The 243,793-nt window shown below is 45.4% G+C and overlaps 1 protein-coding gene across 1 annotated transcript; it reads right to left on the reverse strand.

Moving 5' to 3' along the window:
- Positions 1-23,742: 23,742 nt before the first annotated feature.
- On the reverse strand, positions 23,743-243,157 carry BIVM (basic, immunoglobulin-like variable motif containing). Its single transcript, XM_086933329.1, has 9 exons — positions 243,026-243,157; positions 194,980-195,550; positions 182,710-182,839; positions 153,903-153,998; positions 124,203-124,307; positions 89,887-89,981; positions 80,234-80,366; positions 70,998-71,081; positions 23,743-24,513 (listed from the first exon to the last, which is right to left on the reverse strand). Exons 2-9 carry the CDS (start codon positions 195,449-195,451, stop codon positions 24,333-24,335), a joined length of 1,296 nt encoding a protein of 431 aa, XP_086789455.1. The 5' UTR covers positions 195,452-195,550; positions 243,026-243,157; the 3' UTR covers positions 23,743-24,332.
- Between the last annotated feature and the right edge of the window lie 636 nt (positions 243,158-243,793).

Raw genomic sequence — 243,793 nt, forward strand, 5'->3', positions numbered from 1 at the left:
ATAGGTGAGGAGTTGATTGCAGTATCTGCATCTGACGAGCCCATGGTTGAATGCAGGTTGGATGTTGGCTACCTGCCCCTGAGATTGGTCTCTTCCAGAAGAAGTTGCTCCTCCTGTTGATGTAGAGGCCCCATCTCTGGGAACCTCCTGTGCCAGAGCCCTGACACTTTCCCGGGCAAAATTCTGGGGGTGCCTCCTCTCCACATGTCGGATCATCGTAAAGTTCCCAAAAGAGTATTTTTTTTGGGGGTTACCCCGTGACAGGACCTGTTTGCAGATCCTGCACTCTACTTTTGGTGCATTCACCTTCTTCTGGCCTTCTGGAAACTTAAAAAATTTCCAAATGAAATGTTCCTTCACCTTTGGGGTAGGAGGCTCTTCATCAATGAAGTCATCTTCACTGCTGGATGGTCTGGCAGCCATGATGAATCCAGGAATATGGAGCAGCAAAAAAGGCAGGTCTTTCAGTCACAAAAGTGAAAGAAGAAGTGAAGGAAATGGGTGGGGATTTCATTCATTGTAAAAAAAAACTGTTAGCAACCAATGAAAAGTGTTATTTGAGGGTCACATGACCCGACGCGTTTACGCTGCGCGCTCCGGAGCACTTCCGGGTGCGTTTACGCAGCGCGATCGTAGGCGCTTCCGGGGCGCAAACGTGGCGCGATCGTAGGCGCTTTTCCGTGCGTTTATGCGCCGCGCACGTATGCGCTTCCGAGGGCACTTACGTTGCGCGCCGAAGTGACGTCATCAATCTTTTATAGAAATGCATAATCATTTTCCATATTAAAAAAAACTAATTTTATTTGTATGGTACGAAATGTTTTGCATTATTATTAACTTTTCATTCATATTTTTTTTTCACGAACGACAGTTGCGCTCTGGGTGCGCTTTCAGATGAGCTCTCGGAGAAGCTTACAGGAGAGCTTAGCTGAAAGCTTCCCGGAGCGCGCACCCAGAGCGCAAAAGAAAAAAATTATAAGAAAAAATGAATACTTAAAAAAAAACAGCAAATTGTAAAAAAAAAAAAGGTTAGAAACTCGATATACAAAGGAATTAGCATTTAAAAAACCTATGAAATTCACTGAAAAAACCATAGGTTTCACACCAGTTATAGTTAGGAATTAGCATTTAAAAAACCTATGAAATTCACTGAAAAAACCATAGGTTTCACACCAGTTATAGTTAGGAATTAGCATTTAAAAAACCTATTAAATTCACTGAAAAAACCATAGGTTTCACACCAGTTATAGTTAGCTGGAAATTTTACTGATATAAAACCATTGAAATTCCCACGTTATAGTTAGTCGGACTCACTATAACTTGCGCGTGCAATGCACTGCTGATGACATCACATATTACATCACTCATGACATGGTCAGTGACATCACTCATGACATCACTGATGACACCATCCTTGTGACACAGTGACAGACCTCCTTTCAGTGTAATGTAACCCATGAAACACATATTCAAAAATAGAAACTAATATTTTCAAAAAAGTGGATATACCCATACCAGTTACAACAACCAATTCAGTAATATCACCATCTAATACACATCCACTCATGTGTATGTATATGGGTTATTAGATATTTTTATTAGTATCAGTATGAGTGTCTATATGGTTTGGTGGGGGTATTACTTAGCACATAGATGCATGAGTGACTGACTCTTTGTTTGTATGTGTTTTGAAGACAACATATGTACAGGACTGTATGGGTGGATGAGTGTCTATATGTGTTTGTTAGTGAGTGAATGACTGTCTCACTAGTGTCTTTATCAGTAACTACATATGTTTTAATCTAGTATATATGAATATTGATGTATATAAGTGAGTATATGTGAGAGTAAGAGATTGTAAGAGTTCCTGTTTAAATAAGTATGTGTTTCTATAAGTGATTGTTTAAGAGAATAAATATGTGTAATTTTAAATAGAAGTAAGGTGGAAGTGTGTGTATAACTCTATATTCAAATAAATGGATGTCCAATAGTTTATTTGCACGTGTGAATATGTGTGTGAGTAACTTTTGGATGAATGTCGGTGTGTAACAGGATGTATAGGTGTATCACTTCATATGATGAGTGAGTATATGTATGAGTGACTATATAGAACTATTGGTGAATGAGTGGATGTGTATATAGATAGTGGAATTACTGAATTGCTTGTTGTAACTGATATAGGTATCTCCATTTTTTAAAAAATTTCAGTTTCTATTTTTGAATATGTGTCTCAAGGGTTACATTATAGTGAAAGGAGGTCTGTCACTATGTCACAAGGATGGTGTCATGAGTGATGTCACTGACCATGTCATGAGTGATGTAATATGTGATGTCATCAGCAGTGCATTGCACGCGCAAGTTATAGTGAGTCCGACTAACTATAACGTGGGAATTTCAATGGTTTTATATCAGTAAAATTTCCAGCTAACTATAACTGGTGTGAAACCTATGGTTTTTTCAGTGAATTTAATAGGTTTTTTAAATGCTAATTCCTAACTATAACTGGTGTGAAACCTATGGTTTTTTCAGTGAATATATATATATATATATATATTCACTGAAAAAACCATAGGTTTCACACCAGTTATAGTTAGGAATTAGCATTTAAAAAACCTATTAAATTCACTGACAAAACCAGTTATAGTTAGCTGGAAATTTTACTGATATAAAACCAATGAAATTCCACGTTATAGTTAGTTGGACTCACTATAACTTGCGCGTGCAATGCACTGCTGATGACGTCACATATTACATCACTCATGACATGGTCAGTGACATCACTCATGACATCACTGATGACACCATCCAGTGAATATGTGTCTTTCTGAAAAATAAATATTAGTGAGTAATGTTTAAATATTTAAATATATATATTATTGTTTCACTTTGTTTATAAGTGGCTACATGTGTTGGTAAGTAGCTACATGCGTATGTATATGGGTTATTAGATGTTTCTCTTAGTATCAGTATGAGTGTCTATATGGTTTGGTGGGGGTATTACTTAGCACATAGATGCATGAGTGACTGACTCGCTGTTTGTATGTGTTTTGAAGACAGCATATGTGCAGGACTGTATGGATGGATGAGTGTGTATATGTGTTTGTTAGTGAGTGAATGACTGTCTCACTAGTGTCTTTATCAGTAACTACATATGTTTTAATCTAGTATATGTGAATATTGATGTATATAAGTGAGTATATGTGAGAGTAAGAGATTGTAAGAGTTCCTGTTTAAATAAGTATGTGTTTCTATAAGTGATTGTTTAAGAGAATAAATATGTGTAATTTTCAATACAAGTAAGGTTGTAGTGTGTGTATAACTCTATATTCAAATAAATGGATGTTCAATAGTTTATTTGCACGTGTGAGTATGTGTGTGAGTAACTTTTGGATGACTGTCGGTGTGTAACAGGATGTATAGGTGTATCACTTCATATGATAAGTGAGTATATGTATGAGTGACTATATAGAACTGTTGGTGAATGACTGGATGTGCATATAGATGGTGGAATTACTGAATTGCTTGTTGTAACTGATATGGGTATCTCCATTTTTTTTTAAATTTCAGTTTCTATTTTTGAATATGTGTTTCAAGGGTTACATTACACTGAAAGGAGGTCTGTCACTATGTCACAAGGATGGTGTCATCAGTGATGTCATGAGTGATGTCACTGACCATGTCATGAGTGATGTAATATGTGACGTCATCAGCAGTGCATTGCACGCGCAAGTTATAGTGAGTCCAACTAACTATAACGTGGAATTTCATTGGTTTTATATCAGTAAAATTTCCAGCTAACTATAACTGGTTTTGTCAGTGAATTTAATAGGTTTTTTAAATGCTAATTCCTAACTATAACTGGTGTGAAACCTATGGTTTTTTCAGTGAATTTCAAAGGTTTTTTAAATGCTAATTCCTAACTATAACTGGTGTGAAACCTGTGGTTTTTTCAGTGAATTTCAAAGGTTTTTTTAATGCTAATTCCTAACTATATAAGACCTGAAAGCCCACCAGGAATCTCCAGTATGCGCCAGGGGACTGCATTGCAGAGAGGTGTAATGAAGCCACAACCCTTTTTACACCTCTCTGCAACGCAGCCCCCGTGCATGTTTGAAGAGGGGAAACTAATTCCCCTTGCATACTGGGGGCCCCTGGGGGCCTATTAGCCCACCTGGAACCTCCAGTATGCGCCTGGGGCTGCATTGCAGAGGTGTAATGAGACTATGCCCCTTGTTACACCTCTCTGCAACGCAGCCCACTGCCGCGTTTGCAGAGGGGGAACTAATTCCCCTTGCATACTGGGGGTCCCTGGGGTCAACTAGTCCACCAGGAGCCTCCAGTATGCACGAGGGAGCTGCATTGCAGAGAAGTGTAATGAGGCCACACCCTTGTTACACCTCTCTGCAATGCAGGCCACTGGCGCCTTTGCAGAGGGGGGACTAATTCCCCTTGCATACTGGGGGTCCCTGGATCATATCTGCCCAAACACCGATATTCCGAACGATTGTAAATGACTTTTCTTGAGAAACATTTGGATTTGGATTATCATGTCCTATACTTTGGAATTTTTGAAAGACTGACTTTGAGGATGCTATAAATTACTCAAGTCTGCCCGAATTGTGTGGGTAAAATTGATACCTAGTCACTTTTAATAAGAATATACTTATGTCTCGTCTAACATTTGGAAGAAATATCTAGTTATATGACAACGGGATACCGACATAACTTGAAGGAAATAAGAACGCCCTGAAGAAGTTCTGTTGTACAGAACGAAACGTTTCGGCTGGCTGTGGTACATAAACTTAAGGAAAATAAAAGCATTTGAATATACACCAAGATTCAGCGCTTCAATAAGTACTCTAAGTGATATGATTTGATTGGACTCATTGTGAAAGTGGTGCTGTGCCAAACTTTGGAATATTCTCCACTACTCTCTACTACTTACTCTCTCCCACTCTCTACTACTCACTCTCTACTGCTCTCTACTACTCACTCTACTACTTACTCTCTACTACTCTCTACTACTCAGTCTCTACTACTCACTCTCTACTACTCTCTACTACCACTCTACTATTCACTCTACTACTCTCTACTACTCACTCTGCTACTCTCTCTACTGCTCTCTACTACTCTCTACTACTCACTCTCTACTCTCTATTACTCACTCTCTACTCTCTACCTCTCTACCTCTCTACCTCTACACCTCTACCTCTCTACCTCTCTCTACACGCACACATATAGACATATATGCATATATATATGTGCATATGCATTTATATATATGTATGTGTATATATAAAAAAAACAACTAAACATTTTTTTTTCTAATCAGCTACTTTTAAAACTGTCATTCTTTTTCCCCATGGTACACTCCCCGGTACGCTTACCGGTGCGCGTACCGGGCGCTCACCCCGCGAAAATCAAAAATTTTTTTTTTTTTTTTTTTGCCCCGTGGGGCCCTTTTATGGCCCCCACATCAAACCTAGGGGGTCAAGGGGGGTCTACTCTGCCCCCTTATGGTCATTTCCCCCTTTGTTTTGGCCACCTCTTGTGTCTCGATCCTACCGAGACACAAGATGGCGGCCGCTCCGGACTGTTTAGAATGTTTACAGACACCCCAGAGCCAATCAGCTTTCTCCGCGCAAGTCGCGTGACGCGCCCGGTGCGCGTACCGGTGCGCTTACCGGAGCGCTGCTATAGATATATATATTTTTTTGAACCTTAATTACTCAAAATCCACTGGAGCACATATCTTGAGACATAGCAAAGGCACATCGGGCTACCAGTCCCTACAATTTTGCCAAGTTTGGTGGAAATCCATTCAGCCGTTCGGGCTAAAAGTGAAATCGACCGCCCTATGGAAATTAACATGGGGAAAACGCGTTTTGGGACCCCCCTTTTATCTCGGCCCCCGCTTGACGAATCCCCCCCAAACTTTCAGGGAAGGACCGGACCGCCATGAGACCATTTTCCTGAAAATTTCAGGCAGATTCGTCAACCGGCGCCAAAGTTATTCAAAATAGAATGTTGAGATTTAACATTGAAAATTATCCTAACTATAACTACCTACTGGCGACCGCCAGTAGGTAATATATATATATATATATATATATATATATATATATATATATATATATATATATATATATATATATATATATATATATATATATATATATATTTATAATATATTATACAAGTATAAACCCATAACCCAGCATGTTACATTTTTATGCACACATTCCAGTAGATTAAAATACCATACCATATACATGCACATACCATGGATCTGGAACAACATCCCTGTATCCATCAGGACCACCCCAACGTGGCTACAATTTAGGAAAGCAAAAACAAACAGGTGATGGAAGGAATGCTTGAAATAATCTCAGCCACTGGCAATATCTAGGAGCTACATCCCAATCCGTCGTTTTAGGAAAGAGCTCACCTCCATAAAAACGCTACATCACAATGCATTAACCATCCCCATACTTCAGTTATCACTTGTTGACTTTCTGCTTATCTTTGAACCTGTAGAGCACTTCACTGCCTTTTGGCTAGGTTTGAACTATAGGATACCAAATACACAGTCGGGCTAAAAAGGGTCACCACACTGGACACTTGGCACACTACTTCAAAGCATTGTAAGGACTATAACAGCACATTTCACCACATCCATATGACACTAACTCACAAGACTATCATATCATATTTACACATTGACTGCATAGAACTGTAATCCTTGGGCCACTACTCCACTGCATTATACCACTAGGGTCACTAGCTCATATGGACAATTATTAATCACATTAACCCTGCACAGAAGAGGACATACCTTGCCATGCTTTATCCTGTAATACTCCATGTTGCACTGCACTCCATGGATATTACACCACATACTTGGGACACTAACATACTACAATGCCCCTAGAGATGCTTGAACACCACACTACACTCAATGGTAGAGACACTATTTAACCATGTTGCACACAAATCAACAACACCACGCTGCATGATAGGACTGTAACCCACCACATTACATCCTAGGAACACGGAATAGCATCCCAGAGACAGGAACTCACATCGAATCTTAGGGAAACAAACAATCCAAACTGCAAAGCATCTTAAGGACACTAATTGGCAATTCTCAAAAGGTTCTTCAGGGCATCAAGCAAGGCACTGAACTGCATCCTAGTGACACTTGACACTAACCTAAACATAGAACCATTGAAGCTTCCACTACAATGCAACAAAATGAGAAACATGAACCTACTGCAGTACAATACTGGAAGGAAACACTTCTTTTTGCATGAACACCCCCAAAGGCTTTGACTGATGCTGCTGGTTTGTCGACTCTGAGAATGCACGGAGGCCTGCTAACCAGACCTTAGTGTTAGTGTTCACACCCCTTACAAATTCTATGTTTAATTGGCTACCTCCAATTGGCATAAGCTAACTTCGCTGTAAGTCCCTAGTATATGGTAACAGGGCTACTCAGGGCATGTTAGTTAGAGGGTCTATCCAGAGCTGCAGGACTGATTGTGCCAACCTAAGTGCGACAAGATACAAATTCACTCCAAGCCTGCCATTGTAGCCTGGAAGGGCATTTTTAAACTGCCAGTACAACTTTGCGATTTAAACCAACGGCAAAGCCCCCCCATTTCCCTTAACAACATATACAAGTTTACCCTAAGGAAGGCCTACCGAGCCCTAAGGCAGGGAATAATATATTATAAATTGGGACATGTACTTTAATATGTCTTAAAGGTAAAACATCCAAATTGTCATTGTGCAGAGTTATAGGCTGACATCTCAGCCTTGTTAATTTCTGAATGGGACTACTAAAATGAGTACTTCAAGGTATCAAATTAATCGTGGCATTAAACGTGACTGATGTCCAAGCCGAATTAAATGGCACTTTTAAGGACCGGCAACTTTTAGAAAGTTGCCACTCTGTTGCCCAGTTTATCTGGTGGCCTGTCAGTGCTGCTGGCCACCAGACAGCCTTCTGCCCTCCTGGAGAGTCATGTGAACGACTCCCAGGCTCAGGAACAATAGAGACCTGCCACAGTGGGAGGTTTTACCTCTCCCTTGCAGGAAACACCAAAGGATGTCGGCCCAAAAGGTGAGTTTCAAAGGGTAAGCCCCCTTTGGTGGGCAAATGGCGAGCACACTCAAGGATGGCTGCCCCTTTGTTGAGGTAGATGGGATGGTGGATAGAACAGAGATGAGAAACCAGTGGCCAAACTGGTTTTACTATAGGCATGCAGTCCAGAGGTAGCCACAATTCTATTGTGGTTTGCCAGGCTCCTCATGACCAAATTAGGGCTCAGCCATTTTGAGAGTGGGCCTAATAGTGCACTCCGGGATTGCTAAATGCACATCACAGGGCGGGGGGGAGATCCTGGTAGCCCATTGGCTAGCGACTGCAACATCCACCCAGGGCATTTTCTGGGTATAAATATAGCATCCCTAGCACCCTGAACCTCAAATCACACCTGGACTACAGGGAGGAATGAATATGACTGCTCTCATGACCCCTGGCCTAGTCAAGAGAGGCTGCACCAACCACTGGACTGCACCTGCTGCTCCTTGGGCTAATGAAGAGAGGACTGTGCCTCTGGTGCCTGGCTTCAGCCACAGACTGAAGTGGTGACTCCAAGGGTCAGTCAGCTTACCAGATGTTCCAGCACCAGGTCCATAAAAGCTGGAGCTGCCCGGTCTGGCTAGTTAGTAGCCATCTTCAAGGAATCGCCACTGACCGCCGGCGTGCAGCAAAGAAGACCTCTACCCGGACTCTAAGGTTGCACCTGTGTCCGCCGGACCCATCTGCCACATGGAACTGGACTGGATCCACTCCTTCCTCACTGGCAGGACACAGCAAGTTAGATTACCCCTGTTCTCTCAGAACCTACAGAGATCAGATGCAGAGTGGCCCAGGGTTCCTCCCTGAGCCCCATCCTCTTCAACGTCTACATGGCACCCCTCGGAGCCATTGTCAGAAGTCACAGACTCAACATTGTCTCCTACGCTGATGACACCTAGCTGATCCTCTCCCTCATCAACGAACCCACAATCGCCAGAACTAACTTTCACAGTGGAATGAAGGCTGTCGCCCCCTGGATGATAAACAGATGCCTAAAGCTCAATTCGGACAAGACCGAAGTACTATCTTGGGACCTCCTTCTTCAGCCCGAGATGACTTCTGGTGGCCAGCCGCTCTGGGACCCCCTCCCACTCCTATGGACCACACACGCAACCTTGGCATCATACTGGACTCATCGCTCACAATGTACCGCCAAATCAACACAGTTTCCTCAGCCTGCTACAACACACTCCGACTACTTAGAAAGACATTCAGATGGATCCCCACAGCATCTAGAAAGACGGTCACCCACGCACTCATTGCCAGCAGACTCGACTACGGCAACGCATTCTATGCCGGTGTCACCCAGAAACAGCTCAAGAAACTACGGATGGTTCAAAACGCCACTGCCAGTTGGTCCTCGACATCTCCCGCCGTAGCCACATCATGCAACACCCCTGACAACGCCACTGGCTCCCGGTCAACAAAAGAATCACCATCAAGTTCCTCACACATGCCTGCAAAGCTCTCCACAACGTAGGACCAGCATACCTGAACCACTGACTCGCATTCAGTTCCACCCAACGCACCCTAGCCTCCGCCCCAGGATTCAATAACCAGAACCGGATGAAGTTCATTCTCCTACCTTACCGCCAAGACCAGGAACACCCTGCCCCTCAAAATCATTCAAACTGCGCCGTGACCCAATTTAAAAAGGCATTAACACACAAAAGGAGGTCCTAGGGGAGTATTTTAATGACCCAACTGCTGAACCCCCTAACTATCAGTAACACCAACAGAAATTAGCAGTGAGTCAAAGGCTAGAACAGTCATGTATCCAACTGAAAATGGGAAAAGCTAACACTTTGAGCGAGTTCCCATCAGTCCACCATCGAGACCGCCCTTCATCATCTGGGATCTCTTACTCTGGATAACAAATGGTAACCCATAAACTACCGACTGTAGATGTTACATAGCCAGGTAGAAAGGGTCCAAAAAACATCAACTCCGATGTGACCAGGGTGTGTCACAATGTGGGAACTGAATAGCAGTGCTAGAATGAAAATAGTGCAAGTGATGAAAGAAAAGAGAAAGCTCTAAAATTAGGTAGTGAGAGGAGAAACAACTTTAATAGATATCCTTCCACTCCTAAACTAATAAAAAACAGTGCAAGGTGTAGTATAAAATATTGACTACTCCCTGAGATGATAGGTCGACATGTTTCTGCAGTCACCGGAGCCAATAGGTCTCCTGCTGCTTCTTCAGGACCTTGACAGTGCTACTGCTATATAAAAAGTGAAGATATCACCTGATTAGTGCGTCTCCCCAACTGTAAGTCCCAATATTCAGCCAGGAAATAATATGGATACATGAAAGAAAAAGCAAACATAAGGCACAATCAATAAAGATAATAGTAATGACGTGCTCGCATCACAGTGTTGTTCTTTAAAGGTAACAACAAGTGTGGACAATTATCTTTTGTCAGAACTTATTTTTAATTATTACTCACCCATTTGCTGGGGAGGAACAGCCCACCTCACCTGGCACCAGCTCAGGTAGTGGGTACACCGCTCTAAAATCAATAATGAAAGGTATAGTTAAAAGCTAGGTGAAACCACCTCATTCTACAGGCAGACAGCCGACCATCACACGCCACAGCTAACGGCCGGATCTCTCAAAGTAATTGTTCACAACCACTTGAATGTCTAAACAAGTGATAGTTACCGATCTTGTAACTCATAGGCTAGCAGTAGTTAGCAGCACACAGGTAACGTCACATAGAGCCATGCTGTAGGTGCACGTAATCAGCGACCCCTATTTTTAACTTGTATATCTTAAAAAACGGCCCACTACGTACCAACAGCGTCCCCACTCTTGTATCAGCCCTTACCTCTCCGTCGATGCACCGGGCGTCCCTCTGAAGCTCTTTCGTAGGGAGGTTCCGACCCGGTGCACCGACGCCATTAAGAGGAGAATCTTCTTCCGTGTTGACGCGCATCTCCGTGCGTGCGTATGACGTCACAGCGCTCAACGCTCGCCGTCAATGCTATGCGTCGGCGCAAATGCGCCTAGGGCCACAGCTATGCTGGGAAATGTAGTTTGAAGACTTAAAATGACTCGATGTCTGGATATATTATAATCACCGTTTAAAATATAGTGGGTCTCTAAATCACACTGGGGCCCTGTTCTGAAAGTATTGCAAACCCCTCTCGATTCCCTATTAATTAACAGACAACCTTACCTATAGTAACCTAAGTCCTGTGTATGTGCATTGCCGAGTGGACTCTGAATTATACATGATTACTATTATTCAGTGTTGTCAGTGCGAGGACAGTAATGTTATACATACATTGTATGTGGCATATAATCTGGGGGCCAAAATGCAGAGATTTAAATTAGACCATAGTGGGACACTGTTGTTGTGTTTTGGTATAGGGGCATGTGTAGTGGTAATGGCTCTTATGTAAAAAAGAAGGATTAGGGTCCCAGACTAGGTATTCATAGCGACATCCAAGGGATGTCCTCGTTTAGCCCGGACTTGTCAGTTTTCAGTCTAAATACCCATTTCTGCTCACATTTGAACAGAAATTTGGAGACATCAGTGACTGTTGACGGGATCCATGGTTGATCCAGCACCGTCCAGAATAAATCAGAGGGTTGATGTCCTGCCTCCAAGAAATGATTCGTCAGCTTCGTGGCTTGTCTACAGCAACGAACAGAACTCTTATGTTCGGAAATCCTAAATTTAATCCTGCGTGTAGTCATCCCTACGTATCGCATACCGCAGGGGCATGTGATCAAATAAATAAGATTCGAACTGTTGCAGTTCGTAAATCTTCTTAGATGCGCCACAACACTGAATAATAGTAATCATGTATAATTCAGAGTCCACTCGGCAATGCACATACACAGGACTTAGGTTACTATAGGTAAGGTTGTCTGTTAATTAATAGGGAATCGAGAGGGGTTTGCAATACTTTCAGAACAGGGCCCCAGTGTGATTTAGAGACCCACTATATTTTAAACAGTGATTATAATATATCCAGACATCGAGTCATTTTAAGTCTTCAAACTACATTTCCCAGCATAGCTGTGGCCCTAGGCGCATTTGCGCCGACGCATAGCATTGACGGCGAGCGTTGAGCGCTGTGACGTCATACGCACGCACGGAGATGCGCGTCAACACGGAAGAAGATTCTCCTCTTAATGGCGTCGGTGCACCGGGTCGGAACCTCCCTACGAAAGAGCTTCAGAGGGACGCCCGGTGCATCGACGGAGAGGTAAGGGCTGATACAAGAGTGGGGACGCTGTTGGTACGTAGTGGGCCGTTTTTTAAGATATACAAGTTAAAAATAGGGGTCGCTGATTACGTGCACCTACAGCATGGCTCTATGTGACGTTACCTGTGTGCTGCTAACTACTGCTAGCCTATGAGTTACAAGATCGGTAACTATCACTTGTTTAGACATTCAAGTGGTTGTGAACAATTACTTTGAGAGATCCGGCCGTTAGCTGTGGCGTGTGATGGTCGGCTGTCTGCCTGTAGAATGAGGTGGTTTCACCTAACTTTTAACTATACCTTTCATTATTGATTTTAGAGCGGTGTACCCACTACCTGAGCTGGTGCCAGGAGAGGTGGGCTGTTCCTCCCCAGCAAATGGGTGAGTAATAATTAAAAATAAGTTCTGACAAAAGATAATTGTCCACACTTGTTGTTACCTTTAAAGAACAACACTGTGATGCGAGCACGTCATTACTATTATCTTTATTGATTGTGCCTTATGTTTGCTTTTTCTTTCATGTATCCATATTATTTCCCGGCTGAATATTGGGACTTACAGTTGGGGAGACGCACTAATCAGGTGATATCTTCACTTTTTATATAGCAGTAGCACTGTCAAGGTCCTGAAGAAGCAGCAGGAGACCTATTGGCTCCGGTGACTGCAGAAACATGTCGACCTATCATCTCAGGGAGTAGTCAATATTTTATACTACACCTTGCACTGTTTTTTATTAGTTTAGGAGTGGAAGGATATCTATTAAAGTTGTTTCTCCTCTCACTACCTAATTTTAGAGCTTTCTCTTTTCTTTCATCACTTGCACTATTTTCATTCTAGCACTGCTATTCAGTTCCCACATTGTGACACACCCTGGTCACATCGGAGTTGATGTTTTTTGGACCCTTTCTACCTGGCTATGTAACATCTACAGTCGGTAGTTTATGGGTTACCATTTGTTATCCAGAGTAAGAGATCCCAGATGATGAAGGGCGGTCTCGATGGTGGACTGATGGGAACTCGCTCAAAGTGTTAGCTTTTCCCAATTTAAAAAGGACCTCGAAACCTGGCTCTTCGAATGATCCTCCTCCACACCCAGAGGGACCATCAGCCCCTCAAACTCCTCCAGCGATTTGTGACCCTCATGGGTGACAAGTCACGTTTTACAAACCCCTGATTGATTGATTGGATTCAGTGTTAGTGTCAGGTTTTTGCTGATATCCTGTACCTTTTCCAGAAAATAGCCCAACATACAAAAGCCAGAAATAGAAAATGTACAATTTATTTATGGTATTCACATTGCGCAACCGAGATGCATTACATAAAATATTTTGATACATACAACATACATAAAATTAGCTTCCAATAAATATATCTACTATCACTTATGACAATCATCGAAACTTGGTATAATAAAGATGCATTGTACTAATAATGATACTTTATTGTGCAGCACAGAACCAACAGGACAGTGTAAATCAACGTCTTCCAGTAAATGACACTCAATCAAGAGTTCCAGAATATAGAGGCACAGTGAAACACTCCACGCACTTAAATAAACACCAAACTTAATGCAATGAAAATATACAATATTACCAGTATGAACATTTAGCATGTGGACAAGCATATTGCAACTTAAATGCAACTACAGTACATAACACCCCCCATTAGGAAATTGTAAGAGCTACTTAGCCACAAACCTACCTGAAGAACATTGGAGGAGGAAAACAAATGAAACATATAATTATATCAATTTAAAACCACAGAACTATTAATATCACCAGCACTCCTTTAATTTACTTTGCCTTAATATCTGTTGAGTTGATCTAGGGCCATTGTCTCTACTGTGCTAGCATGGGTTGTTACTCTTGAAGCACTTTACTGTTACTTTGCACCAATTTTGCACAATCACAAACATTGTTTTAGAAGCAAATTTTACTGACTTGTACATTTCTCCTTTTTAAGTGAGACATAGTTATAGCCAATCATTATTTTAATTATTTGAACATGGTTTTATTTAATGAGATTAAAATATTTTTGTGTGGTGTGTTGTAATTGTGTTTCATATATATTGCAATTATTTTTATTAAACAGGCAACATCATCTATTTATTAATACTTTAATACTGATAAGTAACCCCTAAAGGTTTATATGACAAGGGGGCGCTGGTGGCGCCAGACCAAATGGCCGAACTTTAGTGGAGCTCTAGCCCGGCCGAGCCTTTTTCCAACCTGCAGCACCATCCTGATCAGAGTTGGCATCCTGTAACCAGCACGACTACCACCGCCTCGCTGTGTGGAGCGCAGCCGTACCAAGCTCGCCTGCCGGACCCAAACGTGAGGGGGATAATTGGCCCCGATTCCCACCTGCGGCTCCCGGAGCGGACACGCTGAATCCCCCTGCCGGACACACCTGCTGGGAAAGACCGGGGATCCGCGGCCCAGAGGGACCTCTCCGCTCAGACATACGGCGGGCGGCGCCCTGCTGCCCCGTGCCCTGTAATTGCCGGTGAACGTACCAAGCGGACAGCGGAGGACACATTACGGTGAGAGGCCCCCCATCACCGCATTGCAACGGATTCAGGGTGAGATCCGTACTTTGCTCCTGTGCGACCTTGCGCGACCCAGCGGCACTGCCCGCGGGGTCCTTTCTCTCTAGGAAACACTGGGGATCTGCGGCCTGGGACGTCAGTTGGGCCCATCCACGGTCTGATTGCCTCCCTGAGCTCCCGCAACCCGCCCTACACCACGCGCTGTTGCTGCATAAGAGAAGGGGGGCTGTTGCCCGCTTGATGCACATAACTCCATGCTCCGGGCTTGAGTAGTAATACCGACGATGCTACACTAAACATCCCCAGGGTTCCTTTCGGCTGCCGCGCCGCCAGCTACAACTCACCGCCTTCAGCCCCTAGGGGAGACGCATAACACCAGTACTCAGCCACCGCTCCACAACACGTCTCGCACCTGTGCACGATAGCACCTACATTGCCCCACGAGTGAACAGGAGCTCGGATCGGAGCAGTCATTTGCAAAGGAGTCTGCTGGATCGCATGGTGGCGCTGTTGGATGGGGGACCCACCTGGCATGTCCTGCTGAGCGCAGGATCAGATCGCCACGCTACACCCTCACTGCGATTTCATTGCGTCGCCATCTTGCCTCCACACGCGTGGTCACTGAGATCCTGGGCACCCATGAGACGTCCACACCTTGCACTCTCTCACGGCGTCTGCTGAGGCCCCAGATGTAGCGCACATCTGAACTCAGGTACTCAGGGTGACAATTATTTGCTGCCCCCTTGTTTACCCCCACGTTACCAGGCTCACTACTACCCCGCATTGTCTATCTGCTGCGTGAACCTCTAAGAACTTTCTCAGCTCGATCCCTAAGCCTCCACATTCACTCTGTGCCATAGACTTGTCAGACCAACGAGCCTAGAATCAGCGGTTTCAGTGTCTCTTCTCCCTCCGGGGGCCCCTCACCCCATGATCCACAACGTCCTGGATCTCTCACACACCAACGCCCGCGACGCAACATGGGCCGCAATGATGTCAAACAGTCTAAGATCCCTTTTGAACCTCGAAAGACCCCCAAATCAACACCGGAGGTTAAAGGAGAATCCACGGCAGGCGCCCCCCCGGAGGAGGACTGGAAATCGCTACTTCTCTGTATGAGACAAAGCCTCCCGTCAATAGACTCCAAGGTAGACACAATCAACATGAGAATGGACACGGTGGTTGCAAAACTGGATCAACACGACACCCGCATCAAGGAAGCCGAGAGCAGAATTTCCAACTTGGAAGACGGGGCCACCTCTTTACAATTTACACATCGCCCAAATGGACAAGCTGCTCAAGATCATTGCAGATAAAAAAGAGGAGTTGGAAGCTAGGTCTGAAGAAATAACGCTCGCATCCTGGGCCTGGCGGAGTCCACCAACATGGGCAGAAAGGAGGACTTTGTGGAAAACCTAGTGGCAGAGTTATTTGGAAGAGACTCTTTTTCCACCCACCTCACGGTGGAACGTGCTCACAGATCTCTCGCGGCCCGTCCGCCCCTGGGCGCAACACCAAGGCCAATTATCGCTCGCTTCCTCAACTACAGAGACCGTGACACAGTACTAAGCCTGGCGCGAGAAAAGGGTCAAGTTGGCTATGGAAACACTACATTGTCGTTCTTCCCGGACTTCACACTATCGGTGCAAGAAGCAATAAGTAAATTTGCAGAGGTTAAAAAGAAACTACAGGCTCAAGAAATTTCCTATGCGATGCTCTACCCCGCAAAGTTAAAAATTACCCATCAAGGAAAACAACACTTTTTCAACACCCCACAGCAAGCGGAAGACTATCTTAAACAATATAGGAAGGAGCCTTACAGGGATGATGCGGCACGGAGTCGCTCCAGATCACGGTCTCCCATGTCTCAGCAGGAATGATCTACTGGCTTCAAACCCGCTGTCCGGGTTACCTCAGACGCCGCTCACATGATGATGGACTACTCCACCCCCTGGTGAAGTATATACTGAAGAACGCTGACTTACTGATATTTAATGTTTATGTGGCTCGGCCACTCACCTCTGTCCCACGAGCGGCTACCTCGCAGTAGCTTGGCGGCCTGTGGGTGCAAGCAGAGAGGTGGAAGGGCAGGTCGGGCACCCCTAGCGGTTTATTACCCCCTACGGGTGAACCCCTTGATACCCCTCCCCTCGCGGGACGGGGCTTTTCTTTATATGCAATAGGTTTTAAGTTGTTGGGGGGGACTATGTACCCAGCAAGTTGGGGTCGCTGGAGTGGGAGGGGGGACAATGCGCCTTAATTGACTCACTGCTAGATATCAAGGATGAAATTAAACATTTGCATTGCATTGTGATCATTCCACATCAATAAGGGAGGGATAGGTGATGCACAGGTGATTCAACAGATTAAATTAGTCTCGTGGAGCGTTCAAGGGCTGAACAATCCAAGAAAGAAACGACAAATCCTAGGTTACTAAGACCGCCATGGGGTGACAATCGCCATGCTCCAGGAAACGCATTTGATGCCAGACAGTCCCCCCCAGTTTGCGTCTCGCTGGGCTTCATGCCGTGTATTTTCCTCACACTCTACCTACTCTAGAGGGGTGACTATTCTAATCAAGCGGGGGTGGGCTTCACGCCTCTAGGATCAGACACCGACGCGGAAGGCAGATTCTGTATGGTCTGGGGGAGACTCCTATCACACACAGTCCTATTCGCATGCTATTACGGCCCCAACATCGACAACCCTAACGCGCTGCTCCTATTATGGGGCAAAATACAGGAGTTGAACGTCACACATGTTATACTAGGAGGCGACTTCAACACAGCACTCCGCCCCCACATGGATAGATCGCATACCCTCGCGGCACACTACACCACTACACAGAAAACGCTCTTAAGCATAGTAGAAGACCACCGCCTAACAGATGCTTGGAGACACGACCACCCCACTCTTAGGCAAGGCACTCATTACTCAGCGGTTCACTCTACGTGGGCCCGCATAGACTATGTCTTCTTATCAACAGGCCTCACACACTGGCTAACGAGGGCTGTACATTTGGCACGCACGTTCTCTGACCATTCCCCGGTTCTCTTGGACCTCCATATCCCTGTGGACAGCTCTCCCTTTTTAAGCTGGCGCCTCAACCCCGCTCACCTTACCGACACGGCCTTTAAGGCCGAATTAGAACAAGACAATACAATATTTCTTTGAACGCAACGAAACGTCAGTACCTAGCCTCACAACAAATCTCGTCCTAAGGATATCTGGGGCCCCTTCACTGCTCATCTCCTCGGGCTACAGGAAGAGACGGAGGCGAGAATGGGCGAAGCAGGGAACACACCCATAGCAGGCACACAACAGTCACACTAACTCTGACTTAGACCCCAATGGCACATTGTCACAATAGTATCCACTCCCATGGTACCCGGATATATTGCCCATACCAGCTTACACCAAAATATGGGCGGATAGAAGACAGGGCATACCCGCACTGATACCGGCCGCAGTACTCTTACACCCATGAGACACAAACTAGTGTGTTGTCCACCAGAAATCTAAGGATGGAAGGATCTAAAAAACTCCAACCCAAGTTTATAGGTCCCTTCCCCATTGAGAAAGTCATATCCCCTGTCACTCTGAAGTTGCAACTACCCCCTTGCATGAAAATACATCCTGTTTTCCACAGCTCCTTGTTAAAGAAATACATCCCGTCTATTGTCCCTGAAATCCCTCCTCCACCAATTCAAATTGACGGTGATGCTGAATATGAAGTAAGAAAAATCCTAGATTCTCGGAAAACAAGAGGCAAACTTCAGTACCTCATAGATTGGGTAGGATATCCCCCAGAAGATAGATCATGGGAACCTGCAGAAAACATACATGCCACCATATTGATTCGACAATTCCACAGACTTCATCCTGCTAAGCCTGGCCCTCTGAATAGGCCGGAAGGAGGGGTACTGTTAGGAATTAGCCCCTTGACATGCAAGATAGTTGGGCTGTGGTCTTATTCCCCGGTCCCTAAGACCAAACAGCTGGGCAATTTTTAGACGCTCCCTTAGCTGCAAAAAAGGGGCATGGCAGAACGTAGCCGTCGCTTGGCTTACAGTTCCGGTACCACGCCCCCCTTTCCACTTCCTGGTTCCTAGCGCGAGGTCTCCTTGGCGTTCTGTGGATTCTTCGTGGCTCCTTGGACCCTTTCCCGCGTTGGAGCATTCCTGCCCTGACCCTACAACTGCTGGCTGATCTCATACCTTGTGAGCGTGTCTTTGCCGAGCTTCGGCATTTCTTGATTTCTTACGCGAGAATCTTATCGCGTCTACCCTTACTTTGTTCACGCATTTTGCGAGCGTTATTTCGCTCGGTTCCTTTCCTTTCTTGCTCTGTGTGCTTGGTGTATACCGGGTGAACCCTTGGTTATTTGATACCTCCTTTTGAGCGAGAGCGCTCCGCCCTTGTCTACTTTTAGGGCCGGGTGTCTCTCCTCGTGTGTGAGTGTTGCTCCGCTGTTCCTGCCCACAAACAGCCGGCAGTGCTCCTCACATCCCTGCATTTTTTTGTTTATGTTTTTGTCTGGTGTGAATGTCCCTCGAGAGTTCTACTCCTCATATCCCTATACTGAGTATCCTGATTTCCTTTATTGAACTCCGATACAATCTGCCTGATCTACATTTGGGGTAAGCAAGCTTGATTATAACGCATGTCAATGGTTGCTGTGTACAGGTTAGTGAAGTAGGATATAGTGTGTGTATTGCTTCTTTTGTCTTCTAGCCTGGACATCCGCCTAAGACTCCTGCTGTATCCTGCATACCCCCTCGTATGAGGAGAGTGGTGGACACTCCTAGGGTAAATTCCCTCATACTTTTAGGGGACAGTAGACAGGAGTGTGTATTTATTCGCATTCTTGCTTCTGTGCCTTGGAGGTGTGGGGATTCTTCTTCGCTCCCGTGGAACATTGGTTACTAACCTGACACAAAATTACCAACTCTCGCCGTAGCTACACCTGGCACATTGATAATTTCTTGATCAGAATGTATTGGTACTAAGTTCCTTGATATTATGTACAGCGATTAGGAGGGGAGGGGGGATAAGTTAATTGCACATGTTCATGTTCATGTTTTTGTATCTCATTCCGGATCCTACGGACGACTAACCTGGTACGGGAAGGTGCCACCAGCCTTAACTACTATCTGTTAATCTTATTTGAGGTCCTTTATTGCACTAATGTACCGTACACTTTTATGTTTATGCACAATGGAAAAATTTTTGCTGAATAACTTAAAATAAGAAATACGTACATCTATAGATGTAACGCCGCCGGACCTCAGGGGTGTCGGCTGATGGGCTGTGTAACTTCTGAAGGGATTAGCTGACCCAAAACTGCCTGCTGCCGGCCCCAGGGTTGTAGGCACTTTAGCTGTGGCTCGAATTTGGTACTAATAAAGGTTTTTGAAACTTAAAAAAAAAAAAGGGTTTATATGACAAGGTGCATAGTATCTAAAAACTAGGACATGTGTACATGTCCTGACAGTGAAAAACTCCTGAAGTCGTTTTTCATTGTAGCAAGGCTACACTTGGATATCTTCTTACTCTTATTAAGTGATAAACTCAGTTGGGAGCAGATAGATATTTCTTCCATTCATTTAAATTGTAATTTTACATCCTGTTTAATGGTAAAGTTGGATTTTAAGTTACAATTCTTAAAGTTGACATTATTCTGTCTAAACCAAATGCGCATGTCCACTAGTGTCCAGGGTCACATGACTGATAATGGCTCTCCTGTGGTGTGCTATGTGTTCCTTCCAGACAAGGGGACAAAAAGGGCCTGAGTGTAGAGGGAGTGGGTCATCCAACCAGGAGGCTGTGGGAGGAGTTGTGCCCTGCCCTGATTAAACTTTAAATGGCCCTACTAGCACACACAATGGGATGCAACACCAAGCTTGCCCTTGTCTTTGTTCCCCTAGCTAGGTTGGAGCCAAACCCAGAGAAGAGTGGAGAACTGGCTAGAACTGTTTGTGAATAGGACAGGAATTGCCCACAACAAAAAGCCTGGTACTATGCATTAATGTGACACCCTCAGAACCTCTCATCGGAACACTCCTGGACCTGTGGAAGATTCAAAAGACGGACTGCCCTGCTGTCTGAAGAAGGAAGGCTGGATCAGCCTACCGTGAATCATGGATCGTTTGCCAGAAGTTACTTCAAGGGTCAGTTGACTGCCCTCCTATTTGAGCTACACATATACAACACACTTCCAGAGACCTTATCTGCAACTGCTCAGATGACCAGCACACACTGGACATGCCTGAGCACTGCTGCTGGCCTCTGCTAGAGACCTGTTCCCCAAGATGTGCCCCCAGGTCTTGGACCCAAGGCTGGCTTTAAAGTGAATTCCTCTTGCTTATAAACTGAGCTCCAGCTGAAAATACAGATGTTTGGTGTTGTTTGCGACCGTGAGCAGGCTCCTCGCTTCTGCTGCCATTTATGCGTTTCCCACCAATGCAAAGTCCCGATGGTGACCTGCTCTTTGCACCAAAGAGTGGCTGCAGCATATACCTCCAACTCGAATTTCCAGCTGCAACCTGCTCTTTGCGCCGACAACGATCTCCTCGTGGTCCCTGCCAATGTGATGCTCCAACTGAGGCTCCTTGGGAGGACTTGGAATCTGAGAAGGTAAAAAACTTCCCCAGAATAAACATGGTTCATGTATCTGACCCATGCTCTGTCGTACCTGGCCTCTCCAGAGTAACCAGTGGAGCTTTGAAATTTTGGGCACTATTTTTTACCTGAAATTCGTAAATCCAATTCTACATTATGGATATTTGTTGTTTTGGTGTCATTTTATGTATTAAAAATTACTCTGCTTTTTTAAGTTGTTTTGGGATTTTACTTATGTTGTGTTTTTACTTTATTACTGTTTGAAAGATGAAAAATACTTTACACATTGCCTCTATGTTGAGCCTAACTACGTTTGTGTTAAACTACCAGAGGGGAAAGCACAAGTTTATTGATTGACTTTTGTGGTTCACCCTGACCAGCTTTGAGTTCTTTGTTGGAGTGTGTCTCTCCCCTCTATCAACTAATAACCCAATTTCCTACAGTCACTGCTGCAGTCTATATGCGAGTGTACCATAGCTCAAGCAGGAGATCTGAATACTTGTGGCAGAATTAAGGTCTCTGCTTTCTGTACATGGTGCAGCTGATGTGTATCTGTAGTCATCAGTTTATTGCCAGTTAAAAGAAACTCACGTTTTTAGGTCGAGCTGACCTAGCATTCAATGCGAAAGCATTGAATGCTGTCAGCAAGACAACTAATGTTACCCGTATTTGGGAATGTGGACACGAGAGGGTGCACGAGCGTAGAGCGCAGATTTTACCTCGTGGGCGCGCACGGCGCCGTGCCCCTCTCGTGCCTCATTCCCATGCGCAAACACACTCCACACTCACGCATGCGCACATACACAGCCACACACACACACTGCATACACACACGCAGACCCACGCGCACACACACAGACACATTCGAACACACACAGACACACGAGCGTACACCCCCCTCCCCTCCCACTCACCGGGCTCTTTCGGCGTGTTCCGTGTCTCCTCTGCAGCGCTGGTCGGGCACTCACCGAGCTGTTGCTGGGGATCGGGCTCCTCTCTGCGGCAGTCTCGTCTCGTCGCGGCACCAGGGGGCAGGACTTCACTTCCGGGGCTCCCTCCAGCACCTGGGAGCCCCGCAACACTCTGGCTGTTTTGCTGTTGGCAGCCCCGGGACTCTCCTCAACTCATGGGAGCCCCGGGCTGCGGAGAGGCCGGCTTCACTTCTTCCTCGGCGGCGGCGGGCGGGACTTCCTGCCGGATTGCAGGCCCCGCCCCCATCTCGGCCAAAAGTGCCTGACTTCCGGTTTTCACGGAGCAGGGCTGCGGCGGTGATTTCTTTCGGGGGCAAGAGCGGTAGGCACCCTTGAATTAAAATATAATTATATATGCGAGGTGGGCACTCGCAAAGGACCTAAAAACGGGTCCCGTAAATAATTAGATAAAGTGCACTCGGGGCAAATGCCGGGTGGGCACCGGCCTGGTAACAAAGCGCTCTCAAGCGTACAAGCATTTGCAATGCAATAGGTCTCGCATTTATGCGAGTTTTAGCCATTTGCATTGTAAATGACAATGCCTTTTATTTATGTTTTAAAAACAAAAATAAAAGGCGTTGTTATTTGCAATGTCAATAGCTCAAACTTGCGCAAATGCGAGACCTATTGCATTGCAAATGCTTGTTGTCTATAGTGATCTCAAAGATTTTGATATTGGTGTGACTGTGGATAAAATTAAGAGGGTGGACATTTTTCAATACGTAGATGATTGATTTTGTGCTCGGACTAGCTCTTTTGTGGCTCAATTTGATTAGGGCATCATTTTATAGTTCGGAAACATGCTCTAGGTCGTCTGTTAAATGAGCATTATATTTCCTTAGCTGCTTTTGTAAGGGCTTATATTTAATGCTCTAGGTCGTCTGTTAAATGAGCATTATATTTCCTTAGCTGCTTTTGTAAGGGCTTATATGTAATTTACTGATTTGTGTTGATCGCCACATTTCTTTACAGTCTCCTCATTCGTCGCCTGCTGATTTTTACTTCACTGAAGTATGATGGATTGAATGGTTTGTCCAATCTTTTTCTGATAAAGAGAGGGGATAGATCATTGAGGAGGTCTATAGTTGTCTCCATCCCATAGCCTGTGAGGCGCTAGGGGTGTCGAATATTTAGCTTTAAGAGTGATTGTTCTCTGGCATACTGAGAGGTGGTGTAGTGGGATTTTTTTCATGGGTCTTTTCAAGTTCTTATTAGTTTGCCATTGAAATCTTTTTTGGCTTGTTAGAGGGGGTGACGGGATGAAACAGAATGGCATGATGGTCAGTCAAATCTACACTCATCTGGTCCTCTAATGTGTTGTACTTCGTGTTTGCTATAACGTTGAGAATAGTACCCATTTATGAGCCAGATAGGTTGAATAAGGTGAAGGAACTCGCAAATTCGTTTTAGTCTTTTGTTAGCTGGTTCTTTTCAATGTTCATGGGGATGTTAGAATTACAATCAGGAAACCAAAGTACCCAGAGTATTTACAACAATCAACCTATTTTATGCTATATTCAAATACCACTTTGCCTGACTTAAACGAAATAACTAAACTGTAGCAAGAAAAACATTACATACAAATCAAACATTGCGAATGTACTCGGACCCTTTTACGATTTGAAGTTTTGCATTTCACACTTCAAACATATGGTACTGTGCTGATAAAATAAAACATGAAAAATTAGTGATTCTACAATTTTCACACATTGACAATTCCATGCTTGTTTTCCACTATGACTTCACTTAGTAAGGCCTGGAAAAAACACGGTGTGAGATTTATTTTACATATACGTACCAAGCGTGTAGTGCATAACTAGGTTACCTTATACAATGAACATCCCCACGAAAATGCAAGCAAAAATTGCCTGCTGTAAGTTTGGTGTTGACTGAAAAACAACAATGCTTACCTTTTTCGTTTTACGATATTGCAGGCCCCTTTCTGTGTGTCTAATGTCAAAGAATTCTGGATTTTGCGTATTTAGGTCAGTAACAATGTCTGCCCACCTACAGAAAACAAAGGGGAGTTTTCAAAACTAGTAGTATACAGGCTACTGTCACAAAATGGCAGTTGGTAAGAATTTCTCGGAGTAACAGAAAGTTATAGTTCACCAATTAATTCCATTACGTTATATTTGATGCAACATTTTATAAGTACTTAATACTTCCATACATTCCAACGGATTATACTTAATTTCCACATTTTGAGGGAAATACTACCACTGAAGGTCATCACATTTTGTGACCACTGACTCCGCTACACATCATCACAGTTTGGTCCTTCCTGTGCCCTTCCAGTGGCAACCCTACCCACATCTCTGTAGGGTCAACAGGGAGTGGTAACATTTAGCTAGGATGCATCCGGGTCTACATGGCGAGCTATGACTACCGTTTAAAATGACTTAGTCAGGCTCATTGACTACTATAGTCAGACTACCTGACTACTATTCCATTAATATTGTCTGCTTTTAGCGGTGTTTTTCATAATTTCTTCACTTCTTGAGCTTCCCATTTGATGACTCATTTTCTTTGCCATGATTAAGGGGAAAGTGGTGTAGGGGGAAGGTCAAGCCTTGTCTCAGGTTTCAGATCCGACTAGGATCTTACTCCAAGTCCAACTGCTTTTCAACTCCTTTCTTTCCTATCCCTCAGGTGAATTTGACACAATAGGAATGAGTAGTCATGTTCTAGTAGTCTCCTTCACAAAACTCTGAATCGAAGTAGCTGCATTGCCACATTTCATCACTCAACATGTCAGGCCCCTTAAACGTACAGAAAACAACGTTTTCTAAAGATTGAAAGCAACGTTTTGTAAACTTACAAAACATTTTTCTAAACTTTCAAGATGGGCAGTCTCCACTACTGACCATGACAAGGCCAGCAAATTAAAAAAAAGTATCTGGCATTGGAGGTGGCAATGCCTATAGCGTTGGGGTGCACAGTACTGGCAACGTGGGACCAACTAGTTTTGACAATATCTAAATTCTGGTTCTATTTGCTCCAGTTAACTTATCTTGCCAGGGCTTTAAGCAAAAAGGCACTTTTTCTTATAAATTTGTTTCCTAGAATATAATGTCGTAGTTCGGAAGTCTTTGTGTAATATAATTTGTTTACTGTGTCATTCCCTGCAAGAGGCTTGGGTAATGTGAACTTGAGCAAAAGTTACTTAAACTGCAGGTTAGCAGTAAAATGTCAACATTGGCCAACGGAAGGACTATTACTAGATTCACGAATTAACCCCAAGCATGGAAACATAAGGATCATAGTAGAAGAACCCTTCCTAGAGGGCTGAAAATCAGGAGATTTGTGTGAGACAACTCAAGGAGGCAGAGTTTAGTTAAAAATCAGAATATGGATTTGGGGAGAATGAGTGGAGGAAGATCAAGGCCAAACAAATGAAGGGGTAAGGCAGGTTGAATTCTAAACAGCTTCCAAAGAAGTGCCACTCCTTCGCAGTGGTAAATGGTGAGAAGAGGCCTCAGGGCAGTCCTGCGTTGCCACACTCGAGATTGGCCAGATTTGCAGGGCGGGATTGCCTGAGTTGGCGGGAGCGGCTCCAGCTGCCTCTTCTTCCCTTGCCCAGACGCCTAGTGTGGCGAGTGGTCTGCCTAGTGTTGTGGCCATGCTAGGGGGCTGCTTCTGCTGGTCTTTTTTTGGGGAGAGGAGAGACCTGGGTGCGGGCCTAAGGGAAACATCCTTTACGACGCAACTTTTACCACGCAGTACCTTTGCAACGCAGGTTTTTCAACGCAAGTCATTACAACAACTTGCACTGGGGGGCGCTCTAGGATAGGTAATAGTTTAATTTACTATCCAAAACCTTCCCTACTATCCACGGGGACTGGAGTTGGAATAGTAAATTAAACTATTCACTATCCAGCACCCGCAACGCAAGTCGTTGTAACGACTTGCGTTGATAAACCTGCATTGTAAAGGCATGCGTGGTAAAAGCATGCGTTGTAACAACGTACATCCGGGCCTAATGCTGAATTTGCCTGCACTGTGGTACTGCGTGCCCTGGCATGCCCAGCACAGCATGTCTCCCATGTACTGCACCCATGGCTGGAAGATGGTGGCAAGTTAAGCACAATGGGCAGACTTTGATACCTGGATCACACCCAGGTCTGCTTGTGCCCCCTGGGCGCTCTTGACTAGGGAGAGACAGGAGCCATTATCTCTAAAGAGGCCCCTGCAGTTGGGGGCACCCCCGCAACTGAAGACTCTGCACTGAACCCTCGCCGCACGACATGAGTATAAGTGACAACAAACAGGCTAAGCTCTCATTTGATGCCCACCGCCACGCACGGCAGAACAGGACGATGTGGCTCTGGGACAGAGTGGGGTCTCAGGAATGTGACGAAGCAGTAGAACTTCAGGACATTCGCTCTATGCTTTTAGACCTTAAGCAAAGCATAACCACCATAGATTGTAAATTGTAAATTGATACTTGTATAGCGCACTACTCACCCGCAAGGGTCTCAAGGCGCTGGTACGAATACCGCTGTGGAACCCATCCTGGCTTTCCCTGTGAGGCGTCCACTCCTGGGCACCCCCAAGGTGGAGGCCAGGCATCCTTAGCGTTGTGGGGGCTGTTGTGGAGATTAAGCAAGCTATTGCCCAGAGTTGCAGAGTGGGACTCCATGATTGGAATAGGCACCAAGGCGAGAATTATCAGGTCAGAGAATTTTGAGCCCAAGAGGAATTGAACCCTGGTCCCGGGCTAGACCTCTGCATCAGGGTCTGCCGCTCTAATCATTGAGCCACACTTCTCCACCAAGATTGACCTCCTAGTAGATTGGTTTGATCGCTTGAAAGAAAAGGCAGACACCCATGAGGAACGTACAGGTCCGTTGAAGCACTGCACCTCTGACGTTGAGGACGTTGCCTCAACAGCTGGAGAGCAGTTACTCAGAATAGAGAAAGTCCCTGAGGTCACAAGGAACAAGAGTGATGATTCCCGTTCTGGTTTGTCAGTTTCTTTGGATATGTGACGGAGGGGAGCTAAGGTTCAGCTTGATTGGTGAGCCAAAGTGAGAGGATGCGGGAGAGTTATTAGGTTATTTAATGTTTTACATTTACACCGCCATATTTTAGGCATGCCACACAGACCCACACCATCGCTGCCACATCTGCTGAGCAGAAGGTTGCTATCCTGCATGATTACTGCCCCTCTGATCATTGATGGCTCCAATTAGATGTCTGATCTGGAATATCAGCGGGCTTAATGGTCAACATAATGCCAGATAGGTGCTAGCTTATCTGAATAGACATCGTATAGACATTGGGATGGATCGTAGATCTCACACTTCTACCTCTTCTAGTTATGCATCTGGGTGCTAATCCGTAAGGGGCTCCCGTAGAGCACGCAATGCGTACTTTGTGACACACAGGACATGTTCGCTATTCTGACTGGCGTAGTACATCAAATATCATAAGGAGGGGGAGAAGGAATCTGTAATCCTTTAGGTTTCCTTAGGTTCAATATCATATAATCAAAGGGGGAAGGATCACTTGTCCTGCATAACTAGGGTATGCCGGTTCGTTCTTGCTAGTCCCAATAAAAACCCTCTTGCACGTGATTACGGTGGTTAAGTAAGCGGTATATCTTGATTCTCCGCTTTCCCTTTCACGTGTGTGCATAATCATAGGGTTCTATTGTTATGCACCCTCCAACTGGAGGTGTTACCCTAAGTTAAGAGCAGTAGTGACCAGTGATGTGGTTGTGAAAAGTGAGGTGGGTAGGTTAAAAATCCCTTCTGCGAGGATTCATGAATTTTATTACTCTGGATTCGGAGATATTAAAATCAATATGAGTAAATGAGAGTGATTATGACTCTCTCACAAAGTGATATGTGAAGTAGGTCGACATGTTTCAGCCCTCTTTAGCCGGTAGGTCAATTGGGCTTTCTTCAGGACCAAGGTGTAGATAGTGCAGGGACCAAGGGCGTCCCTAAAACTTGTACGCAATCTAGGTACTTCCTTAAGTGCCATTCCTTGTTTAGGAGATTTTTGATTAGACTCCTTGAGGTCGCTCAGTACCTGTAGATATAAATAGACAAACTAGACAATAAGGTAGGGGAGGTGGGTTTAAATAGAACTAGTTGACTGGAGTATTATGCTAGGAACATATAGAACGCAAGTTATAGCTTAACAATTCAAAACAATACTTCAATAGACCGTCTCTAGTTCATGTTCAGGGTCAACTCTCTCTCTACAATGGTTATCAAACTCTTTTCTGTTGGTCTTAAGGGTGAGCGACGTCTTATTAAATTCGTCTCCCTTTGTTAATGCACACATTTAAATAGGTATTCCTTTTGGAGTCAATATTTGGGATAATCACTCTTGCAAAAGTAGACTTATGGTTCTATGTAAGTTTAACCATAGGGGTAATAACATTATGATGACAACCGCTTTATGACTACTACTGTTTTGCCTTATTTATTCACTTGTTCGTTCTGTTTAGAATTACCAGGCCGCCGGTGTTAAGAATAGGTGTTTTTCGTAGCGTTTCTCTCTCAAGTGCATTTTGGGTTATTAACTGTGTGTTGTAGTACATGGCAACCCACTGATCATGATTTCAATCTATGACCCGAAAGCAGATGTAGTAAAGTAGGTTCTGCTTCTATGGTTTCCCACACTTTTTGCCTGGTGCGAAGTTGTATTTTACTATTCTGACTGGGATCCTGCTAATCAGGACCCCAGTCTATCTGCTTTCTCCCTAAATTGTTGTGTTCAGTAATGAGGTACATCCCAGATTGGATACTTGGGTACCCTTATAAGTCCCTAGTATATGGTACAAAGGTACCAAGGGCATGTCCCTTGTGTGAGAAGTTGGCCTGGTAAATGATGCCCACTAATTAAAGGGGGCAAGTTGCACCAGTCCAAATGACCCTTATGATGTATGAGGTCAAACATAACCTTTAGAAAGCTATCCTAGCTGTGCAGAGCAGCCTTCAGGCTTAATCTTTATGGAATGTAAAGCAGCTTGTTTTACCAGAATATCACCTCCTGAATTAATTAAATAAAGGAGAACCATACAGTAGTTATATAAAATATGTATTTATTAATATAACCCTCTCCACTATCCTCTACATGAGGATCAAACACAAAGTACACAATACAAGATCAATAGAACAGTTGTAAGTAGCACAATACACAGTGGGCGCAAAGGGGTTACCAAACCATAAACTAAAATGATGCTATAACTGTCATGACTGGGACCAAGACAAGGTCTGGAGCACGTAGAATTGCTGGGACCCCAAGGAACCATCCAAGATGAGTAGATAGGGACCTCACGGAGGCCGGGTGCAGTGTGCTAACACGACCACGGGCTCCGTACAATTCTATGGGGAAGTCGCGGTTGCAATTTTAAAGTTTAAGGGCCTTTCTAGGAGGACTTCGAGCAAACCATTTTAAACTTAAGAGGTTGGAGAGCCACCCCACCCGTGGATACCATAGTACCTGAGCTACCTAGCCAAGAGGAGCCGGGTGCAAAGGTCTGAAGTGGTATCGGATACAGATGTCATTCTCGAAGGAGGGCTGTGAAGAAGTACTGCTGCCGTGAAGATGAAAAGGATCCAGTGGAATCGAAGCCTGGATTCTGTAAGAAAGGGACCTGAAAGCAGAGGGTACGGAGTCTGTGTCACTTCAGAGTGACCAGGGGCTCGGTAGACGAATGCCCACCGATGTCGGGTGCTTCAGGTGTGAAGAAGGGATTCGTGACTCTGCAGCCGCGAAGACCAACAGACATCAAAGATGACCAGGAGCCAGATGCGAGCTGTCCCACGAAGGATGTCGAGTGCTGACGGGTCGGTGTCTGGCTGGAGCACCTACAAGCATTGGCAAAAGCAACCTACGCAGCAAGGTCAAGCAGCTTATAGTGTGGACCAGCAAGGTCCAGGTGACGCACCAAGCAATGGGGAGTCAGGGCATGTCTGGAGCAACCAGGAAAGCCCAACAGAAATCAAGATGACCCTCACGAGGACCCACGGGCCGAATGACCAGAAATCGCGAGGGGACCTCGAACAAGATTGCAAAGTACCAGTCCACGGAGCTCTTGGTACGAGGAGGCCGGAGTTCTTTGGTGCAAATACTGCTCAGGGTCAGGACTACATGGAGGCAATACACAAGCTCAGGAATCGCCAACAAGCATATGCAACTGTAAATGGATGTGGTGCACAGGGGTTCGGGTTATGCAGTCCCCAGAAGGGATACTGACCTCAAACTAGCTGAGAGGGCAGATCAACCTTAGGGACCTTCGTAACCCACCTCCCGTGTTGCTAAAATCTTCAGAGTCCGCAGGAGCTCAGGAGCAGCAGACCGGTCAGTTGTGTTGAGGGGCCTGCAAATGCAGGGGAGTGACTTCTTCACCCCTAGGGAGATTCTTCACTTGTCCTTAGCGCACCACAGTCCTGCACAGAGCCTGTATGGAGCAAGGGCACAGACAAAGCTTTGGAGGGAGAGGGGGACGAAGTCGGGCCCAGTCAAAGACCAGCAAAGTCCAGAGTGTCTAGACGATCGAAGGTCAGTGGTTTCTTCTTGTAGAATATTGTCCATGTAAAATCTAAAGTCTAAGCCCTTTTGTATCCACTGGAGAGGGTTGGACAGATTCTGGGGACCCTCGTTGGGGAGGAGCAGGACAGAGGGAAGGTTACTCCCATGCCCTCTCTCCAGTTTCACACCAGAGCAGGAGCCAAAGGCTCCCAGAACTGGTTTGAACTGGACTATGCACAAAGACACCAAATGTGCCCCAGGTGCAGACTTTCAGGCACTCTCAGAGTGCACCCACCCAGAGCCAATACTGTAAATCCTGTCTGGGTGGTGGTCACACTTCCCTGTGACAGGATGCCTATTGTGCTGCCTTCCTCTGCTCGAGCTTGACTCAGCAGCAGGAGGGCAGAAATGTGTCTCTGGTCGGCAACATCCATTTTGTGCTGTCCGGGTCGAGAAGGCTGGCACCAGGTAGACCAGTGACCTCACGAAGCTCGCTTCAGAAGGGTGGAATCATACCTCCCACACCCATTACTGGTGTGGGAGGTATGATTCCAAGGTGTTTTATTCCAAACACAATAGGTTTCTATGCAGCCGTTTTTGAGATAGCATTTGTTACAGACAACCCGGGAGAATGGTCTGTGAAGGCTGAGGGGCTCTGCTCATGCAGGGGCACCCTCTCACATAAAACTCAGCACTCTGCCTTCAGGATTGATAAGGCCTGCTATAGGGGTGACTTATAGGTTTTAAGTGTAGTGACCTATAGATATAGTAAACTTATATCTAAAGTAAGTGGTGCAAGCACCAGTTTGCACAGGCTTCAGTAGCAGACTGTTGTATTTCACATGTATATAATGTGTGTATCTCTTTAAGTAGGTTCTGCCTTTAGTTGCTTTACAAACCTTGTACTGCAATCTGTTGCTAAGGGTTAAGGGTTCTAGATTCCATACTGTATTACTACTGGACCTGTCCTGCTGAGCAGATGCTGTACTGTGTTCCTCTGCTACAATAAATCTACTTTCACCATTTTACTGGACTGGATTACTACAAAATTGGCGACGATTTCATTGGTTTGCTACATTTGGGAACACAGGAGCAACCAAAGGATTATAACCTGCGCTGCATGATTTTCATCATTTTCATGGACTTTGATGTAAAGTATATTTTTCTTTTCTCATTATTCTACTTCCACTACGTTTGGAATACTGGCTTGGCTTTCACCTCATTTTACCATCTCTACAAACTATTTTTGCGATTTTTATTGATTTCATCTTCTCACCTGATTTCTTTCTCACTCGAAAAAAACCTTGGAAAAAGCTCACGTTTTACAGAGACAATTGAAATCCCACACGGGTACCTCGCTGTGTCTTTCCGACATTGTGTGACCTTTTTTATGAGTTTGGTAACCAATATTAGCCTTCACATCCACTGTTTGCTTACTTTTGAACTGCTGCCTTGCTCTCTCGGCAACTGCTTCTCCTCGCGCTCTTCAACTGCCTGCACGCCATTGTTTTGCCTCACGCGCGACACTCTTCCAGGTACTAATCTCGATGGTAGTACGTGTGCGCTTGACGTCATCGCGCACACGTCGACGCCATTTTGTTTACCGGTTGCTTAGCAACGAAGCTCCGGACGATTTTCATCGCATTTTAACGCGCAAGGAGCAAAACTCTTCGTTTTTCAACATAAAAGGATCAACTCTTCATCTAATATTTTCTAAGCCAACTTTCCAACAGGTTTGACTGTTATTTCTATGTTATTTATTCTCGATTTTACAAAAATTTTATTTTATAATTCATGTACATTTGCTATATTTAATTTCTATATTCATAAACTTGAACAGTAATATCAAACATGCAGTTTGATCCTCCCCCAAAGTTTCTACAAAACAAAGGAGAGCCTCCCATCCCTTGGATTCGTTGGAAAGAAGAATTTTTGACATTCTTAAAAGCTATAGATGGGGAGAGATTTTCACAAGAGAGAAAAAAAAACATTTTGTTGCATTCTTTAGGTTCTGAAGGTCAGGTGGTATTCAGAACACTTCCTCTACATGATGGAGGAGGAGATAGAAATGTGTTTGATGATGCAATGACTCGTCTTGAAGCTAGATTTAAACCTACCTTTAGTGTGGCTTTGAATCGCTATAAGTTTTATACTAGGGCTCAAGAAGAGTCTGAAACCTTTGATGATTTTTTAACAGCCTTACGTTATTTATCTACTAACTGTAACTTTGGTCCTATCTCTGACGAGATGATCAGAGATCAAATCATAGTTCATACCAAAAGCAAGAAAATCCAAGAAAAACTATGGATTATGGGAGATCCGGATTTAAAAGATGTTATTGTTACAGCTAAAGCTATTGAACAATCAGACAAATGGATAAAGTGTTTGGATAAGAAGGACAAAGACGGTTCCTCCGAAGTATGTGCTGTTAAATCTGATGTCTCTTCTGCATCAGCTTCCAACAACGTACAACGTACCAATAATTCTTTTCAACGTTCTTACAAAAAGAATGACAAATTTTTCCATTGTTTTAGATGTGGTAGTACTAGTCATGCTGCTTCTTTTCCTAAATGTCCTGCTATCGGGAAAGAATGCAACAAGTGTGGTAGACAAGGACATTTCAGCAGTGTATGCAAGACTACTATGGGAAACAATACTGTTTCTGGAAATATTAATAGAAATAGAGTTTCTTTTGTCACTGACTCTGTGCAAGAAGTTGATGTTCCTGGCAAAGATAATGGAAATGATTGTGAAAGAGGCATAGTTGTTTCCATTGTTGATGCCAATGAACAAGAGTTGATTCACCTTAAACAACCTGAGTGCATAGTACATGTTTTAGGTGTGGATCTTAAGTTAATGGCCGATTCAGGGTCACCTTGGACGATTATTACTAAACAATATTTCACTGAAATGTTTGAAGGTATTGTCAATTTTACAGACCTTAAAGTTTCTGATATAATTGCCAAAACTTTTGATGAGTCTGTCATCCCAATGGAAGGATATTTGGGAGTAGACATGCTTTTTAGAGGTCGAATGAGGTTTGTTAAGTTATACATTGCTACAAAGGGAGTGAATGTGCTTGGATGGAGGGATCAATGGAGTTTCGGTATTACTCTCAATCCCAGGAAATTAGATCCTATTGTCATGATTGATGATTGCGTAAAAGAAACTCATTCTGTTAAAACTATAACTGGTACTGAGGCATGGATAAATGAGATCATTAACTTATTTCCTAAGGTTTTTTCAAAGGAATTAGGAAAACTGCATAACTTTCAACACTTGATCAGACTCAAAAAGGGAACCATTCCTGTTACACAAAGGTTAAGAAATGTTCCTATAAATGTCAGAGATGATCTTAAAATACTTTTGAAAAACTTAATTGATGATGACATGATTGAAGAAGTTGAGTCTTCTGAATGGGTTTCGCCTATCGTTTTAGCCCGAAAATCTGATCAAAGTCTCAGGCTATGTGTAGATTTGAGAGCTCTCAATTCTAATATCATAGTGGACTGCCATCCCCTACCTAATATAAATGAGGTTGTATGTATGTTAGAGGGAGCGAAAGTTTTTTCCACATTTGATTTACGATCAGCATATCACCAAATTGTGTTAGCAGATGAATCCAAGCAGATGACAGCTTTTCTCACTCCTGAGGGTTTATTTCAGTATAAGAGAATGCCCTTTGGGTTGGCCTCTGCGGCATCAGTTTTCCAACGTACAATGCATCATATTTTTAAGGACCTCTACAAGTTTGTGAGGTGTTTTCAAGATGACATTTTGGTGTTTTCTCCCGATAATGCATCTCACAAGGAACATGTCATGGAGGTCTGTAAAAGGCTGGGAATGCATGGTCTCACTCTAAAGGACAACAAGTGCAAAATGTTCTGTGAATCTGTGGAATATCTTGGACACACTCTTACTGGTAATGGTGTTGTCCCCAAGAAATGTTTAGTTGAAGCTATAGTTAAAGCACCATGTCCTGACAATAAGGAAAAATTGCTCTCTTTTAATGGCTTGTGCGAATACTATAGCAAGTTTATTAAAGGGTTTGCAACTAAAATGGAACCCTTGAGGGAATTGACAAGACAGAAGGTAGAGTTTTACTGGGGTGAGAAACAGGAGTCTGCTTTTCAAATTATTAAGCATGAGATTGCCAATGCTCCTACCTTGAAACCGTTCTGCGTCAATAAGCTGTGTGTGGTTACTGTGGATGCCAGTGAGTATGGGCTAGGAGGGGTTCTGTCACAAAAGTGTGGGAACGATGAGTGGTGTGTAGCGTTTGCTTCCCGGACTTTGAGTGAAACAGAAAGGAAGTATTCTGTCATTGAGAAAGAGCTTTTGGGATGTGTCTGGGGAATAGAACATTACCGGAATTTTTTATGGGGTAGTCGTTTTCTATTGAAAACGGACCATAAACCGCTAGTCTCCATACTTTCCCCTGGTGGTGGTCGGAACGCCACAGCACGGATTGCTAGATTGATGTCTCGTTTGCAAGAGTATCATTTTGATGTAGAGTATTTTCCTGGAAGGAGCAATGTTACAACCGACTGTCTTTCAAGGCTTCCCTGTGACTCAAATGTACTGCAGATGATAAGGAAGAAGAGGATGTTGATTTTGTTGCTTCTTTAAAGGATTTTCTAGGAGATGAATTTTCTTCCATTTCAGAATCTTTTTGGGATAATGCTGTTACACGTGACAAGAATTGGAGTACTCTTAAAGATTATATCTTGAAAGGTTGGCCTAGTGGCAATATGGTACCTCCAGAGTTGAAGTCTTTTCATCAGGTTCTTAGTGAATTGGAAGTTGATAATGATCTGGTTTTTAAAAGCGGAAAATGTGTACCTCCTGAGGATATGCAAGAGGAAATTATCAGGCTTGCCCATGAGTGTCATTTGGGAATGTCATCCATGAAGAGATTAGTGAGAACTAGTTTTTGGTGGCCAGGAATGGATAAAATGATTGACAGAGTGGTTTGTGAATGTTCTATATGTGTCAACAGTGACAAAATGTTGAAGACCTACCCTGCTCCACTCATACCTATTTCCTGGCCAGAGAATCCTTGGAGGAAGCTAGCACTTGATATTTCTGGTCCTTTCAATTGTCTACCTCAAGACGCCCGTTTTGCGTTGGTGTTGATAGACTACCATTCAAAATGGCCTGAGGTTAGATTTGTGTCTTCTGCTTCTTCGCAGGTCATTGTTGAATTTCTTAGAGAAGTATTTGCAAGAGAAGGTAGTCCAGAGGTTCTGATTACCGATAATGGAGTACAATTGATTTCTACTGAAGTAGAGGATTATCTTAGGTCTTGTGGGATTAAACACATCACTACACCTCTTTACGAACCACAAGGTAATGGACAGGTAGAAAGGTTTAATCGCGTCTTGAAAGATTCAGTTGAATGGGCAAGAAAGACTCCCAATGTGTGGAAAAAAGTTATCAGAGAAAGGTTATGGTTGTACAGAATAACTCCTCACTCAGTTACTGAGCTTAGTCCCTTCCGTTTATTGAGAGGGAGGGAACCGGTGTCAAAATTGTGTCCGTGGTGGATGAAAGAGAAGTTTAGTTCTTCTGCTATTTCTTCTCCTGTTGACATGCGAAGCACTTCTCTGAGAGTCAAACATCATCAGGAGAAAATGAAGGAATACCATGATTCTAAGTACAATGTGAGAGTTCCTGATTTTGTAGTGGGAGATTTTGTCAGGATACGTAAACCTGGGTTTTTGATTAAGGGGGTTTCTAAATTTGGGCCTGTTCGTAAAGTTGTAAAAGTTAACACCAACAGCATTGTAACTAATGATGGCAAAGTCTGGAATGTTAGACGAGTTGTTAAATGTTCTAATTTTCACACTCCTGGTTTTGACAATGTTAAGCCACCTATAAAGAATGATTCTGTTTCTTCTAGGGTTAAAACTAATAAGAGAAGTGTCAATGTACCACTTAGATTTAGAGATTGATTTAGTACTGTGTGTCTTTCACATTTAGATTGCTTATATAAAAGTGTTTGCTTTTTGCATTTTACATTTAGTTTCTTCTTGTTTTCTTTGTCTTCTTCCTGTTTTATCATTTTTCTTTCTTCTCTCTTTCTTTATGCTTCTTTCTTTCTTTCCTTCTTTTCTTTTCTTTTTAGGGATAAGATGTGTTGTATTTCACATGTATATAATGTGTGTATCTCTTTAAGTAGGTTCTGCCTTTAGTTGCTTTACAAACCTTGTACTGCAATCTGTTGCTAAGGGTTAAGGGTTCTAGATTCCATACTGTATTACTACTGGACCTGCCCTGCTGAGCAGATGCTGTACTGTGTTCCTCTGCTACAATAAATCTACTTTCACCATTTTACTGGACTGGATTACTACAAAAACCTATAGTTCCATTCTGCATGGCCTCTCGTGGGTGGCATAATACATGCTTCAGCCCATGAGAGACCTCTGGGGTAACTATGCCCTGGGTACATGGGTACCATATACTAGGGACTTATAAGGGTACCCCAGTATCCAATCTGGAGTGTACCAAAGTGCTTGCATGTCAATTTAAAGGCGAAAGCAGATAGACTGGGATCCTGATTAGCAGGATCCCTGTCAAACAGTGCAACATCAAGCAAAAAGTGGGGGTAACCATAAGAAGTAGATCCTACTTTATTACACCTCGTACCAGTCTTCCAGACCCAGACAGCACAAAATGATTGCTGTCGACCAGAGATACAATTCTGCCCTCCTGCTTCAGAGCCAAGCTCAAGTAGGGAAGGCAGAACAATAGGCATCCTGTCACAGAGAGGTGTGACCACCTCCCAGACATGATTTGGTGTATTGGGAAAGGGTGGGCGCGCTAGCCAGCGCCACTCAGTCTTAATGAGGGGCACATTTGGTGTCCCCAACCATACTCCAGTTCAAACAGTCTCCCTCTGGAGCAAAACTGGACAAAGGACATGGGAGTAACATCCCCCCTGTCCAGACCCTCCCCTGGGAGGGTCCACTGAATCATCCCAACCCTTCCCTAGGGTACTTAAGGGCTTACCTTGGTGTAGGTCCCTAGATTTGTCGTGGGCTGAGAATCAGATCAGACACCCCTTCTTCCTCTACCGTCTGGGCACTTTGGACTTCGCTAGACTTCGTTTGGGCTCTACTTAGTCCCCCTTTCAGTTTGCTGCATCGTCTGTGCCTGTACAGCATACAGGAACCTTCCAAGGCCTATGGGCATCAAAGACACCTGAAGGAATCTCCCTTGGAGTGAAGGAGTCACTACCCTGCATTCGCAGGCACCGCAACTAAGTCGACGGGTCTTCTGATCCTGAGCTCCTCCAGACTCCAAAAGGTTCTGTAACACAAGTGGTGGTTTTTCACAGCTCCCGAGGCCTGCCCTCTCACCAAGTTTGAGGCCAGTATCCCTCGTGGGAGTTGCAATAACTGAACCTCTGTGCACCGAGTCAACCTGCAGTTGCAAAGGCGTGTTGGCTTCCTTCCAAGTAGATCCTCGGGCTCCAAGTAGCCCCAACCTCTAGCATCTCCAGTGACCAGAATCTTCAGCCACACTGCATTGTGTGCATCGTGGCCTGCTTCTTTTGGTGATCCTCTCGCCACTCCAGTGCCTCTGGTCCACTTGAGGGTCACACTTGCTTCTTTATGACTCCCCTGAGTGTTCGGACCTGCCCTGACTCCCCTGCTTTTGGTGAGTCTCCTCAACCTTGCTGGTCCCAATGTTGTTCCTTCTTTGATCCCTGCGTTGGTTGCATTTCCCAAGGCTTGTTGGTGCTCCAGCCGGACACCAACCCCTCAGTACTCTGCATCCTTCGTAGGACAGCTTGTGTACTGCTCCTGGTCCTCCTCAGCATTGCCTGGTCCTCACAGCTGCAAAGTCAAGTTCATCGTCATCCATCGTGCAACACCCAACATCGGAGGGCATTCGTCTTCCATGTCACCTGGTCACTACGGAGTGACATAGACTCTGTCCCCTCTGCTTGTAGGTACCTCTTAGCCTAGAATCCACCTTCGGATTGCACCCAACACTTTTTTCTTCAGCTGCACTTTCCTGAAGTCCTCCATTGGGTTCGACTGCGAGTTCCAACACCACTTCATCGTATGCACCCGGCTTCCCTGGTGTAGGCGACGTGGGTACTAGGGTATCCACGGGTGGGGGGGGGGGGCTCTCCAACCTTCTGTCTTCTACAGGGTTTATTCAGGATCCGCTGGGAAGGGTCCTTAATCTATAATAATCCAACTGCGACTTACACGTAGAGTTGTACGGAGCAGGGGGTCGTGTTCCCACACTGCACACACTCTCCATGGGTTTCCTATCTACTCACCTTGGGTGGTTCCTTCGGTCCCCAGCACTTTTATGTCCTCTCGACGTTGTCTTGACCTGAGCAGTTGTCCTTATACCACTTTCTTAGCATATGGTTTGGTTCCCTCCGGGGTCCACTGTGTATTTTGTGCTAGTTACTGAGTTTCTTTGCAAAAGTATTTTGTGCATTGTGCATTTCTGTGGGTACGAGATATTTCTATGTGTTTTAGTATTATATAATAAATACATATTTTTATAAGTACTTTGTGTGGTTCTTTTTCACTTAAATCTATACTATAAGATTGCATTCTGGTAAAACAAGCTGCTTTTGGGGGAGATGGCGACGGAGTGAAACGTCTTTTTGAGTCCCTCCGGTGCCGAGCCCAGCTTAGCCTTGTTCAGCACAACTAGCGGCATAATCCACGTTCCCACGTGGACGGCTTCGGCTCCCTGGAGTGTGGGGATCAGCTCCGGTGTCACGAGCGAGTCATTTGGAGTGCTGGAAGTGGTCCCAGGAGCGGCGACGCTACGCGGCCCTGTCATCCTCTGCCTTGCGTGGTGGAGGGGCTGGACTTCAGGGTCCCGTACGCGGCTGTACGGCGCGGACCCTGCGGAGGAGCGGAGGCGGATCCGGCTTTCGCGGCCCCTGCTCTGTTGACTGCCGGGACTGCTGTTGAGGAGCCAGAGAGGCGGGACCTCGCTTGAAGACGGGAGCGGCGGCCGCTGCGTGTCCTCCAGCGTTGAGGGCCGGTTGGGTCCTGCGGAGCGAAGGCGCATTGCCCCCCCTCCCCCTGCTCTTCCCCGACTACTCCAGTGGGGCGGCTATCCCGGGTGACGTCCCCCCGCGGCGGTGACCTCCGTGGCGGAGTGGTGGGACCCCGCAACGGATCTAGGCCCAGCGGCATCTGCAACTTGGGCCGTGGCGCCATGAGAGCTACAGGCCTGTGATTCCCCGGCCTTGCGTCGCGGAAGGGCCCGGCCTTCCAGCACTGCGGAGGAGAGGGGCAGAGGCAGCTGCGGAGTAGTGCCTGGGGGAGCCTATGAACTTTGAGCCTCGGTTTGCCTACTGCCGGGGGGGGCTGTACTACGTTGGCTGTGCGGGGAGGCTACACAGTGCGGGGCCTGCTGAGGCTGGAGAGTGGGCACTACCAGCCCGGTCCTAAGAGCGAAGCACACTGTACGGCCGCACGGTCTCTTCCCCCCACCCTGCTTTGACCAGCCTAGACGGATGTAGCTGCCTGGCACCCAGGAGGGTCTCACAGGGGGTCCGCTGCGCCTTCTTACAGTGGCTGCTGCTGAAGGATTGTGGAGTCGCGCTGCCACGCCGGTGGGCCCACCAAGAGAGGACTAACAAGTAAGATCTGGTGGCTCTGCACCGTGGGGAGCACCTGCATTTGGCGTCGACAGGCGGTGGCGGATCATTGGGGTGCCAGTCGTGCCGCCGGGTGAACGACCGGCCTGAGGTTGGGGGAACATCGCATCCAGATTAGGAGGTGCCACGATGTCCAACGCATCGCGCAAAGGGAAACCTGGGAAAGATGGCGCAGCAAAATCTTCTCAGCAACCGGCGTCCCCTGGACCCAGCGCATCGCCCAAGAAATCGGACGATGAGGCACCAGCGACCAAAGCCTTTATGGCGGAGCTCTTTGCTTCCATTAAGGAAGATATCTCGGAACTTCGCGCCCAGCTTGCGTCGGACCTCCGCGAAGTGCGAAGAGATGTGGACGGTATTGGAGAGAGGGTGGCTACCCTGGAAGATCACGACTTAAGTATGGCGAACGACGTCCACCAGCTACAGCAAGACATCATCCGGCTCACGGAGCAAAACCTGGACCTCCAGGCCCACACGGAGGACCTGGAAAACCGTTCCCGCCGGAATAACATCCGCATCGGCGCTGTACCATGGGAGGGTGAAGCGGGAGATCTGCAGGGATATGTCCAGGCCCTTTTCCTGCAGGTGTTGGGTGACGATGATGTTCAGGAAATCAGAATGGACAGGGTACATAGGGTTGGTCTTCCTAGGAGAGGGGGGCCGCCCCGGACATTTTAGTCTGTGTTCATGATTTTCAGCTTAAAGAACGCATCTTACGGAAGGCACGGACCATCTCATCACTGCAATTCAGGGAGCACCATCCGCAGCTCTATCAGGACCTGGCAGCTTCGACCCTTCAGAAAAGGCGGGAGTTTCGTCCAGTGACCACCTTCCTCCGGGAACGCGGCATTTCCTATTCGTGGGGTCATCCCTTCCGAATCATCTTCAGGTGGGAGAACAGGCTGGCGCAGATCCGCTCTCTCCAAGTGGCGAAGGATCTTCTGGGTCTGGACGACGTGGCCCCCTCGCAGGGAGCTGGCGGCTCGCCGCCGCGGAGGCGTAGACGTTCCTTGTCATGGCAGAGAGTGGGCCCGGATATAGACAGTCGGCGACCTGACCGTTCAGCTAGCTTGCTGGAGAGGGGAGATGCTGTGGCTTCGGTGGCCTCGGCTACTTTGGCGTCTTCCCAGCAAAGCTCAGGAGCTGCTTGATCTTTCAGCCGCCAGCTGGTAGGTGCCGGAGGGGCACATGAATTCAGGTACCGTGGGTTTGATTGTACTTTTGGAGAAGACACCCCGGTCCGTGGTCTCTGGGGGTCCTGACACTGGTCTCCCGGCCCCGTCCCAGGAGGATTTCCACAGACTGCCATCCACTGGGACTGCTAAGTACACATGTTTGGTTTTGGGTTTGGTTTTGGTTTTGGTCTTGGGGAGGTGGGAGGGACATTGGGGGCCTTTGCGGGGGGGGGGGGTGGTTGGAGAACGGGTGGGGGTTGGACGGGGAGGTGGTGGCGTCCTGAGTGAATGTGTAGTATGCATCCCTCTCTCTACATCTGAATCGATTGTGCTCTTACTTATCGGGCCTTTGGGAGGAACTGCTTACTGGGTGGGTGCTGTTGCCGGGCTTGGGCACCCGGAGTCCGGGAGGAGTGGAGTGATCAGTGGGGGCTTGGTGCTGGATGGGGCTAGGGGGCCTGCCTGGCTGCCTTGGGTGGGTGGGGGGGGGGGGGGGTGACAGGTAGTCGAGTTGTGCATGCACATGCAGGGTGGGGTTCTGATTGTCTCCCATGCCGCTTAGTATTGGGACATGGAATGTAAAGGGCCTCAACTCCCCTCAGAAGCGCCAGAAAATTTGGAAATGTGTCCGACCACCACTTAGATATTGTGGGGCTCCAAGAGACCCACCTGGCGCGCAAGGATGAACTTCGATTGCGTCATAGACATTTCCCGCTCATCTATAGATCCTCCGCAACTACCAAACATAGAGGGGTGGCACTCCTGTTCCGAGCGTCCCTGCACTTCCAACTTTTGGGGCTCAGCTGTGACAAGGAGGGGCGTTGGCTGATGGTCAAGGGGGTACTTTATGGCACGACATGTACGTTTGTGGTGGTGTATGCTCCCAATTCTGGGCAGAATGCTTTTCTTCGGGATCTGTTGGACAGGGCGGGGGACTTTGTTGAGGGGCATGTGGTTCTTATGGGGGACTTCAACATGATTTGGGACAAGGACTTAGACAGCTCCCGAGCTCAGAGCGGGTACTGGGGTTTTTTCTACAGAAACTCAGAGTATGGTTGGTGAGCTTGGATTGATTGACAGCTGGCGATTCTTGCACTCACAAACGCGAGATTACACCTTCTTTTCCCATGTTCATCATACCTATTCCCGGCTAGATCATATCTTTGTGAGCCAAGCCCTCAGGGGAGATGTCCGGGATTCCAGTGTCTCTCCTCTCTCGGTGTCAGATCATAGCTTGCTGGTACTAGGGCTCCACTGGCCGACCAGAGGGGACGGGGTGAGGAAATGGTATTTTCCTCCGGCGCTTGTCCCGGATGACACCTCCTGCAAGGAATTGCGTAAAGCGATAGGGGAGTTTCTGGCCCTCAACCCGGCCTCGGACACCTCCCTCTTTAATACTTGGGATGCTTGCAAGGCCTCCCTGCGGGGCACCTGTCTCAGCCTCAACGCCAACCTCAATAGGTTGAGGAGGAAGGAAAGAGAGGACTTGGAGGCGGAATTGGCTGTTTTAGAGCAAGCCCACAAAACCAACCCATCTAGACTGACTCTTAGACCACTGACTGCCGTGCGGGGCAAGCTGAAGGCCCACTATAACAACCGTGCAGTTTACCCTCCTGCGGCTTCGGCGTGTTTCCTACTCACAGGGGAATAAAATAGGCAGGCACTTGGCTCGTCAGCTCCGGGACAAGAGGGAGAGGGATTATATTGGCGTCATTCTGGACTACTCTGGTTCATTACATCATAGAGATGTAGATAAGGCAAATATCTTTGGCCGCTTTTATGGGGCACTCTATAAGGGTGACTCCCTTGATCGAGCGGCTCAGGACTGCTTTCTGGCTGACCTTCCCATCCCACGGGTGTCGAAGGAGTGGAATGAACTTCTCGCTGCCCCCATCTCCAGATCAGAGGTGTTAGACGCTATTAGAGATCTGAGACTCCACAAGGCGCCGGGTCCAGACGGCTACACGGCGTTGTTTTACAAATCGTTTGCGGCGGAGCTCTGTGACTTCCTGGTGTCCCTCTTCAACGAAATGGCGGCCACGGGGCGAACCACGGGCTCTATGACTGAAGCTGTGATCACCGCGATTCCAAAGCCGGGTAAGGACCTATCTCATTGCTCATCATACCGCCCGATAGCACTTCTCAACGTTGATGCTAAACTATATTCCACTATCATTGCCCGCAGACTCCAGGACCTGATGCCGGCCATCATCCACCCGGATCAATCCGGGTTTATTAAGGGCCGTCAGACGCATGACAATTTGAGAAGGGTTATACACCTCATAGAAAAGGCCACTCGGTTCCGTATCCCAGCGGTACTGGTGGGGTTAGATGCAGAAAAGGCCTTTGACCGGGTAGACTGGGGGTTCATGTTCCGCACCCTGGAGGCCTTTGGCTTCTCGCACCACTTTATCACCATGATCCGTGCGAACTACAGCAATCCCAACTCCAGGGTGGTGGTTAATGGATGTCGCTCCGCTAGCTTCGCTCACTCCCGGGGAACGAGACAGGGCTGCCCCCTTTCACCTCTTCTCTTTGCCTTAAGCATTGAACCTCTGGCCCTTGCGGTCCGTGAGCGAGAGCAGATAAAGGGACTCCCCTTTTCGGGGGAACAGCATAAAATCTCCCTTTTCGCGGATGACGTGTTGCTTTCGGTGGGGGACCCGGCTCAATCTCTACCACACATTCATACTCTACTGTCTGGCTACGAAGCAGTGGCCGGATTTAAGGTTAACTTTGACAAATCGTATATCTTAAATTTGACGCTCCCGCCCGCCGAGTTGGAACGACTGCGCCCGCTCACACCTTTGGCATGGGCGCCAGCCTCCCTGTTATACCTGGGTGTCCGCCTGACTCCTACCGTTGGATCTTTATTCACAGCGAACTTCCCGCCCATGCTGACGGCTGTGCGCAGAGAACTGGATCGATGGAAGCCGAAGTACATCTCTTGGCTGGGTAGGATCCATGCCATCAAGATGGTCCTCCTCCCTAGGTTTTTGTACCTCCTCCAGGCTCTTCCCATCCCTATGGAGATGGACTTCTTCCGGCGCCTTAAGACTATTGCTGAAATTCATCTGGCAGGGAGGCTGGGCGCGCCTTTCCTTTGCGACTCTGCAGCGCCCGCGAGAGGAGGGAGGAGTGGGTCTCCCTGATATGCACTTGTACTATAAAGCCGCGCAGCTGCGGGTGTTGGTGGAATGGTCGCAGCAAGAGTCTGAGAGGCATTGGCTGCATATGGATGGGAGTGTGGCCGGGAGATCGATCTGGGACCTGGCCTGGAAACCTAAAGTGGACAGGCCTAGAAACGCCTACATCAGCACGCCCACTGGCACTGTTTTGAAGGTGTGGGACACAGTAGCGGGAGATGAGCGCTGGACATCGTTCCCCTCCCCCTTCACTCCTTTGCATTTTAATCCGGCCTTTCCTCCGGCAATGCAGGAGGGACCATTCCGACGTTGGAGAGAGGGAGGTTGTAGAGCCCTTACACACCTGTTCCATGGCACGGAACCTCTCTCGACGGCCCCGGCTATGTCATTATGGCACGCAAAGCTATGGAGATTGATGAGCATGGAGAGAATGGCGGACATCTTCCTGGGCAACTTTAAGAATGTTATGTTTCGATGGGGACCATTGGTCCGATTCTTATCGCGAGGTTTGCCATCTGCGGTATGCCCATCAGCCCCACGGGCCCTTCACCTCTTCCAGATCTAATTAGGCTGCGTGAATGTGAGAGTGAGAGCTAGAGCGTGTGTTGGTGCCACCACCTGGGGGGGGGGGGGGCAGCGGGGGGCGGGGTGGGGGTAAGTTGGGGGGGTGTTTGTACTTGTTGCGGCACTGCATAGCTAACGGAAGATATTGCCAGCTTGCCCGAGGGCTCTTGAGTGCCCCAGATTTTGCTAGATTGACTTTTCCCTTTGAAGGAGGCAGCCGAGGCATTAAGAAGCGACTGACTATGAGTCCCTTGACTCTCGCTGGCACTCCTTGCCTTCAGGACTGCCCAGAAGGATGTGGGGTAACGATGTAAAGGCTTATGTCTGAGATCTTCCCGAATCTGCGTATGTAATGCTGCGGTACTGCCGCCTGTTTTTCTTCTGTCTTTTCTCTCTCATTGTCTCCTCCTTTTCTGTTTACTCTGCAATAAATAAAAATTTTACAAAAAAAAACAAGCTGCTTTACACTCCTTTTGAACTAAGACTGCAACTCTCCACAGCTTCCACTTAGAGTTCTTTCTATGGTTGTCTAAGACCACTTGAATCACCATAAAGGTTGTCTGGACTGGCGCAAGGTGTCCAGTTACATAAGAGCACATCACATACCAGGCCAGCTTCTCACAGCAGATGTTCCCCTTTTCTTTGCAGAAGTATAGTGAGCGACTAGTGGGAACCATGGATCCGAGGACGGTGCGGGGTGGGAAATCACAGCATAGTGTAGATATGCGGGGGGACAGGTCGAATGACTACAGCCGCCCACGCCAGCCAGGGGCAGCGGCAGTGCAACACAGACTCAGTGCTGACAATGACCTTGTGGATATTTGGCACTCACTGCATACATCTAGCACTAAGAGCACCTGCATAACATTCACCAGTAACACTTGGGCAAGGCTAGACTACAGGCTTGTAACCGGAGATGTAGCATTGTGGACTATCAAAGTTGCCCACCTTCCTAGGACGTTATCAGGCCACGCTCCCGTTCTTCTGGAGATAATTCCCCCTCCCTCACACGCGTTCACTTGGAGGATTCCCCCCAAATGCACTCAGGGATCAATTTTTAGTGCCAACACCAAGACAGCAATCCTTGAGTACTTTAAGCATAATGCACACTATGTTGACTCCCCATCTACGCTCTGGGAAGCATTTAAAGTAGTGATACGAGAGACATACATAGCCAAGTAGGCTGGCATAATTTGGATGTTGAGGAGGGATCTAGAGCATATTGAGGCTGATATTTGCCCCTTAGAGCTCAATTTTTTTTCAACTAATAGCATGACAGTGCTGACATCACCTAGGAGTAGCTTTCAGAATATGACGAGGCAGCAGCCCACAAGACGCATTACCTTGGGAAGGAAGCAGTTGCATGGCGATACAGAGAAGGGGATAGATCGGGAAGGACTCTAGTGGGACAGCAGCATAAACCCTGGGCAAGTGACCATATAATTGAACTTGCGGATAATGAATAGATTGCATAAACAAGCGGCAAAGACATAAAATGTCTAATCACCATATTTTATACTAGGTTGTTCTTCTCCAAGCTGATGCTGGATCCCTCACTCCTGACTGCCGACATGGACACTATCCAGCTCCTTTGGCTGGAGGATGGGTATCACAGTTTCCTCAATGAACCCTTTACGGTTTGAGGATATCTTATAGGTTATCAATGGGCTGCATTGAAAGAAGGCGTCTGGCTTGAATGGCCTTAAGGCAGCCTTTCTACATATAGGCAGCCCTCTTGAGACTGCCTATATGTATTCCAAGAACCTGGAATCTTTTCAAGCTGTTTGCTCCCACCCTCCCTGCAAGAGGCACTCATTGTCACCATTCTGAAGCCGGCTAAAGCTCCCTAACACTGTGATTCATATCGTGCACTTTCCGTGATAAACGTGGACAATAAAATATTGGATAAACTGATTGCCTCCCAACTACTCCCCTACAGCTTACTATTGTCGCCTGGAGCAGTTGGACTTTGTGCCTGGATGCTCCACAGCTCAACCTGCGCCCCTTTTTTGCCCTCCTGCATTAATTTGACCCTCATCTCCATGCCGGAGCAGTGCTTCTTGATGCCACTAAGGCGTTTAGCTCACTTCAGTGGCCTTACCTCTTTCACCTCCTGACCAATATTGGGGCTGATGACACTTCCATGTGACTTATTAAATTGCTCTATGTCAAACCCAAGGCTCGTCCTTGCGTCAAGGGTGTGATCACTCCCTCCTTCGAGAACTCAAGAGAGACACAGCAGGGTTGGCCCAAGTTGCTCATCCTCTTTGCCATTGCGATACAGCCCCTAGATGCCTGCTTGAGACAACACCACGCTTGCCAGGGTCTTGTGTTTACTCCTTAGAAAATTCTGGGCTCAATGTATACAGATGTTGTCGCACTTCATGTTAGAGACCCCGAGAGTAACACAGATCCCCTTATTCACAAACTGGTCCAGTTTAGTGGACATGCCGGCATTCCATAACCTGGACTGAGTCCATTATACTCCTGCTGACAGATGCAACATAACCCTTTGACTTGGAGTACCCTCTTACTAGGGCGGCGGAACCAGTTAGGTGCCTGGGAGTCTGGCTCAGTCGGAACTTGGATGAACTGTGGTGGGTAAACTATGGAAGGCTGATGACTTGACTGGAAAACAGAGTGACAGCATGGAGGAGACTATTGTTGTTGCTAAAGGAACAGACAGCATTGACCAGGATGTCAGTCCTACCCAAGCTCCTTTACATGTTAATCAACCTTCAAATGCCCCTGACAGTGCATTTTAGCAGAAAACTCAAATCACAGCTGATCGTGTTGGCATAGGTGGGAGACCAGCCTCTGGTAGTGTGGGAGGTGTTTACACTTCTTTGAACAGGGCAGGCTTTGTGCCCTAGACATGGATCTCTACTTTTACTGTGCCCAATCACAATTTGTCTATTATTGTTTACACCCTACATAGTTTCAGCCACACACGGCCCGTCCTACGCACCCTAAGTCTCAGATTGATACCTTGGCTTGAACCGTGTGGGTGTGGGACGGGCTTCGCTGCAGGGCATGACTGAACTACAAGTAAGTGCCAGCCGAGCCCTTAGGTTTGCATCCCCTGGCTTCTGCCACTACTGATGCTGGCATTCACAGCAGACTATGATGGCTGCAGCTCTTGTAATTTGGGGATTTGTACCCGGAGGAGAAGTTTATTCTCCCGCAGTGCGTTTTGGGAGAGCCCGACGCTTACCTATTGGATGTGATAATCTACTATCAAAGGCAGGCGGCGCTGTGAGCTATACATGACACCTTACCGGATACCCCCAATGTTCTTTGCATTGGAAATTAATTATACTCACCATTCCATCCCAGCGCAAGATCATTACCCGCATTTATGTCACGATGCATGAGACCGGCCTGATCTGTATCTCAGCTGCCCAGGACAACTGGTAGCCTGACTTGGTTGTCTCTAACACTGGAGCCACTGTTGTGTTCATTAACCACATGGCTGCTAGGCGTTTTCCCGTCCTGCGCTGAAGAACCAAAATTACCATTATTGGTGACGAGCTGGCCTTGTCATCCGCGCACGGCAGGTAAGCGCCATGACGAGCCCAGCTCGTCATTAGCTTCGAAGGGGTTAAAAGACCTTTTGCCAAATTACAGACTCAGAAATATTTGAATAGAGTCCATTGCATGCCGGTGCAGCTGCATAGGATGGACTTGATCAAATAGGCATGCTTCCTGAACTGTGATGCATCTGAGGCCAATTTCCCGCATCTGCATGGGACTGCCCCAGGGTGGTGCAATTTTGCTCTGGGGTGTTTGACACTATAGCACTGGTTATAACCCATTCATCTGAGAGGATGCTGCTGGTGGCCTTGCTCAGCTATGTGAAAGACGTTCATCCGGGGGTGCGTAAACTCAGGGTTATCCTCTTATTTCTAGTCAAACGCAGTGTGGCCATCCACTGGGGTAGACAAGTGCCTTGGGTGGCTTGCTGGCTGTGGGATGCTGCATAGTACTAAGAGCAATTGGACACCTATTTGGATCTGATGTCCGTGCGCTCCAACCTGAAGGAAATTTGGGCTCCATGGGTGACTTTTACGTTCGCGCAACTGGTTGCAACTGTGTGACAGGTAAGATGCCTCTTCTTGTATTGCTCTTAGCCCCTAATGGACTGAGCCTGCCCGGGGCTCAGGCTAGATGTACTCGCTCCACCCCGGACTGCTGCTTGGAAAGTGTGATTCGGGTGTGAGCCTATTAAGCGGACACTGGGAGTGATTGGAATCTTGGGGGATGCCTATTGTATGGCTATGCGAGGATGCCTCTAACTGTATTGCATTGATGTGCCTTTCTGTGTGTAACGGGTTAATGGCTTACTGTGTGGCAGTATGATCTCTATACTTGCTCTGTGGGTTGTATTCTGTATCTGTTCTGCTTGTTACTACAATAAAATGATAAAAAATAAAAAGTTCCCTGATTTGTTCAGGAGGGGTGTGGTGGGCAGGTTTAGATGCGAGGGCAGATTTTTGTCCCAAGAGTACAGATTTTGTTCTTAAAAAGGTCATATGGCAGCTTGTTCCATTGGCCCATCCACTCGGAGGAGGATTTTTACTGTTTTGTGGAAGGCTGAGAAAAACACAGTTTTAAACATTTAGTTAGGTCAATAAAGTACATTAGAGCTCATTTAACAACTAATGTATGAAAAGCTCTTTCAGCTATAGAGTCTATGTGGGGGAAAACGACTGGGAGCTTGATTGTTCGGTTAAGGAGGAGAGGAAATATGACCTGTGGATCAACTTAGTGTTAGTTCCAAGAACAACCCTGTAGCTGTGCACCTGAATGATGGGCTCTTGTAAACTAAGAGCTTGCCGCTCACTGATATGCCTTAAACATGTTATAGCTCCTTTCCAAGAGAGGAACAGTCAAGGGCAAGAATATAATTGTTTAAAGGGAGGTCCCAATTGTAGTGAAAGAACATCGTTGAGGTTCCAGAGAGGAGCAGGTGGCACACCTCTTTTAAGTCCTTCCCTGAAAGCTTGAATAACAGTAATTTGAAATAGTATGGAATGCTCCCCATTCTGGAGGTAAGTAGCAACAGCAGCTATACGTGTAGCCTAACCCTGACTTCTGGACATAAAGTAGGTAGTAGACAATATCCTGTACCATGTGTTTCAAGGGCTTCATGTGCTTTGGAATAAAATAATGGACAAACCTTATCCACTTTGCAGCCCATCAAGCCCGCTTCGCAGCCCTGCGAGTTTCTTTGACCCTTTCTGAACTCTAAGACCTCAAGTTCCAAATACCCAGGTTGAGCTACCTGGAATCATAGTGTCTGATCTTACCTTGATTCTGCGTGAGAAGGTCAGGTCTTTTGGGGAGCTTCTTCTGTGGAGTGATGGACATCTTATGAAGTGTTGGGAACCAGGGTGGTTTTGCCCAGGTGGAAGCCATCAGAATTATATTTAGGGATCTTTGCAGAGCTTCATCACCATTTATGGGAGGAGTTGAAGAGGAAGAAAAGTGTAGGCAAATATCCCTGAACTGTTCACCCATACAGCGTACCATTGCACTGTGGGTGCGGGAGCCTGGAGGCAAAGATTTGGCATTTTGTGTTTTTGTGAGTGCCAAACAGGTCTTACTGTGGAACACCCCAGTGATGTAAGCACGGGAGCAGGATTTGTAGGGACTTGTTGATGCATCCTGGCGAGAAGGTCTGCAACGTCGTAGTCCACCCCTGGAATGTACTCCTCTGGGAGGTGTATCTCATGCTTTATCGCCCAGTACCACATTTGCTTTGCTTATGCTGCCAGTTACAGAGAGTGGGTGTTTCTGTAAGTAGTACATGATGGTCATGTTGTCTGTTTTCACAAGGACTACCTTGTACAGGATGTCCTGAAGGAAGGTTTTGAGTGCTAGACAAATTACTAGAAGCTCCAGGCAATTGATGTGGAAACCTCGTTCGTCAGGGGACCACATGCCCTGATTTTCAAGTTGTGTAGATGCGTGCCCCACTCAGCTGGCCTAGTAAAATCTACAGATCCACTCGCTATGGTGAGTCAATTTTTAAAAGTATGAGACAGTTTGCGGTTATTGGCCTGCTCTGGTGCGAGTGCTTGGGCAGGCAAAAAACTGGTGTTCTGTTCATTCGGAAAGTGAATGAGCAATAAAGAAGCCTTTAAATGTTGTTTTTATTTTTTGACATTTTCTGTGTGATCAAAGACAGAGGGTCAAATGACAGGGTATTTCTTCTTACAAATTGCTGCTTATTTTATTATGGAGATTGATGTTTAGTTTTATTTCTCTGACTGAAGTTAGAGGATTTTTTAGAGTGAACTGACAATCGTGTTGGGGTATAGGGAATGTGAAAGAAAACTGTCACCCTATGTTTTCTTCACTGATGCAAAATATAAATAGCTTGTAAATGAACTGTACAAATATTTCAAATTATATTAGCCACTAAGAAAGTACACGTTTTTGTAATTCTGAAGTGTGATGGTTTTCAAGTTTCAAGTTTATTTGTTTGATTAATTAAAATCTTACAAAAATGCTTAAAATATCACCAAGTATAAAATAATTTAAAACACTATGTACACGATTTATCTCATATTGCATAGCTTTTGGGTACATTGGCTTTATGGTTCAAGAATTAATCTTCAAGTTTTTTACCAACAACACATAAAAATGTTACAAATGCAGAGTTCATAAATATATCTTTAGAGTTTGGGCATGCCATCAATGCTTGTCTGAAGTGTGAAGGAAATAAAATCTTTAGAAGGATCAAAACAAATCAGAACACATCATGGTTATGTGCAAATTATACACATTTGCTTAAACCAGATTTCTACACATTATCATTTGTACACCACATTGGTTTTTCAGTAAAACTGCAAGTCAGTGGGAAACTTTGTGGCCATGTCAAACGAAAAATTGTGGTTTATAAATGACATTGTGCTACAACATCAAGCTTTAGGAATGTATTTGTGATAATGTGCTCCAAAATGCATCATAGTCTACACAGCACACCCATATCACTCTCCTGCTGCATGGCCGTGTCTCATTTGCTATATGTGTTCTTTGTGTGACAGTTGGATTTTTCATAATGCCTATGACTTCAGTGAAATGACATGATGGAAGGACCCCCACTCTGAAAATTGGTCTAGCACCACTAGTTCTGATTGGCGGATTGAGGCACAGGCTCAGACTGCAGAGCCCTAGTTGCAATCAGGCAATTAGATGGCAGCACACACTTGTTTTTGGTCAATTATATTGTGTTTCTCATTGGCTGAGTACAAGGCGGGTTATGCAGTTTGACATGCGTGTGGTGCCTCAGTGGTCTTTCCAAGATTGAGAAGCAGCGTCGGAGTGCACTTGGAACGTGGTCTGTCTTGGCAATTGCTTCTCCCTTGCTTTTTAAGCTGCAGCAAAAAATCGTAACACATCTGCTGTCCCTGAAGCTGGGCGACCCATGACCCTCTTACTCCAATCTCTCAGACTGACACAGCGTAATACACATGCAGGGGCCCTCTGTGTAACACTCCTCGTTTTACCAAGGTAAATTCAAAAAAGTGTAATCATTTAAAATGTGGGAGCATTTCATCTACATTAGATTATATTACTTAATTGAGCGGTATTAAAAATGATAGATAATTAACATGCACTTAGAAACATGCCGGCCTCCCTCCACCCTGATAACAATGCAAGAACTGGCCGGCTACTGCCAGGATTTACTGACCAGACTGAAAGGACCCAATGTGCCCGACCTTTCATACTAGCTTAGAGTTGAAAGCTCCTTTCACTGGTAACACCGTCACATGGTTTAAAATAGCGTTTGCATTTTACACATGGGCATTTAATAGTAATGAAAGCAGGGTTGCAGTTTGCTGCCAGTATCCACACCCTACGTTTTAATGCATAGGTTCTGGCTTGTTTTCCTTGTCTGGAACCCAGCTTTAATGAGTGGTATGCTGTCCTTTGGTCAGCACGTGGCCTTCAGTTGCCTCAGAGGGACATAGGGGAGAGGACCACCAGAAAGCTATTGAGCCGAAGTAGTTCATCTATTTGGGAACTTGAGGAACGTTGAAAAATATGCTATTTAAGTTGTATAGTTAGAAAATATTGCCAAGTGAAACTGCAGAGATTCCTTGTACCTCTGTTTTATTGGTGACGTCACAGGCAGTTGGAGGATGAACCAGCCCCTGGGGTAGATGATTTCAGAGTACCCAGGCAGCCCCTTCAGTGGCTGAGGGTTACAGACACTAGTGGGGTGTCCATGGCTGGGGATGGAGTTTGGGGTCGGAGTGAAGAAAGTGTATTTCTTAAACACGCGGAACCGTTTCATCTTCATAAATCAGATTACATCACTATATTGAGAGTATTTACTAAAAGTGATGCTTTTTGAACATTATCGGAGAAACATTACTGCCCTTGCCTTGATAACAACGCTTTAATGAACAAAGAGCCAAGTCAGAGGTCATGTGTACCCAATATACTTGGGGTAGATTCTTATTGTACACAAAGCAAACGTTTCATCTATTAAATAAAACAAGAGGTTTGTTTACACAGCACTCATACTGAACTCACGTATTTGAAGGTGCTCTCATACGTGATAATGAAGAAAAAGGAGGCTCGTGAATAAAATATTTGCCTAGCATCTCACAGTTTGAGACCAGGTCAGAGGTGCTGGAACAGTCATCAGAGTGGGGGTGCTGCCCTTTGTGTTACATCACTGATGTCAGAGGAATGTGAAAATCCCAAAGGTTTGCCAAATAAGAACAGCAATCAGCAACACCAATTCAGCAGGAGAGTTGTAAATGTGTGGTATGTAGCCAGTGGCTTATTTTGGAGTACACTGTTGCAAATATGTAATTAATGCACAAGTTACTACTTGTGTAACGATATATCTGTAAGAGGCATTAGTTAGTGATAGATTCCTTACCTTAGAATATCCCCAGGCTTCAGACTGGATTCGGAAAGTTTTGCTTAGCAGTACCCTTGCGTTTTAGTAGGTGGCTTCCTGCGGCTCCGTGTCCGTCACTGGCATCGTCAGCGCCGAGATGACGTCGCGGAGAGTACTTAGGCATCACCCATGAGCGCTGACGTCAGTTCTGCACACAACTTTCTGCGCCAGGAATGCAGAGCCATGCAAAAAACTGACCATTGGTGCATAAAACTAGGGCCCTGAAAGGAATAACCTTAACCCTAGTAATCAGTCCACAGAACGGGGAGGATGGGTGGCGCGGTAAGGAATCTATCACTAACTAATGTCTCTTACAGATATATTGTTAAACAAGTAGTAACTTGTGCATCTGAAAGAGACACGTTAGTGATATACTCCTTACCTTAGAATAGATACCACAGCAACACCAACCCCAGAGGTGGGTCTGCGAACAGGATTACACCAGAAAGTCACGGAGCACAGACGGCTAAAGAAGTCGTCTCTCCGGACCTGACTGTCAAGGCAGTAGTGCTTTGTAGACATGTGCAGCGAGGCCCACGTAGCTGCCTGACAAATGTCCTGCAAGGGAACGCCGTGTTCCAAGGCAGAAGTGTCTGCCATTGCCCTGGTGGAATGGGCACGCAGCCCCACGGGAGGTTCCTTCTTGGCCAAGGAGTAACATGCTTTGATGCACAGAACGACCCACCAGAAAATGGTCCATTTGTTCACAGCCCGACCTTTGTTGGCGCCCAAGTAGCCAACAAAGAGCTGATCATCCACCCGGAACTGTTGTGTACGCTGCAGATAGAAAGCAAGCGCATGTTTTGGGTCCAGACGGTGGAGCCGCTCCTCCTCCCTGGACGGATGCAGAAGCAGAAATAAAGTGCGCAAATGATGGTCTGCCCAATGTGGAAGGGCGTGACAACCTTTGGCAAGAAAGAAGGACGGGTCCTTAAAACCACCTTGTCCAGATGAACAGAAAGGAAAGGAGGTTTAGAAGAAAGAGTGTGGAGCTTACTCACTCTTCTGGCAGAGGTGATAGCTACCAGGAAAGCCGTCTTGAAGGTGAGAAGACATAAGGGACAGTTATGAAGGGGCTCAAAGGGAGAGCACATTAAGTAAGTCAAGACAAGATTCAAGTCTCTCTGAAGCATTATGAAAGGCACGGGAGGAAACGTGTGCTTTGAGGAAACGGTTGACAACCGGGGACTTAAAAAGAGAAGGCTGATCAGGAAGCCTTAGAAAGGCGAAGATGGCAGAAAGATAACATTTGATAGTGCCCAGAGCAGAGCCCTGCTGGGCCAAGGACAGAAGAAACAGAAGAACCTCAGAAAGAGGGGCAGGAAGGGGATCCACAGCCTTTGCTCTGCGCCATGCCACAAATTTGTTCCATGGGCAGGCGTATACAGTTTTAGTGGAGGGACGCGTGGCTGCCAGAATGACATTACAGACCTCGGGAGGAAGGTCGAAAGCCGTCAACTGTTGCCTCTCAATCTCCACGCATGGAGGTGGAGGCTGGACAGGTTCAGGTGGAGGACCGTCCCCTGCCGCTGCGACAGAAGATCCTCCAGAAGAGGCAGTCGGATCGGGGATCGATGCTCATACTGAGTAGCTCGGGATACCATACTCTTTGAGCCCAGTCCGAAGCCACATGAACAACTTGGGCCCGGTCGCGCCTAATCTTCTTCAACACTCTGGGCAGAAGTGGTATAGGCGGAAAGGCGTACAACAGACCGCAGCTCCACTCGTGACGAAAAGCGTCTCCAAGCGAGTGCCGCCTTGGAAATTCCAAAGCACAGAACTGATTACATTGCATGTTCTCTTCGGTGGCGAATAGATCTAACTAAGGCTCCTCCCACTGCTGAAAGAGACCTTGTACCACGTCCGAGTTCAGATGCCATTCATGATCAATCAAGCACCGGCGGCTGATTTTGTCCGCCCTGGCGTTCAGAGAACCTGCCAAGTGTTGAACCACCAAGGTAATGCCTTGAGGTTCCAGCCATGTCCAGAGGCGCAGAGCCTCCTGACATAGGGTCCACAATCCCACCCGCCCTGTTTGTTGCAATACCACATGGCGGTGGTGTTCTCCGTAAACAAATGCACTACACTTCCCCGGACAGAGCGAAGGAATGCCTTCAGTGCAAGTCGGATCGCCCGAAGCTCCAAAAGGCTGATATGGAGCCGGGACTCCGCCAGAGACCAGAGACCTCTGATCTCTGCCTCTCCCAAGTGGCCTCCCCATCCCAGGAGGGACGCATCCGTCACTACTGTGTGCTCTGGTTGGGGAAGGTAGAGGAATCTGCCATTGACCCAATCGCGATTCGTGACCAACCACTGCAAGTGTCGTGCAGTGCCCTCCGAGATCTGGACATGATCGGACAGGTTGTCCTGATGCTGCGCCCACTGGAACTTCAGGTCCCACTGCAGAGCCCGCATATGCCACCTGGCATGTTGCACTAACAGGATGCAGGAGGCCATCAGGGCAGCCAAGACCTGAGCCAAAGTCAGCATCTTGAACTTCTCCTTCCGGAGGAAGCGATTGACGCCCCGGAGGTCGAAGATAGGAAGCAGACCCCCTTTGTCCTTCTTGGGGACCAGAAAGTAGTGGGAATAACAACCACTCACTACTTCTGGCCCAGGAACACACTCAATGGCCCCCTTGGCCAGGATGGCCATGGCTTCCTGTTGGAGAAGAACCAAATGATCCCCCGACATGTGGTGGCACCGAGGTGGCATGGCAGCTGAAAGGGAAGGGAGTAACCATGGCAGATTATCTGCAGCACCCACTTGTCTGATGTAATCTCGTGCCAGCGGGGGAGGCGGTGGTGGATCCTGCCACCCACCGGCGTGGCGTGCTCCCCAAAGCTCAGATTAGGAAGGTTTGGAGGTGGAAGCAGCGGGGGTGGAGGCGGACGGACCATACACTGGTTCCCCGAGCCGCACCTGCGAAAACCGCGACCATGCTGAGGCTGGTTCTGCACAGGCCGTAGTCCGTGAGTCCTTAAAGTGCTCCATTGCATTATCAGCCTTGTCGCCAAACAGGCGGGTGCCAATGAAAAGGCATGTTCATGAGTGAGATCTGGACATCGGGCGAGAACCCAGTCGAACGCAACCAGGTGTGGCGCTGCAACGCCACAGTTGTAGAAATCACCCTGCCCAATGAGTCGGCGGTGTCCAACCCACACCGAATGGCGAACTTAGCCGCATCCTTACCCTCAGCAATCTCCTGAGAAAGGGCAGCCGGCACCACCTTAGGACATTGAGGCAACACTTGAGCAACTGCATCCCACACCATGTGGGAGTAGCGGCCCAACAAGCAGGCGGTGTTCACTGACCGCAGCCCCAGGCTGGCCGAGGAGAAGAACCGCTTCCCAAACTGGTCCAGTCTTTCAGAGTCCTTATCTGGGAGGGCCGTGGGAAAAGCCCTTTGTGCCGTCGAGGCCTGAATGACCAGGCTCTCAGGAGTAGGGTGAGTGATCAAGAAAGCAGGGTCGCCGGGCGCTGGTCGGTGGCGCGGGCGACGTTTTTATCCACCGGGCCCCAGTGGCTGGCCTCGACCAAGTGCCTAAGAGGACCTCTGTAAGGGCGTCATTAAAGGGAAGCAACGGCTCCGAGAAAGTAGACGCCGTCTGGAGCACCTCTGTGAGAAGGTTGGTCTTGAGGGCCACTGTGGGGAGGTCAAGGTTGGGGGCCTCAGAAGCCTGACAGAGCACCATCGTATAGAAGGCACCCTCCTCCATCGTAGGCGGGGGAGAGGCGAACCCCGGGTCAGAGGAGACATCAAGGTCGCCTGCTTCCTCCAAGTCGTCCACCCAATCTTGCTCGGAGTCACATCCCCCCAACAGGTATGTCCACTTGATACCTTTCCACATGAAAACTGAAGAATGTCATCCCTGTGCTCCATCAGCGCTACCACCACTTTGTGTTAATTGTCATGCACTTCCAATTTAAATTGTTACTTTTTGGCACTCCCACAGCCCCAAAAGGCTTCACAAAATGTCTAGCAGGTGCTAGCCACCCACCTCAGAAAGGGAGACACCCACGCATTCCACTAGCTAGGTGATTGACTGATCTAGATACCAGTAGAATGTAATTCCAGCAACTACTGCTTCTTTTTCAGCCAAATAATCAACTCAGTCAGATCAGTGGTGTGCTCCATGGGCATGATGTCCTCTTGCATAGCCATAGTTCCCCATTCCAGATACCATATGCGCCTCCTACATGAGTGCCTCTCAGCATAGTTGTCACAGGCAGAGGGTCACTGGGAACATCTAGTGCTGATAAGGGCCAGTTTCCCTTAAAGACCATTTTCAAAGTGACCATTACCGTGGACTCATTGCTCTTAGGTTGGGTCGTCCATTACTAAAGACTCATCCCTTGAACCCTTTGAATGCTGGCAGAATTTCCCAGCGATGCTGCAAAACTTTACGTGTGCGCAGATCAGACGGCTCCCGGCTGTCCGACGCACACGCCCACCGTGACGTCGGACGGCTTGGGGCCGTCCGACGCATCCAAAGGGTTAAAGACTTTGCGCCTACAGGCCAAGTGACTTCAACAATATACTCAACCTAACTGAAAGGCTCTTGACCCATACACTGGGCCACAGGCGCTGAAAGTAGGGATGCTGAGGGTGTTGCAGCACCACTACAATAATTATTCTCGAGTTCCAAAGGGGAATGAGTAATAAAGATGTCTTTACATTTTGTTTTTCTCTTGTCACATTTGCTGTGCTTTCATTGACCAAGGTCAAATGTAAGGCTATTTCTTTTGACAAATTGCTGCAAATTCTTTTAATATGGGGACTTTTATTTCTCTCACTGGAAAGGTTGTAGTATGCCAGATTTTTTCTAACACAGCAAATTTTACAAACTTTACAAATATTTCAAAATATATATATAATTTTGAAGTGTGAGGGCAACATAAGAGGACCAAAACAAATCAAGGGACATAAATTTGTGATGTGAAAATGATAAATATTTGCTGTAATTTTATTTCCACAAAATATTGTTTATGCACTTTATAGTGGTGTCCGTAACACTGCACATCACTGCCAAATATGGGGACATTTCAACAGAAAACATGCTGTTTGTAAATGACAGTGTGCTACCGCACCATCTATCTGAAAGAGACACGTTAGTGATAGATTATTTACCTTAGAATATCCCCAGGCGTCAGACTGAATCTGGAAAGTTTTGCTTAGCAGTACCCTTGAGCGTCAGAAGGTGGCGTCCTGGGGCTCCGCATCCGTCACTGGCATCGTCACGGAGAGTAATTAGGCACCACCCATGCTCGCTGACGTCAGCTCTTTCTTTTTCCGCGCCAGTAAGCGCAGATCCGGATTGAGCACGTACCTTAGTCACTTTTTGACTGCTATTTTGAAACTTTTGTCTCCCCACTTTCCTTCTGGTGCACGTAGGGTGCCCAGCTTTAAGTCGTGAGGGGCCTGTCGCCTAAATATGTCAGTGGCAGACCCCCACGATGTTTGCCTCTACTGCCTGGAGACCGAAATTCCGGGTTGCCGGGACTGTCGTGCCATGGCCCCCAAGGCCTTGCGGAAGCGGCGCCGGAAATTGCTGGAGGTCCAGCTTTCGTCTCATCACCGTCCCGGGTCTAGGGGCCTTTCCCCGGACCGCTCGCGGGACCGGAGCCGTTGCTCCTCGGACTCCAAGACTTCGCCTTCAGATTCCGGTAAGCGGCGCCATAAAAAGAAGTCGAAGAAGCGTGTTTGCTCTCCAACGTCCCCCGGTCGCTCCTCGGAGGCAGACAAGTGGGGCAGGGGCTTCGCCATGCTGCTCCTCTGGAGCCTGGGAGTCCCGCAGCCTACCCGCTATACCCGGGTCCGTCGGCGACTCCCGAACAGGTGCAAGAGTTCCTTGCTGCCATGAACCGCCTTTTTAGGCCTCCGGCTCCCGCTGGTGCGCCTTTGGTCCCTGCGGTCCCATGTCCAGATCCTGTTGGCCCAGCGGCTCCGCCACCGCCTCCAGCCCCGGCGCCACAGGATACTACACTGTTGGCTCCGGTGCCACGAGGTGCAGCGTTGGCGGCTCCGGCCCCGGCGCCGCCCTCGGCTCCACCCTCGACACTGCACTGGGTGCCGTTTATCCCACCCTTTCCCCGGTTCCCCGACCATTTTGTTCCAACCTGGGATCCGCATTAGGAGGCAGTGCCGGTCCGACCCCAGCCAGCTCCATTCTCTGCGCCTTTTCCGTAACTGTTTGTCCCTTCTCCGGCGCCGGCTCTGCCGCCGAGGCCGCCCCTTCTATTCCACATGAAAACTGAAGAATGTCATCCCTGTGCTCCATCAGCGCTACCACCACTTTGTGTTAATTGTCATACACTTCCAATTTAAATTGTTACTTTTTGTGGACATACCTGTTGGGGGGATGAAGATCAAGAACTGGCCTGAGAGAGACGTCCTTATGTGGAATGATGAAATATAGGAAGTGAACCACATAGACCTAATATTGATGGAGTACCGGCTCTACTGTCCCATGGGTAACCTCTACTTGAGAAGGTGAAGGTACTCTGAGCTCATGATATGTGGAAGTGGTAGGAAGATTGGTGAGGTAATAAGAAGTGTATGCCCAAGGACTGTGAGAACCTACTGGTTGGTCTGAAGTGATTACCTCCTGGTGTGGAAGGAAATGTTGCAACTTCCACCTGGCAAGTGTTGTGTAATTGGGTGGGGATGGAGGTTAAGTCAATAGTTAAAGGTAGTGGCTCCTTCACATCTACCCCTATTGGAATGGTTACTCCTATATGCCTTGCACCCGTAGCCCTTACGGCCCTTGTGGTTGTATGATTGCAGCTGTTTTTGGTTTGACTTTTTGCTCAAGAGAGGTGATTTTGTTTGTTTTGGAGTAAGGTCAAGACTGATGTGCCACTGGATCCAAGCTATATCCAACCGAGTAGCCCAATCAGGCCAACATAGGTTTGGGTTGCTTGTGTTCCAGGTCAGGGAGAACGGTGCTTCGAACTTCGGGGTAGACTGTTCTTACTGGTGCGGCGGAGCTAAGAGTGATGGCAATGTATGATGTAGTGGTTTACTCCCCTGGCAGCCACATCAGCAGCATCAAGGGCACAGCCTATAGTTGCATTAGAAATGTTTTTTCCCTTGTTTACTATTTCCTCCCTCTTTTCTTGAATTGGTCATGGAGATGTTGGATGAGCTCATCCATCTCCTCCCACTGAGCCCGGTCATACCATACCATAGAAAATTCCCCAAAGGATTGAAAATATGTCTGTACTGATCGCTATCTTTTTGCCAAGCAAGTCAACGTGCTAAGTCTGCTTGTCAGATGGTGGGGCATTTCTTGCGGCTTCAGCAGAGGCCCATTTACTGCATTTTGCACCACCAAAGATGCAGGTGAAATATAACCCCCCCCCCGAGGGACATATGATGAAGAACAGCTAATTTTTTTTTCTATTCTGGGTGTGAATACCCAAATTTGACAGGCTCTGCAAGCCTATGGGGGCTGGCTTAAGCATTGTTTTAAGCATAAGGAGCAACTGCATAGGCTTTTTCGTTTTAGGGAGTGTTTTCGCCAGGAGGTCCTCTTCTTTGGGCATGATGTGCAGATCTAATTTGTAATAGGCAGGTGCTCGTTGGATTACCCCATGATACATGTTACATCATCAGATGGGGAAGCCCTTACTGAAATGACGTCAGGTTTTGGCACCAAACGTTATCCAGGTGTCAACATATCCATTGGCTTTTAAGGTTGTTGAGAGTTTTGGGTGCCGAAAGCCTTCTGTAGACTCAAAGGTCGATGGTATTCTACGCCCTTTGGTGGATCCCACCTCTGCTCCGATGCAGTCCTAAGGTGCCAACCGGAACCCAAAGGCTGGAGGCGCCCTGACGGGGTCCATTTTTTATGTGCAGGTCAGAAGCCCTACTGCCTTAAGAGCGGTGCTCCTTCTCAGACTGTGTCCGGTTAGGAGGTTTACAATGGGTTTCGCCCTCAAACATACTTGCGCATCTGGGTGCAGTCTTCGTGCGGGGACCCATATTGGATAAAGAGGATAGAGTGCCTTCTTCTTCCTCTTCATTAGGTGGTTGAGGTACTGGAGTCAATTAATTGAGGGTTGGTGTGGCGGAACATCTGAAGACTAACCCCCGGATTCATCATGGTCATGTTTTGCGAGTCCTTATTAGCGAATTTGAAGGATTCGCTATTAAAGACTCGCAAAACGGGATGCATGTAGAAATCGCAATATTTTATGCGATTTCTACTGCTTCCTTATTTGCGATTCGCTAATTGCAAATAAGGAATGGCTTTCCCATTCATTCCTATGGGCCTAAAGGCCCATCGGAATGAATGGGGAGTCATTCCTTATTTGCGATTAGCAATTAGCGAATCGCAAATAAGGAAGCAGTAGAAATCGCATAAAATATTAGGAATGAATGGGGAGTCATTCCTTGTTTGCGATTAGCAATTAGCGAATCGCAAATAAGGAAGCAATTTCAAGGGTGCCAGGGTGTCCAAAGGACACCCTGTTGCACCCCTGAAATGGTAATGTACACTGGTGTTGAGCACACACATGTCCAAAGGACATGTGTGTGTGTGTAACATACAACTTAGAAAAATGCACTACAGTGCATTTTTCTAAGTTTTCGCTATTTACCACGTAGTTAGACTTCGCGGTAAATAGCGGTCCCAGATTGCGAATTCACAATTTTTTAATGGTTCATGAATTGCATTTAAGGAATCTCAAATTGAGAATCCTTAAATGCAATTAATCGCAATTTAGCGATTTCTAGAATTGCGATTTTTGCATTTGGGATGATGAATCCCAAATGCAAAAATAGTGCTCGCAAAGGGCCAGATTCTCAGAATCTGGCCCTTTGCGAGACAATTTCGGCTTGATGAATCTACCTGTTAACTTCGTCTTCCTCCTCGGCTGCGAAAGGTCTGTTTCACAGAATATGTCTGGGACTTCTCTAGTTGGCTGTCTTTGTATCCTGATGTGGAGCTGTCTCTCTGATAAGGAAGGAAGGTTTTTTTTTTCACAAGAAGGGGAAACATAAGGGACACTTGGAGCAGTTATGGTCTGGAATGCAAATGCTACTTACCAGTATGCATCTGTTCTTGGCATGTAGGGCTGCTGACATTCATATCTGTGCATAGATCGCCGCCTAGTGTTGGGTCCGGATGATTGCACATTGTTGTCCTGGAATAGTCTTCGAAGTATCACGAGATAGGTGGCTCCTCCCCTGGACTACAGTGCGCATGGGCATCGACTCCATCCCCAGATTGTTTTTAGCCATTGTGGCCAAGATGGAGTGAAACTCAGTGAATGATGACCATGCCATGAAATTATATGTGAACACTGCAGCTGCTACAGGCGCCGGGGAGGAGGGCGGGCGATATGAATGTCAGCAGCCCTACATGCCAAGAACAGATGCATACTGGTAAGTAGAATTTGCAGTTCGAGGCATGTGGGCTGCTGAATTCATATCTGTGCATAGAATACATAGCAGTCCCTCCATTAGCGGCGGCCGCCCGTGCCAGCTGCAGCAGTTTGGAAAAGTGTTTTGAGAACAGCCTGCCCTACAGCTGCCTGCTGTTTGGAGTGCACGTCTACACAGTAATGCTTGGTAAATGTGTGTGTGGTAGACCATGTGGCTGCTCTACATATGTCCTCTAAGGGAATGTTTCCAAGGAAAGCCATAGAGGCCCCCAACTTTCTGGTGGAGTGGGCTCTTGGTGGAATGCTAAGAGTGCGTTTTGCCTTTGCATAGCAGATTTGAATACATTTCACGATCCACCTAGCAATACCAGCCTTGGAAATAGGGTTACCTTTGTGATGTGGTGCAAAGGCAACAAAAAGCTGTTTAGTTTTTCTAAAATCTTTGGTCCTATCAATGTAATACATGAGGGCCCGTTTAACGTCAAGGGTGTGGAGCATCCGCTCCGCCAGTGACTCTGGATTTTGAAAGAAAACCGGCAACTCAATGGTTTGGTTGATGTGGAACTGAGACACAACCTTGGGTAGAAATTTAGGGTTAGTGCGGAGCACTACCCTATTAGCATGAACTTGGAAGAAAGGCTCTTGGATTGTGAGGGCTTGCAGTTCACTAACCCTCCGTAGCGATGTAATTGCTACAAGGAAAGCCACTTTTCATGTCAAGAATTGCACCTCGCAGGAATGTAGTGGCTCAAAGGGAGGAATCATCAGTCTGGTAAGAACCACATTGAGGTTCCATTCAGGAGCTGGTGGAGTCCGTGGTGGAATGACTCTTTTGAGGCCTTCCAGAAATGCTTTGATGGCAGGCACCTTGAAAAGTGAAAGGTGCCGTCTATTTTGGAGGTATGCGGCCATCGCAGACAGGTGAATGCGAATGGAAGTATATGCCAGATTACACTTATATAGATGGAACAGGTAACAGATGATGTTCTGAATAGAAGCATCTAGTGGATCAATGTTGTGGTTTGTGCAATAGATGACAAACCGCTTCCATTTCGCCGCATAACAGGCTCTAGTAGTGGGCTTCCTAGCCTCCCGAATGATGTCCATGCAATTGGGAGGAAGGTTGAGGTAGCCAAACTCTAGTACTTCAGGAGCCAGATCGCCAGGTTGAGCTGTTGCGGGTCTGGGTGCTGAATGTCGCCATGGCTCTGCGTCAGAAGGCTGGGTGTGAGACGCAACCTTTGATGCGGCACCACGGACAGTTCCAGAAACGTGGTGTACCATGGTTGGCGAGCCCAAGTTGGAGCAACCAGGATGAGAGTCATTGAGTGCTGCCTGAGTTTGCGTGCCACCAGCGGAATCAGAGGTGCTGGGGGAAAAGCGTACGCAAATCTGCCTGACCAGTTCATCCATATCGCATTGCCCTGCGACTGTGGGTGTGGGAACCTGGCGGCGAAGCTTTGGCATTTTGCGTTCTCCCTTGTGGCGAACAGGTCTATCTCTGGATGACCCCACCTTTGGAAGTACGGTTGGAGTACTGATGGATGTATCTCCCATTTGGTGGCTGTGCCTGCTGAGCAGGTCCGCCATCTGATTGTCCTTGCCTGGGAGATGCTCTGCCATGAGGAAAATGTTCCTCTGAATGGCCCACTTCCACATGCCCCGAGCCAGATGAGACAGCTGCGGAGAGTGAGTGCCCCCCTGTTTTTGAATGTAGTACATGGCCGTCATGTTGTCCGTCCGGATCAACACGACCTTGTTGCACAGATGTACTTTGAATGCCTTTAAGGCCATGAAGATCGCCATCAGTTCTAGTACATTGATGTGCATCTTCACCTGTTGCTGCGTCCATAGTCCCTGCACAGTGTATTGGAGTACATGCGCTCCCCATCCCTGGAGAGAAGCGTCCGTTGTCAGGATAATCTGTGGCACAGGCTCCTCAAACGGTCGGCCCTTGCAAAGGTTTCGTGGATTCCACCAATGCAGAGAGTTGTACGCCCGACCGCTCACCAACACTAGGTCTTTCAACTGGTTGTGAGCCTGAGTCCACCGACGTGCCAAGCACTCCTGAAGCGGACGCATATGTAGTCTTGCGTGAGGGACAATGGAGATGCAGGAGGCCATCATGCCTATCAACTGCATGAACACCCTCGCTGGAAGCGAGTGTTGAGGTCTGAATCTTTGGATCAGCGACTGAATGCTGTCGACTCTCACTGAATTTGGCTGTGCTGTGGCCGCCAGAGTATTTATAGTCGCACCCAGATACTGCCGTATGTGGGCGGGCTGGAGATGGGACTTTGGATAATTCAGTGAGAAACCCAGATCGTGCAGAAGGTGAATGGTGTGGGACACGTGGTTGGCACACTGCTGGGCCGACTTTGCCTGAATGAGCCAGTCGTCCAGATAGGGGTAGACGTGGATGTTTTGACGTCTCAGATGTGCCGCCACCGTCGCCAGGCACTTTGTGAAAACCCTGGGCGCTGTGGTGACCCCAAAAGGCAAAACCTTGAACTGGTAGTGCTGGTTTTGAATGGTGAACCTGAGGTATTTTCTGTGTGAAGGATTCAGTGGAATGTGGAAGTACGCATCCTTGAGGTCCAGAGTTGCTAAGAAGTCCCCTTGCCGAAGCAGTGGGAGAACCTGCTGCAGCGTGAGCATATGGAAATGCTCTGACAGAATGTAAAAGTTGAGAGGTCTGAGGTCTAGGATGGGCCTGAGGGATCCGTCCTTTTTTGGAATCAGAAAGTACAGGGAGTAAACTCCTGTACCTCTTTCCTGCAGGGGCACGAGCTCTATTTCTCCTTTTTGCAGCATGACGTTGACTTCCTGCTGCAACAAGTGCAAGTGCTCGCCGGACATAGGACGGCTTTTTGGGGGTATGTTGGGTGGAGTGGATGTGAGCTCCAGACAATAACCGTATTGGATAAGAGATGTGACCCACCTGTCCGTGGTGATGGATTTCCACACGGGCAGGAACTGCTGGAGTCTCCCCCCGACCGGTGTTGCGTGGTCGGGGGGCAGTGACAAGGCGTCACTGTTTGTTGGCGGTGGAGGACCTGGAGCTGTTATTTCCCCGTCCTCTGCCTTTGACGTTGTTGCCACGGTATCCACCCCGACCCTTGTTGGTATAGGAAGGTTGGGTGTTGCTTTTGTAGAATTGCGTCGACTGTGACAGGTGACCCCTTGGGGTGCCTCTATTATTGGAGCGTCGAAAAGAACCACCCCGAAACTGCTGGGACTGCAAGGCTCCCATAGACTTCGCAGTGTCGGTGTCCTTCTTCATCTTCTCGAGGGTGGTATCAACCTCTGGGCCAAACAGGTGGTCTGGGTTGACTGTTTGGTTCAAGATGGTAGTTTGAATGTCTGGTTTGAAACCGTATATCCTGAGCCATGCATGCCTACGAAGTAGAACGCTAGTGTTAATTGCTCTTGAGGCGGTGTCAGCCACATCCAGAGCGCACTTAATTGAAGCATTGGTGATAAGCTTCCCCTCCTGTATCAACATTTCTGCTGCTTCCTTATATTGATCGGGTAAGTGCTGTAAAAGGGTCTCTAGAGTGTCATAGTGTGCCCTGTCATAACGCGCCAGTAGCGCCTGTGTGTTAGATATGCGCCATATGTTGGCTGCCTGCGCAGCCACCCTTTTCCCTGAAGCCTCAAATACTTTTGATTCCTTGTCTGGGGGAGGAGCATCACCCGTAGTTTGTGAGTTGGCCCTTTTGCGTGCATTGGAGACAACCAGGGAATCCAGAGGCAACTGTCCTTTGATGTAAGTAGGATCAGTGGGCGCTGCTTTGTATTTTTTTTCGATACGTGGGTTGATGACTCTTGCTCGGGTGGGCTCCTTGAAGACTTCTGGCGCATGTTTCAACACCCCTTTCAGCATTGGCAAAGTCTTTACGGTTTTCTCAGCGACTGAAAAGGTGTCAAAGAGAAAGTCGACGTCTACTGGGTCAGCATGGAGATCAACATCATGATTGGCTGCCGCCCGTTCAATTAGAGCATTGAAAGCTGCAGAGTCTTCTGTTGGGGAAGTCTTGGCTGAAAATAGCTGAGGCTCCTGTCCTGAATGCGTGTCCCCAGGATCGCCACCAGCAGACCATGGCTCAGTTACATCTTCTGGGTCTGAGTAGACTGGATAGGAATACTCATCCTCGTTGTCGCCATCACCCTCCTCCACATTAGAGTGAGTGGGTGAAAGTTCATGTGCTAGTGGTGATACAGGCTCCATAGAGGCAGAGGCACCAGCAGAGTTCATCTTTTTCTTAAGTGGAATTTGGAAATGCTCCATTTGTGGTTCAGGGGTGATCTTTCTTTTAAGGAGAGAGAGCTTGCCTGTGTCGGCGTCGATGAACACTTCTCGACGCTCCTCTTCTGCCAGCGGTTGGTGCCGTGGGCTTGGAACCACCAACGATGCCTTCGGCGTCGAAGATATCTTCACGGGCACTCCGGCCCCAGGTTTTGCTGTGAAAGCCTTGGGCGCCGCCTTTGGCGGAAACGTGAACAGAATCGGCGTTGGCGTCTTTGCCGGTTTATGAAGAGGCTTGGGCGGCACAGGGTTCTTCGGCTCGACTGCTACGGCCCCCTCCCTAATACGTTGAAGGGACTCAGTGACCTTCTTAGTGAATGAGGCGGAGGGACGCACCGGCTCGAGAGAGTCTTCTGAAGCTGGTTTTGGGATGGCGACCAATGACGCAGTCTTCGGAGCCGACGCAGTTGCCCCCTTGGCCTTTTCGAGTGGAAGCGGGGCAGCGAGAGACTTGGGGTCGTCCTGCCGCTTCTTAGTGTTGAGAGTGGCCCTCTTATGGTCGTCGGCCTTCTTGGTATCGATGCGACTTTTAAGTGCGTCGACCATCTTCGGCGCCGATGCAGCCGCGTCGGCCTGTTTAACCTTCGGCTTCGATACCGTAGTCTTCGGGTCGGCCATTTTGGCGTGGCCCTTGAGCTCGACGGCCATCTTGGATTTCTTCGGCGCCGAGGCCTCCGAAGTCTTCAACCCGACCAGCGCGACTAGCGCTTTCGGTTTCGATACGTCTGGCGTCGAGACCGATGGTTTCACTTTCGGTTTCTGTACCGGGAGTGGTGCCGTATCAATGTCCGTGGCCGGGCCGGAAGGCGGAGCCGTGGGACGGGAATCAAGGCTTTGGGTAAGGCCCGAAGGCGATCCCTCGGCCTGGGCCTTAGAATGGTGGCTGGCCCCGGAGTCAGTTTGAGGAAGCTCCTCGTCCGAGCTATCCTCTACGGTGGCAAGGGCCCCGTCGTCGTCCCCTACCTCCTCGACGACTTCATCTAAATCCTCGTCTTCCGCGTCGTAGTCCTCCTCGACCTCCGACGCCGGGTTAGATTCCGTGATATCCTGGATAGAGTCGTCGCCGACATCCTCCGTGTCGAAGATGTCTGTCGGAGGGGGTGCCGATCGCTGGGCCTGCAGTCGCGCAGCCCGGCGGAGCTTGAGTGTTTTCTTCGACCGGAATTTGGAGCAGGCCATACACTTGGCCTCGTCGTGGTCCGGCGACATGCATTTATTGCACACCGGGTGCACGTCGATATGTGGGTATTTCGAGGCACACACCGGGCACCGTTTAAATGGACTTCGTTCCATGATGAAAGTAGGTTGGAGCGTCGTGTAGGCCCGTCCGCGCCGAAAGCACGCGAAAGGTCAGTGTTGGTTCGGAGCCGATGAAACAAACGAACCCGAACGATAGACAATACCGACGCGAGTCCTAAAGACCTTTTGGTCTCGAGCAAAGTAAGTTAAACAACTATCGATTCCGACAGAGGGAACCGAAACACATCCGAACCCAATGGCGGAAAAAAACAATCTGGGGATGGAGTCGATGCCCATGCGCACTGTAGTCCAGGGGAGGAGCCACCTATCTCGTGATACTTCGAAGACTCTTCCAGGACAACAATGTGCAATCATCCGGACCCAACACTAGGCGGCGATCTATGCACAGATATGAATTCAGCAGCCCACATGCCTCGAACATAGAAAAAGATTGCAGAGGCGGTCGGCCAAAGGGTACTTAACAAAGGCGTTTCCTAAAGGCTGTCTCTTCCATCACCTTTTAAGCATTGACATTCTCCAATGTTGAAGACTGAAGATCAAAAGCCCAAGGCCTTCAGAGGTGGTGGGTGACTAGAGAATTAAGGGCCCAGTGTTGAGTAAAAGTGGAACGTGTTGCATCCAGGAGTTGAGTCCAGGAGACCCATTTATACACATCCAAATTCAATAGCAGAGAAAAGCAATAAAACAATGGAGTTGGTGCCATGGGCATTGCCTACAAAGGGAGGAGTCACTTAACATCCCGTAACTTGAAAGACTTCATCAAACAAAAACAACTGCTACTGTCCAACCCAAACAATAGATGGCAGGAGTATGCATAGTATGCTACAAACCTATTGGTATCCCTACTTTCCCTCCCCTTGATTTATCTTGATCACTGTATACCTTTTTATTAAATCTTAATTTGTGCACATCAGTAAGTCTCGAAATGCCTTAATGTTTCAAACTGTTCATGTAAACACTTGTATAACGTGATTTGCCACCAACTGGGTCCTTTAAGGCCTGTATAAAAAATAAACAAATTCTACTTTGACTCCTAATTAAACAGGCAATCCTTCATAATATTTTCATGTTTCCTTTCTACAGCAGTGGAAGTCAATAGCCAACAAGGAGTAGTCAGGTGCCTATGTGTATCTATTGCACTACAGGAGTTTAAGATAGCAGAACAGCAATCTATCTAAATGTTCACAAACAGTATAAAACAGAACTTATCTGCATGACTGCATGAATTCATTTCTACTATATGGTTTGCAATCTATTTTTCCAAAGTTGCCTTAGGGTGACATTGTATTATAACAAATCGCATTCTCCTATAATATTTAACAAAGAGGGCACTGAAAATAACTTCTGAGCTCCTTCACTTTTTGTCTAATTTCTATACATGATTCTGAAGCTCCTAGTGCATGATAATGCCCTTACAGCTTACAGACACCTGGTCCAGAAGAGGTAGTGCTGTAGGGCTATCTATGAACACAACAACTTTAGTCAAAAGAAAAAATGTCGAGGTACTGTAAAGAAAACTTTAGATGATTATTTTCAGTGGTTGGGCTGATTAGACTAAAATGATAATAAAACAATTTGAACTCACTTTTTGCAGTGGATTGTAGGGTGCTTTCTACTTGGTTCTCCTATCAGGATCCAATGTTCCACTTCATTTTGCATGAGAGGACCTCTGTTGATCAAAATATGAAACTTGTTTTTTTTGTTTATCGTTATATTTATATTTACTTTACTTAACAAGCTGCAATAAGTAAGTTAACTTTGGAGTTATTTTAGAAATATGTCAATCTGTACATGTTAAGTTCAGTTGCTGAAAAAGCGGGCTTTCATCTACCTTAAGTTTCTTCTCTTTGGTAAGTTTCTTTCCAATAAAAAAAAATACATTCTAAATAACACATCTGTATTATGCAACCAATGTACATAATAGGAACATCAGATCATTTCCTCACAGAACAATAGTGAATCAATTTCAAATGTTAAAAAATGAATCCACTTTCGAAAACAGCTCTTTATGTTTGTAGGCTTCTTAAGATGGACATAAAAACTTTCAAGAGATCTGCATAAAGATATGCCTCTAGGTATCTTGACAAAAATAATCAGAGCATCTACTTCCTAGTCTAGGCATACCTTCCACATCTATGTTAAGACAAAATACAACTTTCTTCTCAGACTGCCAATAGTGTTAAAAATCTGAGTCTGATTTTATAGTCAAAAGCAACTTAATATGTTGGTAAAACTTGATTGATCAAAGGGCAATTCAGAGTATTCATATATACTAGTGGAGTGGAATTGGCCCCACTCGTCTGCGATTCGCTACTTCTCCTAATCACTTCCTTTTCACCACCAGTGTTTCCCAGCCTTCTTTATTCGGCATGCGCCCCAATCCCCCCTCCTTAATTGGTTCATGGTAAAACTACCAAAAAATAAAGGTACTGTACCCATATTGACTTACTCTGCAATTCTTTTTTCACTCAACCAATTCTTCTAGTATATTTATTTGCAGGGACTTATCACTGACTCCGTTCTTGAGAATTGTCAGAAGCTATGAGACTCGTTTACTAATTTTTCTGATCTGCACTCTGAACTCAAGAAGAGTTTTTTGTTTTTTTTTCATACCATTTTTTCATCAGGTTAGGTTTTTCTCTTTGAAATTTGTCCCCATGACCTACTAAATTTGGCAATGGTTTGCCCCGATTTTGCATGGACGTAGGTTGATGGGGACCACCGCAGTTTTAGTTTTGATGATCTAGTTTTACAGACTATTGCTACAGGAGGAGTGCTAAACCTTGAGCAAATCCAACATGTTTCTGTTATGAGTCATGCAAAGTAGTATATCCTAAAGCCAGACTATGGTAAGAATCTCTGTATTGGGGTTTTATTATGTATGTAAACATTTGATTGTTCATGGAATTAACTGGGTTTTCAAAGTTGCAAAAATATTGCTATGAGATACATAACACAAGAGATCTGAGACCGTAATGCAACATCGAAGATATCTTCCGAAAAAAAACATAGTAAGTCCATAAACACTTAAAAAATATTGAAAAAGCTAATCAAACAGTCTCATAGTTCAAGTGTAATTAACAGGGCACATGCATTTTAACAGCACCCGCTAAGGCACGTGGAAAATAAATCTACAACGTTCATAAATACACTATGATGTCAACCAGAGTACCATGAAAAGGGAAGTTTTTTTAAAAGATCTATTGATATAAATCTCTACCAGGGAAGAGTAACTAAATTTTTCCTGACTATTGGCATTTAATGAATGTTGGGAATAACAATGATTTAAGGGACTGCCATTCTATTATAAACTTTTGACTGGATGTTCAAGCATTAAGACATTTAAATTAAAACGTTGTCTGTTCAAAGAAACGATATAGGCACGGTGGAACGTAAAATATCTTACATTATTAAAGTGTTTATGTTTAAGAAATTAACGAGTTGTATATGGTCACCTTGGATCAATAAACTGACACATAATGCTGTAACAAATGTGCATTTCCCTAGCATCCTAGTGAATTATCTGCACCCAGAAGCAAAAGGCTGCAGAATGCCATAGGCTTTCAGGTGTAAGGCCAGAGCCTAGCTCCAGGCTTCTAGGTGCTCGTATCCCAAAATTAAAATCTCCTATGTAGTTGGCATCCTTAAGTATCACCTGCTCTGTGATTAAATTATAATAATCTGATTATATTGTAGTGATGCATTCCCATTTCTGCAGTTTCAAGAGCTATAAACACGAGGTATTATATCAGTATAATCAAATGTTATGGTACCCGCTAATTATCATCCTCAGAAGGGTATAGGGGATGTGTTGGCCCTGCCAGCAGATCACATCAATTCTTATTCCACATGCAAAATGAATCCTGCAATGAAGAATTTTGGAGACAAAAAGGAGAAAACAATAGCCCAAAGATAAACAAATGTCCAACTCACACAAAACGATGTTTTAAACGTTTTTAAAAGTAGAGGAAAAGACTCTACTATTTATTCTGAATAAAATTCCTCATCATGATACAATATACAAATATACAAATTTGGAAAAACAGGGGGTTACCAAAGGGTAGAGTGCATAGAGTGAGAAATTGGTGCTCGTGTGGGATAGAAAAGGACCAAGAAGGTCAAGAGACGGTAAATTCCAAATGTTTCTTGAGTGCAAGGTTAAATAATCCTTGGAAAGATTCTGGAGGAGCCTGCCCTCAATGATTATATCGCAAAAAATGTCATTCTTTCTCGCTATATTACGGCGAACAGTTCATCCGTTGCTCTTATTTTCCAAGGGGGTGGGGGACAGGGGCACAGAAGATGCAGGCTCCAGGTAGGGGGAAGGATTGTCGACGTTTCGACCCAAGGATAAGAAGGGCAGTTGATATCCTCATGAACGGGTCTTCATCAGGACGGGGTGGTGAAGGGAGGGAGCTAAGTTACATTGAATTCATGTAACCCCAGTGGTGTGGGCGGACACCTGTAACAACAAATGTTCGGGCTAAGTATCTCAAACCAACAACATGAAGGTCAAAACTGGATATCAGTACTCCAAAGGCACTCACCCTTTAATGGTGTGCCATGTGCGAAAAAATCAATGGGTTTTTTGAAAGCCGTCCAAACGTGCTCTCGGGTACTGGAGAGAAAGGAGAACACATTGCCATCAATGCTGTATTCCCAAAGTTACAAATAAACATGAAACATTGATTGGACCAAGACGTAACTAAACAACATTACACAAAAAGCGCTTGGAAACGCTGGTTACACTCACCCTCGCTGTCAGTGGCGGCGGGTGGGTATTGATTAGTTTGTCGAACAGTTTACACGCTGCGTCTGTGGGCAAGAGTGTATTGTTAGCCAACTGGTTTACGAGTCCGAACCAGAGGGTTAGTCTGAAAATGACGGGAGCGTGTTTACAAACATACCTCCTATGTCGGACTGCGCGGGCTGTCAGTGGGGCTCTGTCTGCTGGCGACTGCTGAGAGATGCTCAGACGGCGCCGTCTAAATAGTAGACGTGACGGCAGCGTGCACGCCTCTAAGGCTCACGCTAGAGCCGGGGTGGTTGCCTAGCAACACCTAATGTTTGGAGTGAAGACAGACTCCGGGCGGATCATGAAGTTTAGGGAGACAGAGTAGACATTAAAAAGCTGTATGCAGTTAGAATTTTACAAAGTACATATTATATAGTACATCAATACAGGATGTGAAATGAAATATACACATATCGGTCAAATAGCTACATACAGTTTTACATAAGTGTCGACTGATCACATGACCCGCATCATAGACTGGAAATGAAAGGATTGCTAGAGTCAACCATTGTACAAGGTATCCATTTGCCTCGTTGTTTCCTCATATTCATTTAGGCCCCGGTTAACCGTGTCAAATATATGCATCCATTTGCATTCTCTGATGCTTAGGGTGCTGGCAAAATTCCCACCCCTTACATTTACTTGAACTTTCTCCAATACCCACCATCTGATGCTCTCTGGTGGGTGATCAAAGGTCAAAAAATGTTCCACAAGGGGGGCACCCTGTACCTTACAGCGTATCCTACTTACATGTTGCAAAATACGAGTTTTTACTTTCTGTATGGTCTGACCTACATACAGGAACCCACATGGACATGTAATCGCATAGATAACACCAGCGGAATTGCAGTTGGTATGTTGCCACATGGTGTGTGTGTAGTTATTATGCATACACTGCTTGATTTCCAGAGTCATGGGGCAGGCTTTACATGTGCCACACTTGTAGTGTCCGACCACTGGTGGGGTGTTCCAGAGAGTCGTTTGCGTATTGATGGATTTACTCTACATTAACACCACCTGCACAGATGATGTCACATAAGATTCTGGCATTTGAACAAGTGGTAATGAGAGATATCAACCAGGTGCTGTCCAAAAAGAATTATACGAAATTCAATACCAGCAAACAAGAGAGACAGGCCCTACAATCACTAAAACAGAACCCTGATATTGTCGACACTTATGTAAAACTGTATGTAGCTATTTGACCGATATGTGTATATTTCATTTCACATCCTGTATTGATGTACTATATAATATGTACTTTGTAAAATTCTAACTGCATACAGCTTTTTAATGTCTACTCTGTCTCCCTAAACTTCATGATCCGCCCGGAGTCTGTCTTCACTCCAAACATTAGGTGTTGCTAGGCAACCACCCCGGCTCTAGCGTGAGCCTTAGAGGCGTGCACGCTGCCGTCACGTCTACTATTTAGACGGCGCCGTCTGAGCATCTCTCAGCAGTCGCCAGCAGACAGAGCCCCACTGACAGCCCGCGCAGTCCGACATAGGAGGTATGTTTGTAAACACGCTCCCGTCATTTTCAGACTAACCCTCTGGTTCGGACTCGTAAACCAGTTGGCTAACAATACACTCTTGCCCACAGACGCAGCGTGTAAACTGTTCGACAAACTAATCAATACCCACCCGCCGCCACTGACAGCGAGGGTGAGTGTAACCAGCGTTTCCAAGCGCTTTTTGTGTACTGTTGTTTAGTTACGTCTTGGTCCAATCAATGTTTCATGTTTATTTGTAACTTTGGGAATACAGCATTGATGGCAATGTGTTCTCCTTTCTCTCCAGTACCCGAGAGCACGTTTGGACAGCTTTCAAAAAACCCATTGATTTTTTCGCACATGGCACACCATTAAAGGGTGAGTGCCTTTGGAGTACTGATATCCAGTTTTGACCTTCATGTTGTTGGTTTGAGATACTTAGCCCGAACATTTGTTGTTACAGGTGTCCGCCCACACCACTGGGGTTACATGAATTCAATGTAACTTAGCTCCCTCCCTTCACCACGCCGTCCTGATGAAGACCCGTTCATGTGGATATCAACTGCCCTTCTTATCCTTGGGTCGAAACGTCGACAATCCTTCCCCCTACCTGGAGCCTGCATCTTCTGTGCCCCTGTCCCCCACCCCCTTGGAAAATAAGAGCAACGGATGAACTGTTCGCCGTAATATAGCGAGAAAGAATGACATTTTTTGCGATCTAATCATTGAGGGCAGGCTCCTCCAGAATCTTCCCAAGGATTATTTAACCTTGGACTCAAGAAACATTTGGAATTTACCGTCTCTTGACCATCTTGGTCCTTTTCTATCCCACACGAGCACCAATTTCTCACTCTATGCACTTTACCCTTTGGTAACCCCCTGTTTTTCCAAATTTGTATATATGTATATTGTATCATGATGAGGAATTTTATTCAGAATAAATAGTAGTCTTTTCCTCTACTTTTAAAAACGTTTAAAACATCGTTTTGTGTGAGTTGGACATTTGTTTATCTTTGGGCTATTGTTTTCTCCTTTTTGTCTCCAAAATTCTTCATTGCAGGATTCATTTCGCATGTGGAATAAGAATTGAATTAAGTTGTACAAACTAGTATCAAGAATTGTGTGTAGAGTTAACGTCTAGGACCACATTATCTGTAACGCTCAATACCCAGGTCCTAGGACTTTCTTTGGGTCACCCCGTATATAATAACGAGCAGATCACATCAGGCAGGTGCCAGTAACAAACATTTATTTTAACTGAATCAATCTGCTAGCAACAAAGTATTTCTTTAAGTGCAATTAGAGTGACCCAGTGTTATGAAAGCGGCTTCTTTTACAAGCCTGTTTAATGATGTGTTGAACTACTAGCCTACTTCGTTTTACACGTACATAGCTACCAATAAGGGGGAGGGGGTTTCTAAGAACTGTGTCACCCACACTAGTAACTCGATCAACACCTGCCGTCAAACTAACATGGCAACCTTGACAAGCCGATTAACGAAAACCGGTGCTGGGTGATTTTTTTGCCCAAAGCAGACAGATTGTAATCTAACTTTTATGATTGAATCAGTGATACTAAAAGATATTAGCGACCTCCACAGACGTAGTTGTTTCTTTTTGACCCTGGAGATAGAATGACTTGAAAATACCTTAGAAGAAGGGGAAACGTAGGAAAAGAGACTTACCGACTAGGAACTTTACCCTACAATTGGGAGAACTTACGAACCCCCCATCCAAGTGTAGTGTATATTGATGTTATGATGGGGAGAAGTGAAATGATGACAATGGCAGTATATTGAACCCAGTTATTTTAATACTGGACTTGCGTTGATTTAAGGATATTGGAAGAATCAGAAGAGAATTTGTTATTGATATTTGAGAACGGGAACGAATAGAGAAATGGAACTTAACTTGATCTATGGACGATTTTTGATCTTGAGAAACTGTGGATACTCCAGCCCTGAAGAAGTCAGTGTGTTATATTGTACACGACGAAACACGTGTTGGCTGTTGTACCATCAGTGTTGAACATTGAAGAAAGAAAATAAACAACAAGGAACTTCAACCTTTTGATTTATGGACATTTCAATTCATACTTTCTCCTTCCTTACTATAAGTGACTCTTGCCTGATAATTGTTTCTAGTTACGAACAAGAATGGACTTTAGTGTGCTCAGAGGTTAATGTAGTACATATATTCCCTAATTCTGTACAACCTACAGAATCAAGTGATACAAGCCAGACTACCCTTGCCCTGACCGATTGACCTGAAAAATGTGCAGAGCATGAGGATTGTCAAATGTTGCCAAAACATCGTAATTCCCTCCAGTCTCTGTTGCGCAGGAACATATCCCTGTCAACACTTGACTCATACCTGTATGTTCTTGGGTTTCCTGAGCATGGGGGTGAAAGATATGGAGCACTCACAATTGGTAAACATAGTGCAGTTCATTTAGGAAAAGCAAATCAATGCAAAATGCCACTTTAGGGTCCATGTCTGGTTTATAGACATCACCTCGAGGCTGTTGGAAACCTAACACAACCAGATATACATTCAAAACCTACACATCTTAAAGTTTTTATGTCTGAATGTCTGAATTTCAGTAACTGCATTGACTGGCTAGAAGAATACACTAAACACATGATGTTTGTGTAGGTATGTATCGCTGCCAATAGTTGACTCATGTCTTTTTCCCCTGGGTCATCTGAGTATGGGGGTATCAGACTTGTATGGGTTTCAAAGGTTTTGAGATGGGATTCACATACTAGACATCAGGGAATATATTTGATGAGGGGAGCTTCATTAGAGATGTCTGGACTATATGTGCCAGAGTTTGGGTAGAGCCCAGAGAAATCGACCATCTCCAAACCTTTCTGAAAACTAGTGTTGCAGGGGAATGTAGGATAGTCTGGCTTGCATGAATTCAAACACATTTGATTATCCAGTATTCTTTGCAAATGCAAATATGTGTAAAAATAATTGCAAATAACGTATGTTTCATAACAGAATACTCCAGCACTTCTGCCAAACAGCAGATATCCTACCATCCAACATTATCACAATTGTCCAATAAAAATAGTACCCTAGATTTATGGGTAGGCCTACTATGCAGGACCGTAGTATTGCAAAAACTTTGACCATATCAAGACCACACTGAATCCATTGGGTCAGTTTTGTACTCTTCGTTTCTGTTACGATAGGCCGACCCACACATTAGGTACTGTTTATCAGTAGGAGTGCAGGAAAGCTGGGTGCTGTGCACCACAAATTCCAAAAGTGTTCATCACTGAAATGTGGGAAAATGTAGTTTTTTGTTACACAAATTTGACGATTGTAGAGCCATCTATGCAAAGAAACTGTGGTGGAATCCACAAAAGCCATGCGACCTACAACTCTCCTGAATCACTATTTTTCAGAAATCTCTGGGGTTGGTAGGCTTCCATAGGTGCTGGACGACCCAGTGCCCAATCTCCTAACTACCACATCCCAATAATCAACTTAATTTGAAGCTTCTTTCTTGCTCTTTCCACTGTCATGTTCTTGTATCCCTCCTGTTTCAGGTGATAGGCAAACAACCTTGTGGGTATCATCTGTATGAAGAGTATAGCAGCAATGCAGAATATTCAGACATTTGTTGTAATTTATTAGATTTCTCTAGCTTTTTGGAAGCCTATTATAAGTCAGTGTCCACACTTGCATTATAGGTTAGTAATGATTCGGAGTAGAGCAAATGTCCCCTTTCTCCTAAACTCAGAATCGTGGGTACTTTTCGTAAATACATAGCTTTCATTCACCCGCAATCTACTTTAATTGGGATTTTATTACAAGTGATGCATGGTATGTAGACCTTGAAAAAACACTGCAAACAACAGAGTAATTACTAGCTCTGGGTATCATGGGTTTTTGACCAAACTACAAATACTATGCATGTCTGCAACAGGAAGAATCTGACAGGCATAATGGCAAATCATTTTTGTGTATCTGTCTTCTGTCCAAAATGTTACAGGTCAAACTCTTTAAACCATTTCTCTTTTTACCCTATATGTTTACCATTTTTTTTTTATTTCAAACGATTGGTCTCTTTGGGGAATCATTGAGCAAGCTACACAAATGACCTCTAACTAAATTTAGACGTGTATTTACTTTTCCGTATTGTAACTTTCTTGTTCCGCATTCTAACTTTCTTAGTTAGTTAGTTCGGTGTTGCAATATCCAATCCCACCCTCCAAAAGAGCAAAGTTGCATGCAAAACCCCATCTAGCAGACAATATACCAACACTCACAAAGGTGATGAACAAAGTTGAAGGACCTGCTATCTCACCTGTTCCACCCCCATGAATGGCACCAAACGTAAGATCCACAACTGAACATACTCGTACTGGTCAAAAAGTAGGAGGATAGAGCCACCCGCCAATGATCAGCTCTCCATGACACTCAACAACAGCAAAAGGCCAAAGAACCAGTTAAGCTTTATGCTAGAACATATCACAACATACCATCCACTAGTCAATAGTAATAACAAATCTACGCTTACCTGTATGCTTTACCTGCCTTTAGAGGAGTGGCTTCAAATCCAATAGGACAAAAATAGTGATTCTGGCAATGATAAATGTAAGCCATGGATTCGTCTTTTAATCCTTGTGTTAACTTTCCCAATGCGCCAATAGCTGCAAATAACAAGTATTGATTAATTAATTTCACAGCTCATGTAGTCTTTTTGTGTGTGCTTTCTCTCATGTTATATTTCCAGGTAGGTTGTGTGTGATGTACAATGCATTGTTAGTGTTAAAATAAACTGATTGATTGACATGTTTAGGGTCTGTATATCTATTTATTGATTAACATTAATACACACTTCCAAATTGGGATTTAAGGGTTCATTAAAAAAGCAATTCATGAAATTGACCAAAAGTCAGGCTCGGTTCAGACTAATAAAAAAAAGATTTATGGCCTCAGTACATCTCTCAAAGTGCATTAATTTTCCAATACCAGTGGTATGATTTGGCAGATACCTCGGTAGATTTAGGGTTAAACCTGACAAGTTGTGAGAAAATGTATTTGCCACAGGAAACATGATTTATTGTTCTCATACACCTCATGGGTTAAGAAATCATGTCACATTCATAAATGTATAGTTTAAAGACCTTCTAAAGAAAAATATAGGCCACTTTCATAGGTGAATGCCATTCATTGATAGGCATATTTGCAAGTGTAGTTGTGTAGATAGGCAAGTAGTTAAATGTGAGAATAAGTCAACAGTTGGATGGATAAACAAGTGCATGGGTGGATGAATAAGTGACTGAGGACACTATGGACATTTGCCACATCAATTGGTAATCCTTAGGCATATTCAGATTCCCACAATCTCGCATTACTCTTACATGCATGTTTGAATTTGCACAATTAATCAATTAAACTTACAGCAAGTTCAGACCTGCACTGTTATTTACCACATCTCAGAAAATGAACAATAAGTCCCTTATTACAGTTCTTCTCCAGAATATAGAGGCTTAACATGCGAAGGACTCTGAGAGCTCTACAATTACTACCTGACAGACTCACTTCAGCGAAGAGCGATATAAGATCTGATGTACATTACCCGAGACCACAGAGGGAACTGTTAAATTCTTTAGCGAATATTGTTTAAAAAAAATACATATATGGTTAGATATTACCCAATGGCGGTCGCCACTTGGGTAGGTATAGTTATGACCATGTTTCCATAGAAATGTGTTTTGCTACTAACTTGAGTGCCGCATGACGAATCTTTATGAAACCTTCCCAAAAAAGTCTCATTCAGCTCCTGGAAAGTTTTGGGGTGATCCATCATGCGAGGGATGAGGAAAAGGAGACAGGGCCCAAAATGCGGTTTCCCCATGAAATCAGTGAACACAACGGGGAAGAAGGGTCGGAGGGAAAATATTTAAAGACCTACCCAGGGTGGAGTCCCCCAACCAGTTAATGTAAGAAACAAAAAAACACACACTGGGGGTCTAAAGCTGGGCCTAGTACGCTCCAGATGACAAACTGACAAAGAAGCACACTGCTAACCAAGTCAGTGAACGTTTGCCAATACTATGTAACAAAAAAGTTTACGGGGTGCTTACAACAATGACCTATGCAATGGGATTCACTTCAAATATAGACTAGACCCATACAGAGAAGAGTAGGATGTCCATCAACGTCAGATGTAGATCATATATTCTCATTTGGCCATCCGGATAGGAATGGTGTGTCCCATGATCATTGGGACTGATCCATAACCTAGGTTTGTCTGGGTCTTATCTCCAGATGCAGTGAAGACCATGTGAGCAAAAAGATCGTGATGGAATCCGGTGCAGTGCAAAGAAAATGAAGTGTAGTGAGGTTAAAAAAGGATAGTTGATCAATACAAAAACTTTAATATAACTTGATCACTCCCTTAATAAAAACAAGAACAGTGCAAAGGTGCAGTCTAAGCAAATAACTGCATTTATTCGGCCAACATGTTTCAGCCTAAGGGGAACGAATCCTGCGGCTTTCTTCAGGGCCACAGTCCTTAACGTTTGCTACTGCATATCAAAAACAGTGAAAAGTAACTAAATCAATAAAAGGATTCAACTGTGTCGTGATAAGTATCTTTCAAACCTCTGTATCAACCAGTGTCGATTTTATCTGTGTTGTACAGGGAGCAAACCTCACCTCTCCTGGAACCTTGCTCAGGATAATATGAGGCCCGCTCTGTCCGTCGTTGCCTCAAAGCTTCCAACTGAGCTTAGAGGGAGGCACACGACACAGTTGTATCCTTTAATTGATTTAGTAACTTTTCACTGTTTTTAATATCCAGTAGCAAACGTTAAGGACTGTGGCCCTGAAGAAAGCCGCGGAATTTGGTTCCCCTTAGGCTGAAACATGTTGGCCGAATAAATGCAGTTATTTGCTTAGACTGCACCTTTGCACTGTTCTTGTTTTTATTAAGGGAGTGATCAAGTTATTTTTTATTTTTTTTTTTTTCTTTTTGTCCTCATTTGCCTTCCCTTCCAAACAAGGGTAATACCAACCACCCAGCACGTTTTGAAACGTGATTTGTTTTCTTGGTGGCAGAGATATCCCAAAGAGGAAAGAGGGTATCTTTTAACTCCATCTAGGTATTTTTCAACCTGTAGGACCAAAATCGATTCTAGGCTGGCCATGGTCCAGGAGCATTGATGGCATAATCATCGGACCCGGGGGAAAAAAAAAAAAAAAAAAAAAAAAAAAAAAACCCCGGGTTCACCTCCAATTAATTAGAAGGTCCCAGAAGGCCAGATTGCGCTTACTAGCGGTTCTCTTAAGGTCCATTTTGGATGTTTCGTATAAGGATGAAAGCCACCGAGAATGTAGTGGAGGTGTTTTTTCTATCCACTGTATACAAATTTGTCTTCTCGCCAATAGCATCGCATAGAAGAGAAAAGATTTTGCCTTGCCCTTAATGTTTTCTTCCAGCCCAAAAATGACAAGTGGTAAAGTTATTGACAAAGTTGTATGTAGAATAGAATTAAGAGTATTCTTAACCTCTTCCCAAAAGTTTGAAATATCCGGACATTCTATGAACATGTGTATGTCACTAGCACCTGCCATATTACATTTGTTGCATTTTTTGTCTGGTAAAAATTTAGACAATTTTAGTGGTGTTATATAAGCACGATGTATTGAAAAGAGATGGTTACGTCTCAGCCATGCAGGTTTTACAGTTTTGTACAGTAATTCGCAAGATTTTTGCCATATATCTTCACATGGAGTGCCGATCTCTGATCTCCATAACTCATCTGGAAGTTTAAACTCGCCATCGCTTTCCTCCAGCATCTGCCAATACCATGTAGCTACTTCTTTCCCTCCGGTTGGTCGTTCTACCAGCATTTGTTCTAGTGTACTAATTTTCCCAATACTGGTATCTATACGGCTCTGTGATCTTGCCCAGCTGTCTACTTGAATGTATTTAAATCTAGACAATCCAAGTCCTACAAGCTCGTATAATTCATTCCAAGTTATTAATTTCCCGTCTGTAAAGAGTTGGCCCCATCTTATTACACCTGCTTGCTTTATGATATTAGAGAGGCTATCTTTCAGACATGGTGGTAAGCCGGGTGAATCCCAAATTGGGGAGTAAGTAGAGTAATATGACAGGCCAATTTTTTTCCTTATGTTAGTCCAAGTTTTAGCCCATGATTGTGCTATTTTAAGTTTGATTTTTTGGAAAAAGTTTTGGCTTCCAAATTTAAACATAAAGCCCTCTGATGTTAGATTTGCCCCCAATAATATTGCTTTGTACATTGAGTTAGACGTAAGATTGGATGGAGTTTTTAATAACATCCTTGAGTGTGACATCTGAAATGCCCATGAGTAGTACAGCAAGTCTGGAAGTGCAAGGCCCCCCTTCTCTCTTCTTCTTCTTAGTTTTTTCCATGCTATTCTTGTTGTTTTATAATTCCATATAAAAGAGTTTAATTCTCTTTGAGATTTTTCGATTTGCTTTGGCTCAAATGCGATTGGAATTGTATTAAATATAAAAGTAAACTTGGGGAGAATACACATTTTAACTAGGTTTACTCTGCCCATTATGGAGAGCGGTAGATGTGACCAAGATTTTAAGAGTTTTTTACTTTCCAAATGTATTCTTTCTAGATTGTTTTGTCCGATGTTCCCCACCTCCTGAGTTATTCTTATTCCTAAGTAGCGCATAGATGTTGAGATATTTATCCCTAACTGAATATTTGGAAGATTCCATACCATTATCTCCGTTTTGCTGGAGTTAATATCATAACCTGATATATTGCCAAAATCTTTTGCACATGCAATAATAACTGGAAATGCTTTAACTGGGTCAGATGTAAAAACCAAAATGTCATCTGCATACAGTGCTACCCGCCTTTCCCACTCTCCATAACTAAAAGATGGAATATTAGCCTCGTCCCTTAGAAGTTGAGCGAACGGTTCAATATACAAATTAAAAAGGAGAGGGGAAAGCGGGCAGCCTTGTCTCGTACCTCTAGATATGTTAAAGGCATCAGTCAAACTCCCGTTAATCATTAACCTAGCCGAAGGTCTGTTATATAATAGTTTGATTGTTCTGCGGAATCCTTCCCCACAATTGAATTTTTTTAATACGTCGTTTAGATAGAGCCAATTGACTCTATCAAACGCTTTTGTTGCGTCTAAGGTCAATGTAGCCAGGGGTGCAGAGACGGCAGTAGCAATATCTATAGCCCCTACAAGTTCATGAGTTAACTCCGCTAGTTGTCTGCCTTTAATAAATCCCTTTTGGTCTGGGTGGATGATATTTCCCATGACACTGGCCAATCTTGTGGAAATAATAGTTGTAAATATTTTATAGTCACTGTTAAGAAGTGATATTGGTCTATATGACCCACACTCTAATGAAGATTTTCCAGGTTTAGGAATCAGTACGATTGTTGCCTCTCCCCAAGATTTAGGTGGCAGATCTCCCTTTATTAAGATACCATTGAAAAGTACCGTGAGCTCTGGAGCTATACTATGTTCAAGGGATCTGTAAATTTCTCCAGGGAGACCGTCCGGCCCTGCCGCTTTTCCTTTTTTCGAATGATGGATTGCTTTTATTACTTTATCTACAGAGATCTCTTCCTCTAACATTTTACTCTGGTTCATTGATAAAATAGGGAGTGTAATAGCATCTAACCACCTATCTCTTGCTTGTTGATCATTAGGGAGATCTTCTTTGTAGATCTCCTCAAAGAATTCAAAGAATGCATTCCCTATTTCTTGATTGGTTGATCTTGTCTCTGTCTCGCCTGCTATCTTAATTTCTCTGATATAATTTAGTGATTTATCGGCTTTTATTTTCCATGCCAATATTTTTCCTGCGGCTTCCCCGAACTCGAAATTAGAGGATTTACTCACTTCCCACCTTTTATTTATTCTTTCTTGTAGAGTATTTTCTATTTGTTTTTTCAGTTCGGCCAGTTTTTCCTTTTCTACAGATATTTCTACATTCGGATCTATCCTTAGTTCTAGAAGTTTCATGTCCCTTTCTAATGCCCTAATCTTTTCATTGTATATTTTCCGCCTGTAAGAGGCTCTATTAGTAATCTGTCCTCTTAAAAAGGCCTTGAAAGTCTCCCAGACTACTGTAGGAGCAGCAGAATTGTTATTAATATCAAAAAAGGTTAGGGTCTCATCTGAAAGGTATTTCACCTCTTCCTCCTCCAGCAAAAGTGTCCGATCAAAGGACCAGGATGGGTGTTTAACTAAATTGTCCGTTTTTAAAGTAAATTCTAATGCGGAGTGATCTGATAGGTGTGATGGCAGGTAGTTTATTGATATTAGAGTATCCTTTAGGCAATAACTAAAAAGAGCATAGTCGATTCTAGATTTGTGTTTGAAACGACTATTTCTAAAGGAGACTCCTAACTTATTGCCCTCTCTTTCCCTCCAAAAATCCGCCAATCCTAGATGTTTCATGATTGATTTGAGGGTTTCTCTTGATTTTATGGAGCAAGAGATTCTAGATTTTGTTGACTTATCTAATCTTGGGTCAAGAACAATATTAAAGTCTCCCATCCAGATTATTGGCTCCTGAGCCGAAATTAATTGGTTCCTTACAGCATCCAGATGTGATGGGTCATCTAAGTTAGGACCATAGTAACCAATCAATGTCCTGATCTGACCCATAAGAGAGGCTTTGACTATCAGCCATCTTCCTGTGTTATCTTCCTTACAGTCTAAAATTTGTGCTCTCACAGATTTTTTAAAGATAAATACTACCCCTCTTACATTCGCATTGTGGTCAGTTGAACAGAATTTATCTATCCACCTTTGTTTCTTTAATACATTAGTAGCCTCTGATTTAAGCAAGTGAGTTTCCTGCAACACAATGATCTGCGCCTGCGAGTCTCTCAGGTATTGTAAGATCCGATCTCTTCTTCCTCGTACTCGCAGACCATTGACGTTCCAGGACATATAATTAATATTTGTCATAATTTTTAACTTCCGTCCCCACCATCACTCTTCTTTTTTTTTTTTTTAAACTTGATAATTTTCTGATGTTTAGCATGCTAGACTTTGAGATTTGAAAGAGATTGATTTTTAAAGTCTTAAATTGAGCCGACAAATGAGGTTTTTTTTCTTTCTTGCCCCCCCACCCCTTCACCCACCCCCTAGGAAACCCCCCCTTACTTATTCTGGCTTGGTGTTGGGCCAGATTTCCGCCCATCAGGAGCCTATCCTTTGCCTCCCCACTGCTGCCTTTTTCCCATCTAGAACAAGGAAAAAGAGATAGCCGCGTCTGAGCCATTTAATGAAAGGAGCCACCATTATATAACACAGCAAGAGGGGAATTTGAAATATTAAGTTTGAGTGCAAAAGAGTTTCTAATCCTAAGTGATTATCCGAGTTTTTTTTTTTTTTGTTTTTGTTTTTTAATATATATATATTTTTTTTTTATTATTTAATCTTTGTATCTATATTTCTCCTCCTGTGTATATGTGCATGTGTATTTTTTTTTTTTTCCCCTTCTAGCTAATTTGATTTATGTGCTTGAGCTTGGGCGTGATCTCTAATGGAATCAAGTAATTCGTCAGCATCGTGAATAGAACGGACATTATGCATCTTATTGTTATACATAATTCGGAGGAACGCAGGAAATCGCATCTGTACCGTTGCTCCAAATGATCTAAATTTGTCCATACGTTGCCCCAGCTCCCATTGCCTCTCCAGTGTAGTCTTTGAGAGGTCTGAACGTATCTCAAAGCTGAAATCAAGACATTTTATTGAGCCTGCTTTTAATGCTAGATTTAGAATTTTTTCTTTTAAAGCATATGTCAAGAAGTTGACTAGTACTTTCCTTGGCTTAGTTCTTGCCGGGTTCATGCGAAACGGATCCCTGTGTATTCGCTGGATGTCTTTACTTAGTTCTTCTACTGTCTCTTCCAAGTTGAGTGTGTCTTTTATTAGACGTACAATGAAGTCCTTTAGGTCTCCACCTTCTTTTCCCTCAGGTATTTTCAGGAGTCGAATATTGTTACGTCTGGAGTAATTCTCTAAAACTTCAATTCTCTCTCTCATGTCATCACCGTCTTTTTGGAGATTATACATTTTTGATCTAGCCGCCTCCAGATTTGTGTTCAATAAACCTACCGAACTTTCCAATACTTCCGTCCTCTCGCAGAGACCTTCAACTTTCTGTCCCAGCTCTTCACAAGTAGCTCTTATTTCTACTTGATTATTTTTAGAAATTGCAAAGTCTTGTCTTATCTCCTCTCTCATCTCTGAGATTGAGGAGACTATTGCTTCTAATGCACTGCCAAGCACTGGATCTATGCTTTCTGAGGTTTCATTTGATTGTGCATCTGCTGAACCAACTAAAACACTCTCTGTGTGTGTTTCTAATTCAGACAAAGTAGGCTGAGTGGTTTCCGCAGAGACTACTGTTGGCCCCCCCACTGATAATATAGCCTTTGATAAGTCCGATTTCAGAGTAGACACACCATGCTCGGTTTGTTCAGATTGTTTACCCAGCTGTATACTTTGATTTTTCATGGCTGTCGCCATATCTTGTGTGATCTGCAAAACTTGTGGCAGAGCTCTAAAGTATGAACGCAAGGATGGGGTTATGTCCCCTGGAGCCTTTAATTTTTTATTTCTGTTCTTGTTTTTAGGTTGTTTTAACATAGAACGTTTACTATCTTTACTATCTTTACTGTCTTTAATTGGCTCTGGCTCTGGTTGATTTTTTTTTTTTGAGCTTGACCTCTCTTTTGTGCTCCCTCCAAGGTGCACTCTGGGAGTTGAAGTCCTTTTTCCCCCAATTCTATCCCTCTGTTTCTGCCCTTTGTTTTACTTCTCGTAATCCTTACTTGCAAATCTTGTGCTCCTTTATTTGATTCACAGGCTGTGCTGGGAGCCTCCCCAAACAAGCAATAGATCTTACTTGATTCTTGCGCAGAGACGCCTGGACCTTTGGAAGAACACAAACCAACCTCTGCAGCTTCCGTCGTGTCATTTGATTCCACTGCTCCCAAAACGATCGAAGTGGTGGTTCTCAACGCCTCTCCCCCTTTTCCACTTCCAACTACGGCCGCAGTGTGTGTGCTTCTTGCAGCGGCCGCACGGCCGCGTCTAATCTCCACGGCTGCCCGCCCCCAGCAGAGGAGAGAGTTGGTGGCGGCAGCGGGAGAGCTGAACTGCAGGCACATTCAAAGCCGTTTTTTACAGGTTTTTACCCAAAATATTGGAGCGAGAAGACTTCAGCTTTCTCCAGAGAAGGCTCCGTTACAGGTACCGTTCGTCACAACTTAACATACAGCATATCCGTTCAAGGCTGCAGCGAGGGCTCAGGATTCAGCTCTGGGCGTGCGATCCGCACCTAGCCTGCGGTCGCCATGTTTCCCGGGAGTGATCAAGTTATATTAAAGTTTTTGTAGTGATCAACTATCCTTTTTTAACCTCACTGCACTTCATTTTCTTTGCACTGCACCGGATTCCATCACGATCTTTTTGCTCACATGGTCTTCACTGCATCTGGAGATAAGACCCAGACAAACCTAGGTTATGGATCAGTGCCAATGATCATGGGACACACTATTCTTATCCGGATGGCCAAATGAGAATATATGATCTACATCTGACGTTGATGGGCATCCTACTCTTCTCTGTATGAGTCTAGTCTAAATTTGAAGTGAATCCCATTGCATAGGTCATTGTTGTAAGCACCCCGTAAACTTTTTTGTTACATAGTATTGGCAAACGTTCACTGACTTGGTTAGCGGTGTCCTTCTTTGTCAGTTTGTCGTCTGGAGCGTACTAGGCCCAGCTTTAGACCCTCAGTGTGTGTTTTTTTTGTCTCCCCATGAAATCGTCCATAGACACTTTAGACACAGCTAAAGCAAAAACGGCTAAACGTAATTACATCAAATTTGAAACCAACTTAGATCTTGAACCAGAAAGCGTGCTTTTTGTGAGTTTGCAGATTACCATTCAGTAGTTTTTTAGGAATTAAGGCTTAAAACGTAAGTATCACGTCCTGGAGGATCTGCAAACTCAACGCTGCATTGCTATTGTCTGATCGCAACCTGAAGGAAAAAACACGCCTGCCATCTTAGGACTTGGTCCCCGAGCCCTCAAAAATAGAAGAAAATATAAGGGGCAAGGGAGGCAGATTCTAAAGGGCTTGAAACTTGGAATGTTACTTACCAGTCTCCCCGGCAGTCTTGTTTTTCCCATGAGGTTTATACAGAAAATATGAACACCCTTTTATATGGAAGTGATCATTGATTTGCCTGAACCATCTGAAATGATAAAGAAGCTTTGCTCATACATTTAAACAATACACGTTTTCAATGTTTCAAAGGTGCAAAAATCAGATACTGAATAAATAAATATCAAAATGGCTGTGGGTCCATACTGCATACGATGCAGCTCAAAGCTAGGAAACAAGATATTTAAGAGGGAGGCTGTATTGAATACATAGTCGAAGCACTACTAAAGCTAGTGAGCCATTCACCTTTATATTGAGGTTATGCTACTGAGCTTAAGTGGGAGCTTATGGAGAAGATAGACATACAGCGACTCAAAGTAGGGCACGTTCTACAGCAATCCAACACTACTTGGATGTCTAGGGTGCCACCAGCAGAGCCTGCAAGACTGGCCTTAGAAGAATTAAGTATGGCTCCACTCTCAAGTTGACTAAATATGACTTTGCCAAAGGGTGACAAAACGTATTGCACTAATGGGGACATAGTGTTGAAAAATATAAGTCAAAATGAGAATCGTAGTCAGCCAGAGCATAATTGTGAGTCTCACTAAATAAACAGCAATGCTAGTGGAAATGTATGGGTGTCAAAAACTGTACAGCTGTAGAACTCTGTAACGAATCAAGAAGCAGAAAATAGAACTTACATTTGCAAGAGACTTTTTTAAGGCCTTGCCCTATAGCTCCTACCTCTAGAATACTGGATCAAAGGAACTTTTGTGCAGCATTAAAAGAAAACAATTGTGAAGCCTCTTTGTACTGCTAGTTTAACTCACACCCAGGCCTGCTCAAACAGCTGATATGCTGGCAGCCTCATATGGAGCAATTGACAACAGAATAAGAAGTAGAGGGGCTATCTAAAGGGGCAACTTGCACTTGTTCTTTGATCCCAAGCACCTCCTCCGGCCATTGAAAATAATTTCAAACATAAAAAAACAGAAGAGATAGGAAGGTGATACTAGAGATGTGCCCTGAATAAACACAGTCGGACTAAAATCATCATCAGTTTTGCCGTTGCGGTCCAACGTGTGGGGTTTGCAGTGTGGATAGAAGCCCCTCTAAACACAAAAGCACAAGTGCCACCAGCAGTAAATATGAATCCTGGTTGAGATCACTTCTGAATCCAGAAGACATCCCCAACGCACAACAGAAGACATCATGGCCTGCTGGAGTTGGTTCCGATGAGTGATAAATGATGCCTGAAATTCTAAAGGGCCAAGTACAATCCAGAGAGACCCGAAGAACCCTTTTAAGACAACATTTGGGAAGGACCTGTTCAACATCAATAAAAGAAGGGGAAAGTTTGAACCAGCTTTTGGCAAAAAGCAGCAATGAATTTCAAGAACAACTTTTCCTAACAAAACACTTAATAGGGCTCACTGGAAGACACTGTATCCCAGGTCTCTACACTTACCTTCCTGTGATGAGGTTCGATGCTGGAGGTTCTCAGTCACCACTCACATGTGATGTAGTAATTCCAATCCACAAAGATAATTTTAAAAAGAAACTTACCAACGGAGCAAAATTGCAATGACCACTTAATGTGTTTGGAAATATGTGTCACTAGACTTTGTTCAAGGGGGAACCAACAGACGAATCTAGATCATGGTCATGCAGTGTTCGTCCCTTGTGGTTAGCAAACTTTAGGGGTCTGTATCTAGTAGACTGCTAGACACAGTTACATTTCACCGGTAAAAAACGTTTTATTCATCTTGAACAAAATTAAATTTTACTTCGCTTCTTCTAAAAAAGTGCTCATTTTGGAGAAAAAAAATATTTAAATACAAATAATAAGTTTGGTTTCACTATTTCTCATGGACAAATGAATTGCCTCCAAAACTCTTTGATAGTCATGGTCTGTCTGCTTTATTTCAAAGTGTCAGCAACCATTCATTTTTTGGGGTGATTTGTTTCTTACTGATATTCTTTTTCACGAGGGATTCTTATTAACAGACTTCAGACTGCATACCTGCCAAGTTCCTGAGCTAATCATTTTCCTTGCCGTTAATTCAATGTCAATGTTTATGTTTCATTGCAGTTATTGAAGATCTTTCACTGTTGATGGTTATTCTGCACTCAGAATTGCTCTCCTGATTATCATTTCCAAGGACTAATGTTCTTGAGTGCAGGTGATACTTTTTCGAGGGTTGGACACTACTTGCATGCAAAAGTCATGATTCATAGGGCCATTTAACACTAATAATTCAGGGTGAGAGGTCAGAGGCCAAACTAATGCACCATGTCAGAAGACAAAACTGATGCACCATATCTGGAAAGGGTGGAGGCCTTTCATATTGACATGCCCAGTGAAGTTCACGAGAAAGATACTCTTGCAACCTGCACCGAAGACAATGTTGCTTCAGAGGTCTTCAAACTTTGTGATCCTGAGACCCCCTTCTTGCCAAACGTTTTAGTCGTAAGGACCACCTCCTGACAAAAAGTTCTAGAACCTGGTACTCCTCATCGTAGACAACTATCGACAACCATAAATGCCCCAATTCCCTCAGCAAATCATTTTTTCATTTCATTTAAATAAGCACCAAACAGCTTTCAATAGTCGAAGACAAGGTACGGCTAGCTAAAAGAAGTCACGGGTGGCTGACTCTGCAATCGTATTCCTTGTTGATCCCACAGCAGTATCTCACCGTATCCTTCACTGCACAAACGAAATTAAGTTTTTTTAAATTGAGACTGGGAGTTTTTAACTTGTTGGTTCATTTGCCAAAATGGAAAAGAGAGCAAGGACGAGACTCATGCCGACTTTGCTGGGAGCATAAAGAAGATATAATGCACATCATTTGTCTTTGCCCAAAGCTGTTGACTGAAAGACGGGCCCTCTACAAGCACCTCTGGAATACAAAAATGAACAGAACATGTAGGGCAGCAGTCCTAGCTTGCTTCGATCCGAGGAACACTAAACTAAACTGTGCCCTTGTAAGATTTATGGATCACGCAGCAAAACAACTTTGTGAGGGGCCCACAGTCTGTGGTCACTCGTTAGCATAATGTCTTGGCAGGCTTCACCTGTCATTCTTACCCATATCGGACATTACTTATCCCCTCTTTTAAATGAACTTTTACGGTATTTTAAATGAAACTTTTTGAAATCTTCTAAATTCTGTACTTGCAATGGTTTTTTAAATCATACAATAAAGTTATTATCATTTCATTTTAAACAGTGTTTAGCAAACCAAAGGTCAGTGAGCATGGTAGCCAGGTCAAAGGTGTAGGCAAAAGCAAAGGGCCTCATTCATGAGGAATTGGTGTAGGGCAGCCCGGCAAGTCTCTGACTGCCCTATCCTAAGCCAATGTGAAAAGGGCAGGAATGCACCATACTTTGCGCCGCATCATAGGTACGGTTGAGACTCTTGTACCACTGTAGCACAAAAAAAAGTGATGCTTTGGCGATGCAAACTTCTCATAAATAATGGTGGTATGATGGAGCAACTACCACATGAACAACTAGTCTAATACAATGACTCCTTAACCACTACTTAGTCTAAATCACTTTTTTACAACTACTATGCCTTTACCACGATTGCCTTTACCCCATTACTGTATCTATTGTACAGGTAAGTATAAATATATATACTTACCCCTGAAGAGAAGCAGATGGAGATCGAAACGCATTGGGCAGATCAATTACGGAGCGGCATCTACAAGTGGATCCTCGTCCTCACCTACACATAAATCAAGCTGCTGCTCGTGTGCTACTCAAAGGTGGACAACCTAGAGCGACAATTTACATGTGGCAGTCCAGCCGCGGAGTATGCACCACCCCGTTATCCATCGGGGTCACGGAAGTGAAACAGCAGCCGTAAATGGGATCGAGGACGGGCCCACTTGCGGGGTCCATACAGGACTTGATTATGTGCTTTCCACACCACACTTCCCATAATACACAGTCTCATTTGAGCCTCCCATCGGTGGGTGTGTCATATGGAAAATGGAGAAGTGGGTTAGCGGTTGCGCACACCGCTTCCGTTAAAGCCCCTGAAGAGAAGCAGATGGAGCTTCGAAACGCGTCGGGCAGATCCATTACAGAGCGGCATCCTCAAGCGGATCCCCGTCCTCACCTACACATAAATCAAGCTGCTGCTCGTGTGCTACTCACACTCACACTTAAGCACTTACCCACTCACACTCACTCACACTCACACTTAAGCACTTACCTAGTCACCAACAGTTGGATCGTACTAAGTCACATGCCTGTCAACACCTAAACTAAGTCACTCGCTGTTTCCACCAGGATACTAGCGATTTAGGTCTATAACCACGGCACAATGTCACCCTCATTATGCGTGTGAGTAAACGTAATGTACCTGTTTTTCCTCCTTTCCTCCCCTTAGGCTAAAGAGGCTAATAACTAAAAAGGCAACCATTGCTTTGTCCTGATGATGGACCCCATTATTTAGCAAGGGGGTCCGAAACGTCGTCGATCTACTGTGTACCATATACATGTGGAACTCTCAATACAAAACTATGTAATGGTACCCACAAGTAATTCTCTGTCCAAAATTGGAACCTTACAGAGACTGTTGATTTTGCCTTACAAGCCCTTTGTGTATGTTTTTGTCTGTGTATGGTCGTGGTTGGGTACAGGCTTGTGCCCCACGCACGTGATTTGTTGAAGGTGTTATTTTGTCTTGTTTTGCATTTTTGACTGAAATATAAACATTGAAGACCTCTGCCCGGCTGGGTACGTCTTCATCAATATAGTACTGATTGAGTCTATATTTATTTTCACTCATTCATCTCCCTGCCAGGCACCAATGTTGTGTTTATATGATTAAGCTCCCCGAGGTCCCTCGCTGATACTAATTGGGGTCCCCTTGTTGTTTAAAATAGACTCAAAGGTGGACAACATGGAGCGACAATTTACACGCGGCAGTCCAGCCGCGGAGTATGCACCACCCCGTTATCATTGGGGGTCACGGAAGTGAAACAGCAGCCGTACGTGGGATCGAGAACGGGCCCACTTGCGGGGTCCATACAGGACTTGATTATGTGTTTTCCGCACCACACTTCCCATAATACACAGTCTCATTTGAGCCTCCCATCGGTGGGTGTGTCATATGGAAAATGGAGAAGTGGGTTAGCGGTTGCGCACACCGCTTCCGTTAAAGCCCCTGAAGAGAAGCAGATGGAGCTTCGAAACGCGTCGGGCAGATCCATTACGGAGCAGCATCTACAAGCGGATCCCCGTCCTCACCTACACATAAATCAAGCTGCTGCACGTGTGCTACTCAAAGGTGGACAACCTAGAGCGACAATTTACACGCAGCAGGCCAGCCGCGGAGTATGCACCACCCTGTTATCCTTTGGGGTCACGGAAGTGAAACAGCAGCCGTACATGGGATCGAGGACGGGCCCACTTGCGGGGTCCATACAGGACTTGATTATGTGCTTTTTTTACCACACTTCCCATAATACACAGTCTCATTTGAGCCTCCCATCGGTGGGTGTGTCATATGGAAAATGGAGAAGTGGGTTAGCGGTTGCGCACACCACTTCCGTTAAAGCCCCTGAAGAGAAGCAGATGGAGCTTCGAAACGCGTCGAGCAGATCCATTACGGAGCGGCATCTACAAGCGGATCCCAGTCCTCACCTACACATAAATCAAGCTGCTGCTTGTGTGCTACTCAAAGGTGGACAACCTGGAGCGACAATTTACATGCGGCAGTCCAGCTGCGGAGTATGCACCACCCCGTTATCCTTGGGGGTCACAGAAGTTAAACAGCAGCCGTACATGGGATCGAGGACGGGCCCACTTGCGGGGTCCATACAGGACTTGATTATGTGCTTTCCGCACCACACTTCCCATAATACAGTCTCATTTGAGCCTCCCATCGGTGGGTGTGTCATATGGAAAATGGAGAAGTGGGTTAGCGGTTGCGCACACCGCTTCCGTTAAAGCCCCTGAAGAGAAGCAGATGGAGCTTCGAAACGCGTCGGGCAGATCCATTACGGAGCGGCATCTACAAGCGGATCCCCGTCCTCACCTATACATAAATCAAGCTGCTGCTCGTGTGCTACTCAAAGATGGACAACCTGGAGCGACAATTTACACGCGGCAGTCCAGCCGCGGAGTATGCACCACCCCGTTATCCTTGGGGGGTCACGGAAGTGAAACAGCAGCCGTACATGGGATCGAGGACGGGCCTACTTGCGGGGTCCATACAGGACTTGATTATGTGCTTTCCGCACCACACTTCCCATAATACACAGTCTCATTTGAGCCTCCCATCGGTGGGTGTGTCATATGGAAAATGGAGAAGTGGGTTAGGGGTTGCGCACACCGCTTCTGTTAAAGCCCCTGAAGAGAAGCAGATGGAGCTTCGAAACTCGTCGGGCAGATCTATTACGGAGCGGCATCTACAAGCGGATCCCCGTCCTCACCTACACATAAATCAAGCTGCTGCTCGTGTGCTACTCAAAGGTGGACAACCTGGAGCGACAATATATATATACATTTACAGACACACACATATATATATTTATGTAATGGGTTTGTATATACCTGTAAAAAACTTTACATTTTGTGGTAAAGGCATGCATGCTAAAGACATATGCGTTGTAAAATTAATATTGATAAGTATTAACACTACATACGTATATACATATGTGAACAAGCCCTTGTGGTGAAAAGCCTTGGTGGTAGTGGTAGTGGTAAAATGTAATAAGCATCTCTGAAATTGCCATCTCTGGAGTGCGTCAAATCTTTTTGGTCATTAAATGAACTTATTCCACCCGTCCTGTCTGATCCGGTTGTATGAGCGCACTGTTAATTTGGAATCGCTTTGCATACATATATATTCACTTAAAAAGAATTGGTTTTAGGGATGATATAGTTAGCTGGACATTTCACTCATACAAAACCATTGAAATTCCTCCGTTATAGTTAGTTGTACTAACTGTAACTCTCGCGCCCGCAATCCACTGGTGATGAAGTCAAATATTACATCATTCATGACATGGTCAGTGACATCACTGATGACATCACTGATGACATCATCCAGTGAATGTAGTTTGGTTCCATATGTCAATTTGTATCATATATATAGCAATCTGCATTGAAGAATGATTGGATGTATAAGTGTCTGGATGGACGATTTAGTAGCAGTGTGATTGACAGTTTACTTGACTAATTTATAGTGTCTCACTAAATATATTGAGTAGTGACTAAACTGTGTGAATATCTAAATTAATTTCTCAGTTGTTGTATAAACTGCTGCACCATTTGGTTACTAGCTACGTGAAAGTCTATATCAGTTATTGATTAGTTAACTGATTATTTGTATGGGAGAGTGAATGTGTGTGTGGTTCGGTGGGGGGTGAGTGACTGCCCAAAGAGGTGTCAATAGTTGATTCAGTCGATATATGACGTTAAGACTACATGTTATAATAGTTGTTTGGGTGAGCGAATATGTATATGGATGTGCTGATGAGCAAATATATCTCTCAATGGTACATGTCCAACAAACTAGAATAGTAAAATGTAGTGTATGTGACATTTGTTGTATATAAATAAGTATACATAAGACTCAGTGATTGCATGAGTGACTATTTGGATAACAGTATACTTGTAATAGTGATTTTATAACACACTAAGTATGAGTTACTATCTATATGAATAAATGAAGTGGTGTTTGTATAAGTGTGTAGCTGAGTAAATAGAAGTATGATCCATCATTTGCATAAGTGAGTAGGATGACTGCATAAGTAAATAGGATGTGTGCTGGTGTGTAATGTCAATATAGATGTATAAGTATATTTGATAGTGTTCTATTGATCATTGACAGCATGTATGAGTGAATCTATAGGTAATTGATTAGATGTGTGTGTAGATCGAAGAATCACTGAGTGGGTTTTTAGATACTTGTATTGGTGTGTCAATGGATTCAAAGATGATACTCTGTATTTTATAGTGAGTGATGAAAGATTATAGTAGTGTATGATGAGGTGTATCTGATTGTCACGTGGATGATGTCATCAGTGATGTCATCAGTGATGTGATTTGAGATGTCATCAGTAATGTCATCAGTGATGTCACTGACCATATCATGAGTGATGTAATATGGGACATCATCACCAGTGGATTGCGGGCGCGAGAGTTACAGTTAGTACAACTAGCTATATCAGAGGAATTTCAATGGTTTTGTATGAGTGAAATGTCCAGCTAACTTTAACACCCCTAAAAGCTATGTTTTTTTAGTGAATTTCTAAGGTTTTTTAAATGATAATTCCTAACTATAACCTGCTTGAAACCTATGTTTTTTTCAGTGAATTTCAATGGTTCTTTAAATGATATTTCCTAACTATAACCTGCTTGAAACCTATGTTTTTTTCAGTGAATTTCGAAGGTTTTTTAAATGATAATTCCAAAGTATAACTTGCCTGAAACCCAAGATTTTTTTCATTGATTTTGAAAGATTTATTCATTAACAATTTTTAAATCTATTAATTGTTGTATTTATTTCCTTGATACTGATTTACAAATTTATTTTAAATATATTCATTGTTAGATATCTTATTTTTAAGATTACATTACACATTTTTAATATATATATATATTTTTAAATGTAATATATATATTGTTTTAAATATTTTTATAGTATTTTCTGTTTTCTTGTTTAAATTTTTTTGGAGCAGTCCTGCACCCAAAGCGCGCCTCTCTCGATTGCTGCGCAGAACGTAGCCGCCATTTTACAATTGTTCGGTAGGATGCGCGTAGGGTGTGCGATGGGTACATATTTTCATGCGCGATTGCTATGCAACCCGTACGTTACTTCAAGCGCATGCGCAACATATATACATATCACGCAACACCGCACGCGCATGTTTACGCATGACATCATGTACGTGTTCAACGCGGTGAGCGCGCGACTTCCGTGAAATTTTTCGATATAAAAAAAATATATATATTTAATATAAATATTAAGGGTAAAAAAAATATTCTTTTAGTTTTAATAAACTTTTATTACTTTTAAATGCAATTTGGAGAAGTTGTGCTAGATGCGTGCTGCGTGTACGCACCCAATGCGAATCCAATGTGACCAAAAAAAAAGAGATTTCATTGGTTTATAACACTTACTGTTCTAACTATTGAAGAACCCCACCCATTTCACTTTTGTTCACTGGAAACCTGAACTTCTTTTTTGGATTAAAAAATGGCTACACCACTGCAAGAATCATCTGATTCTGATGATTTTGTTACTCAACAATTTGTACCAGAACATCACCCTCCCAAGATACACATCCATCGTATGGAGATGTTTTACTTTTCCGGAGGGGCAAAAGAAATGTAATGCCACCAAAGTAACATGCAAGATTTGCCAGGCAGTACTGTCCAGAGGAGATCCAAACAAGAAATACTCCTGTGGCACTGCTAGTATGCACAAACACCTCCAATCCCTACATCCTGTGAATTATGCTCACGAAGAATGTACCTCCACCACCGGCAATACCAAGTACCTCTGCAGCATCACCAACATCACGACCAGACATACGTCCCCAATTCGTGAAAGGTAGAATGCACTGCGTAAAGTGCAATCGTTTAATTTATTATGGGGAGCAATCAGTAGACCTAGTTTGCAGAGCAATTGATAATCATCAATGCTAGTTTTTTTTTATTCCCTCAAAGTTCATGGTTTTGTTCGTCCAGTTGACTTTTTTTTTTCTTTCTAAAAAAAACAAAAAAACGTTCTAAAAATAAAAAAGAATATATAAAAGTACAAAAAACTAAAAAAAAGTTCTTTTCAGAACTAACTACTCAAGTTAAACAAAGAGCTAAATGTATATGCTAGTGTGTGAAAGTTTACATAAATGCATACATAATGCATAATTGAGTTAAGAATGCATTTGTCTTATATGGTGAATGTATAACTGCAGAACTATACGGAAGTGCTGTAGCATGACACTGTAAGCTCTTAAGCTACAGCGTGCTGAGCTACTTCCGAAGGACAGAGATGCAACATATGTACATAAATATGTTGGAAGTCTGTCCTTCCCTCTGCACTGCTGTTTACGCTGCAGGCATGTGGTGATACACGGAACCCTTGCACCATGGTGCAACAAATATATGTGTGGAGTTTGTTTTTGTCCAGGAAGACAAACCTTCCTACACAAAAACAATCAGTGAAGGCATTTTTCTCCTACAATGTATGCTGTGCATTGTAGCGTATATTGTAAGAAAAAATGAGAAGAAATGAAAAAAATTCTGCAGCAAATGTGCAAGCTCTTTGCTCCACCAGTACGTCACTTTTTGTGACAGACTGGTTGCGCAGGTGGTTCCTCCATATTTACAAGGAGACAAAAAGTTACCCTGCATGACTTTTCCTTTCCTTCTAAATACGGCCGCTTCATACTCAGCTCTTTACGTATATATATTACATCATTCATGACATGGTTAGTGACTTCACTGATAACATCACTGATGACATCTCATATGACTTCACTTATGACATCACTGATGACAGCATCCAGTGAATGTGGTTTGGTTTGTTATTTATATAAGTATTATATATATAGCAATCTGCATTGAAGAATGACTGGATATAAAAAAATCTGGATAAAGGATTTAGTAGCAGTGTGATTGTTTACTTGAATAATTTATAGCGTCTCATTAAATATATTGGATAGTGACTAAACTGTGTGAATATCTGCATTACTTTGTCAGTTGTTCTGTAAACTGCAGCACCAGTTGGTTTCTAGCTATGTGAAAGTCTATATTACTTACTGATTAGTTAACTGAGTATTTGTATGGGAAAGTGAATGTGTGTGTGGGTCGCTGAGGGGACTGCCCAAAGATGTGTGAATAGTTGATTCAGTAGGTATATGATGTAAAGACTACATGTTATAACAATTGTTTGGGTGAGTTAATATCTTTATGGGTGTGGTAATGAGCAAATATATCTCTCAATGCTACATGTGCAATAAAGTACAAAAATAAAAGGCAGTGTGTGTGACATTTGCTGTATATAAAGTACACATATGACTCAGGGATTGCATCAGTAACTGTATTGATAACTGTACACTTGTAATAGTGATTTTATAACACTAACTATGATTTACTATCTATATGAGTAAATGAAGTGCTGTTTGTATAAGTGTTAGGGGTAGTGTTTTAGGGTTTAGGCTAGTGTAGTGGTGTTTGTGAAGTGTAGGGGTTGTGCTGGGGGTATTTTTTTAATATTACACTATGACCACCCAAAGCACAATTATCAGTAGTAACCACCAACAAATTCCAGGTGAAGTTATCAGCAGAATGCTAGGAAAACGTTTATCAATATTAAATGCTTCTCATCAAGTAAAATTCAATTCATTACATGCAGTGTGCCACAAATGATATTACCACAGCAGTAAGTCTCCCCAACTTAGATTTAAAGTGGATAAACATGTTTCATGTGACAGACCCATAGGCCAAAGCTGCAGCTTCCACATGCTTCAACACCCTCCACATACTCAGCAAGACCTTCAAATAGACCCACACCTCAAATAAAGGAAGACCATCACCCAATCACTCATCACCAGCAGGCTGGACTACGGGAACGGCCTCAATGCCGGAATCAACAAATTTCTACTCCATAAACTTCAGACTGTCCAGAACACCGCAGCCAGACTCATCCTCAGCATCCTACAACAAGACCATATTACCCAGCATAAAAAAGCACTCCACTTGCTCCCCGTCGAAAAAAGAGTGACATTCAAGCTGCTCACACACACCTATAAAGCCCTCCACAACACCGGACTCCAATACCTCAATCTCCTTCTACACCCCCAAAAGAAACCTCCACTCTGCTGACCAGGCCTTGGTCGAAATCCTTTGTATCCACAGAACCAGACAGGAGGCACACCCTTCTCCTACATCATGAACTCCCCCTCAGCATCAGATGAACCCCCACACTGAAAGCCTTCAGGAAGACCCATAATACCTAGCTTTTCGAATCACCAAAGCTGCACAAATCCCCCCACATACTCCCCAGCGCCTGTAAACCCTCACAGGTAAGTACTGCACTCTATACATCCCTAATTGATTAATTGATACGCCGCCACAGTGTGTGTTTGAGTGTTATCAACAGGCCCTGCCATTCGTTTGGCTGTCTGTAACTCTTAAGGGTAGTGAAATGAGCAGTACTACCTTCTTTAATATACTCAGAATGTTTGAGATTGGCTTGGTTTGGCTTTACCTCTGAGAGCTACTTTCAGAGTGCTGGTGAGCTACCAGTAGCTCCCGAGCTACTAGCTGGAGACCCCTGGTATGTATAGAGAGGGGGGAATTGTAGTCCTGAAGCACAAATGTGAAGGTTATTACACCACTACATGCATAATAGATAGCACTCCATTCCCTAAAGCCTGGCTCACTGCATGAGTACATACGTACTGACTGAATGATTACATTAATATAAGTAAAGACACTCGGTGAATTCTTAATTGTTTGATTTTTACTTTAGTGAATGAATTACTACATGGTACTGAAAGACTCATTTTGAAATTCCAACAGCAGTCACACTGTGTTTGCTGGAGTATATAGATAGTGACTGGGAAATTGCAGACCTAAAGCACAAGTGTTAAGGTGGTTACACCACTTCATGCATAATGCAAAGTAGTCTGAAGCAGTGCATACACTAAAGCCTGGCTTACTACAAGAGTGTACATACTTATGTAACTGCAAAAAAATCAACCAACCAAATCATTCTCTCTCAATTTTGCCAAATGGACACTGATTCATAGTGTGATTCTAGACAAATAACAGTAACCCTTGCGTGTAAAAAGAAAGATTAAAAATATTAGATTAAAAAATGTATTAAAACTCGCAGTAATGGATTTAAATAAATTAATAGTCGGATATAAATTAGAATACTCAAAGTTTAATACAGAGTATCTCTGGCACGGGATGCAGGGAAAATTAGGGTAATGAAGAATAATAAAACAAGTTTTACAAAAAAAGTGAAGTTACTAGAATGTTAAGTCAGAAAAAAAGAGGGATGAATGTTAATACTTGTTTTAAATAAAAGTAACCTATAGAAATGCTTTAATAAAAAAAAGAAATTTAAATAAAGCATTTTAGAAATTATACAAAAGTTAAAAAGTATGGAAAGATGCACGTTTACATAAACACGTGACGCACTAAAACAGTGGAAATGAGAACACCTGTCAACTGAAAAATGTGACTTAAAAGTGGGAGGAGCAATAAATTGATCCCATAGAGTGTTAAGTAACCAAAAAGTATATAAACCACACCTGTGGGAAAATTAGTTTTGTTTCAGAGAATTAATACGGGCGAAGAAACTACGAGCAAGGTAATGATTCGGGGCTGCGGAAGCATCTTGAGAATATCTTTCATTTCCTCAGAGGGAACATATTGTTAATGTATATTTAAAAATACATTAAACATTATCTTCATTTCGAAGGAGGAAGGAAAGAATATCGAAGAGAGGTAAATTATCTGAATGGGTATATGTTTGATATTTTTAAAAAAGAAAGCAAAAATATTTAAATGATTATAGAATGTGGAATGATTCAGTTTAAATGTAATATAATAACACGTTGAAGAAACAACCATTACAAGAAATATAAGTTAATTAACGAATTACTACGTGCAAATTAATAATTAGGAGCGATACCATCATCTTGAATTTATCTTTCATTTCCACAGAGGGATCATATTGTTAATGTATATTTCAATTTCTATATAACTTTATGATCCTTCAACTGGAGTTGGATGACTTGCAACAGAGGATTTCAAAACATAGTAAATAATATATTTTTTAGTATGCAAGTATTTCTTAATGATTGAAAAACATACTATAAATAAACTATCAACGAAAAAACGAAATACTTTGGAAAAAAAGAGAATACTATTTATCTTCTAGAGTGAAAATTAGCTAAAAGTATTTATATTGAGTAGTGCTTTCACCAATTTTCACTCGTGAAGAACAGGAGGATTATCTTCGCAAGCACTTTTAAAAAAAATAATAATATAATTGTTTGAGGGTGGGATTAAAAGAAAGGTATCTCTTGGAGAATATTTGACTAGGTGCTTTTCTCTTGGGAATCTTCCACTGTTGATTTTCCTTTAAACTAATAATATAATTGTGGCTTCAAATTTTAATAATTCTTTCCATTTTTAAAAATGATTGTTAAATGTAATATTGAAATGAAATGCACATAAAAAAATAAAGATGAAGCAGTGTGGGAGTGTTTGTCGTAGCTTTTCTATTCTACTTTATCTGAAAGTAAAAAAAGCCCAAACATTGAAATAAAAATGATGGGGCAACACTTATATAATGTACACATAAGGAATGAGTGCTTATGATAAAATAAAATAAATGTGGTCCAACACATGGTACTAATGATTGAAAAAAAGATTTAGCATTTCACCCATGTGATGAATATAAAAGAGTCAATAAAAATATTTTGAAAACTTGTGCATTTTTCTTTCAAGGATGGTTTGAAGAATTATACATTTAATGAAAGGACAAAGTATTCCACGCTAAAGGAGAAAAGTCAGCACAATTATGATAGAATACAAAATAGAATAGTACCTTCACAGTCAGCAAACTCGTAAGCACCATAGACAGTTTAAATTAAAAACACCCTACCACAACTGGGGGCATATTATCAAGAAGGGTTTGAAACGCATTGTAAAATAAAGTGCGTCACAAAATGGGCTACATACATGGTGAGGGTAACGTAACGTCACATATAAAAAACAAGGCAATCAACATTAAGATCAGGAAGGTAGAGTTAACCACACAACAGCCAATCAAATGTTTTTCAAAATCTGAGCTAGGAAAGGGATTGGTCAGTAATACGTCTTCTTACAATGCTTCACAACCAATGAAAAAGAGGTGTAGCAAGTTTCTGTTTTTAACATACGAGCAAATCAGATGACCTTGCAAGTACACGCAGAGGGAGGCAATTATTAAAGATGACTTCCTTTCGCAAGACTCCGAAAGACTTCTTGCAAAATAAATACGCACTTATCTGCCAGACCCCATTTAATGATTAACCAGACTCTCAAGCCTAAACACGTCGGAAATCATCTTTTGTCACTTTGCCAAATTATTGATAGGGGCTATTTTTACAGAAAAATAAAAGTCCCGCACCCAGCGCAGCGCTCAGTGCGGCCCCCTGCTATGCACGTGCTGGATGCACGACTCATAATATGTAGGGTGCACGACTCCAGCGCCTTGGCTGCACAACTTATACACGATTGGGAGCCAGCATTACTTTTCTACATGGCGAACTACTAACATGGAACTCCCCATATGGAAAAGCAATCTGATTTAAATTTTAAAAGAGAGAACAGATTTCCTTGCTATGGGAGGGTGGGATGGACACCCCGGGACACTGCAGGAACTGGCCCTCCCACAATACATAAAGACCCGGGGAGTGGTGGTCCTTGGGGCTTTGGAGACCCTACAGCCCTCCCCCCAACCATTTTTTTTTGTAGCCCCAGAGGGTAACGGGGTCCTCAAGTGCTCCAAGAGGGGGGCCACGCAGTCCCCCTCCCACCATACATAAAGACCCGGGGGTGATGGTCCCCGCAGCTTTGAGGACCTTTTACCCCTACCCCCACCATTTTTTTCTTTTTAGCCCCAGGAGGGGACGATCCCCAAGCGTGGGGGGCCCCACATAAAATGTAATAATTTTGCCACCGGTATTTAACTCCCCAGGGACTAATTATAAAAAAACACCCTGTTTTATTTTATTCATTTTACGGCACAGTCCGCGCACCCTACATGCACCTGCCGGTTAAAAAATAAAAATAATTGTGGGCCCTGGGGGTCCTTCTGGGACCCCCTAAGCAGGTCTAGAGGGTAAAATTATTTCTACCCTGCCCCCTTTCTCCGTTTTGCACACATATTTCACTGACTTCTTCAGCCTGGCTTCTACTGAGGCACAAAATGGCTGCCAACAGTTCCTGGTTTCGAATGTTGACAACCACTTGACAGCCAATTAGCATTCAGTGCGTGATAGGAAGGGTGCGCTTATGGTACGATGACAATCCTTGCACTCTCCGCCGATCCACCGCGCCCATAGATATATAAATGACTTTAACTGTAATTTTCTCAGGAACTACTGAAAAGATTGAAACCATATAAGCAAAAGGCCCAAGTCTGAACTGAGGACTACCTCTTTGCCAAAGTTGGCGTAATACCGTTCAGCCGTTCGGGTTGTAGCTGTGGCTAAATGTCCTATGGGAAATTGCATGGGGAAAACACGTTTTGGGACCCCCTTTTTCCTGGCCCCCACTTGACGAATCACCCCAAAACTTTCAGGATAGGAGCGAACCAGAGCTGGCCAAAAGTTTGGAAAATATCGCAAATATAAATCAATCGGTGCCAAAGATATTGGGAATAGAATGTTGCGGATTTCCTATGCATAATAGGTCCTAACTATAACTACCTACTGGCGACCGCCAGTAGGTAATATATATATATGTACACACACACATATATACATACACTATATACACACATACATATATATATACACATATATATTTATACACTATATACACATATACATATTATATATATACACACACACACACACACACCCCTATACTCACTTTAAATGTTTTAAATTCCCTTCCCACCCAAAAACGTACACCCAACCCAAATCTTAAAAATTCCCTTTCACCTAAAAACCCACACCCACCCTAAACCCTAAAAATACCCTTGCATCCCCAAAACCCATACCTACCCTAAACCCTAACATTACACTTGCCACCCTAAAACCCACACCCACCCTAAAATTACACTTGCCACTCAAAAACCCATACCCACCCTTAACCCTAAAAATACACTTGCCACCCAAAACCCATACCCACTCTAAAATTACCCTTGCCACCCATAAACTCATAGCTACCCAAAACCCTAAAATTACCCTTGCCACCCAAAAACCGACACCCACCGTAAACCCTAAAAATTCCCTTTCCACCCAAAAACCATACCCACCCTAAACCCTAAAATTACCCTTGCCACCCAAAAACCCATACCCACCCAAAACCCTGAAATTGCCCTTGTCACCGAAAAATCCACCCACCATAAACTCTAAAAATACACTTGCCACTATATATATATATATATATTACCTACTGGCGGTCGCCAGTAGGTATATATAGTTAGGATTTTTTCCCTATGGGATTTCTGAAAATTCTATGTCTAATAACTTTGGCGTTTGTGGACGGAATCGGCTGAAATTTTCAGGAAAATGGCACATTTTGTTTCTGAGCAGCTCCTGGAAATTTGGGGGGGGGGTCGTCAAGGGGGGGCCGAGAAAAAAGGGGGGTCCCAAAACGCGTTTTTCCCATGTTAATTTCCATAGGGCGGTTGGCCTCACTTTTAGCACGAACGGCTGAATGGATTTCCACGAAACTTGGCAAAATTGTAGGGACTGTTAGCCCGATGTGCCTTTGCTAGGTCTCAATATATGTGCTTTAGTGGATTTTGAGAAATTAACGTTTAAATCAAGATATATATCTGTAACAGCGCTCCGGGCAGCGATCCGGTCCGCTTACTTTTCGCGAAACGGAACTTTGCGCGCAGAAAGCTGATTGGCTCTCCGGTGTCTGTCAACATTCTAAACAGTCCGGAGCGGCCGCCATCTTATCTCTCGCTAGGATCGAGAGAGAAGAAGAGGTGAAAAACGAAGGGGGAATTTATTGAAAGGGGGCAAGGTATACCCCTCTTGACCCCCTAGGAATGTTGTTGGGGTTATTAAAGGGTCCCGTGGGGAAAATAAAAAAAAAATGATTTTTCACGGTAGAAGCGCTTCACGGGCCGCGAACTGGGCCGCAAACTGGTAGCGAAACGGGAATTCGCCATTTTGTGCTTCGTTTTAATTGTTTAGAGACAAAAATTATCGCCGCACATCGGCCACAATGCATGAATATCGCTGAAAAGTCAGCGATATTCATGCATTATCCAGCAAATGCTCTTAGCCATGTTATCCACCTTCCATTGGATAACATGGCTAAAAACTGCTCTGTGCGTGAGCTTTTTTTTTTTTTTTTTTGCTGCGTGACGTTTGTTAACGTTCGATTCGATGGAAATCAGGAAGTGTTGACCACCATTTTGTCACTGCGAGTAAATATTTTGTTATAAATGAATCTTTATTGATAAACATTGTCTGCGCCATCTTGCGTTTTTGTCCAATGCCACAATTTTGTCGTGCACGGCAGCCATTTTAGATGCCTTGACCAGGGCCACTCTCTGCACGCCGCCGATCCTCAGCATGGCTCCCCACCCTCGCAAGCATCTCCCCCACGCACTGGTCACCCCCGCTCTTTCTCTCATGCATGGGCCATATACTTCCCCCCATCTGCGCTGCTCTTCTCTGAGAATCACACCCTGTGCCCGCCCGACACCTCCCTTTCACCCTATTCACTACCGCACCCTCTGACACTCCTCTTCCTCTGTGTCCGATTGTCCAGGCCGGACCTAGGCTATCACCTAGCCCTGCGGATGTAGTTTATGGCCCCGGCTGTAGAGTATCCAGACATGCCAACCCTCCCGATTCAGGCGTGAGACTACTGATTTCAGTGCTAGTCTCCCGCCTCCCGATTCCTGCAAGCAAAAACCCGGGGGCATATTACCAACAACTAGCGATAATTTTTGTCTCTAACTTGTTTAGAGACAAAAATTATCGGCGCACATCGGCGAATTTTATCGCACATAAACCTTGCTATTAGCAAGGTTTATCGCAAATGCGATAAAAAACGGCCGCAATGCATGAATATCGTTGAAAAGTCAGCGATATTCATGCATTATCCAGCAAATGCTCTTAGCCATGTTATCCACTTCCCATTGGATAACATGGCTAAAACTGCTCAGGGCAGGTGTTAGGTTTTGGAGATATTCGCGCTTAGCGCGAATATCTCCAAAAGTTGGTAATAGGAGATAGCGATGGTTAGGGACTGTTTCCAGTCGCTAAAATCTTGGCACGCCCACTTTGCATGTCATTAGTGATAAATATCACTGATATGCAAAGCGGGGCCCAAGATGGTCGCTATCTCCTTTTAGATGTCACTAACTGGTGTTAGCGACAGCTTGGTAATAGGGAGATAATTTTATCTCTTTTTTTTTGGCTTTTAAAGCCAAAAAAGCGGAAATAAACCCCCTTGATAATATGCCCCATGATTTCTCGGGGGTTTCAGCTGACAGGGCTTGGTATTGTGTTACGTGCTAATTCTTCCAGGAAACGTCAGAGGGTCGATGCAGGGGTTCTAGAAGGGGTGATAAACCATTTAAGCCTCATGAACAAGCGCATGGTCTTTTAAAGATTTGTGAAGTACTCGGGGCGGCGGTGTGTGTGTGCCCTCTTTCAGGAGCGGGCGGGGGGGGGCACTGCCAGCAACTTGCCAGGCCAGGCAGTGTTCAACACGTGCATCACCCTTTCTCTGCCTGCTATTGCGCTCCATGCTTCGGAAAGGTAAGAAAAAGAACGTGCATTTGAGTTTGAAATGTCCGATCTTGTAGCAGTACTCTTGCAAAGCCCACACATGACAATAACCCGATTCAAGGCCCCATTCACCCGATATTTTAAACATATATAGCACTCCAACAAAGTTAGATTTTAAAACTTTATTAACTTTTAACTATAATGAACGGAACAAAAACTGTAAAAACATTTAAACATTTTTCACCCAAAAAAGCAACAATTGTCAGAAGCTGTCTTTTGTGCGAATAGTCCCAAGGCAGCACAACGTGCTGAGTTCTGGACGGCACCCAGGTGATGTCGCCTGGGTGCCGCACTGGTTTTGGTATCCTACAATGCTGCTCCGAAAATTGGCGTGGGGCGTCCCGGGTGGGGCGGGGGGAGGCCTCGTCAGTAGCGGTCTGTTGTGCGAATAGTCCCAAGGCAGCAGAACGCGCTGAGATGTTGATGGCACCCAGGTGATGTCCAGTAAACTGCCGCACTGGTTTTGGTATCCTACAATGCTGCTCCGAAAATTGGCGGGGGCGGCCCGGGGGGGGGGGCGTGGGGGAGGCGGCGTGAACGGGCCTCCCCAGGTGGCGGCCATCCAGCTGAGTTGCGCTCGCTCTTGCGGCTACAGCGTCTCGCTCACCATGTTGTTGAGTTGCTCCCACTCTTGCAGTGCAGCGATAGGCGGCTGCCACATGACTCTTAAAATGGCGGACGGCTCTTCGGTTTTGGGCCTGGTCCACTGAAATGGCCCTGGGACACCTTGGAACTCGGACGCTTGCCTGCTAGGGCTTGGGCTCCATTCTCGAAAAGCGTCCCCTCAGCCGTGAAGATTCTACAAAAGTCTTGGGGGCCCCGACTCCCGCAGGCTTCCGGTGGGGAGCGGCTGCCATGATTGCTCGCGGAATGACCACGACGGAGCTACGAGATGGTGGTGCTCTCATGCTGACGCCAGCTTTAGTCTGAAACATCCAGAAACAAGGTGGGGCTTTCATCGTTTGGGTGGGAAAAAAAATGTTCTAAACCAATGAAAAGTGTTATTTTTAGGTCATATGACCAAGCCTTCCATCTTTAGGAAACCAAAAGTAAAATGAACCAATGAAAAGTTTTATAAACAAGTCACATGACCTGTTATGCGGCATAGGGCTACAAAAAGCGTAGAAAATCCGTTGGCACGTGAGGCGGCGTCAGTAGCGGACCGATGTGCGAATAGGCCGAAGGCAGCACAACGCGCTGAGATCCGGATGGCACCGAGGTGGTGTCCAGCAAATTGCCGCACTGGTGTGGCCATCCTACAATGCTGCGCCGAAAGACGGCGTGTCCAGCTGAGTTCCGGTCACTCTTGCGGTACAGTGAGTCGAACGCGCCGAGATCCGGATGGCACCGAGGTTGTGTCTAGCAAGTTGCCGCACTGGTGTGGCCATCCTACAATGCTGTGCCGAAAGTCGGCGTGGGGTGCCCCGTTGGCTTATGAGGTGATGTCAGTAGTGGACCGATGTGTGAATAGGTCGGAACCAGCACAAGGCGCCAAGATCCGAATGGCAAGTCCTGGATGTTGAGTGCCATAGTTGAGAGTTCTGAGCAGTGCTTGTAAGACTATCTGAAGCTTATTTGCACCTGCTGCAGCTTCACTGTTGCCCAAGGTGGTGTCCAGCAAATTGCTGCACTGGTGTGGCCATCCTACAATGCTGCGCCGAAAGACGGCGTGTTCAGCTGAGTTCCGGTCACTCTTGCGGTACAGTGACTCGAAGGCGCCGAGATCCGGATGGCACCGAGGTGGTGTCCAGCAAGTTGGCGCACTGGTATGGCCATCCTACAATGCTGCGCCGAAAGACGGCGTGACCAGCTGAGTTCCGGTCACTCTTGCGGTACAGTGACTCGAACGCTCCGAGATCCGGATGGCACCGAGGTGGTGTCCAGCAAGTTGCTGTACTGGTGTGGCCATCCTACAATGCTGCGCCGAAAGTCAGTGTGGGGTGCCCCGTTGGCTTATGAGGTGATGTCAGTAGTGGACCGATGTGTGAATAGGTCGGAACCAGCACAAGGCGCCCTGCACTGTTGAGCTTTTTTCAATGCCTGTTTTTTGTTGTTTCCCCTCCATCAAAAACAAAAAAAAATATAAAACTGTGCAAAAATACAAAAAAATGTTTAGAAAAGCAGTGCTTGTAAGACTGTCTGAAGCTCTTTTGCACCTGCTGCAGCTTCACTATTGCCCTGGTGTGGACAAAGATCGCCCATGACTTAGGCTGATTGAGAGTTTGTAGAAAAATGGCTTCAGATTTTCCACATATTACTCTTCAACATTCTTCCTAAATGTAACAATGTGAGACTCACTAGGAGAACGGCTGTTTATCTTTCCTTTGAAAATGCTGCCAACAATATTTTCTGAATGGAAGACACCATCTTGTAGCATAAAGGGCCGAAAGGGGTTCTGGTCTGGCCGATTGTTGGTGGAGACATTTTGACTATATCTTGGACCTGCCCGGCCTCGCCCAAAATGGCGCCGGTATAAATGGGACTCGTAACTCCTTGCCCGCAAATGTATATCTAGAAAATTTTATTGTAAGTGGCCCTGTCTTATTTTAATTACAAAATGTACGTCCACCGATTCCGCAACTGTTAGACACCTTAGTTCTTGCAACCTAATGGCCCGCTCGTTACGTTCCTCTACAGTGTAAATGTCTCCTCATCATATACGATTTCAGTTTGCTCCGTGGCCGGCCCAGGTGGTTATAGGCCCGTATTTTTATACTGACATTTTCACAATAAAGGTTTTTAAATCAAACACGGTAGTAGTATTTACATTGGTAAAGTTTTTACTTTTAGTCACTGTTTTCGAATCAGTAAAAGGCAAGTGAAATAAAGCAGTCCAATTACATGACGGATAAAAGGTATAATATGTAGGAACGTAGTAAAGATAAATGGTCAAGGGCAGTTGTGTTTTCCACTCCTGCAACATAAAGTGATCGATAAGAATCTGATAATCAGGCGTATCGGCGACTAAGACAGCAGGCCGAGTCTCTTTTACTCAACGGCTCCGTCATGGAACGAAGAAACGCCCTTTTTCTCGAAAAAGGAATATATTTTACTTGCAGGACAGTTGTAAATTTTCCGGGAAAGTACATTAGCCTGGAATATTATAACATATATGTTTTAAAAAAAATAATGTTCGAAAACAATAAAAAGCGTAATTTTTAGGTCATATGACCAAGCTTTTCATCATTAAAATAACAAAAGTAAAATGAACCAATGAAAAGTTTTATTAAGAAGTCACATGACCTGTTATGCTTACGTTACGCGCTGCGCGCCGCGCCCCGGATCACTTCCGGGTGCGCTAACGCGGCGTGTCATATAACGCATTACGCGACAACGTAGGTCAAGAATATAGTCAAAATGTCTCCACCAACCAGCGTTCGGAACACAACCCCTTTCAGCAGTCCAAAGAGTTCTGTTAAATGACAACAGAGGGGACAGGCAACAAGAACCATCAGTCAAAGAGGGGAGGGCAAGTTCTTCTCTTCCGGGTCATGTTGGGGCGCTACCGGAACTGATCGAATTGGTAGTCTACAGTGTTTCTGGATGTTTCAGACTAAAGCTGGCGTCAGCATGAGAGCACTACTATCTCGTAGCTCCGTCGTGGCCATTCCACGAGCAGACATGGCAGCCGCTCCCCACCAGAAGCCTGCGGGAGTCGGGGCCCCCAAGACTTTTGTAGAATCTTCACGGCTGAGGGGACGCTTTCGAGAATGGGACCCAAGCCATATCAGGGAAGCGTCCGAGTTCCAAGGTGTCCCAGGGCCATTTTAGTGGACCAGGCCCAAAACCGAAGAGCCGGCCGCCATTTTGAGAGTCCTGTGGCAGCCGCCTATCGCTGCACCGCAAGAGCGGGAGCAACTTAACTACATGGTGAGCGAGACGCTGTAGTCGCAAGAGCGGGCGGTAAACAGCTGAATGGCGGAAGAGGCAGTGTAGCAAAAGCGGGCGGAATGGCAACTAAAACGGTAAAGGGGCGCCCCACTACAGCGTGTCTTCAGGTCAAACGGATTGTGGGACAAAGTCCAGAATAGAAGAGTCATCAAAAGGCAAAAAGTTCCGCCGGACCCCGGGAGCCGGCCGCCTATGTCGGGGGCGATCTCAGGCTACACCAGTGCTATAAGACTTGGGGAGGGGGTCGGAGCCAAGCGTCTTCTCCGAGTCCGTGCCATCACACCGCCCCTCGGGGGCCTCCGTCAAGCGGTTTAGGGAGGTACCATATAACATTGTTTTCAAATGCAGTCAGGTCCACAAACGACCCTCACTTACTTTGAGAATAGTGAAGCTGCAGTAGGTGGAAATAAGCTTCAGACAGTCTTACAAGCACTGCTTTTGTAAACATTTTTTGATTTTTTTGTATTTTTGCACAGTTTTATATTTTTTTTTTGTTTTTGATGGAGGGGAAACAACAAAGCACAGGCATTGAAAAAGGCTCAAACTCAGAACTCTGAACTATGGCACCCAACATCCAGGACTTTCCATCCGGATCTTGGCGCCTTGTGCTGCTTCCGACCTATTCACACATCGGTCCATTACTGACATCATCTTATAAACCAACGTTATGTAAATAGTTATTTAATAAAATGTTTTACCCTGTTTCTTTGCTGGTGTGTTGTCTATATTTTTAATATTTGCATAGGGTTTGTCGTTATTTTGGGCGGGGTGGGTGACGGAGCCGAGCTGTCTTGCAGCCCTCATGGTGTGGAGCTCAGTTCATCTCACTATTTTCGTATTTCTCATGAAGGGTTGTTTATAATATTTCTATTTTAGCGAGGTCAAAAAGAGATCCAATTAGTGGCCTACTGATTTTGCTCGATTACTTTTATTTTTTTACACGATTTTTCACGATCTGCAAAGACTAAACAGAGTATTGCGACTTTGTGCTTGTTTGTAAATAGAGAATGAACCAAAGAGAATCAATTGAAAAACAGTAAATGCTTGGATAATTATCAATCAAATGGAGAGACAAGCAGGCAGGACGGATTACAACGGGGGTAAAGGCCTGCGTTAACTACTCTTCACTATCTGCAAAGAGAGAGTACTACTAAGAGAAAAGAGGGGAGGGGGGCAGCGTTCCAAGCACATCAGCGTGCATAAATACGAAAATGTTTTTATCTATCACGTACTTGACATTTTAAAGCTTTTCATATTTGCTATTAAAAAACCAATGAAATTCACAGAAAAAACCATAGGTTATAGTGGATATATAGTTAGGAATTTGCATTTACAAAACCTTGAAAATTCAATGAAAAAACCATTGGTTTTAGGCCATATATAGTTAGGGATTTGCATTTACAAAACCTTATTTTACTCGCATAAAACCATTGAAATTCCATATATAGTTATAAGCGCTAACTATATATCGCGCACCCGCAATCCACTGCTGATGATGTCACATATTACATCATTCATGACATGGTTAGTGACATCACTGATGACATCACTGATGACATCTCAAATGACATCACTGATGACATCACTGATTACAACATCCAGTGACTGTATGTTTCTGTAAAGTTAAAATATGTTTTACATATTGAAGAATGAGTGGATATATAAGTGTCTGGATGAAGGATTTACTAGGTGCATGACTGACTGATTGAGTGAGTGATTAAATGTGTCTCACTGAGTGCATGGGTTAGTGACTAAACTGTTTTAATTTGTGCATCATTATATCTGTTGTTCTACAAACTGCTGCATATGTTGATCAGTAGCTATATGAGTAACTGTATGGGTTATTGATTGGTTGTCCAAGTATTTGTATGGGAAACTGAGTGTGTGTGTATGGGTGGCTGGAAGGTGTGTGACTCTGTACATAGATGTGTGAGTAGTTGATTCACTATATGTATAGATTCAAAAGTGCATGTGCAAACAGCTGTATGGGCGGTTGACTGTGCATGAGTGTATTAGTGAGTGAATGGATATCTCAGTGCTACATGTCAAATTAAGTACATATGTAAAACACAGTACATGTGAGAGTTGACATCTATAAATAACTGTGCATAAGAGCCAGTGAATGTGTGAGTGGCTGTATGGATCATTGTGAACATGTATCAGAGATTGTATAAGAGAGTAAAGTAAATATGTGTTAGTATATGTTTGAATAAGTAAGGTGTGTATAACTGTATAGTTGAAAAAATGGAGGTGTGATTGATTTTTGGCATAACTGACTAGGTGTGTGAGTAACTCCATGGATGAGTGACAGTCTGTGACTGTCTGTTTACACTGATTGTATCTAAGGTTATATTAGAGTCTGAAGAGGTTCATGGTATTATCACATGAATGATATCATCAGTGATGTTATCAGTCATGTCAAATGAGATGTTTTCAGTGATGTCATCAGTGATGTCATTTGAGATGTCATCAGTGATGTCATCAGTGATGTCACTAACCATGTCATGAATGATGTAATATGTGACATCATCAGCAGTGGATTGCGGGTGCGCGATATATAGTTAGCGCTTATAACTATATATGGAATTTCAATGGTTTTATGCGAGTAAAATAAGGTTTTGTAAATGCAAATCCCTAACTATATATGGCCTAAAACCAATGGTTTTTTCATTGAATATATATATATATATATATATATATATATATATATATATATATACATACAAACAAATCCTTCATGTAGAAGGACACAGGTCGCACTCCAGCAGTGATGATCTAGCAAGTTGACTTATTCTTAAATCCTTTTTCAACAGCATGCACAGACCAAACCAACGTGTTTCGGTATATCGTAATACCTTGCTCACGGCTCAAATATATAAATAAATAATACATAGCAGTCATAAACAATCCAAGAGTGCCATCTACTAGCCTCACAAGATAAATTTAAACAACATACATCAGTATGATTGCCTAAACCATCGTAGAAAATGTAAAACAGTTAATTATTTTTACAAAATTTTACACTCTATGAATAAAACAAATCAGACAGACTTAACTTAAACAAAAGAAACAACTAATCTCTTCAAGCAGGTCGTTGTTTAGGCAGGTCGTTTTTGGACAGGTCATTGTTTAGAATAGATAGTTGTAAATGCATTAGTGGTTTAGACCGGAACGTTGTTGAGGCATTGTGGTTCAGGCCCCTCGTTGTAAAGGAGTAGTGGTAAAGGTCATTTCCCAAATAAGCCCCAAAATATTCTGTAAGCTTTTTAGGTCTTTCACCATCAGGTAGCTATATATAAAATAATGGGCAGCTTAAATGAAAAAATAAATTTAAAAGGTTGTTACTCAGTGGGAAATGGTTATGAAACCTCTATTTGTTAAAGCACTGCAGAGGTCTGTGTGTAACCAGAGAGTCAAAGAATTAAATCTTGGTTGGTGCATTGGAGAATAGTGACGTGTGTATTTTTATTGCTGCGAGGTCTTGTAGGATGACAATGGCCCCAACTCTGGCGGCCTTCGTGGCAGCGCAGACTCGCAACGTGGAATGACAAGGAATCCTCATGGAGCCGACTACAAACTGAGTGCAAGACGGTTTCCCTGGCACTGGAAATGCCTCTGATATTACAGTACCTCCTTGCGATCTTCCAAGTGTGTCCAGGTGTAGCCCAGGCAAGGCACCTACAACAGGCCATGCTGAGAGGCGCTGCAACAGAGACTTGATGCAGGCTGGTAACCTGTGTCAGTGGTGAGAAGCAGGAGATATCCTCTCCTAATACAGCAGCTTCCTTGAGTTGGGGAGAGGGGGCCCTACTGGAGGGGTTTAAGAGCCATGATATCCTCAAGGGGAGCATGGATGCCACTGAACAGCACTGCTACCCACCCGGCTGTCTGTCACAATCCCCTTGGCTGAGGGGGATGGGCTAGAAAAGCCCCACGCTGATCCGTATACAACAAAACGCTCAACATGCTCTATGTGATGCAATCACCAGCGTTGCCCCAGTACTAGCTTGTAATCACATGAACACTGAAGAGGAAAAATAAAGCGATCGCCACGCATTGGTTATGGAGACAAAATGCAAAGCACTTTCCATGTGCTATGAGGAAATAAAAAAGTCACTATGGGCTGGTTGTGCAGGGAAAGTATAAAGCGACCATCAAGTGCCAAGTAGGGATTTCTGGGGCAGCCCAGTCCCAGTCCCAGGGGAACACTTGGGGGCACCAAAAGACAGGCCAGCACATCAAGGCAAACAATGGCAATTCCTCCTGGCAGTCAGTGCTTAATTTTAGCTGGTAGTTTCCGGTGCTCGGCACCAGCACTTAATTATTGGCACTTATGTGAGCTGCCACATGTTGCCCCTGTTTGCGTAACTCAGAGATAGCTAGCACCACAGTGGTTTGTTAATTCAATGTGTGTTAAAAACAATTAATGCCAGATCCAAACGCCATTCCTATAGCTTTGGGGGCCTCAACTAGTCTGAACTGTCACACATGTAGCAGTGTGATGGTTAGTGGTTGCAGCCTCTTGCCGAGAGCCCTGACACTTATGCTTTTTACAAATTAAGCACTGCTGGTAGTCTATCAGAGCCTTCAGGAGTCCAAAGTAAAGGAGCAGCAGGGCAACCCGCACAAAAGCAATCCTGTGAGTCATGTATGCCACCCAGCCAGTAGCAGGGCAATAACAGAAGAGCAGTTTAGTTCAGTCCTTTGTGCAGCGCAAGCAGTCCTTCTGTCAGAAGTTCAGTCCCAGTTCCAAAAGTTCTCTAAAAATATGGAGTCTGAGCCCCTGTATTTATACTCAAAATGTCTTTGATATAGAGGTGACTTCGAACGAAACCTAAGAAGTCAACAACAGCTTCTTTCAATCCCAGTCCTGGCTCCAGATGTACAGTAGAGGGTAAATGAGCCCACCTCCCTCACTCCCAACCCAGGAAGACCATTCAATATGCAGATGCACCCAACCCTTCCTGTGTGATGGCTGTCGGGAAAGTAGATGTGGATCGGAGTCAGGTTGCAAAGCACATAGAGTTATAAGCACAAAGAAATGCTCACTTTCTAACAGTGCAAAAAGTACAATTGATGAACAGAATGCAGAACAAGGCCATACCTTCACCCCAGTACAAAGATTTGGGCCTAAATCCACCTTATTTTTCGCTCCCCATGCTATTCCAGTTTGAAACCAGCCATATGCAAATCAGTCCTGACCCTGCTCCCTATAGGAACAGTCCAGCCTGAACTGCCAGGCAGGGTCTCCCTGGACTGCAAACAAGCATCCTAGGTCCGGTTTCGGGGTGTCACCCCTCATCAACTAGGCTAGCTTGACTCCAGTGGCATGGAGAGCACTGGATCCATGTCTGGGCATACCAATTCCACCCGGGTGACAAATGCAAAAATATAATTGATGAACAGAATTCAGAACAATGTCATACATTCCCCCCAGTACAGCTATCTGGGGGTAAATCCATCCTTTTTTGCTCCCCATGCCATTCCAGTTTGAACCCAGCCATATGCAAATCAGTCTTGAGCCTGCTCCCTATGGGAACAGTCCAGCCCGAACTGCCAGGCCAGGTCCTCCCAGGACTGGAAACAAGCATCCTAGGACCGGTTTTTGTGTTTCACCCCTCATCAGCCAGGCTAGCTTGACTCCAGTGGCATGGAGAGCATGGGCCCAAGTCTGGGCATACCCGTCCCACTCAGGGTGACAAATGCAAAGTACATCTGATGGACAGAATGCAGAACAATGTCATACATTTACTTCAATACAGATTAGGGCCTAAATTCATCGTATTTTTGCTCCCCATGCCATTCCAGTTTGAACCCAGCCATATGCAAATATGCCTTGGCCCTGCTCCCTATGGAGCGATCCATCTATCATTTGTTTGCATAGCACTTTTCACCCAAAGTAGGATGGGTAGCTCAGAGGTGGGTTCCCTGCTCACTGTGCCACTGGATTCAAGCTAGCCTGGCTGATGAGGGGTAATACCCCAAAACCAATCCTAGGATGATTGTGTCTGGTCCAGGGAGGACCGTCCTTAGCAGTTCGGGCTGGACTGTTCCCATAGGGAACAGGGTCAAGGCTGGGTCTAAACTGGGGCGGCTTCATGAGCAAAAGAACAATGGAGTTAACCCAGACCTCTTGACTGGGGATGAATGCATGATTTATTCAGCATTCCGTCCATCATTTGTTTGCGTAGCAATTTTAAAAAGTTGCATTTCTAAAATAGAAATACAAAATTCACCTACACTAGTAAGCGTGTTTTTTTACTACCATTCTAAACATACTAAACTTGCCATATTACAACAAGGTTTGGTGCCAGTGTGTTTTTCACTGGTTGTTGCTAATCCAGTAGTTTCTTCAAGTTAAGTAATCTTTGATAGGCGAACATGGGTGGATCATAGAATATGTCCCTGGAATCTGGTTCTAATTGTAGCACTGCCCGGTTTTGTAATACATTTTTTTTTATCTTAGCACTTTCAGTGGAGTATCTAGATACAAATACCATTCTTTTAATATTTTATTGGTTTCAACAAGTCACTTATTTCTCTGTTCAGATCTATCACAGCTCTATGTATATGTATGTAAATTTCTCGCATGTGTTGCTTGCTGTAGCAAGATCTTTCGATTTAGAAGGGGTGCATTTAATGTAATATATTTGTGAGTACGCCAAATGTTGTTTTAAGCTGGGTAGGTGAAAAATGTGCAAATGTAAAAAACTATTCCCGTCAGTCGGTTTTGTAAAGATGTTAGTCTGCATGCTGCCATTTTCCAAAGTACTTTTCACATCTAAATATGAACATGAATTACGGCTAATTTTATGAGTGAAACATTCATTTGTCTACGTTGTTCAGTTACAGAATGGCTGATTCCAAAGCTTTTTCAGTGCCTTTCCATATAACGAAGAGGCATCTATTTATCTTAGATACATCATACGGTCTGTTTTCAATGAGGGTGTTGCAATATTTTCTTTCTCAAACATTCCCATGTAGAGATTAGCATGGCAAAGAGCTGTATAAATCCTCACCAGATGTTCCAGTCAACTATAGGTGATACTTGTCATCCCATTTGAAATAGCTTTGGTATAGAGAGAACCGTATCTGCTCTAAAATAAAATCTTAAATTCACCCGTATAGATGCTGGTACGGATATGCGCTCTACTGCTTCTTAGCCCACTTTATGGGGTAAAGTAGTGTAAAGTGACTTCACATCAGTGGTGCATAGTTTGTGTTAGACAAGTTAGATAGGGTGCCTTCTCATTCGGCATGGGAAGAGCTTGTAATAGAAATAACAGCTTGGAAAGTACAGTTTAATTCCTCCAACTGTGACACCTATGAAAAGTATAGATGTTTGAACTTCCACCTTTGGGTACCCCTGTCAATTTCTAGCCACAAGTCCACTCATGATGCCTGCCTACAGGCTATGAAAAAACAGAGTCTGGTCCTGGGACGAGGGGGCAGCTGGACCGAATTTATACGTGCAAAAAAGAGGATTGCTTGCCCTCCCAATAATTTAATCTCTCAAAGTTTTGAGAATACAAACAAAAATGAATCATCTGTTTGTATGGGTAATTTTATTTGAACCCTTTTAAACTTATTTCAATAATTTTTATATCTTTTTCATAGGTGAGAAGAACACTTTACAAAAAACATTTACACATATTTACAACTACTATACAATTGACATATATACAAATAAACGAACATTTATACACAAACTTCTTTTACAAAAGAATATAGTGATTATGTATCCACAAATAATTACTCTTTGCGAAATTTCAAACCACTATTGTACCCACAAGGTGAAAAAATGGCAACAAGAATTACATTTTATCTTATTGTTTGGCAATTAACTCAAAGATAATGAATAATCAGTTCAAGAGCTAATAATTTATGGTGCCTGTTTGCCGTTTGCCGACGCGTTTCGAATCTGTCAAAAATCACAGATTCTCCTCAGGGCTCTTTCATTGTAGATGATCTATACAAATAGAAATATAAAGGAAGTTCGTTTCAATAACTGGAAACATAACACCTTCAAGGCCCCCTATGTTTGCTGAAAGTCGCTCAACTAGTTACCTTCATAAATGGGCGGGGTTTCGCGGTCCAATTATTCACGAGGGGCTGTAAGCCACAGTATTTCAATGTAACAGATGACCTGTTGTGTAAAGAAATTAACATGCTTACTAGACCACCTGGGGCAGCACAGTAAGACTGGCTCCAGGACAGAAAGACTCAAATTTCCTACCTCTATCCGTAACGACGGTAAGGCTATGTCTAGATTCACTCTGTGGTCAGTATACACGTGGTACAATTCCGGTGATATCTGTAAGGCACAATGATTGTGCTCAGTATTAAATTGATTTTACAACATATACGCATTGGTTTTTGGCGAGGGAGTGAAGAGAAACATACCTATTGTTGTTAAAGGTGGGGCGGAGATCTTCGGTCGCAATGCCGTTTTCTCCTTGTCTTTCACAATGGGAAGCTTTAGTCAATCGCAGGGACCAAAATTAAGCTCCTCCGCGTTGTTCGCAAAAGCGTGTTTCAGTCGCGCTAGATTAGAGAAAAGGAATTCCTTAGTTTCTGGCGAAAGAAGTTACGGTTTTCATAGCATTATTTAGGACCTCGCTAACACTCACCTCGCTCTTGCGTGGTCAGACCAGGAAATGCGAACACATTGGCAGCCATGTGGCCATGTGGGGCTCCTACATCACAGTGAACATTACACTCGGCATTATGGGTGTTGTAGTCATTCGGGAATAGATCGCGCTGTGAGTTTAAAGACGCAAAATTCCGACAGTGAATTCAACCCGGTTTATGTACTATTAAATTTGAGTATCAGATAGGCCTCCTTTCTCAATAGAATTTGTTCAGTGTTGATGCCTGATTTAGACTGGTTTATGCTGAATAACACAGTCCTTTTAAAATCATTTTCTCCATGTTGTTTGTCAGAGAAGTGTTGGACCAAGGGCGCAGTTAGAACTTTATTCTTGATACGTGACCTATGTTGTGTCATACGTGTATTCACTTGTTGATTGGTCTTGCCTATATAGATTTTAGAGCAAGGGCAAATGATGGCATAAACGACATTTTTCGTTTTGCAATTAGTAAAACCTGTATGTGACCAAGTTGTGTTGGCATGTTGAAAGGTTTTACGACGATTGAGGGTATGACACAACATAGGTCACGTATCAAGAATAAAGTTCTAACTGCGCCCTTGGTCCAACACTTCTCTGACAAACAACATGGAGAAAATGATTTTAAATGGACTGTGTTATTCAGCATAAACCAGTCTAAATCAGGCATCAACACTGAACAAATTCTATTGAGAAAGGAGGCCTATCTGATACTCAAATTTAATAGTACTCAAACCGGGCTGAATTCACTGTCGGAAATTTCACGTCTTTAAACTCACAGCGCAATCTATTCCCGAATGACTACAACACCCATAATGCCGAGTGTAATGTTCACTGTGATGTAGGAGCCCCACATGGCCACATGGCTGCCAATGTGTTCGCATTATCTGGTCTGACCACGCAAGAGCGAGGTGAGTGTTAGCGAGGTCCTAAATAATGCTATGAAAACCGTAACTTCTTTCGCCAGAAACTAAGGAATTCCTTTTCTCTAATCTAGCGCGACTGAAACACGCTTTTGCGAACAACGCGGAGGAGCTTAATTTTGGTCCCCGCGATTGACAAAAGCTTCCCATTGTGAAAGACAAGGAGAAAACGGCATTGCGACCGACGATCTCCGCCCCACCTTTAACAACAATAGGTATGTTTCTCTTCACTCCCTCGCCAAAAACCAATGCGTATATGTTGTAAAATCAATTTAATACTGAGCACAATCATTGTGCCTTACAGATATCACCGGAATTGTACCATGTGTATACTGACCACAGAGTGAATCTAGACATAGCCTCACCGTCGTTACGGATAGAGGTAGGAAATTTGAGTCTTTCTGTCCTGGAGCCAGTCTTACTGTGCTGCCCCAGGTGGTCTAGTAAGCATGTTAATTTCTTTACACAACAGGTCATCTGTTACATTGAAATACTGTGGCTTACAGCCCCTCGTGAATAATTGGACCGCGAAACCCCGCCCATTTATGAAGGTAACTAGTTGAGCGACTTTCAGCAACCATAGGGGGCCTTGAAGTTGTTATGTTTCCAGTTATTGAAACGAACTTCCTTTATATTTCTATTTGTATAGATCATCTACAATGAAAGAGCCCTGAGGAGAATCTGTGATTTTTGACAGATTCGAAATGCGTCGGCAAACGGCAAACAGGCACCATAAATTATTAGCTCTTGAACTGATTATTCATTATCTTTGAGTTAATTGCCAAACAATAAGAAAAAATGTAATTCTTGTTGCCATTTTTTCACCTTGTGGGTACAATAGTGGTTTGAAATTTAGCAAAGAGTAATTATTTGTGGATACATAATCACTATATTCTTTTGTAAAAGAAGTTTGTGTATAAATGTTCGTTTATTTGTATATATGTCAATTGTATAGTAGTTGTAAATATGTGCAAATGTTTTTTGTAAAGTGTTCTTCTCACCTATGAAAAAGATATAAAAATTATTGAAATAAGTTTAAAAGGGTTCAAATAAAATTACCCATACAAACAGATGATTCATTTTTGTTTGTATTCTCAAAACTTTGAGAGATTAAATTATTGGGAGGGCAAGCAATCCTCTTTTTTGCATGCCTACAGGCTATGGCTCATATCAATAAACATGCTGTAGGCCCCCATTAAATTCTCACTGAGCCAAGACAAACCTTTGAAACAAGCACATCTGATTTATATATTGAAATGCAAGACAAAATAATTAATTTACAAATAGTATGTACATTAGAATCACACTGGGGCTTGCGTGAGAGCTCCAGAAAATCAAAAATACCTCATCAGGGTTGTGTTTCCAGTAAATGGGCCGAACCTGATATCTTCAAATGGAGGCTGGAACCCCAAAATATGCAAGGCTTCCTCTTGAGAGATAGGTGGAAGGCTGCACAGAAAGCAACGATTTAACAAAATAGTACACGTCATTAGGACTGAAAGTATAATTTAAAATAATGATCATCATGCCAAGATACATTCATTACTTGCAGCACACCATATATGAACCATGCCATGCTGTGAAAGCTGACTTTAAGTTGACCATTATGGATAAACAAGTAAAGTTTTTTTATTACTGAAATCAATAGTAAAATGCATAACGTAACAATATATTCTTACAACAACAAAAAAAACCAATAGACATTGCTATGTTTAAAAATATAACTAGGAACACCCAGACCATAGGGTATCAGACATACAAATACTCAAATTACATGTTTGTGCCTAGGGCATAAGGTCTATAAATGCTCAAATTACATGTTTGTAGTTACTAGCTGAGGATCCTAGCGCTCGTAAAAACCTTTAAGAGTCACACCCTTTAAATATAATGAACTGATTTTTTTATTCTGAAATAAAGAAGCAGGCAAATGGGAGCAAATGTGTGGTAAGCAAAACGTTTTGCTATTCCATATGGCAGAGTGGCAAGGCAGCAAGCATCACTTCTGTGTGATTACACTACAGAGGGGTACTGGCTCGTAAGAAAAATTTAACATAATCTTAAAAAGCTGGCTTCTTTGAATGTCTGATATGACAGCCATTTGAAAGAAAGTAGTTCAGCGAGATCCTATTCAAAGTGACAAAGAACTATTCATAACTATGCCCCTGCATATAATATAAACCTGATCATGAACATGACCAGTTTGATTAGATATGTGATACATATATGAGAAAGTTTCTCATTGGGTGAACTTCAACACAAGGTTTAAAGACCAGGAGCCATTTTCATTGGGAAAGGTTATCCTCGCCAGAAAAGATACACTAAGCAATGAGAAAGAAGATTGGGGGTTCTTCCATTTTGCAATTCATACAAAGTAGAGAGAAAAGGGACACAATGCGGCAGAGGCTAATCCCAACCCTGTAGAAGCATGTATCGTTGAAACAGGATGCTATAAGGATGGGCCATCAACGTTCTGAGATGCAAGGTGGGGGTCTCATCTATGGCTGCAAAATGAACTGGGTGCTTACACTCCCCTAGCCATGACATGAGCGTTATGGTGTGTCTGCTGCTAGGACAGCATACTATGGAGAACGCACCAGGCAGGGTGGCTCAAAGAAGCCCATAAGGTTCAGAGTCAAGGGGTTTTATGCTGCACTGGAGTGATGGGACAGTCAAAGGTGCTCCTACTCAGATAAGGAAAAGGACCAGAAAATCCAATCAGGGTACCAGTTACACACAACACAGGTGAGGGGAATCATCGTACACTGAAGTCAACTGAAGTTCTCAAAAACAAAATCTCAGAAGGATTATTATGGACAAGTGACATAAATGACAATTTGAAGAACTTCAGGAGTTTGAGAAACATAATATTTGATATGCGTCCCCTTGGACACCCTGACTGAAAGTATGAGGTTACTGAAATTATCAGGCAGCAGCTGGATTGCAGTGGTACGGAATCCCTTATTTCACTGGATTTGAGTGCAGCATTTGACGCGGTCTCACATTCAATTCTGATTGATCGCCTTGAAGCCTCAGGTGTTGCAGGTGTGGTCTTGGAGTGGCTAATCTCTTTTTTAAGGGAGCATTCATTTCAAGTCTTTTCACACACCGTGAAATCTAATCCAGTAGCCTTAACTTCTGGAGTGCCCCAACGTTCAATTTTGAGCTCTTGGCTCTTCACTCTTTATGTTCGTCCTTTGGTGGATATTGCGGAGAAGTAAGGAATTAAATTTTTTTCTGACGCAGGTGATACTCAGATCATCTCTCTCTCTCTCTCTGCAGCGCAGCATCAGGACACCTCCCTGCTCCAGCTTGGACTGAATAAGGTTTCTCAGTGGATTTCCAGCAACACCTTTAAGCTGAACTTCTCGAAAACGGAGTTTCTCATTTTGGGAAATAATCCGTAACTCTGGAGAATCACCCATTGGTCTGACTCCCTGAAACCCCTACCTGTTCCAGTCCCTAAAGTCAAAAATGTGGGCTTTACCATCGATAACAAGCTTTCCCTAAATGCACAGTTGTCTGGGGTCACAGCGAACTGTTTTGCTGTCCTTAAATGGCAAATAAAAAATCCTCTGGTTAATTCCTCCAGATGCTCAAACAACAGTAATACAGGCGCTGGTAATATCCAGACTTCATTATGGCAACGTTTTGTACTTGGGTGCTGATAACTCTTCTGTCCATTGCCTACTGCTTATACAAAACGCAGCGGCTGGTCTTCTTTTTCAGCTGTCTCGCCAGGCCTCAACCTCATCTTTGCTCCATCAGCTCAGGGTGAAGAAACGTGTTGAGTTTATCTATCTATCTATCTATCTATCTATCTCCCTCACTCTATTTGTCTATCGATCTATCGCCCTCACTCTATCTTGCTATTGCCCTCACTCTATCTATCTATCTATTGCCCTCACTATCTATCTATCTATCGCCTTCACTCTATCTATCTATCTATCTATCTATCTATCACCTTCACTCTATCCATCGCCCTCACTCTATCCATCGCCCTCACTCTATCCATCGCCCTCACTCTATCCATCGCCCTCACTCTATCCATCGCCCTCACTCTATCTATCTATCTGCCTCACTCTATCAATCTATCTATCTATCTATCTTTTGCCCTCACTCTATCTATCATCCTCACTCTATTCTTGCTATCGCCCTCACTCTATCTATCTATCTATTGCCCTCACTATCTATTGCCCTCACTCTATCTATCTATCATTCTATCTATCTATCTATCTAGATACTGATCGCCATCACTCTATCTATCTGTCTAGCTATCTATCGCCCTCACTCTGTCTATCGCCCTCCCTCTATCTATCTATCGCCCTCACTCTATCTATCTATCTATCTATCGCCCTCACTCTATCTATCTATCGCCCTCACTCTATCTATCGCATCACCACAGCATTACTCAGCACCACCACAGCATCACTAAGGGGCACAACAACATAACTATGCGCTACCACAGGATCATTGAATGCCACAGCATCACTAGTCGCCACCACAACATCACTCAGCGCCACCACAGCATCAATCTGTGCAACCATTCAACAACAACTGGGTCAAATATGTTCTCTCAATGTTTCAAGCTTTATTACAAATGTCACAAAAAGAGGCTAGTATTTCACTTCTGTTCTTGGATTTTCGTCACAATAAAATACACTGAACATATTCTTCACAAAAGTTATTTACAAAAGTTTAAGCTATAGCCATTATAAATTACAATAACTTTTATTTAAGTATTAATTATTAAAAACATTAAAAGCCATTGTTATTTGTAATATCAATACATCTAAGTCACGTGAATACAACACATATTGCATTACAAATGCTATAGGTGTCACAAGTTATAACTATTGGCACTGTAAATGACAAAGCTATTATTTGTGCTATTTTCAAAACCAACACATAAATAAAAAATGTGTCATTTACAATACCAATAGCTCAAACTTTCCTAATGCGAGACCTTATGCATTGCAAATGCTTGTTTAATAAGCTACTTGAAAATGAACTTGTTTTATATTTTAAAATTGTGAATTGACAATGTTTTTTATCTTTTGTATACTTTGATGGTTTTGTACAAACAAACTGAATAAAGTTATTTGAATGACTGACTGACTGAGTGGAGTGGATGTATGTGGTATGTGGAATGTGGAATTATGTGGGTTGGATTGGAATTGCTAGTTGTGGAATGTGTAAAGCATTTGTACAACACAATAACAGTAACACAATGGATGCACCACAAAAGAGACTCCACACAAGGGATATCATATTACATTATAATCACATCAAGGTCAAAATGACATAAATCGCATAAGTAGTGGAATAAAATGGAAAAGGTTCATCTGTTGCAAGCGACATGAAACATATGTATATTTTTGGAAAGATACTAATATCAATTCAATAACTTTTATTCGATTGCCACTTGTGTAATCATAAAAAGTACATAATTATTAAAAACAAAACAAAATCAATTCACCATTAACACAATAAAAAGATTAAAAAATACATAGGAGAACTCATGATTTAAGGAAAACTCATGATTTAAAAGGTTCTATTCAGTTTGTAATTTTTGGCGTATTTTGATGGTGGCTTTTAGAAAAGTCGCTATCGATTTTGCTACATGTGGCGAATCCAGACACTGCAGAAAAAAGAATGCAGAATAACACTGTCTATGACCACTAGATCGAAGGAGTGGGAGAATCCAAGATTTACGTGGTGTTTTGTAATATTTGCAGAAAAAGATAATGTGAATCGTTGTTTGTGAAGATATTCCATCGCACGGACAGTTCGTGAGCATGCGGGACCAATTGTGAATTTCAGGAAATGAGACTAAACGAAAAAAGGTATTGAAGCGAAATCTTGTTAATAAGTGTTTCTCCTGATTTGATAAAAAATAGGACAGGTACGGTTGAATACCTTTGACAGGTTGTATTGCACAAATTTGGCTGTTCGATAATTTTATAATCTCTGTCTGGTTTCGCAGCTCTCTCAGGTGAGCCAAGCACATCATCTTTAGCTGTTTTCTGGATATATCTTCAATACTGGGTGGATCATCAAAATAGGACATGTATCCGAGGTCATTAAAAAAGTTCAGTACATAGACCACCCATGGGATCTTATGCCAGTTAGTTAAAGTTAAACAGTCCGTGATCAAAGATCGTGTTAAGTGGCACTCAGGTTCGGACCATATACGTTGCCACAGTAAGATTGGTTGTGAACGAATGGTGTCTATGATATAATCCATGCCGAGCTCACTGTGGGAAGCGAAGATCGGAGCGCTCTGTGGGAGGGCCAGCACATATTTGATGAAGCTGTTCTCTGTTACCTGTAGGTGATCTATATGGCCGTGCCCCCAGACGCCTGCTCCGTAGGTTGCCACACTGTGGCATTTAGCACAGTAGACTTTCAGGAGTTCGGGTGCCGCAGGTTTTCCCAATTTTCTCGAAAAAGAAGTCAAGGCCGATGTTGCACGTCGGAAGAGGAGGTTTCTGGTGGCCGTGGCTTGACGCCAGTTCAGCGCGTCATCCACAAGGATTCCCAAATATGGATAGACAGAGGTTTTTTCCAACTTTGTATTATCCACCAGTATTGGTTTAGGGTTTTTGACCCTGGGGCCGATGTGCATGGTAAAAGACTTTTTTATGTTAATTTTCAGGCCAAGTGAGTCCATAAAGTTGCTATATTTATTGATTTGTTTTTGAAGTTGATTTAGTGTGCGGGCCAGGATGACTGAGTCATCTGCGTAAAGCAGTGTCTGTATTGGGCGGTGGTTTATCTGGGGTAAATCCTGGCTCCCTTCCAGCATTGCCTGCTCTAGGCCGTTGGTGTAAAGATTAAACAGGAAGGGAGCCAGTACGCAGCCCTGCCTTACTCCTTTAGTTATTGGGAAGGAGCGAGACAGCTCACCATTTGTGCTGAATCTGACTCGCCCTGAAGCATTGGAATAAAGTTCACGGAGGAAGACTATTAAAGGAGGGTCCACTCCGAGGTCACAGAGTATTTTCCAGAGTTTTTCATGCTGGACGCAGTCAAATGCCGCACTGAGGTCGACATAGACGAGGAAGATGTTACCTCCTTTGGCGCCAACGTATTTCCCAGTCAAGAGGACAAGGTTCAGGGCCTGCTCCACAGTCCCAAGCCCCTTCTGGAAACCGTATTGCAGGTCGGCCATGATGTTATTTTCCTGGGCCCAAGATTGTAAACGGTCCAGGAGCACTCGGCCTGCAATTTTGCCCATGGAGTCCAGAAGGGAGATTGGCCTGTAGCAGGCTGGGTCATTACGGTCGCATTTTTTAAAGATGGGAAGCAGGATTGACGTTGACCATGATTGAAAAAGCCCAGCCGATGTTACTGCTGCCAGGACCTGGGTAATTATCGGTGACCATAACTCTATATTGTGGAGGAAGATGTCCATTGGCACTCCGTCAGGGCCCGGAGCCTTGCCTGATTTCGATGCCTTGATTGCTTTAATGACTTCACTATGATGGAAATGGATATTTATTGGATAGATGTTATTTTTTATAGCATGGACCTCACTTTGTTCTATTCCTGTAGCTGCAGCCATTTGCGAGGATGGGCCAAAAATTTTAGAGAAGTGCATAACCCAGTCATCCTCCGTGACTGCTACGTCTAGATGCTGACCTTGTGCATTATCGACCAACTAATATCACTTTAAAGTGCAGGCAACCTCTATATACTTTCCAAAGTACATAAATATTGCTTTAAAGGTAAGTAACACTAAAGTGTTTTCCAAGGTATGCAAGTCTGAAGCAGAATATTAGCTCCAGTCACAAAACATGGGGCAAAGGAGTGCCTGTGCTCCTATTAGGTCTGGTACAGTACTTACTGTATACTGCTGAGGTGGCAAGTCCCTTTTTCTGGGGAAAATGCAGGTAAAAGCGCATGCCAGCTTCATAGAGGAGTCACAGTAAGCTCAGGCCATGATCCCTGTCTGGGATTAACCACTGGACTTCCTCTGCACGGAAGCAGGGAACAGCAGAGGGCCGGGAATTCCTGGTCAGGTTTTCTGATTTGCACAAAAGAAATGATTACGGCCTAGTGTGGGTGAGAGAGGCCACCCTTGGTCCCTCCTGGCCGCTCAGTTCTCCAACAAGTCACCCGCTGGGGGTGTGGTGTGGTTTGGTTTTACTGCTTCCTTCAGCCCCGATAATTTTAAGTGCCTTTTGGGGGCGGTCCCACACGGACCTCCTTTGAGTGGTGCGACAAGAGCGTTGGTGGGCCTCGGAACCAGGGTCCACCTCGTCCAAAAACCAGGTGTATCCTTGGGGGTGTGGTGGATCAGCACTGACATCTGCACAGGGTCGGACTGGGAACTGAAAACAACCCTGGCAAATTTAGCCAGACCAGCCCCCGTCCGGCGCTTAGCAAGCAAGCGCAGCGAGACCAACCACTACTAGGGTGGTGAATCAGCGTGGCACACTGATACATTAATTGAAGAATGTGGCAAAATCTATTTATTACCTCTGTCCAACATAACCATGAAATCATTATATTGAACGGTAAACATAGTCTCGCCATAGCACTCTGTATTTAAGTATGCGTTTTTATATAGCGTGTACTTTACCCAAAGGTGTCAGAGCATTTTACAACAAAACCCGTTAAATTTCATAAGGATTTCAGAGTACCTGAGTATGTGTTTTGTATATTGGATTACAGTATTTTATCGAAAATTTAAAAATATCTCATGTCTAATTGAAGATAAATGATTGCAGTAAATATTTGTGCACCTTTGTGTATTTTTTGGCTGCTTAACTTTAGACTCCGCCCACTTCTTCCTCAGAGTCCTTATTCTAATGCCAGAATGCGTCTTAGCACAATGCAGGCGAGGGGGGGAGGTCCTAGGATTGAAATGGCATGAACTCACTCAATCAATCAATCAATCATGACATTTGTATAGCGCGCTACTCACCCGGAAGGGTCTCAAGTCGCTGGGGGGGATGTTCCATTTATTGCTCGAAGAGCCAGGTCTTGAGTTGCTTTCTGAAGGAGAGGTGGTCCTGGGTTCGCCGGAGGTGGATGGGGAGGGAGTTCCATGTCTTGGCTGCCAGGTAGGAGAAGGATCTTCCTCCGGCATTGGCTCTGCGGATGCGTGGAACGGCGGCGAGGGCGAGGCTGACCGACCATAGCTGGCGGGTGGGCGTGTAGAAGGTTAGGCAGTTGTTGAGGTACTTGGGGCCCAGGTCGTGAAGAGCCTTGTGTGCGTGGGTGAGGAGTCTGAACGTGATCCTCTTGCTGACGGGAAGCCAGTGCAAGTTTCTCAGGTGGCTGTGTCGGGGGATGTCCAGGACGAGTCGTGCGGAGGCGTTCTGGATGCGTTGGAGTCTTTTCTGAAGCTTGGCTGTGGTTCCGGCGTAGAGGGTGTTTCCGTAGTCCAGTCGGTTGGTGACGAGTGCCTGAGTGACCGTCTTCCTGGTTTCTGTGGGATCCATCTGAAGATCTTTCGGAGCATGAGCAGGGTGTTGAAGCACGATGATGATACAGCGTTGACTTGTCTGGTCATCGAGAGGGAGGAGTCCAGGATGAAGCCCAGGTTGCGTGCGTGGTCCGTTGGCTTGGGAGTGGTGCCCAGGGCAGGGGGCCACCAGGAGTCGTCCCAGGCGGAGGGCGATGACCCCAGGATAAGGACTTCCGTCTTGTTTGAGTTCAGTTACAGGCGGCTGTTCACTCGGCGACGTCTTTCATCCCTTCGTGTAGGCTGGTTCTGGTGGTGGCTGGGTCGTTGATGAGGGAGAGGATCAGCTGGGTGTCGTCGGCGTAGAAGATGATATTGAGGTTGTGTTGGCGTGCGATGGCTGCGAGGGGGCTCATGTAGACGTTGAAGAGGGTGGGGCTGAGCGATGATCCCTGTGGTACGCCGCAGATAACTTCGGTGGCCTCGGATCTGAACGGGGGAGGCGGACTCTCTGGGTTCTTCCGGTGAGGAAAGAGATGATCCACTCCAGTGCCTTCTCTTGGATTCCGATGTTGCTGAGGCGCTGCACTAGGGTGCGGTGGCAGACCGTGTCCAACGCTGCGGAGAGGTCCAGGAGGATGAGGGCCGCTGTTTCCCCGTTGTCGAGCAGGGATCTGATGTCGTCAGTGGCTGCGATGAGGGCGGTCTCGGTGCTGTGGTTGGCTCAGAAGCCGGATTGTGAGTGGTCGAGGGATCCGTTCGTCTCGAGGAAGGCGGCAAGCTGTCTGTTGACGGTCTTCTCGATGACTTTTGCAGGAAAAGGGAGGAGCGAGATGGGGCGGAAGTTCTTGAGGTCGGTGGGGTCCGCTGTTGGTTTCTTCAGGAGGGCGCTGAGCTCGGCGTGCTTCCAGCTTTCTGGGAAGGTGACGGTGTTGAAGGAGGCGTTGATGATGTCCCGGAGTTGGGGTGCAATGATGGAGTTGGCCTTGTTGAAGACCTGGGGGGGCAAGGGTCGGTTGGGGATCCGGAGTGGATGGTGTTCATCGTGCGGGTGGTGTCTTCGGTGCTGATCGGGGTCCAGGCGCAGAGGGTGGTGATGGGGGGCGTAGGTTCGGTGGTTGTGTGCGTGGTTGGTGCGCCAAAGCTGTTGTGTATTCCGGTGATCTTGCGGTGGAAGAACGAGGCGAGTGAGTCGCAGAGGTCTTGCGAGGGAGTGATGTCGTTGTTTCCGGCGCTGGGGTTGGAGAGCTCTTTGACGATGCTGAAGAGTTCCTTGCTGTTGTGGGCGTTGTTGTCCAGTCGTTCTTTGAATATTGTCTTCTTGGTGGTGCGGATCAGCTGGTGGTGTTTGCGGGTGGCGTGCTTAAGGGCAGTCATGTTGTCTGTGGTCTGGTCGTTGCGCCAGGCTTTCTTCTTGGAGTTCTTAAGTTCGTTGGTTAACCAGGAGGCTTTCTTGCTGCCTTGTCTGCTGGGAGGGGTCTTCAGTGGTGCGAGGTCGTCTGCGCAGGTGGTGATCCACTGTGTGAGGTTGCTGGCTGCTTCGTCGGGGTTCGTTGTGTTGGCGGGAGGGTTCTGGCTGAGGGAGGTGGTGAGCTGGTCGGCGGTGATCTTGTTCCAGTTCCTGCGAGGAACCTGTTGCGGGTGGTGGTGGATCGTGGTTCTCTTGAAGCTGAAATGGACGCAGCTGTGGTCAGTCCAGTGAAGTCCGGTGGAGTGGCTGAAGGAGATGTACTTGCTGGAGGAGAAGACTGGGTCAAGCGTGTGGCCGGCGTAGTGAGTGGGGGTGTTCACCAGTTGCTTGAGACCAAGGTTGGCGAGGTTGTCCAGCAGGGTGGTGGTATTGCTGTCCTTGTTGTTCTCCAGGTGGAAGTTGAGGTCCCCTAGGAGGATGTAGTCAGCGGAGGGGAGGGCGTGCGGGCTGATGAAATCTGTGATGTCTTCGCTGAATTGTGTGCGTGGTCCCGGGGGTCTGTAGATGAGGGTGCCTCTGACTGTGGTCTTGGGGTCGGTGTGTATCTGGAAGTGGAGGTGTTCGGCGGCGGTGAAGGTGTCGTCGGATCTGGTCTTGATGCGGATGGTGTTCTTGTGTACGATGGCGATGCCTCCTCCAGTCTGGTTGACGCGGTCCCTCCGGGTGATCTTGTATCCGTCCGGGATGGCGATGGCGATGTCAGGCGCTGAAGAGGCTTCATCCAGGTTTCCGTGAGGAAGGCGACGTCTGGTGTTGTAGTGTCGAGCAGGTTCCAGAGTTCGATGGCGTGTCTGTGGACGGAGCAGGTGTTGAGCAGGATGCACTTGAGGTGGTTGCTGCTGGTGCTCGGCTTGGCGGGTGCGGTGCAGCTCCGAAGGCAGGAGAATTTGCAGGCTTGGCAGGTGAAGGGTCCGTGGGTGCGTTTCGGGGTGGCTCGGTAGCAGGCGGGGTTTCGGCCGGCGTTGAGTGCGTGGGGGGTGGCGGCGTCGTAGGTCCGTCGTGTGGACTGGCGTCGACGGGGACCAGGGGTCCTGGCCCTGGGCGCGGTCAGGCATTTGACGGGCACAGACATGCTTGCCTTTTGCGCGCCTTCGGCGCACAATCGGCGCGCCCGCTGCGCACGTCCGCTGCGTCTACGCGTGGCGACCTCCATAAATGTCGAAGTGGGCAGCTGGGAGCGGGGTGGCCAATGGGCGGTCGAGGGAGGGGTACAGAAAGAAAGGGGGCGGGCCGCAGGGGAGCAGCGGCAGGGAGCGGGGAGGGGAAGATATGGCGGGAAGCAGACACGGGGAACAAGGACTATGCAAAATTAAACAATAATACAAAACAGAAGGTACTGGCACAACAATACTGGGCACGACACGGGGAACAAGGACTATGCAAAATTAAACAATAATACAGAAGAGAAGGTACTGGCACAATAATACTGGGCACGACGAGAAACAAACAGAACCTGGCACTCGGCTGGCGATAGTGCTGGGGACACAGACGATCAACGCTGATCAGAAGCGAGGCAGCAGCTGAGGGCAGGAGTCTTGGGCACCCACAAGGGGGGTGGGGGAGCCGCGCGGTGTGTGGAGCGACCGGCCCTGCGAGCAGGGTCAGGGGTCACAGCTCACCACCGCGAGGCGACCTCCATAAATGTCCCGAACACCCGAACGTCTAATTACCCCCACGCCCAAAAAGGCCGGTAATACATTTGCTGTGCACACAGATGTGCAGTTGTGCACACAGTTTATATTCCACTGCAGCTACAGTTGTGAAGCAGGGGCTGAGACAACAGCAGTTTTGGCACAGGGCGGAAGCTCTCAAGAGCGCAATGTGTTGACGCATGTCCGCCATCTTCAGACGTGGTGCCTGCCATTGGCAGATAGCATTGAAGTCAACGTTTGGCTGCTTCTGATCATGAAATGCGGTCTTCGCTTCGTAAATAGTGGCGGTGTCAAAGGAAATATGGGATTTAAGCCAGGAATAGGAATAGATGTGACATTTGCTGCGTACTGCAGTCAGAGCGCAGCGGCTGTATTACGTCTACACCCTGGCATCGGGAGCAGCTGGTACTCTGGTAGGACAGACTCAGCATCACAACGCAGTGATGCTACCACGGCCTCAGATTCAGAGCAGGTCTGTAGAAACAGTGAACAGGCAATAAACCGGCAGCCATGCAGACTGTGGTGACAGAAAGTTTGTGCAAAGGATGCAGTAGGCGAGGCAGTGGAATGGATAGGGAATGAGGCAGGCTCAGAGCTCAGGCCCGTGAGCTATATACAGGCAAGGAAAGCACAGTGTTGCCTGCAGGCTCATGCAGATCTGTACAGGCCGTGCATAGGCGTGGTAGGCCTGATGATACAGACAGACTTACAGTAGAGCCAGAATGGAAACAGTAAGTCAAGGCAGGTGAAGAGTTGATATCAGCATGGAAGCAGAGGGCAATTCTGAAGTGACAGGCAGGGAGTGTTATTACTCTTTTGCAGGCAAGGACCATCTTCAGATAGTAAGTGAACGACAGAGGCACTATGCTTTTACATAAGGCAGGCACACAGTAGGTCAGGCTAAGGCAAGCAGTCAATGAGGAGTAGCACTGTTGCATTTCGAGAGTCCGGGATCAGGGATTAAACGCAAGGTGCACAAAGCTGGCAAGAATAGGCAAGGTGCAGGCAATGCAGGTGGAGTGAATTTACATGCGCAGGCAGCTAGACGGTGCAGGCAGTTAGAGTGCAGCTGTAGTGGTGCTGCATACAGTATAGATAAACAGTGTACAGGGAGAGCAAGCAAACTGCTGCTGCCTGCGGAGGCATAGATGCTCAGAATAGGCAGGGTCCAGGTGGGGCACACTAGTGTTCGGATGCATGCAGAAAGGCATAGTGCACCCATATATATATGAAGGAGCACAGTGCTCGCATAGTGTTGCATATGCATGGGGCACAGTGAAGCTCTGGATAGACAAGGAACAGGCAGTTCAGGCACTTTGATGTCATATGTTGGCATGCATGGGTCCATGAGGCTGCACAATAATCTGTCATTGATATTCTAGCAAAATACATTTGACTGTCAAGGTCACTTAAATAATCTTCATGCAAAGAAGCACACATAATGTCTAAGTAAACTGGGTGGTAGAGAAGAGACCTTTGTTTGCAACAATGTATGGGATTATAAGAATAATATACTGCTGACTGGTGCTTACTCTGTGGTGATAGTTCCTGCATGTAAAAATTAGGCAAAGTTGCTTTATAAAAAGTATTTTTTTTAAATAGGCTGGGAGGATGTGGTGCAGGTAAACGGTCGCTACCTGCAGGGAGGCACATGGCATGTCGGGATAGGCTGGTCACAGGCAGAGCATGTGAAGTGGTGGTGTGAGCAGGAACTGTGCGAGAATCTTCACCTCCTCAGGCAAAATTTGTTTTGACTCTGGAGCACTCCCCATGCAAAGAAAAAGAACATTTTACTGTCTCTTGATGTTATTTGATGCCCATCCCAGGGCAAAATAGGCCTCACTCATACAGAACAGATGCATTGCCTTTCCAAGTACTAAGGCACATAGGGAGCAGCTCATGTTCGGCCACACTGAGGCAGTGTAGGAATACTATAAACCTACCTTCTGAAAGCAGATTCTCACCCCCAGGAGGGAGTTTCTGGGATCAAAACAGGGAGAACTGTGTGTTGCCATTGATGCAGATATTCTAGGAGGAAAAAGTTAACAAAAGGAAGAAAGCCAGCATTTTTAACAGCAGGCAGTAGTGACAAGCGTCATGGCCGTTGCGCTGCGTGCACCAAATCAAACATTTTAATCATGATGATTGTCACGGTCTCTGACGGTGAAAATCATCATGATTAACAATTTTGATTTATTGCCTGCAGCTGCCCCGCGATGGTGCCAGGAGCAACTCAAGCCACCTGACCTCTCTCCGCCCTGCTCACAAAAATGTGCTGCGGAGATTAGAACCGGGCCGGGCCTATACCTTTTGCTTTGTTTTAATCCCAGACCCGGCCCGCCCGCCCAGTACCCACTGCCCCATGATGATTCGATTTCGACACGCCCTGCCCAGGTGGAATATAAATACCTCTCGCGTTTCAAGCTCTCTCGTACTTTTTGGCAAACTTACCGGCAGCAGCAGAGGGGGTCACGAAAGGAGGAGAGCCACGCTCCCCCACAAGCCAGCGGGGCAGAGAGACGCCCTTTCGACACGCCCTGCCCAGGTGGAAGATAAATACCTCTCGTGTTTCCCGCTCTGCGAGAAACGCTCGTACTTTTTGGCAAAATTACTGGCAGCAGCAGAGGGGGTCACAAAAGGAGGAGAACCACGCTCCCCACAAGCCAGCGGGGCAGAGAGACGCCCTTTCGACACGCCCTGCCCTGTATTTAATCAGACGCATAATCCCGCACCGCGGGACGGGCGTGGAACAAGCTGGTAGAAGCCCGGGCCAAGGGCGGACCCGTTTGAGCCCGTTCAAGCGCGGTTGAGGACGGGACGGGCCGCCCTCTAACATCCGTTTGACAAGGTTGGTGTTCTACTGTTGGTGGTTTCCCAGTCTAGTAGCCTGTGTAAGCTGATTTTCGAAGGAACTTTTCGCTACTGTAGGCTGGCATAGATAGGCTACTTATGGTCAGTGGACAGTGGAAGGGCAGCAATGGGCGTAAGGGGCGTTAAACCAACTAACGCTGGCTCATTTATGGGTATGCTAGATCAATTTATTGTATGTGCATCCTCAGCCCTAGCACATCGGCGGTAGATCCCGTGTTCCATCTGGGATACCTTAGCTTCCAGGTCCCTGTATTAAAACAGGATAGGGGCCGGCCAGTGGCGGGCTTGGTGATCTGGATCCGGCAGGCACTATCATGTAAGGTATCGCTAATAGATACATCTAGTAATGATATCCCTGCAATTAAAGTCACCTCCGCCTTGGGCCCTTGTTTGGACATTATTAATGTGTACGCTAGAGGGCTCCCGGGAGGGCGTAGATCGGGAAGTTATAACAACTGTTGAGTACCTGCTGGATGTAATGCCCAGAAATAACTGGCCGATCGTTGCGGGGGATTTTAACACCACGTTCGAGCCACTAGGGCCCGAGAACCAATGTCTTACAGAAGAAGAAGAAGACGCAAAGTCGAGTATACCCACCCTTGAGATCCCCACCATCAAAAAATGGACAGAGATGGCCTTCCAAATGAAGGGGCTGTGTATAGGGTACCAGTTGAGGGCTGCCAATGGCCGTACTTTGTCTAACAGGATGGGGCAAACACATATAATAACGGCCTTAGGGCTAGCTGTATTGATTATGTGCTGTCAGCGTAAATTTGTGGCAGTTTCTTAAGGACATGACTGTATTTGCTTGGGTTGAAAGTGATCACAACCCCCTGATTACCATCATGGATGGGTTGATCGGTGAGGTTGCATCCAGTAGGGAAGAGGTACCGGCTTGTGACTTGGTTTTATCCAATGACGCTCGCCACCTGAAATTGTGTAACATCGTTGAACACCCGGAAATTCTGGATGCTATAAATAATGAAGTTGACAAGGCATTAGAGAGGTTTGGAGCTAGTGAGGATAATTTGATCTCGAAGTCCCAATAATAGAGGTGCATGTTGCACTTTTTGATTGCCTGAAGTCCTATTTTTGTAAACCAGCTATTAATAGGAACGGCAGGAGTATGAAACCCCATGGGTGGTATAATATGAAGTGACGGCATGCGAGGGCAGAGCTGGGGAAAGCATTAGGAAATGGGGACCCAGGTAGAGTAAGACAGGCACGGGACTTATACAGAAAAGTAGTAAAAGAAGCAAAAAAGGTATGGGACCAGGATAGATGACAGGAGCTGAAGGAAGCATGCGAGGCCAGAAACCCAAAACTATTTTGGGATAAGTATAGATGGGAAAGGGGAGGACTACCAGACCCTCAGCAAAATAATGTAGCCCATCATCTCTGGGTAGAGCATTTTAAACCCCAGTATGCGTCCCAAGTGGATGAGGGGATGATTGACCCGTTTGTGCATAAAGTTTATACTAGCAGGGTATTTACACTAGCGGAGGTGGACAGGGCACTAGATACAGTTACACCTGGAAGAGCCCCTGGCACCGACTGTATCCCTGCAGATGTTTTTTTAAATAATAAATCATCCTGGCGCACATATATTGGGCATGTAGCAAACTCAATCGAATGTGGTGGCCCAATCCTGCCCTCTTGGAAGGGGGCGGAGATAATACCAGTCTTTAAGAAGGGCGATAAATCAATGGCGGGTAACTATAGGCCAATAAGCCTTATAGATTCCATCCAAAAGATCATGGGGAGGTTGATTCTATCCAAAGTCCAGGCTTGGATGGAGGAAAATCAAGTTTTGTCTCCACTGCAGGCTGGTTTCCGACCCCTAACAAGTACGATAGATCAGGTCTTCCGCTTTATCACCATTTATTGGAAGACAGTAGTTCTGGGAAAAGGGGCATTGTATGCTGTATTTGTCGATCTGAAGGCAGCCTTCGATCTGGTCCCACGCAGTAAATTGTGGTGTGTCCTGAGAGAGATGGGGATGGCCCTGGAATTACTATCCCCGATTGTCCGTCTCCATGAGGATAACCATGCCAGGGTTCGGTGGGGGTCCAGGGGGGAGGTTACTGAGTCTTTCCCCGTTGGTAGGGGAGTGCGCCAGGGGTGCGGTTTGGCACCTAGCCTGTTCTCACTCTTCGTCAACGGGGTGGCTGATTTCCTCCCCCTGGTCCCCACCGATGCTCCAGTGCTAACAGGTGACCATATTTCTATCCTCATGTTTGCGGATGACACCTTAATTATTTCCAAGACACCTAGTGGCCTGCAAAGGGCCCTACACCGGTTTGAAGATTTTTGCCATATTAGGGGGCTAGAGATTAATACGGCAAAGACTAAGTTCATGTCTTTTAATGAACACAGATCATTCCGGGGCAAAGTTTATATGAATCATGCCCCCCTGGAAAAAGTCAATGCTTTCACTTATTTGGGTGTCACCCTGCAGACGGACATGAGATGGTCAAACCAACTTGACCTAGCTGTCTTAAAATATAAGCAACAGTCAGGGATGCTTATGACCAAACTCAAATCTTCCTTCAGTAAACCAATAAGCCCAGTGATGGAGATCTATGGTATGAAGGTGCTAAGCTCTGCCCTATACGGAGCCGAGTTATGGGGGTTCGCCAACTTAAATAATTTAACAATAGCCGAGAATTCCTTTCTTGGTAAGGTTACCGGAGTCCCTCAGAGTACACTTATGTTGCCATTAATGCTGGATCTAGGTAGGAAAGCGGTAGAAGATCTGGCAAAACTTTGCCCTCTACTATACTGGCAAAGACTATGGTGTACAGAGGAACTATCGCATTATGCCAAAGGCCTTAAAGATGTAATGGTTACTGATCGTTTCCATAAGATAACTTGGCTGAAAGAGATTAGATCGCTCCTGTTGAATCTGGGTATGAGCGAACTGTGGAACGACCCTTCGATTGCTGTCTTTCCCTCTAAGAAGATCTTGAAGGAGAGGTATTGGGAAATGGTCATGGTGTCAGTGTGCTCTAAAGGACTTTCAAAGCACCTAACAGGCCGTTTCCTGAAATTAAAAGCAAGGCCTTCGTTAGAAAAATATTGGGATGCTATTGAGAAACCTCTTGACCGTAAATTGTATTTCCAGCTAAGGGTAGGAACCTTACCTGTTAGGCTCTTTACCAGCAAATGGGCGGGTGCCAATACGAACAATATTTGCCCATTGTGTCCTGATAAGACTGGAGACGATAAGTCATCTACTGTTTTTTTGTCCTTTGTATGCTAAACCTCGTACTGCATGGGTTAAACCGATTTGTAATCTATTCGGTTTTAGAAGGCATGACGATGCGCTTAGAGTCCTTACCACGGACCCAGCGCTACCGATGGCGATTGCAATGGGCAAGTTTTTGGGTTGGGCTTGGTCCACTCGATCTAAAGGGCCTCATAAGGGATGCTACCAATCGCTAATCTGTATTTTACAATCTGTATTTTATCATTGATCCAGAAATGTTATTGTGTAAGGAACTTATGAACTACTGTTGTGTGATTTAGGACAACTTTGGATGAATTTTATGGGGTTTCCCAATATTCTAATTTTAATGTTTTAAAATGATCTATTCGACAGTTATAATGAATTTAATAACATTTTAAACTATTATGTATTTATATGAATTGTTGTTGCATATGAAAGAATTGTTGTTGTTGTGCTTTTATGACAAAACTGTTGAATAAAGCTATTTGAGAGGATTTGATTAATTGCAGCAGGCCGGACAAACTCACCTCTGCGGGCGGCAGACAGGGGGGCTATAAATAATTAAATTATGGCCCTGACAACGGTAACAATGCTTCTCTTTGTCTCAGTCGGACGTCTTGGATCATGGATGCCTCAGCATCAACAGGCAGACACACGCACTTTAAATTGTGCGAGCACCCAATGCGCATGCGGCATGACTCACCAGTCCTACCCTAAGGGTGTACTAAAGAGTGGCAGGGACATCTGCGGACTGCGCGGTCCGGCACTGATTCTTAAATTCAAGCACCAGCATCACTGCAGTTTGTGCTTTTTCCCCGCACCTCGGAGCGTAGACATAGAGTAACACAGACCGTCTGACCTCCGCTCCGCTGCTGCTCCAAAACCGACCCCCTGCCAAAAAAAACGGCCCCCACCCCATCCAGCCTATCGGGATTTGCCCAGTGCCCGGAATTACCAGTCTGGCCCTGCATCTGCAGTTTTGCTTGCATTGCGCAGCCAACGTGTCTAAAATGGGGGCTGTGCTGAGAGGCGCTGAGGCGGCTCTCTCGCACAACAGAGCTTCAGTCCAAACTGGAAACACATGGCCGTGGAGAGGCTTCCTTGTGCACAACTGGAAGAGATGGCATCCTTCTCCCCTTGTAGAGGGCAGTGCTGGAGGGCATAACGCTCTAGGATTACATGCTGCCCTGCAATACACAAAGCACTTCCCTGGCCAGAGCCCTGCACCTGTAGCAAAACCAAGCGCTGGATCATTTGAAAAGCTGGATATTGCGGGCTCAGAGTCCTACGGCAATTAGGCAGCTGCAGTCTCTTTTCTGGTGCAGAGACTCTTAAAGAACAGCGAGCAAGCCAACAAGCCCTTTAAAAACACTTGAGGGCACAAAGGGAGGTGGCAAGCAGCATTCCAGCACCTAACATTAGGTTGTAAAGAGGCAGTCCTTCTTGCAGTCCAGCAGTCAGCAGGCCAACACAACACTGCATTGGCCCATCACCCGCCTGCCACTGCAACCTCTGCGTATAAAGAGGCCCTTGGGCCATCTGGGCACAAACAAACTTTCCAAAGTCACCAAGAACATTAAAGAAAGTGCACACCATTCGCTTAATCACATTTGAGTACTTATAGAAGGTGTTCACTCCAGAGATAAAACAACCATCTGCTTGAGAACAAGTCTGTGTGCAACATAACCAGCAACAAAAAGCAAAAGCGGTCAGATGATTGGCCGACCTATACATTTTGCTTGAAGTAAAACAATATAATTACTTGATACTAAACCCAATAACAAACATGCAAAATAACAGATAAAAAAGTTGTCAGAGTGCATACTAGCAAATAGGTTGCATATATACTTATCGAGACAACCCTTGCAGTAAAACGCTGCATCTGTTTGGTACTATCCACTACTGTGAACTGTCCAATCATGTGAGCCTGTAAGGTGTGTGTAGTTCATACTTCAATGGAAATGGCGTACACGGCAAGACATTCCTTTAAATGAAGCACTGGACCCTTGATGGAAGGGTTACCATTTTCAGATTTTCAGATACTGAAAACAATACAATAGCATCTCTCTTAGGCCCAGACCAGGCCTGGAAGAGAGGCCTCTCTGACCAGGGGCAGCTTCTGTGCAATGGCAGAGGAGCGTCGCCCCACTGGCGCAGAGCCAGCAGATGAAAAATAAAATGATGTTCTCTCATCGTTTTATTTTTCATTTGCTGGCTCTCAGTCAGCCTGTGCGATGAGGGGTGGGGCCAGGGCATGGGACGGGGAGGAGAGGTATGTGCATTTCTGAGTGTGAGGTGCTAGTTCTGAATACGAAGCGTGGCTGCTGCTTCCGCACAAGTCGATGCGGCGATTCCAAAGGCGATGCGCTTGTTGCATAGGCGATGCGCAGGGTCCGCTCAGCGCAGCAAGGATGGGCTGGTTCAGACTCAAGCAAAGGCGATGATGTGCCAGTTCCAATGAGGGTGTGTGGGTTCTGGCTGAAGCAGCCCTTTATATCCATTTCCAAGGGCCCAGGACTCGGTTGGCATTACTTGACAGGGCAAGACTTACAGCAAGCAAGGTCCAAGTGCTTCAGCAGAATGAGTTGAAGTATTTGATGTCCCTGAGACTTAGAAAAGGAGGCAAGCCAGCAAGTGCTTGGAGTCACTTTGGGTTCAAGTGATGCAGGTCTAGTCTTTCTCATCCAGGCAGGAGAAAAGCAGGGCAGCTCAGCAAGAGACCAGCAAAGCAGCAGTCCAGCAGAGTGAAAGTCCGTCCAGCAGCACAACAGATCTTCTTCCTGGAAGAATGGTCACAGGCCCAGACATGTGTATGAAGTCATGGTGTCAGAGGTCAAGACTTCTACCTAGTTGCGCCTTGAAAAGAGGTAGGGGGACTTCAAAGAAAGCTTTGAAGTGCACAGTGGTCCTGCCTTCCTGCCCTGGCTCCAGACTCGCTCCAGGGAGGTATGCTGCCATTTGTGTGTGGACAGGACACAGCCTATTAAGGTGTAAGTGTGAGGATGTGCTCAGCTCCTCCCTCCCATGACCCAGGATGGCCCATCAAGACACACCTAAGCTTCCTATGTGGGGGGCTCATGGAATGAATACACAAAACCCAGCTGTCACCCATCACAGACTCAACAGAGACAGACAGCAGTCACCAAATGGCTAAAGTAAGTAAATGCCAACTTTCTAAAAGTGGCATTTGCTAAACTGTAACTTAATATCCAACTTCAACAGTAGCTATGATTTTAAAATGCAAGTTAAGTGACACCAAACTTGAAAAGTCCACCTCTTCATAATTGGAAATTCCATTGAAAGATGTAATAAGATAATCCCAATGTTACCATAGGGGAAAGATAGCCTTTCAGTGGTGAAAACCAAAATTGGGAGGTTTTGACTACGAAGACATTTAAAATGTAAAAGTACAGGCCCTGCCTTTTAAAACACATTGCATCCTGTCATGTGGGTCATACAGGGCCTATCCTAGGCGTGACATATATATAAAAAGGGAAGGTTTAGGCCTTGCAAGAGGTTTATCTTGTCAGGTCGAAGTGGCAGTGTAAAGCTGCACACATAGGCTCTGCAATTGAAGGTCATGCCATGGTTAGAGGGTTACTTAAGTGGGTGGCACAATGAACGCTGCAGGCCCACTAGCAGCATTTAATTTACAGGCCTTGGGGGCATGTAGTGCACTTTACTAGGGACTTAATAGTTAAATAAACATGCCAATTGGGGTTAAGCCAATAGTACCATGTTCAAGGGAGAGAGCACAATCACTTTAACACTGGTCAGAAGTCCTAAAGCCAGCAAAAATTGGGTCAGAAAATGGAGGGCTGCAGGCAAAACGTTGGGGGAAGACCACAGTAAGGCTGTATGGGGTAACAGATCCCATGTGACATTGTCTAACAATAGAATATCTGGCTAAATTGGATATATTTATCTGTCATTTAAAGAACCACACAAAAATAATGAAATACATCAAAACACAAATAAATGGAAAACACTCAATTTTTTTTTAAACAAATCTTTTAATTAAACATGCATTGTTTGCAGTATACAGTACAATATTACGGTCAATTGATGGTATAAACATCAAAGCATACATTTGCAGTGTCTTGGTCCATTGGTGCGTCGGACATACCGGATCTTACGTCTCTGACATCTTTATTGTAATAGCACATTCGCAATCTGGTATCATCCTCCCTTTTGCTCCCGACCGTACAGACCCCAATATGTCTCCCACAGGTGCCATATTTCCTCCCATTTCCTAGGGCAACCCCTACTCTCATACTATTTTCGAAGCGGCACAACACCAATCCAGGTTGATCTTCCACTAATCCACCTTCGGCCTGGCAATGTTTCTCTTAGCCACCATTGCTGCCACCATTAGCCAAATTGTCTGGTATTTCGGCCATATCTGTTCCCCCGTTACACATAGTATGTGCCACCTGGTGTCTATAGGAAGTTCTTGTCCCAGGACCACTGACATCACACATATTACCCTCCCCAATATTGTAGTATTACTGGACACTCCAAAATGCTGTGGAAGTTGAATTACGGATAGCTTTACCCTTGGGTTTTTCCCCCCCAAACAAAACTTCTGATCATAGATTCGATATCTTTAAAAAAAGTAGAATTCAATTTAATAGGAACATTACTAAATAGAAATATTAATAAAGGTAGAATCGACATCTTGATCAGAGATATCCTCCAATCAAGGAGAGAGGGATTAAAAGCCATTGGGAGAGAAGATTCTTGATTTTATTCTTCATTCTCACATAGTTAAGGAGATAGAGCTGATGATAATCACAGGTTACATATATGCCTAGATATCTAATAGGGTCTCGACTTACGGCCTGGACATGCAAGCACGATGGAAGGTGGCTAGGACTGGTGTTTAAAGCTAGGACCTCCGTTTTTTTAGTATTAATTTTATAACCTCCTATTTGTTCATAAGCTTTAAATTCTTTTAAAATGATTTCTATATTCTCCTTGTTTGGCTTTGCATAAAGGATAATATCATCCGCGAAAAGCTTGAGCTTCGTCATCCCGGAGATAGGGGGGAGAATATCAGGGTTGTTTCTAATTTTAATAACCAAGGGTTCATTAAAAAAGTAAAAAGGTGGGGAGACAAAGGACAGCCCTGCCTGGTCCCGCGGTTAACTTGGATTGAACCAGCTTTTTCTGAATTTATTATAATCTGTGCTGAAGCGCCTTGATAGATGTTCTGCAGCATCTTAATCACTTGTTCAGGGAACCCGAATTTGGTAAGAGAATGGAACAGGGTTGCCCAGTTAATTAGGTAGAACGCTTTTTCCGCGTCGACCATAAGAATAGAGGCGGGGGTTGAATTAACATTAAAATAGTCTAGTGGCTGGATTAGGAATTCGGTGTTAGAGGCCATAACACGGCCTGCTATGAATCCTGACTGATCGTTATGTATGACTTCTTGCGCCGCGTGCACAAAACGTTGGGCCCAGATTTTCATTAAGATTTTATAGTCAGAATTTAGAAGGCTTATTGGCCTATAAGAATTAATATCTTCTGGACTTTTGTAACAAAAGATATTATTATTGCTTCTTTAAAGGACACGGGTACCACGCCTCCTAGCTTGATGTAGTTAAATAAATTCATTAGGGGAGTTACTAGTTCTTTTATGAAGATTTTATAGAATTCGATCGGGAACCTGTCTTGCTCACAGGCTTTAGCCCCTGGTGTTGCCTTAATAGCATCTGCTATTTCCCCTGTGTTAATTTCTAACCCAAGTTGTAAAGCCCGCTTGGGCGTGATCTTTGGGATGTCTAAGTTCGTAGAATAATCCTGAATCTGACCTTCCCCTACTTGATATTCAGTGGTGTATATGCGGCTAAAATGCTCCAGAAAAGCCTTTTGGATCGAACTATTGTCTACTATCTCTTGGTCATTTAACGGGTCTCTGATTTTTACTATTGCAGCAGACTCTTGTTTTTTCCTCACAGAGTTCGCCAATAGCTTTCCTACCAATTGGCTATCCTCGTATATCCTTTGTTGGAAGGTTCTAGAACTGTTGATCTCTTCCAATACAAAGAAATCCCTTAACTCTGCCTTTGCCAGGTGATTCGGGCAAAGGAGAAACTGTAAAACATTCTTTATCTACGGCTTTTTGGAGCGTAGATATCTTTTGTCTCCTCTTTTTGGCCTGGGCAGATGTAAAAGATATTATCTGGCCACGTGCTGCCGCCTTGAATCCCTCCCAAACCGAGAATGGTTCTGCAGTATCATTGTTAATTTTAAAATATTCAGAGATCCACTCTTCGAAGCCAACCACCCATTCCTGATTCTGGAGCAGGGTGCGGTCCAGCTGCCACCTGGACTGCTCCCTGCCCCACCACCTAAATAAACTTCCAGCTCTATTTTCCCATGATCGGAAAAGGGATTACATTCAATAGATGAACTTAGAATCTGAATCGATCTTGATATCAAAAAGTAATCGATTCTTGATGCCGTCTGGAGCGGTGTGAATAGCAGGTGAAGGATGCCCCTTCTGGGTTTAGTGCACGCCTTGGATTTTTAAGCCGGTATTCCAAGATAAAGGCGCCCACGACTTTTTTAGTAATAGGCTTTAGTTGTTTCTTATTTTTATTAGAGGTATCTTTATTTAAGTCTTGTATGTAGTTGAAATCTCCTCCCATGATAATCTGTCAGGGGCCCCCCTTTAGAAGGTCGTTGATTTCTAAAATACTAGACACCTCGTTGGATATTTGCCCATAATAGTTTACAAAATTCATTACTTTCCCTTGGATTTTAGTTGCTACCCATAACCATCTCCCTTTGGGATCTCTTCTTATTTTTAAGATTTCCCCGGATAGTCTCCTTGAAAAGTAAATTGCAACGCCTCTCTGGGCCACCCCAGCTGAAGTGAAAAAAACATGGGAAAAATATTTCGGGATAAATAAATTGGGGGTGTTGGTTTTTAAATGGGTCTCTTGGAGAAATATCACATGGGGACTCTGAGAGACTGCCCATTTTATGAGAGCACCATATTTCTGCTTATTTACAACACCATTGGCATTTACTGATAGGATACTACATTTGTTCATTTCCATAATAAAGTTTTCACATCATTAAATCCTTCATTTAAAATTTGGTACACACCCTGCCTAGGACGTCTGCTCTTTTTTACTGCTTTCTACCCAACCCCCCTCTCCCTCCCCGGGTGAACCTCCACTCTCCCCTGAGATGTGGTCCCTTCCCTTCCTCCCTCGCTGACCACATTTCTCCCCCCCCCCCCTGATGACCTGGGTGTCTTCTTGTTACACCCTTAGTGACCCTATAAGCCCGATGCCCCCCTCGACAATCAAGAAAGTTTATCCTATTCTATTTTATTACCGGGAGACACAAAATTTTTAGACTAATTGCAACTTTTCCATTAGCTCAACCATTATTACTCAATGAGCTGGTAGTGATTACTCAAACATTCGTTTCTGAAGTTATCTCCTTTAGGAGAGACTGAGCATCTTCAAGGTTGGAAAACATATAGAACTTTCCCTTTACAAGAACTTTTAACTTAGAATGCTGAGCGATTGAGGCTTGGGCGCTGTTCATTTTAAACAGGTGGAGAATTTTGACTAATTCTTTCCTGCGGCTTGCAGCTGCAGCAGTCATGTCCGAAAAAATTCTGCATTTAATTGCCTCAGTAACAGAAAATTGCCTTTGTTGAAATGCTTTTGATAGAATCTCTTCCTTGATCCTGAAATAAGTAAAGTTCATTAGGATGGTTCTTGGAAAAGTTGAATTGGCAAACCTCTGTGCCGGGACCCGATGTGCTCTCATAATGGACAAGTCTCCTTCAAACTCTGGTAGTACTTTTTGATGAATAAAGGAGTTGACCCACTGGAGCATATTTGTGCCTTCCAGTCCTTCAGGTACCCCCACTATACTAAGATTGGATCTTCGGGAATGGTTCTCAAGCTCCTCAAGCTTGTTTTCAAGTTTGCTTTCAAGGAGGCTCTTTTTACTTGCAGTCTTTTCGGCCTCTATTCTTGCTTGATTGATTGATGTGATCCACAAGAGCCGATATCCTTTCCTCCGCTCCGTTCAATCTTGTGGGTAGTCCTTGCATCGATTCTTCGAATTTCTCCAATCTAGAATGTAAAGCGGCTATCTCAACTTGCTGATTTGACTTTATCTCCCGGATCTCATCCAGAAATAAGTTTAACATCTCGCGAATGTCCATTTGATAGCACACTTCCTTCTCGGGGCTGCCACTTTCCCCCTTTTGAAGCAACTGAGTCGCCGATGTTAAGGTTGTAGTTGTTAAGCCCCTTAAGTTCCCTACTTGGGGCGCTCCGACAAGTGGGAGAGAGGGAGATTGAAGAGCTGCAGCGGATGATGAACTCTGCTCGGGTAATCTATATTGGGATCTTCATTAATCATGATCGAACTTGCTTCCGTTTCAGATGCTATACTACTTGGTTGAAGCTTTTCTGCCGCTACCGATCCACTTGGCATTGACGGTGAGGGAGCTACAAATGTCATTTGTGGGACAATCTCGGGCAGTTGTATGAGAGAGTCTACTTAGTCAGCAAGCTTTATTCGGTTGAAACAGAGCAACCATAATAGCACAGTACAAAGTCAAAATACATTAAGTACAGTAAATAAAAGAACACCACCAATAAAAAATAATTATATTGAAACATCATACGTAATTCATTAAATATAAAAGAGAAGCACCCCTCAATTCTCTTAGTATAAACAGTCTACTCCTAGCAGCTTTTTTCGGTATTAAAAAAATGCCTCCACTTGTAGTAACACGATTAAAAACAAATAGGCTTCAGAATGTGCAAAAGAGCAATGTGCATAGATGCTTACTTTAGTATAGACCATCCCCGGGTTTAGGTTATCATTATTAGCAAACCATTCAGAAATCGGTTTAACAAGTCAGTGCATCAAATCTATACCAGAGAATAAGGCCAATCGATTGTAAATGGGTATTTGTAACTACTAAATACAGGGCCTCTGCTGCCCATACAGTGGTTCTTTTCTACATTTTATCTTACAGGTTGCAGATATGTTATTCTGGGGTAAAAGTCGCAGAGTTCCCAAGTTACTATGGACCAGTCTCCCACTTGTGGGTGCCAACTTTGCAGATAAGGGACGACCTGGGTATCCCTAAAGTTTATTATAACCAGGTCTCCGGCTATATTCTTCGGGAGGGATCCTAATCACCCCACCCTTCTGACATTTAAGATTTTTCCATCAATGTTAGGTGGAACGGGTCTATTTTTGGTTAGACAGAAAGATACCTTATTTACCAGTTGGGAATGTCCTTCGATTTTGCCGTTAGTGAGTTCAGGAACGCCTGAGAGGATGCACACGAATGGTGCGGCCTCCGGCGGTCAGTCTATTTGGTTAATCTTTCTTTGCGTATTGCCATAGTCGAAAGATATCCCCTCTGTGAGCGTGGATTCTTTAGTCAGCCCTACACTAATGGCGGAGCTCTGGACTATTGGGGGGTTTAATGGTACATGCTGAGTATTTGATGTTAATGATGTTTTTGGGGCAGCCGAGTAAATTTGGGCAGTATTACTTTGTGCAGAGGTATTGGGGGTGTCAGTCGTGACTGGGGACTCTACCTGCTTATATCCTGCCATTCTTTTTATAAGTATCGCATTTGCCTTGGTTGTTTCCTCTATACTCGTGACCTTTTCCCTGATTACCTTGATTCTTTTTGCCAGCGGGGATATTAAGGACTTGATCAGAAGTTCGATCTGAACCAGTAGGTCAGATGATGTAGTGGATACAGGGGATTCCAGAATTGGACATACCTTAGGTGTTTTTGGGGTGTTGCTAATGACCGAAGGGGGACTTAAATATAATTTGTTTTTTTGCTAATCTTCCCCTTTGTTTATCACCTTTGCGCTTTCCATCAACAAAAGGGGCCTGAAGGTTCGCTTTCGATTGGGTATTATCTTTAGCTGATACCGAGGGGGGATACCCAGATGGCTTACATTTACATGGGATGGTGTACTAGGCTGGGGACTTGTGTTTCTTATTACACATATAGGAGCACCGGTTTGCTCGTTTCCCTCTTCAACATTAGTATATGTAGTTTTGCAGATCTGATTTAATTCCTCCAGTAATGTAAAATTTTGAATTTGGTCTGCTGCCACCAGAGGAGATTGAATACTAGATGTAGTTCCTATGGAAAGACTTTGTTCTGCTCTCTCTATTTCGCGTTCAATTGCCGATGTTACCCTAGTTAGATAATTGTCCAGTGTCCCCTTTTGTGCCCCCCGATGGATATTATTTTTTGGAACCCCTTTATCAGTCATAATGTGGCTTACTTTTATGTGAGTGGCAGTGTAAGTATAACAACAAGAGACACCTATGCTGGTCGGGCACAAAACTTAATAACCAAAAAGTAGTCCTTTAGAGTGAGCCGAAGTGTAGGTAAAGGCAGTCGCTGTTGTGGGTTAATTCAGTTTGCCTCCTTTTCCAGCGAAAGACAGGCGAGAGTCAAGTGGGGTGGCCCTGCCCCGCCTCCTCCGGCCTCTGAGGCCCACAGAGGGCCCGCCCTTTGCCCGGGCTTAGCCCGGTGTCGCCCTTGCGCGTCCCGCGATGCGGAAGGGGCTCTGACCTTTTCAGCTCCTTCCGGGCGCGTCAGTGGGCGGGAAGGGGCGGAGCAAACAGGCAAAGGATTGTGGGGGCTGTAGTCCCCCCGCTCGGCGGCCGCGTGGTGTTCCGGTCGCGGCGGCGGGGGGGACAAACAGCCGGTGGAGATGCAAGCGCCGACTGCGCTATGGCCAGCGAAATCCCAGAGTCCCCGGTGAGTTCTGAATCAGGATGGTCGCCCGCTCCCCAGATGGGGTTCTGACCTTTTCAGCGCCTTCCGGGCGCGTCAGTGGGCGGGAAGGGGCAGAGCAAACAGGCAAAGGATTGTGGGGGCTGTAGTCCCCCCGCTCGGCAGCCGCGTAGTGTTCCGGTCGCGGCGGGGGGGGGGGGGGAGGAGGGGGGGGGACCAACAGCCGGTGGAGATGCAAGCACCGACTGCGCTATGGCCAGCGAAATCCCAGAGTCCCCGGTGAGTTCTGAATCAGGATGGTCGCCCATCATTCCCTACCACTGTTACTGGGGATAAAGCTGAAGTTTCTGTTTCTGAGTTCTTTTCAAGCAGGGCAGCGGAGATTTGGGGAATGCGCACGGTCTTTTTTTCAAATGAGGGAAAGTCTCTTTTCTCCTTCACTCTGTTCATATTTTTCACACCTGGAGGTGACTCGACCCCCCACAGCATTTTTAGTTGATGCTGGAGTGTTTTCCGTCGCATCTTCCATGTGGCTTCCTCCCCCATCTTTTTCTCCTACTTCTCCTAGTTCTCCTACCCTTCCATTAGGGGGAGAAGTTAGAGTGGTGTGGAGTTCATCTTCAGAGATTTCAACCGTAGAATCCTTCCCTGTAACGGGCGAAACTGAGCTTCCCTCTCCTTTCTTAGCCTTCTCCCTTTCTTTAGCAGCTAGCCGTGCAGCTTTTCTAGCAAGGGCTAGGCGAGTTTTACTTTTGAGACAGGCAGTTAACTCAATTTTCGCAATTTTACTTGCTTCCTCACTGTCTTCGTTGTCTTTCAATTGCCTCCCCATACCACCCAGCGGAGTTCAAAATTTATCAGGGCAGGCGCAGCGAATAGCGATAGCACACCGCAAAACAGTCTTGATGAACTGCCTTAATGTCTCTTGTTAGCTCCCCCTCACGCCACCTTTAGCTTGCAGAAAGTGTGCAGGACGAGATGGAGGACAGCCTGCCTCTCTGCTTACTCTGCTTATCACTCCAGGGGCCAGGGCCTTCCTTCCTTCTGGAAACGTTGCAGGAGTAGATCTGTTGTCCTGTGCAGCTGGCAACCACAAATCCTGACAAGAGCTCCTCACGGGCAACCAGGGGCTGGGGATGAATGAGCGAGGGGGGGTGGGGGGCACTTGAACGAGAAAAACAGCCTCGTTGATTTTCTCTCTGCCGCAAGCTTTTAAGCACTCCGAGGGAGCTCCAGATCAAGGGAACGGCAAACCGTGGTTCATTCTCCTGCAATTCCGCTCCTGAAACGCCAAAAACGCCGAAAGCCATTACCGCGGGGATTCACTGCCGCGCTGTCCAATAAGGATTTCTGAAATTCTGAAATGCTTCCAAAATCATTGAAAAGAAGCTGAACCTTGAAATTTTAGCTATGGATAGATGAATTGGAAATTAATTATGTCATGCTCTGAGGAGGTTCAAACCTTATATGCACAGCAAATTACAAATATAAATGTCATGATCATGTAATATCCCCGGTATATATCTTCATAAAGCAGAATTGTGAAATTTAAGAAAAGTAACATTGAAAGTCAAGTGCTAAAGAACAGCAAACTATCACAGAAGAATACTGGTGTGAAAGGATCTATTCAGTGAGATTTACCTTCCAGCTCCTAGCGTGCTATACAAAAAGTTCCAGCATGATATTAAGGAGGAAATTCCACAAGACGTCTTGTACTGTGGTCTGCTGACACAATACCTAAGGAAATAAAAAGCAACTTCAGAAGGAGCCAAAATCCTGTTGGTAATTATGCTCAACAAACAATGTGTAGACAATGCATTAAAATAAAGTTCATTAACAGCAGGCTAAAGTCCAGTCTTAAAATTGAAGGTAATACCAAAATTAGAGGTAAGGTTTCCTTTTCTCTGTTTGATGCTCTCAGGATTGATTGCTGGGGATCATGCATGGAATTAATATCGTTTAAAAGCTCGGTTTTTCGTAGGTGGGAGGAGCATTTTCTCTGATTTCTGTACTCCTATGTTTATTGGATAGTATAGGTTCAGGAGGAGCAGCTGATTTATACAGTATGATGCCGATTATATTCAGTTGAAAACTCTAATAAGAACGTGATAACAAAAATTCAGCAGAAAAGTGCATGCCGATTGATTTGACTTACCGAGTATAGAAAGTAATTGAACCAGTACTAATATATTTTAACAACTGCTGTAGTCTATTTACATTTCAGTAGGATTTATATTACTCTGGTTTCACAACTGTAAATGGAACAACAAATGCGGTCACTGGGCGAGCAGAGGTAATCAGGAGGCACTAAAGATGCCTTGTCAAAAAGCTCCTCTACTACGGCACCGCTGCTGCCGCAAATTTCGTTGTTTGTGAAATGCTTTATTTAAAAATATAATGTACACAGCTTACGTTTAAATACAAGTGTATTAACTGCAAAATGTGGTAACCATACTAAAACCTATAGGCCTGTAACATCGAAATGAAGCATGGTTTCTTAACTTACCATAACCAAGGATGTCATGAAGGAATAAGAAATATTAATAGTGAATGGCTTGTTTTTCACATTAAATGACTGCTGTACAAAGTCTTTTTATTTTCTCTGCTGCTGAAGTTGCATTTTCGGAAGCTACTGTTTATTAGCTAGTGAGCGCTGGGATGCTCCAGGGTAACCACGCGCTATACAAAACTGTTTTAATAATAATAATAATAATAATAATAATAATAATAATAATAATAACAGACACTTGCTTGTATTAGACAACTTATAGTATGGTTCTCACCGCAAAAGATGCAGACGACATGGAGGAAGGTTCATGGGAAGAAGTTTTTAGAAAGCAAGAAAAGATGTGCAGCATCATTCAAGGACACATGGTTAAAAGAAGACTGTACTCTGGTGAGAAGATGGAGATTAAACCTGTTCCCAGGAGTGTGCTGAAATCTTACTGGTCCACATGAAGAAGAAATAATAGTAATATTGCAACACAGAAAATGTGCATATATATTAGTGTGTGTTCTTAGACTAACCAGAACAGTAGGTGTGTGTCCATTGTCCCACGCTTTCTAGGAAGAGACTCTTTACTGAGTTTTCTTAGACGTCTCCTAATTAGAAGTCTTAGCTTATTTCTTGGTCTGCTGTTATTTGAGATTAGAGTATATTCCAGATTATTATGTAAAGCGTCATGTTTATGCTTGCTTCATTCATTCATTAGGACCCTTCATAGGTATCTGAACTAACACCTTTTTATTCCTTCTCAAATTTAATTTTGATTGATTTAGAATAGGGAAGTTTCTTTTTCTTGTTGCATTATTATTGTATCGATAAACATAGTCACATAATTAACTGCAGCCAAAAGACACGTACTACGATTTATCTTTTACTTAATTTTTGTGGGGGTTACTAACCATCTTGCTGTAGCCTTTGAGTGCTTTCGGAGAAGGGGCACAGAAGAGGGAGGGGCAAGTTATGATACTGTATAATTGTAGGAATTGGACGGAGCAGAATCAGTTGATGTTCTTGCAGTGAAGAACATGGCCTGGATACACACCACTGAGTAAGTCCCACATATGACGGGCTTGTAGTTAAATCTACTTCTAACTTCAGTCAACATAAAAAGTCTGGGACACCTTATATTTCTGATTTTATTAGATGTTGTCCCATAATGTTATGGCTTTCAATTTGGGTCAAAATAGAAACAGCTTTCTCAAAACTGTGCTAAAGGACTGTTAAAGGTTGGATAACATATTACATATCCCCAGGCTTAAACATGTGAAACAGTCGTTTATGGATTTGGGTGTTCCTGAACTATTTGAAAATCCAGACGGCATTGATGGGGAAGCGAAATGCAAAATACTGGACAAGCTTTATTAGACCTATGAGAGGGAGTTGATGATTATGTTGATGGGATCCCCAGTTGAGAGTGATTATCTTCCCCTGGTTTTAGTAAAGGCCACAGAACCTTATTTATTAATTATCAGAAACCCTCAGTTTAGATTCTACTTAACCTGGCTTAGGTTGAATACTTTGTAGATACTTTTGAAGTTCCCTGTTGCTAGTTTATGGAAAGAAGCACTGTATATCTGCCTTTGTGACAATGTTTCAGCACCAAGCATTTTACATATGTTGCTATTTTTCACATTTTATATATCGCCTCAGAAACACTTTTTAACAATTTTAATATTCCTTCCACTAAGGAGGCATTTATTTTAATTCAGCAACCTTCATTTGAGTATACATGTTTGGTTGTTTTAAATTTTCTTCGGGTATCTTTGAAGATCAGGAATAGATTATGGGGATGTATTGTGACTGATTTTGACACTGTATAAAAGTATTTGTGTATTTAATTTTGATCATTTTAGTATCACCTTGCATAATATTATTGATATGCTTGCTTTTACGGCTCAATCGTAGCTGAAAAAAGAATGATTGACTTGAAAATTAACAACAAAGACTTGTGGGAAAGCAAGGGTTCTGAGACAGTGGGTTAAGAAGTCAAAGCAGAGCCACACATGAATGGCCGAGGGCAGGATGCCTCATTCTAGACCTTGAGAAAGTCTTCGACTCTCTAGAATGGGGTTACATGTTTGCAACACTTGAGAAATACAAGCTGGACCCTGCTTTCTTGCAGCTGACTTGTCTACTTTACACCAATCCAGAGGTGAGGGTGAAGGTGGGCTCCTATGTCTCAGGCGCGATTCAAGTGCAGCGTGGGACGAGGCAGGGCTGCCCGCTGTTCTCCTTTTCGCGCTTCAGATGGAGCCACTGGCTGAGGCACTGAGGACACAGCTGCAGGGTGGCATACCACAGGGCGATGGCATGCACAAAGTGTCACTTTACGCCGATGATCTGTTAATATATCTGCGTGACATCCATCAGGTGCCTGAGCGCTTGACTCACATTCTGTGGGACTTCGCGTCCATTTCAGGATTAAGAGTAAATGTAGCCAAATCTAAATTATACCCCTTTCTAGAGCGATGCCAAGATCCCGGCACTTACACTCAATGGCACGCGAGTGAAATGGTGTGAGAACACCAATCACTACTTAAGCATAAGGGTGTACCACAAACCGTTAGACTTCTTTGAATGTAATCTAGGAAGGAGGTTGGCGGCAGTGTAATCTCAGATGCAGTTCTGGAGCCAACTCCCCCTAGCAGTAGTGGGCAGAGAGGTGTTGGTTAAAACGGTGGCCCTCCCGAGATTTCTGTACTACTTTGCCAATCTGCGTATCTATGTGCCTGCTTCCTTCTCTACATAGTTGGGAAAAACAGCCAGAGATTTCATCTGGGGTCTCAACCGCCATAGGGCGGCAGTGAAAAAGCTGTACTTCCCAACTAATCAGGGAGGCCTGGCGATGCCCTGCTTTTAGCACTATTACCTAGCGTTGCAGCTGCAATGGATCACCCGATGGATGGTGGATCGCCAGCGCGATGACACAGCGACCACACGCCCAGCTTACACACTATCCCATATCCATGCGCTATTTCACCCTGGTGCGCGGACACGACCCCCAGAATCCCAATTACTAACTGTGGCCCATCAAAGCAATAACGGAAGCCTCTACTTAACTCGGGACACAACACCCTATGTCCCTGCGCTTCCACTAGACGGTACCCCTAGAGGACAGGCTACACTCACGAGCACCAAATTGCAACACTGGCAGGAGGTGGTGATACAAACACTAGGAAATTTATAATTGCAACAATATTGAATGGGTTTTGCTTAGATTGAGCCGCACATCTTAGATTGTTATGCCAAATATAATCGTGATAGTAGGTCATTAAACAATTGCAACTGCGGCGAGGGTGCTGGAGATATATGACACCTACCCACCAAGGTGTTGTTTGCTCCCAAGATCAAAAAGAACTTGGGTCATACATACAAAGAAAAGGAATATCTCAGCACACCCTTCTCATTATTTCTGAAAGCGGTAGTGTCCGTGTTATTTAACACAGTCTTGGTAATCTCAATGCCCTATGTGATTCAGTCCAAACAAGAAAAATATAGTCTCAGGAGGTAATGATAGAATAGTCCAAACTAGGAGATTTATATAGCAAGGTCTCCCTCATCCCTTAGACAACACTGGTAGATAGTGACAGGCTCCCTGCGGGTCAGTTCCTCCTGCACATAACTCTGGTTGCTGCACTTTTGTTATGGTGGGGAGACCTGGCCGCTGAACCACAAACGCACCTCACTGTGCAATATTTACATGTAATGGGATGGGATAAACACCTAACGAGGTGGTTTGCAGCTTCGCTTCGCCAACATGCAGCGTTCAGTTTAGACCCCCTCAGAAAAAAGTGGGAGCAGGACCTAGGCCGACCATTTTCAGATAAGGACTGGGAAAAAGTGCTGGCCAGTCCAGCCCAGATTCCCAGAAACGCTTGCTTTAGACAGATACAATACGACGTTACACAACAAGCGTACCTTACGCCAGCTAACATCAACAGATACTTTCACCACACTGACCCAACCTGCCCCAGATGCGCCGCCCCAGACGCAGACTTGGTGCACAAGCTCTGGGGTTGCTCCACCCTAGGTGCGTACTGGGGAGGGGTGGCCGACACGCTTCGAACCTGCACAGGCAGAGAGATACCCTTTTACTGGCCCATGTACCTGCAGCATATGTTCCGTAGAACACGTAACACTGAAGTCACTTCTAGATTCCTCAACCTGGGTATATTAGCGGCAGGAAAGCTCTGCAGGCTGTCCTGTAATTAGACCTAATGTCAGAATACTGACAGCATGGGAAACAGTGAACAGCCTGCTCCACATTCGCGTTATTTGTCCATTTTAAAACATGCATTCAGAGGTGAAAGCAGATTCCGTCTCTTTGTATGTATAAAAAGCATTTGCGACAAAGCGTTTAAAACAACCAGTTGGAAGCAAGGGACTGGTGCCTACAATTCTTCGCTTGGGTTATGTGGGAGCAATACTCTGTATGGCAATATTTGGCTAAAGTCATGGAGATACATTTCTTAACCATGAAATGATTCATTATTCCAATTATTCTACGGAATTCTCAATTATTGTAAGACATGCTCAAATACTTCTTGAGTGCCTGTGGAGAATACCAATTCTGTACTCACTATCAATATAATCCCTACTTTCCAAGATGTGTTGGTAAATGCACAAGAAACATTTTAAAACACTGTTTTTCAAAATGTCCTTTATATCTTAATAGTTTGACCAAGTAATCACAAAGCACAGTGTTGGATTTACTACTTAGCCCCATGCATAAGGGGGTATGTTTTCAGAATTCAAGGACCAAGTAACTTTTACTTACCACAAAATGAAAAATGAATAAGTACCTCTTATCCTGACAAACACCAAGATACAGAAGGTATGACTAAACGCAAATACTGGCAATGGCGACAGGGGTGGTATGGTGAGCAAAAGAATGATGGATTAAACCCAGATCCTTGTGACTGGGGGGGGAATGTTTGCATTGTGCAGCATTCCGCCCATCAATTGTTTCTTTTGCATATGTCGCCCTATATGGGACAGGTATGTCCAGACGTAGGTCCCGTGCTCACTACACCACTGGATTCAAACTAGTCTGGCTGATGGAGGGTGATGCCCTGAAATCGGTCCCAGGATGCTTGTTTTCGGTCCAGGGAGAACCTGGCTTGGCAGTTCGGGCTGGAGTGGTCCCACAAGGAACAGGGGAAATACTGATTTGCATATGACTGGATCCAAACCTGGGTGGTGGGGTGAGCAAAAGAATGATGGATTAAACCCAGATTCTTGAGACTGGGGGTGAACGTTTGCATTGTCTAGCATTCCGTCCATCAATTGTTTCTTTTGCATATGTCGCCCTAAGTGGGACGGGTATGCCCAAATGTGGGTCTCGTGCTCACTAAACCACTAGATTCAAGCTAGCCTGGCTGATTAAGGGTGATGCCCTGAAACCAGTCCCAGGATGCTTGTTTCCGGTCCAGGGAGGACCTGGCTTGGTAGTTTGGGCTGGACTGTTCCCACAAGGAACAAGGTCAAGACTAATTTGCACATGGCTGGGTCCACAAAGGGGTGGTGTGGTGAGCAAAAGAATGATGGATTAAACCCAGATACTTGTGACTGGGGGTGAATGTTTGCATTGTCCAGCATTCCGTCCATCAGTTGTTTCTTTTGCATATGTCGCCCTAAGTGCGACGGGTATGCCCAGACGTGGTTCCCGTGCTCACTACACCACTGGATCAAGCTAGCCTGGCTGATGAAGGGTGATGCCCTGAAACCAGTCCCAGGTGGCTTGTTACCGGTCCAGGGGTCTACGCCCGTCCGCGCCTGGACCGCGCCCAGTGCCAGACCCCCTGTCCCCCGTCCCTCACAGCCCCCCCGCATTACCTACGATGCCGCCACCCTCCTAGCCCTTAACCCCGGTCGCGCCCCCAACTGCGTCCTAGCCGCTCCTGGACGCACCCATGGACCGTTCTCCTGCTTCTCCTGCAAATTTAGCGGCACCGACAACATCTCCGCTACGACCACACCACAGATTCCCGACCCCAACCACCTACAATGCATCCTTCTCAACACCCGCTCGGTCCACAGGCACGCCATTGACCTATGGAACCTACTAGACACCATCTCTCCTGACGTCGCCTTCCTAACGGAAACATGGATGAACGCTTCCTCCGCCCCTGACATCGCCATCGCTATCCCTGATGACTATAAGATCACACGCAAGGACCGCACCGACCACACAGGAGGAGGAATCGCTATCGTCCATAAGAAATCCATCCGCATCTCTACCAGCTCCGACGCCAACCTCGCTAACTCCGAACACCTTCACTTCCAGATCCACATCGACCCCAAGACAACTCTTAGAGGCACCCTCCTCTACAGACCACCAGGACCCCGCGCAAAATTCAGTGAAGACATCACGGACTTCATCACCCCACACGCGCTCCCCTCCAAAGACTACATCCTTCTGGGAGACCTCAACTTCCACCTTGAAAAGATCAACGACCGCAACACCGCCACCCTCTTAGACAACCTCGCCAACCTCGGACTTAAACAACTGGTCACTTCCCCCACCCACATCGCAGGTCACACACTCGACCCCATCTTCACCTCCAGCAACCATGTCTCCTTCAGCCACACTACGGATCTCCTCTGGACTGACCACAGCTGCGTTCACTTCACCTACAACAAGCCGAAACCCATCATCCACCTCCAACCAACTCTACAAAGAAACTGGAACAAAATCACCACGGATCAGATCTCCACATCGCTCCTTCGAACCTCCCCAGCCCTCTCTTCTAACGCCAACGAAGCCGCCTCCAACCTCACCCTCTGGTTATCCAACACCGCCGACACCTTAGCACCACTGAAAAAACGTCAACACAAACTTGGCAACAAGAAGGCCTCATGGTTCAACGATGATCTCAAGAAGTCCAAGAAACTGTGCCGCTCCCTTGAAAAGGCCTGGAAAAAAGACCCATCCACCAGCAACAAGGACGCCTTCAAAAGCGCCACCCGTACTCACCACCAACTGATCCGAAAAGCCAAGAAAACAGCATTCAAGGATCGACTTGACAACAACGCCCACAACAGCAAGGAACTTTTCAACATCGTCAAGGAATTTTCCAACCCCTCGGCCAACTCCAACGACATCACCCCCTCTCAAACCCTCTGCGACTCCCTAGCCTCTTTTTTCCACAACAAGATTGCTGACATCCACAACAGCTTTGACAACCAACCCGGAAGCCAACCCACCCTACCATCTGCTGACCATCCTTCCCCCGTAAACACCCTTAACGCCTGGAACCCAATCTCCACTGAGGACACCATCCGCCTGATGAATTCCATCCACTCTGGATCCCCCACTGACCCATGCCCTCACCACATCTTCAACAAAGCAGACTCCGTCATAGCTCCGCACCTCCGAGACGTCATCAACTGCTCCTTCAACTCCGCTACCTTCCCTGAAGACTGGAAACACGCTGAACTCACCGCCCTTCTGAAAAAACCAACAGCAGACCCCACTGAACTCAAAAACTACCGCCCCATCTCGCTGCTTCCATTCCCGGCCAAAGTCATCGAGAAAGCCGTCAACAACCAGCTTGCCGCCTTCCTCGAAGCCAACAAATCACTCGACCCCTCACAATCTGGCTTCCGAGCCAAACACAGCACTGAGACCTCCCTCATCGCAGCAACAGACGACATTCGAACTCTACTGGACAATGGAGACACAGTCGCCCTCATCCTCCTCGACCTCTCTGCAGCCTTCGACATAGTCTGCCACAGCACCCTTTTACAACGCCTCAGAAACATCGGAATCCAAGGAAAAGCACTGGAATGGATCACCTCGTTCCTCACCGGAAGAACCCAGAGAGTCCGCCTCCCACCATTCAAGTCCGAGGCCTCTGAAATCATCTGCGGCGTACCACAAGGATCCTCACTCAGCCCCACCCTCTTCAACGTATACATGAGCCCCCTCGCGGCCATCGCCCGCCAACACAACCTCAACATCATCTCTTACGCGGATGACACTCAACTGATCCTTTCTCTCACCAAGGACCCCAGCACCGCCAAAACTAACCTACACGAAGGAATGAAAGAAGTCGCCGAATGGATGAAACAAAGCCGTCTGAAACTCAGACAAAACAGAAGTCCTCATCTTAGGTAAATCCCCCTCTGCATGGGACGACTCCTGGTGGCCGGAAGCCCTCGGAAAAGCACCCATCCCGACAGACCACGCACGGAACCTTGGCGTCATCCTGGATTCTTCACTCTCAATGAACAGACAAGTCAGCGCCGTATCCTCTTCCTGCTTTAACATTCTTCGCATGCTCAGAAAAACATTTCGCTGGATCCCCTCCGAAACAAGGAAAACAGTCACCCACGCTCTAGTCACAAGCCGACTGGACTACGGAAACACCCTCTACGCAGGTACCACCGCTAAACTCCAGAAGAAACTACAACGAATCCAAAACGCCTCAGCCAGGCTCATATTAGACATCCCACGCAACGAACACATCTCTGGTCACCTTAAAGACCTCCACTGGCTACCCGTCAATAAGAGGATCACTTTCCGACTGCTTACCCACGCACACAAATCACTCTACGACATCGGACCAGATTGCCTCAACTCTCGACTGTCCTTCTACACCCCCTCCCGCCAACTTCGCTCTTCCAGCCAAGCCCTCGCCACTGTACCTCGCATCAACAAGACCACCATGGGAGGCAGATCCTTTTCATACCTGGCTGCCAAAACTTGGAACTCACTCCCCGTTTACCTTCGCCTCACCCAGAATCACCTAGCGTTCAGAAAGCAGCTTAAAACGTGGATATTTGACAAATAATCCCCCTCCCCTCCCTAAGCGCCTTGAAACCCTCTGGGTATGTAGTGCGCTATACAAATTTTTTGACTTGACTTGACTTGACATATGGCTGGGTTCAAACTGGGGTGGTGTAGTGAGCAAAAGAGTGATGGATTAAACCCAGATCCGATGCAACATTTTCGTTAAAGAAATGTTTTGTGGCCGTACGTAGTTCCTTTCGTATTTGGGGAATATGGAGGTACCCAGGATAGATAGGGTATATCCTCCGGCGAGACCTCCGTCGGTTGGAGAACGTCAGCAGCACCGGAGAGTGATCTGAGATACCCCTGGGTCTGATGTCTACCTCTGTAACATTGTGTAGGGTCGTGTTCAACATTAGAAAGTAGTCTATCCTGGACAGACTATTATGCACCGTTGAGTGATACTGTAGTGCTGTGTCGTGGGATGTGCTTGTCTCCAGACATCTATTAGGCCCAATGCCTCTGTGAAGCCCTGGAGGCGAGACGTGCAGGTCGATGGGGATCTGGGCCGGTATCCGTCTATTATAGCGTTGAAGTCCCCTCCCACAATAAGGTCACCTTCCGGCAGGGCTTGGAGGAATTCACTGAGCTGCCTCCCTGCTTAACGGACTTGAAACCGCCTGCCACCCCAACTCAGCAGAGTGCTTATTCCCAAACCCAACCATAGTACTTGCTTGACAGCGGTAAAGAGTCCAAAGAAAGCATCAGTCCTCTTTCCTCTCCAGGGCCTGCCTCAGTCCGGTATCCAAGAGCGGCACGACTGCGGCACCTTGCAGAGGATCACTCTCTCGGGTACAGTCGGGGTAGCAAAGTCATTCTTGGACGGCCTCTTCTGTTTCTGATCGTGGCGAGTGTTCCGGATCTAGACGTCGTAAACCTTGGCTGCCGGTGTCTTTCTCTTCCTCCCGGTGCTGCTGGCTTTTTTGCCCGCAATGCTGCTTTTCCACTCTCCGCCATCCTTCCAGCCAATCATAGGCCACCTCTGGTGTTTCGAAGAACCACGTCTTGTCCTACGCCACCACCCTTAGCAGTGCTGGGAATATCATAGAGTAGGGAATTTCCTGCGCCCGCAGAGCTTTTTTCACCTCCATGAAACTTCGCTGTCGCCGGGAGACTGCCACTGTGTAATCCGTGAAGAAGGCAATTGTCGAGTTGTGGATTCTAATTGGTGGGGAGATTCTCGCTGTTTGTAGGATGGCATCCCTATCCCTAAAATTAAATAGTCTGGCGAGTACCGGCCTAGGGGAAGCTCCCGTTTTCGGCCTTCCGCCCGGGACCCTATGAGCTCATTCCACTGCGAAAAAAGTTGATAGGCCCTTCGGTTGCAGTCTAGTTTTCACCGATTCCTCCACATATAGGTCCATTGCTTGAGTCCCTTCGCTTTCCAGAATACCAAGAATGCGTACATTGTTCCGGCGGGAGCGCCCTTCCTGGTCGCTGAGCTTCTCCGACAGTTGTTTATTCTCGGCCTCAAGTCGGGACATGGCCGTCTGCAACTCATTTGTATCCGTCACCAAGGATTTTGGGACAATCTCCACCTCCTTAACCCTGTCTGCCATTTTCTGGAAATCTGCGTGGAGTAAGCTGACGTCCGTAGAGATAGACCCCACTGTGGTCTGTACACTTGAGAGGGCCACCATAATGTCCTCTAGTGTCACCTTTTTCGCCCCATCTCCATCCGACCCTTTGCCCGATGAGGCGCGCCCCTCAGGGAGTGGCGGGGATCCTTTATCATACGCATATTTATCCAGCTTTGCCTGTGTGCTCTGGTTCCGTGGGCCCCTGCCCGACATGGTGTCTTCACCAGTGGAGGGTTATGCTTTGCACGACGTGGCGATCCCTGTCCCTCTGGTGGTGTGCCCCGCCAGTCGCCAAGTCCGGGGTCCCCCAAAGGCCTCAATGAGCAGAGTGATGTTGTAACGGGCTAGTGCGCCACTGCCGCCCAGCAACCGGCTCTCTGGAGTCTGCGTTTGTGGTCGGCCTCACTTTCGCTCTTGTGCCTGTGGCTCTCGCCCTGTAGCCCACGCATTCTTCTCATATCACTTCGTAACTATGCACAGGGGCTGTTAGGGTCAGGCGTGGGCTCCCTGCCCCGCTCCGTGCTAGCGCTCACTTCTTGCAGGGATTGGGGAGGGGGGGAAAATCGGCAGTAAATGGATAATTATTTAGGATGACTGCTGCTGTGTCATCCCGTGCCCCCAAATTCCTGTATTGCTCAGAGGATGTACTTCACCACTGCCCCCAGGCCGATCTCACTCACTGCCTGCCACCACTCGAGCCCGCCGTTGCTGTGCACTCTGTGGGCCTCACCCCGTAGTTGCTGCTCGCTGTGTCATTTCTCGAACGCCACAATTAAGTTTGGGGTCCCCCGGGGGGTGTCGCAGCCACAGCGCATCGCGCTGATTCAAATTGCAGCTCCCGCCGTCGGGTCTCCTCCTTCCACGCTCCGCTAACTCCTCGCCTCGTTCTCCGGCCTGTGGACTAATTTAGGCCCCAGTTTCCGCCCGGTGTTAGGCCGCATCCAGGCACACACGATTCCCGTCCGTCCCAGAGGGCGGATTTATCACAGCTGCACACCGATCGGTGCCACCCTGTCCCGGACCTCAGTGCAGGTCCCTGGAGCGCTGTACTGTAACGGATTTCTGGTCGGATTGATGTTAAGGACTACGCCGTCCTCGGAGCTCCTTGACTACGCAGCAACCTTGCCCGGCAGTTAGCCACGCCACCCCGTCTTGGCAGATTTAACAACAGTCGAGCTGCTGAGTCTGCACATATTGGAGTCTCATCAGTCGTGGCTGTGAGAAACCCAGATATAAAACATTGTAGTAGTCCAGTTTGGACATTTTCAGAGCCTAGACCAATGTCTTCTTGACTGCATCTTTTAGAATTCCGAGGATCTATTTAAAAGTTTTTAAGATCCCAAAGAATTGTCCTGCTGGGCTAAAGATCTGACTATTGAATGAGAGCTTTGAGTCAAACAAGAAACCGAGATTTTGAACTCTAGAGGCCCAAGCTATTCCGGCCACCAGATTGTAAACCAAATCGAAGGCTGCTTGCTGTAGGAAAGTGGGCTCTGTTGCAGTAACCCCCCACTTTTTGCTAGACTACTGATGCTTTTTTGACTTGATGTGCCCTGGGTCCCTGCCAATCAGGTTCCCAGGGCCTGTGTTCTTTCCCCAAAACTATCCCAATAGACATCTCTGGTCAAAGGTCATCCCCTGGTAAATGGTACCACAGGTACCCAGGGAACTGTGACCAGGGAAGACCTCTAAGAGCTGCAGCACTTATTGTGCCATCCTTAGAGGCCCTGTACCTTTTACACACACACACTTCCTTTGCAGGCTGCATGTTTTGGTACGGAACAAAATAAAGAGTCGACATGGCACACATTCCTGTGTGCCATGCCTACAACCCACTGCCCTGGCATAGATCAGTCACCCCTCTAGCTGGGCGCCCTATACCAGTGGTGAGGGTACAGGTGCATGAGCCCTGTACTCCTAGAGTGTCTTAGTCCATTCTTAGACACTGTAAGTGCAGTGCTGCCATTAAGAGTATATGGTGGGGCGTGGCCAAGATGGCGGCGGAGTAGGACGCCTTTTCGAGCTGCTCCGGCGCTGATCCGACAAAGCTTCTAATAGCACGATCCTGAGGGAGCGAACCCGCCTCAAAAGTAGTGGGGAGGTCTGCCTCACGTAGCGGTCTGCATTGGTGCGGTCGCTGGAGCGGTGAGGCCCCGAGATCGCCCTTGAGATCGACCAGACTCCGCGGCCTGTGTGACCCCGGCCTTTCCTGATCTCCACGTCCGGCGCAGGAGGAGGGCGGAGCCCCTGAAGTCCCGCCTGGAAACGCCGAAGCTAGCAGAAGGTGGAGGGACGCTTTGTGTCATCGGGCCGGAAGGTCTAGCGGCAGCTGTGACTTGGAGCCCGCAAGGTGTGCGGATCCGCGGGGCTTGGCGTTCAGAGCCCCACAGTGGTCGCCGAGGGGGTGGTACGAGACATTTGCACTCTGAAGGTGATGGCCCTGTGCGGTAGCGATTTCCCTCCCCATGCCTGGAGGTAGTGAGCGACACCGGACCAACGGATCCCGGCGAGACCCGAGCCACGTGGGGACCGGAGGGAGCTTGGGAGTCATCGACAGCACCTGCGCGTGGCCGCCGTTGGACTCTTGCTTGCCTGTGCACGTGTGAGGACCGCGGCTCGTACTGCCGTACACGTGGAGCTCGACACAGCTGCGGACTATAGAGTGAAGCCTGGTACTCGAGTTGTGGACGCCCGCTCTAGCCTGGGCCGAGCGCCGCGGACCGCCTTCGAGTTTGGTCGGGACGCTGTGAGCCGCCATGTCTAATGCGCAACGCAAACGGGCCCAGGGAAAGGATAATGCCCTGAAATCCTCCCAGCAACCGGCGTCCCCTGGAGCTAGTGGAACATCGAAGCAGTCGGATGACGAAGCACCGGCGACGAAAGCCTTCATGACTGAACTCTTTGCCTCCATTAAGGAGGACATTTCCAAACTCCGGGCGCAATTAGCCTCCGATTTGCAGGAGGTGCGAAGAAATGTTGACGGCTTGGGCGAGAGGGTGGCGACCCTGGAGGACCGAGACCTAAGTGTAGCCACCGACGTGCACCTGCTGCAGCAGGATATCATTCGCCTCACCGAGCAAAACCTGGACCTGCAGTTGCACACGGAGGACTTGGAAAACCGCTCCCGTAGAAACAACATCCGTATACGGGCGGTGCCATGGGACGGTGAGGCGAGGGACCTGCGGGGATATGTCCAGGAATTATTCCTCCAAATATTGGATGAAGAGGATACAAAGGAGATTCAGATGGACAGAGTGCATAGGGTAGGGCTGCCCCGGCGCGGCGGGGGCCCCCCCCCGATATCCTTGTGTGCGTCCATGATTTCCAGCTTAAGGAGCGGATCCTCCGCAAGGCCAGAACACTCACGTCGCTACAATTCCGGGACCACCGCCCCCAACTGGACCAGGATCTGGCGGCCTCTACCCTGCAGAAGCGGCGGGAGTTCCGCCTGGTGACCACATTCCTGAGAGAACGGGGCATCGCCTATTCCTGGGGTCATCCGTTTAGGATCATCTTCCGGTGGCAGAATCGTCTTGCTCAAATCCGCACGCTTCAAGCAGCGAAGGAACTTCTGGGCCTGGAAGATGTGCCGCCCTCACAGGCCGCGACTGCTTCTCCATCTCGGAGGCGCCACCGTTCATCTTCCTGGCAGAGGGTGGGTGCTTCGCCTGCCCGACAGCGACCGGACCTCTTTACCAGCTTACAAGAGCTGGGCAGCGCTGTGGCGTCGGTGGCATCGGCCACATTAGCCGACTCGCAGCAAAGCTCCGGAGCGGCATGACCTCCTTATCTTGATGGATCGGCGCCGGAGGGGTTCGGGCCTTCTGGTTGAGGGGTATGAAAGTACTCTTGGAGGAGACACCCTCGACTATGGCCATGGGGGATAGTGTACTGGTCCCTCCGGCCTGCTTCCTGGACGGAAGGCCTCCTACGGACTTCGGCCTTCTGGACATGATGAGTACTGATTTTGCATTTAGTTTTTTGTTTCTGCTCTTGTTTTTGGTTGAGACTCGGTTGGGGCGGGGATGGGAGTTGGGGTGTTCGGGATGTTGGGGGGGGACCCGTGACGGTTGGACTGGGGGGACGTTTGAAGTGTGGCTGCGGGTGTGCGTGTACTTTAATGTTGTGGATGCTGTAGCACTGGTAGATTGGCGACTGCTGGTCATTGCTTTTGTGGGGGCTGGCCTGGCTGTGGGGAGGGGGACACTTGGCGTACTGAGAGCGGTTCCTGGGGTTTATCTTTGTTATGCCGATTAGTATAGGGACGTGGAATATTAAGGGCATGAATTCACCACAGAAGCGGCAGAAGGTTTTGAAGTATGTAGTGGACCACCACCTTGATGTTGTTGGACTGCAAGAAACACACTTGGCACGGAAGGATGAGATGAGGCTCCGCCATAGGGCCTATCCCATTATTTATAGGTCTTCCGCTGCCACGAAACACAGGGGCGTGGCACTCCTCTTCAGAGCAGCATTGCACTTTCAACCTGTGGAGGTCCGTCACGACAGGGAGGGCCGGTGGCTCATGGTTAAAGGTCTTATACAAGGGCGATTGTGCACTTTTGTGGTGGTGTATTTGCCCAATGCTGGCCAGAATAAGTATTTGCAGGACCTGTTGGTGAAGGTAGGTGACTTTGCAGAAGGGCACTTGTTCCTGTTGGGGGATTTCAATTTGGTGTGGGACAGGGATCTGGACAGCTCAGGGGGACACAGGGCGGGTACAGGGGTGTTTTCTGGTTCCACGCAGCAAGGGGTGGGGGAGCTGGGACTAGTTGATGGCTGGCGTTTTTTTCACCCTTCCACGAAGGACTATACATTCTTTTCACACGTGCATCACTCCTATTCCCGCTTGGATTACATTTTCCTTAGCCAGTCCCTTCGTGGGAACGTGCTGGATGCCGCCATTCTTCCGATCTCGGTGTCGGACCACAGTCTCTTGGTGCTCAATCTTCGTTGGTCGCCGCCTAACGCTACGTGTCGGAAGTGGTACTTTCCAGCGTCGGTGGTCAGGGACGATGTATCTAACCAGGCATTGCGCCTTGCTATCCGCGAATTCTTTGACCTCAATCCTCCGTCGGACACTTCGCTGGCGACCACGTGGGACGCCTTTAAAGCAACGATCAGGGGCATGTGCCTGGGTCTCAACTCGCAGCTTAACACATTGCGGAGGAAGGAACGTGATGCCTTGGAGGCTGAGGTACTCGAGCTCGAGCGGGCTCACAAAAGAAACCCCTCGAGAGTGACCCTCCGCCCGTTGACGGCGGTACGGGGCAAGTTGAAGGCACACTATGCCAATAGGGCCGAGCTCACTCTCCTGCGACTGGGGCGTCAATCATACTCTTGCGGCAACAAGGTCGGCAGACACTTGGCACGACAATTGCGGGACAGGAGGGAGAGGGAATACGTAGGGGGGATTAGAGACTCCGCGGGAGTGCTACACCATCGCGACGGGGTGAAGGTGGACATTTTTGTACGCTTTTACGCCGATCTGTACACGGGCGACGCCCTGGACGCTGCGTCGCAACGGGAGTTTCTACAACGTTTACCGCTACCACAGATCTCTAGTGAGTGGAACAACGTGTTGGAGGCGCCGATCTTGAGGGAGGAGGTTCTCTCCGCCATCAAAAATTTGAAATTACATAAGGCCCCGGGACCGGACGGGTACACAGCGGTCTTCTACAAGACGTATGCGATTGAGTTGTGTGACTTTCTGGTTACCCTTTTTAATGATATGGCGACATCCGGAGTGAACGCAGGGACTATGGCAGAGGCGGTGATTACGGTCTTGCCGAAACCGGGGAAGGACCCGGAGCAATGTGCTTCGTTCCGTCCCATAGCCTTGCTTAACATAGATGCGAAGCTTTATTCGGCGATTCTGGCCAGCCGTCTCCAGGACCTGCTTCCGGCGATCATACACCCGGACCAGTCCGGCTTTATTAAGGGCCGCGAGACTCACGACAATACCCGTAGAGTAGTTCACCTTATCGAAAAAGCAGACAGGTTCCGCATCCCGGCTGTATTGGTGGGTCTAGACGCAGAGAAGGCCTTCGATCGAGTGGATTGGGGCTTTCTGTTTCACACGTTGCGAGCATTCGGCTTCTCTGATAAATTCATTACTATGGTACAGGCGAACTTTTGTAGCCCACGTTCGAGGGTGGCTGTGAATGGCCACCTGTCGGCCTTTTTTCCACACTCGCGGGGCACCAGACAGGGGTGTCCCCTCTCCCCCTTGTTATTCGCGCTCAGCATCGAGCCCCTAGCAATGGCTGTGAGGGAACATGAAGGAGTGAAGGGCATACCGTTCACGGGTGAGCAACACAAGATTTCCCTATTCGCGGACGATGTCCTGCTTTCGGTGGCTGATCCTGCTGGTTCCCTACCTTGTGTCCGGGATATTTTGCTTGAATTTGAGGGAGTGGCTGGCTTCAAGGTTAACTATGGCAAATCTTACATTCTGAATCTGACCTTGTCGCAGGCCGATGTTGCTCAGGTGAGGCCATTGACGCCGTTGGCTTGGGCCTCGGGCTCGATTCTCTATCTGGGAGTTCACCTGACTCTTACGGTGGGTAGGTTGTTCGTGGCCAACTTCCCGCCCCTGCTGGCAAAGACGCGGGCGGAATTGGAGAGATGGAAGCCTAAATTCCTGTCCTGGTTAGGTAGGGTGCACGCGCTTAAAATGGTTCTCCTCCCCAAATACTTGTATCTCTTCCAGGCCCTGCCTATCCCACTGGAAAGCTCTTTCTGTCGGCAACTCAAAACGATGATCTTGAAATTTGTCTGGCAGGGGGGTCGGGCGCGTCTGTCGTTCGCACTCCTGCGCCGGCTGCGATCTGAAGGCGGGGTTGGTCTTCCAGACCTGCACTTATATTATAAAGCTGCCCAATTGAGGGTCATAGTGGAATGGTCGCAGCAGTTCTCTGAGAAACACTGGCTACATATGGACCGTAGCGTGGCGGGTCGGTCCATCTGGGATTTAGCCAGGAAGCCGAAGAGAGATCGCCCAGTGAATGCGTACCTCAGTACTCCCACGGGTACTACGCTGAAAGTGTGGGACACTTTGGTGGGTGATGAGAGGTGGACGACCTTCCCATCTCCGTTCACTCCATTGCACTTCAACCCGGCCTTCCCGCCGGCACTTGACGAGGGGCCTTTTGAAGCGTGGAGAGAAGGTGGATGCAGGGCGCTGCTCCATCTGTTTCACGGCTCTGATCCTCTGACCTTCGCTAATTGCATGCGGGATTACCAGGTGCCGCAAACTGATAACTACAGGCATATCCAATTACTACATTGGGCCACGTCACCAGGGGTGCGGGAGGCAGCTATGCGGCCTCCTTCCGAATTCGAGGCTTTCTTGCTGAAGACGTCCACCATGAAGGGAGCCATCTCCTTCCTATACCGACTGCTGCTTCAATCTGCTTTGTCTCCTAGGCTGCGTTATATGGAGCAGTGGGAGGAAATGGTGGGGAGGGAAATCACCGATGGGGAATGGTCGGCGCTGTGGAGGGATCTGACCCAATTCAATCACTCGATCCACCTGAGGGAGGCACATTTAAAAACTCTCATGCAGTGGTATATGGTTCCGGCCCGGCTTCATCGTATCTACCCGGCTACCTCAGATAGGTGCTGGAGGGGCTGTGGCCTTCTGGGGGACTTCCGCCACATTTGGTGGGATTGCCCAATCATCAGACCATTCTGGGATGAGATTCTCTCTCATATCAAGGATATTTTGCGATACCCTATTGACAACTCTTTGGCTTTTGTGCTCCTGGGCCTACGGGACCCCGGTCTTGAGCACCAGACACGCGCGGATAAGAAGATTCTATGGCTTTGCTTGGGTGCAGCCAAGCTCACACTGGCGGCAGCTTGGAAGCGGAGGGAGGCACCGGCGGTCTCCCTTTGGCATGCGAGACTGTGGAGGCTTCTGAGTCTGGAAAGAATGGCGGACATCTTCCTCGGCAATTACAAAAACTTTAAGCACATATGGGGCCCCTTGGTGTCCTTTCTATCCACTGGTTTGCCTTCGGCGGTGTGCCCAGCATCATTGAGGACCTTATATCTCTTTCAACTTTAGTGTGCATGCTGAATGAATGGGGGGTGTGTGTGTCGCCGTCACGGGGGGTAGAGGGGGGGGGGGTAAGGGGTGTTGTGTTCTTTCTTTTTGGTGCTGCAACCGGGGCACCTTATCTCAGCGGACGATGCCTTTTTTGTGCTTCTTGGACTGTCAGTAGACCTGCTTGAAGGGACTATTTGATTTCGTAAAGACTCTGCTCCTATGGGGCAATTTATATAGCTACTCCTTTCCTGCGAATGTACGGGCCTGTTGCCTGATCTTTCTTTCAGCATTGCATCGCTGCCTCCGTCCTGATTCACTCTATTTCCCACTGTGTGGGATTATCTGTGCTCCCGGTGTGGTATGTTTTATTTTTGTTCTTTTTGTTCACTGAAAAATAAAAATTTTACAAAAAAAAAAAAGAGTATATGGTGCAGGTATTTTATTATTACAAACTCCACAGCACCATAATGGCTACACTCAAAACTGAGAAGTTTGGTATCAACCTTCTCAGCACATTAAACCCACACTGATGCCAGTGTGGGATTTAATGAAAAATGCTCACAGAGGGCATCTTAGAGATGCCCCCTGAAGAAAGACCAGGCTTTGGTGGGTTGCCTGACTGGTACACATCAGCCTACCACCACGAGACATGTTTCTGCAGCCCTAGGGTGGAGCCTTCACTCCCTGAGCCCAGAAATAAAGCCTATCCTAGGAGGAGGTATTCACACCTCCCCCAGGTCAAAGAGCCATCTGTGGCAGGGAAGCTTCAAAGGCCTGGCAGCCTTTGTAATGTGACCCCCAGCCCCTCATGCTATCAGGAGCAGGCCCCCTTCCTGTCTCCCCTCCTTTTTGGCGGGAAAACAGGCAGGAAAAACTAGCTAGCCCAGAAGGTGTGCCCACCTCTGCCAACTACACCCCTCAGGTGGGGGAGGCGAGGTGAAGCCCACTCTTCAGTGCCCACCATCTTGCAGATGGCAGGCACTCCCCAAACAGGATTAGGGATTTTGCTCACTCCCCCGCGTGGGGTGAGCACACCAAGGGTGTAGTCACCCTAAGGTCACTAGTCCATTGGCTACTAGCCTTGAGACCCCTAAAACCCCCCTAAATACAGTAGTTAGGGGGCAACCCTGAACCAAGAACTCAAATTCCCACAACATAAGAAGAACAAGCATTTACAATGCAATGGTTTTGCCTTTGTTAAAGTTAGAGCTATTGGCATTGCTCTTGACATTATTTTTATTAATTTTTTTTAACATAAATAAATGGCATTGTCATTTACAATGCCACTAGCTTTATCTCCCGCAAATGACACACACAGAGCCCCCCCACACACACACACACACACACAGAGCCCCCCACACACACAGCCACACAGAGCCCCCCACACACACATCCACACAAAGCCCCCCACACACACAGCCACACAAAGCTTCCTACACACACAGCCACACAAAGCTTCCCACACACACAGCCACACAGAGCCCTCCACACACACCCACACAGCACAAGCAGGCAACAGGGGCACACGGAGGCACAAGCAGGCAACAGGGGCACACGGAGGCACAAGCAGGCAACAGGGGCACACGGAGGCACAAGCAGGCAACAGGGGCACACAGAGGCACAAGCAGGCAACAGGGGCACACAGAGGCACAAGCAGGCAACAGGGGCACACAGAGGCACAAGCAGGCAACAGGGGCACACAGAGGCACAAGCAGGCAACAGAGGCACACGGAGGCACAAGCAGAGTCCATAAAAAAACTGCTTTTATTTTGAATGTGGTAGTAGGCCTTATGGGTGTGCACTAATTTCACTTCCAGCACTGACATTCATTACCTCTTTCACCAGTTGTTACTGAGTCTATACGCCAAAATATTGTTGATTCTGTCTTATTAGCTCAAACCTGGAAATTCTCTATGCTGTCTTCCTAATTCTTTACCAATGGGTATTTACATTTTGTCTTCGCCTATTGCTTAACCACTGGAAATACAGACAACCCAATTACACAGAGACAACCACACTACACAGATGCACCCACCCCTGCACAGTACCACACAGCCCTCCCTACAGAGGCACATCACAGTGCAGACACACTAATGGCGAAACTCTATCATGCACAGACGTTCGCATGTACAGACACACAGATCCCCTTTAGACAGAAGTACATACTCCCAGTAGGCTGACACTCACACACACTCACCTTGAAGACAAAGATACCCAGATTTCAAAGCACACACAAACCCTGCTGCACATGCATACACGCATCCCTGAAGTATACTTTCAAATGTCAATACTGGGCATTTATACACATACCCTGCTAGAAAGCCAAGGCAGGATGTAGTAGCCAAAGACAGACGTTTTCACATTCTCAAATACAGTGCGACACTGGAGTGGTCCACATCGCTCTCCAGAGGTTTTAGCTGGTTAAAAAGCCTTTATGGGGGACCGTGGCAATGCCAGCAGCTGAGACAGCCACATAATGCGAAGGACTGAGTTCAGCCCCTTCCCTATAAGCGCAGCATGGGAGGAATGCAGAGGTGAAGGTAAAGAGGGTGGACACGAAACGTCAAAGTCCTGGAAGGGGTGAGCCTCAATTCAGGCAGGCACCGGAAATGTAAAAATGTGATAAGCTGTTTTTGCTGCTGCAGAATCGCTGAACACGTTCTCTTTACTGAGGCATGTGCTGAACTGCCACGGGACAGAAGAAAGCGAGTGGAGGGGCAAGGGGGGGAAGGCTGACTTAGGGCTACATTCATTTTTTGGGGCTAAAACTTGTTTTTTTATACAACCTCTCAGAGCAATGTGGGGTTGAGGCCTCAATGTTGGAGGGTGAAAGAGATGTGTGTGAGGGGGTGGGGGTGGAAGGTACCCTTTTCTCCCAAGGCTGATAACAGAGTGGAAATCAGCTTTGTAAAGAGACATTTTGTAGAAGATTCGCGGCTGCTCAAGTTTTAAAAAGTTTTTTTCCAGAAACATAGACCAAAATTCTGAATCCTGCTTGTTCGAATACTGATGAAGGGGAGCCTTTTGAACTGGCGGCTCTATTTGCTCTGCTTTTCTGAATCAGGTTTGGTATTCTTGTGGCCTTGGAGGATATTGCATGTTGAAGGATTCGCACTTCTGTCGCCTCAGGCCTTCCTTGCACAGGTTTTTGTTTGCTATAAAGGAGTACTGGGTGGGAGATTTTGTTGAAACATTATACAAAAAGCTGATATGTGCAATCTAATTTTCTGATGTAGCATTATTCCCAATTAATTATATTGATGGTGTATGACCCACTACTGAGATGGTTAATAATGGTCCAAAAATCCCTTGGGTTTTTATTTCGGCAGGCCGAGAAAACTTCAGTCTGGAGTGTTTCCTCATACTTTTGATTTGCTTGCCAAATTTGTTTTTTAGACCGACTGCGTAAAGTGTTTATTTCTGCAAGCGAAGAGGAGTTAGACCCTTGCCTGAGTGATCTTCTCTTCTTGTTAAGGGTTCTTTTCTGGTTCGTGAGATCTTTTGTAGACCACGGTTGTGAAGAGGTAGACCTGGAAGATCTTATTATTGAGTTAGCCCGTTGGCTGGACCTGTACTCTGCATCACTTGACTCTATGCCACTCTAATCTATTCTGTACTACTGCACTCCAAGCCACTGCACTCTACAACACCCTCTCTATGCCACGGCACTCTACGCCACTCTACTCTACACCTCTGCACTCTACCCTGCACCTCTCCACGCCGCTTCACTCTATTCTGAAACAATCTCCTTTATGCCACTGCACTCTATGCCACTGCACTCTACTCTGCACCACTCCACTCCATGATGTTACACTCTATGCTACCACAATCTACTCTGCACTACTGTACTCTACATCACTGCACTCTATGTCAATGGACTCTACACCACCTTACTCAAACCCAATGCACCCTTCGCCAATCTACTCTGTACCACTGCACTTTACTCCACTTCCGTATAGTCCACTCTACGACACTTCACGATGCTCTGCTCTATGACGCTCTACTGCTCCATTTAACTCTACTCCACTCTGTGCCACTCTACAACAGTACTCAGTTCTACTCTCCGTCCGAAGTGCTAAGCTGAGGGGCTCCCTGCAGCTTAGGGGCCCCCCACACCACGGGGGCTGCGGAAGGGTTGTGTTACGCCCCTGCTCTACGCCACTCCATACCACTATAACACTCCACTCCATTGCTCCACTCTATGCCACTCCACTCTGACAGTCTATGCCACTCCACTCTACACTCTATACATTACACTCTCTTACACTACTCCACTCTATGCCACTCCACAACAATCTACTCCGCTCTGTCACTCTACTCTACAACGCTCTACGTCACTGCACTCTACATCATTGCACTCTACCTCACTTTACTCTGCACCACTCCACTCTCTGCCACTCCATGGCACTCCACACCACTCAACTGTACCCTACACCACTCTATGCCACTCCGTTCTACTCCTCCTTACGACACTCCACTCTGCTTTATGCCACTAACTTTTAGCCATGGTGAAAAGCACCCACGCTGGTGTACAATATTGCTAAAACATATTAGCAAAGCCAATAGCTCTTGCATAGGTGAGACCTATTGGCTTTGCAAATGTTATTTTAATTTTACCAGTGGTTGTCTGTGTAATGCTTGTTTCACACATTTTTCATTTGATTATCTAATTTATGTGCTTGGAAATGGACTCTCCTGGAATTGTTTAGCGTTGACTGCTCTGTTTTCCTTCTTTCTAGATTAATTTACAAAGCTTTCAAGCCAATTAATTTTTGTACTCCTGTTTTTTCTCCGGAAGTCAACTTTATGAGGGGGAAAATGATATGTGGAAACGGCGCGAGTAAAAATGCCGATACCCATAGGCTTGGTGCAGGTAGCGGTGTCATACGTGTGCAAGAGGGTTGTCATACAGACGCGTTTCAATTCGTCCCTCCGCCAGCTACCTCCTCGAGTGACTTTTTAAGATGGCACATGCACACCGTGACTAAAGTCGCTGCCATACCTACAATGGGTCAGAGGTCACTGTGCCCTCAACGTTCGAGATACACAGTAAGTCAGGGCAGGCGTAAGAAACAAAAAAAAAAAAAACACTCACCTGGACAGCTTCCCGCAGATCTCTTGCTTCCCGCTCTCCACTCCTCTTCCCGATGACGCGGCGGAGGCTCGGCCGACTGGGCCAATCCCAGCGCGGCCCTGGCTGGAGGCGGACGGCTGCTTCCTTCTGGGGAACTCTGCTTCGGGGGCCGCGGCGGGGAAACAAAGGGACACTGCCGGGTGGGCACCGGCTTTAGAGGTCAGCAAAAGTGCTCCACGCGCTCTAAGCGAGGCTCCTTCTCACGGCCCCGAGCAGGAAGGCGGGTGCCGGCAATGCAGGACCAGATTCGGGGGCGTTCCCGGCTTTTGGCTGACGTAGCGTGATGTAGCCAAAAGCCAAAAATTCTCGGGAACGCCCCCGAATCTGGTCCGGCATTGACGGACAGGCCCGTCTTCCAATGGCTAGCCTCCATTTATGGAGCTAGCCAATGGAAGACGGGGGCCGTTCCTGTCTCCCCTACTATAGTCATTAGGTTTTCGCCTGCGCGAAAAAGATGCGCAGAGCGCATCTTTCGCCAGGCAAAACCTAAAAAGGACGAAAGAAGACGCCCAGCAGAGGAGACTACAGAGAACAACTGACTTGGCCTCAGCCCTTCCGGCCCGTATGCAGTTTCCAGAGATCCTGCGCCAATAATCCCCTTCTCCTGCAACCAGTGACCTCCAGAACCCCTGGGAGACTGACTGCCTTCAACAAAGACCGGATTTCCTGTGAACAGCAGCTCTATTCTGAAGAAACACCAAAGAAAGACAGGATGTATGACGTTACAACGCGAAATTTTACAACGCACCCCGTTACAACGCATTTTTTACAACGCAGGATCCATTACATCGCATGGCTTTACAACGCATGACATTACACAGCAGATGCTATTACAACGCATGCCATTACAACGTAAGTATAGGTAAGTATATTATTTTAAAAAAAAATGAAATTAATTTAAATTTAATTAATTTAATAAATTAAATTATTTTAAAATAATTAATTTTAACATATATTACTTTAAGTTTATTTTTAAAAGAACTATTATTAATAAAGAACTATTATTAATAAATAATCAAATTTTAAAAATTAATTTTTAAAATTAAATTAAAAGATTTATTTTAAAACTAAACCCTAAAAATACCCCTGTACCCCAAAAACCAAACCCAGCCCTGAATCCTAAAAATACCCCAGTACCCCAAAACCCAAACCTGAAACCTAAAAATACCCCTGTACCCCAAAAACCAAACCCAGCCCTAAAACCTAAAAATACCCCTGTACCCCAAAACCCAAACCCAGCCCTGAAACCTAAAAATACCCCTGTACCCCAAAAACCAAACCCAGCCCTAAAACCTAAAAATACCCCTGTACCCCAAAACCCAAACCCAGCCCTGAAACCTAAAAATACCCCTGTACCCCAATAGCCAAACCCAGCCCTGAACCCTAAAAATACCCCTGTACCCCAAAACCCAAACCCAACCCTGAAACCTAAAAATACCCCTGTACCCAAAAAACCAAGCCCAGCCCTAAAACCTAAAAATACCCCTGTACCCCAAAACCAGCCCTGAAACCTAAAAATACCCCTGTACCCCAAAAACCAAGCCCAGCCCTAAAACCTAAAAATACCCCTGTACCCCAAAACTCAAACCCAGCCCTGAAACCTAAAAATACCCCTGTACCCCGAAAAAAAACCCAGCCCTGAAACCTAAAAATACCCCTGTACCCCAAAAACCAAAACCCAGCCCTAAAACCTAAAAATACCCCTGTACCCCAAAAACTAAACCCAGCCCTGAACCCTAAAAATACCCCTGTACCCCAAAACCCAAACCCAACCCTGAAACTTAAAAATACCCCTATACCCCAAAAACCAAACCCAGCCCTGAAACCTAAAAATACCCCTGTACCCCCAAACCCAACCCTGAAACTTAAAAATACCCCTGTACTCGAAAACCCAAACCTAGCCCTGAACCCTAAAAAACCCAAACACCCCAAAACATATACCTCAGTGCCCCAAAACATATACTCCTATACTCAAACATATTTTTAAACATTACTTAAAATAATATATTTAATTTATTATATTAAAATACATAAATTAATATATTTAATTTTTTTAAATATTAAATTAAATAAAAAATGAAAAATAAAATATAAAATAAAATTATATACTTACCTATACTTACGTTGTAATGGCATGCGTTGTAATAGCATCTGCTATGTAATGTCATGCGTTGTAAAGCCATGCGATGTAATGGATCCTGCGTTGTAAAAAATGCGTTGTAACGGTAGTGCGTTGTAAAAGTCGCATTGTAACGGTTGTTCCCCCTCTGAGTCTGCTAAGGAAAAAGAAACCTGACACCTGGCACCACCATTTCACCCGTCGCCTACGGCCCGAGTTTGAGTGGCCCACCGGTCCCAGCGATGTCCCCCAGCTCTCCAGAGTCTGAGTCCACTTTGGGTTGACCCCTCCAGGACTTCCCAACGTCGCCTGCAGCCTCTGCACAGAGACCCTCTCACAACTGCGAGTGGCCCGCTAAGGTGAAATCCTACCTCAAAAGACACCCCTGCATCCAGCCCCCCTGCACCCTGGAGAAGAGAACCAGAGGTGCACCTACATCCCCGGGCCCTCCAGCTTACCTGTCCAGCTGTTGGGTTCTCCCAGAAAACCAAAACCAAAAATCCCCATTGAAAACAACAGGGCACCTGACGCTAAAATAGCACCCTGCACCCAGCCGCCCCTGCACCGGTGTGGGTACCCTTTTTGTGCTAAACAGGATCCCCTTTTGCCCTGAGCCTAACACCAGGAGCTTGGCTCCCACAACCTTGTGGCCTGCTCGTCAGCAGCCACTAACCAGAGGCCCCCATTCCCCATTGGATAACATAGGGCCTCAGCACTCTGCACCCGGCTGCCCTAAGGGGCCACTCGCAGTTGTCTGTTTTCAGAAAAGTAATCTCAAAATTAACTCACCTGTAATCTTACTGAAAATCCTATACAAAGTATATGTACTGTATGTACAAAGCATTGCATTTCTCAGAAACAATACTGTAAGTCAAAACAAAGTGCATTTACAATTGCAATCCAAACTGTACATCTACTGCAAAATACTTATCACTTACCTGTGCCAGGCTTGCTTGGTTCTAGGAAATAAAATAACTAAGAGAATATTTTCATACAAAAACAATTGGTCTGAAGTTCAGTCTGAGTGTGCAAATTCATTTTCTCACTGAGCGTGTACAAAAAAATGCTTAACACTGTACTCTGATACTGCCTTACTGCTCAACCACACTACCACAGATAGAGAGTGAGAGGTGCTATTTAACTTTAACTCTGCCTACCTTTGGGGTTCCACTGGACTCTGTGCACACTATACCTCACTTTGGTATAGTATATACAGAGCCAGCTTCCTACACTTGCCAAGGATAAGAACCTCAGTTTTCTCAGCATTTAGCTTGAGACAACGGAGGTTCATCCACTCAGCCTCCTCCTATTGATGAATTTTCACTTTTTTATCCAACTTGTATTTGGACTTTCTTGCATCTATTTGCTGAGAATTAAAATTGTGCAATTTGACTTAAATTGAACACAATGGAAATTGCTTACACCTCATGGTTGAATCGCACATTATAAATGGGCTATCAGAGTTTACATGCAACAGATCCTATAGGCATCCGAAGGTAAATTCTTGTGGAGGTAATAAATGTTGAATGCCCCTCATACTGAATAAAAGCCTCATAGGTATCTACTTATCGAAAAGGCCAAAAAAGTAGATTGTGAAAATGGTCATATTTTCTAAATGCAAAGGTAGAAGCGTGTGCTTTTTGAGTTTCAATTCTAGATTAGAAAACTCCTGGCTTCAAAATTAATGTGAATGTGGGATGTTTCTAAATACAGTTTTTTGTCAACTGAAAGTGGCTCCTCTGCTGCCAGAATACTGAAGATTGTAACACTGCTGTTAATGCACTGATAGTATCTATACACATAGGGAGGCAACATAAAAGTCGGCTTTTGTCATTCCTGCTCCACTTTAAAGAACACATGAATGATACAGTTGATGTTTTTCTGACCATTTGAAATTGGGAAAGCAATTTAAAAAACTTGGTTGCTCTGTATGTTTTAATATCCGAGTGTGATCAGTGTTTTGCCATGTGCAAGACACCCTTTAGGGTAAACAAGCACTCTTTAAGAGGTATAGAACATATTTGTTCTGATGAATCACTTGTTCCCAATACCATGCTAAATGAACGCCTACCTTATTGCCAAAAGCCTGTTTGTGTCATCATCGTTTACTTTTTAAGCAGTTTCACAGTAAAACCATAAAAGACAACAAATAGAACAATACATCAAACGTGTCTCGTACACTTCCAATTCTTATGGCTCATGATTAAAAAACTGTTTAAGTCACATAAATATTGTTAAACAAAACCAGTAAGACTCCAGTACCATCGTCGAAGGTCCAACACTTTCCTCTGAATAATCTCTTCCAGAACAGAATGTTGAGGACATTCTCTGTGTTGTTGCTTATCCTTCTTAACTGCACTTTTCTTCTTGGATCCTTGTTTCTTTATGTGACCTGCAAAACATCTGAGTTACACAAAATAGACCACAAACAAAAGATCCAAACACACAGCTGTTCAAGGATACAGCATACTATTTATTCTATCTCGGGTTGGGGAATGTTTTTTTCTCACGTAGAGAAGCACAAAGCGGTTTTAACATGATACTATGACGGCTGTGACAAGAGTTTAAGTATGTTTAGAGCACTGTCAAATTAACATATGTAAACCTTTACCACAAACTAGTCAAAATCAAATTCTAGTATTCAGTTTTATATTTGTTATCGACATGGAGGGGGGTGGGGAGGGGTACGCCTCACCGTGATATCTCTGACCAAGTACCAGCACTAGAAACACCTCCAACCTACACAGGCCTATATATGAGGGGCAAGCCGTTTCTGTATTGCAACATTACACTGCTATATGACTGAGCTAAAAATCCTACTTAGCATTGTTGATAAACATGATGTTTTATATCAAGTATTGTTCGAAAGAAAACCCGATAAAAAATATATTTTTTTAAATGTCTTTTACACAGCAAGTCTCAACTTTTTTTGCAATAACCTTTTTTAAGGAAGATCTTTAAAAAATACATAACCCATCTGTAAAGATTAATCTAGAGACTAATGCCTAATACGTGAAAGGACTAGTACACAAGACTGCCTTAAACCCTTCCATTTTGAGAGCGTTAAATGCCACTAATGCCGCCTGAGAGCTGAGTGAATGAGAACTAAGTCTTTGGGGGATCTAGGATTCTGTGAATCGCACAGCTGTAAGAGATGCGATACAAATTCAACTGTAGTGATCTTTGCATGTTGTCTAAAGCCTCCTACATTTGCCAGATGTAGCAGACTAAATATCCTAAAGTAAATATGCCATAACTCACTTCAACTCCGATTGCCTATTTTAAAACTTTATCCTCTCAGCCCTTGACCACAGTTCTTGCTCACACCTCTACTTGAGTTCTCCAGATACGAAACACTACTATCTAAGCAACTGAAGAGGTTTTGAACCATGGTAATCCTGGACACCCATAAAGTACCTATAAGCAAGCCCTCATTGCAGTAACTCCAGCCCATGTCCAGGCTAAATCAACATACTACTTGACCTTCGCTCTTGGCCAGTCAGAAACTGCACGGCAGAGCCAAGTCTTGATTATAATCCACACACAATAAGAGACTAGCAATTTCACACATTTTAAAAACTCATCCAGACATTTAGCAAACGTCTCATTTCCTCTCTACATTCATACATGCTTCCTCCAGCTATCACTCACCCCAACCAATTAGGGTGTTTCACCTCAACCTTGCTGGAATAAGTCAGCCCCATACTCCAATCAGTCAACCAATTGTTTGCTGCTTCTTAATTGCTCTAAATGATTTACAATTTTGATTGTCATAGCCTTGCTAAAAAGAAAAGCAGAGTCAAACAATTGTCCACTGCCTTAACTTTCCTTTGTCTGAAAAACACTGTACAGAACGGTCCTGAGCCAGCTCACTAACTATCTCTCCACCTTCAGTTGATTTAATCCATAGGGAATTGACTTTTACCTATTCCATTCCACGTATACTGTTCTCACGATTGTCTCCAATTATTTAATCTCTGATCACCACAATTACCTATATATGTCCCCATTCTACTCTCCACAATGTTCCTCGAAATCATTCAATCTTGCCCCCAACTTTCGCCATTTTTTGGTAAAGAACTGAACTTGGTAAAGCATTAGAATAAATCTTCCTACCAATCTACCTTTTCCATCTCGATCTGATGGTCTTCACATTCATTACGGTCACCCCCTGACTAGGATTGTCGTTCCAAAATTCAGTCAATGGACAACTACTATTTTTCCTTTATACCACCTACATTTACAGACTTAATCTCATTGTTTGATTTTTCATACCACCGATACACAGGAATAATTAATTAGCTTTCTATCCTCCCCTTAAATTACCACGTCTTTCTAACTATTGTTTTTTGTCTCAATAATATCAGACATGGGCCACTTTTCTCTCTTATGCTCATGTCATCAGAGACAAAAATTATCAACTTACCTGCAGCTAAGCATCCACCTACATGACCCTAGTTTGCCCATCAACTTTCATCAATACATTCCTCTGTTGTTAGGGTCAGATGAGTACAATTTAAATTATGTATGTCACCTACAGGCCTTCACAGCATCCATCTCAAAAGCTGGCAACTTAATCGGCGCAACTAACAGCACTAACTGCTTCCCTTCCAGGGAGAAATGTACCGGATTTACATGAGCAACCAATGTAATCTTAAAATGCTTAATGATTGGACCTATCCTATACACATTTACTCCCCTTGACAAAATTAGTAATCTTGCCCCACATATGCAATATTATCTGCCACGGGGATCAAATATCACATTGTAGAAGAGGCAATTAGACAATTAGCCATTAACATGGGCCTGGTATAAGCCTTATTGTTCATAGCAATCCATAGCTTACCTCCCATTCGTCTCTCCTCACCCACATGTATCACATTGAAAAATAATATAAGCCTCAGTCTATTCTCCTAGTAGGCCGAAGTTCTTTTCTAGAAGACAAAATGTCCATGTACAACATAGCGGATTTGTGCACAACAGACACCATATAACAAATATTCAGCATTTTCCAGAAAGGCAGGAGGTCTTTGCAGACATTCTACTACCTTCTACACAGTGAGTACGGTATACAAATGTGTCAGAATATCAGGCTGACATCCCTATGAGAAGCTTTACCTTTGTTCTGAGGGGCGATAAAAGATGATCAACATAATGAAATGTCAAAATGAATCTTTTCTGTACAGCTAAAAAATATTGGACTGGCGTTTTGCGTGATTGGCTAGTAAAGATTGACTTGCACGGCGCAAACTGAATTTAAGGTTGCTCAACCTTTCAAAGATGACACTTTAGGTTCTGTGAGAAAAGATTCTCTTCCAGGTTCATCACTGTTTGGCATTCCTCAATATCCAAATCCACTTTGGGTTGCTTTAAAGTATCTAAATGGGGACTACGAGCCAAAATAAGGTGATGGAATAACCAAAGAAACAGGGACATTTTTATTTGCCCTGCTTTCAGAAACATCCAGCAGTGAATCCCACATACAAATGAAATAATGAATAGTGTGAGGGGCCTTTAAGTATTGTACACTCAACAGTAGAACGTGATGATATACCTTGTAATGTGTCCATATCAAATTATTAATGTTGGTTATCCTTTCACTTGCATTCAAAATAATCCACTGGATGACTTAAAGGATCTAAATATTCTTTGGAAAATGAGGTGGAAATCATTACAGTCCTTGGTACCTCAATATTATTTAGGAAAGTCAGTACATGAAGCCTTGATTGAAAAGTTCTGAATTTGTGTTCAGTGAAGGCCTTGATCCGAAGGGGACACTTGTGAAGTGTTGTTATTAACTCCCACCACTGATTAAGAACTCCTTGGTGGAGACACTTAAAATCTGTAGGCATCAAAACCCTATCAATTACTGCGATCCGGATCAATAGTTTTTCTTGCCAGGGAAATGTTCAGTATTGGAGGTTGCAGAATAAACTGTGGCACCTTTTTCTTGGCCTCCACATAACCTTATTAGGGAACAGGCACACTACAGCTGGTTTATTAGCACTAAAGAATAGTGACACCTAACCTACCAATCAGAAAAGTAAAACCCACTAGCGTATCTTGTCATCCATTCATCTATAGTGCGTGTAGGTTATTAAGCGTGTAGACACCAAAACTCTGGACATAGGCAAACACACACACCACCAATGGTTTAGTATATCTGCATTTATTTACTATCCACGCCTCATAGAAATTCTGAGAAATATTTAAAACATCTTGATCTGTAACATAATCTAATGTATCAAAATGACAAAAGGTATTGCACTGATTGCAGCCATTATTCAACAGAATAAAATAAAGAACAAAATGAAAACATTTTATTTATCATTAGACCTTTCAATGGTTGGTTTGATCATTTAAACTTTATTCTAACTAGATCCTGTACTAGTTAGACGTTAGTAATGCTGTTAACCCTCGGCAGAAACAAGACAGATTGAAGCATACCTCGGAAATTGCAGGCATATAGGACTGCCCATCAGAAGTGTCTCAATCTTTCACATTTAATCAGAAAGACAATATCGCTCTCCTGAGACATCCCTCCGAAGCTCTAGCTCGAGATATGGCTTGAGCAAGCTAAAATTGCAAGTGCTGGTTGCAGACCTTTTTGTGTTTTTTGGTTTTGGCCCACTGGCATGAAATCCAGCTTTCAGGATCTCACTCCTTTGGCCTAAAAAAGGGCTTACACTGGAGATCTAACCACTCGTCTCATTGGAAATAAATACCCCGACATACCTCATTGGTTAGATCCAATTACAATGGTCTCACCTTCACATTTGAAATGATCAGATTAAGGCTACTTCACATTTGGAAATCGCATGTGCCTTTGAATGCATCTTTTTCTCTGATTGACAGTTAGCTCTCTAGGTCAAATTCAAGTCACAATACAGTTTAAGCTAGAAAACATGACCTAAGATTGCTTTCTCTGCTCGGATGTTTGAACTTTAATTGCACCTCACACCTGTGTTATCTCAATATTTGGTACATATCACAGAATCATAGGAATCACTTTATACTGAAAGATGCTCTCCATGCAAGCACCAGAAACATTCTCAAAATGTGTTTTGCTTTGAAAGCAGTACTGAAGTCTTAAAATTGTCAATGCTCCAATGACCTTGAATGACAGTCAAAGACTGCAAGTTCCAAAAGATGCTGTAGGTACAACAGAATAAGTAACTTCTGAACTTCTTTCTGTTCTAACAGCAAAACCACTAATATTTTAGTCACACATTGGCATGTTAGTAAGGTAAAACATATCTTACTTGATTAATGCACATGCTATAAAAGGTGTGCCGGCAGTGTTAAATGTTCATTATTAACTGCTTCATTGTGATATGGGAAATTCCAAACAATCTACAGGTGCTAAAAGGTACACGAGAAAAGGGTACGAGAATGGTGCAGGAAAATGAGATTTAATATATTTTTCTTCTCTCGTAGAGCTTTTTATATTTATAAAACCTGTCTGAATGTGCCTAAGCCAAAAATGGCCCCTGTATCAAAGTCTCAATCAAGATCTCAAGAAACCTTACCTCTTTGGACACATATTTTGTTCTAGATAACATGGGGAAAATGGCTTCTTTGAAGGAATTGGTCCTGGATTTATCCACTGAAGGACTCAATGGTTCTCATTAAGTGGACCATGGACCCTCCACATTAAGGAGTTGGCCAAAGTCGCACCAAACACATGATGATCTGCTTGTGAACTAATTGGCTTGTGGGGTGTCATTCAGTTTATCAGAGGGCAAATATGCTGTTCAATGCTACATATCTACAGGTTTTGAGAAAAGGTACTTTCCTTCAAGGAAGCACTAACACATATTTACAGTGTGGGCAGTTCTTCTACACAAGCAATACATTGACTTGGTATAGAGGTTACAGCTTACATACTGGTACTCAAAGATCGGTCACTTGAACTACAGTATCCTGCAATTAAAACCTCCTACTAACTACAGTTTAAATGAAATAACACCTAAATCAGAGTTTTTCAAAAAACAAAGCCTGATAAAAATAAAACCTAAATTAATTTAACAAAGTATCTGTTGCCAAACATTCAAAATATGGTTACCAATCATTCATATGAAATCAGAACACCATTGGCCACACACTGAAAATTAGATATAATTTAACATGGCAGTGCTAATCATGTTCAGTTTCAATGTTAACCACAGAAGCTAGGCCTTTGAATAGAAGGACATATAGGGTGAGAAACATATAGTAACTATATTTTGCCAAACTAATACATTTGACTTATTTTTCACGGAATAATTGCCATTTATCATTTTGCATAAGAAAAAATGTAAGGATCTGGGTACTAATAAAAGGTATAGCTTTTTTAAAACAAAATTAGTCTTGGCATTTTTTTCTCACCACCCTTTCCTATTACAAAACTGGAGGTGAACAACAAACCAAATAATTTCCTCACATGTACATGTACCTCAACTACAATAAGGAAATCAAGTGCTGACAGGAAATGTTAAAAATTCCTGTCAGAATTACAGACCCATGTGTTATTTCACACAGCTGGTAGGACAGAACTGCAACTATGTCCAGAGCGTTAAACAGGTTATGTCTAGGGGAGGAGCCGCGCCAGCGACCAAGATGGCCGCTTGAGCATCGGCTCCGCCGGCCGCCTCATCCTGACTTGCCATCCGGCACACTATCCTGATCCCCGACCCTGCCATTTGGTTGGGGACCGGCGCCTGAGCCACTGGGCGAAATTCCGAATGATTTGGGCGCTCGGATGTCTTGAATCCATCGTCTGGAACATTTGGGGCCTTCAGGGAGCGCCACCGGGACCCTGCGTGTGGCACTGCCCGTTCTGGAGTTCAACAACAACGGCGAGTGGGACCGGAAGTGAGCGGTGGCACTCGGTCCACGGAAGTCGCGCCAAATCCGAGGGGCCTTCGGGTCCCCATCTCAAGCCATATTTATAAAACCTGTCTGAATGTGCCTAAGCCAAAAATGGCCCCTGTATCAAAGTCTCAATCAAGATCTCAAGAAACCTTACCTCTTTGGACACATATTTTGTTCTAGATAACATGGGGAAAATGGCTTCTTTGAAGGAATTGGTCCTGGATTTATCCACTGAAGGACTCAATGGTTCTCATTAAGTGGACCATGGACCCTCCACATTAAGGAGTTGGCCAAAGTCGCACCAAACACATGATGATCTGCTTGTGAACTAATTGGCTTGTGGGGTGTCATTCAGTTTATCAGAGGGCAAATATGCTGTTCAATGCTACATATCTACAGGTTTTGAGAAAAGGTACTTTCCTTCAAGGAAGCACTAACACATATTTACAGTGTGGGCAGTTCTTCTACACAAGCAATACATTGACTTGGTATAGAGGTTACAGCTTACATACTGGTACTCAAAGATCGGTCACTTGAACTACAGTATCCTGCAATTAAAACCTCCTACTAACTACAGTTTAAATGAAATAACACCTAAATCAGAGTTTTTCAAAAAACAAAGCCTGATAAAAATAAAACCTAAATTAATTTAACAAAGTATCTGTTGCCAAACATTCAAAATATGGTTACCAATCATTCATATGAAATCAGAACACCATTGGCCACACACTGAAAATTAGATATAATTTAACATGGCAGTGCTAATCATGTTCAGTTTCAATGTTAACCACAGAAGCTAGGCCTTTGAATAGAAGGACATATAGGGTGAGAAACATATAGTAACTATATTTTGCCAAACTAATACATTTGACTTATTTTTCACGGAATAATTGCCATTTATCATTTTGCATAAGAAAAAATGTAAGGATCTGGGTACTAATAAAAGGTATAGCTTTTTTAAAACAAAATTAGTCTTGGCATTTTTTTCTCACCACCCTTTCCTATTACAAAACTGGAGGTGAACAACAAACCAAATAATTTCCTCACATGTACATGTACCTCAACTACAATAAGGAAATCAAGTGCTGACAGGAAATGTTAAAAATTCCTGTCAGAATTACAGACCCATGTGTTATTTCACACAGCTGGTAGGACAGAACTGCAACTATGTCCAGAGCGTTAAACAGGTTATGTCTAGGGGAGGAGCCGCGCCAGCGACCAAGATGGCCGCTTGAGCATCGGCTCCGCCGGCCGCCTCATCCTGACTTGCCATCCGGCACACTATCCTGATCCCCGACCCTGCCATTTGGTTGGGGACCGGCGCCTGAGCCACTGGGCGAAATTCCGAATGATTTGGGCGCTCGGATGTCTTGAATCCATCGTCTGGAACATTTGGGGCCTTCAGGGAGCGCCACCGGGACCCTGCGTGTGGCACTGCCCGTTCTGGAGTTCAACAACAACGGCGAGTGGGACCGGAAGTGAGCGGTGGCACTCGGTCCACGGAAGTCGCGCCAAATCCGAGGGGCCTTCGGGTCCCCATCTCAAGCCATTTGACTCAGCCCACCCCCGCCAATACGGAGCAACCTGAGACTGCATCGATTGCTTCTGCGAAACAGTGGCTTAGCTTGGTTGACTGAGTTGGTGCCCGTACAGAAGTTGAAGATGGCGGCGAGGGGGGACCCCGAAAAGCTACCCCCAAAAACATTGAGGAATACCAGACCGGTCCAATCCAACAGACTGGAAAAGTACAGTTTCTCCAGGGGTTCCCCGGTGGACGAGAAACGGGCTCAAGTGAGTGGCCATGAGGATGGCCCGTCCAGGGCGGACCCGACACTGAAAGACTTGATGGCAGCGATCACTGGGATCCAGTCGTCCCTCGGTAAGAAGGACTCCAAATTGGACACAGTGACCATTGAGGTGGGCTTAATCCGAGCTGACCTGACTAAAACCTCGGAAAAGGTCAAATCACTCGAGATCAAAACATCGAGTCTCACGGACGATGTGTCGGACCTCCAGCGAGATGTGAGAGAATTGAAGGTGTCTCGGACCCAATTTGCCCGTAAGCTCGACGAATACGAAGGACGGGCGGGGCACAATAACGTCCGCATCCTTAGCATACCGGAGAGATCGGAGGGACAGGCCCCGGATCTGTTCGTGGAGGATCTTATCCTGAAACACCTAAAACCCAAGGGGCTCAGTAACTTTTTCACCGTGGAGAGGGCCCACAGAGTCCCTGGTGGACGCCCGAAGACGGGGGCGCCTCCTCGTCCTATGATTGTCCGCATTTTGAACTTTCGGGATCGAGACACTATCCTGCAGACTGCAAGATCCTCTGGACCCTTGGCATTCGAAAACGCGTCCTTGCTTTTTTTCCCTGGCTTTACCCAGGCAGTCCAGAAACAAGGACAGGGTTTCATGGATATCAGGAGAAGGCTGCGCGCCTCGGAAATTAAATACTTTATGCTGTTCCCTGCCCGCCTCCGGAAAAAACGCGACGGTAAAGCTTGTTTTTTTGATCATCCAGATACTGCAGCGGACTGATTGGACCGAGTCCAGGGGCCGGACACCGAAGGGGACACACCGATGGACAATGAGGAACAATGATCCCGTGTTGACCGTATCAATTGACCACAGTGGCAAGGGAGCTGGTTTGATCGGGGCGATCTCTTAATCCCCCCTAGTGTTGATGGGGGTTTGTATGCGGGTTGGGATGGTGGAGGCTGGTGGCCTGTTGTAAGGTCCTCCTCCGTTTTCTAAGTTTAGATATTGTAGTTAGTTCTGGGGAGACAGGCACACTGCTAGTTGGGGATGCGCAAAAGTTGCATGCAGGGGTGCAGGGTGGGGGGTTGGGGGGTTGGGACGTGGGGGTTTTTGTTTATTGTTTTGTTAATGACCAATGCTTGCAATGGATGTCGCGGAACGCTTTGGAATTTTCGGGGGACGAATATGGCTTCAGCTAGATTGGGTTTGGGTGTGTCTGTTCTCAGTTGGAACGTGAATGGTTTCGGAAACAAGATCAAACGTGCAATGGTGGGACAGCTGATCAGATACCGATCACCAGATGTGGTCTTACTCCAGGAGACTCATCTTATGGGAAAGAGATGTATGGCGCTACACAGAGGAGGGTATAAACTGGTCGCCCATGCCGGTTTTACCTCAGGTTCCAGCGGGGTTGGGATACTAGTCATAAATTCCTTTCCACTCACCATCCAAGCTACCTCGTCTGATAACCGTGGCCGATACGTCGGCATCTCCGGACTCTGGGAGGGCAGAATAATCACTTCCTCTCTGTATATGTTCCCCCCGCATTGCAGACAGACACCTTTCGTGATCTGAGTAGGGTGTTTTTGTCGCTACCCATTGGCATCATGGTAATAGGGGGTGATTTTAATGCGGTTATGGATGGAGAATTGGATAGGCACCCCTCCCGTGTGTTACTGCCTTCTAGTAGATGGTTGTCGATTTTGTTGCTGGAACAGGTATGGTGGATGGGTGGAGACTCCGGCACCCTGGGGATCTGGAGTATACGCATGCGTCCGCAGCGCACCGCTCCTTCTCCAGAATTGATTATGTGTTGTTGGCTGCGTCGCAGACTATGTTTGTTTAGGAAGTATGTCATTTGGCCAGGGGAGTGTCCGATCCCTCTCCGATCTGGCTGCAGTTGAAAGTTGGACCGGGCAATGTGGCAAGGTTGCCCCAATTAGCGCTTGGCGGTTGAGAGACCCCGCTACTAAAAAAGAGCTGGTGCGTGCCACTGATAGCTACTTCAGCGAGAACGCAGAGACAGTTGACTCTGACTGCTCTCTCTGGGAGGCTTACAAAACTGTTGTCAGGGGGGAGGCTCTCTCCCTAATCTCTGGGCAGAAGAAGAAGAGTAGGGCGGAAATTGACAGGATTGAGGCGGAGCTATCGGCCATGGAGAGAGAGGTCTCCACTACTGGGGACCCGGGGGATGTACACCGCCTCAGTCTCCTTCGGGTTGAGTTCAAACACCTAGCGCAAGAGGGGGCGAGGGAACAACACGCTAACACCCAAAGCAGAATCTACGAACACGGAGATAAGGCCGGGAAACTTATCGCGTGGTTGGAGAAGGGTGACTGGGGGTCGCGTCTGGTCCCAGGGCTGCAGATCGCGGGCTTGGGGGTCTCCGGACACCATCAGAAACTCCTGTTCTCTTTAAAATCATCAGTCCGGATGTGCTTCCCACTTTCGATTACATATCATAAACACTGGCCTCTTTTGCCCTGCAGCTACCTCGTTGAAACAACTAATGGTAGAAGTAAGCAATACATTAATGACCATGTAATATACCATTTCCATACAGCTAGGAAATCGTCCGACTGGAGATAGCACTGGCACCCTAATTATTCCCTGCCCATAATCCCATAAAAACTACGATATACTGCTTTGAATATTCCTATTACTATCTTATATTCATAACCAAAAGAAATACCACACATTCTTCGTTGTAAAATAGTACCCTATATACTTGGGTTCACACAAGTCATGTCAGTGGAGAAGACAGGACTGCTATCCTCTCAAGAATGCATTTTTTATTAAAGTTCCATATTTTTGGTGACTTGTATGCAGATTCTTGCCTGGGAAAGACCTAGGGGTCTACTGTCTTTTTAATGCTGTATGACTCAGGTAGTCGGAGTCATTTTCATTGAGATTGAGTCCATTGAGTCATAAAAAGATACGTGGAGTCAAAATCAATCATAATAAAATGAAAGTAAAAATTTTAATAAAAACATTTTTTAAAGCCTCCAATGTCATTGCCAAGGCAAGGTGATAGATAGTGGAACAGGAATAAGGTTGCAATCTTTTTTCAATCTCTAGTAGAATTTGGCTTTTACTCAACGTGTGAACAGCTAGAGGAATGACAGCCCAAGGTATGGAGTGTCTGGCAGGCGAAATGCAAAGCAAATCACATGCCCACCCTTATCTGGAACAGATGAGAATAGTGCCCTACAGGCTTCGTGGGGTTGAGCAGAAAATAGCTAGGGGGGAGGCATTTAAAGACAGATCATAAGGGCGCCAGAATAGGAGCATTAGATGCCGGTGAGTAGATGCAGGCTGAACTGAAAATAGGGGAGTCGTAAGACTGTGCCACCAGTTAAGTGGAAAGGAGGGACATTTGAAGGCAGAGGAGGCCTCAAATCAATGACTTCGTTTTGGAACATGCGGCACAAACTGCAGAAATGTTATGATAGGAGGAGAACCGTGTACTTCATTAACTAACACTAACACTATTATTTAAAGTTGAACACATCAAATAATACCTTTATCTTGCAATAGATAGGTTTTAGCCTGACAAAAAACATGTGTCCTCCTAAACATAAATGCTTTAAACATGCTTTCACTTACATAAATGAGTAGTTAATACCCTGTGGTGGCGATTCAAAGGGGCAATTGCCAAGTGTCAGGGAAGGCACTGCATGCTGTAGGTGTTTATAGAAATAACCAACAAATACAAATATCTAACTAAGGCTAGAGGGGCTGCGGTATGGTTGCATGCGATAAAGGCATAACGTATCCAGATCTAGAGATACATCCTGATGTCAATATTTCTATATCTTTTTGTACCAGTGAATACTCTGTTGAAATGCATGTTTGAAGCTCACAGTAACGTTTAACAAGACACTGGCAAAATTGAGTACCAAAGTCATTCTTACTTACCTATTTTGCTTTTAGTGTTTGGTCCCATGCTGTTAAACTCGGACGTATCAATATCCCAGGCAAGCGGAAGAGTACCAAGAGTGCTAGACAAAGACTCCAAATTGCTGTCTTCATCGTAGAGGATTTCCGATGCACCAGTCTGAAGCTCTCGGTAAGTAGATGAGTTGTTTAAGGCCACACTTTCTTGTAGGACTGGGCAAATAGCAGCATTAGGAGGTTTGTAAATGGATGTTGCTTGATTGAGAAATGCATAGTCAGAACAGACAGTATAAAACTTTTCCCGGGTGTGAGTTACTGGACAGCCCCATGGAGAATTCCCATTTCCACTAGAGCTTAGAGACCCAGTGGAAGAACCAGGAGAGGAAAAACCCCTTACAGACTCATAGAGATTTTCTTTGGGAGGTTTCTTCTCAGACTTGTGCTCACGATTTCCAGAACCATTTGTCCTTTTAATATCTACAATGTTCTGCATTGAATAGAAGTACAATTTACTGTAACAATGAATAAGTGTCAGTCAATTATTTTGACATTATTCTTTCTGTTATCCATGTATCGCCATGTTAATAATGATCTGGAATGAAAAATTTGCATTTTCAAATTAGCTACTGATAAAGTTTCATAAGCACAGACTAACAGCAAGTCAGTTCAAAACTGGTCCCCAAGAGCCACAACAATGCCAGATTGTTATTACATTAAACTAAACTGAGAAAAAAGTAGAATAGTTTATATATCGTCCTTGATTACACAAACAGCCGGATATAACTGAAGCCTTTGATGGCCAATGTTACACGCCAAAGATTTAATGTTTCATATTGGATTTAAGATGCTCAATAACTTTGGTTGGATGGTGCATTTAAAAAAAATGTAGGTACAATGTCAAATGTGTAGGAAAAATACAACATTTTTGATGTGATAATACATTTAGAATCTCGTTCTACAAACCATTACCACATTCAGAAAGAAAAAGTGCCTTTATAAGGTTCAGACTAAAAAGAAGTTTACATATATCAATGCAATTATACATATGATCTCATTGATTGTTTATGCAAAACATTTTCCAGCAAACAAAACTAGTATGTACTACTCAAAAAACAACTCTATAGAAAAATAACTGTCAAGGCTGTGCTTTGATAACATTCGCTAGTTTTATTCTTTACTAACCCCTCCAAAAACCTCAAGGTGTGCCTCAAATCTTTATGTATACAGGGATGTGGAATTGTATGAAATATCTGCATGTCTAGAGGTAACAATAATCCCGACATCTACTTCTCCGGTAAATAAATCTACTTGACCCATTTAGCTCAAATGACCAAGGTGCCAAATAATGAGATAGTTCTCATTTATTCAAAGCTTTTCCGATTTTTCCCAGGTTCATAATAAATCAAGGTTTGATTTCTAGCAAGGCTCTGATAATGCTTCTTTCTGATTATACTGGAGTCTGCCACATCTAAGTGGTGAGACCGGTCATCTTTAATACTAGTGCGCAGCTGCAAAGTCAAAACACACAGGTGCTCTATTTGTGACAAATCTTTGAATATTTACAGGCTATGTATAGGCAGAGGCTCTGATTATGAATGAGATGAATGCTCTCTTATTTTAGGTTTCAAGGAAGTGTCTTTTTGATTTTTTTTTTAAATCAGAGAACCAGATTAAACCAAAATTAAAAATAATATACACCAAAGAAACAATTAACTATGTAAAAATGTCATGCAATTCCACACAATTCCTTTAAAAAAATTTTTTACACTCTAAAATATCTCTGGCACCAAATGTGCCTTGACTCCATAAATGACCGATATAAACACAACCTTAGTAAGCAAATAGGACATATACGTTTTTTACCCCAAAACAAGATTGCTTTAAATAATTACACTCCCCAGAACTTTAAACAACTGAATGATCTTCCCTCTTCAACATACACTGCCCACAAAAACCTTTAAATAAACAAAAATTGGGCCCACATTTTGTTAAACCATACCATCCCTCCACATCGGATAGCATATAATAGCATTTTCGCTCTTGCTTCATTTCCCCAATCAACTCTCAATGGAAGCGATTAATTGTGATTTCCATCTTTGCAACAGTAGGGCTCTGGACACAAACAATGAAACATATATCAACTTTCTGCATCTTGAGGTTAATTTTGAGATGGGTGTAAGCTGTATTTGCCAGACCTGCTCCAAATAAGAAAAATTGTATTCCAAAAATCTCGAAGAGCTACTTAGTACCAGATTATATGAGATCAGTTTCCTACTTCAGTCGATTTGCATCTAAAAGATAGGCCCGGAAATTCTGGGCTAACCTCATGATGGAATTGGGGAGTTCAATCAATCAACCACTGTGCATAAAACTGCATTCTAAGTCAAAATATTAAAGGAGGACTTCAACCAATAGTTTCTCCCATCTGTGCCTTTAATTCAAGCCAAGTTTTACATCTATCCCCTATAATAAATTCTATCGCATTGGAGATACACGTTGCCCCCATTTAAATACAATGCATTGGTCAATTCTTTCCCTTGGACCCCAGACCAAATCGGACAGATGTGCATTGATATAAGGAATCGAATAATACCTATAAAAGACCATCTGCTAACTAAAATTCTATGTAGAATCTTGTAGCAAGCTCTCTTGGGGGATTTTAGTCAATCTTAAAATGTCAATTATATTGTATTATTTAAAAATCAAATTCATCAGGTCGTTCATAAAAATCACATATAGTTTGGATATTATTTGGAATCTGAACATATATTGTGCAAAATAGGCATAGTAGTATTCTCACATAATGAGGCGAGCCAAGCCACCTTCCGGCACATTTCTATATGAACTCCTAAGTGCAAGTCTGGCACTTTTTTCTTGCCAAATAAACAATGAACAAATAGATTCTACTTTCTTTAAAAAATGAAACATTTAGCACACAGAGTAAGGCTGAGAAAAAGAAATTAAACAAGGAAGAATCTCGATTTTTATAAATGTCACCCTCCTCAAAAGGGTATGGGGGAATCGATTTCTATTGCACTAACAGTGATTTAGCTTTCGATGTCAATAGGCAGAAAGTCACCTCATAAATCTTTAACCTTGCTAGTATATCTAATTTCAAAGTAGCGCTTTGGTTGATTGTGAATACAGCCACAAACTCTGGTAACAGAATATCTGCCCCACCATTACACAAGATTACTTCAGTTTTCCTTTTATTGATTCTGTAGCCTCCTGGTGCTTAAACATAGAAAAGATCATACAAACAAATTCTTGTCAGTCTTCCTAGTGTCTAAAATTAACATTACATCATCCGCATAAAGCTTTATCTTACCCATTTAAGGTATAGGGGTCCAAATCTCTCAATCTCTTTGTTTTGCAAATGCCAAAGGTTTGATCAAAAAGGCAAAGAGAATTGGAGAAGGGGACCTCCCTGTCTGGTTCCTGAAACTTTTACCATTCCTGTATCTGATGCATTAATAATTATTTTTGGCTCTGTGTTCGCACACATTTGCTGTATGAGCCTCGGGATCAGGGAAGGGATCTTAAAACTTTCTAGTGTGCTAAAAAAAAGTCTCCCAGAAGACAAGGTCTAAGGCCTTCTCAGCATCCAATAAAAGAATTGCGGCAGGAACTTGATTTGCAAATAAATAATCAAGAGCTTCTATTAAATAGTGTGTATTTTTGGCAGTGCAGAAGAAGGAGGTCATGGGACCCAGATCTATCCGTTGTTTCAGGCGAGCAAGAGAGGGGCAAAGAATGGGGTAAAAGTTATATGGAGGAGTCGATTTTATTCTTTTAACAGAGGTGCTGTCCAAGAGATATGGCCCGGGAATTATCCACTTGGAACACAGAGTGGGGCAACCACAACTCAGGAAGAACAGAAGTGTTCTGCATGCAGGAGGAGGGGTGGCCGCAGACGCTGCGCAAGGCCTACTGAGTATGTTAGAGGAAGTGTTAAGAGAGGTTAAAACAAAAATACTCCAAAAGGGATGGAGGAGGATTTGAAGGTGAGGTTTACAATGTGTTTACACAGTTGGGGAGCCTATCAACTCGAATCAATGGAATGGAGCAAAGACTGAGTGCGAGAATAAGGTACACTCCCTGGAAGAAGTTAATGAAAATTTGGAAAAGGAGATAATGTGCCTTAAAAATATGCAAGAACAAACGGAGAACTATTCAATGCTCTTCAACCTATGGATTACTGGAATCCCAGAACATAAAGAGGATACTTTGGGAAACATTCCCTTGGTAGGTTTATTTAAATCATACGTATTCCTGGATTACACTCAAGATTTGACAATCATGCAGGCTCACAGAGACCCTGCTCTAGCCTCTGGTCAAGCTAAAGACCCTAGGGCCATGCAGGTGAACTTCAGAGTCTACAGAGTTAAAGATGTGATATTAGCAAAAGCTATCAGGGAGAAGTCACTTACAATGCAAAATAACATTCTGTTCTGAATTTTCTCAGACATGACAGAAGAAGCATCTCGGAGGCAAAAACAATTTAAGAATATGATTCCAAGATTTCAAGCGGCTGGTGAACAGACATCAATAATCCAACTTTCTGAACTTAAAGTACTGTTCGAAGGCACATTCCAAACATTTAGTGCGGTTAAAGAAGCTGCTATGCTTTTGAATACTATGAGCTTATGTAGTGAATTGGCCTTTTCTTCTAGATAAAGGGGGAGGCCGGAAGGAGAGGTGGGAGAATTTGGCACTCAGTCATGGTGCCAAAGAATCCGTGGAGGAGGAGGATGTAAGGGGCAAGAGATAGAGTGGGGCTCCTGCCAAAGCATGTAGGGAGAGGAGGGTGGGAAGTAGGGGTTTTGGGATGCAGTTAAAAAAGAGGTCCAAAAGAGTTAAACAAGTGAAGACACGTTAGAGGCTATCTAATCTGAGTTTACATTGTGTAGATAATCAAAATAGGCACTTGAGAGAGGGAGCTTCCTGCATTGTGATCGTTTACTTGGAATTGTTTTTTGCACACGTGCGTCGATTATCAGCTAAGCACATGAAGTACTTTTGCACTTTGGAGCATTTTAGGTTATCTTTAAGCACTTTACGAGGGGGAGGTTCAGGGTTGGATGATGATTGCTAGCGTTTGCACATGGGAATGTCAAGTAGAGTCTTCTATCCAGAATGTGCACAGGTTTTTAAAATAAGTTTTGAATATAAATGGTGGAGAAGTTGGACCTGGGGTTCCCATTTCTTTAAATGCGTGGTCTGGCAGAAGTATATCAGGGCATTCTCCCACTCTAATCTCTGGCAAAAATCGTCGCGCAGCCGATATTAACGCTGCAACGGCACAGTGATATTCGCCGCCATTTCTCCTCCTCAGCCCACAGGCCACGCCCCCCTCGTACCGGCTATATAAAGCGCGCTGATTGAAAAGCTCGCATTCAGAGGCACAACACTCCTGAGGCGGAAGCCGGGAGCACGCTTGATTTTTAAAAATTTACTTGTCACAAAATACTTTGTTTTTACTTGTCTTGCACTTACCTAGCGCATTCTCCCACTCTAATCTCTGGCAAAAATCGATGCGCAGCCGATAATAACGCTGCCACGGCACAGTGATATTCGCCGCCATTTCTCCTCTTCAGCCCACAGGCCACGCCCACGGCCCTGAGGCCACACCTCCCTCCCATATACATATAATGTGCCTTCCCCGGACGCGCAGCGCACGCGCGCAGTGGGCGCGCCGCCCTGCGCAAGCCCGTCTGTGCGCGGCCGGCCGGGGCAAGGGACCACCCCCCTGCCCGATCGCCCTACTGACCCAGAACTCATACACCTCACTCCCTCCTCCAACTAAAGCAGGAAGCCTCTCCACCCTGTCTCCACGCCTGGGAACCATCCTTACAACATCCCGCTTTCAACCAGTGTGGATTTCAATTCTCACCCCACGCAAAAACGGAACCCACACAATACTCCATGCTCTTGCTCAACTGCAGATCCCTCCCCAAGCACACCGCGGAAATCTCTCTACTGATAGAGGATGCAAAACCGGACATCCTCTTCCTCACAGAGACGTGGTTGCATGAACACTCGGAACCTGACTTGGTACAAACTCTTCCACACGGATACCAAATATTCCGCCATGACTGCAAAACAGGAATCGGTGGAGGACTAGCAGTGATTCACAAGATAGGCTACGAAATCACTAGCACCCCCGTCCGTGTTCCAGATAGTGAATGCCTCCCCTTCACTATAAAACTCAGCCCCACGAATACGTTCTCAGGTATGATTATATACCGTCCACCCGGGACGCAAGGACAATTTCTCTCTAACCTTGCCCCAACGGCTGCTAACCTCGCACTTAGCTCCGCTAACTTCACGCTCCTGGGTGACCTCAACACTCACCTTGATGACCCTAACGACTCAAACGCCAGAGAACTATCCTCCAGTTTAGGCACCCTCGAACTACAGCAACTAGTCCTCGGGCCCACCCACCTAAAGGGCCATCTTTTGGACCCCATATTCAGCAACTGCCCGAACCTACAAGTTCGAAACACTTCTTCCCTTCCCTGGACTGATCACTTCCTTATCCCTTTCACATGGACCCTCCCCAACCACCTCCCACCTAAACCCATGACTGTCCAAAAGTCACGTAACTGGTCCAAAATTCCCAAGCCGGAATGGCGGGAGAACCTTGATCTAACCATACCCACCAAAACTTCCAACCCTATAGAGGGCAGCGAGAACTACAACAGCTGGATTACCAATTCTCTAGATCTGGTACTTCCATTTAAACGTACCCACCCCAAGCGGGGGAACCCGACCGCCCCGTGGTACACTAATGACCTCCGAGACGCCAAACGCACCTGTAAAAGAATGGAGAGAAAATGGCGTCTCGATTACTTACCAGCGGACAAAACAGCTTACAAAGCAGCTATCAAAAGCTACAAGTCCAGCATTAAATTAACGCAAGCGAAATATTTTGAGGAAAAAATTGACAAGGCAGCCTCTAAGTCCAAGGAGATCTATCGGATAGCAAAATCCCTCCTTCAACTACCTGAGACACCAAAGGAGCACAACAACACCCAGGCCCACTGAGAGGAGCTAGCGGACTTCTTTTACCGCAAAATAGAAATCATTAATTCCTCTTTTTCTCAAAACATCCCTCTGCCCAGCGGCCCTGTAGACCCAGGCTCTGCGGCAGCACTACCTGTCTCCCTCACATATATCCCGTCCTTAGATCTCCCCCAGAGAGTATCATGCAACAGGTCAAATCAGGATCACCTACTGACCCGGCACCTCCGCGAGTTCTGACTGGTGATCAGTGTGAGATCTCACCCACCATTCAAGACCTGCTTAACTCCTCTCTCCATGCTGGCATTGTCCCGCCTCTATGGAAGAGAGCAATGGTCAAGGCCTTATTAAAGAAACCTAGCCTCGATCAAAACAATCCCTCCAACTATAGACCTATCTCTCTGCTACCCTGGCTCAGCAAACTACTTGAGAAGTATGTCAACTCAGTCCTGACACACTTCTTGGAATCAAACGACATACTTGATTCCTCACAGATGGGTTTTCAGCCCCTTCAAGGAACCGAAACAGCCTTGGTCACAGTGACGGAGAAGGCAAGAAGGATCTTAGACAGCGGTGGGTCAGCGGCCATCGTTCTACTCGACCCTAGTGCTGCTTTCGACACTGTAAACCACAACATTCTTCTCCACCGTCTCAGTAGGATAGGAATCTCGGGAACGGCACTCACCTGGCTGAGATTCTTTCTCACAGATCGATCTTTTCAGGTATTTGTGAAAGATTTCACCTCCTCCAGCAAACCCCTGAACTGTGGAGTGCCCCAGGGCTCCTCCCTGAGCCCCACCCTTTTTAATGTTTACCTCAGCCCTTTGGCTGATGTCGTCCGCCCCTTTGTAGTGAAAATTATCACATATGCGGACGACACACAGCTGGTGGTGGCGCTGGACCCCCCTCTCAATTCCCACCACAGCCTATACAAATGCTTGGAAGCAGGCGCCGCCTGGATGTCGGCCTCCTGCTTAAAACTAAACGGGGAGAAAACAGAGATTATGCTCTTGGGAAATACCATCATCACTAGAAGAGGGCAACCCAATAGTCCCCAAGGAACTGGGTAACGTAAGTTAAATAGAAAAATGCACCTTGAGGAATTATTTCATATTCTTCACTCAGTTCATATTATGTCTTCTATAAGTACATCAATTGAAAGGGAACATAAGAAACGTGGTATCTTTGTTCAACTTTTTATCACATTTGAAACAGATATATATTGTGACTCATTACAAAAAATAGCAAACATTACAAAAATTCTTACAAAGACTAGGCAACAGAAAACACTACCATATTCAATACATCTTTTCAGTAGTGTATTATACCGTTGGTACAATATGTATTATACATATATATACATAAAGTGCTCCTGTAACATCAGTCAGCTAATCCATCGGTTCTTTTTACAGATCCTTTTGTTGGTGATTGTAAACCAAGCGGTATAAAGGCGTCGACGTTTCGGTCTTCAACGTATAATTTCCGCCAAGACCATCCTCAGGACTATATGTTGCACAAGATATCTACAGAAATATATACAATATATACACATTAAGTACATTAGATCCAACTGCTTATGTCCAATATACTCGATTGTCTGCTCACATTAAACTAACCGTCACCACACCCAGTGTGACAATGTAAAACAATCTACACAACTCCAAACCCCATCGGGGTGTTCAATACTCACTGAACAAGTCTAAATCACCCAAGTTTTCCAGATCAACCAAGGCTTCCCAACGAAGACCAAACGTACTCCTATATAAGTACAGAATTGAAATAAGCCCAATCAGTATGCCATATGACCAGTTCATGTCAGCCCATAAACTACCTACAAAGTACTGGGAGCCAAGCTTACCTCCACAGTGTTGTTACGAAAGTACGATTCAAAACGGGTATAACTCCGCTGTAGAAATTCACACGCATACCATCTCATCTGTAAGATACAAACAGGGGCTTCCACAGTAAGGTAATCGTCGAGCCAACTAAGGGTCACACCAGAACCCTCTAGTACCAAATCGCGCCCAATAACAGTACTTACTCGTATGCTCCGCCAGCGACGGGAAACATTCCTCGTCTATCTCAGTTAGCGTCTACTCTCACTAGCTGCGGGAGTACGAAAGACAAATCCTCTCGGAGTTCGCGCATGCGTATATTGTCAACAATGTGTACGAACAGGCAGTGGCAATCTTAGAAGGGTGAAAACGTTTGTATTAAACCCATCTTAGAAGGATGAAAACGATGGAATTAAACACATACTCGGGTAGGAGTGGCAGCAATTCTAAAAAATATATTATTAACCCAATTCATTATACATAAACACCTACAATAGAACAATTACTTAAGGATTATCAACATATGGTAACTCTGTATCCAAAAATGCGTGGAACAATGGATATCTACCAACCAGGGGTGTAATCAATCCTCATCATTTGATTTTGTAAATATATATTGATCTTCACACTCACATTAACACCACACATAGAGAGTAGAAAAAAGAAAAAAGAGAGAATCATAAATGTCAGAACATGAGACACTCCCCTATAGCGATGAATATATTGCGAAAATAGCGGATGGACCTTCTTTATTGGGAACTCAGAATACCACAACGCCACATAGTATACAACAAACTACTGTTCGCAACAATTTGGAAAGATTACGTAAAAAGCTAATTAGGACAGAGTTGCACGCAAAATTTCTTACAGACTGTTTGAATAATAATATCATCCCTGTTGATTTACAGGTACGGAACATTCCAGCTATATTTGTGGATGATGAGGATTTCAAACTAGGGTTTAGTTTTGTGTCCAATAAGTGTTCGTGTAGTTGGATGGTGTTAGGAATAGAAACAGCTTTGAAACATATTGACAAATTAAAACAGGAAATAGCAGTCTTGGAGAAACTGGTCAGAGAGGACCAAACTGTCACTGATGCTGAAGAGTTTCTCAAGAAGCTAGAAACACAGATAGCTGATTTCCTTAAAAACAATATACTGAAGAAAACTGAAAAACTGCAGAAAGATTTAAAATACTTTTCAAAGGAACGCACTTATCCCTACCTCAAAAAAGAGTTATTTCAGCAAGGTCAGGGACAAACACATTGGGCCCCAAAACATATCACTTTTTCTGATACGGCATCATCTAGCTCTGACAAAAGTACAAGTCGAGGAAATAGTTCCAATCAGGGATTTGGGAGGGGTCAAGGTCGTGGTCCTTTTTTAGTGAGAGGCCAAACACCACCACGTGGACGGGCTCGATCAGCCTGGAGGAGTTGGTACAGGAACCAATACACCCCAGGGTTCCGCCAAACGAGAAACAGTTACTACGAATGGTAGAAGGAATGGAAACACTCACAGTGAACATGGTTGACAATCCCTCATTGGAGGTAGTCCCTATCTTTAATCTCTCTAGTCATGAGTTAAGTAGACAGGAGTTAGAACTCCTGAGCTATGGACTGTCCTATGTACCCACTAATAGAAATGACCATTTTACTACTCAAATGGAAATCCATAGGTTTTTTAGGACTTTACGTCTGAAACATTTTTTCAACAAGACTCCTATCCAGAATGGCCCCTGTAATGTTACGGGCCTTCGTTGTCCATCTACATTTTATCCTGCCAATAGTCTTATGCCAAAAGAATTACTTACCTTTGAGAACGTGGTGTTGGTTGAGTTGGACCAGCTATTTAAGGAAAAGAGGAAGTATGTAAAATATAATTTTACTAAAGAGCAACATGAGACACTTAATGTACTAGCTAAATGTGATGATATTTACATCAAACCCGCTGACAAAGGGGGAAGCATAATAGTACAGGATAAAACAGACTATGATATGGAGGCGTTACGTCAATTGAGCAATACTCTACACTACACCAAACTTAGGGGTGACCCTACAGAAATGATTAGGAAGGAAATATTGACTACAACTAAGGAGGGCCTGGATGGGATGTGGTTAAGCTAAAAAGAGTTTGATTACCTAAATAAGAAAGATTTTACGATTCCAGCATTTTGCACACTCCCCAAAATTCATAGGAGCGAACAACACCCCCCCCCCCCCCCCCCCCCCCCCGGAAGACCTATTGTGGCTGGGTGTGGGTCAATACTGCAACCCTTGGCGGATTATGTGGACTTTTTTATAAAACCTTTTGTACCACTTACTAAATCTTATATCAAGGATAGCATTAGTGTAATTAATGCTTTAGAAGGGGTACCATTTGATCCCAATAATAACATCCTAGTAACTATGGATATTGAGAGTTTATACTCGAACATTCCACAAAATGAAGCACTGAACATTCTTGAGAAAGTTTTAGAGACCCAGACCCGCCCAATGCAAGTACCTGTGGCTTTTTTGATTAAGTGTGCTAAAATAGCCCTTGAACGCAATTATTTCCTATTTAATGAAGACTTTTATGGCCAGCGTAAAGGAGTGGCGATGGGAGCGATTTTCGCCCCAGATATAGCCAATCTGTATGTGGCAGACTTTGAGGAGAAGATCATCTATATTAACAATCCATTTGGAACACATATAAAAATGTACTGTAGGTACATAGATGATATCTGTTTAATATGGGAGGGTCCAGAGGATCATCTACTGTCATTCCATGCATGGCTAAACGAGCAAAATAACAACCTACATTTCACTATTGAGCACAGTAACCAATCCGTAAATTTTCTTGATCTCAACATCAGAAATGACAATGGCTATCTAGTGGTGGATCTTTATACGAAACCTACATCTCGTAATACCCTGTTGAAATACTCGAGCCACCACCCTAGAAATCTGCGTGATAACCTCCCTTTTGGTCAATTTTTGAGAATCAAACGCAATTGTACCAAAAGGGAGGATTATTTCAGAGAGGCTAAAATCCTCCAACTGAAACTGAGTGCCAGACAATATCCCTATAGGTTGGTTAAACGGGCTCTTAAACGTGCATGGTATTACGATCGGACAGCACTTTTAGATGAGAACAAGAGAAAGGATAAGGCTGAAAACACCATTGCCTGTGTGACTACCTTCGGTACAGAGTCTAACCAGATTAAGAAAATCATATCTAGAAATTGGCATCTGATACTTTGGAGCATTTTAGGTTATCTTTAAGCACTTTACGAGGGGGAGGTTCAGGGTTGGATGATGATTGCTAGCGTTTGCACATGGGAATGTCAAGTAGAGTCTTCTATCCAGAATGTGCACAGGTTTTTAAAATAAGTTTTGAATATAAATGGTGGAGAAGTTGGACCTGGGGTTCCCATTTCTTTAAATGCGTGGTCTGGCAGAAGTATATCAGGGCATTCTCCCACTCTAATCTCTGGCAAAAATCGTCGCGCAGCCGATATTAACGCTGCAACGGCACAGTGATATTCGCCGCCATTTCTCCTCCTCAGCCCACAGGCCACGCCCCCCTCGTACCGGCTATATAAAGCGCGCTGATTGAAAAGCTCGCATTCAGAGGCACAACACTCCTGAGGCGGAAGCCGGGAGCACGCTTGATTTTTAAAAATTTACTTGTCACAAAATACTTTGTTTTTACTTGTCTTGCACTTACCTAGCGCATTCTCCCACTCTAATCTCTGGCAAAAATCGATGCGCAGCCGATAATAACGCTGCCACGGCACAGTGATATTCGCCGCCATTTCTCCTCTTCAGCCCACAGGCCACGCCCACGGCCCTGAGGCCACACCTCCCTCCCATATACATATAATGTGCCTTCCCCGGACGCGCAGCGCACGCGCGCAGTGGGCGCGCCGCCCTGCGCAAGCCCGTCTGTGCGCGGCCGGCCGGGGCAAGGGACCACCCCCCTGCCCGATCGCCCTACTGACCCAGAACTCATACACCTCACTCCCTCCTCCAACTAAAGCAGGAAGCCTCTCCACCCTGTCTCCACGCCTGGGATCCATCCTTACAACATCCCGCTTTCAACCAGTGTGGATTTCAATTCTCACCCCACGCAAAAACGGAACCCACACAATACTCCATGCTCTTGCTCAACTGCAGATCCCTCCCCAAGCACACCGCGGAAATCTCTCTACTGATAGAGGATGCAAAACCGGACATCCTCTTCCTCACAGAGACGTGGTTGCATGAACACTCGGAACCTGACTTGGTACAAACTCTTCCACACGGATACCAAATATTCCGCCATGACTGCAAAACAGGAATCGGTGGAGGACTAGCAGTGATTCACAAGATAGGCTACGAAATCACTAGCACCCCCGTCCGTGTTCCAGATAGTGAATGCCTCCCCTTCACTATAAAACTCAGCCCCACGAATACGTTCTCAGGTATGATTATATACCGTCCACCCGGGACGCAAGGACAATTTCTCTCTAACCTTGCCCCAACGGCTGCTAACCTCGCACTTAGCTCCGCTAACTTCACGCTCCTGGGTGACCTCAACACTCACCTTGATGACCCTAACGACTCAAACGCCAGAGAACTATCCTCCAGTTTAGGCACCCTCGAACTACAGCAACTAGTCCTCGGGCCCACCCACCTAAAGGGCCATCTTTTGGACCCCATATTCAGCAACTGCCCGAACCTACAAGTTCGAAACACTTCTTCCCTTCCCTGGACTGATCACTTCCTTATCCCTTTCACATGGACCCTCCCCAACCACCTCCCACCTAAACCCATGGCTGTCCAAAAGTCACGTAACTGGTCCAAAATTCCCAAGCCGGAATGGCGGGAGAACCTTGATCTAACCATACCCACCAAAACTTCCAACCCTATAGAGGGCAGCGAGAACTACAACAGCTGGATTACCAATTCTCTAGATCTGGTACTTCCATTTAAACGTACCCACCCCAAGCGGGGGAACCCGACCGCCCCGTGGTACACTAATGACCTCCGAGACGCCAAACGCACCTGTAAAAGAATGGAGAGAAAATGGCGTCTCGATTACTTACCAGCGGACAAAACAGCTTACAAAGCAGCTATCAAAAGCTACAAGTCCAGCATTAAATTAACGCAAGCGAAATATTTTGAGGAAAAAATTGACAAGGCAGCCTCTAAGTCCAAGGAGATCTATCGGATAGCAAAATCCCTCCTTCAACTACCTGAGACACCAAAGGAGCACAACAACACCCAGGCCCACTGAGAGGAGCTAGCGGACTTCTTTTACCGCAAAATAGAAATCATTAATTCCTCTTTTTCTCAAAACATCCCTCTGCCCAGCGGCCCTGTAGACCCAGGCTCTGCGGCAGCACTACCTGTCTCCCTCACATATATTCCGTCCTTAGATCTCCCCCAGAGAGTATCATGCAACAGGTCAAATCAGGATCACCTACTGACCCGGCACCTCCGCGAGTTCTGACTGGTGATCAGTGTGAGATCTCACCCACCATTCCAGACCTGCTTAACTCCTCTCTCCATGCTGGCATTGTCCCGCCTCTATGGAAGAGAGCAATGGTCAAGGCCTTATTAAAGAAACCTAGCCTCGATCAAAACAATCCCTCCAACTATAGACCTATCTCTCTGCTACCCTGGCTCAGCAAACTACTTGAGAAGTATGTCAACTCAGTCCTGACACACTTCTTGGAATCAAACGACATACTTGATTCCTCACAGATGGGTTTTCAGCCCCTTCAAGGAACCGAAACAGCCTTGGTCACAGTGACGGAGAAGGCAAGAAGGATCTTAGACAGCGGTGGGTCAGCGGCCATCGTTCTACTCGACCCTAGTGCTGCTTTCGACACTGTAAACCACAACATTCTTCTCCACCGTCTCAGTAGGATAGGAATCTCGGGAACGGCACTCACCTGGCTGAGATTCTTTCTCACAGATCGATCTTTTCAGGTATTTGTGAAAGATTTCACCTCCTCCAGCAAACCCCTGAACTGTGGAGTGCCCCAGGGCTCCTCCCTGAGCCCCACCCTTTTTAATGTTTACCTCAGCCCTTTGGCTGATGTCGTCCGCCCCTTTGTAGTGAAAATTATCACATATGCGGACGACACACAGCTGGTGGTGGCGCTGGACCCCCCTCTCAATTCCCACCACAGCCTATACAAATGCTTGGAAGCAGGCGCCGCCTGGATGTCGGCCTCCTGCTTAAAACTAAACGGGGAGAAAACAGAGATTATGCTCTTGGGAAATACCATCATCACTAGAAGAGGGCAACCCAATAGTCCCCAAGGAACTGGGTAACGTAAGTTAAATAGAAAAATGCACCTTGAGGAATTATTTCATATTCTTCACTCAGTTCATATTATGTCTTCTATAAGTACATCAATTGAAAGGGAACATAAGAAACGTGGTATCTTTGTTCAACTTTTTATCACATTTGAAACAGATATATATTGTGACTCATTACAAAAAATAGCAAACATTACAAAAATTCTTACACAGACTAGGCAACAGAAAACACTACCATATTCAATACATCTTTTCAGTAGTGTATTATACCGTTGGTACAATATGTATTATACATATATATACATAAAGTGCTCCTGTAACATCAGTCAGCTAATCCATCGGTTCTTTTTACAGATCCTTTTGTTGGTGATTGTAAACCAAGCGGTATAAAGGCGTCGACGTTTCGGTCTTCAACGTATAATTTCCGCCAAGACCATCCTCAGGACTATATGTTGCACAAGATATCTACAGAAATATATACAATATATACACATTAAGTACATTAGATCCAACTGCTTATGTCCAATATACTCGATTGTCTGCTCACATTAAACTAACCGTCACCACACCCAGTGTGACAATGTAAAACAATCTACACAACTCCAAACCCCATCGGGGTGTTCAATACTCACTGAACAAGTCTAAATCACCCAAGTTTTCCAGATCAACCAAGGCTTCCCAACGAAGACCAAACGTACTCCTATATAAGTACAGAATTGAAATAAGCCCAATCAGTATGCCATATGACCAGTTCATGTCAGCCCATAAACTACCTACAAAGTACTGGGAGCCAAGCTTACCTCCACAGTGTTGTTACGAAAGTACGATTCAAAACGGGTATAACTCCGCTGTAGAAATTCACACGCATACCATCTCATCTGTAAGATACAAACAGGGGCTTCCACAGTAAGGTAATCGTCGAGCCAACTAAGGGTCACACCAGAACCCTCTAGTACCAAATCGCGCCCAATAACAGTACTTACTCGTATGCTCCGCCAGCGACGGGAAACATTCCTCGTCTATCTCAGTTAGCGTCTACTCTCACTAGCTGCGGGAGTACGAAAGACAAATCCTCTCGGAGTTCGCGCATGCGTATATTGTCAACAATGTGTACGAACAGGCAGTGGCAATCTTAGAAGGGTGAAAACGTTTGTATTAAACCCATCTTAGAAGGATGAAAACGATGGAATTAAACACATACTCGGGTAGGAGTGGCAGCAATTCTAAAAAATATATTATTAACCCAATTCATTATACATAAACACCTACAATAGAACAATTACTTAAGGATTATCAACATATGGTAACTCTGTATCCAAAAATGCGTGGAACAATGGATATCTACCAACCAGGGGTGTAATCAATCCTCATCATTTGATTTTGTAAATATATATTGATCTTCACACTCACATTAACACCACACATAGAGAGTAGAAAAAAGAAAAAAGAGAGAATCATAAATGTCAGAACATGAGACACTCCCCTATAGCGATGAATATATTGCGAAAATAGCGGATGGACCTTCTTTATTGGGAACTCAGAATACCACAACGCCACATAGTATACAACAAACTACTGTTCGCAACAATTTGGAAAGATTACGTAAAAAGCTAATTAGGACAGAGTTGCACGCAAAATTTCTTACAGACTGTTTGAATAATAATATCATCCCTGTTGATTTACAGGTACGGAACATTCCAGCTATATTTGTGGATGATGAGGATTTCAAACTAGGGTTTAGTTTTGTGTCCAATAAGTGTTCGTGTAGTTGGATGGTGTTAGGAATAGAAACAGCTTTGAAACATATTGACAAATTAAAACAGGAAATAGCAGTCTTGGAGAAACTGGTCAGAGAGGACCAAACTGTCACTGATGCTGAAGAGTTTCTCAAGAAGCTAGAAACACAGATAGCTGATTTCCTTAAAAACAATATACTGAAGAAAACTGAAAAACTGCAGAAAGATTTAAAATACTTTTCAAAGGAACGCACTTATCCCTACCTCAAAAAAGAGTTATTTCAGCAAGGTCAGGGACAAACACATTGGGCCCCAAAACATATCACTTTTTCTGATACGGCATCATCTAGCTCTGACGAAAGTACAAGTCGAGGAAATAGTTCCAATCAGGGATTTGGGAGGGGTCAAGGTCGTGGTCCTTTTTTAGTGAGAGGCCAAACACCACCACGTGGACGGGCTCGATCAGCCTGGAGGAGTTGGTACAGGAACCAATACACCCCAGGGTTCCGCCAAACGAGAAACAGTTACTACGAATGGTAGAAGGAATGGAAACACTCACAGTGAACATGGTTGACAATCCCTCATTGGAGGTAGTCCCTATCTTTAATCTCTCTAGTCATGAGTTAAGTAGACAGGAGTTAGAACTCCTGAGCTATGGACTGTCCTATGTACCCACTAATAGAAATGACCATTTTACTACTCAAATGGAAATCCATAGGTTTTTTAGGACTTTACGTCTGAAACATTTTTTCAACAAGACTCCTATCCAGAATGGCCCCTGTAATGTTACGGGCCTTCGTTGTCCATCTACATTTTATCCTGCCAATAGTCTTATGCCAAAAGAATTACTTACCTTTGAGAACGTGGTGTTGGTTGAGTTGGACCAGCTATTTAAGGAAAAGAGGAAGTATGTAAAATATAATTTTACTAAAGAGCAACATGAGACACTTAATGTACTAGCTAAATGTGATGATATTTACATCAAACCCGCTGAAAAAGGGGGAAGCATAATAGTACAGGATAAAACAGACTATGATATGGAGGCGTTACGTCAATTGAGCAATACTCTACACTACACCAAACTTAGGGGTGACCCTACAGAAATGATTAGGAAGGAAATATTGACTACAACTAAGGAGGGCCTGGATGGGATGTGGTTAAGCTAAAAAGAGTTTGATAACCTAAATAAGAAAGATTTTACGATTCCAGCATTTTGCACACTCCCCAAAATTCATAGGAGCGAACAACACCCCCCCCCCCCCCCCCCCCCCCCCCGGAAGACCTATTGTGGCTGGGTGTGGGTCAATACTGCAACCCTTGGCGGATTATGTGGACTTTTTTATAAAACCTTTTGTACCACTTACTAAATCTTATATCAAGGATAGCATTAGTGTAATTAATGCTTTAGAAGGGGTACCATTTGATCCCAATAATAACATCCTAGTAACTATGGATATTGAGAGTTTATACTCGAACATTCCACAAAATGAAGCACTGAACATTCTTGAGAAAGTTTTAGAGACCCAGACCCGCCCAATGCAAGTACCTGTGGCTTTTTTGATTAAGTGTGCTAAAATAGCCCTTGAACGCAATTATTTCCTATTTAATGAAGACTTTTATGGCCAGCGTAAAGGAGTGGCGATGGGAGCGATTTTCGCCCCAGATATAGCCAATCTGTATGTGGCAGACTTTGAGGAGAAGATCATCTATATTAACAATCCATTTGGAACACATATAAAAATGTACTGTAGGTACATAGATGATATCTGTTTAATATGGGAGGGTCCAGAGGATCATCTACTGTCATTCCATGCATGGCTAAACGAGCAAAATAACAACCTACATTTCACTATTGAGCACAGTAACCAATCCGTAAATTTTCTTGATCTCAACATCAGAAATGACAATGGCTATCTAGTGGTGGATCTTTATACGAAACCTACATCTCGTAATACCCTGTTGAAATACTCGAGCCACCACCCTAGAAATCTGCGTGATAACCTCCCTTTTGGTCAATTTTTGAGAATCAAACGCAATTGTACCAAAAGGGAGGATTATTTCAGAGAGGCTAAAATCCTCCAACTGAAACTGAGTGCCAGACAATATCCCTATAGGTTGGTTAAACGGGCTCTTAAACGTGCATGGTATTACGATCGGACAGCACTTTTAGATGAGAACAAGAGAAAGGATAAGGCTGAAAACACCATTGCCTGTGTGACTACCTTCGGTACAGAGTCTAACCAGATTAAGAAAATCATATCTAGAAATTGGCATCTGATACAGAAAGTTGAGCCACAACTAAGTTTCCCTCAATTTGCATTTAAGAGAGGGAGGAACCTTCGCGACCATCTGGTGAAAATCTATAGGGAGCCATGTGTCGATACTTTACATAACCAATGGGGGTTGGCACCGGTTGTGGGTCACTATCCATGTGGACAGTGTGTAGCATGTGATACAACTGCAGTGACAAAGTCTTGTATGCTAAATGGAAAGCAAGTTATTTTGAAACACCATTCCAATTGTCTGACGAAGAACGTCATTTACTGTATACAATGTCCCTGCAGTTTGACATACATTGGAAAAACCACACAAGAAGTGAAAAAAAGAATAGCCCAACATCAATCACGTATTAGGTGCAAGGTACTGACAGCACCACTGGTAGAACACCACATTCAGAAATCACATTGCCCTAAAGACATGAAATGGTTTGTACTGGAGGTCGTAAAGGGTTCAAAAAGAAGGACCAATGTAGATCGTCTGCTAACATTAAAAGAAAATAGATGGATATGGACAGGGAGGACTATGGAACATGGGTTAAATCAATATGTTGAATGGCATAGTCTGGCGACCCTATGATGGGTTTATATTCACTGTATACATTGTGAAAGTTCTGGCTAAGAAGTATCTTTAAGTTTGATTGTAAATATGTAGGTATTCTTTGACTGGTCCCGGTAGGATGGATTACACCCTTGTTTGGTAGATATCCATTGTTCCACGCATTTTTGGATACGGAGTTACCATATGTTGATAATCCTCAAGTAATTGTTCTATTGTAGGTGTTTATGTATAATGAATTGGGTTAATAATATATTTTTTAGAATTGCTGCCACTCCTACCCGAGTATGGGTTTAATTTCATCGTTTTCACCCTTCTAAGATGGGTTTAATACAAACGTTTTCACCCTTCTAAGATGGCCACTGCCTGTTCGTACACATTGTTGACAATATACGCATGCGCGAACTCCGAGAGGATTTGTCTTCCGTACTCCCGCAGCTAGTGAGAGTAGATGCTAACTGAGATAGACGAGGAATGTTTCCCGTCGCTGGCGGAGCATACGAGTAAGTACTGTTATTGGGCTTGATTTGGTACTAGAGGGTTCGGGTGTGACCCTTAGTTGGCTCGACGATTACCTTACTGTGGATGCCCCTGTTTGTATCTTACAGATGAGATGGTATGCGTGTGAATTTCTACAGCGGAGTCATACCCGTTTTGAATCGTACTTTCGTAACAACACTGTGGAGGTAAGCTTGGCTCTCAGTACTTTGTAGGTAGTTTATGGGCTGACATGAACTGGTCATATGGCATACTGTTTGGGCTTATTTCAATTCTGTACTTATACAGGAGTACGTTTGGTCTTCGTTGGGAAGCCTTGGTTGATCTTGAAAACTTGGGTGATTTAGACTTGTTCAGTGAGTATTGAACACCCCGATGGGGTTTGGAGTTGTGTAGATTGTTGTACATTGTCACACTGGGTGTGGTGACGGTTAGTTTAATGTGAGCAGACAATCGAGTATATTGGACATAAGCAGTTGGATCTAATGTACTTAATGTGTATATATTGTATATATTTCTGTAGATATCTTGTGCAACATATAGTCCTGAGGATGGTCTTGGTGGAAATTATACGGTAAAGACCGAAACGTCGACGCCTTTATACCGCTTGGCTTACAATCACCAACAAAAGGATTTGTAAAAAGAACCGATGGATTAGCTGACTGATGTTACAGGAGCACTTTATGTATATATATGTATAATACATATTGTACAACGGAATAATACGCTACTGAAAAGATGTATTGAATATGGTAGTGTTTTCTGCTGCCTAGTCTTTGTAAGAATTTTTGTAATGTTTGCTATTTTTTGTAATGAGTCACAATATATATCTGTTTCAAATGTGATAAAAAGTTGAACAAAGATACCACGTTTCTTATGTTCCCTTTCAATTGATGTACTTGGGAAATACCATCACCAAATCCATCGACTCCATCTGGCCCCTCTGCCTAGGCTGTCCCCCTGAACCCAAAGAACAAATCAAAAGGCTCAGCATTTGGCTGGATAGAACACTCAATTTCAACTACCAAGCAACTAAGCTTGCTGCCACATGCTTCGGGCTCCCGAGGATACTTCGCAAAATCCTTCCTCTTCTCCCGTTCCACTCAAGACGGATCATGGTCCAAGGGCTGATTCCATCTCGCCTTGACTGCGGAAACGCCCTATACCTTGGGGCCCCACAGTCCACGCTCAATAGACTTCAAATCGTCCAAAACTGGGCCACCAGGACCCTCCTCGACATCCCACGACGAGTCTCAGTCAAAGCCCGACTGAAAGATCTCCACTGGCTTCCTGTGAAATCGAGGATTGAATTCAAGGCCATGTGTATTGCTCACCGCTCTGACTGGGGAACAGGCCCTGCTATCAACCGCCCCCTGATAAATGCCTTTCATCCCAATCGTCTCCTCAGATCCGGGACTTCTTATCTCACCACAGTGCCGCAAATCAAAAGAATTTGTTCAAACTCTATTTTGTTTGATTGAAATTATTTCCAAAAAGGACCAGTCATTTATCCTTAAAGTGAATCCATCAACAATTTTATAATTCAACACGAGCAATGTATCAACATATAACATGTAAACATGAAAACAAAAACACAGGGTGTATACGAAAAATATAATTTTATCAAATAGCTCAATCAAAGAAATCAGCTACATATACAGATCAATGAAAAATATAATTTTATCAAATAGCTCAATCAAAGAAATCAGCTACATATACAGATCAATAAGTAAATAAAATTAGGGCTGTAGGTACACATATAAGTAAATTACAGAGTGACACAACAGAACCTAAAAAGACACCTATCCCGAATCACATTGAACCAAACAAAAGAAAGGGATAAGGTGTAGAGTCGACGTTTCGGTTTCTCTGACGCTAGTTTGCTGAAACCATCCTCAGGACTGTTATTAAGTTATGGTCTGTATAGAGATTGTTATCTGTATGACAGGAAGGACTGGATCCCGTAGATAACTGGTCGTCAAAAAATGCCTTATCAAGTCTATTCGCTATTGAGTGGGGAGCTGTACTTGATAATTCAGGCTTGCGACGGGTTGTTCCTCATCGATATTCAAGCAAATACAATGGAAGCAGAAAGAATCCGGTATGTATGAAGTTGTGGTATCAAAATATCCAACTAGAGCAAATATAGACAGGGGTCGATGATATATGGAGCAGTTATCAATCCTGCATCACCTAGTATTCGGTGCGGAGCAAAATCAAAGCACGTCTCGTCTGTACGGACCAGCTAGTCCGTACAGACGAGACGTGCTTTGATTTTGCTCCGCACCGAATACTAGGTGATGCAGGATTGATAACTGCTCCATATATCATCGACCCCTGTCTATATTTGCTCTAGTTGGATATTTTGATACCACAACTTCATACATACCGGATTCTTTCTGCTTCCATTGTATTTGCTTGAATATCGATGAGGAACAACCCGTCGCAAGCCTGAATTATCAAGTACAGCTCCCCACTCAATAGCGAATAGACTTGATAAGGCATTTTTTGACGACCAGTTATCTACGGGATGCAGTCCTTCCTGTCATACAGATAACAATCTCTATACAGACCATAACTTAATAACAGTCCTGAGGATGGTTTCAGCAAACTAGCGTCAGAGAAACCGAAACGTCGACTCTACACCTTATCCCTTTCTTTTGTTTGGTTCAATGTGATTCGGGATAGGTGTCTTTTTAGGTTCTGTTGTGTCACTCTGTAATTTACTTATATGTGTACCTACAGCCCTAATTTTATTTACTTATTGATCTGTATATGTAGCTGATTTCTTTGATTGAGCTATTTGATAAAATTATATTTTTCGTATACACCCTGTGTTTTTGTTTTCATGTTTACATGTTATATGTTGATACATTGCTCGTGTTGAATTATAAAATTGTTGATGGATTCACTTTAAGGATAAATGACTGGTCCTTTTTGGAAATAATTTCAATCAAACAAAATAGAGTTTGAACAAATTCCCTTGAAGGCAAATTTACCCTTTCAACTTCATTACCCAAGCCCTCAAGGGTATTTCGGGTTGCTCACTCCTTTCAAAGCAAATCAAAAGAGCCAGGTGTGGAGGCCGGTCGCTCTCCTACAACCTAGCCAAGATCTGGAATACTCTCCCCCTCTCAATCAGATCAGAGCCTAAACTACTTACCTTCCGAAAGCTCCTTAAAACCTGGCTTTTTAATAAATCATCTTTTTAATAAATCATCTTAAAAATTCCGTTTAAATCTAGCATACTCCGCCTAGCCCAACCTCTGTAGCGCTGGGACGCCCCTGGGTAGCCATTGCGCTTTATAAATTATCTTTCCATTCCATTCCATTCTTTCCATTCCATTCCAGGAAATACTCTGAAGGAGTATCAATTTGAAAATTGGTCGGAGCATGAGCACTTCCGGAGCCCAAGGGACATTATTCCAGGGAAATATATTAAGATTATTTCTTTCAATGTTACTGGGCTAAACAACAAAAGGAAACTGTATGCTATTGAAGCCTGCAGTGGGGAGCATAATCCTTCCATAGTATTGTTTTTTTGTTTTTTTGAAAACCTTTATTCTGATCAGTAGAGGTTACACAGCTTTGTCGCCTACAACCTGTATGAGAAGGCCGGCAGCTTCCGCATCATTGTGGGAGTGTACTAAATTTCAGGGAAAAATTAGGTTGACACAGCAAGCCGCCTACAACCCATCAGGGCCGGCCGCGAGGAGGGCTAATGGGAGCTGTATAAGGAAGCATTCGCAAGGTACAGAGAATAACATTGGATATAGGAAATCGAATGCCTGAGGTTTCACAATTTTTTCAGTTTTTCTTCCCTTCCATGCTAACTAAAACAACATAACCGTAACCAAAAAATCCGACATACTCAATGGCCTGTATTGGGTCGTTTTCCTGCCCGTAAACTATCCCATCAGCTGCATCCCACACTGCTGTATGAGAATGGGGACGGGTGGGAGCACCGAGTACTACTGTATGCAACGTGCATGTCATAGGGGTCACAGCGCGTGTGTATATTCAGCTAGGTGGTTCTGAATACTAGGACTGCCACGGAGGGTGCAACTCGCATGTGAGAAAGGAATGCAGGTTCCAGATTGCACGGGTAGGCTACTCCGCTGTGGAGACGCGGGGCAGGAGCCCCAGTGTGCTTGGACATAGGAGGGGTTGTGTATTGAAGGTGTGGTACTTGTAGTGGGGAGGGAAGCATCGTACACGGTCAGTCAGGAGTGGTGTGTTGTGAGTCGGTTTGCAGTCGTTGAAGGTACGCAACAAGCGGACCCCAGATGTCCTTGGGCCTCGACTTGTGTGGTAGTAATTCCGCATAGTTGTGGAGCTGGTCTTGCCATGTAGTCATGACGGTAAGCCAGTCCTTGAACTTAGGTGCTCGGCCGCGACCCCAGCGGCACGCCACATGGCGTTTTGCCAGGAGACGGCCGAGTGCAAAGAATTTGCGATTTGCAATCAGTGCGGGGCAAGCCTGCCCCAGCAGCGCAATCCCAGGGCAAGGCGACACAGGCACACCAACCATATCAGACAAGGCACCAAATACTGCCTCCCAGAACTCAGTCACCGCTCGGCATGTCCACGCAAGGTGGAAAAAGTCCGCGCCCTCGGCCTTGCAGCGGAGACACCTGTCGTCGTCCCGGAGGTGAAAACGGTGCAGTTTGGCAGGAGTGTAATAGAGCCTGTGTAGGAACTTGTAATGTACCAGCCGGAGGCGCGCGTTTCCCGTAACTGCGGTAGTGTGCGCACAGCTTGCCTCCCATTGGTCATCGGACATAGGGGATCCTAGATCGGTGTCCCAGTCCCTCCTGGCCCTAAGAAGAGGAGGAGATGAGTCGGCCTGTGTTTGTTTATAGAGCATAGAGACCACATGCTTCGGAGTGTCAGATTGGAGTAGTAAGTGGAGAGGCTGGACCACATCAGGTTCATCTGGGAAGGCTGGTGTGACCTTCTTGATTCCCTGCCGCAGACGTACGTATAGGAATGTATCCATGACAGAGGGAGATTCGTCACCGAAGAATTGCGCCGACGTACGGAAACTGCCCTGCAGGTATAGGTCCCCCCACGTGCGGTATGCCAATCGTGCGAGTAATTTACGGCCAATTTCTTCGCAAGTGATACTAAGCCGTGGGTCGTTCGCTAGGATCATGAGTGGCGAGTACAAGAACTTCGTCCCCATGGCCGCAGCCAAGTGCCTCCAGGCCAGTACCGTACAGTCAACTGTAGAAGGGTCGCTGTCAGTAAGTTTAGCTTCAGAGTAGAGGTAACCCGATGGCTGCATCGGCCTCATGTAGCCATCTTCGACCGCAAGATGTGCCATGAAGGGGGGGGGGGGGGGGGGATGGAGCCAGTACGCGGCAAAGTGGCCTTGCGCACAGTCATAATAGCGTCTGAAATTAGGGACGTCGAAACCGCCCTGATGGTACGGGACCATTAGGGACCTTAAGCTCATTCGGGCCTGCTTCCCGCCCCAGATTAGTCTTGACAGTAGCGAGTCTAATGTACGAAAGAAATTCGCCCCTGGGTTGTATGGTATATTAGTGAAGAGGTATAGTAGTTTTGGTAGAACCACCATTTTGATAAGTGAGATGCGGCCCGCCATGGACAATGGGAGGTGAATCCATTTAGTGACATTGTCCGTCAATTTGTCAATGACTGTCCCATAATTAGCTCTGATGAGCGTGTCGCGTTTTCTGGTCACTGTTATACCTAAATATTTAATCTCTTCTGCCTCCCAGACCAGGGGGTAATCTAGGGGAAACTGTGTGGTCTTGTCGGTGAGTGGGAAAAGAGGAGATTTCGACCAGTTGATCTGTACACCCGAAATCCCCCCGAATTTGGTAACCTCATGCAGCAGGGGGTTCAAGTTCTCTTGGGGTTTGTGTACATAAAGGGTCATGTCGTCAGCATAGAGGGCTATGAGTAACTGCCTGTCGGGGTAGATGAGAGAGCGGTGGTTGTGGTGTTGGCGCAGTTTGGCCGCTAGTGGTTCGATAGCAATAGCGAAAAGAACTGGGGACAATGGGCATCCCTGCCGTGTGCCACGTTGGATTTCGAAGGGAGCCGATCGCGATCCGTTTAGCACCACAGAGGCCAGAGGTTGTCAGTATAATAACCGAATCCAATCTAGGAAGCTGAAGGGAAAGCCCATTCTTTCTAGGAGCGCCAACAGGTAGTCCCATTCTAGCGAATCAAACGCTTTTGTGGCGTCAAGAAAAATAGCGGCAGCCTCACAGTTGGGGGTTATGTCCTGTATCACCGCGTGAATAGTGCGTAAATTATGGGACGTCGCGCGATTCGGGACAAAGCCCGCCTGGTCCGGCAGTACCAGTCTGTCCATTAACAAATTAAGGCGCGACTCCAGAACCTTAGCCAGAATCTTAGCGTCCGTGTTTAACAAAGAGAGGGGACGGTATGAATCGCAAGACTCGGGTGGCTTGCCCGGCTTTAGCAGTGACGTTATTAGGGCCTCCCGCATAGTAGTCGGTAGAATGTTTTCCTCAAGCGCAGCATAATACACCTGCTGCAGGATTGGGGCTAAGATATGCATGTATGCTTTATAAAAATCGATCGGCAATCCGTCGGAGCCCGGCGACTTACCCGACTTCATGGACATTATGGCGTCCGTTATTTCTTCCAGCTCGAGTATATGATGAAGGAATTTCTGCTGGGAGGGGCCTAACCAAGCGAGCGCAATGTCTGCCAAGTATGCGTTTAGGTCTATCGGAGTGGATCTATGGGAGGAGTACAATGTAGAGTAATGTTCAGTGAGGACCTTGAGTAGATCCGGCAAATTTCTGTGTGGGGTGCCATGGTCATCCAGCAGGGTAGTGATGTAATTGTGATATCTAGGGGGTTTAACAGCGGAAGCTAGCGCTCTGCCCGGTCTATCTCCCTCCCCATATATACGCGCAGCAAAGGGTTTTTCCTCGGAACCTGCATTCCTGTTCTTAAAGTTCAGCATATTCATTGAGTTTTTCACGCATTGTGGCTTTTACCGAGTGTCCCCGCCCAGGGTCGCCCACTTCCCTCTCTAACTGCTTCAGTTCAGATTCTAATTTTCGCAGCTCATCGCGCAAGGATCGGAGGACTCCACATCCCTTAGCAATACACCAGCCTTGCACCGTGACCTTAAAGGCCTCCCAGACAGTGGTAATGCTGGACACAGATGATATGTTGCGGTCGAAGAAATCTTTTATGTCCTGCTCTAATTCCACCCTGAAGGCCGAGTCTGTTAAATGCGCCGGGTTGAGGCGCCAGCTTAAATAGGGGGAGGCTGCAAGGGGGACGCGCAGGGTCACTAACACTGGGGAGTGGTCTGAGAAAGTGCGTGCCAGGTGCATAGCCTTAGCAAGCCAGGGGGAGAGTCCAGCCGTACAGAGGATGTAGTCCAACCGCGCCCAGGTAGAGTGCACGGCCGAGTGAAGTGCGCCCTGCGCTTGCGTGGGGTGGAGATGTCTCCAGGTGTCTATCAGTCGATGTTCCTCCACTATGTCTGAGAGGGTATGTTGCGTCCGTGTGTAGTGCGCAGCCTGGGGGTGAGATCTATCTGCCGATGGTCGTAGTGTAGTATTAAAGTCCCCCCCTAGTATGACATGGGCAATCCCCAACGACTGAATTTTACCCCACAGCGTGAGAAGGGATGAGGGGTCATCTATGTTCGGCCCATAATAACACGCTAAAAGTACAGTGTGGGAATATAATCTGCCCCATACCAAGCAAAATCTGCCTCCCGCATCAGTCTCGGTACCCGCAGGGGTGAACTGTACACCTCGTTTAACAAGGATGGTGACCCCTCTGGCATAGTTGGAATATGATGAAAAGACTCTGCTAGTAGCCCAGCGGGATGCTAACAATGGGGAACCGCCTGGGCTTAAATGTGTTTCCTGTGCATAGCAATGGAGACCCCCTGTCTATCTAAGTAGCCTAGAATCTGTCTCTTTTTCCTCGGGTCGTTTAGTCCTCTTATATTCCACGAAACCAGCTGTAGTTTTTGGATGTTCTGCGTATTTGTTACGTCCCCCATCCCAACCAACAGGAAGATGTGCTATACACAAGCATGATAGTACAGTATATACCAGAATCAAGGGTAGTAGCGGACCTAGCAGTTTCAACAACCAGTGCATTAGTTACGATCCAGACACCTTCCGGAGCTTTTTGGGCCGTGAGTATTAAATGTCGGGATTCCCCCCCACCCGCACCGGCCATCCCAACCCGCCGGGGAAGTAGCACCCACTGTCCCCCCCCCCCCCCCACCAAGAACATTAAGAAACAACATTGCCTTAACAGAAAAAGCAATTCACATATCACTACCCGCAAGGGAGCGGTGAAACATAGGGGTTCGCCCATTGGGGGTCAGAGCTAGGGGCACCAGACCTGCCCACCACCTCCCTTCTTGCACCCACGTAGGACCGGGTTCCCCCAGTCAGTACATGTGGGACGGAGGTGGGTGACCGAGCACATAGTGAGCTAGAAGTCCTACAGAGTTTTTAGGAGAGGCCAGGGGGGGTCTCTCGGTTGCTCTCGGGGGGAGTTATATATTCCTGGCAATCTGGGAGTCGTGCCTTCCCAGGGCACGAAGAACAATGCATTGAGTTAGTCTTGCTGTGATAGCGGTGATGGTGACCTAGAGCGATGGTGTAGAGATTCTTCCGAGCGTCTGTCCTTCTGGAGCTGTTTTAGGAAATCCTCCACCTGTTGGGGGTTCTAAAACAGGTGTTGCTTGCCCTTATATGAGACGTTTAGTTTTGCTGGGTATAGCATGGCATAAGGGAGCTCTTGAGCTTGCAGCTTCTTTTTAACCCCGGTGAATTTGCGTCAGGCTTCTTGGACAGATGGGGTAAAGTCAGGAAAAAAGGACAGTACTGCATTGCCATGGTGTATGGTCCCCAGCTCTCTCGCGCGTCGCAGTACCGCATCGCTGTCCCTATAGTTCAAAAAGCGCGCGATGATGGGCCTTGGCTGGGATCCGGGAGGGGGGCCGAGCCGCCAAGGATCTGTGGGCCCTTTCCACTATGAGGTGAGGGGAGAATGAGTCTTTTCCGAACAGATCGATGACCAGTTTTTCAACAAAGGGCTCCATTTTCCCAGTGTTGGTCGTTTCTGCCAGGCCTAAAATGCGAACGTTATTGCGTCGAGACCTTGCCTCCAAATCCTCATTCTTGTCAGCAATTATTTTAAGCAACCTGTCCATCTGAGTGAGCTGCTTGGAGGAGGCGGCAGCCCCGTCCTCCAGCGTTGAAATCCGGTCTTCTGCTTCTTTTATGCGCGTGTTGTGCTGCTCCAGTTTAGTTACCACACTGTCCATACGCGCATTAATGGTGTCGATCTTAGTATCTATGGTTGAGAGGCTCTGTTTCATGCCCAGCAAGAGGGTTTTCCAATCTTCCTCCGGTGGGGCCGGCGTGGTGGGGCTGCCTCCGTCTTCTGTCGCCGTTTTAGACGTTTTTCTGGTCTCGAACGGTATTTTAGACTGCCTTGCGTCATTGCGTCCCATGTCTCTTCTCGGCGTCCGCGACGCAGTGGAGGCAGTTGCCGCCAGGTTCGAAGAGAGTTAGGCCGATGAGGGAGGGGGGGGAGCTGGTACCGGCAGAGCTATAGATCCAGGTGTGAACCGCTGAGCAGTGCAGCCCTCCCAGCCACAGGCGAGCAGGTAGGCGAGGACAAGAGGCGAGGCCCACGGTCAGAGCAGAGGAGCTAGAGGTGGGCGCAATCTAGATGTAGGGGATCAGGAGCTACTATGTAGAAGGTTGGTGTGCAAGGCCTCTGCGCTCCACGGGAGAGTGTTGGCGGCAAGCCACAAAAAATTGCGGGAGGTGGTCGCCCCGCGGACCGATGTCCCACACGGGGGCCACAAACCGCGCTGGAGCTAAGTGCCTGGAGGTCGGAGCAGGGGATGGCCCAAGTCAGCAACAACAGTGGTCCGGCATGGGGGAGGGATCAGCAGGCCACCAGGAGCAACAGCAGCAAAGTGAAAGGAGGGCGGTGGCGTCTGCACGCTCCCCCAAGAATTAGCCCGCAATGTTCACAGTCTGTCCACATAGGCCCTATAGGCCACGCCACGTGGGGGGCCGGGAAGGCGGATCGAGAGTGAATGTGTCCGCGGCCGCCAACAAGGACCAGATCTGAGAGCAGTGCACAGGAGCGATGCGGCGGCAGGCAGCAGGCCACGGCTCCCACGCAGGCACTCCCCCCAGTTCAGGGCCCAAGCCCCTCCGGCTGCAGAGAACGCCCAGCAGCCACACGCGGGAGGCGCACACAAAGTCCAGCCGGATATCAAAGCAAAGCGCTCCCGCTCCCCTCCCGATACAGCTCACTGCTACAGGGGGACAGGCTGGTCCAGCGTTGAGTCAGAGTCCGCTCAGGTGGCGCTCCGCGCCAGAGACACACAGCGCCAGGAGGGAGAGGTAGGTCGCGCTACACCACGCGAGTAGGCCCTCGATCCCCGGAGTTGCCTGGAGCAGCAGTCCGCCTCAGGGTCTCCGGCGCCTCCAGGCTCCGGTGCGGCGCGGACTCGCCAGCAGATAGTTCCGCCCCAGGAAGTCCGTCGGTCACAAGAGAGGCACCGCCGGGTTCAGTGCGGTGTCCCCGACCCTTGGGGAAGGCGAGCTCCGTAGTCTAGCTGGACAGGATGAATGTAGGAGCGTTATAGTGCCCGGTCAGGCAGGAGCTTCACTCCAGTGCGGCCATCTTGGTCTGGCGCCACCTAGCGCCCCCCATCCTTCCATAGTATTGTTACAGGAAAGCCATATTGCATCGACTAAGCTGGTCAAGTTTTAAATACGTAGGAAAAGGGCTGGCCTTAGAGGGTTTTTAGCAGCTCATCGAGGCCTGTCTGTGTTTATAGCTAAACATTTGAATACAGAGATAGATGAGTGGGTGAGCGATAAGGAGGGCAGCAGGGGGTGGGTCAATTGCTCTATCTCTTCTGCGCTGCTTACCATAGTCAGTTTTTATGACTCAGTGGAGAGCAACATGAGACCATATGTTTGGTTATTTCAGTCCTTACTGCATATGAATAAAATTTGCAGGACCCAGGGATGGATTCCTCCTCAGGCAGTAAATGGCAGAAGAAGTCCAAGGATCTAAAGTTATACACAAATATCAGATTTTTATGGAGAAAAGCCTTCCCCCCAAAAAAGGACATTTACATGTGTTTCAGCTACCTACCGGATTGATTTTTTTTTCCAGCTTCGAATAGCCTGGGTTTTAAATATTTCCAGACAGTTCCTAATGGATTCTCAGATCACCCTACTCTCGAGCTGGATATAATTGAAGAGGGGTGAAAGCCCCAACCCAAGAGATGTGTCTTTAATAAATGTTATCTGTAGGGTGAGAATTGGGTTAGAGCCGCCTAGGAGAGTTCATGATTAGAAACCAGGAAACAGCCCTACTAAATGTAGACGCATTGAAGGCTTGCTTATGGGGCCAACTGATATCTAAGTTTGTAGCAGCTAATAAAAGAAAGCCAAAAAGCAGAAATTGGCCCTATAATAGCATGTGAGGGAAGTGTATGACAAACTCTCTCTGCAGTATACCGTAGAAAATAGAAAGGTGCTTGAGAAAGCTAAGTATGCGCTATGCGATAATCTTTAAGCTATAGCTATGAGCTATGTAAACATTTATGTGACCACCACCCCGCGGCGATTACCCGCTTAACCCACATTTAGTCAATACTCAGAACATACTGTAAATTGGAATAAATCCCTCATGCATTTGATAACTGGCCCCATGCCTACACTCCCCAGGGGCCTCTGTCTCCCCCTATCCACTGGGCATTTCAAATATTTGGGCATCCACGTCACTATGGACCCCCTCTTATTTTAACGACTAAATCGATGTACTGCACTGGAGAACACTTCCTCTTTCCCTCTCGGGGAGAGCAGCAATGTTTAAAATGATCAAAAGACCCACAATAGATTGACAGAATGCAAGCATCTTGGGCTCACTGGATTCAGGCTAACTGGCTGATGAGGTGAAACCCCGAAACTGGTCCAAGGATGCTTGTTTCCGGTCCAGGGCGGACCTGGCTTTGCAGTTCGGGCTATACTGTTACCATGAGGCACAGGGTCAAGACTGATTTGCATATGGCTAGGTCTAAACTGAGGTGGCATGTTGAGCAAAAGAATGATGGATTTAACCCAGATCTCTTGACTGGGGGGTGAATGTTTTCGATTTGTTCTACATTCCATCCAATTGCGTGTATTCTGTTTAACCCCTTGGGCGCTGCCGGAATTTCCCCTGCGGTGCGGCAAAATTCCAAGCGTGCGCGGATCAGACGGCTCCGGCCGTCCGACGCACACGCCCCCCGCAGCGTCGGACGGCCAGTGGCTATCCGACTCATGCAAAGGGTTAAAATGAGGAAATTACTCTGCATGCTTTATGCATTACAAAATACCCTCTATAGAATACCCGACAAGATTTTTCACACCACTGAATCTCTCCTTCGCTCACTTTTGTGTACATGCTTTTGCAGCGGTTTCTTTTTGCCCTTCTCGAAACAATCCCAAAGTGCCCCTCTCTATCTAAAACAAAGATGGCATAACCTTTCCTATCATGTGCAGAGCTCATGTGCCCTCTCTAGAGGTGTGACCAGGGAAATGAGCAAACCATCCCCTGTAGTCACACAAAAACGGTTCTGGGGACTGATCCTTTCCCAATGGGATTGGGCCTGGCTGGCTATATCGAAAATAAAGAGGGCAGGCCCAGGTATGAGATACCTCTGCCTATGACAGGGCAGGCCCCTTTGAAGATAATTAAGTTCCTGAGCACTGCCCAGATGTGCATCCTATCAGAGGAACAGGACAACTACCCATATCCAAGCCCTTTGTCTTAGCTCTGGCAGTCAATTCACACCTAATCAACAAGCTATTCAGCAATTTGGCGACAGTTAAAAGCCCCAATACATGGGCTTCTAGATGCTTTGGTCAGCCAAAAAGGTAACTTTTTTAAAGTACCTTATGTGAAATGTTTCTTACATATCCAACTTCACCAATTAGTCTCAAAAATCTGATTTGTAACAAATATTTTAAGAATTCCAAGGAAGAACTTTTTATCTGGTTGCTAGGCAGACATAACTTTATTAACTGCTTCTAGGCCACTGTCGCTGTTAAGGATATGTTTAATATTAAACTTTCACACGCCTTTCTTTACTTATCATGCATTCTGCCTCGTGAGCATTTAAGACCTACTTAAGGGGACTTATTAATATTAAAAAGGAGGATCTGTCCTGTCAAAGGGTGTTATTTTGACCGGTTAAATGTTAAATTTAAACCTGCAGAGCCAAGTTACTGGTGGCAGGCCTGTAGTCCTGTTTGCTCTGTCACTTTACAGGCCCTAGGTTTACTTTGTATCATATACTATGGACCTATAGGCAAATTAAGTGAGCCAATTGAGAGCATAGACACTTTTGACAGGTGTGGCTGCTGCTCACCATGGCTAAAGGTTACTGGCTTTTGATGAGGTAGAATATGGTTGGTTAGATTGGTGTAGAGTGGAATGAGGTTGATTGGGGTAGAATGGAGATGGGTAGATTGATGTAGAGTGGGGTAGAATGGAGCGGGGTAGAGTGGAGTGGGATATCCTGGGGGAGATTTGAGTGGAGTAGATGGGGGAGATTTGAGTGAAGTAGATTGGGGAAGAGTGGAGTGGTGTGGATTTGAGTAGATTGGAGTGGAGTTAGGTAGACTGGGTGGATTATAGTTCGTACGGTAGGATCAAATTGAGTGGGTGTAGATTGGGGTAGTTTGGAGTGGTATGGGGTAGATTGTGATGGGTGATTGGAGTGGGGTAAGTCGGGGTAGATTGGGATACATTGAAGTGGAGTCGATTGGAGTGCGGTAGATTGAATTGGGGAACACGGGTGGAGTGGTTTAGAGTGGAGAGGGTGTATACTGGGGAAGAGTGGAGGGCATTGGATTGGGGTAGATTGGAGTGGAGCAGGGTAGATTGCAGTGGGGTAGATTGGTGTGGAGTGGAGTGGTGTAGATTAGGGTGGAGTGGGGTAGACTGGGTGGATTAGAGTAGGGTAGAATGGATTGACATGGGGTAAGTTAGAGTGGGGTAGGGTAGATGGGGTAGATACAAGTGGGGTAGATCGCGGAGCGGTAAATTCGAGCAGGGTACATTGGGGTTGAGTGGGGTAGATTGGGGGAGTTGAATAGATTGGAGTGGTGTGGGGTAGAGAGTGATGGGTTGGGGTAGATTGGAGTGGGGTGGATTGGGATAAAGTGGAGTAGCTTGGTAGACTGGAGTAGGGTAGATTGAACTACGGCAGAGTGGAGTAGGGTAGATTAGATTGGGGTAGATTGGAGTGGAGTAGGGTAGGATAGATCAAGGTGGAGTGGGCTATATTGGGGTAGACTGAAGTGGGGTAGATTGGGGTGGAGTGGAGTAGACTCTAATGGAGTCGGGTAGATTGGAGTGGATTAGAGTAGGGTAGAATGGAATGAGTTGGGGTGGATTGGGGTATTTTGAAGTGGGGTAGATTGCAGTGGAGTAAGGTAGATTGGGGGTGGGATAGATCACAATGGTGTCGGGTAAATTGGAGTGGGGTGGAGTGCAGTAGACTGGGGTAGCTTGGAGTGGACTAAATCGGAGTGTAATAGATTGTGGTGGAGTGGGGTAGACTGTAGCAGAGTTGTGTAAACTTGCGAGGAGTGGAGTAGTTTGGACGAGAGTGGGGTAGTTTGGAGTGAGATATACTGGAGTTGATTGGGGCAGATTGATGTTGGGTGGGGTAAAAGGGGTGGATTATAGTACGGTAGATTGGAATGAAGTGGGGTGGAGTGGGATAGATTGTAGTGTGACAGATAGGTGTGGGGTAGTTTGGATTGAGGCAGATTGGAGTGGAGGTGGTCGTAGTGGTGTTGAATAGTGGTGCGGGGTAGACTGGGATGGGTAGGGTATATTGGAGTGGGGTAGGGTAGAATGAAGTGGGGTGGGTTAGACTGCAGGGGGTGAAGTGGGGTAGATTGGAGTGGAATAGATAGGTGTACTTTGGGGTGGGGTAGAATGGGGATGGGTAGATTGGAGTAGGGCATATTGGGGTGAACTGGGTTGGGGTAGATTGGAGTGGGGTGGACTGGGTTAGAATGGAGTGGGGTAGATTGGGGTGGAGTGTGGTAGAGTGGAGTGGGGTAGATATGATTGGTGTAGATTGGAGTATGGGAGATTGTGGTAGAGTGGGATAGATTGGAGTAGAGTGGGTAGATTGCAATGGAGAGGAGTTGGATAGATTGCAGTGGAAGTTGGGGTGGAGTGGGGTAAACTGGAATGGAGTGGGGTAAATTGGACTAGGGTACATTGGAGGGGAGTGAAGTAGAGTGGGGTAGACTGAAGTGGAGTCGGTGGAGTGGATTGGGGAACACCACAGTGGGGTGGATTGGGGTAGTTGGGAGTGGGGCAGATTGGAGTAGTGTAGGTAGAGTGGGGTAGATTGGAGCAGAGTGGGTAGCTTTCAGTGGAGTGCCGTAGATTGGGGTAGAGTGGGGAAGAGTGGAGTGGGTTGGTGCTGATTGGGTTAGGTTGAGTGGAGTGAGGCAGAGTGCAGTAGATTCGAGTGGAGTGCGGTAGATTGGGTAAGAGTAGGGTAGATTGAAGTAGGGCAGATTGAAGTGGGGTAGATTGGGGTGGGCACGTAGGGGTTACTGGGCCCAACTGTGGTGGTTAAGGCCTTTTACTCCTGATACCCTTGTTCAACTGTGTCTCTCAGTGGTAGCTGTGGTCGAGCAGCCAAGGATCTGTCTAGGGGAGAGTATTAATAAGGGACAGTGAAAACGACTCATAATTCAAAGTGCAAACAGTATGAACAATAAATAAATCAATGTCCAGTCAAATACTTGCTTTTATATAAGAAAAATAAGTATTTTACTTCTAACTACATAACGATAGGAATACGACATTCTGAAGCAACAAAATCCCCTTAAAGATAGGGCTCAAAAAGTTGTCCGGCAAATCCCTGTCCCACCCTCCTTTGTGTAACATGTTCAGGGTTATTTCCCCATTGACTGGTGGCTGCACTCAGGGAATGCTCTGTTAGGCCATGCGCAAGTGTTCCCCTTTGACTCTTTAGGATTCAGTCAAAAGTGTCTATGGTGCTAGTTAGACCTAGCATCCTTAAGGTGGTCTTCTCCCAGACTTTTTTCCGTTTTCCTTGTGTTTTCCTGATTCTTTTTGTTGGCCTTAGGACTCTGAGCACTTTTTCACTCCTAACCAGTGCTAAAGTGCTAGTGCTTCTACCCTAAACATGGTGACACTGGCACCTACATGATTGTTATATTTGATGTTTTGGTAAGTCTCTCGCAAAGTGATATACCATATACCCAGGGCCTGTACTTCAAATGCTACTACTGGGCTGCAGCACTGATTGTGCCATCTACAGAAGTAGCCTTTCAAACCAATCTCAGGCCTGGCACTGCAGGGCCCGTGTGTGCAGTTTACTGCCACTTTGACTTGCCCTTTAAAACTACTTACCAAGCCTTAAACTCCCCTTTTATTACATATAGGTCACAGCTAAGGTAGGCCCCAAGTAACCATAATGGCAGGGTGGTATGTAAGAAGAAGGTGGGACATGTGCCTTTAGGATTTGCATGTTCTGGTAGTTACATAAAGCCTATTTCATTTTTCACTACTGTGAGGCCTACTCCCCTGTAGGCTAGCATTGGGAATTCCTTAATATACTTTTAAGCTGTAATTCCTGATGCGAGAGGAGTAGCATTTTCATGCTTCATAAGTTTGGAATGGTAATGATAAATCTTCCTTACTGATGAAGTTTTTGAAAGTGAACATTTCTCTAACCTTGCTGCTCTGTGTGCCTGAGAGCGTCTCTGCAATAAAAGTCTAATGTAGCAGAACCGGCACATTGACCAGGTTGAGGGAGCAAAGTCAGCGCATCACCTTGGAGCCAGTGCTTTCCCTCCAGAGGCTGACGCATCGGACAGGGAATTGCCACAACTGCAGCTTGGTGAGATTGATGATCCCATCGATTGTGTGGCAGAATCAAGTGCATCACTCAATGCCTCTCGACTCTAGTACCCGTCTTTGTAACTGACTCATCGGCTTCACTGAGTAATGCAGATCGACGTTTCCTGGTGGTTCTTGCCTGGCTTAGGTGCATACCTCAGCCAATCAGGGATCCCATTTCTAACATTGGTGATGTGCGGTGAGGATAGGACTTGTGTTTGTGCAATACCATAGAGTAACTCCTTGTTCACTACAACTCTGAACTGAGACCAATTGAAGCCTTTTACAACTCTCCCTGATTTAAAAAAAATTTTTGCAAAGTACTTTTACCCAAGTCCCATTTTTCTGCAATGTCTGTGGTCCTGCCTGGCAACTTGGAATTCAAATTCAAATTTCAAATGCTTTATTCGGTATATAAAATATAACCATATAGCAAACAGAAAAATAAAAGTTATACGTTATAATGACTTAAGAATACAGTTGCCATACTAAACAAGGGCATGAACTATATCTCCACAAATAGGGTAAATGTAAACTTTTTCTAAATGTGCAAAATTTGCAATATTGTCAATCATGACATCTTGCGGGTAGTTGATTACATTAGTTCCATAAGACGTTTAAATATAATGTCAGAATAAACAATCCCAATTTTAGAATGTAAAATTAAAATGACACATAAATGGCAATAGTACAGATTTCATATTAGATATATAGTTTCTAATTCTAAAAATGCTGTTAAAATAATATGTAATGATTATACAGGTTTCATCTTACCATCATTTAAAGCTTGAACCGCTTTGGGTGTTTCCAAATACACTCCATATATCGTACCCCTCCAGACCATTTTGTTGTTAGGCTCAATGGCTTCAATGGGATCAACAGTATGTAACAGTCAGTCTACCCCCTCTAAATTTGAAAAGGCCTCAAATCAATTTGATAGGGGGAATTGGAACGTAGCCCTATCAAAGGGATTAGCTACATATGGCTCCCTTCTATAAACATGGCGCAGGGGGGAAGAGTGGGCCGTGTTTTGTGCCAGGAAAAAAATAGTTTAAATCTAGTGTTTGGATATCCCCCTCTCTTCCCGAACCTTGGTTCCCTACGGATAAAATCGACTACCCAGGGATCTTTAAAACTCACGGTGACACAGTCACCTTCTAGGTCCTTGACAGTGTTCCCTACCCAACTTACCCTCCTAACATTTAGTATCTCCGTACTAGAAAAGGGTGGGGGGGGAGTGTTCTATTAGTATTAAGCCAGTAAATTACTTTATTCTTCAAGTCCCTATGTGTTTCCAGTTTCTCGGTTCCAATCCCGCGAACTCCCACCATGATAATTGTGTAGGGTACTGCTTCGGGAGGGAGGTTTACACAGGGAACTCGTTGGGGGATATGCTTGTTAGTCATAAGGCCCTGCTCCTTGGACTGATTTTTTGCTGTTTGAACGCGCGGCTCAGGTTGTTTCTTGGCCGTAGCACCTGTCTTCGCAGCTTTATTTCTAGCAGACCCCAGTAAGTTAGTGTCTGGCATGCTTTTATTTACGATGGTTTTGACAGGTTGGGTAACTGGAAGTGCAGTGGTATTAGTTTGCATCGTTACGCTATTACTACTAGGGACAGTGATTGGTGGAACAGTAGTAGGTAGTGAGGCCTTTGGACTCTTTAGAGCTGTTGTTATAATATCTAGTCTGGTTGTATTTCCAGAAACTAAACTTTCCAGATGATCTAATTTGGAATTAATCATTTTCGTCCTTTCAATGAATGGTAGCATCAACGATCTAACCAACTTTTCCATTTTCTCTAAAAGCCACTCTTCACTACAACCTTGGGTGACTGGTTGGGGTTTGTAAATAACTACTAAAGGTGAACTAGGGGGCTGCACAGGCTGTCGGGGAACCCTTTGTATTTTTACTTTTTTGCGCCTCTTTACTGTGGCGTCTTTTAGTGGGCTAGCTCCTCTTTTTCTTTTGCCTGGTGGGTCAGTAGTACTAATATTAGTAGTCTCTAGTATCACAGTGTTAACGTGCGCGGGATTCGAGGTGTAGGTGACAACAATGCTGGAATAGGTGATAGGGGTGGTGAAACACAAGAGGCACGAGAATCCAAACTAGTTGGTGTTGAGTTTAGTAGTGGACATGCCTCGGCGTTATCAATTTCCCCTAGTGTGAGGCTAGATACGGGACTCAGGATGACTAATGGGGTGTTGCTTTGGGCTGGTTCAGGTGTGACAGATGATCCAATCTTACCAAGAGAAGAACGTTTCCCTGTTAGAAGATCTAACGACAAACGCTTCTCTACTAGCGCTATCTCTTTTTTTATTACCACTTTGGCCCGTGTCAGAAATTGATCGATAGTACCAGTTGCCACCCTCCCCTGTAGATGCAATGGTGACCTTACGGTCTTTCCTAAGTGACCAAACCATAGTACAACAGAGAAACCGATATAAATTAGCACACGATATATGAATAAGGAAACAAGGTACAGGTACCTAAATAGTATATGCAGAGTCCTGCACGACAGAGGGGTGGCCCAGCCCAGCCTCCTCTGGCCTTAGAGGGCCCGCCCTTTGCCCGGGCATAGCCCGGCGTGTCCCGCGCGCGTTCCCGCGACGTGGGGAGTGTTTCCAGTTTAAAGCGCCTCCGGGCGCGGGAAATTGCGTGCGCGGCTTCTGCCGCTATGCCCCCTGGTGATTGCAGTCCTCCTCACAGCGGCCGCGATGATCAGAGATGCGGCAGCGGGAGGGCTGCAGGGCAGGGACACTGGATGGCTGTTGGCGTCCACAGTTTGAGCAAGAATGCCCCAGTAAGTTTTTAGGAGAAACCCGCTCCACCGGGAGTGGGTCCGGTTTAAAGCGCCTCCGGGCGCGGGAAATTGCGTGTGCGGCTTCTGCCGCTATGCCCCCTGGTGATTGCAGTCCTCCTCACGGCGGCCGCGAAGATCAGAGATGCGGCGGCGGGAGGGCTGCAGGGCAGGGACACTGGATGGCTGTCGGCGTCCACAGTTTCAGCAAGAATGCCCCAGTAAGTTTTTAGGAGACACCCGCTCCACCGGGAGTGTGTCCAGTTTAAAGCGCCTTCGGGCGCGGGAAATTGCGTGCGCGGCTTCTGCCGCTATGCCCCCTGATGATTGCAGTCCTCCTCACGGCGGCCGCGATGATCAGAGATGCGGCGGCGGGAGGGCTGCAGGGCAGGGACACTGGATGGCTGTCGGCATCCACAGTTTCAGCAAGAATGCCCCAGTAAGTTTTTAGGAGACTTGGAATTCAAGCTGGCCAATCTGGATACATATACTTTGGCCCAGATCAATGGGTTCTCCAAGGAGAGAATGGTGTTTCATAAGGAAAGTGCCAAGAGGGCAAAGCTACAGAAAGCCTTAAGATCATGGACAGCAGCACACCCAGATGAAGAGGAGGATGAGGAGAAGGGGTCTGATTCTTAGGAGAAATTATACCAGGACCTAACTGAGGGTCTTGTCATACCACATAGACAGGAGGGGAGCTATCTCCTCTCAGGACTGTAAGTCTACTCAAGGCCAGGCAGCAGTGTGTCATCTAGGAACCTGTACCCAGTAGAACTGAAGGACAGAAGGGAGGAGAGGTGACAAACTTGAGCTTGCAAAATTGAAATTGGAAAAGGAGCAGGCCCTGGCCAAGAGTGACAAGGAGCAGGCACTGGCCCTCGCCAAACTAGAGAAAGAGCAGGCCCTTGCCCAATTATTAAATGAGCAAGCTCTTGAGAAGAGGCAGGCCCTAGAGGAGAGGAAGATGGCCCATGCGCTGAACCTCAGAGATCTGGACATTAGAGCCCTACAACTGGGGTCCAGCAAAACAATATTGGTGGTAGCATACCTGTAGTGTCTACACAATAGTCCAGATGTCATATCCCAAAAGATACAGTACCCAGTTATAAAGTGAGGGATTACCTAGATAAATGGCTAGCAGTCTATGAAGTGGCACTAAAAGTGCACAGTGTTCCAGAAGAGGTTTTTTTGGGGGGGAGGGGCATACTTCTTACATTAGAGGCATTGGACCAGACCAGCTACACTGACATGAAGACCATTTTATCCAGCAAGTTTGGGTTGACCCCTGAGAATTAGAGGCAACGGTTCAGGGCCAGTCACAACTTCTCTACACAAACATGGGTGGATTTCTTGGATTATTCTGGTATGGCACTGAAAGGCTGGGTGAGGGGGAGCAAAGTAGATGATTATGAAGGGTTGTACAATTGTTTTGAAAGGAGCACATTCTACTTACTTGTTTTCAAGAGTTGCACCAACACCTGGTTGAAAGCAAGCTTATTGACTCCAGGAAGCTTGCTGAGGAGGCAGACATCTGGGTCAGCACCAAAGTGTCCAAGAAGGTATCAGGGGTGGACTCCAAAAAGAGTTGTCAGGGTTCCCATTAGAGGAAGGAGGGGGGAGATAAAAAGAAGCAATTCTTTTCAGGCTCCCAAAAAACTCACAGGGGGAAGGGTCTGGTTCTCGTTCCCAATCTGGCGACAAGAAGAAAAACTCCCCTGACAAAAGTCAGCAGCTCAGAACTCCCAAGTGCTATGAGTGCACTGACTATGGACACTACAAGGGGGTTTCCAAATGTCCAACAAGAGTACAACCTCCCACTGGAGGAAAGATTCCAGGGGTGGCTAGCATAGTGCTGGAGGAGAGGTTTTAACAGTTAACGGGGGCGATAGTTTAGTGGGGTTACCTTATTATACCAAAGTGAGAGCAAGATGGTTCTTAAGGAACATGTGCCCTCAATTGCTACAAAGTATAGACAATGGGTCACCTTACATTTGCAAGTTGTGGAGGCTCTGAGGGATACAGGAACCAGTATGACTATGGCAAGGTGTCAGCTAGTTTCCCCAGACCAGGTAAATCCTGATGCATTCGGGTTATGGTAGCTGACAACAGATAGAGTCATTATCCCGTGGCCCTTACTCCATTTTAGGCGGGGGGAATTTGGGGCTTCTGAAAGTTACAGTGAGCCCTGCCATGCCAGAGGACTGATTGTTGGGTAATGACCTTGAGCACACTACCTGGAAGGAAGTGGAACTTAAGACTCATGTGGAGATGCTGGGGTTACCTGAGTGGATCTGTGCAACAACAAGGTCCATGGCTGCTTGGGAAGGGAGTCAAGAAGACCTGGAGCCTGGGACAATGTTCCAGTAAGCTGCTAAGAAGGGGAGAGGCAGAGGGCGTGGCAAACCTGTCCCTGAATGTACCTCCAGTTAGATGGGGGCCGCCCTAGAGTCCACTGAGGAGGACATTGCTTCTCCTGGTGACCTGCCTGAGCTTGCTGGAAAGCACATGGAAGGTAGACACACCAGGGTGAAGTTCAATAGGGCGCAAAGGTAGTGCCCAACCTTTGAGGGCATGAGGGAACAGGCTGCAGCCCAAGAAGCAGGTGACGCCTCTGGTAGTCACCACATTTACTGGGAGAACAACCTCCTGTACGGGGAGCCTAAGGCTTCTGGGCATGGGACATCAAGAGGCCTGGTGATCCCCCAATGGTACAGGGCCTTCTTACTGGAGCAGGTCATTGAAATTCCCCCGCAGGACACCTAGGCCAAGACAAGACCTTTGCAAGGTTTGTCACCCACTTCTATTGGCCTAGGATCAAGACTTCCTCAGATTCGTACTGTAGGACTTGCATTACCTACCAGGTCAGTGGGAAGACAGGGAAGAGGCTGAATGCCTCCCTCAAATCCCTTACCTGTCATTAGCACCCCCTTTGAGAAGGTGGGCATTGACATTGTAGGGCCTATGGATCCCCAGAATGTATCAAGTTTATCTTGGTTCTGGTGGATTATGCCACTAGTTACCCAGGGGCAATGTAAATGTAAATGTGGGTGTACTTGTAAAGCGCAATGCGACTCCATGGAGTATCCTGGCGCTGAAGACCGCTGGGGAACCCGTCCTGGTTTTCCCTGTGAGATGGTCCCTTTCTGGGTATCTCCAAGGTGAAACCAGGCATCCCCGTCTGTGGGGGGCCGTTGTATAGATGAGGCAAGCTTAATGCCCAGAGTTGCCGAGTGTGTTCCCTGGTTAGAGTAGGCACCGAGGCGAGAATTATCGAGTCCGTTTTGACCCTTGTCCAAGACCCTGCCACGTCGGGTATTGAACCCTGGTCCCGGGCCGTTCTCAACTTACGGGTCTGCCTCCTCTAACCAGTGTTTTGTAGAAACAGTGAGCCACACCACTCCACAATCCATCCGAGGACTACTACTGCACCCCCAATGGCAACCGCCACGATGGAGATTTTTACCCAAGTGGGTTTCCCCAAGGAAGCAGTATCTGACAGTAGCACAAACTTCATCTCTGATTATATGCAGTCAATGTGGAAGGAATGGCGGGTAACTTACAAGTTCTCCACCCGTACCGCCCACAAACCAATGGGTTTGTTGAGAGGTTCAACAGGACCCTGAAGGACATGATTGGAAGCCTGCCAGAGGTCCTGGGGAAAAAATGGGATATCCTCTTACCATGCCTGTTGCTTTCTTCCAGAGAGGTGCCACAGAGAGGAATGGGTTTGAGCCCCTTCGAGCTGTTGTATGGGCACCCAGGAAGAGGACCTCTGAGTCTGGTGAAAGAAGGGTAGGAGCAAGTTCCCAGGAAGGTACCCCAGGATGTAGTGGGCAACATGCTGGCCTTCAGAAGCCAGATGGCTAAGTTATGGAAGAAAGCTTCTAGTAACCTTGAAGCCAGCCAGTAAGTCATGAAGGAGTGGTATGGCAAAAATTCTACCACTGTCGAGTTTCAACCTGGTCAGAAAGTGTGGTTGATGGAGACGGTAGAACCCAAGGCCCTCCAGGATCGCTGGAATGAGCCCTATGAGGTGATTCAAAGAAAGGGTACGGCCATCTATCTGGTGGACCTCAAGACCCCTAGGCAACCCCACATGGTGCTATATGTAAATCGCCTGAAACCCCACTTTGAGAGGTCTGAGATCACCATGCTGATGGTGGCAGATGGTGAGGAGTAAGAGAAGAGTGAACCTCTGCCTGACCTCTTTGACTCTAAGGAGAAAGATGCCTCAGTGGAGGGAGTAATCCTTTCCCCCCACTAACTCCTCAACAACAGAGAGACTGCAACCAAGTGCTGGGGCAATACTCTGGGACTACCTACCTTTGAACCTTTTATGTGAACACTTGGGACATGCTCCTCGTTAAGAATAAGTCTTACAGGTTATCAGATAAGGTGAAGTCCAGCATCAAGGCTGAAGTGTCCATGATGCTGGAGATGGGGGTGATATAACCATCCAGTAGCCCATGGTCCAGTCCTGTGGTTCTGGTACCAAAAGCTGCCCCACCTTGCAGAGCACCTGAATGGAGGTTCTGGTTAGATTATAGAGGGCAAAATTCAGTAACTAAGAACGATGCTCACCCCAACCCCGGGATGGTGAGCTGATCGAGTGCCAGATAGGGTAGTTCAATTTCAAGTTCAGGAATTTGTATAGCGCACTACTCACCCAGAGGGTCTCAAGGCGCTTGGGGAGGGTGGATGCATTACTTATCGAATAGCCAGGTTTTCAGTTGCTTTCTGAAGGAGTGGTGCACTTGGGACACATGGTGGGCAAGGGGAAAGTGCAACCCCTTCAGCCCAAGATAGAAACCATCATGGCCTGGCTGCCCCACAACACCCAGACTGAGATCAGAGCATGTTTGGGCCTCAAGTCCATTGTCAAGGGATATGGCACCATTGTTGTCCCCCTGACAGAGTGGACTTTGAAGAAGCAGCCAAGAAATGTGATTTGGACAAAGGCATACCAAACTGCATTTGACTCCCTTAACCAGGCCATGTGCACAGCTCCTGTACTCAAGGATCGAGACTTCTCCCAGGACTTTATCGTTCAAACAGATGCTTCGGAGCAAGACATGGAGCAGCACTATCCCAACTTAATGAGGAAGGCCTAGCAGGACGGGCTTGTCCGGTCATGCATAGCACTCAGCTCCTGGCTTAGTCCACGGAGGTCCTCTCCTGGCATAGGGGGGTACTGAGCTGAAACTTCTGTACAAGGGCTACAGCTCGATCGGTGCACAGCCGAATTCTCGCACCTTACATAGGAGTCCTCACAGGAGGGCTACCCACTGGACCTCGCTCCCTGCAACACTCTCCTCTTTCCCACAGAGCACACTGGTCTTGGCAAGTAGGCAGACGGTGGGGCTCCAGGGAAGGTGATCTTGGTTTCCTGGGTGAAGTTCCCTCACCCAGCAGGGAGACAAGCAGCCATTTGTCCCCAGTCCTGGTCACAGGCAGAAGTCTTGCAGACCTTACCCTCCTCACACAGCCTGTCTGGGTACTTGGCACATTTTGGGATTGCGCCAACCCCTTACTATAGTCCTTTTCCATACACCACAAGTGATTTAGGATCCTAGTCTTTTAAAGTTTTATGTTGAGGTTCAGCTTCTTTATAAACTGTACATTTCTCCTTTTCTTCATTACTCCTGAAAGGATATCTGTCACAGCAAGCAAGAGTCTAAAGCTGATTGACCCACAACCCATTGTATGGACATGACCAGAGTTCTTCACACGTGTCTATCAGCCACAGTGATAATGCATCAAAAGGTTAATCCCAGACTCCCAGCCCTACTCTATTTGATTCCCTTATCAGCCTATCTCCTTTCCTGAGATGTGTCCAGACTTCTTCCTTATGATCTATCACTGAACCAAAGAGCAACCTTTTTGAAGTGTAAAGGGAGGGTCTCTTCTTCCTTTCCTCCAGGGCATCCCACCCAGCTAACAGAAATGCAGCGATACACACATTTGTCAGGGAAAATTCTTCTCATCCTCATGTCTTCCCCAGGCATGCCTGGGATTCCTAAAATGGAACCTATGGTCCTCCATGGAATATACCATTTTAGGCATCCTTCCTCAGTGTACATTTACAGCACTCTTACTGTCCATTACTGTTATATTCATGCATTGTACCACCACAAGTGTGCATACATTCACGACCCACATTCAGGCTGTATGCTCTATTCAGGACTGAAACGTTTCTATGCTGTAGCAGGGTGTACTATCTGTAACACACACACACTGCCAGCAAACACCCTCACCATGTGTGTGCTACACAACACTTCACCATCCATGTATTGTTCTTCATTCAAGCACTCATACCCCCAGCATATGCTTTTATTGTGCATGCACTGCATATCACTACATCTCTCATGCAACGTATTCCTTGCAAAAAAACATACAAGACATGCCCTAAAAACACATATAAACTGCACAGTACTGATCTATATCTGTACTATAACCTTCTCAGGCACACACACATCCAGCACAGAGTCAATACTACTGCACTGCACAGCTCTCCAGGTGTACCTGATGCAGGCCAAGAGTGAGTAAAGCACACAGCAGGGGAACTTTTAAAAGAGGTGAGCGAGCCTGTAAGCCTCACACAGGGTAAAGCGGTCCTGTTCACTACTACTCATCACTACATGGTATGCTACCACCACCGCGCTTGTGCTGCTTAACTCCTGGTGAAGGCGTAGCCTTCAACCACTATGAGGGTGGTGCTTTGGGCACCCCTCCTGGTCCAAACGACTCCAATCAGTGAGGCAGGCTTAGGTCATGGTTCACACAAATGATCCGTGTTTACCTAAGGCAAAAAAATCACCATTAGGGATCCAGAAAACAGTACGGTTGGGCACTCAAAGCAGGGTTACAGGTCTCTTGGCATGCAGAGAACTTTTACCTCCCAACAAAAGGAAAGAAAACGCTATGCTTTTAGATGAGGAGACAAAAAGAATGTGTGTATGTGAGAGGGAATGGTGCAAGGGAGGTGGCCGAAGGAAGTATGTTCAGTAGGACAGGATAAAAAACAGTAACAAGAAGCAATTACATGATGTATGAGCCAAGCAGATGGAGGTTTTAGAAAGATATGGGAGGAAAAAGGTGTGTCTAACAGAGTGAAAGAATGCAGGGGAAAGTGGTGTGAAAGGGAGAACAATTGTGATTGGAACTCTCCAGAAACAACTAGCTATTCCACAGACATTAGCGATGCTTAATCCAGAGTCATAATTACAGATTTGAAACATTTTCCGTTCTATTAATTGGGAGCATTATCATTTTATGTTATTCATGTATCTGTTATTGCTAACAAGCACAAGCAAAGCTAATAGGTCTGGATTATTTCTGGCATATTTTGTTGCTGTGTGATACATCCAGGGCCAGACTGTAGAACCAAAAGCAGCCCTGGCAAAAAATGCTCAAACCAGAGCCGCTCCCTCTTTTCCTGCCTTTTTCCCTCTCTCTCCTCTTGCTCGTCTGCCTATTGCTTTGTCTCTCCTTTCTCACTCTCTTCCCTGAAGCCTCCCTGTGCCTTCTGCAATACCCTCGGGCAGCTGGGGGAGTGACAAAGGTACAATGAGCAGCACTGGCTTTCCAAAACGGCCTCCAAGGGCTCCGACCAGCCCACAGCGAAAATGCCCAGTGAAATAAAATGCCTGTCCAGTCCTGGATATGTCTGGATACGATAGCAAAAAACTCACAGTGGCAAACAATTATTGACCATGTATCATATTATGTGAGGCAAAGGATTCAAAGTTACATGCATAAAGGTGCACCCTTGACTATGCAGCGCACGGCTCTCGGCTGGACACAATAGTATCTCTATCTTTCATTTTAAGACACTCACAAAGCTTTTACATCCACCCTAAAGGGCTGATACCAGACAATGCTAGAAAAGAAAACAATTATCGTACAGTAATAACAGTTTCTACATGAACTGTGTCTCTAAGGCATTTCAAATTGATTATACGGGTAACGAAGCTCGAATAAAAAACTCAGGCACTTTACAGCAATTTCGGATGAATGATATATTGAGTAAAACAAACAAAACTCCCGAATCTAACAGGAGATACCGGGAAATGGAACTCACCTCCTGACCCCCGACTGAGGATTTTATAAATCCAAATAAATAGCCTTTATGTCACGTTAGATTCGAAATTGTAATTAGTACGAACACTACAGCAGGAGCAATAAGAGGCAGAATGTATGCTGAGTGACAGAGGAGAGGGCGGTCCTATGTGATAGTACCGCCCTATAAATCCTGCAATTGGTTAAAAAAGGAAGGACCGTCAGGAGGAAATGCAGCTCGGCTCAACGGATGTGAGAACTCACATCACCCCGGAAGACACCGCCTCAGCCGCCCGGAAGCCTTTAGGGGTGTGGCGGTTGGCAAAGAAAGCCCCTGGAAAGTAGCTAACACTGCACTTGAAATAATCAAACCATGTCGAAACTTCGTCAAACCTTGGTTATATATTGGTGTATGGAAGGTAGACTAAATGGGAGAAAGGTGGGATGTTTATCTTGTGAGTTAAAACATACATGCTAATAGACCGGATTCAGACGGAAGTACCGATTTTTCAAGCCAAAAATGGCTTTATATTAGCTGTCTCCCGCCTGGTATTACATTTTCTACAATAGAAGTCAATGGGGAATTTTCATTCTCCCGATTTTTTATTTTATATCCCCCACTTCCCCGTCATAAAATGTTGGCATGTATGGTTAAAAACATATTTTTATTTCACAGGAAGTGGGAAATACAGGGGAGGCTGTACAATTTGGAAAGATGATTTCACTGCTGGTTCTTCACGCCTTTCTCGACAACGAGCTCCTCACTTAATCTCCCCATGCCTACCAAAAT

The sequence above is a fragment of the Lissotriton vulgaris genome, chromosome 8, assembly GCF_964263255.1.
Source record: "Lissotriton vulgaris chromosome 8, aLisVul1.2, whole genome shotgun sequence".
NCBI classification, from domain to species: domain Eukaryota; kingdom Metazoa; phylum Chordata; class Amphibia; order Caudata; family Salamandridae; genus Lissotriton; species Lissotriton vulgaris.

What these genes read in the sequence shown, in the direction of transcription:
- BIVM (XM_086933329.1), bottom strand. Translation starts at nt 195,451, where the DNA reads ATGCAGAACATTGTAGATATTAAAAGGACAAATGGTTCTGGAAATCGT. An exon ending in AAACACTAAAAGCAAAATAG is followed by an intron (nt 182,840 to 194,979) that starts GTAAGTAAGAAT and finishes GATGTTTTGCAG; the next exon opens with GTCACATAAAGAAACAAGGA. An exon ending in CAAGACTGCCGGGGAGACTG is followed by an intron (nt 80,367 to 89,886) that starts GTAAGTAACATT and finishes TGTTATTTGCAG; the next exon opens with CTATTGGCGCATTGGGAAAG.